Below are 235,124 nucleotides of genomic sequence, written 5' to 3'. Positions count from 1 at the left end.
GTTCTCTACTAAAACTGTTAATGACATAGACTTAGGATCACAAGATCATTCATTAATCCCTGAAAAGGACCTCAGAATCCATCTAGTCAAATTCATTTTACAGATGAGGAAACTGAGAGTGGCATACTTGGAGACATCTTAAACTTGAGTCCAAAATTGAACTCCTTTTCTTCCCCGAAATCCTCCCCTCTTCCAAACATCCCTGTCTATGCCAAAGGCAGAATCATTCTTTCAGGTTCCTGGGTTTGTAACCTTGGCATAATTGTCAACTCCTCACTCTTCCTCACCCGACATATCCAGTCCATTGCTGGTTCTCACCATTTCAATCTTGGCATCATCTCCCTCACCTGACTCCCTTTTTCCACTCATACAGCTACCATGGGAGTTCAGGCCCCTCATTACCTCTCTCCACCCCGCCCTCCTCCCCCGGCTCATTCAAGTCTCTCACTGCTTCAATCCATAGTACACATTGCTACCAAAATCTTCAGCACATATCTGGCCATGTGTCTCCCCTACTTGGTTAACTCCAACGGCTTCCTATTGCTTCTAGGATAAACTACAAACTCCTGTTTACCTCAACATCCTAAACAACCTGACCCTACCTAATCTATTTGGTATGGCTTCCCCTCATGCACTCTGAATCATTCAGACAAGTTGTCCCATTTCCATTTTCCATTTCTTGACAATGGCCATCCTCCATATCTGGAATATGCTTGCTCTTTGCTTCTGACTCATGGAGCCCCTCCAAGGTGCATCTCAGTTGCTATCTTCTACATGAAGCTTTTCCAGATCCCCTCAATTGCTAGTACCCTCCCTCCCAAATTACTTTGCATTTAACTACTTTTTTATAGATTTTTATTCATTAAATTATTGATTTTATAATTACGTTGTATTTTTAAATGTTAACACCAACTCCCATCCCTAACTTTCCTTCATTCTCTTCCCAGCTCTGGGCTCTGTTCCTGATTTTCTGGACTTCAAAACCATGCCCTCTTGCCCTCCCCATCCTCCTGCTTTTCAGGTCCTTTTGTAAATTGTCTTCCCCCATTCAGATGTGAGTGAGCTCCTTGAACTCTGGAGCTGTCTGTCTGTTTGTTTTAGAATACCCAGCTCAGCACATATTAAGCCCTTACTAAATGTTTCCTTCCTTCCTTCCCTCCTTCTCTGAGGCAGTTTCCTGTAGTACATCCCTGAATAAATGTTATATACTTGGAGGGAGCCATGATTCCTGAGAGACTTGAGTTACAGAGCCATGTAGAATTTTGGTGAAATCTAGAAGAGAGGAATTCAAAAAAGTTGGGTCAAGAGAAGCAAGCTACAGACTTTTAAATGGCAGAAAGGAGAGCTCTCTGAATCCACAGATGTGTAGGGTAGCTAGCCCCAACATAGCCCTTGATAGACTTCCCTGGATTCTCCTAATTCAAGCTGAGATTTTTCCCCCTCTATTCTAAATCAAAGAGTTCATTTACTCTGGTATATTCTATTGTCTAATCCAGGGGTGGGGAACCTGTGACCTTGAGGCCATATGTGGCCTTCTAGATCCTTGAGTGTGGCCTTTGGAATGAGTCCAAGTTTTACAGAACAAATCCTTTTATTGAGGGTAATTTGTTCTGTGAAGTTTGGATTCTGTCAAAGGGCCTCCCTTGAGGATCTAGAGGGCCACATGTGGTTTTGAGGTCAAAGGTCCCCACCCCTGATAATCCTACAGATGCAACCTTTCCAAGTTCCGTTTATTGTTTCCTTTGTTCTTCACTAATATATTTCTTCAAGGAAATCATTAGTATTTAGGGAAAATAAATAAATAGATAAACGAATGGATGAATGAATGAATGAATAAAGAAGTAAAAAGTAAACGAAACAAATAAAAAAGGATATTTTCAAAAGATGAAAATATGATTTTCAGTCATCTCAAATTGACCCCCATGGGCATTCATAAAGTGTGAGTAAGCTATGCCCACGTACATATACTCTGTGGACCCCCTCGGCATCTCTCTTTGGGAGCCATTGGGTGTGTGTGTGTGTGTGTATGGTTCTCAAACACCTGATCTTGTTCATGGTGTAGTGGGAGGAGCACTTGTACAAAAGTCAGAAGATTTAGGGTTAGGGGAACACGCTCCAACCCCATGCCTATCGTGGCCTTGAACAAGTTGCTTCATGGCTCTGCATGTCAGCTTCCTGGATTGGAGTCCTGCCTCTGTCATTTATAAGCAGAGAACCTGGGGAAATCACCTAAACTCTCTGTCTCAGTTTTCCTCCTCTATTAATGATGACAATATTATATATATATAGTTGCTATTCCTTATCAAATAAGGTCAATAACTGTCTTGCATACCCTGTGGGGTTTTTTTCTTCTGAAAACTGTGCATCTTTTGACCATTTGTTTTTTGGGGAGTGGCTCTTCCTCCTATGGATTTACATCAATTACTTAAAGATCTAGGATAGCAAACCTTTATCAGAGACCTTTGAAGATTTTTTTAAAACTCTTCTATTGATTTTCTTATTCTAGTCACATTGACTTAATTTATGAAAAAGCATTTTAATTTTTATAGGATAAAACTTTTTTTGTGATATTTCTTTTTTGGTTGTAAATTGTCCCCCAAACCAGAGGACAATTATTCCATTTCTCCCCTCAAACCCCTTACTATGAGTACATACAATTGAGTAAAATAAATCAACATATTGACCGTATCTAAAAACATGTGCCTCACTCAATACTCGTAGTTTGTTACCTCCCTGCGTAGAGTCTGGAGGCATACTTTGCCACTTCTGAGGTCACTTCATTGATCAGAGCTCTAAACATATCATACTTGTTTCTCTTTATATTATTATGGTCATTATGTAAATTGTTCCTCCAGCTCTGTTTGCTTTTCTCTGCACCAGTTGGCACAGTAGATAGATCACAGTGCCTGGAGCGAGGAAGATCTAGCCTCAGATGCTTACTAGTTGTGTGACCCTGGGCATGTCATTTAACCTCCATTTGGCTTATTTTCCACAATTGTAAAATGGAAATAATCATTGCACCTACCTCCCAACATTCTATGATTATGTGAGCACAAGGAATTCCAAGAGGGAACTGCTCCTGCAGTTACATCTCCTAGTAAAGTTCTAGAGTTTCTCACAAATCCTAAAAAAAAAGTCCGTTATTTTCCTGTCTGTCTGTAAAGAACATCAAGTGGGATACAAAACCAAACACAAATATCAAAGATACACAGGGCTCAATTTCTTAAAAAGAGGAAAGATAATTCATTTATTTTTTTCTTCTTTTTTGAAATCTTCCCAGAAAAAATTTGGAAAATTTCCCATATCTCTTTGACTTTTCTTTCCTGTTGTCATTGTCTTTCATGTGTGACTCTTCTTTGAATGGTTGTTGTCTACCAGAGATTTTTCGCCTATGTGGCTGGTGATCATTGCCAAGCATATGACCAGGTCGAGGGACCTTTACAGGTAGCCGTTGGTGATTGGATGACGTGGGAAACACAGAATCTGAACGAGATGACAAAAGAATTGACTGCTGGGAGGGTCTGAGTGTACCACAATGGCGGTTTGGGTAGCTAAGGACGGAGCAGGCCTGTGTCTGCTGGGGCATTCGGAGTACTAATTTCAACTCTACTTCCTCAGAACCATGCAGAGGTGTTGCTATGGCCAACAATTGTGCTTGAAAAAGATGTTTCATTTCTTGAACATGGGGACAGCCATTTGGGATCCATGCAGCACAAGCTAAACAGACTGTATAACTGGAAGATATGAGTTGATTGGGCCAGTTATTAGTACTTTGACTCTTCTGCTGTAGAATGATTTGCTTATAGATGTCAATTTTGATTTTCTCCTGAGGTATAGAACTGATGATGGCATTTACAATTTTCATAGGGACCATCCACCTCTCCATGGTGAATGGCTCAGTGCCATTTAAAGATGGAATGTCTCTATTGTGAAGCTGTTCTTGGAGCCCTGATTGAGTCCCAACTTGATCATCACAGTTCACTTTAGCCTCAGTTGGTGCATCACAGCTAGTTGGAGATTTGACCTTGGGGATATGTGTCGGTAGAGACACAGCCCAAGATCCTGAGTACTGTGGGGATTCTGTACCATGTTCCAGGCCATTTATAGGTATGGAATGAGTGATGTTGGGGCTTTCTGCAGGCTGAATATGTCGGTCAGGTCTGTGATGTAGGGAGGCCTGGGAGTCTGAGCTAAGTGGAATTATTTCCTCAAGGTCTGGAACTGGTGGAGATGTTCTCTGAATGTTTAGGTCTGGTACATCCTCCTCAGCCTGGAGCTTATGGCTCATTTGGAGTGTTGCCTGGTTTTCTTCTTCCTCTGGGTTTTTGATCTGGCAGTCAGGACTCAGAAAAATGGCCTGGGCATGGAGGTCTGTTGCAACTTCAGTCTGGCAATCAGTGCCAGGGTAATGCGTAATCTTGTGATCTGAGCCCAGTGGCATGGTTTTCTTAAGATCCAGGGCTACTGAAGATGCATGCTGACCATTAAGGCTTGGCACATCCTTCTCAGTTTGCAGGTCATGGCCCATTTGGGGTGCTGCCCAGCTTGCCTGTTCTTCTGGATATTTGGTCTGGTGGCTGGGTCTCAGTGTCCTTGAATCCTGGTGGCACACAACTGATGTAAGTATGGCTGGGGCATTGGAGTTAGCTGTAGCCTCAGTCCAGTAATCAGTGCCAGGGTAACGTATAGCCTGGTGGTCTGGTCCCAAAGGCATTATTTCTCCAAGGGCTAGTGGAGATGTCCCCTGAACACTGGAGTCTAATACAGCCTCCTCAGCGTCGTGGTAGTAGTTATGGTCAATGCAATTTTGGTGCCTAAGGTTCACTGAAGGTATAGTCAAGCAGTCCAATCCTGCTGGAGGTATTGTATTAGGGGTGGTGTCCAGTGTAACTTCTGGATTTGGTATAACCTTCTGGACCATGTCCCTGGCATGATGGTTTAGTTTAGTCTCAGTCCAACAGTCCAGATCCTGTGGAGTTGTGTACTGGTGATCAGGGTCCAGTGAAGCATATGTCCAATTATCCTGGACAGGTTGAAGTGTGGTTGGGTGGACAGGACCCAGTGAAGATTCAGTCTGGCGGTCCAAGCTTGTGATTGGATGGTTAAGGACTGGTAGAAATGGAGTTTGGCAACTATAGCCTGGGACAGTCTGATCTGGATGTATTGGGCCCCCAGGAGGCTTTGCTTGAGGGTCAGAAATTAGTAGAGGTGTGGCCCAATAGTTAATGCATGGTAATTCTTCTGTCCAGTGGGCATGACCTAATGAATTCCTAACCTGATGAGGAAGGCCTGTTGGAACTTTTGTTCTACTGCTGGCACGTGGCAAAGGAATAGTTTGATGGTCAGGGTGAGATGATGATGATGATCTAGATATATGGTCAGAGTATAGAAAGGGCAAAGGGGTGGTATGACCCCAATGCACTGTATGAGACAAAAGATCAGAAGTAGCTTTGGCCAAGGGTCTGCGGCCAAGTGATGGTGCAACTTTAGCACTGGTCAGCATCTGGGGACACAATGATGACTCCATCATGATGTTACTCTGTGAGGACAGGGAAGGCATAGATGTGACCCAGTGGTTGGGGGTAAGTCTGGCCCTGTACTCAGGGCAAAGTGAAGGTAAAATTGTAACCCTGGAATTGTGTTTATGAGGCTTGGAAGGGTCAGCTATTCTCCTAGGATGCTCAAGTTTGGGTAATGATGAAGTCACTGTCCCCATGCTGGAGGGGGGTAGCTTGGCAGCTGTTGCTCTGTGTTTCAGGCATGGCACCAAGGGGAGAGGTGTGGACCCATGATTGAGAAGGGATGACAGCTCACTTCTGGTATGATGCTGGAGGTGGGCCATCTGCTCAGCTCTGGACCTGACTCGTTCTTCTTTGCTTAATGGAGCATTCTGATGAGGCAAGCCTGGCAAGAGCACCAACTTGACCCGGTGACAGTGGCCATTGGTAGGGACCTGGGTCAGAACTGCTGATGAAGAAGATGACCATGTGAGAGAGGATAAGATACAACATGGATGGGAAAAACAACTGTGGAACAGGGAATGATGGGAATAGGGAAGGTTTACAGGAATCTGAGAATAATGATATCTTATATTGGTATAAGAATCTAGCGTTTACAAAACATTATTAGCTCATCTGATCTCTTCAACAACCTCAGGAGGGTACTGCTATCTCCATTTGTCAGTCTTAAACACAAGGTCATCAAGTGATTTGCTCAAGGTCACATAGTCTGAAGTCAAACTGGAGCTCAAAAAACAGAGATTGAGGAAATGTGAAGTGACTTATGAGGCTCCAGCATTAGAGTCAGAGATGGAACCCATGTGTCAGTACCAAGAACTGAGCTCCTTCAGCTACATCATACAATCTCTGAAGGTCTGCTACAAAAAGGATGCAGACTGAATGGATGGGAATGTCAAACAGGGAACCATGGTTCATAAGACAAATAATTGGTGACTCCAGAAAGATGGGATGAGAGCCATTTGAATGCCTAAAAACTAAAGGTCTCACCTTTTGGGAAATGTCTTTGTTTTTTCCCCATTTAGCTCCTGAAGATTGTCCTTGAAAACATGTTAATCAATAAATGAAGAATTAAAATTTCCCAATAATAATCAACTGATTCACCATAGTTACAACTAGTCCTGCCCTGAGCTGCCTAGAGGATTTCCTAAGGTCTCCAGTCAGTGATTAGGACTAAGCAATAGAAATTTCAAGTCTTCTCTTTACAATTAAATCATTGCCTTGGTTCTTCTCCATTCGATTATAATATAATCTATTCTGTCCCATTAACTAATAACTTAATTGCCATGGATGTATAAACAACTGAGAAAAGAATAATTACCCACCTAGATCATTCTAGTGGAAATGTAAATATTTAGCTAACAGGTTTCCTTTTAAGGAATGAATTTTTAAAATCTGCCAGTGATTTCAGGTAGTTACTTTCTTAACTGGAGTGAACTTAGTCCCCTGAATCATCAATTATCCGAGACAAACTTTGTCTAATGCTGTTTCATTTTTGTGAATCTCACCCCCCTTCAGGTTCACACAACTCCCAAATCGGCCTCCTCAAAGAAATCTCCAAAAATTTGCATCTGTAGTTATAGTTAAGTGTGACTAAATTAATTTAAGTGTAAGGTGGTTTCTGAAGAATTTTGAAACACTCCCTTAGACAATTTGGAAACAAACTGAGTCACTTAAAATCAGAGCTTAGAAACACCAGCCTTACTCTCTTCAAAACCCAACTCTGATTGCCAACACATACAGAGAGGAGTCAACCTGGGTGATACCAGCCCCCTCCCCATCCCCCTTGCTTCCTGTCTCCCAATCCCAAAGTAATCTCTCACCAAAAGGAATTTAGAGAAAGACAGGAAAAATATTCCCAAGAACAGGAACCAATCCAAGTCCAAGTGGTGTCTAGAAGTTTCCTTGCTTGGAGGAGACCAAGAGATTATTAATTCTCCAGTGGAAATGAAGCAACTGAAAAAATAATGTCTGTTCATAAAAATTATTGCTCTCTCTTGTAGGCACTGATTGTGTCCTAGAATGCAGAAAAGACAGCTGCAGATCCCACCAGGACTGAACCATTGGCCACACATCCCAAGCAGAGGCCTTGAAGTTGCCCTGAGATCATAAAGCAGCAGCTGTCCTTTGTTCCCCTGAAAGTCATCTCTAGGGGATCAGTCAGGGTTAGAGCAGGGGACTAAGTGCTAGAGCTACATAATATTTGACTCCCTGTTGGGGTATTTAGTTTAAATCTCTTGTGTAATGAGCAAGTCACTTCACTTCCTTGATTTTCTTATCTCAAAGAAGGAGGTTGGATCAGATGTTCTCTGAGGTCTCCTCTAACCCCAGTTCTGTACAATCATATGATGTCCTTCTTCCTACGGGCTATGCTAATGCTCTGAACTGAAGCCCATGACTGAAATTCTATCCACTATCATCTGTTGGTTCTCACCAATTATATATCTACCCCTTTCAAGTTCTTCCCTTCTCCTTTTTTCATTTTTGGCCCCAAAAGAATGTTTTTCATCACATTTGTCCCTGAGTGCCCCTGAATCTGACTCCTTCCCCTTTTTACTAGGATGAATTTCGAGAACAGCAGGAAATAGGATTTTCCAAATGCTCCTAAGATAAGAGACCAACTTAGCTACAAGTTTTCCTAATACAGAGAAGCAAAGGTCCCAAATAATAAGTAAGGTCACTAAGAGTAAAATCAACCAATTCAGGAAAACAGCAATATCTCCTGAGAGGACTGTGTCCTTGCAGAGAAAATGGATTTGTGTCCTCTGCTGCATATAGTAGCACTGAATTTTTTATTAAGTTCTATAGATAGAGAATCTAAGGGTGCCATGACATCATAAAGCACTAGTATCCTTTGCCTGATTTCAGGCAGAGTTTCTTAGTCATTTGAACCAGGTAGAAAGATGATAGAAGGGGAATGAAGAGTTGAAAGAATGAACTCAAAAATAGAAAATGGTGTCTTCCTAGGGCTATAATGGTAGAATGAATATGAGTAAGCCTGCATTGAAACTGCAGACAGAGAGAATGAAAAGAGCCTATGCTCAAAAGTCAAAGGATCTGGATCCAAACCCTAACTCTGATGCTTGCTCTGTGTGCCTTTGGACATATTTAATTGTCATGGACCTCAGTTTCTCTTCTTTGAAATGAAGGGGTTTAGTAAGATGGTTTCTAAGCTTCCTTCTGGCTCTAGATTTATGAACCTGCTCAATTGGATGTTATTTCTCAGCAATTAGATGTCTCCTTGCTTTTTCTGAAGAAACATTTGTATTTAAGTCCTGGGTAGCTAAGGGCAATTTTATTGCCTTCTCCCTGGCACTCTTAAGTAAGAAGGAGAAAGTAGTTGGTCCAAGGATGAATATGTGGTTTCCCTTCTTGGGAGATGCTAAAGATGAAGTCACATATCCATCTAGGCATATTGGGAAATGGGGCACAAAGAGAGCAGCCCAACAAGAGTTACATTGAGGCAAATTTAAGTTTGATGTCAGAAGGTAGGGGAAAGCTTCCTAACCATTAGAGCTGACTTTGTAACCCTAGTTATCCTTTTTTATCTCCAGTGTGAAAGAGGAATGGGCTGCATCAATAGGTGGGATGCTCCCCCTCTTTAGAGGTCAGGTATGTTGCAACAGGGAATCCTTTCCTGTACAAGGTGGGCTATGGGCCCATCCAGTTGTCTAGTTCTGTGCTCTTGTGCATCATGAGCTATCTCCCATTTCAGATGGTTGAAATAAATCCTCAGTAAGTCATTACTGCATAGTCAGCAGAGTACTGGAGCTGGATTCAGAAATACCTGCATTCTAATCTCCATACTTATGCTCTGTGTCACAATATTCTCTCAGACAATTAGAAACCAACTGGATTACTATAGAACCCAGAGTTGAGAAGTGATCTAGTTCATTTAGATGTCTTCAAAATCCACCTCAGTTTCCAACATACATGCAAAGAAGAGTCATTCTAAGTCACACGTCTCATTACCTTCAGCTTTTTCCCTCCCTGTGCTCTGAGTCCCAGTTCCCTTTTTCCATCAAAATGCACTTTGCAAACTTTAAAGCCTATATATAAATGCCAGTTATTCAGCTCAACTCAATAAGCATTTATTAAATATCTACTATGTGCCAGGCATCCACTAGAAACTAGGGATACAAAGACAAACAGTTCCTCACTTCAATGTGCTTAGAAGCTGTCGAGGAAAATTAAACACATAGTATTGAGAAAATAAGTTTTGGGGAGAGGAAACCAGCACCTGAGATGCAGGAAGTGACACAAACTAAGTTTCAAAGGAAACTAAGGATTCTTTGAGCTAGAGGCAAAAGGAATGAAAGGAGTCCATTCTAAACTTGGAGATAAGGGATGAGTGTGACCTTCATGAGGAGCAATAAGCTCATCAATTTGGCTAGAAAACAGTGCATGAAAGAGAGTAATGTGAAATGTACCTAGAGGAGCAGGCTTTCAAGGGACTTTCAGGGTTAAATGGAATATTTCATACTTTAGAAGTCAAGGAGAACCTCTGGAGGGACTTGAGCAGGGTGATGTCATGGTCAGACTTTTGTGTTTTAGGATTATCAATTTGGGAGCTATGTGGAGGATAGGTTGGAAAGGGAAGAGGCTACAGAATAAGAGGTTCTCACAATAGTCCAGGTGAGAAGTGATGAGGACTTGAACTAAGGCAGTGGCTCTTTGAATAGAGAAGGGAGCAGGTTCAAGATACATTGTGGAGGTAAAATCCATAATGTGTGACAATTGATTAATAGGGGCAAAGGAAGAGTTGAGTAACCTCTAGGTTTCAAATTTAAGGTGACTGGAAGGATAGTGATATCCTCAAGAGGAATAGAGGACTTAAGGAGGGAGAATTTGAGGGAAAAGACTCTGTTGAGTTTGAGTTGCCTAGGGCATCCAGTTCAAAATGCCCATAAATAGTCAGCGATGCAGGAATATAGTTCAGAAGACATATTGAGGCTGACTTTAGAGATCTGGTAGTTATCTACAAAGAACTGATGGATAAACCCACAGAATCTAATGAGAACACCAAGAGATGGTGTAGAGAAGGTAGAGAAAGGGGCCCAGGACAGAGCCTGAGTTACATCCATGCATTGGTTTGGGGCAAGGATGATGATCTTCCAAAGGTGAGTGGGGACTAGGTGAAAGAAGTGTCATGAAAATCCAGGTGGGAGGGAGCATCTGGGAGGAGAAGGTGGTCAACAGTATCAAATGCTGCAGGAAGAAAGACAAGGACTGAAAAAAAGCGATTAGCTTTGCCCATTAAGAGATCATTGGTGACCTTAGAAACACCAGTTTCAGTTGAATAGTGAGGTTAAAAGGGTCCAAAAGTAAGGGGGAACTGAGGAAATAAAGGAATGAGAATAGATTGCTTTTTCTAAGAGTTAAGCTGTGAAAAGGAAGAAAGATCTAGATCAATATCTTGAGAGAATGAATCAAATATTATTTCAAGAATGGAGGAGGCCCTGCTATATTTGTAAGCAGTAGGAAAGGAGGTATCACGGAGGAAGAGATTTGAAATTGGCATTAAGGGGGAAGAATGACCAAAGGGGTAATCTATTGAAGGAACTGGGAGGAGTTAAAATGAAGAGCGCAAAGAGAAGTGTTGGCATTTGCAAGAAAGGACACTCCTTCTTCCAAAGCTGAAGCAAAGGAGGAATGGGAATACGCTTCAGCCTCCTTGTGCCCACTGTGTGTCTGAACCCTTTGAGTTAACCACAGCTTTGCTTCCCAGGGCACTGTAGAATTCCATGATTCCTTCCTGTTATGGCAGAAATATCTCCTCTCCGAGTTTAGATAGTAGGTAACTCCTATCAAAATATATTTACCAATTAACACCAAGAAAACACAGGTGTTCCATCAGCCACCACCATGCCATCCATACATGGAACCATTGGTTACAGCAAATGGGGAAGTTTTGAGTGCTGGGGATAAATTCACTTACCTTGGTAGTGTCATTTTTTAGGTATTTACATTGACAATGAGATTGACACACGCATTGCCAGAGCTAGCTCAGTGTTTGGGAGGCTCTGAAGGGAAGTGTGGGAAGGGGAAAGATATTCAACTAACTACCAAACTGAAGGTCTACAGAGCCATTATGTTGACTTCATTGTGAAACCTAGACAGTCTACCAGCACCATGCCAGGAAACTGAATTGTTTTTATCTGAATTGTCTTAGAAAGATTCTGAAGATCACCTGGCAGGATAAGGTACCAGACACTGAGGTCCTTTCTCAAGCATTCAAATTCTGCTTCGGAGAACACAATTCCGATGGGCTGGCCACGTTGTTCAAATGCAAAATGTTTGCTTGCCCAAAAGACTATTTTATGGAGAACTTACACTGGCAAGAGTTCACATGGTGGCCAGGAGAAACAGTACAAGGGTACTCTGAAGGTCTCTCTTAAGAACTTTGGAACCAATTGTGTGACATGGAACACTCTGGCACAGGAATGCTCAGCATGGCATACTCACATCCCAGAAGGTGCTGTGCTCTATGAGCAAAGCAGAATTGAAACAGCTCAAAGGAAATGCTGGATGCACAAGTTTGAAGAATCCACCCCAAATATTCACACGGACTGTTTGTGCCCAACCTGTGGTAGAGCATCCTGAGCTTGTATCAGTCTGATCAACCATAGCTGGACACACTGAAACTGGACTCTAGCATGGTGATATCATTTTGGTCCTCTGAAAACAAAGGACAACAACCAACCACAATACAGAAATTAAAGAAATATAAAGAAACTTAGGTTTTATTATGCTTCAGTATAAGTTCAGGCCTCAAAAAAACAAAACAAAACAATAAGCCTGAACAAAGATAAGGACTCTAGCAAGACCTGTTGTAGATAAAATTACATCAAAGTGACAGAGAAATAATTCCTTTACATATCACAACCTTTTATATTCCTCGTAGGACATAAAAGTTAAAGAAAAGACAGATTCACAATCCTATACTTCCTTCAAAACATTTAAAGTCATAATGGCATACATAAACAAATCTAGTTAAACAGGCTTTATAGGTAACCTAAACCAAGTCACAGATCAAACTACCATTAGAGGGTTCACAAATAGGCTGACTAAGGGAGAAGATTTATATGTCATCAAAGAATCAGGACAGTTGCAATTCTCCCTCTGGCTTCTTATCTAAGGAATATTTTAAGGTCTTAAGTAAATTTTCACTTTCTATGGGACAGAGTTTGGTCAAGTGAGGTTAATATTGACAGAAGATAGGCTTTCAGTTAACCAAAAGTTGCAGGAGGAATGGCACTGACACACAAATAATACAAATTAATAAAAGGAAATTTTAAATTCCCATATAGTTTTCTATTTTCATGATAGAGATCTGCAAAAAAACCTCTTTTTGATCATACACTTAAAAGTGTATTTTTGAATTTAGAATTCAGGCATACATCTCTGCAGGTAGACATAAGCATCAAGAAACATTAAAGCAAGAGTAAGACAATGAATATTAATGCTAAATCACATTGTGTCCTTGATCCAGCTTGTTCCTAGTGACTCACTCCCAGTGTTCATCTAATAGGCATATTTCATTTGGGGTCTTGGCTGTCCCATGGAGCCATCTGATCTTTAAAAACATTTTCCCTTGGAAAAAGACCTTGTTCTCAGGGCAGCTCTGTAGGGGGCTCCTCCTAACATACCTGCTTCCCTGATTCCATCACTTGCAGAGGTTTCCTTGATAATGCTGAGAAACCCTGTCAGTAATAAGACTCAGTACAATTTGATAAGGTCTGACACAACCTCTTAAATTTGGTCTTCCAGTAACTACTCCATGTGGTAAAAATCAAATCTTATGGCATTAATCCTATTAGCAACAGACTTATACAAGAAACATCAAATTAGACCACGTATGCGTCATCTGAAGGTGCAGAGAATTTCACTTTTTAAAATCTCCTTGCTCTTTTTATCTGAACTTTAACTTTGTACATGATTATGGACAACCATCTACAGACTGAAGGAGGAACCTTAAAAAGGATCCATGAGGGCCTAACTTGTAAAATGGGCCCTTGTGTTTCTTACTATTATCAGGTAGAAATGTCAAAACAGGAAAAAAAATTAACATAATTTTTAAGATGTCTTTACAATATTAATCCTTAATCCAATTCTGAGAATTTATTACTATTACATAACCAAAACTTGTGTATGGGAAGGGGAATTTCATTTATATATTTAATCTAACCTGAAGCATGTTTAGTACTTTGTTTTACCTTTTCAGTCTTATTCTCAATTATTTTCAGACTCAAAAGAAAAAAAATTTGTTTAAATATCATCTAGGAACATTATGTTTCCTTGTCTTTTTGTCATTGCTCTTAATAGAAATATTTGAAAGCCAATTATATAATGCATGTATATATGTGTATGTATGAATATACATACACATATATATTATACGTGTGCACACACACACACATACACACATATCCTAGTTCTTAGAGAAAACAGTCTAATCTTGTGACTTTTCTCGGAAGTTTACTATTCCATTAAAATTGAAAACTCTTACATAAAATTTAAAACTGAAAACTTTTACGTCTTTGTCACATCACTTCTTTGTCCTAATGAGCACTTTGAGGATATATGTGTGTATGTTTATATGCATATGTATTTGTATATGCATGTATTTCCATATGCTTGAGGATGATAATAAAACCTATGTTGTGGTAGCAGTTACCTACCACATAAATTCAAAAAAGAGATATTTTCATCTGTAAAATGGAAGTATTAAATTTAATAGTTTGGAAAGTCCATCCTGGCTTTAAAACAATAATCCTTTGTCCTTTCTCATCTTTCTTTCCATCATCTACTTAAAGGTCATAGAATTTGTAACTGGAAAAACACCTTAGGTGCTATACAAAATCCATGTGACCTTCACAGTTGAAAACCCTGATAAGGTGGCTATTCTAAGGTTTTCTCTAGAGGAGCCTTGCTGTAGGAGAAAAGCTTCTTCAAACAGAATGTGCAGTAGAAAAGATTATCACTGAGCTATAGAATTATGGTTGTACACAGGAAACTAATACCTACTCACCTGCCCAGCATAAGAGCCAGCTAACATTCAAATGGTGGATGAAGATTTACAAAGCGCTTTACGTATGGAATCTCATTTGATTCTCACAACCCTGGGAGAGAGGTGTTCCCCTTTTTACAGATGAAGAAATTGAGGTTAAGAGGAGTGACTTGTCCAAGGGTTACACAGCTTATTAAGTAACTGAGGCAGGATTTTAACTCAGGTGTTCTGACTTCAAGTCCAGATCACTAACCTCTATGCCACCTAGCAAACCGTGGCAAAAACTACAGTCATCAGAGTCACTGAAAGCAAAATTGTAAAGTGAGGCAAGCTTGAGATGGAATCAACAAGACTTAGAAACTTGATTGGATATGGGGGGAGAAGATTAGGATGACTCTGAGGTTGTGAATCTGGGTAATTGGAAGGGTGATGGTACCCTCAACAGAAATAGGGAAATGGGGTGAGGTAGGGTGGTATATAAATGAACTTATCCACAGCATTCAAAACTTCTCCATTTGTTGTAACTGATGGTTCCCTGTATGGATGGTGTGGTGGTGGCTGATGGAGCACCTGTGTTTTCTTGGTGTTAATTATTAGGCCAAAATTAGCACAGGCAGCAGAGAATTGATCCATGCTTTGCTGCATCTCAGCTTCAGAGGCTGCATTGAGTGCACAATCATCTGCAAACAGAAAATCATGCACCAACACTCCCTTCACTTTGGTCTTGGCTTGTAGCCTTTTCAAATTGAAGAACTTAATATCAGTACAGTAATTGACTTTGATGTCATGTTCATCCTCATTGAAAGCATTTGACAACATGGCTTCGTGCATTGCCAGAGCTAGCTCAGTGTTTGGGAGAGAGACTACCAAACTGAAGGTGTACAGAGCTGTTGTGCTGAACTCATTGTTATATGCTTATGAAACATGGACACTCTGCCAGCACCATGCAGAAAACTGAATGGCTTCCATTTGAACTGTATTAGGAAGATTCTGAGGATCACCTGGCAGGATAAGGTACCAGACACTGAAGTCCTTGCTTGAGTTGAACTGCCAAGCATTCAAACTATGCTTCAGAGAGTGCAGCTCTGACGGGCTGGCCATGTTGTTCAAATGCAAAATATATCCTTGACAAAAAGACTATTTTATGGAGAACTCACATGGGGCAGGTGATCACATGGTGGTCAGAAGAAGCGATACAAGGACACTCTCAAGGTCTCAAGAACTTTGGATTTGACTGTGCAACATGGGAGACACTGGCACAGGACTGCTCAGCATGGCATGCCCACATCGGAAAAGGTGCTGTGCCCTTTGAGCAAAGCAGAACTGAGACAGCAGAAAGTAAACACAGGATGTGCAAATTTGGGATATCTTCCCCAAATATTCACACGGATTATCTGTGCCCAACTTGTGGTAGAGCATTCTGAGCTCATATTGATCTGATCAGCCACAGTCAGACACACTGAAATTTCGCTTTATTATTGTGATATCATTTTGGTCCTCTTCAAAGACGAAGGACAACAACCAAACAAGGATGGTCAGGCAGTTATCTGTCTTTTGATCTGTCAGACAGGTGGAAGCCCTGTCTGTTAATTTTGATTTCTCTGTGTTTTTTCTGAAGTTCAGGGTGCTGACTTTTTCCCCTGAACTAAATGAATGATACATCTGCTTGATTTAAGTGATTTTTGACCATTCAAGGTGCTTTCCTTTTAGAAAAGCAGATCAAAGAACTTGTGATAGAAGGCCCTGTTGTATGTGTTAGGGTGCTTGCCTTTATACCTGCTCCCTAAGCATACACACTTTCCAAGGGCTCTCTTCTTCATGGGTCCTTTTCCTGTGGATAGTAGTTAATGTTTATTTTTCAATTTATTTATTTTTAGTTTTCTACATTCATTTCCACAGAGTTTTGAGTTCCAAATTTTCTCCCCATCTCTCCGCTCTCCCCACCCCAAAATACCGTGCATTCTGCTTACCCCCTCCCCCAATCTACCCTGCCTCCTATCACACTCCTCCCTTCCCCTATCCCCATCTTCTCTCTTTCCTTGTAGGGCAAGATAGATTTCTATACCCCATTACCTGTGTTTTTTATTTCCTAGTTACATGCAAAAACAATTCTCAACATTCATTCTTAAAACTTTGAGTTCCAACTTCTCTCCCTTCCTCCCTCCCCACCCATCCCCACTGAGATGGCAATTCAACATAGGCTCTATATGTGTAGTTTTGCTAAAGACTTTCATAATAGTCATGTTGTGAAAGACTACATTTCCCTCCATCCAATCCTGCCTCCCATTTATTCTATTCTCTCTTTTGACCTTATCCCTCCCCAAAAGTGTTTACTTCTAATTACCCCGCTCCTCTTATTTACCCTCCCTTCTTTCATCCCACTCACACCCCACTTATACCCTTCTCCCCTACTTTCTTGTAGTATAAAATAGATTTTCATACCAAATTGAGTGTGTATGTTATTCCCTCCTTAAGCCAAATGTGATGGGGGTAAGCTTCACTTTTTCCCTCTCCCCTCCCCCCTTTTCCCCTCCATTGAAAAAGCTTTTTCTTGCCTTTTTTATGAGAGATAATTTGCCTCATTCTATTTCTCCCTTTCTCCTCCCAATATATTCCTCTCTCACCCCTTAATTTTATTTTTTTAGATATCATCCCTTCCTATTCAACTCACTCTGTGCCCTCTGTCTCTATATATACATGTGTGTATAATCCCTCCAACTACCCAAATACTGAGAAAAGTTTCAAGAGTTACAAAAATGATCTTTCCATGTAGGAATGTAAGCAGCTCAACTTTAGTAAGTCCCTTATGATTTCTCTTTACTGTTAACCTTTTCATGCTTCTCTTGATTCTTGTGTTTGAAAGTCAAATTTTCTATTCAGCTCTGGTCTTTTCATCAAGAATGCTTTAAAGTCCTCTATTTCATTGAATGATCATTTTTTCCCTTGAAGTACTATAATCAGTTTTGCTGGGTAGGTGATTCTTGTTTTTAATCCTAGTTCCTTTGATTTCTGGGACATCATATTCCAAGCCCTTCAATCCCTTAATGTAGAAGCTACCAGTGTTGTCATGATTGTATTTCCACAATACTTGAATTGTTTCTTTCTGGCTACTTACAATATTTTCTCCTTGACCTGGGAACTCTGGAATTTAGCTGAAATATTTCTAGGAGTTTCTGTTTTAGGATCTCTTTCAGGAGGTGATCGGTGAATTCTTTCAATATTTACTGTACTCTCTGGTTCCAGAATATCAGGGCAGTTTTCCTTGATAATTTCATGAAAGATGATGTCTAGGCTCTTTTTTAATCATGGCTTTCAGGTAGTTCCATAATTTTTAAATTGTCTTTCCTGGATGTATTTTTCAGGTCAGTTGTTTTTCCAATGAGATATTTCACAGTCTTCCACTTTTTCATTCTTTTAGTTTTGTTTTGTAATTTCTTGGTTTCTCATAAAGTCATTAGCTTCCATCTTCTCCATTCTAATTTTTAAAGAACTATTTTCTTCAATGAGCTTTTGAACCTCCTTTTCCATTTGGCTAATTCTGCTTTTTAAAGCATTCTTCTCATTGGCTTTTTGGGCCTCTTTTGCCATTTGAGTTAGTCTGTTTTAAAGGTGTTAATTTCTTCAACATTTTTTTAGGTCTTGTTTAGCAAGCTGTTGACTCTCTTTTCATGATTTTCTTGCATCTCTCTCATTTCTCTTCCCAATTTTTCTTCCATCTCTCTTACTTGATTTTCAAATCCTTTTTGAGCTCTTCCATGGCGTGGGACCATTTCATATTTATTTTGGAGGTTTTAGATGCAGAAGCCTTGACTTTCAGGTCTTCCTCTGATGGTATACATTGTTCTACCTCACATGAATGAATGAAAGAAAATACCTGCTCACCAAGAAAGTAATCTTCAATTGTCTTATTCTTTTTCCCTTTTGGGGGCATTTTCCCAACCAGTTACATGACTTTTGAGTTTCTTGTCAGGAGGAGGGTATGCTCTGGGGACTTGTAAGTTCTCAGTTCCTCCAAGGTGGCACAATCAAGGTAGAGGAGTTTACTCCTCTCCTGATCTTCACTCTGGTCTGGGAGCAACTACAAGCACTCTTCTCTGTGAGTAGAATTCCTTCTCCAAAGCTTCCACCAACTCCACCAACTCCATAGTGCTCCTCCTCACCCCAGGGTCACCACTCAGGGCTGACACTCAGATCAGCTGCTCAATTCCACCAGGGTCTTTAGATCAAGGCTCCACAATGGAAGCTGCTGCTGCCTGGGGCTGGGGCTAGACTGCTGCATTCCCTTCTCACCCAGATGAAAGAGCTTTCTCACTGACCTTTGAAGTTATCTTTGGCATTTGTGAGTTGAGAAATCTGGGACCCGCAGCTACTGCCAGTGGCAACTTGAAGCCCGCTCCTGTTCTGTCCTTGCTGCATCATGGCCAAGGCCAGGTTGTGCTCTGCACCACACCCAGTACAGCAGACCTTCCTGTCAGCCTTCCAGGCTGCCTTGGCCTGGAAATCTCTTTCTCTCTGTCATTTTGTGGTTTTTCCTGCTCTAGAATTTGTTTAGAGTCATTTTTACAGGTATTTTATGGGCTGTGGGAGGAGAACTTCTAGAAGTGCATCCTTCTACTCCACCATCTTGACTGTGCCCCCAATTGTAGTTAATGTTTAGATCTTTTCTGTCCTGTGACTAACAGTCATCCTTGTACTTTGGTATGAAATCTATTCAAATGACTCTTACAAGCCCAGAGGTACATGATATCAGAATTCAAGGATGATAGAAAGGTTAGAGAATGGTGGGAGAGCCTGAGCATACTATAATGGGAGCCTTAAAATGGAGGTCTTTATCTGGGAAATTTGGAGGAAATTTCATTTCCATATCTTTCTCAGTGATGGACTTGGTGTGGCAGTAATTATGCTTAACAATGACATTTCATTCCCTAAACATGGAAACACACAATCTGAACAGGTTAGCTTACTATTCATTGACCAGACTGATGGATACCACATTCCTTCATCTTGCCATAAGAGAATTTGCTTATCGAGATCATTTTTTTTCTTTTTCTCCTAGAGGACAGAACTCATATCACTAACAGTTATGGTAGCATACTTCAACATCACATCACACTACACCCTCATCCCTCCCTCCCTGGTATATGATGCTATAAAGATCATTCCAAAAATCTAAGTCTGGTGTTCAGAATTAAGGTGGAACTTCATCTCAGTGGTCACAATTCAGTGCAGACTCAGCCTGATTGTCACAGTCTATTAGAACTTCAGTCTGGTGACTGAAACACAGTAGAAGTTTGGCCCTCAAAAGCTTTTTCCCAATCATCAGAACCTATTAGAGGTATTACCTTGTGGTCAATTGGCTTCAATCTAATATTAATCTTTTGGAGTTTGGGTAAAGTATTGGGGATCCTGATCTAGGACCCTATTTCAGGTAGACTTGTGACCTGAACACTAAAACCTAATGTATAATCTCAGGACTGGGTAAAGTCATGTACCTGATGGGTTTATGCTCCAAAGAAGCATTGCCCAGTGATTTGGGGGCCTGTGAGTCTGAGTCACAATGTTATTATATATCTTAGTTGTTTAGAACTAGCTGAAATTAAGCCAGACAACAGGATTCTGGTATTTCCAGAGTCTGGTAATTGAAACTAGGTGAATGCATGGGGTGAGAAGCAACCTGGTAGATCTGAGGTGTCATTTAGTGATCCAGACTTGTAGTTGGGTCTCTTCAATGGGTTGTTTGGATCTGAAATAGGCTAAGGGGTCATGGCTTAAAGGAGACAGGGTCTCAGTGGGTAGAGTTGAATGTTATAGTATAAGTCTCTGGAACTGGTAGCATTGCTTCCCAGTCATATAGGCATATTAGAAGTGTAGCCTAAACATTATAGCACTTATAAGGGAAGGATCAAGGTGTTTGAATATCCGTGTTGGGTAGAGACATGATCTAGACATCTTGGTCTGGGGGCAATTTCCCCCAGGGGTCTAGATCCATTGAAATCATGCATTAAACAGTTTAAGACTATAGAAGATATTTCCTCTCTGATGATGATAATCAAATGCAACCCTGACCTCATACTCCGGACCAATTAAAAATTATTAATATCTTGATGATTCAGAGGAAATGCAACCTGAAATTCATCTAAGCTTGGAGAAATATCTGCCGGATGAGCAGAACACTGTAATAAACATGGCCTTTGTTTAAGTCTTGGTGGTCTGGGAAGGGCAGAGCTCTATGGCCTAAATTACTCTAGGAAGTCTTGTTCTAGCCGTCCAGGTCCAGTGAATCTGCACCTGAAAACTGGTAGTTCAAAAGACTTTAACTTGATGCTCAGCATATCATGGAGGCAATATCCAGAAGACAGAACCCTGCATAGCCCCAGCTTGCTTGCCTAATTCTGGTGACAATTTGTCCAAATGTTTAAGTTCTAGTAGAGGTGTAGCCTGGTAGTCTTGGCCCTGTGTCACTTTATCTTAGCAATAAGGACTCTTATATGGCCTCTCAGCTCCATCCAAGTCTCATAGAGATATGGCCTTAATGTCACTGTCCCAACCAGCCTGAGCTTAATGTGGGAGACTCAGCAAGGGTATAGTTCCAGTCATCAAGACAAAAGATATTCTTTACCCAACTTCTCAGTCCTGATATTTGTATGAGTTGGATTTCAAGTTCTCAGAGCAGGTTCAATTTTATGGACTATTTCCAAATGAGGTATGTGTTGATAAGGTCAGTCATAGAGTGATATCAATGTACTGCCCCATTATTATCTAGACTCAGCAAAGTCTTACAACTCAAAACCCTATTTAGACTCAGGGTTAATGTTATGTCCCAGGTTTGGGGGATAATATTTGCTTCAAGTCAGATGCCCAAGTCTATTGATATTATTATGGCTTGGTGGTTGAGGTCCATGAAAACTTCAGCCCAATGATCAGGCCGAGTGAAGGTGCAACTTGGCAGTCAGAGTATTGCTATGGCTCAGTTTTCTACTTGGCCTTATAGTCAGGGCCTCGTGGAGCCTTAATCATTATGAGTTGGACCTACGAAAAGTGTAGAGGTGACCTTGGCTCAGTGTTCCAGGCATAGGTGGTAACAATTAAAGGTTCCATGATTCAAAATCTGCTATGGATGGTATAGACACTGCCCTAGCCTGGTGGTAAGAGAAGATGAGATGACCTGTGCCTATCTATAACACAGTAGATGAGGTAAGGTCCACACACATTTGTGGCTCTGGCATAGTTTTTTGTGAAGTGATGAAGCAGGAAGCGATTGCTGTTCTATGCACCTTTGTCACTTGTGTCTGATTTTGAGGCCCAGGAGTATGGTCAAAGAATGCTAACATTGAAGTTGTGTCCTGCACAGGGAAAGGGTTAGGATATTATGCCTTGGAAGCTTTGTTCTTGGATGAGTTGGCTGTTTTCAAAGCTGTAAGCCTGCAAAGCCGTTGAGGTGGGGGTAACACTGTCCTTCCTCTGGGCTGTAGGTGGACACATCCTGCAAAGGCAGAAGAAGTCCTCATTTGTCGTCCTTGGTGCAACGGGGCTTTAGTTTGGTGACCAGGGTAGTTTCCTTGCCCAGCTGAGGCACTCTGGGTACATACTGGGTGCAATGAGGTTATTACAGCTGCAGTCTTGGCCCTCCGTACAACTTGAGGAGGAAGCTTGACCCGTTTCTTGACCCTCCAGTCAGCAGAGGAAGGAGGTGGCTCTGGAGGTACAGGTTGAGGCAAAGGTAAATGAAAACATGAAGGTGGAGGCTGAGGTTGGTGCTGAAGCCATGGCTGAGGTCCTTGTGGGGGTGCTAATGGTGGTGCTGGTGCTGCGGGTGGTGCTGGTGCTGGTGCTGGTGCTGGTGGAGGAGGAGGTAGAGAAGGAGGAGGAGGAGGAGGAGACTGAGGTGGTAGAGACATAGATGATGGCAATGGACATAAGGGGACAGGTGGAGATAGAAATGAAGGGGACTCTGACTGGTCGTGACTCTTTAAAATCTTGGGAAGGTGGTCAGTGACTGAGGGAGTTTTTGTCCAAAGATAAGGGTTCAATGAAGCCTCAGTCTGATGATTGGGGGCCAGAAGAGATTTAGAATCAAGAGATTTGACAGATATGGCTTTTGATTTCGCCTCTAAATAAGGGCAAGGTAAATGCAAAATGGAGGCATTGGCTCGTTGCTTAGGGCGTGGAGATGGTTTGTAATTCAGACAAGATAATGGTATTGCTGTTGATCTGTGGTAAAGGTGGTGGAGGTAGTAGTGGTGATCACCAGGGCAGGGCAGCTGTGCAGATGCAGCTCTCTGGTAAGGTGTAGTGGATGGGTTGGCAGTCTGGGCCTTGGGGTTGAGGTATGACATCTGTCCAGCCCCTAACTGGTGACCTCGATCCCACAATGGTGCGATCCTATGAGGCGGACATGGTAACAGAACAAACTTGGGCTGTTGACAAAAGTCTTTTGGAGGCAACTGGACCAGGGAAGCTGATGAAAAAGAGACCATGTGAGTGAGGTTAGAGAAATACATGTTCAGTGTAAGTAGGGGAAGGGAATTATGGACTGGGGAGCAGAGGGAAGGGGGATGGTGAGGACTGACTGTAACAGCAGAGCCTTCTTACTTTGCAAGTATTCAAAGCACTTTTACATATATTTCCTCATTGAACCTATTCAGTAGGCTCATTTAGTTACTAGGAAGATGTTATCATCCCCGTTTGACAGATGAGGAAATAGGACACATTTACATAATGATGCTGCTTGACATTTTGCCAAGCACTTTCCTATTGCCATTTTATAGATGATGAAAGCCGAGACACAGGAAAGACCTACGTGAATAATCGTGGCAGGACCAAGACTCGAACCTAGGTCTCCTGATTCATAGACCATGAAGCTCAGAGGCCATCTAGTCCAATGCCCATCATCTTACAGATGATGATAAGACTGAAGCCACGGGAGGAGGTTTTCTGACTACTGAGATCATGCAGGTGAATTCAGAGACAGAATCTGAACCCAGGTCTTTCCACTATACCATGTCAGTTTTGAAAATCCCCACGCTGAGATCAAATGGATGAGAACCACTAACCAAGAGATAGGTGATGGGGGCCCATTTAAGAAAATCGAAGTTCTCACCTTTTGGAAATATCCTGCATTTTCTCACCATTCTTCCACTGAAGAATTTCCTTGAGAAAATTATATATTAACAAAAAAAATGAGGAAGTCTGATTCCAGTTATCCCCAAATATACTATTAATCAATAATTAAATGCTCTTTAAGTTAGTTTTTCCTTGTCTGGGACCTTGTTTTTTAACCATTTCCTATTGTCCTCATTCTGAACCACTGTTAATATATGTATTATTCATTATATGTACTTATACATATTAACATATATAGTATATATCCATAAACCAGGACTAACCTCAATAGAATCTAATCAATAAGTGGAGCAAGTTATCCCTCTCCTTCTCAGGTTTGGTCATACCATCTATCTAATTCATAGTCTATTCAATGCCTTTATTAAAATTACCAACAAACTCATTTCTATAGAGATATAAAATGAGAATATAAAGAGCTACCTCATCCCAATTAAAATCTAAAAATATAAAACAATGAAGTTCTCTAGGGGTGAAATTTCAACAATCACTCATTGATTTCAGAGAAACTTTCTTGGTAAAACATCTTTTCCAAGCCTCCATAACTTACAAGTTGCCTAAGACCAGGTCTAAAATTATTTACAAAGGAATCCCACAGACTCAAGGTCCACACATCAACAGTGTTCCTTCACCCCCTGAAAGAGTCTTCTTACATGCTTTTGAATTTCTAATAGCTAATTCAAAATACTTTGAATGGAATATTTTGTGAAACTACCTTAGGAAATGGGAAACAAACTCAATTATCACACAACTTGGGCAAAGAAATGATAGCCTAGCTCAGCCAGCCCATTCTTCTAAACCCTTTTTGCCCTCTGCAGGGTCATGCTGTTGATCCCACACTTAGCAGCTCACCCCACCCCAAAGTGTATCTCACCAACAGGAACTATAAGAACAGGAACAAGGGAATTTCAAATTCCCAAAGTCCAGGCAAGAGTTCAGTCTAATTTCCAATGACCTTGGTGGCTTAGAAAGTTCTCTGAGTAGTGGATGCTAAGAGATTAAGTCCACAGCAGAAATGAAACAGAAAGAAAAAAATAACAAATCAATCTCTTCTGAAAAATGGCTTCTCCTTAGAGATCGACATCCAAGCAGTGTTTCAACTACAAGACTACTCAAGTAGAACCAACTGTGAGAGGAGCACCGAGGTCACCCTGACATCACAGAGCACCAGTTATCTATAGTGCACCTGAGGCAACTTGAGAAGGGGAAAGTTTAAAAATAACCCTTTATTCTATTTTCTTTCCACTTTTAGACACACACACACATAATTCTGGATCTGAATCTATATTAAACATGACCCCTTTTGTTCATCCTTTCCAAATAATTACCTCCCCTTACACCCTTTCAATTCACAAAGCATAAGGTTGCTATTACTCAAGGTTCTTTCTACACAGTAACCTCTGGATAGCATGCACTGTGTCTTTTTTATTATTTCACTTATCTGCTCTAGAACAGAACCTGCTCCTGACTTGTTAAAAAACAAAGCAAGAAAAAAATAAAGTTTTAAAACTTTGCTTCAATCTGCACTCAGAAGTAGGCGCTCAGTAATTAATTTTTTTACAAGTGAATGAATTTATAGCCAAGTTTCCCATTGAGTGAGGAAGCAAAATGCAGTGCCTCCTTCAGATCTGCAGAAAATTGCATGCTCCAAGAGCAGTCCAAAATGAAGCTTTCCCACTTGGATCTCGTCTGGAAAATGTGCAATATATTGTCAATATAAGAAATTGACATTTTCAATATATGTCCTTATATGAAATCCACCCAGCCAGAGTAGGTATCAAAGTGTTTCAAGAAAGGAAACAATATACACAATGACTCCAACAATGCAAAAGAGTGACCACTAACAAAAAAAAAAGGGAATGTGCCAAAATTATAATGACTAGAAAAGCCTGAAGGTAGAAAGCCCAAAAGTAGTGCACATTTGCACGGTTTCAGACTTCTTCAGTGTATTCGTGGTCAGTTATGCTGATTTTTTCCCTCTTTTTTCTCTTTAAAAAATATTGTCTTTTATATAGAATGACTTGCTGGGAAGGAGCAGGGGAGAGATACTTGGGAAAACTATGATGGTATAAAAAACAAAAGACTTTAATTTAAAATGTTTTAAGTCCTTAGAAAGCAATAGGAAGGCAGTAAATGAGATTGATGGATCCTACCCTGTATCTATCTCATATTTGTGAGAGCCTGAGACCAAGAGTCAATCAATCGATCAACAAGCATTTATTAAGTGCTTACTAAGTGCCAAGCAGTATGCTAAACATTAAGGATACAAAAGACAAAGCAAAAACAGGAAAATAGTCCCCGACCTTAAGGGTCTCACATGCTAATTTGGAACAAAGCATATGAATAAATAAAGCGTATTCCAGAAACATACAGAGTAAAAGGAAAGTAACTTTAGAAAAGAAGATGGCTCAAGAGGCTGCAAGCTCTGGAGAATCCAGCCAACACTCAAGATTAGGGAAATCAAACATGGACTCCAAAATGAATTTTTCATATGCTTTCTGCTTTGTAGTTTTCAAGAAATATTTACCAAACTTATGAATTTCCCACAATCATCTTGCAAATTGTAGTAGAGGACAGCTGTTAGTGACAGCTCTTCTAGTTTGGGTTGCCTTATCCTTGTTTAATTTTATGACTCAGTCTGAGCCAACTCCTCTAATCCTCCTTAAGGTACATAAAACTACAGGAACTTTACAATAAACTTTTGAAAATGTCTTGGGCACCCTCTCAAGTTACACTGAAGCCACTTCAGAACATCACAACCATGTTTGGTAACCATTGGTCTAGAGCACATAGTCCTTTTTTCTCTCTAAATCCTCTCAACCTAGAGTTCTCCCTCCCACTTTCCTGCTATTGAAGGGGTCCAGTTCAGAGGCTCCCTGAGCCTGACTTATGGGGGAAGTAAGAAAGGAATTGATCTGTGGCTCCAAGGAACAGGCACTCAAGGGCTAAATGACAACTGTGTCTTTCTCACAACTGTGCACATGACTTCAGCTCTTTGCTTCTCCCAGTCTCATTCTCAAGTGAATACTCTCAATCTTATCTGTTCCCGGTTATCCCAATTTTTCCCACACATCAGAGATGCTATCATACCACATGCTAGCCCACTCACCAATAAGAACCCTGAGAAGATTTTTTAAAATAATAATAAAATAAAATAAATTTAAAAATATTAAAAATAATAAATGCTCCTAAGATCAGGAAATTCAGCCTGTTCAGTTCCAACTTGTGGACTTGATGACTTCAAGCCTCCCCAATAGTGGAATACTATGGGACTGAGTCTCCAAAAAATCCCAGAATCATTGGGAATAAAATAGTTCAGAAAAATAGATTCTCTCCTGAGAGGACTATGTCTTGGGATGCAGAGAAAACAGATATGCTTCTTTAGACATCTATAGTAGGACTGGATTTTCTCCATTCCAGAAAGAGAATCTGGAAATACCCTGACATCATAAAGCACTGGCTGACCTTTGCCTTCTTACATTCAGAATCACACAACTTGTCTCTAAAGGACCAGTATGGAGAAACTCAGAGATAAAAGATAACTCCTGTTATTGAAGCTGTGTTGACATAAGCAAACAACACTGCCTCCCTAGCAGTAGCATCAAATTCTATTTGTTCGCCCATATTTACTAATTAGATTCTCCCACCTACCCTTTCAACAGAAAATTCAGTATTGTTTTTTACATGAAACTGTGAATTTCTATATGTCTTTTTTCCATCATGTACTACACATATATATATATAAGTAAATTCACATGTAGCTTTCAAAGTTGCCCTCCTTATCTGTGTTTCATTCTGATTTTCCCCTCTTTTCTATGCATTTAAAAATACTTCAATAACCCCCTCTTCTTTTGTTCCTTTTTTCTTTTGCTTTTCTTTTGCAACCCTATCCCTTGGGAGAGTCATTTAACCTCCTGAGTCTTCCTTCCTCATCTGCAAAATGAGGCTGGCCTAAGATGATCACCTCTAATGAGCATCCCTTCTTGCTCTAAATCTATGGTTATGTAATTCATGGGCTCTAATTCTGGAAGCAACTCATCAAGCCATTAGAACTTCAAGTACGTATATGACAATATCCTCCCAAACATATCTTCTGTGACACTAAAGAACAGGAACACATCAGAGTCCATGCCTAGCAAGGGACATGTGTAAGCAGGCCACTTGACTAGAGAGCTCCTTAAAGACATCCTCAAACTCTTGGTCTAAATGCCATCGTGTTCATTTCCACTCCATAAAAGCCAAGTGTAGTAGGAAGTAAATGAGGAAGATGAGGTAGAAATTTAAGCAGACTGACTGTGCTAACCACAGAGACCATGGAAGTGGATACATGAACTGCCAGAGGCCCAGGAAATTAATGCCTGCCCAGATAACGGCTCAGAGAATGTCACTTTATCCAACTAAGACTGTTTCTACTCCCCTACTTCATCCAGAACTTTTATTTCTACCATCTGATAAAGGACTCATGCCACCCTTAAAATCTTTCCTGACATCTGTTAATGAAAGCTCTATCTGCCTGAAATCAATCCATATAACTACAGTTATGCACGATGTAACATTCAGTATTTACAATTTCTTGGTGACTGAGTACATATCAAATCATCTCTCCTTTTTCAGCTTGAAAAACAAAAAAGACATACTGAAGTCATAAGAATGATTCTATATACCACATCTGAATGGGGAACCTGTCCTAAGTGGATATATAGCAAGGAATAGGGAAATACTTCTTCACAAAGTGTTGGGGAAAACAACAAAAACAAAACACTGTATTTCTTCTTTTGAAAGGGGCAGCCCCCACCACCACCCCAACACCAACCTGGCTAGCCATCAGCCTAACACGATTCTGTTTGGCTAAGATGAAGACATATCATATGAATTGACAGTTCTTGAACTGAACTTTACCCAGCATTAAAGCAATATTAAAAGAAGAGTAAACCCAAGAAAATGGTGCAAGGTCATTCTGTGATTCACAGGCTGAAACTTAGCAGAATCAATAGCAGGAAATCAATCCCTTAAAGGCTCCCACCTGCCCCTGACTTTCTATAGTAAATGATGCTGGTCTTTGAAGAAGATTCCTAGGTACTCTGTGGTAATCTTTCATAATTTGTCTATGTAGAGAAAAAAAGAACCTAAAATGATGGAAATCAAAAGAGATATGCTAAAACAAAGAGAGGCAGCATGCAGTTGTGCTCTATCTAAAAAGACCTGGGTTTGAGCCCCACCTCTTACCTATACATGACCTTGAGCAAGTCACTTAACTCCTCAATGCCACAACTGCCACAAGCTGCTAAGACTACAAACCACAGTGAAGGCACAAATCTACATTGGTAGAGGGAGTTTCTTCATGGGAAGTCCCTATCTCATATGCTGGAACAAAGAACACATACACACACACACACACACACACACAAACACATATATACATATACAGAGAAATATGTGTATACACACATGCACATATATGTATATTTATAAATAACATATATACATATACATATACATATACATATCCCAGCTATGGGAGGCTAAGTGGTGCCGATGAAACCTGTGTTCTCCCATTTGAAAGAGACAGAGATACAGATAAATTCCACAGCACCAATGATCAGACCTTCTTCCCACTTCCTAACAGAGGGTTAGGGACTCCAAATGCAGGATTAGGCATAGATATTTTTACACACGACCAATGAGGCATGTAAAGTTTTGCTTAACTATGCCTATTTGTTGCAAGATTTGTTTTTTCTTTTCAACAGTAAGGTGAGAGAGAGAATAAATACAGATAAGCTGAAAAAAGAAGAGACATTACATATGTATATGTGTGTATGCATAACCCATACATATTATGTTTGCTTATATACACACCTACAGAGAAGACATCACTTTTGCCAGCTCCTTTGAAGTTATTGTATCCTGTTTTGAGAAGAATGATTTTATGGATGTGTTTTTTTCCCTTTTTTCTCCCTTGCTATTTTATTCTTACTTTTTGCTTTGTTAAAAGCAGTTTGACATGTCATGTTTCCTTTGCCCTCCATGGAGAGAAGCTCAGAGGATGCTTGTCTGTGCTCCTTGGGTTCCCAGAGCACTTTCACTTTTTTTCTCAGGGCTGAGATGCTCAGAAACAGACTTGGTTTTCCTTCTCACCAAGAGTGGCCTGACCAAAGGCAGTAAGAACAGATTCATGGAAAGACTCCCTTACTGCTCTGTTCTGTCTCCTCAGAAGTACTTTCCCTATAAAATGTCCTCTCCACAACTACCACCAACATTCTATCTGTGGGAAGGTTGTCTTCCTCTCATGAACCTTAGCTCTGTTTCTCTCCCATTCTGAGGAATGATCTGCAGATATGTCTTTGAGCTACAGTTTCCCCAATCTGGGCAGTTGGAGAGTGGATAGGGAGCCAGCTTTGGAGACAGGATAAAAACTACTTTACTTGAAGTCCTGCATCTGAAGTACACTTGCTATGCAACCCTGAGCAAGTCATTTAACTGTTCAGTGTTCCAGGCAACTTGCAAAGATTCTAAATTACAAAGCAGGTGCTGAGTTATTTTGGTCAAGGTGGTCCTTTCATTGGGAAGCCCACTCTATGCCAATAAAATCACAAGTCCAAAAAGAAAATCAATGTATGATTCCATATGCTTAAAGAAAGTATATTCCTGTTTTATAAAAAAAAAGTATCTGTGAGTATGCATTAATAGGATGTGATCCCCTCAATCCATGTAATTGCCCAAGCTGAAGATTCCAAAGTCATGTGACTCTTGGAATGCATATAAAAACAACACATATCCACGAAGGCAATCTCACTAACATACAGCTCTACCTGCTTCTGGGTATTCCATTCATTCATGTTTCTTCTATTATTCATTTGCACAGAGTTCACTTCCAGGGTTCACCACAGCTGATGGAGAAGTCAATCAGTCCCTTGCCTCAGGACACACTTTCAGTCAATCCGCTGCTGAAATGGGTCCGGGACATCTCTCCTCTTATGGCTAAGTGTCTGGACCTCTGACAGTTCTTCCAACCCTTTGAAGTTATCTTCCAAGGTCATAAACTGGTCTGTTCTGTCTCAATACCAATTCATCTAAGAACATAAAGCAACAAGCACAAAGAGGTAAATAACCAAAAGAATCCCACGTTCATCAGAGCACATTAGAACCTCTCCACACCTGCAGGATTATCTCAAGTCCTCAGGGAAAAAAAATCACATTTTTCTACTGTGCCTTTCATTTGCCATCTGAGGTCCATCTCCGCAGCTAATTAAAGGGTCTCTTTTTTTCTTCCAAGAGCAGAAAACAGTCACAGAAACACCTTTGAATGCTGGGAATCTAGGACAGGGTGCTCCATCACATAACATCAAATACTTTTGAAATCAAGCTTACCAAGATCCAGAATGTAGGCAGGAAGCAAGCATAGCCCCGAACATGCTCTGAGAACTGGCCTCTCATTAGCTAGCTGCTCTCTCCCACTCTGCATTCCATTACACAGCTCATAAGTGCAAATCACTGTATACAGAAAAGGAAAACAAAGGTCTTGGCTGGTATGCAACTGTGGTTTTTTTTAGCTCAGATAAAAGAAAGGAAGGAAAGAAGAGAGGAGAGGAGGGGAGGGGAGGGGAGAGGAGAGAAAGAGGGAGGGAAGGTGGAAGGAAGGGAAAGAGAGAGGGTGGAAGGAAGGAAGGAAGGAAGGAAGGAAGGAAGGAAGGAAGGAAGGAAGGAAGGAAGGAAGGAAGGAAGGAAGGAAGGAAAGAAGGAAGGAAGGAAATACATGAATGAATACAGAGGCATTTATTAAACTCTTGGCACAAAATGCTCTACCAAGCACTGAAGATATAAATAAAAAAGACACTCTGGTTTCAAGAAGCTCACATTCTAATGGGGAGAGACAGCATGTATAGAAAATTTTAGTTGCAAGACAGGGTGTAGTACCAAAGTAGATGGTGATGCCTCTTCTTTAATGACCATTTCCACCAGGGGTAGGGGGAGAGGGGAAATCACATTTATTTCTGATGTCATGGTAGAGGCTGAACTAGAAACAGAAACAGTGGCCTGGAGGGTGACCTCCCTTCTAGGGCATCAGGGCTTGCTTGTCAATCGGTGGCAGTTGACCAGGGTTTGGTGGTGGGGAATGTGGACCCCTTCCCCATAGTGATTGCTCTCAGAGCAGATACTCTTGGGGGGAGGAGGAGAGATGTCTATTTCCAGAGCACCTTGGCTCAAGGTCCTTCATCTTCATCAGGGTCTGAAGGGAGCTGATGTTGACTTGACTTTCCCAGAGGATGCTGCCCCATTTTTCTTGGCGCAGGGGCAGGGCCTGCTAATCACTTACCTGCCTCCATGTGACAGTTGGTGGCATTAGTGGACATGACTAGCCCCTTCTCCATAAGACTTCCTTCCTCAGATGAATGGGGACTTCATTAGCCTAACCCAAAATCTTATAGAGAAGGATGTCAAAAGATTAAAAGTCATATTGCCTAAAGAATTGGAATATGAGGAGGTGCCCATAAGTGGATGAATGGATGAACATGTTATGGTATGTAGATATGGTGAAATATTATTGTACGGAATTCTTATCAGTGTAACAACCCACCAGGATTCCAGAAGACTAATGATGAAACATGTCACACACCTCTAGATAGACAGGGAAGGACTCAGAATGCAGAATGAGGACAGTATTTTCTGCATAGCTGATGTGGAAATTTATTGTGTCATGTGTAATGGGCGTTGCTTTATCTTGTGTTCTCAACGGGAAAGGGAAAAGTGGAATGGGAGAAAACGAAGGTGGGTCTTGGTTGATTAAAAACAAATGTGCATGTGTGTATAATATATTTATATTTTATACACACACATCTATGAAAAAGAAAACTTGAGAACTCTAAATGACAATAATCAGTGACAACTCCCGAGGACTTGTGATAAAGTGGCACAAGTATTTGACTGGACAATCCAAGGAGACCAATTTGATCTAACATCCACAAAGTGACCTCCCAGCTCTCCCTTGGTTTCCCAGAATCTCATCTTTTTTTTTTCTTTAGTACCATTTTTTAATTTTCTCAAGCGGTATATTGGAAGAATATAATGTTAAGGTCTTAATGTCATGGACCTATGGCATGGCGAATGGCAAAAAGACTTTGTATATGGATCTCTTAATATATAAACTCCTTTTAAGAGTTGCTTTATCTTTCATTTTTAATAAACTGCTTTATTCTTTGTATCTATATCCCTAGTACCTAGTAGGGTGCCTGACACATAGAAGGCACTTAATAAATGCTTGTATAATAAAGACTTGATTGACGTTTTCCAGTATTAATCTGAGTGTTACCCTTCCAGTATCATCCTTAAATGCCCTAGGAATGAATTGGCTCATTGTACTCTTTCCAGCTGAGGATGACAGTGAAGAGCCAGATAATCTGAAGGTGAAATGTAAAGAAGCAGAAGGATTGTGGTGAGGATCAACTGAGATAATATTTGTAAAGTTCTTAGCATTGCACTTGGCACACAGGAGGCATCTACTAGATGCTTGTTCCATTGCCTCTCCTTGTCATAAAACAAGGAATAATCAGACCACTCCAGTGCCCCATTAATACCTGTGTAATGTCAAGAAATACAGCTGACCCTGAACAGGTCCTGAACTAGTCCCCCCATGTGATGGGAAGGTCCAGGATGGAAAAGAGTGGGTTAATTATGATCTACACCAAGCATGTGTATGTAAGTAATGAATGGAAGAAAAATATAAGTGCCAAGAGTAGGGACTGTATCTTTCTGTCTGTTTTTGCTCTTTGTATCGCTGTCACCTTAGCATAGTGCCTTGAACATAGAGGCTCATAGATTTAGAGGCAGAAGGGAATCGCACAATCCTCTTATTTTAGAGTTGAGGAAATGGAGGCTCAGTAAAGCTAAGTGACTTGCCCAAGGTCACAATAAATAGTGACTGGAAGACCCAGGATTTCAACTCAGGTCCTCTAGCTCCAAATCCAGCACTCTTCCTACTTCTCTACCTTTTAATAAATGCTGTTGTTTATTCATGAGATTATAGGTCCATGAAGGTATCAAAGAGTAGCCCCTGCTTTGGTAGGCTCAGGTTTCTAGGATGTATAGCACTACACTGGGTGATTTGAGAAGATATAGCTCTGTGTGTGTGTGTGCACGTGCGTGTGTGTGTGTGTGTGTGTGTGTGTGTGTGTGTAACAGACAGACAAAGACAGAGAGACAGAGACAAGATAGACAGAGAGAAATAGACAAAGAGAGACAGAGAGATGAGAGACAAAGAGATGAGAGAAAGATGAGAGAGACAAGAGAGAGACAGAGACAGAACAAGAAATAGAAACAGAGAGACAAGAGAGTCAGAGAGATGAGAGACAGACGAGAGAGATAGAGAGAGACAGACAAGAGAGAGACAGAGAAAGAAAGAGGAATGGAGTTGAATGACAGATGATTTGATGGAAAATGAAGTATCTCCCCCATGGTTGAGAAGAGAACATATAGGTCATCCTCACAGGTCTGATAATGTTACCTTCCTACCCACTGTGGCTCCTATGGTTCTCTGTCACATCCAGGATCAAACACAAAACTCTCTGTTTAGCATTCAAAGTACTTCATCATATGGCCCCAGCCCTACCTTTCTGGCTCTTCTTCCATCTTCCACCCTTCCCTCTACCAGGTACTCTGACATCCAATGACCCTGGCTGTCACTCCTGACTCACTTTCACTGGCAGTCTCCTATGCATGGATAGTTGTCCCTTCCCATCTTTGCTTCCTGCTTTCCATGGCTTGCTTCAAGCCCTGTCTAAAATCCCACCTTCTACAAGAAGTCTTTCCTGATCCCTCTTAATTCCAGTGCCTTCCCTCCATTGATTATTTCTGGCTTATTTGAACATAGTTGTTTGCATGTTGTGAGATCCTTCAGGGCAGGGACTTTCTTTGTATCCTCAGTGCTTAGCACAGTATCCGGCACATAAGGCCCTTAATAAATGTTTACTGACTGACTAGTACCTATGACATATCTCACTAATGCTTCCCAGACTTGAGTCTACAGATGGTTAAAAAGCAAATGCTTCCAGTATACAAGGCCCCTTGCTTGTTCCTGAAAAGACAAGTATCTTCCCCCTACAAAAAAAAATTGTTTTTTAAATCCCTGCCATTCAGGAGCCTACATCCTGTTGGGATAAATGTCTCCCTTCAGGCATAGCCTCGCCAGTTCCTCTCGAACCACAAGGGGGAGATCAATACCCATGCAATGTGGGCAGTAGTTTCTGCATGTAATCACAGTCTTTAGAGCTTGCCATGTTTTATGGCCCTAAAGGAGAATAATGTAGGGACAGATCATGCTGTGACTGTGAAGAGGAGCCTCCAGCTGTTTACTGCAGGCCATCACCAACGAAGCTCCCCCATACAGCATAAGCCTTCTCATTCCCTTCCCTTGTTATGCTGAGATCTACTTCACCTTCCTTCCCTAACAGCCTGGCCTACAAAAGGTCCCCAAGTACTTTCCTGGGAATTGCCTGCATCCAAAAGAGAAGGTACAACCTTTTCTTTTTTTGGAAGAGAATTTCATACCTGGACAACTGATTAAACAGAACTTAAACTGAGTCAAAGGATACTGGACATATTTCTGTGAGACTTGTCCAGAAACAGAATGGAGCAGTGAAAGCAGGGGTCAGGGAAATCTGGGTTCACATTCCACCTCAGATGCTTAGCAGCAAGGCATTTAACCTCTCTGTGCCTCAGTTCCCTCAAAATGAGGTTGGACTCAATGAAAGTCCCTTTCAACTCTTAAATCTATGACCTTATGATACATACAATCTGGATTATGGATCCCCAAACTAAATAGAAGTCAAAGTCAAAAAAAGGATAAAAGGCAAAGAAAAAGGACTTTGATTGATGATAGTCCCCTACAACTGATGGGAAATGAAGTATCTCCCCCAGGGTCGATTACATCAAACAAATTGTAAACTTCGGAATTAGCACATGCTCTGAAAATATGTTGGAACAAGAAATGCAAGCAGAAAGAAAACAGTAATTATACAGAGTAAAAGAAAGTTGGAGAGAAGGAGCTGATCAGTGTTTGGGTAGCTCTGATCAACAGAGAAGGTTCTCCTACCAAAGGGAATTGATATGTAGGTGTCTGAAGCAGATTTTTCCTAGTTATGGGAAAAGGTGACTTTGCAGGTTACTACTAGCTAAAGAAAATGTCCAACCCCACTCTTTGGCCAGATTGTATGTGTTTTCATTAAGCAGTGTTCAGATTACTAATCTGATTTTCAGTGCCCTGACTAGACCTGTGTGGGAAGGAGGAACACAATATTCCATTACTCTCTCCACCAGCCCCCTGCCTGGGTCTGCCCTTGCAGAAGTACCTAGCCTCTTCCCCCTCTACCCGCTCCTCACATACACCTTTAGCTTTCCAGTTGGAAACTCACACACATTGATACCTAACCTTGAACAGTTTCAACCATAAGGATGCTAACAACCCACCTGAACTTAATCCTCAATGATAAATAAATTCCTACTTCATCACACCTTCTACAGTGATTTTGAACCCTTGACTTCCATTATCCCAACTCCATCCCCAATGATTGCTCCCTTATTCCTTTCCCATTTACTGCACCCTCCCCACTAATTTCCCTTTCTAAAGCTATCCAACCCTTCCACTGTCGTCTCTAAAATGCATGTTCCATATGTGACAAATTAACTTTCATCTTAAACTTTTCCCATTTCTTCCATATTCTTCCATTCACTTAAACCTGGCTCCCTCCTGATGATCTAGCTTCCCTGGCCACCCTTTCTGGCACTGAGCACACTTCCACTCATATCTGCCTCCCATGGTTGAAGTGTGGGAGGTGGGATACTCCTTGCTCCCTGTTCCCATTTCAAGGCTCTTTCTCTACCTCTATCGCTCAGTGATATGATGAAGATATAGATAATCTCTCCTCCTTTAAGGTTCATTCAATGCATATTTACCACCCAATCCAGATTCTGACTGACCTCCAGAATACTCTCCTTTTCTCAATGAGTTCAATGCTTGGTTCTTGTCTTTCCTCTATAACTACTGTACTCATATCGTGGATCTATGTATTCATGTGTGTACACATATTTATACGTAAATACTCCTTCAAACAACCCTAACCTTCCAGTTTTTTAACCTATTCATTTCCCATGACCAGTCCTCTAACCCACTGAAGCTACACATAGACATGGTCATATCCTTAATCTCGCTATCATCCAAAAGTGTTCCACTTCCATTTTCATGAAGTCTGAAATTTCTTTATCTGATCACAGTCCATTGTCATTCCACCTCTCCCTCTGCCTTGCAACCTCAAGTCTGTTCTTTGTCCTCATCATGACTCCAACCTTTCAGTTCTTTTCTAGGCCCTCACCCCTACATTCTCCTCCCTTCCCCATCCTGATGCCTTGATGAGCCAGGTCAACTCTATGCTGTCCTCTTGAGTCCTTTGCCCCTTATCCTGTGGTGGATCTTGCACTGCCAAGCCTCGGCTTCAGATTATTCCCACCATCTGCTGTCTTTATTTCTACCTAATATTACTGAAGAAAGCTGGAGAAAATCATGAAACAATATTGACTGGTTTCACTTAAAATACGTTGCATCATCTCAAGTAGGCCCTCACTGCCCCGAAGCAATTCTTTTAAATCTCCCTAATTGATTCACTATCCCACTCACCATGGCAGCTTTTCTAAACTTTTTCATACCTCCTCAAACCTCTCATAGCTCTTCCTTTCTTCACTCTCTCAGCTTAGAGCCTTGACTAATATGTTACTGAAAAAGGTGAGGCCATTTGTTGAGGGTTCCCTCTTCTCCCCTCGTCCTCATCTTATTTCACTTGAATGCCTTCTATTACATATTCTGTGTGAGGAAGTGGCCCTTCTCCTTAACAAGGCCACTGCCAATGCTAACCCCTCTGCAAGCATGAGGTGCATCCCACTGCATCCCATTTCCTCTAGCAGATTTCCCCTTCTGTCATATTATAAACATGTCCATGTCTCTCTCAATACCTGATCTATCCACCCTCATGGCTCTTAAAAGATCATAGATCTAGAGTCAAAATAGATTTTAGAGATAATCAAGCCCAACTCATTTTACAAATAAGGAAACAGACATATAGAGGTTAAGTGACTTGTCCAGGGTCACACAGCTAGTAAATGTCTGAGGCTTGATTTGAAATTGGGTCTTTCTGACTCCCCGTTTGATGCCTGATCTCCTAAAGTACACTGCAGAACCACATTCAGCTGTCTCTCAGGATAATTATTGATAATGAAAAATTGAAGAAAGAACATTTACACTAATTATGATTTCATAAGAAGGTCAATCAACGTAAATCAATTGTCCTAAAAAGGAGGTCAAAAAAAGCTTAAAAGACCTTGACTATTTGTCAGTCAGAGAGAGATAGCACATAATGAAAATACCAGTTAAGAATGTGAACTCATTTGCAAAATTACATGGAAAAGGATATGGTAGGTTACAGCAATATTGACTCATAAAGTAAATAGAAACAGCAGTAGATAAAATCAGTTCAAGGAAAGATTCGTGAGAAACGCAGCTGAGAGAAGTCATCCCAAAGGCATTTAAAAATGAAAATGGAACAATCAGAAACAGAAAAAAAATGTGCAAAGATCTGAATAAGAAACTGTTTTCACAGCCTAGACAGTAGAGTCAACACATTTGAACTTCAACATCACAGTCCCGGATGTGCTTCTAAAGGAGACAGAAATGGCACTAAAGAAAACAAGAAGGAAAAGTAGCCAGATTAGACCAAGATATAGAGGAGATCCATGCTGGAAGGGATCCAACTGTGATGAATGAGTGATTCATAAGATATCTGGAGAAAAAAAAGAAGATACCAAAGGCATGGGGGGAAACCTGACTTTATTTATACCCTCGTCAAAAAGGCAACAGAAAACAACTACCACCCTATATTATGCCCACCTTTCCCTTCTTCATACGTGATTAGGGCATTTGGGTACTAGTGAGCAGACAGAGCTTTTTTTAAAGCACATGATGTTCTAAAGCAGATCATACCTTTTCCATTTCAAAATTGAAAGAGGCAGAGAATACTGGGCTTATTATCTGCTGATTATGTAAATGTTGATTTGTAGAACAAACTTTCCCTTAAAGATTTTTTTTCCAGCAAAGATTTTTCCATTTATCAGAATCATTAAATATTTATTGAAAAATATAACAGAAATTACTTTGTTCTACTCTCTCTTATTGTCTCATGGAGTCATAGATCTCTAACTGACACAATCTAATTTTTTAAGTAATCTGTTACTTAATTAAGGTCTTGAATTTTCTGTACTAAAACTATTTGTTCTTCCCCTTTTCTTTCCTGTTCTTTGAGCTAGAGTTCTTATTCAGATGGCCATTTTCAAACTCTTGTTTCATTTATTTCAGGAATTCCAGTAGAGCTCATGGAAAATTAGTGATTTTATTTATTATTTATTTTAACGTTTATATAGTTCTCTAAGGTTTGCAAAGTACTTTACAAATATTATCCCATTTTTGTCCTTAAAACAGCCCTGCAAATTGGTGCTGTTATCAACCTCATTTTACAGTTGAGAAAATTGATACAAACAGAGGCTAAGTGACTTGCCCAGGGTCACACAGATAGTAAGTGGCAGAATTTGAGCTCAAGTCCTTCTGACTCCATATCCATCACTCTGTCTTCTGTATCATCTAGCTAGCTGCCAGGTTTTGCTTGTAGATGATATGGAATTTCTTTTCTTCTTCTGGGTTTACGTCTTAAGCATCCCTGGCTCTGGTATTTATTTATTGTCAGTGTTTCCTGGTGCTTATTCATTTCTCTAGACTAATTTATTGAATGCTGTAATGCTAATCAGAGAGATAAAGATCTTCCCCACGAAGTAATGGGCCTGCCCATTAAGGAAAGCTTGATTAGTGGAGGCCTAATCTCTAATGAGACACTAGTTCTCAAGGGTTGTGATGCCCTCTGGCTCTAAGAAGTGTCTAAATACTTGGAGGTGAAGTTTTACTTTGGGGCTTACTCATTGCAAGTGAGTCATCAGAGGAGACTCTGGGCAGCCACTAAGGAGCGCCGCCCCCCCTGCCCCGAGGCTTTGAAAACCCAGATGTCAGTGCTTCTCTCTGGTAACTATGTATGTATGGTCAGACAGTTGGATCTGTCTGTTGATCTGTGATGTACATATTGCTTAAGGTCAGACAGCTGGAAGCCCTGTATGTTGATTATATTTCTTTGTATTTTCTCTGAAGTTCAGGGTGCTGACACTTTCTCCTGAATTAAGTGAATGACACATGTGCTTGATTACAGTGATTGTTGACCCTTTGAGAAAAGCAGATCTAAGAACCTATAGAGTAGGCCCTCCTGTGTATGCCAGGGTCCTTGCTTATACAAATGGAACTTTTAGGGGCCATGTTCTGAAATGGTAAAACCTCCTTCACTACCACTCTGTATTACCTGGGGTCTGGGTGATAAGCACTATTTCTTCAACCCCCTTAGAAGTAGAAGTGCATTTACAGGTGGCATACTCAGGTCATACTGAGTAAGGCTTGCAAAAGGTGGTGTAACCAAAGCAGTTGGTGCCAGGTTGGTGTACAGGCCTCTGCTGAGTAGCATATACCAGGTCTGCACTGTAATGGTCTTTTCCAGGGTACACTAGACTATAGCCCTCCTAGTTCGAGTCCTAAGCATCTGAGCCCTAGTTGGGAATCAGAGCAACTGAGTTTCAGTCTCTAGGACTCCTTGACCAAACCCTGTTTTGGGCTCACAACCTTTTGTTCCTTGTACAGTTTCAGGCCTGGCTTGTCCCTAGTCCATGAGTTGGAAGTCTTCCATGAGTTCCACTCCCTGTGGGACTTTCAGTCTAGACGCCTTCCCCAGGGCCAGCAGGTTTCTGGCTCTCTCTATGCAGATTTGGACTGGCAAGATACACCTACTGAAGTTTCTCCTTGGATTCCTTGATCATTTCTTAGCCAGTGATCTTTGCTTCAAGCCTTTCTATAGCTGAGCTATCCTGCTTCTGATCACCCTGCCATCTTGGGAAGAATCAATAACATTGTGCAAAGACACTTTGATCATAAACATCAAGTGAGGCATAAATTGTGTTGAAAATGAACATCAAACAGTGCGGTGGAAAAGTGCATGGTGAGTGTGAGCAGGCTAAAACATATAGCAGAGGGAGAACTTCGAAGGAATAAAGAATGTTATCAGGGAAATGTATGCCAGAAAAGATTAGTCTCATATCAAGGGCAGTGGACACATGGATTGCCTAAGTGTACCAACAGTACACTCATGATATCTGGAGAAAATAAAGCCGGTCCCTAGCGTGTTGCATGGACTCCTTCTGGTGAATTTATAGGAAGACATAGAGAAGAGTCACACAAGATGATAGGTGTGGATGTGGCCAGATCTGTATCACTGGTGCAAACATCCAAGTCTATGAGATCACAAATCCATTGGAGCACTTGCAAGGCCTTGAATTTGAAATGCTAGCTTGTTGAAAGAATGATGACTTAGGCTGACATAATGAGGACATAGCTTAGAGACAAAGGGCAGACCTGAGATTTCATCTCTTGGTTTTATACAGAGATGAATGAGACTTTGCTTCTACTCACAACAGATATCTACAATGAAAGTAGAAAATGTCATTTTTTTTTAACCGGAGCTGTGATTTCACTGGTGTTAGAAGCTCCTGGAGAAGTATTCCTTCTAACAAAGAAGATTAGCAACTCCTTTGTGATAAATGTCTTAGAGACTTGCCTGAGACGTTGAAAGGTCAGAGAGCATGTGTTAAAGGCCCAACTTATATCCAGGTCTTCCTAACTCCAAAGTCTATCCTCCACTATCCCACTCAATCTTCATCCGGAGTCTTGGAGCCTTCTCTCTGAGACTACCTCCAACTGACCCTATGTATTACATCTTGTTCATAAACAGTTGTTTGCGTGGTACCTCCCCCACTAGACTGTGAGCTCCTTTAAGAGCAGGGGATGTTTTTTGCCTTTCTTTGTATCCCCAGTGCTTAGCACAGTGCCTGGCCCATTGTAGGCATTTAATAAATGCTAGCTGACGTGACTTGACGCTGACTCTCAGAAGATTGCCAAAGTATTCAAAGTGCCATCACACCCAAGTCTTCTCATCCTGAAAAAAAAAAAAACCTTCTCTTGACCAGACATCAATTCACGCTACAGTCCTTTATCTCTCCTACTTTTCTGGAATTCCTAGAAATACATCTACACTCATTCTCTCCACTTCCTTTCCCATTACTTACTTCCTGCTCCTTGCAGTTTTGCTTCCAGCTTCATAATTAAACTGAACCTCCTCTCTCCAAGGTTTCCACTGATATCTTCATTGTGATTTTAGACAACTCTAAATTTTAGAATTATTTATAGTGTGCTGCAATCTATTTTTAATCACTGTCAAGTAGAACCAGTCTAATACCACCTCCATGCACCAGCCTTCACTATTGTATTTCATTTCTGTCATACTCCTTACCCAAAGTTTTCTCTCCTTGAGCTAGAGATGATGGTTGAAGTCACTGTATTAAATGACACAGCCAAGGGAGAAAACATTAAGGGCCAAGTGGACCACCCTCTTCAAGGGATCAGGAAAAAAGGCAAGGAGTGTATGGAGAGGTGGAGGGAGAATGAGGAAAATACAGAAGCCAAGAGAACAGAAACATTGAAGAAAAGAAGTCAGGCCCCTAGTGACAGAAGCTGCAAAGAGGAGGACATGGAACCTGAGGAAAGGTCTAAAGAAGGTACTCACCACCCTTATGGAAGTCATTTCAGTAAGGCAATCAGGACAGAAATTAGGTTGGAAGGCATCTAGGAATGACAGATTGATGAGAAAATGGAAGGATATTTACTGTGAACTAGTTTTTCAATAGTAAAAAAGAGATAAGAAATTGGCTTAATGAATTAAGAATGATCGGGGGAACACTTTTTTAGAATTGGGGGAAACTGAGCACGTTTGTCAGGAGGCGGGAAGAAGACAGGGAGATGATGATCAGTAGGAAGAGGTCACCAGAGTGGGAGTCAGGCCTAAGGGTCAAATCCTTCCTCAGACACGTAGCCATTGTGTGACCCTGGGCAAGTTATTGAACCCCTCTGGGCCTCAGGTGTCTCTTCTATGAAATAAGGAGCTGGATTTGCTGACCTGTGAAGTCTTTTCCAGCTCTAAATCTCTAAGTCTGTGAGGTGAGGAGGAACAGGAGCCAGATACAGGCAGGAACACTTCCTTCGACAGGGATACCTCCACTATACAGGAGGGAAGTAGAGGATGGGGGAGGACACTGAGGAGTGGCAGGAGGGGAATCAAAGGATCTCCCTGTACAGTGGCTTAGATTTCATTCTGTTCATATTATCTTATTGTTATTGGTGAATATATCCCTTTCTGAATATATCCCTATTCTTCAAAGCCCAGAATGTTTTGATCTTTCCTGTGAAGTCAGACTTCTTTTCCTAGCAGCTGATTGATTTCTTTGTAAAGTAAAACCTACAGTCTTTTGGTTATGAATAAAACATGTATTTAGCCTGCGTCTTAGCAGAAGAACAGTTTCCCACTTACAGGTGTCTCTCTTTCCCAGATAATAATAATGATGAAGCGTTCATATAGCACTTTAAATTGCAAAATATTTTACTATATTAAATCTTTTAATAGGTACTATTCATATAAAACTTTACTTTTACAAAACTTTTTTTCCTTTACATACATTACTTATTTGCTCACTGGATTTCTTCTTTCTCCCTTTAACCCTTCACTTTTTTATTGTAAACAGGCACATATTTGGTTTGTTCCCACCAAAACAGCCAACAGTCCATCCAAAGCTTCTGCTCCAAAACAGCACCACTAGCCCGTGGAGGTTGTGGGCCCTGGCTTCCCACCACCCTGTGTAAGTCCATGACTGAAGCTAACGTTTGGAAACATCTCATCCTGATGGAGCCCCTTCTACAGGTGTCTCTAACAAGTAAAAATGATGGTAAGGGGTATGGATTGATGGATATGTAGCATCCCCTTTCCCATACCAAACATGCACACACACTGTAAGATGAGGACGCTATGGGGAAGAGTATTCACTCAAAAGAATAACTCGCTCACCCTCACCAAAGCATCTGTTTTTACATAGCCAAACAAAGGACACATTAATTCAGATAAAAGGAAATTTAATCAAACAGCATTGCAAAATAAGAAACAAAAAATTATCCCCTCCCCCTCTTCTCCCATTTTTCCCATATACATAGTTCACCACAGGTAACCACACCATCAGTGGAGAGTCATGAGCAACGAACATGTACAGAGAATACAGGTGAAGGGATATAAATAGGGCACGTGTAACCAGGAAATACTTGTCACCAGGGTTGCTCCCAAAGCTCCCAAGCTGTCAGTTTCTTCTGGTGACACTGTCCGGCTCTTCCCTTACCGACATCTCCCATACACCGCTGCTGCTACCGAATTCTGCTGTCATCTTCCTGTCTTCAACTGGAAAGCAGCTTCTTCTTCAAAAGGAACCTCTCCTTTCCTCAACTGCTGTTGTTAGGAGTCTCCAAACTTTTACCTAAGTTAGGACCTGGAATTCCTCTGAACTCCCATCATACCAAGGTCCCTAGCTTGAGGCCTTTAAGGAACTCAGTAAAAACGCAAAGGAGCTACATGGAGTCAGGGATGGGAGATGGTTCTCATCTTCTACAATGGCCCTAGTTGCAAAGCAAATCAACTTGACCGCAAGAAGGAATAGGGTTGAACAGAAATAGTGACTTTTAACCCTCCAAACAAAATCACTACATATCTCAAAGAAATTGGAACAAGTCCCTGCCTTTTTCCACTCTCATTTCCATGCTGAAAGAGAGGAAAATGATAAAGGGGAAGACCATCCCTCTAAGATCCTCTCCACTTTATCCTGTATGTATCTTGTTGGCACATAGTTATCTGCATGTTGTCTCCCACTAGACTGGGAGTTTGCTGAGAGCAAGGACGGCGTTGGGTTTTTTGTTCTGTTTTGAACTTCCTTTGTATCCTCAGGACTTAGCATATTGCCTGCCTCATAGCAGACACTTAATAGATATTTATTGACTTGACTGTTGAATGTAGAGAAAATGGAGTGGGGGAGAAAATGAGGAAAGAAAATTTTTTCCTTTATTTTTTTTTCTTGGAGAGGGGTTATTTTTGGAGAGGCAATTGGGGTTCAGTTACTTGTCCAAGGTCACACAGCTATTAAGTATCAGGTGTTTGAGGCTGGATGTGAACTCAGGTCCTCCTGAGTCCAGGGCTGGTGCTGTATTCACTGTGCCACCTAGCCACTCCTCTCCTTTAATTTTTAATTTCTTCATCCTTTTCCCAAGTAGGTCAGAATCTGCCAATAAGCATTTATTAAACTCTTACTATGTTCTGGGCACTGAGCCAATCATTAAGGACACAAAGGAAAGCAAAGATGCCTTCATTGAACTTCAGGATCTAACACCAGGGGTGGGGAACCTGTGGTCTTGAGGCCACATGTGGTCCTCTAGGTCCTCAGGTGAGGCCCTCTGATTGAATCTAAACTTCACAGAACAAATCCCTTAATAAAAGGATTTGTTCTATAAAACTGGGACTCAGCCAAAAGGCAGCACCCAAGGACCTAGATAATCACATGTGGCCTTGAGTCCACAGGTCCCCTAATCCTGATGAATTCCTGTCTTTTTCATCATAATTCAAGGGAAGAGCATCCAGGCAACACTGTAAGTTGAAGAAAAGGTGTCCATTTGAATTGGTAAAGGAAGGCTCCTCATCTGGGAGTTCCTTAAATCTAGGGCTTTCCCTACCATCTACCTCACAAAGGTTTATGAAAGGAAAGCACTTCACAGAATTTAAAGGACCTGTAAATAAGATTTACCATTATCACTGATACATCGTCAAGCACTAGCATTCAAGATAATAAATCACTTTCTGATACAATTTTATTGTTTTTCTATTTTGTCTAATTATTAGCATTGTAGTATTTGCTGTTGTTTTTCATTCAAATTTATAGTATTTTAGCAACAGTATGTTGGCTATGTTATTATCACTTATGACATTTTTGGGCAAAAGGCACCGAGTTCCAAACAACAGAGGTCCAAAGGAGCTTCCCAAATACAGACTGCACTGAAGTTGAGGAGTGTCTGTATCTTATTCATTTGCTAAAATGGGAAGAGGTACGGTGCAGCAGACTTAACAAATCCATCAGAAAGCATCTGGGAACACGAAGGAGCTTTAGGTACTTTTCCCACTACATGATGCTGAAAGAACATCAGATTTGAAATCAAATGATCTGAGTCCATAGTCCAGCTCTACCACTTATTACCTAGGTGAACTTAAGTATGACACTTAGCTACTCTTTGCCTCCATTTCCTCATCTGTAAAATGGGGATAATACTTACCTATCACCCACTGTTGCTGTGAAACTAAAATGAAATCATCAAGGGGGGTTTTTTGTGTTCATCCTTCATTGCTGAAGAAGACCATGCCATCAGAGAAATAATGACATGACCTGCACTAGACTTTGTTTTGAGTGAGGGAGGACTGTGCAAGGTCACCAGCCTCACTTCTCCTCCAGAGCCATCTGAATCCAGTGACCAGATATTCATCAGGTTGACTGGAGATGACCCAGGATGCACTGGGAGATTTGGGGACCTTTAGGCCAAGGTCTTTGCAGGTACTCATTTAGGGTGAGGTAATGCCCATTCATTGAATTGGCCTGTTTAAGAAGTAGCCAGGGCACGATCATCAAGGTATAAAGTACCCAGAGCACTAAATAAATGTAAGAGATTATGGTCACTGCCTTCAAAAAGCTAACATGTAGTTGGATGGCAAAACAAAGCTATATGAAACAATTAGAGAATTCCATGTCCCCACCAATAAATGGAGGGGACTGGACCTCCAACTCTTAAAGATCCTTTCATGTAAAGATCATCCTTAGGAAGATCAAAGGACCATCAGAGGTGACTTCTTTCCCTTCACACACACACACACACACACACACACACACACATACACACACTAAAAGAAATACCAACCTTTATGGTTTCATTTCAAGTCTGCATCATGCTATTTCATTAAATATCCTCTTGAAAAACCTAACTGAGAATCACAAAACTACCACAGTAGGCTTTGAATTTATTATTTGTTCCATCACTAATTACCTCACTCTGCCATCCCGTGATTTTACATGATGCCACATGGTAGAACGAGCAGGGACTTGGGAGTCAGAAGACCCGTGTTTGAATCCTGCCTGTGCTCCCTACTCATCATGTAACCTGGTGCAAATCACTTACCCAGTACCTTGGTTTCTTCCTCTATAAAATAGAGATGATATTTACAGCACCTACTTCGGAAGGCTGTTGAGGGGCAAATGGATAATGAATGAGAGACACTGTAAGTGAATCATTACGATGCTTCAAAGGCTAGAGGTCACCAAAATCGCAGGCTTCAGTTGAGACTCCACTCACTTGTAGGGTCCAAACATGCCAAAATCATGGAAATTGATCCAAAAAAACCAGCCCAATGACGCAGAACAACAGTGGGACCACTGTGTCCTAATGAGCACCTGCACGATTATTTTTGTAATTTGTGTACTCACAATTGTTCCTTGGACCACTTCTTTTGGAACCACTCTCAAGATTATTGCATAGCTATAGATACATGCCTGTTCTTTTCAAATCCTAAGTAATAAAATGTTTTGTGAGCTTGACTGTATGCCTGATCTACTGGCCTGAATCACCTCATTTCCATCTTCTAATATCAAGGTGGTTCATACATGACTATGGCAGATTTCTGGGCCTGTTGGGAGTTCCAAAATTCAAGAACTAAGACTATGAAATGCCTTCCTTCCACTGGAACTGTCCATAAGCCTCCTTTCCTTTTTCCACAATGAAGGACTGCTGCAATGATTCCTAAATCACTCATCCCCAGCCTTGTTCACTACAGAGCCCTTCATGTAAAGCTAAGAGTCTTCATAACCTGTGCACCCCACCCCCACCTTGATCCCCCATACCTTCCCAGTCTACTTACACCTTGCATGTTTCCCCACCTCTCAACACTCTGGGATCCAGTAACACAGTTATTCCCCATGCCTGGAATGTTCTCCCTCCTCATCTCTGCCTTCTGGCTTCCTTGGGGTCCCAGCTGAAATCCCATCTTCTATAGGTAGTCTTTCTGTATTCTTCTTAATTCCAATGCTTTCCCTCTGCTGATTCTTTCCTATTTATTTTCTATATAGCTTGTTTGTACATGGTTATTGCATAGTTACTGCAAACAAGCTACATAGATTGTTTGTGCATAGTTATGGTTCATACATACTTATCCCCCTTACTCCACTGTGAGCTCTCTGAGAACAGGAACTGTCTTTTACCTTTCTTTGTATCACCAGGGCCTAGAATATAATAAACACTTAATGAATGATGACTGACTGACTCAAATATGGGAATACCATGGGACAATCAGGAATGACTCCTGAAAACAGCATATGTTTCAGTGTTCTAAAGCCAGAAGGAAGCTTAGAGATCATCTAGTCCAAAGGTGTCAAACAATGAAGAGTACAGCCTGAATCAGATTAAAATACAATTGGGAAGTATTTCATAAAATAAATAAAAATGTAATAACCCATAATATTAATATGTGGTTTTCTAAGTCAACATATAGCTCGCAGGGATCCTTATGTATGGCTTAGTGGCCCCCATTTCTGTTTGCGTTTGACACCTCTGGTCTAATCTACCCTTCTCATTCTATGGAGCAGAGAACTGAGGCACACAAAGGAGCCACCTACCCATGGTCCCACAGCTGGAACCAGAATTCAGGATGCTGAAGTCGGTGCTCATTCTGTTCATCAACCTGCCTTTCAGGCTGACTCAAGGCTCAGGCTCACATCTTCAAGGTGCTCTGTGAGATTTTTCTTCTTGTCCATAGTGGATAAGAAGACCAGAATCAAAGACCATCTCCACACCATGGAGATGCTTTGGGGGATGATGTTTCCATCCCTTAAAAATCATGGCAACATCAAGATGAAGTCAAAGTAAAATACCTCCTTCATTAGCTTGCTTACCACTCCTGTGCCAAGTTTATGCAGTCCAGCTCTAACACTAGAGTGACTAGGAAGGATTTATCCACCCTCAGATGGCTTTCTAATCTACCCTTCTCATGGAATCAGCTTAAAGACCACTGTGAGAAGAGATAGCAATAGAGACCGTGTAGGTTAAATATTTTTATTCACATATAAATTTAAACATGTTAACCTGTGCAGCTGTTACTTGGGAGTGTCTGATTATCTCTGTTGAGTCCATTCTACCACCAACAGATGTCCACACCAAGTGCTAGTGAAGACAGGGCACTGGGTGGATAGCTAGCAAGAAAGATGCAAAGTCTCTGCTCTGAATGACATTCACCCATTGGCATGGAGGGCATGTTAATTCTGAGTTTAGGACAGGATATTTTGCCTGGACCACCTATGATTTCATTGGTATAGGGTACTCTCAGGTAAGGAAGCTTCCTCTAACAAGGCCCATCTCTCTGTATTACTGCCTTAGAGAACTGCTCATGGCATTGAGGGCTTAAGTGATTTTTTTCAGTGTCACATAGTTAGTATATGTCAGAGGTGGTGCAAGAAACCAGATCTTCTCAACTCCAAAGCCAGTACACAATCCACGACACCATGCTTCCTCTAAATCCTGTGCTTAATAAGCAACAAAAGGTTACGAGTTTAACTTGAATAATCTATGCCCACTTCAAGGAAAAATAGTACACATCTTTTTCTATGTGCAACATCAAAAATTAGGAAGATGGGCTAAATTGTCAGGGAAACTCCACTCAACCCTCTAATTCCATGATTAAAGTGCAAAGTGAACCACTCTCCAAATGTACATCTGGGCCTAAAAACAAGACATGCAAATTCTTTAGCGAGGTGAAAGAATATAGTATGCAGAGACTGACCCTTATAGGACCTAGGTGCATAAAAGGACAAGATAAAGTATCTTGGAGGTTGCCTTTTACAAGGCTAGTCACATAAGAACAAGCATAGTAGCACAAACCTAGACAAGGGGAAGAAGTCTAACTGGAAAAACAAGGACTCCTAACAAAATTATATTTCTTCTTCTGATTCTTGGTCTCGTTCAATGTTTTTCAGCAATCTCATGTCAGAAGGAAAGTTCTTCTTAATTTTTGATCTAATTAACCTGAGGAGAAAGCATAGTTTGTCATTAGATATAGTTAAACAGCTTTGAACTGGGGACATTGTGAATCAAATCAAGGGAAACAAGAATGAATTATACAGTAAACTGTTAACTTTGCAAATTGAAGGGGTAAACCAAAACAGCAGACAGCTGAACAATCACTTTCGTTATGCCGCCTCATCCTTTGTGATAGCTTTTCCTCCCTGGCCTTAATGGGCATGATTTCCAGGGTCTCCCTGGCTTAGTTTTCCTCCTCCCGCTCCCTTAAAGATGTCTCTTGTTGATTCTCCTGTCTCTCTACACTGTCTCTCCAGGTGATTGCATCTACTCCCATGACTTCAATTACTATTTCTATACAAATGCCTAACCTGGGTAGGACCTTTCCAGGTAGGATCTGTTCTCTGAACCACTTCCACCCCTTTCCTTTCCTAGTCTCCTGAATCTGATCGTTTCTTTTGCAGCTTGGCATCTGGGGTGGGTTTTTGAGGGGGCAGGGGTGATTGGATTTTTGAGAATGTATGAGGTGAAGAAAATAGAAGATACCTGCTATCTGTAGGCAGAGCAAAACCATGAATAATTCAGCTGATTCTACACCTTGCCTAGGTCTAATACAAACTACACGCACACAAGTATTTTCCTCATGGAGAGTAACTATTATACAAACCCAAGAAAGCATTTGGTTGTATCATTCGTAGAAGGGAATGGGCTGTTACTAGATCAATAAAGCATCTTTACTGTGGAATAGCTACAGAGATATAAGGTTCAGTAGAGCTAGAAGGACTTTGGGAATCATTATGTCCAGCCTCTTCCTATTATATATGAAGAAGATGAGGCCCAGAGACCCAAACATAACATGGTGCTCCCCAGGTCATGCAGCAATTGTAGAAGATGGCAGATCTCATCAATGGGAAATATGGGTCATAAATCCAGTTCTTCTGACTCCCAGGAAAGTGCTCTTTCCACCTTACCATGCTGTCTTCCCTTTTATACAAGTAACTTTGTTACAATCCTCATGATTGACTTTTCTTTACATTTAGACTAGCAAATAGCTTGTTTCACAAATTAATAGCACAATACATATATTAACTTACATAAGGTAAGGCCGACAACAGCAACCTTTATTGTGTAGTTTTTCGATTCAATTCAATAAATATTTATTAAGTGCCTACTATGAGCCAGAAAGGGCAGCAAAGTGGTACAATGGACAGAGTGCTAGACTGAGAGTCAAGAACACATCTTCCTAAGTTCAAATCTGGCCTCAGACCCTTACTAGCTGTGTGACCCTGGGTGATTCACTTAACTCTATTTGCCTAGGTTTTCTCATCCATAACATGAGCTGGAGAAGGAAATGACAAACCACTCCAAAATTTTTGCCAAGAAAACCCCAAACAGGGTCATGAAGAGCAGGACACAACTGAACAAGAACAAAAATGCGCTTATGTACCATGCTAATGAGTTAAGTATACATTAATCTCACCAGTATAAAGTTCTCTAATTTTCGAAAACCACGTCAATAAGCAAATCATTTAAACTCTTTGATGCACAATTTTCTCATCATAAAATGAGGATAGCATTATTTGCGTTAATTTAGAGGAAAATGTGAGGATCAAGTGAAACCATGTGCCAAAGAGTTTTCAGACCCTAAAACACTCTATAAAGGAGTTGTTATTATTATCATTGCTAATAAGTAGCAAAGGTGGCATTGACTGGGGATGACAAGGGCTACAAAATAACACCTTTAAAAATAGGCTAACTCCATTGGCAAAAGAGGTCTAAAAAGCCAATGAGGAAAAGAATGCTTTAAAAAGCAGAATTAGCCAAATGGAAAAGGAAGTTCAAAAGTTCACTGAAGAAAATAGTTCTTTCAAAATTAGAATGTAGCAGATGGAAGCTAATGACTTTATGAGAAACCAAGAAATTATAAAAACAAAACCAAAAGAATGAAAAAATGGAAGATAATGTGAAATATCTCCTTGGAAAAACAACTGACCTGGAAAATAGATCCAGGAGAGACAATGTAAAAATTATGAGACTACCTGAAAGTCATGACTAAAAAAGGATCCTGAATATCATCTTTCATGAAATTATCAAGGAAAACTAACCCAATATTCTAGAATCAGAGGATAAAATAAATATTGAAAGAATTTACCAATCACCTCCTGAAAGAGATCTTAAAACAGAAACTCCTAGGAATATTGCAGCCAAATTCCAGAGTTCCCAGGTCAAGGAGAAAATATTGCAAGCAGCCAGAAAGAAACAATTCAAGTATTGTGGAAATACAATCAGGATAACACAAGATCTAGCAGCTTCTACATTAAGGGATCGAAGGGCTTGGAATATGACATTCCAGAAGTCAAAGGAACTAGGATTAAAACCAAGAATCACATACCCAGTAAAACTGAGTATGATACTTCAGGGGGGGAAATGGTCATTCAATGAAATAGAGAACTTTCAAGAATTCTTGATGAAAAGACCAGAGCTGAATAAAAAATCTGATTTTCAAACACAAGAATCAAGAAAAGTATGAAAAGGTGAACAGGAAAAAGAACTCATAAAGGACTTCCTAAAGTTGAACTGTTTATATTCCTACATGGAAAGATAATATTTGTAACTCTTGAAACTTTTCTCAGTATTTGGGTAGTTGGAGGGATTATACACAAATATATATATAGAGAGACAGAGAGCACAGAATAAGTTGAATGGCAAGGGATGGTATCTAAAAAAATAAAATTTAGGGGTGAGAGAAATATATTGGGAGGAGAAAGGGAGAAATGGAATGGGGCAGGTTATCTCTCATGAAAGAGGCAAGAAAAATTTTTTCAATGGAGGGGAAAAGAAGGGAGGTGAGAGGGAAAAAGTGAAACTTACTCCCATCACATTTGGCTTAAGGAGGGAATAACATGCACACTCAACTTGGTATGAAAATCTATTTTACACTACAAGAAAGTAGGGGAGAAGGGGATAAGTGGGGCATGGGGGGATGATAGAAGGGAGGGCAAATGGGAGGAGGGAGTAATTAGAAGTAATCACTCTTGAGGAGAGACAAGGTCAAAAGAGAGAATAGAATAAATGGGGGACAGGGTAGGATGGAGGGAAATATAGGTAGTCTTTCACAACATGACTATTACGGAAGTCTTTTGCAAAACTGCACATATATAGCCTATATTGAACTGTTTGCCTACTCAGTGGGGATGGGTGGGGAGGGAGGAAGGGAGAGAAATGAGAACTCAAAGTTTTAGGAACAAATGTTGAGAATTGTTTTTGCATGCAACTGGGAAATAAGATATACAGGCAATGGGGTATAGAAATCTATCTTGTCCTACAGGAAAAGAGAGAAGATGGGGATAAGGGAAGGGAGGGGTATGATAGAAGGGAAGGCAGATTGAGGGAAGGGGTAATCAGAATGTATGGTGTTTTGGGGTGGGGGAAGGGGAGAGATGGGGAGAAAATTTGGAACTCAAAATTTTGTGGTAATGAATGTTGAAAACTGAAAATAAATAAATAAACATAAAAAAAGAAAAAGAAAAAAAATCCTATGTCAATGCAACTTCTCTCCTTCCCCACACTTATGATTTATCTGGGTATTAATTGTCCCATGGTGAAAAAAAAAAAAGGAAAGAAAAGAAAATTCACTTCTTAAACAGCTTTACCTATCTTTTTACCTAATGTTGCCGTTTCGGGACCTGATATTTATGAAGAGTTTGGAATTAAAAACCTCTCCATGCCTCCAGGCAACTCTACAGAACATTAAGTTATAATTGAGTAGCTAATCAGCATGCTTATAGTTTCCTCAGAATCCTAAAGTGCAGGTTTTACCATGACACTCTCCTATTCAATCAACTCTTGCAGCTCCCCATTACCTGCAAGATCAAAGATAAAATCCTCTGTTTGGCATTCAAAGACCTTCATAATCTAGTCTCCTCCTACCTCTCCTGCTTCCTGTATACCTAATTTCCCTCCACACATTACAATCCATTGTCATATGGGCCTTCTTCTCCCCTGACTCCCACATCATTTTCAGTTAGTTTTGGAGATTGGCAAGAGAAATACCAAACAACAGTCAGTGGCTTCAACAGTGCCAATAGTTGTTCAATGGAGCATCAGCTGATGCTCTGAATCCTCAGAGGACTACTATTGCATTGACTCAACAGAGAGAATGAAATACTGGAGAACATATTTAGCATCCTCCGTGTTTCTAAATCCCTGATTTTGGGATTCTCTAGCTGGGTAAGATGAATTGTCAATTAACTTCAGGATAGACAACATTCTAAATCCACCAATTAAAACACTGACTTTTGTCTCTTTTTGTATCCCCTGTTCTTAACACACTGCCTTGCACACAGTCAATGCTGATTGATTGATTGATTGCTGACAGCTCAGCCAAGTAAGGACATTTAGAGAAAGAAGGAGCAGGAATGACTTCCTCTCCCTAGATTTTAATGTAACTGATAAATATTTCTGGGTGTCTCATTAGTATATGGTGCCCAGAAAAATCTTACCAAAATGCAGTTATGATCTTTATTAGCTCCCTATTGCCTACCAAATAAAGTCTAAATTCCTTAGCATGGCATCTAGAAGCTTCCATCAGTCCCCTCTTTCTAACCAGTAAAATGTCCGCAAGAAACATTGTCAGCTTTCCTCTTCCTTGACTTTCATGTTAAATGCCAAAGGCCCTCTGAATGAATCAGAGCTCAGCACCCCCAATCCACTCTACACCTTAAGCTGTAGAACTGATCCCTAATGACCAATGGCAGTTAACTTACCAGGTAATAAAAGCATAATTGACGCCCAGGATGAAATAAGTGAATGCATAATGCCAGCAAAAGCACATGGTCAAAAACAACATGTTGCCATGATCTGCTCCATTCCATTCAGGGCTTCCGTCAGGGGGATACAACACAAAGCCAATCTGCAACAGAGAACAATGACCATCTTTGAAGCCATCAGATACGTCATAGAGACAGCAAACTTTTAAGCACAGTTTCAGGTTTAACGACAAGCCATACATCCAGGACTCTGATTGCCACAAAAATAGGCCTTTTATTCTTCCCAGTGTGGGAAACAAAGAAAGGAGTTCTGTTTCCACAGGGTTAAAACTCTTCTCAGCTTTAAGTGACAGCAGTTAATAAGAGCTGTGACTTTGTATGGTCAGGTAAAAGGTCAGAAACTTGTGCCCAGGTCTGACAAGCTGTTTGAGGGAAAGCCTATCAGAGAGCAGAACATGAAGTCACCTGGACAGTGGATGGTGTGGCAGGAAGTCCAATTTGGAACAGTATGAAGGTGCTTGCATTGGTCTAAACAAATTGCAGCACTGCCCTAGGAGCTACCCTAGGGTTAGGGGGAATGAACGTACAAATCAACAAAACTTTCCTGATTTCACTCCTGTTCTTTGTTTAAGGTGAGCATGTGTCTCACACTTAGGGCATGTTGAGGGCTCCTTTCTCACACCAGTAATGCAGCCTGCAGTTGCCTAAAGACCAGGTGTAAGGACCCACCATGCCACTTCTCAGAGCTTCTCAGGGAGATAGTGAAGAGACAGATCCTTAACTCTTAAGGAGGAAGTCTCAGAACCCATAACCCTCCTCACCAAAAGAAGAAGTTGAACTGGATGACCTAAAAATAAACAGCCACAGAGAAGTGGAAAACGACAGTGCTTATCTTAATAATTCATGAACAAACTACCCAGAGAATAAGATCAAGTCTTTTCTTTAGCTCTTTTATCCTCTTTTCCTTCAATTTTCAAAAAAATCTTTATATTTTTATATCCCTTATTTTACTTATTTATTTAGTTATTATTCTGGTATGTCCCTCCACTCTCCTGGACCCAGCAAGCCATCCCATGTCATGAGGAATAAAATGAGAAAGAGACAAAGAGAAGTTCAGGAAAACCAACCCTGAGCTGTGAGAGGGAGCCTGACAGTAGGTGCAGAATTCTTTACCCAGAGTCACTGGCCTCTGCCTACGGGGAAGGGAGGGGCTTTTGGTCCTCAACTCTTCTCTAGGATCAAACTTCTTAGTCATTATAATTGCACTCAATTTAGTTTGGTTGTCACTCTTTCCATTTACATTGTTTCAGTCGTTGAGTTCCTTGTTTTCCTGGCCAAGCTTACTTCACCTGCATCAATCAATTCACTCAGTCGTTCTCCAAGAGTGCTAAGTAAGCTGCTGAAGTCAGGGAAGAGTGTGCTCTCACATGACCTAAGGTTTGTTTGTTTCTCAGTTGATGGCTTACCTAAAGACATGGCCATCCGAAGAGCTCAGAACTCTCTGTATAAATATATTTATGGTTAATGGTAGCCTTCTTGGGGGGAGAGGGGGAGGAAGGGGGTAAAAAGAACAAAGCAAAATGTGCACAGCAGAAAACTAAAGAAAATTAACAAGGGAGCAAAGAAAAGAGGAACAGCTCTCAATGTAAAGTCTAATACTTATTATATAGGCTTCCCTGAAATGGAAATTTATTGCTCTGTATTCTGAATCTTCTCTTATGTTCTGTTGTGCACATGACGTTTTTTTCTTTTCCTATTTTGTATTTAAGTTTATAATATGCTTATTTTTCTTTTATTATTGTATATTGAATGAAATTTAATTTAAAAAGAGCTCATGACTGTATGTAGAAAGAAAACAAGATGGGGTCTCAAAGAGTGTTTACATGTGGCAGTTCTGGGACAGCAATTACCAATAATCAGTCACTTCAGTGGGATGAAAAACCCCAAAACCAACAACAAAAAACCTCAACCATATAGTTATTTGGGGTCGTGAAGATAAAATAACCAGCGAGTTTTTCATTTGTCAAATAGTAATAGAGAAACTATGTTTTTTTAAAGGGAAAAACATCAGAAATGCCCAATTTCCCAGTTTTACAGAAAGCATTATGACCATTGGCTGTAGCTGTGTCTCTCATTGATACCAAGAGGGAAAAGACCTCTGTGTCAGAGGTTGGGGAGTTAACAGAGTGATCTAAGTACTTCACGTTTCTAATCCCAATTAGTGACAGAAATGACCTTGGAAATGATGACACTGAGTGATGGAACTGTTGCTCAACACATCTAGTTCTTGAATATCTGCTTAAAAAGGCAGAAAAATAGGGGCCTCCTCCAGAATTAAGGTTCAACTCCGATGAGGGAAGGCATCAACCACCACCAAGCAGGATTGCTGTAAGGCTTCAATCCCATGACTCAACCCACCCATCTTGATGATGGAAGAAGAAATTGCATAAGGCAAATGACTTCAGTTCCCATGATGTCACATGAGGAGCTAGGAAATCTGGGCTTAGGGCCTGAAAACAGTCACCCTGCTACCCAAGAGCTACCAAATGCTCTTTCTTTTAAGAGGGCCAAAAGATGCTGGATAGTGGCTAAATAATTTTATGCTATAAGAAATGAAGACAAAGACGGTTTCAGTGAAACCTGGGTACAATTGTAAGAACTGATGCAAAACGAAGGGAACAGAACAGGGAGAGCACTTGATATTACAACAGCAATATTATGAAAATGTATAATTCTGAAACACTTCAGAACACTGATCAACACAAGGATCAACCATGATTTCAGAGGACTGAGGATAAAGGACACAGCTTCATGACAGAGAGATGATGGACTAATACGCAGAATGAGAAACACATTTTTGAATGTAACTAAGGAGGAAACTTGTTTTGCCTGACTGTGCCTGTATGATACAAAGGTAGTATCTTCCTTCTCCTTTATTTCTTTTTTTTATTCATTGGTTGGGGAGAAGATGAAAGGGAGAGAAATAAATGCTTGATAATTGAAAAATAAACAAAATTGTTGAAAAGAAGAGTTAACAGATGGACAATAATCTACTTAGACATCTCCCATCTCAAAAGCACCAATTGTTTGACCTTTGGTATCTGGAAAATGAGAGTTTGCCTCATATGATCTTCTGTAAAAGAAGAAAGAGGAAGGAGGCCTACAAGGAAAGATGTGATATAGCATCTCAGATTTGTGCTGGAAAGGAATCAGATTGACACCAGTCTGCCACCAACAATTATTCTTCCCCAAACCTGCACATTCATATAGCATTTGATGCTGGACCTACTAGAATATTTTGTGGAGGGTGATGGATATGGTCAAATAGTGGGAAGAAGAAAGGGGAAGAAAGAGCTCACAGACAATCTCCACCTCCTATCGACACCTTCCCCCAATCTCCACCCTGCCACCCCAAAAAATACCTCTGCTCAGAGACCCGGTCTCCTAATTCATTAGTCCCTTTGTGGTCCCATGTATTTTACTTTATTCATTTTAAAACGGTATTGTGAAAAAAGGGTCACTGGTATCACCAGACATTCAAAGTGGAAGGTAGAGAGGAAGAGAGGAGGGAATCAGAACATGCAAAAAAGTTAAGAACACTTGACCTAGATAATCTCTAAATTTCTGATCCTAGGTGTCTGTGAGCACACCATTGACTGGGAAGACTGCAAGTACCACCGTGAAGTCTAGATACTGAGGAAATTCTGAAAAAGGAACTCTAATAAATAGAGACACTAAGGCAGGCATATATTAAAGATAAAGCTTCTGATATAAAATATGCATCCACCCCAAGGGGAAATTACCCACTAAGCAACAACAAATTCTCAGGCACTCAACATTTTTTCTCCCAGGTGGATTTTGGGAAAAGCTGCAGTTGAGGTTTTCATTTCCTGAAAATGCGTATGCTTCCTTTGGTCCTTGGTGTGCAGTGGGTTGTTTTATTTTTTTAAAGCCTCAGATATTTCAAAGTTATTATTTGATCTGGCCATCAAGTAAAAAAGGAAACCAGTCTAGACATTTGCAGAGGAAAAGAAAATATTAAAAGAATTACAGCATTAGTGCTTGAGAATATTAACCTCAGATTTCCTCTTCGGTCCAAAGGCAGAGTTTCTGGAAACATAGACTCATGAACGAATATGACCTTAATGTAATCTACTTGAGGGCAGGAGCTTTTTCATTTTCACCTTTATAATTCTAGTTTGGCACCTCAATGTTCATTGAATTAAATTAAATGCATCTGTTGATGGGAGTCTTGTGAATGCTTCCTCACAGTGGTAGTACTGGTACAAAGCTATAATAGAAACTCTAAAAGAATTCCCTTCTCATTTCTCTTTATTTAAAGATGTCCAGAAGTTCAAAGTCATGGGACTGTAGGAAGCCAAGTCATTACAATCAAGAGTAAGATGAAGATTAGTAAGAGTTCAAGTCATCTTTTTCCCTGTGCCGTTCTAGGGAGCTCAACTGACATGCTCACGACAAGAAAGCAGAATACAAGGTTCTCCTTTGTTTTTCTTTAGGAAAACATGGTTAAATTGTATCCCTCCTGTCGAAAGAAACACCATGGACACAAATTCACTGTCCTAAAGTCAGTTCTCAATTATTCACAAGTGGATTAGTAATAGTTATCATTTATACAGCTATTTAATAGCACTTTGTATATAATATAAAGCGATACAATAGCACTTATGGTTTCTACTATACTCTGCTGCCCTGACTCACAAACAGGTCTTATTCCAAAAGATCATTTCAAACGTATCATTTCAAATTTGCTTAAAATACAATATATACAGGAAGCAGTTAGAACTTGGCTTTATTTGGATAATATAGGGAAAACTGAGGGAATGGAGGATGAGGAAAAAAGTGCCAGATCTGGAGTTATCCCAAAGAAACATATCAATCAATTAGCAAGTGTAAGATAATATAACAAGACTATGGCAAACATAACAAGTAACAAAGGTACTGGGTCAGGTGCTGAGATTGCTTAAAAAAAAATCAAAACAAACATAACACCATCCTTGCCAGGGAGCCAGTACTGTAATGGAGAATGTCCATATTATGTATATATTCTATGCTCTATATACTGCTGAAGAAAACAGGATAATCTGTACAATCCATATATGAGAGGGGAAAGGGTAGACCTGTGGCTTCATTGGCACAGGGAACTCTGGGTGAGCAAACTCCCTCTACCAACATGGAAGCACACTTACTCTATTACTTATAGTCAACAAACTTTTCTACCTCTTGCCTACGAAGGGCCAGAGTTACAAAACACTTTTGGATTGGGCAGAGGGGCAGTTTCTCCTCCCCTACATTTCCAAAGAAACAGGGTTTATATCCATTTTGGCAGGAAGAGAAGACTGTGGCTCAATAAAAGTATTTCCTTTTAAAGTTAATAAAAATCACTGAAAGGAATGGAGAATATCATAAGAAAAGTGAACACATCTATAATAGGCCTGAATAAATTTCTGGTCACATCCAAAGTCAAATCACATTTTACTAATAATAAACATTAAAGGGTTCAATCTGATTTTGTGGATGAGCAGAAACCTTAAATTTGTCCAGTATTCTCGCTTTTATAAACTAAATCATTTCATTGATATAATATCTGTTCACTCCATCTCTAAATTTCCTGTTCTTAGTTTCCTAGCCGTCAGACACACTGAAAAAAATCCAATTAAACTGAAAAAATTCACCAACACAATTATTTGAAGGAGGGGAGAGAATAAGCACTTATTAAGCACCTACAATGTGCCGGGTGCTGTGCTAAGTCCTTTACAAATATCATCTCATTTGATCCTCACACCAACCCTGGGAGGTAGGTGCTATTATGATCCCCACTTTGTAGTTGAGGAAACTAAGGTAGGCAGAACTTAACTTATTCACCCAAAGTCACACATCAAGTAAGTGTCTGAGGCTGGATTTGAATTCAGGCCTCCCTGACGCCAAGCCTGGTGCTCTATACACTACGCTACTTAGCTAGGACATCACTCCTTCATTCCTGCCCTCTTCTTGTCCTTTTCTACCCACATTTCCTTCAAAGCTCAACTCCACTGCCACTTGCCACGCCCCAAAAAATTATCTTGTATTTATTTTGTATAAAATGTGCATGTAATTCTACACACACATTTCTCCACTGAGAACAGGGCAGGGATGGGTTTTTTGTCTTTATTTCATAAATGCTTTCTACTGACATATTTGAACGATTGATTTCCTTCTTCTGAAGAGCTCCATATCTGGCATTTTTCTCACCAGTCCCTACTTCCTCAGCCTGTCAATCAACACTCCTTTCTGTCCAAAGTATCACATCTTTCCTATTGCCTTAATGGTGCCACCTACCTCCTCCCAGAGTCTCCATAACTGCTCATTGTTTATGAAATTATCATTTATTATTGCTTATTAAATTAAAACTTTTAACTAGACCTTAAAGTTCAGTGAGTTGACTTTTCTCATCATCTTTCTGCCCTTATCAGTCATCATTGCAAATTGAATGTACTCCAGGAATTCTTCCCTAATTAGTCCTGATCTACCTATTATTTTGCACCTCCCTAAGTTGATGTGTAGGTATATTAGTCATTAATATGATCTTTATTATATCTGCAAACTTTCATCATCTGCAATCTTGTCAGTGTGTATACTCACTCTACGTACACAAATCTTAATTCCGCTCCAACTTAGTAGACTCTCTTCAAGAGGTCCCCTTTATAAAGGTGAGGGACTCAGGGTAGGGAATATTATATAATTGTAAGACTCAATTGATTTGCTGGTTCATTTTCTGAACTACTTTTTAAAAATTCGTTATAAGAATGGCTTGCAGGATAGCAGAGTGGGGAGAGAGAAATTCTGAAATGAAGACAATATAAAAACAGAAATCAATCCTTTTTTAAGTTTCTCTAGCTGAAAAACTTGTCACCCCATAATCCGTCTGGTGAGAAGCTTTTCCTAAAATTAGCTAGGCTGGTCTTCAGACTACAGACAGATAATCCTTGACCTGGACTCTTAGCATCCCATTAGCCTGCCAGTTCCTTGAGGATACGAACTGCTTTCCAACGTAAAGTCCCAGAAAGGGGCTACTTCTTGGCCAATCCCTACAAAGTTCTCTTCTCTGTGCATTCGGGACATCCAAATGTGGACACATCTGCTTACCTGCCAAAACCAGCTGCCTTGAAGCAACACAAAGCTGGACCTGAGGAGCTCTAAAACTATGTTGCTCCTGAAAAAGAATTCCATGAATATGCAGATCGCCGCACCCATGACGGACAGGAAAAGCAGCTGATGTACGTATATGTCCAGCATGGCCCGACCATGAGTGTGGAAGTAAAAGACAAAACCTGATGGATGAAAGAAAGATGGGTTTTACTTGAACTGAAGCCAAAGGTGAATTTAGGGCTTTGCCACTAAGAGGTAGGTAAGTGTGTGTGTGTGTGTGTGTGTGTGTGTGTGTGTGTGTGTGACACAGAGAGACAGAGAGACAGCTTGATCTTACCTCACAGGATGGCTGCGAGAATCAAGTCTCATGTGCAAAGTACTTTGCAAACTTCAAAGAGCTCTTATAAATGCTACTTGCTATTACGATCATTATTGTTCTTGCTATTAAGCCTGTCTGTCACACACACACACACACACACACACACACACACACACACACACACACTCCACCTCATGCAAATGTATACACATTTGCAGATTTGAATATTGTCAGATGGTAGGAATAGCGCATCCCTGAAATGTTCTGTACCTGAGCTAGGGCTTTCCAGGGCTTATCCCTAAGTATTCTAAAGCTTGACTTCCCACAGGCACCATCCAACCTTGGTGTGTTATCATCACAGTCCATGACCACCTCCATTCATTCGGAATGTTTCACAATCTAACAGGGCTCCCCTTTTCATCCTTTTTGCCACCTTGCCTCACGAAGAAATTGTCAATTGACCACTTTAGTTTCAAGTAATGCTGACTTTGACTCCCTTTACTTAAAAAAAAAAAACTGTCTAGAAAAGAAAATTCTTTATCTTTTCATATATACAATAATGGAAGAAAACTTAAGTTCCAACAACCAGGATCAAAGAAAAGTTCCAAGGCCCAGTAGGCGAAAAAAGACCAGTGCCCACACCGGGAGGAGGTGCCTTCTAGCTCTGACGCTATGAGTGGTGACCACTGATCTGCTAGTTTTCATCTTAGTGTTTACCTCCAAAAATGGATATAAGGACAGTATCAGGGCAGTTAGCAAACAAACCACCAGCAGCTGAAGAGGACTATGTTTGGTGACGGAGGAATCCCCAGATAAATAAGACTGGGTCCCCGCCTTGCAGGCACATCTACTTCAGGTGCTTCTCAAAGAAAGGGAATTACAGAGTTTTTATGGTTCTCCTAAAGGCTGAAACATTTCCATACTTTCAATGATCACAATTTGCTCCTTAGTGGGGGTGCTCCCTCTCCCAGTGTTTTCTGGGCTGTTGTGCCCACAAAAGTTTATCACTTGATCACTAACCTAGTGCTGAATCTCTCAGAATTCAGGGAAGGTGACATTCAGACAACAGCCCTTTACCAAACTAAATCTTTTTCAGTACGATCTCTGAGTGCTTCATCTTCCCTGACTGAAACTTTAAGAAACCAGTCAACCTTATCTTAACATGGCAGCACAGCAATGGATATATACAAGGCTGCTACACTAATTCTCTAGCCTAATAGGCATTAAAACTATGCCACTACACTGTAAGGTTAAATGGTGAGGTGGATACATGGATCTGTTCAACCTTTCTGGAAAAAGAGTTAGAATCATGAGAGAAAAATCACTCTATTGTCCATACCCTCAATGACCTCACTGCTAGGACATGTATCTCAAGGTGAGGAAGAAGGAGCAGGAGGAGGAGGAGGAGGAGGAAAGGTCCTATGTGTACAAAAATATTCCCAGGGGTGGTTTGTTTTAGCTTTTTGAAGTATCCAAAATTGGAAATAATGTAGGTGTCTATAAATAAGGGAATGACAAAAAAAATTGGTGACATATGAATGCAAGGGTCATAGGTGATTGGCCTTGTGCCATAGATGATAATGAACTGAAGGGATAACCTAGGAGGGCTTGCATGAACCTGGGAGGTGGCATGGTTCAGTGAAAAGAGCGTTGCTGGAGTCAGTCAGGAAATGGGTACAAAACCGTCTTAAATAACTTGTGTGGCCTTGGGCAAGTCACTCAACTTCCCTAAGGCTTCAGGATCTCATAAAACAAGAAGACTGGAGGAAACAGCCCCTGAGGTGTCTTCCAGCTCTAAATCCATAGTCTTATGGACTGATCTGAGGCAAAGTAATCAACCAGTAAAACATTTATTGAACTTCTACCATGTGACTGGCACTATGCCAAGCATTGGAGATACAAAAACAAAAGAGAGAAAAGACAGCCCCTGTCCTCAAGGAGCTCACAATCTAATGGGGGGACTTGAAAACAAGTATTTACAAAGCAAGCTAAATCCAGGATAAATGTTGTTCAGTCACATCCATCACATCCAACTCCTTGTGACCCCATTTGGGGCTTTCTTGGCCAAAATACTAAAGAGGTTTGCCATTTCCTTCTCCAGATCATTGTACAGATGAGAACCTGAGACAAACAAGGTTAAGGGACTTGCCCAGGGTCACATAGTTAGTAAGTATCTGAGGCTGGATTTGAATTCACAAACATGAGTCTTCCTGACTCCAGGCCCATTACTCCATCCGCTGAGCCACCTAGCTACCCAAAATACATAGGAAATAATTAAACAGAAGGCAGACACTGGAATTAAGAGGGGAAGGTTCCCTGTAGAAGGTGGGATTTTAGTTGGAACTTAAAGGAAGCCAGAAAAGCCAGGAGCCAGAGATGAGGAGGGAGAGCATTCCAGGCATAGGGGACAGCCAGAGAGAATGTCTGGAGCCAAGAGATGAGGGTCTTGTTCCTGGAACAATTGGGAGGCCGATGTCACTGGCTCAAAGAGGACATGATAGGGAGTAAAGCATAAGAAGACTGGAAAGGTAGGGTTAGGTTATGAAGGGCTTTGAATACCAAACAGAAGAATAATATACACAATGAATACTGAAAAAGGTAGCCAAATGCTGATTAACTACAATGTCCCAATACTGATCTAGGACAACAGATAATAAAAAAAGAAAGATTTTCCTCCTCTTTGTAGAAAGATCGAAGTTTATAGGTACAGAACACTTCCCATGTCGTCACATATGGTGACTGAGTTGACTGGTTTAGCTTAATTGTCATTGTTACAAAGAAGGGCTGAAACTGAACTCCTGTTGCACACGCGGCATTCCATTACTATCTCCAAGTATTTGTTCAGGGTGCCCGCCCACCCCCACTCCCAAGCCTCTGCCACCCTCCCTCCTTACCTGGGCCTCTTAGAATCCCTAACTCCCAGCAAAGCTCAGCTCACAGCCACCTACTACATCAGGTGTTTCCTCATCTCCTCCTCCAGCTACAGCCTCCTTCTCCTCCTCATGTGAAATGTGTACAATGTATAGACATTTTCTATTCATTTATATGTGTTGTTGTTATGCCCTGATATAATGGAAGCTCTTCCAGGGCTGGAAAAGTTTGATTTCTATCTTTTTCTTTCAGCACAAAGTAGATGTTCACTAGAGGCTGGCTGCTGGATGACTGATGTGCCTATCAAAAAATAACTAGTGTGAAAAGATAGCATTAGAGTGTCAAAAAAATGGAAAAATGAAAAAGAAGCAATAGCGATGGAAAGAAAGCTAAATGTGGAAGTCAGGAGACTCGAGTTCAAATCTTGGCTTCGGTATTTCTTACCTATGTACAAGTAAGTTAACCTCTGGGCCATAGGTAAAAAGAGGGCATTAGACCCAAGTATGGTCCCTTTCCAGCTCTAAATGTAGGACTAGATAATGCTACCCTATCTCATAGGACTGCACTAGGAAATCAATCATAACTCTCCTTGAAAGCAAAGTATTTCCTCATCTATAAAATTAAGAAGTTAGACTGAATGGTTTCTGAGAGCTTTCCCAGCTTTAATGTATGATTGTATGTGTGTATTTGTATGTGTGGATATATATACTATACACATATATATGTATGTATATATTTGTATACACACACATAATTCCTAATAATGAGTGATAGATGAAGGAAAATACCCACTCAGGCTTACCTTCCACAAAGAAGGCATTGGAGAGCATCATCTTGCTTAAGGAAACTGGCAGTGCATGGGTAGTGAAGCACAAGATATCGACCAATCCAGAAAGTCCAAAGAAGAAATACATGGTCGAGTGCTGCCAGCTCATGAGGTCCTCCCAGTGTTTCTCTTCATAGTTGTATAAGCTCAGGTGGGGTGCACCAGGAAGAAACTGTTCTGCTGTCATGCCTATATGAAAGCAAACAAACAAAAAATTAAAGGTCCTATCTGACCTTACCTATAATAAGAGGATACCAATCCCAAGTCTCACATCTTGTCTCTATAGGATCTGTCCTTTAGGATGAACAAGACAGTGGTTCTTCACTGGTGTCTCCCCTTCTAGGCACTTCATTGTCATGCAAGGGAAATGATGGGAAAAGCTTTTAGACTGATTTCTAAAAGTCAATAATGTGGTTCCAGACCCTCTTGATTCTAAAGTCATAATGAGGATGCCTCCATGTTTCCTCATGCTCCAAAATGAAAGAGAATATACCTCGCTGGCTTTGGGAAAGGCACTTAGTCTCTCTAGGCCTGTTTCCTCATCTTTACAGTGTTGGACTAGAGCAAAGATGTCAAACACACAGGCTTCCTCCCACTGAATTCACATTTGCAGAGTGCTGCCCAAACCAGAATAAAATGTAATTGGGAAATCTTTAACAAAATAAATAAAAGTACAACAGAACATAGATAATGTTAATATGTGGTCTTCTAAGTGGATATGTGACCCACAGGATCCTTGGAATGGTTGTATCCCCCATTTCTATCTGAGCTTGATATCATTAGAGTAGAGGTCCCCTCCAGATTTAAGATGTTGTAGTTCTAAGTCTTAAGGCAGTGGGGTACAATGCAAAAAGTAATAGCAATAAGTGGCAGAGCTGGGATTCTAACCCAAGCATGCCATTAAGTTATTATTAAGTTGGGTTCTGCATTGGTAAAAGGGATTCCTACATGGATGAAATCACAACTGCTTTCAGAATTTACACATGTAAATATCAGTCATTATAGTAAAATCATACGACCATAGATTTAGAAATGAAAGGAACCTGAGAGGTAACTAATCATTACAATATAGTGTTGGCCATCTCTGAATAAGTTTGGTCCTGCAAGATTAGCCTATAGAGGTTGATGGCATCTTCCTGGGCACTTTGCTTTAAGGTAGCTTCTCCCAGAGAAAAGGTGAAGCCAGGGTATGGTTACATGAGTGATTTCTTCAGGTATGGACAGTTATAGAAGAACAGGAATGACTCACCCAATTATATGAATGCAAGTAAAAGGTGGTTTTTTTCCCAGATGCTATTGGATCTGATTACAAATCCAATTACATACAGATTATATACAGAATTCAGGAGTGCTTTCATTGTTTTTTTTTTAAAAGCTAATACCAACAAATATGAATATTTCTCTCTACAGAAGAAAGCACAAAAGAAAGCTGTGAATTTCCACTATGTATACTATGGTATTTACCACAGATTTCAAATTTAACATAGTTCAAACACTGCCCAGTGTATCCCAGTGAACTTTCTTCAGCTTTCTCTTGCTTATTTTTTAATGATTCATCCACAGTATTTCTTTTGGGTTTTTTTTAGCATTATTGTCATTGACCCTCACTGCACCCCAACTCTCTCCCACAAGTCCCTCTTTACAGAAAATAAGTATAGTCATACAAAACTAGACTATACACTGGCCACACATAAAAATGTCTTTTTTGTTCATTTTTTTCATTTATCAAGCACTGACTTTTTCTTCTTCCCATCCTTTCTTCTATATCCTTCATTTGTTCATGAACTCTTACCTCACTCATAGATACAGAAGGTAGTGTTTTCCCTTCTTCTTCTAATTTGTTTAGGATGTGACCTTTACATCTAGGTCATATATCTATCTGGAGCTTATCTTGGTGTATTGTGTGAAATGTTGGTTTAAAACTCATTTCTGTCAGACCACTGCTGGATTACTCTCCAAAGTTTTCACCAAACTGATACTTACCCCAGTAGCTCGTATCTTTGGGTTTATTGAACACTAGGTCAATAGGTTTTGTTTGCTTCAGTAGGTAGTATACCTCATCTTTTCCACTGATTAACAGCTGTATTTTCTAAGCAGTACCAAATAGTTTTGATGAGTACTAAGCAGTGTTCTGTCATCAAATAGTAACCTCATAGTTTGAAACTTAGTTCTGGTAAGTCTACTTCCTTCTCACAATTTTTCATCATTCCCCTGAATATTCTTGATCTTTGGTTTCTCCAAATGAATTTTGTTATATTTCCTAGTAAACATTTCCAAAATAACCCTTTGAGAGTTTGATGTGGCAATAAATCTGTAATCAATTTAGGTAATTTAGGTTTTTATTATATTAACGCACCCACAACCATGGGGAGAAATTAATATCTAATTATTTAGGTCTATATTTCTGTAAAAAGAATTTTATAATTATTATCAATATAATTCCTGTAGGAGTCTTTGCAGCTGAATTCAAAGATATTTTATACATTATACAGAGTTTTTTTTCTTTCTCTTCTTTTCAAGTTATATTGGTAGTATGTAGAAAAGCTGATTGGATTTAATTTTATATCCTATACCTAACTAAAAGTATTAATTGTTTCAATTAATATTAGTTGAATTTCTAGGGCTCTCTAAGTAAAGAAGCAAGTAATACATAAAAAGTATTCATTTTGTTTCCTCTCAATCTATTATTGTTATCTCAGTTTCTTTTTCATGACTTTTTCATATAGATAAAATTTCTAGAACTATATCAAATAATAGTGTTGACAGTGGACATTCTGGCTTTACTTTGATCTTATGGGAAAGGTCTCTAGTAGCAACTTGGGAAAACTTGTATGAATTGATAGAGTGAAATGAGCAGAACCAGAGAACAGTTTATGTAATAACAATTGTGAAGTTAAATAACTTTGAAAGATTTAAGAACTCCGATCAGCACAAAGACTAAACAAGTAGTCTTCTAAGAGTCTCCTGACAAAGAGGCAAAGGACTTGGGGTTCAGAAAAGGAACTATATCTTTTGGACATGGTGAATATGGGAATTTATTTTTCTTGACTATGCATTTCTGTTACAAGGATTTTTTTCTTTTTTTCCATGGGGAGCAGAGGTGGGAGGTAGAGAAAATAGATATTTGTTCATTGAAAGAAAATATGTAATTTAATTTTTAAAATATGTTTTAATGTTTCTCCATTACAGATAATACTAGTTCTTTGTTTTAAATGGATACTACTTACTATATTTTTAAATGGTCACTTTATTTCAATACTTTTTTAATGTGCTTTAAACATAAATGGTTTTGTATTATATCAAAAGTCTTTTCTGACTCTACTGATACAATCATGTAATTTTTATTGTTTTGGTTATTAATATGGTCTATGATATTTATAGGGACTTGGATATCAGCTGGGCCCATTGATTTCATTGTTGTACAAAACTTGTGGGTGAAGAAATTGCTTCTACTAATAACAAGTCAACTTTTCTGCACCTTTCCTGCAACTTATAATCTTAAAGAATTACCTAGAGCAGGAAGAGAGTATATGACTTACCCAAGATCACAAAGCAAGTATGTGTCAGAGGTGGAATTCAACTGCAAATTTTTCTGACTTCAAGGCAAGTTCTCTATCTACTGTGCCATCTTGTCTTTCACTTTTATGTTGATAGTTTTTCTAAAATTAACTAATTTTGCATTCCTGGCATAAATCCAACTGAGTCATAGTATAATCTTTTTAATATATTGTTACAATCTCTTTGTCAATATTGCATCAAATATTTTTACCTTGACATTCATGAGAGATAGTGATCTATGGTTTTCTTTCTCTGATTTCTCTCTCTTAGGTTTAAGTATCAAGACCACAGCTGTCTTAAAGAAAGATTCTGACAAGACTTTTTTTCCTATTTTTGCAAATAATGTCTGTGACGTTAGGATTATGGTTGATGGATAGCTGATAAAATTACCAGTAAATGCATCCAGTCCTAGGGTTTTTTTTTCTTTAAAGGTTCCTTTAGAGCTTTTTCAAATTTTTTTTGAGATTTGGTTGTTTAGATTTTTATTTCTTGCTTTGTTTATCTGGGTGTTTGATGTTTGTAGATAATCATCCATTTCATTTATCAATTCTGTTAGCAAATAATTGAGCAAAATGGCTTCTCATGATTTTCTTACTTTCCTTTTATTTGCCCTTTTCATTTATGATAATGGCAATTTGGTTTTCCTTCCTTTAAAAAAAAATCAAATTACCTAATGGTCTAATCTATGTTACTGGTTTGTTTTCCAAAATAAAAGTTCCTAAATCTTATAGATCGTTTCAATTATTGGTTTGGGGTTTTTTTGTTTTGTTTTGTTTTGTTATGTGACCAAGAACAATAAACATTAAGATCTTAAGCAAGTCACTCTCTGGGCTTTATAGCTTCTTCACCTCCAAGATGAGTATAGTCAAAAAGTGATTCTGCTTCCCTCACAATGTTGCTGTGACTCATCAGAAAGTGTATCAGTCAGGGCACAATGAGTTGGAGGAAAAGTGACGTGAGCTCCCACAAAAGGAGAATATGTCTATTAGAAATGTCACCTACTAAACTCAGTAGAACAGAATAAGAATCAACAGAAAATGGGTGAAGCTACTTAGCACCAAAAGTCTCCTCCCTACCCTTATACCCAAATGCAACTTCATCAGTGTAGGGAGCTCTATCATAAGGACAATCCATCCTCCAATGCGTATTACCACCTCTTCCTTAAATTAGAAGTGACTTGCCTAGTTTGCAAATGTATCAATTAGGGGACCAGAGGGAACAAGGGAGGGGTAAGGGAAATGAATTGTTCTCACAGATCATGAAGGGATGATCTGAACTTTCATACTCAACTGCAACAATTAGAAACTATAATTTGTCACTCAGGGTTTGGTTCCACAGCAACAATAGTGAGAAAGTAAAAGAAAATGATCCTTTTACAGATCAAAAATGAATGAATGAATGAATGGACAAATAAATAGATAGACAAATTGATAAATAAAAAAGAAAGATGTTCCCATTCTCTTAATTCCAATCCTGAATCTGGATTCCTACATGGAAAAAAGGGGGAAACTGAGAAATAACCAATTTACCAGTTAAAGACATGAAGATTTTGATCAGGCCCTCGATAATTTCCAAACGTTGAAATCCTGCCCGGGATCCAAGGAAACAGGTCCTCTTGTTCTTTTTGCAGACATATTTCATTATGTACTTCACACTCCACCAAAAGCCAAAGAAAAGGAAAAAGCTCCCAGGGAGGGCATGACCTCTGAAACTCCCCATTGTTCTCTAGCACGGTAGAACCTAGGAAAAAAAAAGAAAAACAGCACCTCTATCCTTTCTGGAAGCATTTCTGGTATCACTCGTTACCATTACCATACCAAAAAAGATGAATAAGATGGATCATGTGACCCATGAAGATCCAGGAGTTTCCCTGTCAGAAGAATATTTTGCCACTACCAAACTCTTGGGAGCCATTACTTGTGGTTGGGCTGTTGTTATTTTTTAAGGTTTTAAGTACACATTTTTTTAATACCTTTTGTGCCTACATCCCCTACACTTAGCATAGTGCCTGGCACTAGGAGGTCCTTAATAAATGCTTGTTGATTGAGTAAGCCACCTACTCTGAGCAAACCAGAATGTCAACATGAGTCTTGTAACTGTGTCATAGGAGTCTGCTAACTCTGACTCAGGATGGATCTAAACTGGCTGGTCATCCAAGAGGAAAAAAGTCCACCTCACAATTATACAGTACATTATTTTGCTCATCACAACCCTATAAAGTAAAATATGATCCAAAAAAGCACTGGATTTGGGGTCAGAAGCCATGGGTTCAAGTCTTGACTTCTCTATTTACTGCCCATATGATCCTAACCTAGACAAAGTATTTAACCTTTCTGGGACTCATCTACAAAATGAAGGTTACAGACTACATCAGAGGTGTCAAATGTGCTGCTGCAGGGAGTCCCATAATATGCCCAGTATCAAAATGCAATTGGGCAACAAAACAAATAAAAATACAATAAAACAGATAATATTAATATGTGGTTTTCAAGTCACTATGTGGCACAATGGATAGAGCACTGGGTCTAAAGTCAGGAAGACTCATCTTTGCGGGTTCAAGTTTGGTCTCCATCATTTACTAGCTTTAACTTTAACCTGCTTGCCTCAGTTTCTATAAAATGAGCTGGATAAATGGCAAACCACTAGAGTAGCTTTGCCAAGAAAACCCCAAATGGGGTCACAAAAAGTCATATAAGACTGAAACAACTAAACAACAACAAAAAGTCACTACGAGGTCCGCAGGGATCTTTATGTATGGTTAGTGGCCCCCATTTCTACTTGAGTTTACTACACCAGACTAGATGACTTTAGGTTCCTTAAAGCTCTCAAGTCCTCTGATACTAAAAGCTCTCACTGATATAACAAACTTAAAAGTTTAATAAGACCTTGAAAAAACTCTTCAAAAGTTTAGCTGTTGTTTCTTGGTTCATATTAAGACATTGGACATTTAAAGGTAACAAAGACCAATAATAAATTTTCATCATCCTAGCATAATCAGGAACACATATGGATTTAACAATGGAAATGGCTTTAAAGAAGATATTTTACCATCTGCTTTGCCTAAGAACCACTGGGCCTTCTCATCTGATTTACACCTGAAATTTTCTGTGAAACGTTGTTCAATTGGTTAAGTTGTGTCTGACTCTCAAAATGGCCCCGTTTGGGAGTTTTCTTGGCAAAGATTCTAGAGTGGTTTGTCATTTCCTTCTCTAGCTAATTTAGAGATGAGGAAACTGAGGCAAACATGGTTAAGTGGCTCGCCCAGAGTCACACAGCCAGTAAGCATGTGAGGCCAGATTTGAACTAAGGAAGATGAATCTGCCTGACTCCAGGCCAGCACTCTGCCAGTAAATAGGCAGCATCATCTAGTTTCCTGTCATGTGTGTTAGTCTCCCATCATTAAGACAAAAGACAGCAATCCTACCTTCCTTTTCTGTTTCTATTTGTATTCTACTTGCATCCCCAACATGCTTTGTATACACTCTGTATATGCTCTGCATATGGTAGGTGCTTAAAAATTGCTCCTTCATTCATTTATTTAACAATACCAATTAAATATTTATCTACCCTATGCAAAAAAAAAAACTAGGCTTAAAGACACAGTCTCTGTTCTCAAAACATCAACCATCTAATAGAAGATAAGCTAAGGGCAGAAATCCCATTCTTTAAAGTAAAATGAAACATGCATATAAGAAATACAAGCTGCTATTATGCATAGGTCTGATCATGTTATTTTCCTCCTCAGAACCCTGCAGTAACTTCCCATCATCTGATAAAATCCAAAGCTCTCAGCTTGGCTATGGAGGTCTGCTATAATCTGGCTTCAAAATACCTGTCCCATTACTTCACACTACCTCCCTTCATGGACTCTATTTTAGTATCATAAAGACCATAAAAGTGAAGATAGAAGGGGTTATCTAACCCAATTCCCTCGTTTCACAAATGAGTAAACTGAGGTACAAAAAGGATTATGTGATTTGCCAAAAGTCACGAGGGTTGTAAGTAGCAGAGATAAGATTCCAACCCAGATCATTGGATTCCAAATTCTGTGCTCTTTCCATTGAGTTTTCTATTCAGATTGTACTACAAGCTATTCTTTTATCTCATTCTGCCTTTTTTTACCTCCTTGCATTTGTGTACATCCCATTCCTGGAATGAACTCTTCCACATCTCCATCTAATTCATTCATTTCTTTTCTATTCTAGCTCTGGTACTATGTTTGATATGAAGATTTTCAGATGCCAACCAGCTCAATACAGAATTCCTTCTTCCTCCACTGGACAATATGACTCTGTTTCATATCTCCCATGACCTTATCACATTCTAATTCTATCATAATAAATCTGTGTATAAGTCATATCCCCATACTTAAATTTTAAGTTCTGAAAAGGAAGGTTCATTCTTCATCTTTGCATGCTCAATGCTTTACACACTATATTTGAAAAAGAAAATTTTATTCTGAATGTAAACACCAAAAAAAAACTGTATATATATATTTCATAAATCATTTCCAAATTTTCCTTCTTGCCTATGCATCTTTCTGAGTTTCTTTTTGTTCTCTTTTGGTCATTTTTAGAAAGGTTTCAATAATCCTCTTTTTTTAACATCACTTTTGCTAATCTCCTCTTCCTCCAAAAGTCCCTAATTAAAAATTAAAAAGTTAATGGAAAAAAACTTGTTAACAAATAAGCATAGCCAAATAAAATGAATCCAGACAACAGCCATGTCCAAAAATGCAGGTCTCTTTCTGAACCTTGAGTCCATCACTTCTCTGGTCAGAAGTGGATAACATACTCAAAACAAAGTCAAGTGCAAGTCATGTCATCATTGCTCTGATGTCATGGTCTTCTTCCAAAAGGAAGGATGAACACAGCAATCATGGTAGATCTTCTGGAATACTGGCAGCCATTGCTGGTATTAAGATCAATTAAATCTTAAGTCCTTCAGAGCTGTCTTTCATTACAATGTTATCATCATTTCAGTTGTTCTCCTGGTTCTGCTCACTTCACTCTGCATCAGTTCATAGTATCCAGGATTCTTTGACATCATCTCTACCCTCACTTTATATGGCACAATAGCATTCCATTACATTCATATACCACAATTTGTTCAGTTATTCCGCAGCCAAGGTACCTCCCTCTGTAGATTCCAGCCCTTTGGTTGACTTTTTCTTCCTTAAACCTCCCTCCCCGTTCAGAATCAGGAAGTTTGTTTTGCTTCTGACTCTTCTCTCCCCAATTATTTTCTCTCTTAACCTCCCCTTTCCCTATTTCTGACTGTTCCCCTGTTGAATCTAGTCTATTTCTACACTAAAATGTGTTTGTGATCAACACTTCTTTATCCAGTTCAGATAAGAATGAAGTTCATCTGATGTCCCTTCCCTGTACCCTTTCCTACATATTTGTACATGCTTCTTGTCACACTCCACAATCATTAGAAATGTCAAGTTTCAGCTCCTTATTTCTCCTTTCTATATGTGTGGGACTTCTTACTCTCTCTTCTCTTAAAACCTTTAGAACAGAATGAATCTTCTGTCCTCTCTTCATCTTATTTAACTCCCACCGTAAAGACAGTTAAGGTGCTGAAAAGATAGTCATTTCTTTTCATCCTATTAAAAATGTTAGCATAATGTCATCATACATTTTCCAATGGCTCAGATAAATTTACCTTTCTAGGTTTTTCTTAACTCTTGAGTTTGCATTTCAAATTTTCTATTTGGATCTTCCTCAGAAATACTTATAAGTTCTCTCTCCATTAAGGTCCACATTTTTTCCCCTACAGAATTTTACTCAGCTTTGAAGAGCAAATAAAATTGTGCTACAAGCCTACATATTTTGTTTTGTAGCACAGTATTGTACAACTCCTCTCACTCTTTTTTTTTTTTTTTTTAGAAACTACTCCATGTTGTTTGATCCTGGTTAGAGTTCCTTAGTATGTGAACTCCTTTCTAAATACTAGTACTATTTTTTTTATATGAGTGGTCTAGATTTTGGCTAGGCAGTTCCTGGGACTTTTCCTTTTAAGATTTCTTTCAGATGACCCCTGGGTTCTTTCTTCACTCTGCCCACTGGTTCTAAAAGAGTTGGAAAGTTTTCATTTAGAAATGCTTGAAATACAGTATCCAGAATTTTTTTTAAATTATAGTTTTCAGGGAGTACAATGATTCTTAAATAATCTCTTCTTGATATGTTCTCCAGCTCAGTTTTTAAAGTCAGATTATCTTCTATTTCTTTCTCTTTTTTTCAATCCTTTGATTTTGTTCTAATATTTCCTGCTGTCTGCTTCAGTCATTGATTTCTATGTTAGCTTTTCTAATTTTTAGAGTCTGATAGTTGGGTAAGTTTTGCTAGTTTATCTTCTAAGCACTTTATTCTCCTTCCAAGTTTTTTTCTCAATAAGCTTTTATTTCATTGGTTTGCTGTTGCTTCTTATCTTCTACATATTCATGTAGTCATCATACAAAATGCACTAATTTCCTTTGATTCTCTACTTGTGATAGATAGAGAATTACTCCCTAGGTTGTTTCGGGGAGGATCTCTGGATCTATATTTATCATACTGATTAGGATCTTCTTTGGCTTACATATCTCTCTAGCTTCAGTTTCTGAATTGGAGCTTTGTCCCAGGGCCAGATTCCATCCTACCCCCAAGTGCCTTTAGGTAGGGTGATTAGCCCTGAATGCTTTCTATCTAGTTCCTCCAGACTTACCCTCCTTCTCCAGGTTAGCCTCAAATAAGTGTCCCCAATCTTTGAATTTTATAGTGTTTGGTCTTCAGGTCCCACTCTAGCTTCTCAGGACAGAGTGCTACTGCTCTGAGTCTTATCTGAACTTGTGTCCCCCACCCTCACTGGCTGCTGCTGGTCAGGGGCTGCCAACAGCCCCACTGCACACTTATGATTGTAAATACAAGGCTTCTTTGGGGGTTTTGCTGGAGTAGATATATGGGGGAGCTGGGGAGCTGGCCTCCATTCAGGCAGTCATCTGGCCACCTCAGATAATTAATAAACAGTTGCTGAGTGAATTGCTTTTGATTTTACATCAGAATGAAGAAGAAGGGAGGATTCACTTGCAATGACATAGATCAGGTAAGGCTTTGTTAGAAGGTGAGATTTGAACTGGGTCTGGAAAGATGTCTTTCCATAGTCAGAGACAAAAGTGGAGTTAGATAGGAAATGTAAAACATGTTCAGTTGACTAATCCAGTTTGGCTGAAGCACCAGATACATGTAGTGAGAGTAACAATAACATGCCACCTTAAGGCTTACAAAGCACGAGGCATATATTAGCTTACTTGATCCTCTCCACAACTCTGTGAGGTAGGCGCAGTTATTGTCTCCATTTAACAGATGATGAAAGTGAAGGTCATTTAACCGGGGACAGTCACTCCTAGTGAATGTTGGAGGGAGTATTACAAATGCACCTCTTGAGAGATAAGGTTGGAAAGACAGGTTAAAACAAAATTGTGCCAAAGTCTGAATGCTGGCCTAAAGAATTTAGACTTTATCCAATTTTTAAAAAAACACCAGAAACCCATGGACAGTTTTTGGACAGCAATATAAGATGATCAGATCCATATATTAAGAAGATAAATCTTTCAGCAGGACATAGGATAGACTGGTACAAGGGGCAGAAATCCCAAGATTCTATTGAAATAAACCAGGGCAACGGTGACAAGGAACTAAATAAAATTGGGAGGCTGGAGGAAAGGAAGGTACATACAGAAAAATAGGCCATTATTTACATATATTATCTTAAGATGTTAACTTAGCATCAGTGTTGAGTAGTTAAAAGCAATGACCTACTGATAAGATTCATTTCATAATCATTCATGGTGTACTGAATTGTTAAAAGCCTATATGAAAAGAATGGTTTATGATCCTGTCATTTCCTTTTTGTTGACAGATTTACAAAATCAAGGGAAATCCACACAGTTGATTTTAGCAAGGCATTTGAAGAAATTTCTCATTATTCTCACACAGAAAAAAAAGAAATATATGGGCTAGAAAGAGCCAGCTAGTCATTGCATAAGGAGGAGCCAAATATTGCCATTAACAAATGGATCTGCGCCAGTCTAGGTACAGATCTCTAATGGAATGCCACGGGGTTCTGTCCTGGATCCTATTCTGTTTCACATGTTTATTGATGACTTAGATAAATGTGTAACATAGTTAAAAGGAAGGAATATGACCCCCCACACTTACATGTAGCAATGTATTATATAGGGTCTGCCATGCTACTTCACATTATGAGCCATCCAACCTCAGCTTGCCACTTGGCTTATTTCTACATATTTAATTTTCCCCTGAGCTCTGTAGTGGTCTAGGGGGTATGTTATGATAATTTCTCATGAATAAATTAATAGGCAATTATTTAGCTCAAGTTTCCACTCCAGTACATTAAATACTAACAGATTATTAAATCAGGATATCTCCTCTTTCCCAATAATACTCTTATTGTCTATATTTAAATATTAAATTACTGAATATACATTATTTATTTACTAATATAGTGATAATAAAATATAAAAACATCACTGGGCTTCACTTTCCTTGTCTGTGAAATGAGGGGGTTGCCTCTAGGTGTTGAAGTGGATGAAGCACAGGGCCTCCAGTTAGGAAGACCTAAGTTCAAATCCAGCCTCCGATTCTTGCTAGCCATGTGACCCTGGGCAAGTCACTCAACCTCTACCTGCTTCCGTTACCTCAGCTCTAAGGTGGAAATAAAAATATCACCTACATTGTTGGATCAAATGAGATGCTGTTTGTGAAGCACTTAGTGCAGTGTCTGGCACATAGTAGGAGCTTAATACATGCTGACATCCTTCCTTCCTAGATGGCCTCTCAGGTCCTTTCTCTCCCCTTTCAATTCTATGACTCTATGACATGTATAACTACTTAAAATTTTCCAGCTATGATCAACATCACCGGGTGGGTCACACCAGATCCTCAATAGGGTACCTATCAGTTTCGCCCGTCTGGAAGGTTTTACACCACTCAGTTTTTCTCTCAAGACATCATTCTTACTGTTAATAACAGTGGCAGCTAGCAGCTATGTGGCGCTTTAAGGGTTGTCAAGTGCTTTATGTAGGCTATCTCATTCTATCTTGACAAAAAGCTTTACAAGGCAGGTACTGTTAGCATCGTCATTTTACGGATGAGGAAACCAAGGCTGCAAGAAGCCAAGTGGCTTAGTCAGGAACATACAGCTAGTATCTGGGGAAGACTTCAAATGCAGTGTCTTCCTCACTCCAGATTCAGAGCCCTATACCACCCAGGTGTCTCCTATATTAAGTCAAATCTATTCTCAAAATCTTCTTTGCAAGATAAAGTTGAAAATAGCTTCCTTGGCAAGGAAGAGTTTTCCCACCTCCTTTTTTTGTATAATTAATTTATTTGTTTTCAGTTTTCAACAATCACTTCCATAAGTTTTAAATTTTCTCCCTCTCTCTTCCCCCTCCCTCCCCAAGACAGCATGCAATCTTATATGGGTTCTACACATAAATTCTTATTAAACACATTTTCACATTAGTTGTGTTGCATAGAAGAATCAAAAGGAATGTGAGAAACCATGAGAAAAAACAAAATATAACAAAAGAGAAAATAGTCAGCTTCATTCTGCATTCTGACTCCATGGTCCTTTCTCTGGATGTGGAGGCATTTTGCATCGAGTCCTTTGGAAATGTTTTAGGTCCTTGCATTGCTGTGAAGAGTTAAGTCTATCAGATACAGTTCTTTGCACGCTGTGGCTGTTACTGTTTATAATATTCTCCTGGTTCTGCTCATTTCACTCAGCATCAGTTCATGGTCTTTCCAAGTTTTTCTGAAGTCTTCCTGTCCTTCATTTCTTATAGCACAATAGTATTCCATTACATTCCACAACTTGTTCAGTCATTCCCCAATTGATGGGCATCCCCTCGATTTCCAGTTTTCGGCCACCATAAAAAGAACTGCTATAAATATTTTTGTGCATGTGGGTCTTTTTCCCATTTTTATGATCTCTTTGGAATACAGCCCTACAAGAAGTATTGCTGGGTCAAAGTGTAGGCACATTTTTATAGCCCTTTGGATCTAATTCCAAATTGCTGTCCAGAATGGTTGGATCAGTTCACAGCTCCACCAACAATGAATTAGTGTTCCAACTCTCCCACATCCACCTCCATCTTCTTGATGACAACAACTCCCAATGCCAACTCAAAACATTCTATCTGTATCTTTATCCTTAAAAAGAGTAGTAGGAGAGGCTATTTTGAAACAAGAGTGAAAAAGACAAGCCTATTAAATTCAGAGGGTGAGCTTACACATTTGATGACCGTCAGAATTCCAAAAAGAAGATCCTAATAATGAATCAGTTAACTCTAATAAGACAAATGTAATAGATATAAATACAAAATCCAGCACTTGGATCTCTATGAGGCAGAACTAAGAAAGGAGCCAGCTCCAGGCATAGGGGGTTGGCACCACTGTTAATTCAATAAGCCCAGATACTTATGATCCACAAGATGAAATCAAACATTATAACAGCCAAAATTTATTTGCATAATACTTTAAGATTTGTGAAATGCTTTAGCATCTCAAATGAGCCTCCTAACTATTCTATGCTGGACAGGTATCATAGATATTATAATCCCTGTTTTCTAGAACAGAAATTGAGGCTCATTCAATTAATAAGGATCATGATGTAGTGAACTTGGAATCAGGAAGAGCTGAGTTCACATTTCACTTTAGGGAAGAGTCCAGATATTAGGAAGCTAGTTGTTGTTGTCGTTCTGTCATTTCAGTCATGTCTGACCCCATTTGAGATTTTCTTGGCAAAGATACTACAGTGGTTTGCCATTTCCTTTTGCATCTCCTTTTACAGAGGAGAAAACTGAGACAAATAGGGTTAAGTGACTTGGTCAAGGTCACACATCTAGTGTCTGAGGCCAGATTTGAACTTAGGGAGATGAGTCTTCCAGACTTTAGGCCTGCCACTGTAGTTACTGTGCCACCTAGGTGCCCTATTGTTAGGAAGCTGGAAGAGAATATTTAAAAAAAGCTCTTTTCTTGATGAGGTTATACCACTAGAATGGTGATGGCCACATTCCTGCCTGGCTTCCAAGCCAGCATAAAGAGCTGTAGGCAGCCAAGGGGCCTGGTCTTCAGGATCCGTTTCTACCTGCCTACTCTGAAGTTATTCAATCCATGGCAGAATGCCCATTTATTGGCTGCTTCATCTGCCTTTCACACCTTACAAAGTCTCTAAAACACCAAAGTTACTCCATACCAAGTAGCTAGCAGACTCCAAAAGGACCCTCCCCTGACCTAACCTCCCCTGCTTCATTTCTTATTCCCCAGATGTACCACATTCCCTGAGTTTACTCATGGAAACTATCAATGGACTCCGATCTGAAAAGAAGACAAAGATATCAAAGAATTCCTGACCCACTGTTGGGGAAGACACCTGTTACACAGTCAGTGAGATGACTAGGGACCCAGCATATCAAGGACTTCTTCACCCAACAGTTAAAGTCTTGGTTCGTATAAAAGAGTTTCTAAGGGCCACAGGTGATAGACAACATGCTATAGGCCCTGCCACCATCCCAGGAATGGAACTGAGATAAACCCTCTTTAGAATGCAAGTTAACTCACTTGATATTGACATTAAAGGCCTTGGAAAACCCAAAGGTAATTCCTGTTGGGTAGCTAGATGGTGCAATGGAGAGAGTGCTAGACGTGGGGTCAAGAAGAACTGAGGTCAAATTTGACCTCAGACAATCACTATTTGTGCAACCCTAGAATGACTTCACCTCTATCTGCCTCCGTTTCTAAATCTGTAAACTGAGAATAATAGTAGCACCAACCTTCCAGGGTAGCAAAGATAAAATCCAAGAAGCTCTGTAAAGAGATTTCTAAACCTAAAAACACTATATAAATGCTAGCTAACATCAACATCATTATAAGTTCTTTGTTTTGTTTTTATTTTGGCCACAAGTACAATTTAAGCTATTAAAATTTGTGCAAAATTTAAGTTTTAAAATCCCTTCTTAAACACTATTCATGTGGCCCTAGGCAAATCCTTTCACTGCTCTGTGCCTCGGTTTCTTCATCTGTAAAATGAGAGGTTTGGACTAGGCAGTGGTGTCAAACTCAAAGCCATCTATTGAATTAGAAAACCACACATTAAAATTATGTTGTACTGTGTTTTTATTTGTCTTATTAAATATTCCCCAATTATTTTTCAGTTTGGTTCTGGAAACACTGGGGAGTTTTGACCAGCATGAGGGACACAACACACCTATACAAAGGAACAGGAAAAGTCAACAGAACATTGTACGTGAGGAATGGAAGCAGGCCAGCTGGGCAAAGTGGAAGGGAAGCAGGTAATAGAGGAAAAAAAGCTGTAGAGTGAGGTTTTGGGGTTTTTTTTTCTGAAAAAGGTTTCATTTCCAAGCTATATTAAGAACTGATTCAAAATTTTATAAGAATAAGAGCCATAGGGATAGGGTCAAGATGGCAGAGTAAAAGCAGGGACTTCCATGAGCTCTCCCCCAAAACCCTTCAAATACCTGTAAGAAATGACTCTAAACAAATTCTAAAGCTACTGCACCCACAAAATGACAGAGTGAAATAAATCCCCAGCCCAAGGACAACCTGAAAAATCAACAGGAAGTGTCTTTCACATCCATCAGAGAAGAGGAGTGCAGTCTGGCATGGGCCACACCAGCACAAACCAGCCAGAGAAGTTCTCAGGGGACTGAATCATTGGAAGCTGTGGCAGTTTCCAGACTTCTCAACCCACAAACACCAAAAAGGTCAGTGAGAAAACTCTGTGGGACCTGAGTGAAAGAGGAGTGCATGGCTTGGCTGGGTCTGGTCCCAACCTCACACCCCAGGGTGGTGGCACTTGGCAGCAACAGTGGCAGCAGCAGCAGTGGCAGAGGCTATTTCTGGAACTCTGGGCCCACAGACAATGGAGGATCAAGTGGCTGATAGAAAATCCCTGGAGCCTGGGGATAATATACCCACATCCACCCCCACTGGAAGCAGAGTCCGACCTTGACAAAGAGTTAGGAAGTCAAGCATTTGGCTGGGAAGATGAGTAAACATTAAAAAAAGAACTCAGACAACTAAAAACTTTAGCAACAAAGAAGATCAAAACATACAACCAGAAGAAAATAAAGTCAAAGCTCCTACGTGTAAAGCCTCCAAGAAAAATATGAATTGGTCTCAGGCCATAGAAGAGCTCAAAAAAGATTTTGAAAATCAAGTAAGAGAAGTAGGAAAAAATGGGTGAGAAATAAGAGTGATGCAAGAAAATCATGAAAATTGAGTCAACAGTTTGCTAAAGGAGATCCAAACAAATGCTGAAGAAAATGACACCTTAAAAAATAGACTAACCCAAATGGCAAAAGAAGTCCAAAAAGCCAATGAGGAGAAGAATGCCCTAAAAAGCAGAATGGATCGAATGGAAAAGGAGGTCCAAAAACTCACCAAAGAAAATAATTTCTCCAAAATTAGAATGGAGCAAATGAAAGCTAATGACTTTATGAGAAATCAAGAAATTATAAAACAGAACCAAAAGAATGAAAAAATAGAAGATAATGTGAAATATCTCACTGGAAAAACCACTGACCTGGAAAATAGATCCAGAAGAGATCATTTAAAAATTATTGGACCACCTGAAAGCCATGATCAAAAAAAAAAAAAGAGCCTAGATAATATCTTTAATTATCAAGAAAATTATCAAGGAAAACTGCCCTGATATTCTAGAATTAGAGGGTAAAACAGAAATGAAAAGAATCCACTGATCACCTCTGGAAAGAGATTTTGAAAGGAAAACTCCTAAGAATATTATAGCCAAATTTCAGAGTTCCCAGGTCAAGAAGAAAATATTACAAGCAGCCAGAAAGAAACAATTTGAGTATTATGGAAATACAATCAGGATAATGCAAGATCTAGCAACTTCTAAGGAACTGAAGGGCTTGGAATATGATATTCCAGAGATCAGAGGAGCTAGGATTAAAACCAAGAATCACCTACCCAGCAAAACTGAGTACAATCCTTCAGGAGAAAATAATCCTTTCAGGGGGAAAATTAAATATTCAATGAAATAGAGGACTTTCAAGCATTCTTGAAGAAAAGAGCAAAGCTGAAAAGAAAATTTGACTTTCAAACACAAGAATCAAGAGAAGCATGAAAAAGTAAATATGAAGGAGACTTATTAAAGTTGAACTATTTACATTCTTATATGGAAAGATGGTATTTGTAACTCATGAGACCTTTCTCAGTACATTAGGGTAGTTGGAGGAGATGATAGATAGATAGATAGATAGATAGATAGATAGATAGATAGATAGATAGATAGATAGATAGATAGATAGATAGATAGATAGATGACAGATAGATAGATGGCACAGGGTGAGTTGAATATGAAGGGATGATATCTAAAAAATAAAATTAAGGGGTAAGAGAGGAATATATTGGGAGAAGGAGAAAAGGAGAGATAGAGTGGGGTAAGAATATCTCACATAAAAGAGACAAGTAAAAGGTTTCACAAGGGAGGTGAGAAGGAATGGGTGAACTTTACTCTTATCAGATTTGACTTAAGGAAGGAATAACATACACACTCAGTTGAGTATCTTACTCTACAGGAAAGTAGTGGGGAAGGGAATAAGAAGGAAGAGATGACAGAAGGGGGAGAAGTTTGAGGGACAGGGTAGTCAGAAACAAACACTTTTGAAAAAGGACAGGGTCAAAGGATAAAATAGAATAATTGGGGGGGGGATAAGATGGAGGGAAATATAGTTAGTCTTTTACAACATGACTATTATGGAAGTGTTTTGCATAACTACACATATATAACATATATTGAATTGCTTGCCTTCTCAATGAAGGTGGGTGGGGAGAAAAGAAGGGAGAGAATTTAGAACTCAAAGTTTTAAAAACAAATGTTAAAAAATTCTTTTTACATGCAATTGGGAAATAAGATATGCAGGCAATGGAGTATAGAAATCTATCTTGCCTTTCAAGAAAGTAAAGGGGAAGGGGGTAACATAGGGGGATGATAAAAGAGAGGGAAGATTTGGAGAAGGGGCAATCAGAATGCATGCCATCTGGGGTGGGGGAGGTGGAACTCAAAATCTTGTGGAAATGAATGTTGAAAATTAAAAATAAATAAATTTTTTAAAAAGTAAGAATAAAAAGTAAAAATAAATTTTTAAAAACACAAGAATAAGAAACATTGACCATATGATTGATAGTCAATGGATATGAGCTCTCTAGACAGATGTGTGTATATATATATATATATATATATATATATATATATATATATATATATATATATATATATATATATATATATATATATATACCCATGTCTGTACAGTTATACATACCAGGGGGGGAGGAGGGTTAAATGCCAGCAATTAAGGGAAAATGAGTAGAATATACATTGTACCTTGACCCTTAACCAAGCAATTATCAATAACAGCAAAAAGTGCCATAGACACAGTAAATAAGGGTTTTTTTTAAAGCATTAAAAAAAATAAGAACCATATGGGGAAAACTATGATAAGTCAATATACTAAGGATAGGATAAACCATCAGCAAATAATGAAAGTTAGAGACCTATACAACCATTTGCAATTTCTTGGGGATTTTTTCTTTCAGATTTCACACTCATTTTTTTTCTTAAGTTCTCATTTATCTAGCTTATCTAACAGAATTTAACTTAAAATCTATATTAATTAAACAAGAACTTAGAAAAACACAAATTCTAACTCAAGTAAGAGAATTTATTTTTGCCTCTTACTCGGAAATACATGGATAGTGCCTGATTTTGAATATTTCTCCTCTGCAAAATCACAGATCATTTAATCCATCTTCCTGCTTCAGCAAAAAGGAATAAGCATTTAAGTGACTAGTATGTGCCAGGTACTGTTAAGACTTTTACAAATGTTATCAAGGCAGGGCTGAACTTAAACCATCTCATCCTTTCATACCCCATCTCTAGAGAAAAGAGATTTACAGAATCTCAGAGTTGGAAGGAATCCAAAGATTAACTAGTCTAGTCTCTAATTTAACAGAATTACCACCCCTGCTCTGGACTACCTAAAGAGGCCATTCAACCTCTTTAACCTCCACACAAAAACTGCCTGTCGGAGGGAACCCACTACCTTTATAGGCAGTCTACTCTGCTTTTGGAAGGCTCTCATTGTTCAAAAATATTCCCTTATACTGAGCCAAAATGTGCCTCACCAGAATTTACACCCATTGCTTCCAGCACTACCTTCCTTGGTAACATGTTCAAACCTCTCAACCAAAAGGGCTAACGACAATACAAGATGAATACTATTACAACAAATACTAAGTAATACAAGTTCCTTCTCCCCACCTTCCCCCTCCCCCCAAATTCACTATGAAAAAAGATCTTTATAGCAAGTAGTTTTCATTCAATCAACATTTGCTACAACGAAGCACTATGGACAGTTCCTTGTAATTCACTGTCCTATTTGCAAACCACTCAAAGTCAAAATGAGGCAGGCATTCGCAATTTTAAATAAGGTCTTGTCTTTTTTTTTACCTTCCCTCCCTCATTTCATTCACCTCCTCTCACTGCCTCTCAGCCTTCTATCCCTCACTAGTTTTAAAGGACAACAGGATTCCTTTGTCAAATCTCACCTTCACACTCCCTTCCAAGAAGTGAACTACAACCTGCTGATTCACTTCTTCCAAGACCTCAGAATAGCTCCAGTGACAAGGGGTGAAACATAAAGACAACCTAGTCCTAGTTCTGAAATAGCCAACTCTGGCTCTTCATTGGCTGAATTGAAGTCCTGCCTTTCAAGCAGGAAGTTAAACAGGTAAGTCTTCAGAATGTGTCCCAATGCTATGCGTGCTTTTGTGTTCAAAGAGTACAGCCCTCACTGCTCCATTCATGTCTAAATTATCTGTTCCAAAAATCTGCTCTAAATCACACTCACCCTCCTAACCATGCTCTGCCCCATAAAGCTCTGAGAAACAATCATTAATCCTGAAAATTAAGCTGAGAATACAGAACTGACTTGGAAAGCATCTCTGCCAGGAGCAATCAAAAGGGACTTAAGACAAGAGACTGATTATATCAATGAGCAGTGGTAATAAAAACAAATATGAATAATATATAAATATGATAAAAATAATACAAAGCATAAGTAGATTTTTAAAATCCTCTTTGCTAAGAGGCAATCAAGCTTCCCACAAAGGGCTAAACTATCTTGGTCTACTGGATAGATAAAGTATACTGGACCTGGGAAGTTAGGCTGTTGTTGAGTTGTTTCAGTAATATCTGACTCTTTATGATCCCATTTGGGGTTTTCTTAGTAAATATACTAGAATGGTTTGCCATTTCCTTCTCCAGCTTGTCTTATACATGAGGAAACTGAGGCAAATAGGGCTAAGTGACTTGAGCAGGGTCACACAGCTAGTGTCTAAGGTCAGATTTGAACTCAAGTCTTCTGGGTTCCAAGCTCAATGTTCTTATTCACTGTGCCACCTAACTTCCCTGACTTACATACACACATATAGCACAGGATTTAAGGGAGTTTCAGGAGACAAAAACAGATAGCACTGGATCAATCAATCAGATTCATCAACCCCAAGATGTTCGTTGCTACAAGTACTGATGACATATAATACACAGCAAAAAAAATCAAGGTTTCTGGGGACACTCGAGATTGAATAGAACCTGCCCTGCAGAAGCTTACAGTCTAAGTTAAAAGACAGCCACTGACATGTATAGATGTATTTTGCCAAGTATAGCTGTTTTAACTTTAGCTATTCAAGTCTGAGGTACCACCTCACACGTATCAGATTGGCAAAGCTGACCAAAAAAAAAAGGAAATGATAAATGCTGGAGGAAATGTGAGAAAACAAGTACATTCATGCACTACTGGCAGAATTGTGAACTGATCCAGCCAACCAAGAAAAGAATTTGGAACTATGATCAAAAAACTATTTAACGGTGTATACTTTCTGACCCATACTAGGTCATTACTCCCAAAGAGATCAAAAAAAGTGGGAAGGGATTTATGTGTACAAAATATTTATAGCAGCTGTCTTCAGGGTGGAAAAGAATTGGAAACTGAGGGGATTGCCGGTCAGTTGAGAAACTGCTGAACAGATTCTGATACATGAAAGTGACGCAATGCTGTTGTGCTGTAAGAAATGACAAAGGGAGGATGACTTAGGTGAACTAATGCAGAGGGTGGTGAGCACAATCAGGATAACCATCACACCAATATCACCAATATTAATAATAACCATAACACAAATGTAAACAACTTGATGAAACACGGTACTGTAGTGCTTGTGGGTGTAGAATTGCGTAGTTATTATCCATTCATCAGGCTAATAATCTGAAGTTGCTGAAAGACTATACAATGATGCAATTTTCTAGATGTGAAGAAAGTTATAAGGAAAAGCATTGATTCATGTACTAGCATGGGATTATAGATTTAAATACAAGCTCTTGGAGATCATCTAGTCTAACCTCATCATTTTACCATTGAGGAAACTGAAGCCCAGTGAGTGCCCAAAGTCACAAATGTAGCAACTTGCAAAGCCCCCTACCATACTAACATTGATATTAACACTAACATTAGTGACTGCATTTGAGCCTAAGGAATGATAGTGTCACTCAGATTCTGTATCTCCCCCTTTTTAATGTATAACAAGAAACCTAGTTTCTACAAGCCTGAACAAACTGCCATGGATGCCACTTCTCACACAGAGGAGGCTAGGGAGCTTATGTCTAGCTAAGCTGTGAAGTACCCCTGGAGAGACTTTGGAGCATGTGTAGCCATCCTATAGCTGGTTTCTGATCTGCTAACCATAGAGTGGACAACAGCCTCTTAGATTGACTTCAGTTGAAGATTTGGCAATGCCTAGGCCTCTTCTGCTCTCTCTTGGTTGGATCTCTTCTCTTGAATAGACTCTTTCAACAACTGGGAGAGATAATGCCATAAGGAGAGAGACCTTGGACCCATGGGACCATGGACCTTGGCTGTTTTTGCTTCAGAGTTAGTTCTTCTAGAAAAGATTTTACAGGTGACTACCTAGTGAGTTAGAAAGGTCAGGAGCCAACCAAAATCCAAGAATCCAGGACTTTAGACCATACCCAGTTTTGGAGGCAGTATCCATGTTCAGAGGATCAAGGATTGACTTCTAGATCCAGCCCAACTATAGCTGGGTTCCTTAAAGGAAGATGAGACAGAAAGGCTTCACCCATTAGAGATGAGATGCATGTTTGAAGAGTGTAACATCATATTACAATAACTAGCTCATTTTATATGTAGGAGACAATATAGTAGTCCCTAGGGTTCACTTTCTTTCCTTCTATTCAGCTTTAGGGAGTTTACATTAAATGAAAAGTTTCAAGTTCAATCACAATCACTCCAAAGCCTCAGTTAGAAAAAACTCAACATCTAGACAGAGCTTCAGTTCTCAGCCTAATTTCTATCTTCCAGGTTGTCAACGGCCTCTGAGATTCAGTCAAAATTCAATTTCCTAGAAATATTTAGGTAATAAAACAGCAGATTACATTGTAATGTCTGTGGATGGACAGACAAATGGACAGAAGGGTAAATCAAGGAGAGAGTTGACTTTTTCTTGGGATTTCCCTCAACCTAGCTCTTCTTCATCTCATCTTGCATCTTCTTTATCTTGGCCAATTCAGCCACAGAGTGCCTTGATAATCTCCCTTCCCTGCCACAGCTCAGTCCACCCTCTGCCCCAAACTCTCAAATCCAAAGACTAATAATCTCTTGTTCCTCAGTTCTAAGATGGCTTCTCCCTTTTATATAAAGTCTTTAGGGAATGACCCAATCTCTCACATAATGGCTCTGATTGACACAAAAAGATGTACAGGCCCTAACACTCGGTTCTGATAACCTGATTTAATTCCAAAAAAGCACACTTATTCAAGGCATCCGGGTCAAATGGAGTGGTTCTAATATCACTCTTACCCTCTCCTCCCAATTTTAATATTTGTTGCCTCAGTAAATCTATTGAAGTTTGCATAGCAAAGGTCAAAACCTACTTAGCTCTTTATTGATTTCAGATTTGGCATTAACTAATTTGAAAAAAAAAAGTCTTTGCAATATAGTTTCTAATCAAATTTAGTCACATTTTTCACCTTCCATAAGATTTAAATTTCCTGTTAAGTAGAAAACTTTGCTCTTCAGTTCTGATTCCTAGATTGGTTTCACTAATCCTGAACTGGAAAGAAACACAATTCAGCCACCAAGGCTTCCCTTTCAAGGCAGCCAGTAGTGCACTGGAACAACCATTACATTCACGCAAGGACGTCATTGGTAAGCAATGCATAATAGCCAAATTAATTAAGCAAAGTTAACAAATTATACAAAGATGTGCTAACACAAAACAAATATAAGTAGAATAAAAAAGAAAAATAATAAAGGAGGAGTATGCAGCAATATGAGTAGCTATTTCCCCAGTTTTATCTGGAACATCATAAAGTTAGGCCGCTCACCTGTCAGATGCCCTTAATTTTTTGTGACCTGTGAACCTATGCAGTCTATACCAGTGCTAGATTATGGCATAGAAGATCCTCATGTGAATTATAGTCCTGACTTCTTAAATCTTAAATATGAAGAAGCCTGGTGACCTAGCACTGTACTTCATTCTTGAGGTACAATATGCAACATCTCCCTCATTTGAAATATCTGCTTCTGTGGATTTGGTATGACTCCCAAGTGGTCTCTTGGTTTAGAGTCCTCCAGGAAGAATGACCATTGTCTCAACTTCCTCCTTGTGGATTTCACAACTAACTTACCTATTAACAATACGTGATTGTGGAGTACCATCCTTACAAGGCCACTCATGTACTAAAAATGTCTGTCCTCTTGCTAAACTTCTATCTCAGCTGTTCCTTCCATGCCTCTAGTGCCAGAAAATCTTCCAAATCAAATTTGTCTGAATCTACATCAGAAGTTGAAAGTTGAAAGCAGAATACCAGGGGAAAAGTTTCTCTGATAAAGGCCTTATTTCTCAAATATATAGAGAATTGAGTCAAATTTATAAAAACACAAGTCATTTCCCAATTGATAAATAGTCAAAGCACAGGAACCAGCAGTTTTCAGACAAAGAAATCAAAACTACCTACAATCATATGAAAAAATGCTCTAAATCACGAGTGGATTAGAAAAATGCAAATTAAAACAACTCTGAGGTACCATATCTCACCTATCAGATTGGCTAACATGACAAAACAGGAAAATGATAAATGTTGGAGGGGATATGGGAAAACTGAGATACTAACACACTCTTGGTGGAGCTGTGAACTGATCCAACCATTCTGTAGAGCAATTTGGAAATATTCCCAAAGAACTATAAAACTGTGCATACCCATTGGTTCAGCAATACCACTTCTACATCTGTACCCCAAGAAGATAAAGACAAAGAGAGAGAAAAAAGAATCTATTTGTACAAAAATATTGACAACAGCTCTTTTTGTAGTGACTAAGAATTGGACATTGAGGAATGTCTAAACAAGCTGTGATACACAATTGTGATGGAATATTATTGTGGTATAAGAAATGACAAGCAGGATGACTTCCGAAAAACCTGGAAAGATTTACACAAACTGATACAAAGTGAAGTGAGCAGAACCAGGAGAACATTGTACACAGTAATAGCAATATTATATGACAAAGAACTGTGAATAACTTTGCTATTCTCAGCAATCCAATGATGAAAGATCATCTCAAAGTACTCATAGAGAAAAATGCTATATGTCTCCAGAGAAAGAACTTATGTTACCTGAATACAGACTGAATCCTACTTTTTTTTCACTTTCTTTCTTTTTCTTTTGTTTGAGTGTTCTTGCACAAAATGGAAATGTTTTACATGATTATACACACATTCCCTATATCAGAGTGCCTCAGGGAAGAAGGAGAGGAAGAAGAGATAGAATTTGGAACTCAAAACTTTTTTTAAAATATTTAAAATTGTTTTTACATGTAATTGTGAAGAAAAAATGAAATATTCTTTTTAAAAGGAAGTTGAAAGTCCAGGACTCTTTTCAAATGCCTGTTCAAGGTGACGAGCCTCTTGCATGCTTCTGCCCAAGGTGAATGGATCATTTCATCCATTCTTAGCATAATGTTTACAGTATTCTGATAATATCCTAAATAGAATTAATCTCAACCAAAGGTAATACTCCATTCACCCATACTTGGATCTTAGCATAGAATGTTCATTGCTTTGTTGACACCAGAAATATCTTCAGGGAATTCCAAAAGTTAATTCAATGTTTCCCCAGGTGTGGATAGTTCTTTTGCCAATCAGTCCTCCAAGGCCAGAACCTTCAAGAGGCTGTATGTACTTTCTTCAAATGTTTCCAATTATGTGAGTCCAGGGTTTGATTTTCTTACACTCCACCACAAGGAGAGGGAGAGGGAATGCCTGCGATTTCACTTAGGGAATTCTCAGGTGAACAAACCCCTACTACTAATTCACACCAGAACTTTCACTCCAACTGAGACCTCTAAAGAGTCTCCTAGAGCATTATGAGGTTAAGTGATCTATCCAGAGTCACAGGTAGCTGGTATGTGTCAAAAGGCAGAATCAGCCAGTCTTCCTGGCTCTGAGGCTGACTCTCTGACCACAATGTCACACTAACATTTTATCAATGATAACCAATATTTAGATAGCCCTCTGAGGTTTGTGGGTACTTTATGTACATTATCTCATCTGACCCTCACAGTAATCCTTTTAGCTAGGTACTTATAGATAACACTATCCCCACTTTGCGTATGAGGAAACTAAGGTAGATGGTGGTTAAGCAACTTGCCTGTAAGGCAAGTTACGTAAGGCTCTAATAAGGCTCAGAGTCAAGATCTGAACCCAGATCTTTCTGACTCTAGGTTCTTTACTCTACCCATTGCAACACAAAGTGACAGGAATGTATGCAAGCTTAGCTGAATTCCCAAACATCTAGTGTCACAATGATCATTGAACCAAAGATACCAGTACCCAGAATCCAGCAAAGGAAGCCAAGAAGAGTTCTCCCTCTAAACTTATCCTTGGCCTTGCATTCCTCTGTGTGTTTACACAGCTCTGGCCATGGGAAGGACTCTCTGTGACATTTAGAAAATTTGAAAAACATAATTTCTGGGTAATTAATCATTGTATTAACAGTGGTAGCATATCACCAATGAAAAGGGTTAGTGACTCTCTCGAATGCCAAAGATGAATCACGGGAGATGGCCTCACAGTTTCTATGCCCTTGGAAGAGTGGGTGTTCCTGAGGGTGGCAATCAATTCTGATGGGTTAATGATTAAGGAAAAAGTGGACATTACAGTGAGAGGTGGACCTATTCTAAGAAAGGACCGTGGGAATATAACTTTGATGGTATCTTTTGCTTCTCAATTTTCCTGCCTTGGGCAATCTAATCAAAGAATTTATCTCCACTCATACCAGTGTAGAACACTATGGGCTCCCCTATCTTAGATTAAATTCCATGAAAGGTTGAGTGGGGTCTGAATGAGACTAAGGACAAAGTTAATTCACTCTCAGCATCAGCAATGTCCATAAGAGACTGAACAACCTACAGGTTTCTGAAAAACTCCTGGTCCTAATCAATAATTGATTATTAATAGGAGAGAGAAGTAACCATTTCTCTCACCTGCAAGACCTAATAAGAATGAGGATATTTCTTTCACCAGTAAGATCTTTTATTCAGTCACCCCCAACAAACTATGGCAAGGAAAGATGTAGGACTGGCTGGTGTGCCAGTAACAGGATATCCAAACATTCAGCAAGTTCCATCCAGCACGCTTCAGGGGAGCTCCCCTGGTATTCCAACTGAAGCCAACCACAGCAGGGTGGGTCACGTACTGGCCACAAGTCTAATAAAGAAAGCTTTTATTTAGACACTTGCCAGATTCCACATTACCCTTCCGAAATGCTAGTCAATCCCCTTGGGACTTCCGGGAATGCAACAGAACTGTGAGTGTACTGGACTGATGAAAATAAATAAGGACGTGGAACTATGTCCTAGCTCCCCAAGGGGAATGTGCCTTTGCACATAGCTGTATAATCATCCACTGTTCCCTGTGCTGGTTGGACCACATCTGAATTATGGGATTTGTTTCTACTGTTAACAGTATGTTCATTTTAAGAAGAGTCATTGACAAAACAGAGTATACTAAGAACAGGATGACCAAGGCAGGGAAAGGCTTGAAGTCATGCCAAACAGAACTTTTTCTTAAAGAGGCTGGAGATGTTTAACCTGAAGGAAAAAACAGCTCAGGGGAAATACCATGAATGAATGGAAAAGCATTTGTTAAGCACGATGTGTCAAGCACTGGATTAAATGCTGATTGCAGTTTTCAAGAATTTTGAGAGCTGTCAGATGGGACTTATTTCTTCCCCCAAAGGGGAGAAGTAGAATCAGTGAAGTTACAGAGAAACAGATTTCAACTCGACATCATAAAAAGGTCTGACAATAACAAAGAGAAAGGGCTGCCTTATGAGACAGTGTGTTCCTTGAAGCTAAAAGTGTATGAGCAAAGAAGCCCACATTGGCATGACGTTTGCTGGATAGGGAATTCTCAACTTGAGCAAAAGGAGAATAGAAGACCTCCACAGGTCATCCAGCTCTTGTGGCATGCCATTCTATGATGCTGCCCTTATGCCTCAAAGAACAATGAAGATGAAAAGTCATTATTAAAGGGCCACATGTTTGGTTTGTTGTCCTTTGTGTTGGAAGAGGACCAAATGACATCCCTGTGTTGGGGTGAAGGGACAGTGTCTCTGACTGTGACTGATCAGACCAAAATGAGCTCAGAAGACTGAACCAGGGTCAGGCACATAATAGTCCAAATAAACATTTGAAGTGAAGATGTCTGCACATTGGCACATCTCACATTTCTATGATTCTGCTTTGTTCATAGAGCACATTTTGATGCAGGCAAATGCCATGTTAGGCAGTCCTGTGCCATGACTCCCATGTCTCACAATAGATTACAGCATAAAAAGTGAGTAATATACATGGAAAGTAGGAGGGTCAGGCCCACGAACTTTACCTTACTGCTTCAGGTGAGACCTAGGGGCTGATCTGGGCAGTGAAAACTATGGAGCACATATTTTCTTTTCCATTCTCATTACTGCCATTACAGTACAAGCCTTCTTACCTCCCCTCTGGACTCCTGTAATAGCTTTCTCCCTCCGTTCATTATGGTTTCCCTGAAGTTGAAAGGGAACTTCATAAAAGAATTAGTTTGGCTAAAAGCAACAGACCTTTACTAGACATACTTTAACTCACACAAGGAAAAGCTTGAGATTTAAGGGAAAAGATGAAGGACAGTCAGCAATGGGCATACAGAGAGGTGGAGACAGAACCAACAAGGAAGAGTGCAACTAGGATGGCATCTCTCCCTCTACACACACACACACACACACACACACACACAGCAGAGTGGAGAAGCACAGGGCAGGGATACAACCAAGGAAGCCATAGGGCTTTGAGTGAAGTGATTTGCAGGCCAAGGTAAGAGAAGGAAGTACATAGCGGATCTTTAAGAAGTCATTCTCTGGACTTGGCATTTACAAGTAACTAAGCTCCCACACAGTCTTTGAAGCTCCATGAATGGAATGACAGTGTCTTATGTCACTCTAGGCATTAGAGCAGCTCAGCAAAGAAGATTAAAAGAGCCTGGGAACTTGAATGGGGAAAAAAAATTATATCTTTATTTTCATTAACCTCATTTGGCTTTTCCTTCAATAATATTATTATGCATGTTATTCTCCATCTTGCTAAAATTCTTGTTCTTAAACTCTGTATGTGCCCATGTAAATACTATCTGCCTTCTGGTGTTCGCCCCCTGAGGCCAAGGAATCGACCTTTTGCTCATCTCTGTTAGCAGTTAGCTCACTTGGTTAAAGTACCAGGTTATGGAATCTCTCCCCATGGGGGACAATTAGCTTTGTGCTGAGAAATTCTAGCTTTGCCCAGCAATTTCACAAATATATTTCTTCGGTCACAAGGGCGATGAGATGAGAGTGTGAATGTCTCAGCGTAACTCATCTCTGCTACTGGGGGAAAATGTCAGAGCAGATTTCCTATGGAACAATAAATGACGTCATATGAGAAGCAAGACTTTATTTCTTCATTTTAGTAATTAGATATTTAAGCTTTTATATGTTAATGTATTAATCTGATGTCTTCCCCCTCAAAGTGTAAATGAGCTTCTAAAATATTCTTTATGATAGTTCCTGGAAAAAAAACAACGTGAATGGAATTTAAGTTTTTAAAAAAATGTGATAGTTTCTTATTTATGGAATGAAAAGCCCCACCCCCTGTTTTGGGGTTTTTTTGGTTTTTCTTTTTGGATCTTTACAGATAAGACATTTAAGATCTTTTTTTCCTGAGAGTCTCAGGAAGGCCTAGGTACAAGCCCCACCTCTGAAACATGCAGGCTGGGCTGTGTGTCCCTGGGCAAGTCACTTACCCTTGCAATTCTCCCAGGCTCATGATAGACAGATGATGTGAATTTGTATTGAAAGTTCTTAATTAGGAGTCTCCTTTACCAATGAAATCTCTGGTTCCATCCTTTCCCCTATCCCTGCCAAACACACACATGTACTCGTGTGCACACACATGCACACACACACAACACACATTTTCTTAAAAAAAAAAAATTGGGGTAACTCTAAATCTGGATAGACAGGGCAACTATGGAGCCACACCTATGTTTTAGGGCTTCCCTGAGTAGTATGGCGCTTTAACTATTCACTCTCAATTGCAGCATCTTTTGTCTTGGTTCTCACCTAGTCCTTAGTCATTGAATGGGTATTTCCTCGTATAGACAGACCTGGGAAAGACTTTAATTTAGAAAGGCATCACTAATCCTCTTGACTTTTGTCTTGCCACTCCTGTGACAATCTCACTCAAAGTGAGAATTCGATAAGACCTTAGCCTGAAAGGACCAGGATCTCCCATTGCATCCTGGGAATGATGAATCCTGATGAGTATCAGGTCACTGGACCCAGATGGCTCAGGAGAAGAAAGTGAGGTTGGTTGACCTTGCAGTTCCCATCAAAGTCAACTAACTGCAAGTCATGTCATCATCTTGATGTCATGGTCCTCTTTGAGAACAAAGGACAAACACAACAAAAATTATTCTGCAAAAGGCTTCCCCAGACTGACAGTGGGGTCCATAACAAATAAACAAACTGAAAGAAATTATTGCACTATTATATTAGTTATTGATATAACGTTAATTATAATGTAAATAACTAGTTGCTAATTTGTGATCCACCCTTTTCCTTTTTATTTCTGTTAAAATTCAAGTCCTGGAAAGTCCCTGAAGGGCATAGCTGAGGGACGAGATCACTAGCCCCCAAGGCACATGCTAGTTAACTAGGTGGGGCAGGACCCCACCCAACAGGGAAACCTAATTTCTGTTTAGATATATGTAGAATTCAGTCTGTGTAAGCCTTGATCCTGTCCTTGATGCCCATCATTAGGGTTTAGGGCAATCTAACTCACAAAGGAGAAAACTAGCCAGAGAGGTCCAAATGGAAATGGCTTCCCCTGCTCGGATACCTTGAAGCTGCTGAGCCTCGTGACAGAGTCACATTTTTGGCAGGAAGAGCTGAAGACTTTTAGCCCGCCTCCTCATTAAATGTCCACCAATCAGGGTTGAATTTCACTTGTCAGGAGAGTTCCCTTTCAGAAGGGATTTAAGCCCTTCCAGAGTCCCCCTTGGCATCCATCAATTTATTGATTATTGGCTAGCCTAACCAATAGATTGATTATTAATTACCTGGATACTGTCTCTTGGGGATTTTTATTCATCACAAAACAGAAGGTTAAGGAACCCTGATGTAGAAGCACTTCCCCCTTGATATCACAGAAAGAGGTACCAGTTACTGAAGTTTTATGGGGCATTGAAGGTTCTAAGCACAGAAGATTAGAGAAAGGGGAATGCGTTGAGGCACCAAGCAGGAGAAAATGGAAGACATCACCTGTCACAAGCAAGGCTAGTCCTAAAAAACCAGCTATGTTTTCTGGATCACCTCATCTCTTAACTCACCTGTCTACCTCCAGGTTTTTCTCTCACCCCATTTTATCCATTCTATACATTACCACATTAGGAAATAACTGGCAGTAGATCTATGGTTGCATTAGTACAGGGAATTTCCAGAAGGGGAAAATCCTTCCCTATCAATGCAGATCAGTACCTGATCTATACCTTCAATTATTAGATTTGCTTGAAACATTGAGAGGTTATTGACTTGCCCAGAGTCACAAAACCAGTATTAATCCTGAGATTAATCTTTGTTAAGCAGTCAGTTACTTCCTGACTCATAAACAGTCTTCCTCTCTCTTGACCCCTCTCTTCCTTTCTCTCTCTCTTCCTCTCCTTTTTTCTCTCTCCCCCCTCTGTCTCACTCTCTCCTTCCTCCCTCTCTCTCTTTAACTCTCTCCACCCCTCTCTCTCTCTCTTCCCCCTTCTCCTCCTCCCTCACTTCCTCCCCACTTTTTCTTTATTTTCTTAAATGTTTTTCAATGAACAAAAATGCATCTTTTTTCTTTCCCACTTCTCCTGCCCAATCAAGAAAGAAAAATGAAAGCCATTACAAGCACATATGGTTAAATAAAACAACTTATTGCATTAGTCATGTCCAAATACATAAGTGCATACACACACGTGTGTGTGTATACACACACACGTGTGTGTATATATGTATATATCTATCTGTTCTCTGAGTTTTTCACATTTCTATCATGAGGAGGGGACCATGTTTCATAATAAACTCTCTAGAATTGTGGCTGATGGTTTGTGTTGATCAGAGTTATTAAACTTTTCTAAGTTGTGTGTTTACAATATTGCTGTGATGATAAAAATTGGTTGTGTTCACTCCACTCTGCAGCAGTTCATACAAATTTTCCCTGGCTTCCCTAACACAGTAGTTCTCAAAGTGTGGTCCAGGTACGCATGGGGATCCTCTAGATCTTTTCAGGGAGATCTACAGGGTCAAAACCATTTTCATAATAATACTGACACTTATAAATTTCTGATATGGTAAATATCAATGGATGCAACCCACTAAAACAAAAACTCTTGGGGAAGGGAAGTCCTTGGTGATTTTTAAGAGTATAAAAAAGATCATGAGACCAGAAAGCTTGAGAATCACTGCTCTAAAAATGTATCCATCACCAATTCTGAAAGCACGCTAGTATCCCATCACATTCATATACCATCAGAAGCTATTCAATCATTCCCTAATTGATGGGCAGCCCCACAGTCTCCAATTCTTTGCCACCACAAAGATCTGCTATAAATATTTCTGTACATCATTAGAATTTGCTTTGCTTGGATTAATCCCTCCTTTAATCCACCTTTCCTCTCATTCTACTCCTCTTCCTTCCCCATTCAACATGTTTCCCTACTGAATGGAATGTATTTTTGTACCCAGTTGTATGCATTCTTCCTTCCTTTAACCAAGTGAAATGAAAATGAGGCTCAAGTGTTGCCTGCTCTCTCCAACTCTTCCTCTTTATTTGTAAAGAGTCCTACTAGCTCACTACAGTTATGTGAGATAATTTTCCTCATCCTTCCTCACCCTTTCTCCCTTCTTCTCTCCTTCCTCCCCCCATGTGTTCTTCTTCCCCTCCCTTTACATCCTTCTTTTAAGATCCTCAAAACATAATAAAACCACTCCCAGGGCCTCTGTCTAATTAGACTCCTATCACCCCTGATGATGATAGGGTTCTGAGGGAACACATGTATCATCTCCTCATACTACAATGTAAACAGTTCATCCTTGTTTAGTTTCCTGTGATTGTTTCCTCATGCTTGCCATTTTATGTTTCTCATGATTCTTGTGTTTGTAATTGTAATTTTCTATGAAGCTCTGGTCTTTTCATCAAGAATGCTTAGAAGTCCTCTTTCATTCAAAATTCATTTTTCCTAGTAGGAAACGCACATCCTTTGCCTTCTGAAATACTGCGTTCTAAGCTCTCAGTTCCTTGGTAGGTATGGCTGCTAATTTGTGAATGAATGACCCTGACTATGGCTCCTTGGTATCAAATTCTTCCTTTCTGGCTGCTGGCAACATTTGTTTTTGACCTGAAACCTCTAGGCCCCCAGTTCTAATCTATCGCTGAGATCCTTTGAGGCTTTGTTGATGTTTTGGAGTCATCCTCTTCTTCTAGTTCTGGGTCTTAAGCTTCCTTGTCACCACGATCACTTTTTATGGTGGGATTATGGTTTTTTTGCTTGTTTCCTTATTCTTCCAGATTACTTCCTGACTTTGGAATTGAGATGACAGAGTTCTTTGCACTTCTGGAGGGAATTTCTGGATAAAGTTTTCATCCTCTTGGATTCTGCTGCTGCTTTATTGCAGTATTATATTGTGTTATTCCAAGGTCTCTGGGATAGATCAGACTAGGGACCTGAAAGCATTCAGTGCTCCCACAGTGGTATGATCCAGGTTAAAACTCTAGTCACTGCCCTTCTACTCAGAGCTCTGCAAGTTCCTGACCTGGGTTTGGGTCTGAGCAATACACCTTTGGACTTGTCCCTGGCTGAGGTTTCAGAAGACTACTGCTGTGTTCAGTCACTATCAATCAGCTAGAAAGCTCTGCTGGTTTAGAGTGACAAAATTTCAGGTTCTTCTTTGGTCTGGAGTTCTTGCTCATGTTATTTCACTGCAGACTTCTGATTGTGCTGGAGGAGGCTGGAACTGAGTCTCCACTTTGCTCCTGGAATCAGAGTCACACAGCTACTACTACTACTACTACTACTACTACTACTACTACTACTACTACTACTACTACTACCACTACTACTCACTTCTGAACTTGCTCTTAGCTGAGTACACAACTTCAAAAATACAATTGTTCCTAATTCTGGAAAATCATCTTTAGCACAGGTTCCTCCCTCAGCTGGCCCTGGATTTGTGGCTAGAACTGAGCAGTAAGTGACAAAGATGCTATGGGCATCTATTTCTATATCATGTACAAGTTCAGGCCCCTATGTGCTAGATCTGGGACCTCTTGGGTTCAAGTCCTGTTCTTCCCTATGTTGGAATGCTTTGTCTCATGGCTGTTCCTAGCTAGTCTCATCCCCATTATCCAGAGATCTCTCTGTCTCCTTTTGTTAACCTGGCCTGGAAAAATGACTCACTGTGATTTTTTTTTTGGGGGGGGGGGGGCTGGTTTCTAAAGACTTAGTCTGGTGAGTTTTTTAGATCTGTGTGGAGGAGCTATGGAGTTGAACTTGAAGATTCCCTGGCAGTGGCTCCCTAATGTCTACATAAATCATGGAACAGCAGAATGGGAAGGGATTTGAGCGGGCACCAAGCTCACAAAGAGAAAATTTATATGAAATGATGCAAGGTAAAGCAGAGAGAAATATGAAAACAATATACAGTGACCACAACAATATAAAAGTAAAGAACAGAAAGATAAAAATGAATGTTGTGACTACAATGACCATGAATCTTGGTGCTAGAGAAGGATGCAGAAAACGTACCTCTTTCCCTTCTTTGACAGTCAGAAAAAATACACAACACTCCATATCCCAAGAAAGCAATAGCTGTAGCTATGGAACACCGTCAGTCTGTTGATGTATTAGTTGGTTATATTAAACTGTGTTTTTTCTTTTTTCTTTTAATTGTTAGGAGGAGGAAGGATATATTTGGGAAAGATTGATATGAAAACATAAGACATCATTTAAAAAATTTAGGAGCATAGATTTGGAAACGCAAGGGACTTCCAACGTGATTTGATCATCTCATCACCAGACAGTTGAGAAAACTAAGGCTCAGAAAGGTTGGATTTGTGCAAGGTAACAAAGGTAGTAAGAGGCAGACCAAGGTTTGAATTCAAGTCCTCTGACTCCAAATTCAGCCCCCTCCTCACTTCTCTACATTTCATGCATCCTTTTTAGGCATATTCATCTGAGCATCTGTCTTCAAAATGACTCCTGGCCAGAAGGCAAAATTCAGCAGATTCCAAACCTAGAATTTCCAGAGCAGGGGATCCAAGAAGGTCAGAGATAAGGTCGTCCTTCAATGTCTGAAGATACCTACAATACTGTTGCTCTTACCGCCACCTTGCCACTGCTTCCTACCGCCCCATCATTTACGGAACAGCAAATATTGGACATATTATAGTTTCAGACAAGAAGGCAAGGTCACATCCTCAGCCTCCCTTCTCCCACAAAAATCCATCTACACAGGTATAAGGTGCATATTATTACTTAAGAAACACACACCTGCATGCTTTCCCATATCAATCATCCTTCAAAGTTCCATCTTGTCACAGTGACTTCCATGTCAACACGGTATATCAAAATAACCATTAGGAAGGTAGGCTTGACTACCACTCCAACTTAGAACCAGAGTAGTCTGAAACAATTCAGCTTTTATCTAGTATTGGGTGATATTCTAAAAGTATCGTGGGCAAAGAGCCTTGATGCTCAGTATCTGGGGATGAGAGGCCTTGTATGTCCCCTTCCTCTACTGGATGAGCCCACCAACCGCAGGTTGTCTTACCTGCCATATTACTCTCGGGGTAATTCAAACCTGCAGCCCACCCTTCCCCTGTTTGTACCTTCATCTCTTCTTGACTTTTATGGGAACAGAATGTATAGAACAGAGTGAGAGGGGAATGAGGGAATGGGGCTGAAACTAAACCTTAGCCTCTAACTGGATGCTAAAACTTTCCCCAAATGTGGTAAATTCATTAGATGAAACCTGATCCCATAGAAGAATCTCTCATACACACTGCTATTCACAAGACTAGGAGAAGAAATGTACCACATTAAAACTCAACACCCAACTAGACTCTTAATCATCACCACAAGCTATGGATTTGGCCAAAATCCATCATATGTTAGTCACCAGAGATAGAAGACATGCCGGAGAGCAGCTGCAGCTCCTAGCAAATTTTGCTGAATCATCTGGAAAGACCAGCTTATTAAAACAGCATTAGTCTTGCTGCAACACCAAAGAAACCACTTTTCAACTTCCCACTCACTTCTCTCTCCCTTAGGGGCTGCAGTCCCTACCAGCAGCCTCCACCCCAGTTTATAGTATCTCATCCAATAGGCACTTAGTAATTACTGTCATAAGACTTGGTTGGTATGGCACTCAACCAGTCTGTTTTCAGTTGGAATCATGCTCCAGTTTATCAGTATTTACTGTCCTCTGTACCCGAAGTAGACACTATTGACTTGCTACTCTCTATTAGGGATGGTGAACTTTCCCCAATCCACCCACACGTGCACGCACACACACACACACACATTTTCTCTCTATCTCTCCTGAGTCTACTAGTATACACTGATGAGACAAGTTATAGCCTATGTTTGAAGCAGGGATGGACACCAGCCCTTGCTTGAGTCTCATGAATTTGGATGGCATGCTTACAACAACTAACATTTAAGATGCAGCCCAAACACCACCATCTTCTGCACTAATGAAACCTTTCCGATCTTCCCCAATTGCTAGTGCCACCCTCCCAAACTACCTTGTATTATTCACTACTTTTTACACATTTGCATTTGTTCACTTCATATTTATGTGGCGTATGTTTTCATATGTACTTGTCTCCTACATTGCAACATAAGTTCATTGTGAGTAGGGGGGGGTTCATTCTTTATACTTGTATCCCCAGTACCTAGCAGAGCACCTGGCCCATGGTAGGTGCCAAACAAATGTTTGTTCATTAATTGATCAATTAAAGTACCATGTCAAAGACCCTCGCAGACACACAAATAGCTCATGAGAGCCATACCTCATTATAAGGAAGTCAATAGACATTCAATTCTCAAAAGTGCTTATTAAGTGCCTACTGTGAGTCAGGTATTATGCTGTGTTCTCAGACTATGTAAAGAAAAGAAATTATGTTACCCATTCCACATCTCAGGAGTTAGGGGCACAGTGCCCTGACTATCTGGCAAATGCACATAAAAATTTTGGGCCCTCCCTTCATACTAGAGAGTTTAAATTTTTCCTTTTTCTTTTACGGGGTATTTACGGTACCCATTGTAAAACATCATAAAATCTGGGTAAAGTATTTAGTCATAGGCTACATGTAGGTCAATGTCAATTTTTTAAAAACTGTATGAAAAAGAACTTTTTCTCTGTTAACTGCTGGCCTTCATATGTCATCACCATCAACAAAATTCCCAAAAAATTCCCATTTAATTTTTTATGCCTACTCATGATATATCCAAACCAGGATGGAGAAAGCAATGATGTGAAAAGGATAACTGTACTCCAAGTGTTATCATCCTCATTCTACAGATGAAGAAACTGAAGCTCAACAACTTTAAATGACAGAAGCCATATTTGAATTCAGGTCTTCCTGACCAGAAGGCCAACATTAGCCATTATACTATGCCACCCTTCCCACTGCTTAATCAAGCAGAATCTTAACAAATCATTACAGGCACTCTGAAGCTATCTAACAACAATGAAGTGACACAATTCAGATTTAAGTGTAGCCCCCAGAATTAAACCAGAAGGGGAGATATTTATAATGGATAAAAGAAGTCTCTGAGTTTCTTACTACAAACAGAGTCAAAACCATTGACTATAAGACACTCACTAAAATAGACTGTCTGTGGCCAGCATAGAAAAGTAGCCAGAATCTGAAGGTCTGGAATAGCACATAGCCTAGCCACATAAACTACAGGTGCAGAACTGGGAAGGTTGAGAGGAAAAAAACCTGATGACACATCCTCATAGCTCTGGGGCGAGTCTGGTATTCCTAAAGTGGATGTCCTTATGTGACTGTGTTCCCCAGTGTTGCATACAATGCTGGGAAATGTTTGTGTGCAAAGACAAGTAGAAGGCTGTCAAGATCCTTAAGCACAAACAAGGACTAGGCAATGATGACTTTGGCTGAGCCCTTGGTAAGAATTCTGGAGTACTTCCAAATTCCCTTGGGCATGTGCCTTGTGTGGCCCTGACAAGGACACCAGGATATCACACAGACTCTGCTCCCATCCTCTCAATACATTCCCATAAATTTTACTGTTGTTATGTTGTTTCAGTTGTGTCTAACTCTTCATGACCCCATTTGGGGTTTTACTGGCAAAGGTATCCAAATGGTTTACCATTTTCTTCTCCAGTTCATTTCACAGATGAGGAAATTGAGGCAAACAGGAGTTATTGACTTGCCTAGGGTCATACAGCTAGTAAGAGTCTGAGGCCAGATTTGAACGCAAGAAGACAAGTCTTTCGGACTTGAGGCCCAGCACTCTATCAGCTGCCCCTCCCGCAAACGAGTAGGTCTGATAAAGGCAATACACAGGCTAAAGCATCCACTCTGCAAATGTAAGCAGGTTGTGTTTGTTCTTTGTTGTGTTCTTGAAGAGGACCATGACATCAAGATGAAGCCATGACTATCCATGATTAAAAGTAGGGACAATAGATCCTACAAGGAAAACTACCATTATGGGAAAGGTAGAGCATTTAGCCATAAGGCAGGGAAGCAGGAATAGTGCCCTTATCCTTCAGAAGCTTATCAACCTCTTTCTCACTCTGAGAATGCCTGCAGGCAGTCAGAATATGGAAGGTAGGCCAACATGAACCTTTGGGCTGGCATTTAGCCTAGCCAACTATATATTTGCCCCACCTCAATAACAGCCTTGTGGCAGAGAGTACTACATAGCTCAATGAAATTATGAGCTATACCATGGTAATGGAGAGTTCTGAAAAAAGATCATCCACTAGAGAAGGAAATAGCAAACCACTTCAGTACCTTTGCCAAAAAAAATCTCATGGACAATATTAACATATGACATGAGAAAATGAGCCCCCTAGCTCACAGAAGAACCTGGTGTTCTATGGTCCATAGTGTCACAAAGAGTCAGGAATGACATGAAGACAAGATGATTAAAGAAATGTTCCTAGGAATTTCTCTTTTTGGATCTCTTTCTGGTGGTGATCGGTGGATTCTTTCAATATTTATTTTGCCCTCTGGTTCTAGAATCTCAGGGCAGTTTTCCTTGATAATTTCATGAAAGATGATGTCCAGGCTCTTTTTTTGATCCTGGCTTTCAGGTAGGCCCATAATTTTTAAATTGTCTCTCCTGGATCTATTCTCCAGGTCAGTTGTTTTTCCCATGAGATATTTCACATCATCTTCCATTTTTTCATTCTTTTGGTTTTGTTTTGTGATTTCTTGGTTTCTCATAAAGTCATTAGCCTCCATCTGTTCCATTCTAATTTTGAAAGAACTATTTTCTTCAGTGAGCTTTTGAACCTCCTTTTCCATTTGGCTAATTCTGCTTTTGAAAGCATTCTTCTTCTCATTGGCTTTTTGAACCTCTTTTGCCAATTGAATTAGCCTATTTTTCAAGGTGTTATTTTCTTCAGCATTTTTTTGGGTCTCCTTTAGCAGGGTGCTGACCTGCTGTTCATGCTTTGACTGTATATCTCTCATTTCTCTTCCCAGCTTTTCCTCCACCTCTCTAAGTTGATTTTCAAAATCCTTTTTGAGCTCTTCCATGGCCTGAGCCCATTGGGTGGGCTGGGATACAGAAGCCTTGATTTCTGTGTCTTTCCCTGATGGTAAGCATTGTTCTTCCTCATCAGAAAGGAAGGGAGGAAATGCCTGTTCACCAAGAAAGTGACCTTCTATAGTCTTATTTTTTTTCCCTTTTCTAGGCATTTTCCCAGCCAGTGACTTGACTTCTAAGTGTCCTCTCCACCCCCACCTCGCCTCCAGATCTGCCCAGCCAGCACTTGGGGTCTGAGATTCAAATGCTGCTTCCCAGCCTCAGGGCTTTGGGTGGGGGCAGGGCTGCTATTCAGTGTGAGATCAAGTTCAGGTGTTCAGGTCAGGGCAGGGCCGCCTCTCGGGCTCAGTTCCCTCAGGGGGTTTATGCAGAGACCTTCAACAATGGATCCTGGCTCCTGCCTGCTTGGGGAGCCCCGGTCTGCTCCCGCCTCTGCTGCTGTCTCCCGAGGGGGCCTGAGTTATGGGGGCACCCCACATCCCACTCAACCCGCTGAAGAGACCCTTTCACCAACCCTTGTCACCTGTGGGTGGGGGACCTGTGTGGCTGCTGGAGATTCTGTCCCTGAAGCCTGCTCGGATCCGCTGCTTTCCGCACCACGCCGCAGAGGCAGGGTTGGGCTCTGCCCCGGGTCCGGGGTGCGAGGGACCTTTTGCGAGAGGTTTTCAGGCTCTCTGGAACAGAAATCTCCTCCGCTCCATTGTTCTGTAGCTTCTGCTGCTCCAGAATTCGCTGGTGGTTCTTTTTTTACAGATATTTTATGGGCAGTGGGTTCGGAGGTAGCGTATGTGCATCTTTCTACTCCGCCATCTTGGTTCCGACCCCCCAAGGTGTTATTTTCTTCAGCATTTTTGGGGGTCTCCTTTAGCAAGGTGTTGACCTGCTTTTCATGCTTTTCTTGCATCTCTCTCATTTCTCTTCCCAGTTTTTCCTCCACCTCTCTAACTTGATTTTCAAAATCTTTTTTGAGCTCTTCCATGGCCTGAGCCCACTGAATATTTATTTGGGGTGTTTGGGATACAGAAGCCTTGACTTTTATGTCTTTCCCTGATGGTAAGCATTGTTCTTCCTCATCAGAAAGGATGGGAGGAGATATGTGTTCACCAAGAAAGTAGCCTTCTATGGTCTTACTTTTTTTCCCTTTTTTGGACATTTTCCCAACCAGTTACTTGACTTTTGGGTCCTTTGTCAAGAGTAGGGTATACTCTGGGAATCTGTGAGATCTCAGTTCCTCCAAGGTGGCACAATCCAAAGTGTACTGGTCTGGATGCAGAGAAGGATTTTTGTGCCCAGAATCTTAGCAGATACCTCTCCATAGCCACTTAGCCTCCAGTTCCCAAATCAGCACTAGGGGTGGATTTTCAGATAAGCTGGATAGGCAGGGCCACCATTCAGTGTGAAACAAAGACCAGCTCTCCCAGGGCCTCCACCCAGGGCTGAGGTAAGACTCAGCTTTTCAAGGCCCCCCGGGGTTCTTACACTCCAACAATGGAGCTTCCCATATGGGCTGCTGTGCACCCTCTGTGGCCACTGCCTGCTGCCAGAGCTATGGGAAAGCCCTTCTCCCTTTCTGGACTGCTGATTAAACCCTGTCTCTGACCTTTGTTGCCTGTGGGCCGATGGATCTGACGACCCACTGCTGGGACTGGAGCTTCCGCCCCCAAAGTGTCCTCCTCCCAGAGTCAGCTCCGAGTCCGGTGCAACCGACGTTTCCATGGGCCTTTCAGGTCTCCATGGGCTGGAAATCTCCTCCACTCTGTAGTTCTCCACTTCTGCTGCTCCAGAATTTGTTGAGAGTCCCTCTCTACAGGTATTTTATGGGCTGTGGGGAGGACCCTGTGTAAGTGTGTCTTTCGAGTCCACCATCTTGGCTCTGCCTCCCCTCTTCCTATCTTTTTGAATGAAGAAGAACAAGGCATACTATCAGAGGAAATCAAGGCCCCTGCCTCCAGGGCCTCCAAAGGGATCTTAAAACCAGGCTCAGGCAATAGAAAAGCTTGAAAAGAGAGTTAGAAGCTTACTAAAGGAGAACCAAAAAAATGCTGAGGAAAATAACACCTTTAAAAAGAGGCTAACAATTGGAAAAAGAAGTCCAAAAAACCAATGAGGAGAAAGAGGCTTTAAAAATCAGAATTAGCCAAATGGGGGAGAAGTTTCAAAAGCTCACCGAACAAAATAATTCGTTGAAAGAGAGAATTGAGTTCAGGGAAACAAATGACTATGAAATAAACCAAGCAGTTAAAAAACAAAACCAAAAGTTTGAAAAAAATAAAAGATAATGTGAAACATCTCATTGGAAAAACAACTGACCTGGAAAATAGATCCAGGAGAAACAATTTAAAAATTATGGGATGACCTGAAAGCCATGATCAAAAAAAGAGCCTCGACATTATCTTCCATGAAATTATCAAGGAAAACTTCCCTGATATTCTAGAACCAGAGGGCAAAATGAATATTGAAAGAATCCACTGATCACCTCCTGAAAGAGACCCAAAGAAAGAAACTCCTAGGAATATTGTGGCCAAATTTCAGAGTTCCCAGATCAAGGAGAAAATATGGCAAGCAGCTAGAAAGAAACAATTTGAGTATTGTGGAAATACAATCAAGACAACACAGGTTCTGGCAGCTTCAACATTAAGGGATCAAAGGGCTTGGAACAGGATATTCCAGAAGTCAAAGGAACTGGGATTAAAACCAAGAATCACCTATGCAGCAAGACTGAGTATAATACTTCAAGGGAATAAATGGTCATTCAGTGATATAGAGGACTATGAAGCATTCATATTGAGGAAAAGACCAGAGCTGTATAGAAAATTTGACTTTCCAACACAAGAATCAAGAGAAGCATGAAAAGATAAACAGAAAAGAGAAATCATAAAAAAAAAAAAACTTTCTAAAGCTGAACTGTTTACATTCCTACATGGAAAAAAAATATTTATAACTCTAATCTTTTCTCAGTATTTGGGTAGGTGGAGGGATTGTACCTACACACACACACACACACACACACACACACACACACATACATACACATATATAGACGGAGAGTACAGGCTGTATTGAATCAGAAGAGATGATATCAACACAAAAAAAATAAAATAAAAATTAAGGGATGAGGGAGGAAAATACTGGGAGGAAAAAAGGAGAAATGGAATGGGGCAGGCTATGACTCATAAAAGAGATAAGAAAAATCTTGTTCAATGGAGGAGAAAAGGGAGAAGGGCAGAGGGGAAAAGTGAAGCTACTCTCTCCACATATGGCTGAAGAAGAGAATAACATGCTCACTAAATTTGAGATGAAAATCTATCTTACACCACAGGAAAGTAGGGGAGGAGGCGACAAGTGGGGTGAGGGGAATGATAGAAAGGAGGGCAAATGGGAGAAGGGAGTAACTAGAAATAAATACTTTTGGGAAGGGACAAGGTCACATGAGGGAATAAAAAAATAAGGGGAGATAGAGAAGGATAGAGGGCAATATAGTTACTATTACACACACACATGATTATTGTGGAAGTCCTTTGCAAAACGACACATATTTAGTCTGTATTGAATTGCTTGCCTTCTCAGTAGGGACAGGGAGGGAGGGAGGGAGGGAGAGAAGTTGGAGTTCAAAGTATTAGTAACAAATGTTGAGAATTTTTATTGCATATAACTGGGAAATAAGAAATACAGGGAAAAGGGTATAGAAATTTATCTTGCCCTACAAGAAAAGAGAGAAAATGGGGATAAGGGAAGGGTGGGGAGTGATAGAAGGGAGGGTACATTGAGGGAAGGAGTAATCAGAATGCAAGGTATTAAGAAGTGGAGGGAGGAGAGTGATGGGGAGAAAAATTGGACATATTACAAAGCGATGTAAAAGCAATAAGTATTAAAACAATTGACTGGATTAATTACTGAGAATAAATCAAAGACATCTTTAGTTTGGGGAAAAGAATTTTAGCCTAAATTTCCTAGAGGTAGATAACCTCAGGTAAAATTTGGCATTGATGGAAAAGTTAAGGTTTTAATGACAAATTTGATTTTATGATTGCTATCTAATCAGGAACTAGAAGATGTATAGAAAGGCATGTAAGCACTTAAGACTTGCCTCAAAAGATGTTCCTTAGCCAAAGTGAAACTATAATCACATTTGAAACCTGGTTATTGGAACTTGCTATTTTAAGATGCTATGGGACTATTAAGTGACTGTTCTTCTGAGTCTAACTCCAAGTATGGATAGCAAGAAAAGCGGTCTGAGCCTCCAATCTGAGCCTCCAATCCGAGCCTCCAATCCATGATGCCAGTAAGCCTGTGAGAGGCTGGTATGAACTGAAAACGGTGATCTCTTGGGAAGGGTAAGAGAGTGACTATTCAGCCTGGGCTGAGGTAGGATTTTCCTGACTCAATTTCCCCACTGACACCTGGCAGATTTTAAGCCTAACTGAATGCAAGTTGACAATCTACTCCTACCTGGAATTAACATGAAGTTGGGGAGATAGTGGTTCCCTGCAATGTCCCTACTCTTAGTGGCAATTTCCTATAGTCAAAAGGTTTGTAAGCTTAATACCAGATCTATTCAATTATAGATTATTGGTAGGGGAACATCCAAGGTTAAGTCTAAAATTAAGCTATTAAGCTGAGGACTTTAGACCAACAACAAGAAGTTAAGGTCCTTTAATTCTTTTGTGGAGACAACTGGGTCAAGGGCTTGTGAAGTTAGCATACATAAACATTCTTTGTGTCTCAGTTGGTTAATGTTTAAATGTTTAATGTTTAAAAAAAATTCTTTTGTTGTCTACATTGTAAATGCTTTAAAAAGAAGTATCATCTGACCAAAAGTTGGAATTGTTTCATGTGATATGAACTGTTGCAAATGAAAAATTAAATTAAATTTAAAAAATAAAATAAAACAAATTCTGGAGCAGCAGAAACCACAAAAGGATGGAGTGAATCAATTTTCTAGCCAAAAACAACTTAGGAGGTCTGAAGGAAAGGTCTATTACACTGGGGTGAAAGTGGGGCATAGTCCAGCTCAGGCAATACCCCAGCAAGTCAGCAGCAGGCCTTGGGGGTAACTGAATTGGTGACGGCAGCTTACGGAGCTCTCAGTCCCCAGACAATAATGAGGTTGGACAGTTGGTCAGAAGGAGATTACAGAGGACCCTTTGCTGGAACTGAATGCAAGACTCTCTAGCATTGCTCATACCTGAAGATGTGGGTTACATTCCGAGGGTGAGGGAATGTAACTAGTACACAAGAGCTTGCAGCCACAGGAGAGCAGGAATCCTGGTCACAATTCCAGAATGGAAAAGAACGCTTGTGGTCTCTCACAAAACAGAGCACAGGCCAGGAGAGTAGCAAACACATCTCTCTTTAGATCATACTACCTTGGAATATCAAAAAAATTTACAGACTCCCTAGAACTAGATTTAAAAACAACTGTACAAAAAACCTGAAGCTTGGGATAGTGTAAAAAAAATTTTACAGCAAACTTCTCTGATAAAGGCCTCATTTCTCAGATGTATAGAGAACTGAGTCAAATTTATAAGAATAAGCACCACTTCCCAACTGATAAATGGTCAAAGGATATGAAAAGGCAGTTTTCATACGAAGTAATCAAAGCTATCTATAATCATATGAAAAAAATCCAAATCACTATTGATTAGAAAAATGCAAATTAAAACAACTCTGAGGTACCACCCCATTCCTATTAGATTGGCTAATATGACAGAAAAGGAAAATGACAAATGTTGGAAGGGATGGGGGAAAATTGAGACGCTAATGAACTGTTGGTGGAGTTAGGAACTGATTCAACCATTCTGTAGAGTAATTTGGAACTATGCCCAAAGGGCTATAAAACTATGCGTACCCTTTGGTCCAATAATACCACTACTAGGCCTGTATCCCAAAGAGATTCTTAAAAGGGGGAGGAGGGAAGGGCCTAATTATACAAAAACATTTAGAACAGTTCTTTTCATGGTGGCAAAGAATTGGAAATTGAGGGGATACCCATCAATTGGAGAATGACTGAACAAGTTGTGGTTTATGATTGTAATGGAATACTATTGTACTAAAGGAAATGACGAGCAGGATGATTTCAGAAAAACCTGGAACGACTTACACAAATTGATGCACAGTGAAGTGAGCAGAACCAGGAGAACACTGCACACAATAGCAATAGTATACATTGGTCAACTGTGAATGACGTAGCTACTCTCAGTAATACAAAGATCCAAGACAATTCTGAAGAACTTAGAATGAAAAATGCTATCCATCTCCAGAGAAAAAAATGGATAGAGTCTGAATATGGATCAAAGCATACTTTTAAAATTTTTTCTTTATTTCTCTTGTTGTTGGGTTGAGGTTGGGGTCTGTGTTTTCTTTTACAACATCACTAATAAGGAAAAATTTTTTGCATAACTGCATATTTATAACCTATATCAAATTGCTTACTTTCTCAATGAGAGGGGAGGGGAGGAAAGGAAAGAATTTGGAACTCAAGATTTTAGAAAGCAAATGTTTAAAATTGACTTTACATGTAATTGGGAAAAAACAAGATATTGAATAAAGGTTAAAAAGACAAACAAAAGACATTGGACATGACTCAGCAATAACTATACACTGAATTGTGAGCCATGCATACTACAAGAAAAAAGGAACTAGGTAAAGCTCTCTTTACAAAATTGCAGCGTGGCTATGGAGGTTGGGTAACTTGGAATGCTTTTCCTTTGTATGTCCATACTCTCTCATATTGTGTAGATACCTAGGAAAGTGTATTGGGCTATCCATACTATGAGCTACCAAAAATCAGAAAACACTTAAGGTCTTAGTAATGATGACTGTACCAAAAAGACAATAAAAGTTGCATCTTTTAAAAACGCCCTCCAAGCCCTTCAGGTATGGCTGTCTCAGAGATTATAAAACCCTCACACGCAGTAAAAGGCTACTGAGCTCTAACACTTTCCTTTGATTGTTTGGAATCTAGCTATCAACTATTGTTTTCTACTATTTCTTAAGCACGTTTGACTGGGTATAGGGCATATCTAGGAGGACATGAAGTTGTGCCATGCCTCATTACTATAGTAAAAAGAAAACATTACATTCAAGAAATGGTTTATTTTATGATGATTATAAACTGATGGCTAACTCACTGATTTAGCCATGGATCATGAACCAGTTTGGGGACTGTTTTGAAGAAAACGCCACTGAAAATGATCTTAAAAGACTATATGTTAATTAAGTGAGTACAATGAAATAAAGGAAGATGGTAAGGTCTTTTAAAAGAAAATTTAGAGGCGGCTCTCAGGGAGTCAGCTAGCGCGAGGCTGGGGGAGTGCCTAGCCGAGCGTCGTGCCCTGCACTGCCCAGACTAGTGAACAATACAGAGTCCACCATGGCTAAAGGTGACCCCAAGAAACTGAAGGGCAAAATGTCAGCTTACACCTTTTTTGTGCAAACTTGCCAGGAAGAGCATAAGAAAAAGAATCCAGAGGTTCCTGTTCACTTTTCAGAGTTTTCTAAAAAAAAAAAAAAAAAGAGTGTTCTGAGAGGTGGAAGACTATGTCGGGGAAAGAGGAATCCAAGTTTGATGAGATGGCAAAAGCTGACAAGGCACGATGTGATGGAGAAATGAAGGACTGGACCAGTGAAAGGTGGCAAAAAGAAGCAGGATCCTAAGGCACGTAAAGGCCACCGGCTGGCTTCGTCCTGTTCTCTTTGGAATTTCATCCCAAGATCAAGTCTACAAACCCTGGCACATCCATGGGGATGTGGCAAAGGAGCTTGGCGAAATGGGGAACAACCTGAGTGACAACGAGAAGGCAGCCGAACTGAAGGAGAAATACAAGGATGGCGCAGATTCTAAGTCAAAAGCGAAGTTCGATGAGGCAAAGGGGCCGGCTAAAGCTGCCCGGAAAAAGGTAGAGGAGGAAGACGAGGAGGAAGAGGAGGACGAGGAGGATGAAGAAGATGACGAATGAAACTGTACCATATTCTGTCTCCATGTGAATATCATAGAGTAGGGGAAACACCTTCAAATGAAACACCTCTCGTTTGTGATGGTGTTGATGCCCTCATTAGGCTTAATTGGCTTCTGATCACACAGCTGCTCAAAAGTGCTTCTAGATAGACATTGTAACTGGTTTACATGAAGTGTCCATGGGTATCTCCGAGCACCCAGAAACTGTATCAAAGTTGTACAGAATTCCAAACATTTTTAAAAATGAAAAGGCGTTTGTGTTCTCCTCACTGTGCACTTTTGTTGTTGGTGTAAAACAAAAGCATTTACAAATGTTTTCAGGCATTTTTTTTTAATTTGTAAGGTGGTGTTTATATGGTGATTGGCTAGAAATTCTGGGTTATAAACTGTACATATCTATAGTTTGTAAAAACAACAAAAAAACCCCACACAGATTTTTGGGGTAGAGGCTTGGAGGGGGCATGAGGCTTGTCTGCCTTTCCTAGGGGGCTGCAACCCAAAGCCTACTCTGTGAGGGTAAACTGAAGATACACTGCAGTGGGTGTCCATTTAGCTTAAAAGTTGTCTTTCTGTATATATAGTGAAATAGTACCCAGTTCCCATTCTTAGGTGTCACAAAGAGGGGTGGAGGTCAGCTGGCATGAGAGAAGTGTCTGGATTTTCAGTTTTCTTTTTAGTTGAAGTGCAGTAGTTTTAAATTGAAACTGTAGAGTTTTGCCTTGTATCAGTCAAACAGAAAGCCAGGGCAGTGATACAAGGGGAAAAAAAACACAAAAAGTCTGTTCTTAAACACAATTTGAAAACTTTCGGGGGGATTTTTTGTATGTTCAGAATGCTGAAATGTCTTTTGAAGTAAAATAAACAGTATTACACTTTAAAAAAAATTTATGTCTTTTTATTTTTTATTTTATCTGTCTTTTGTTATTTCACCTTCATCTCCAAATATATCCTCACTCCCTACAGTACCCAACAAGCTATCCCCAATAAAGGGGAAAAACAGTTCAGCAAACTAACCATGGATGGTGCCTTACAGTACATGTAATAAACAGTCTATACTTATAGCCCCCTCCCTCTGCCATGAAGGGAGGGAGGGAGGTGTATTTTCTCAATTCTTCTCTATGATCAAGACACAAAATATTTTATGAAATATTCAAATGACTTAAAAGACTTGGAGCTTCTGCAATTAGTGGACAGATGAACAAAGAAGCAGGTGGTTTTTCCCTCAATTTTACGATGCATAACTGCCCCCCTGATACCCAAGTACCTTCCATTTTGGAAGTTTCTGCCGTTCAGCTTTGGTTGCTCTCCCAGATCCTGTGAATCAGTTGTCCTGTTGCCCTGAGCCATTTTCATCCTGTTCATTCCCATCTAGAGTTACTGATGGAACCTGTTTCACAACTATATAGCACCTCAAGAGGGCACACCTGAAGTTCAGCTCATTGGAAATTTAGCCTTGGGAGTCTGAAGGGAACAGAGAGCTGTTACACAACATGGGTGATGCTCCTTCATATCTTCCCTACCCCATTTGTCAAGCCTGCTCATACCTCTGAGAGCTGCTAAAGGCACAAGGAAAGAGTTCGTGTTGATTCTCACCCCACCCAGGTACGAGCAGTAGAGAAAAGGGTGGGTTTTTCCCTGTGTTGCATAATACTGCACAATGTTTACACAAGTCAGGTGTCTCTACACAATAATAGCCGTATACAATAAAATAAGCCAAACAACACTAAAAAAAGAATCTGTCCATAAAAAACTATCACACGGAATATCAAGTCATAATGTCCTTTGTACTTGTATAAAATTCACTGAGCCCAGTCTTGGCTTGCTGGGTAAGAATGCAAGGACTGAGCTAACTATAGCTTCAAAAGTTAAACAACATTAACTTTGTCATAACCATCAACTGCAAGTCTAAACTGAGCCAATGGACTTCCCCCCCCCGACCCGGTTTTACGGGACCTCTCCGATCATCAGCCATAAAGACGAGGCATAAAAATACTGCTGTTACTGTTTGTCTTTCATTCACAGAGGACCGTGACATCAGGGAGGTGATGCTATGACATGCAAGTGACTTAGACTTAAGTGAGGGAGGGCTGTGCAAAGTCACCAGCCTCACTTTCACCTCTGGAGCCATCTGAGTCTAGTGGCCAGACAGAGATCAGGATGACTAGAAATGGCCCAGGCATTGGGAGACCTCAGCCTTCTCAAGCTAAGGTCTTTAATAGGTCTCAGTTTGACTGAGATAGAGAGCATTTGTCCAAATGAAGCAGGATAAATAAATTTGTTTCCCTTGGAAAACTTGTGAATCTTCTTCCACTGGGCTTTTCTATAACTTTCTATAACTTTCTTTGATTGTGAATTCTCCATCTTCACCACCTGCCTCCCCCAAAACTCCCAAGCCCCAACTCAGTTCCAATCGCAAATTCTGCAGGAGGTCTTTCTGGATTTCTCTCTGTTTGTACCTTTCTTCTGATTTACCCTGTATATATCTTGTGAGTAAAGAATTGTTTGCATGATGTCCTTCCCATTAGACTGTGAGCTCCTTGAGAGCAAGGATCATTCTTGCTTTTCTTTGTATTCTCAGTGACTGGAACATAGTAAACATTTAATAAATGCATGTTGACTCACAGTGACTGATGACCTTCTAGTTTGGGTCTTCTTAACCTTCTGTATGTCACAGATTCCTTTGGTAATCTGATGAAACCTATGGACCTTATCTCAGAATAATGTTTTTAGATGCACAAAATAAATACAATTTTTTTAATTTAAAGATTTCTCTGAATGAAATTAATTATATTGAAATAGTTATAAAAAAGTTAAAGTTCACAGAGCCCAAATTACGAAGGTTTTCTGTAGTTCTTCAAAGTCCCAACTGGAAGAGAACAAAAGATCCTGTGCTCTGAAACCCTTTCCCTCATCTTGTCATATCCAGAGAACTCTGCTAAAGATACAATCAAGAGCAAGAGGAAGGAAATATTCCCCTCTAAACAACTTTAGAATAACACCTCAAATCAAATTTTAGCGTGGCAGAGACAACAAAAAGTCGGACGCTTTTCCAGTCTAAGAAGGCGTAAGAGATAGGCAGAAGTCTGTGAAGGTCTTGTAGAGGTCTGGAGCCCATACGTGCCTTTGTGACAGCAGACACTGCCACAACAGAAGCAGTAACATCAGGACTTCTCAGCCCAGAGACAGTAAGGGGGTCAAACAAAAGTAAGGGGAAGAGAAGTTGGAAAAATAAGCAAACAGCAACAAAAAGAATCTGTCCATAAAAAAACTATCACAGGGAAGGCCAAGATATATAAACTCAGAAGAAGACAACAATGTGAAGGCAGCTACAATGGAAGCCTCAAAGAAAAATGGTAATTGGGCACAAGTCAAACAAGAATTCCTGGAAGATAAGAATGGTAGAGGAAAAATTGGAAAAAGAAATGAGAATGATGCAATAAAATTATGAAAAGAGAATTAGCAACTTGGTAAAAGAGGCACAGAAAAAACATTCTAAGGAAAATAACCTGAAAAACAGAATTGACCTAATGGTTAAAAAGAAAAAGGCACAAAAATTCACTGCAGAAAAAGTCGACTTGACCAAATAGAAAAGGAGGTACAAAAAGTCAATGAAGAAAATAATTCCTAAAAATTAGAATTGGACACGTGGAAGATAATGACTCCATGAAACATCAAGAAACAATAAAACAAAGTTGAAAGAATAAAATGTGACATATCTCATCAGAAAAACAACTGATCTACAAAATAGATTCAGGAGAGAAAATTTAAGAACTATTGAACTTTCTGAAAGCCATGATAAAAGAAAGAGCCTAGACATATATTTCTCTTTTTAAAAATTTATTTATCTTTAGTTTTCAACATTAACTTTTATAATATTTTGAGTTCTAAATTCCCCCCCTCCCTTGCTCTCTCCCTCTCCCCAAGATAGCATGCAATATGATATATGCTAAATGTACAATCATATTAAACATATTTGCACATTGTGTGTGTGTTCATCCTTCATTGCCGAAGAAGACCATGCCATCAGAGAAATAATGACATGACTTGCACGACTTTGTTTTGAGTGAGGGAGGGCTGTGCAGGTTATCAGCCTCACTTCTCCTCTAGAGCCTGAATCCAGGATTTGTCAGGATGACTGGAGATGACTCAGGATGAGGCAATTGAGGTTAAGTAACTTGCCCAAGGTCACACAGCTAGTGAGTGTCAAGTGCCTGAGGTGAGATTTGAACTCAGGTCCTCCTGACTCCTGCACTGGTGCTCTATCCACTGCACCACCTAGCTGCCCCTATTTCCACATTAATCATGTTGTGAAAGTAGAAACAAAACAAAAGGAAAAAAACCACAAGGAAGGAAAAAAGAGAGAGGGAAAATAGTATGTTTCAATCTGCATCTGACTCCATACTTCTTTCTCCAGATGTGGATAGCATTTTCCATCAAGAGTCTTTTGGAATTGTCTTAGATCACTGCATTGCTGAGATAGACATCATATATCAAGAAATTATTGAGGGAAACTGCCCTGATATTCTAGAACTAGAGGGTAAAATAGAAATGGAAAGAATTCACTGATCACCACCAAAATGGAAACTCCCAGAAATATTATACCCAAATTCCAGAGCTCCCAGGTCAAAGAGAAAATACTTCAAGAAACCAGGGGGAAAACATTCAAATACTGTGGAGCCACAGTTAGGATCACACAAGATTTAGCAGCTTCTATATTAATGGATTGGAAGGCTCCAGAATATTACATTCTAGTAGGCAAAGGAACTAGAATTACGATCAAGAATCACTTACCCAGCAAAGCTGAGTGCAATCTTTCAAGCAAAAAGAAAATTGGTATTTGATGAAAAGACTCCAGCTGCATAGAAAATGTGACATTCAAACACAATACTGTAGAGAAGCATAAAAAAGTCAATAGGAAAGAGTAACAATAAAGGGCTCAAAGAAGTTAAACTGTTTACATTCCTATATGGGAAGATGATGTATGTAACACCCAAGAACTTCATCATTATTAAGGCAGTTAAAAGAAGCTTATATAGATAAAAGACATGGGTATGAGTAGATTATGTTGGAATGATCTCCAAAAGAAATAAAGGAGGGGAAAAGAGGGCTGTACTGGGAGAAGGGGAAAGGGAGAGGCAGAATGGGAAAAATGTTCTCACACAAAAGAGGTCTGCAAGGAAGAGCTTTTACAGTGGAGAGGGAAATGGGAGAGTGGGGAAATGGCAGGGAATGCTGAAACCTCACCATCATCTAAATTGGTTCAAAGAAGGAAGAATAAATACATACACTTAGTTGTGTATAAAAACATAACACCAATGGGAAAATGATAGGACAAGAAGATAAGAGAAAAGAGAGGAGTGATGATAAAGGGGAGGGAGAGTTAAGGGAAGCAATGGTTAGAAGCAAAATAGATTTTTGAGGAGAGATAGGATAAAAAGAGAGAGAAGAAAAAGAAACAGAAGATAATGGATTGGAGGGAAATACACAGTTAGCAATCATAATTGTGAACAGGAGTGGGATTAGATCACCCAAAAAATGGAAACAGGGAGCAGAGTGGATTAGAAACCAGAATCCAACAATATATTGTTCATAGGAGACACACTTGAAACAGAAAGACACATACAGAGTTAAAATAATATGCTTCAGCTTCAGTTAAAAAGGCAGGGGTAGCAATCATGATATCAGACAGGCCAAAATGAAAAAAGGCCTAATTAAAAGAGATAATCTGTGCATCCCCTTTGACCCAGCAATATCGCTTCTAGGACTGTATTCCAAAGAGATCATAAAAATGGGAAAGGGTCCCACCTGTACAAAAATATTTATAGCAGCTCTTTGTGGTGGCCAAGAACTGGAAATCAAAGGGATGGCCATCAACTGGAGAAAGGTTGATCAAGTTGTGGTATATGAATGTAATGGAATACTACTGTGCTGTAAGAAATGATGAACAGGAAGACTTCGGAGAGGCCTGGAAGGACTTATATGAGCTAACGCTGAGGGAAAGGAGCAGAACCAGGAGAACTTTGAACACAGCAACAATCACAGTGTGTGAGGAATTTTTCTGGTAGACTTAGCCCTTCACAGCAATGCAAGGATCTAAAAAATTTCCAATGGACTCTTGAGGCAAAATGCCTTACACATTCGGAGAAAGAACTATGGAACTGGATTACAGAATGAAGCAGACTCCTTTCTCTTGTGTTATGTTTCGTTTTGTTTTTCATGGTTTCTCCCATTCATTTTAATTCTTCTACGCAACATGATTAAGGTGAAAATGTATTAGTAAGAATGTATGTGTAGAACCCACATAAGATTGCATGGCATCTCAGGGAGGGATGGGGGAGGGATGGGAAAAGAAAGGGGGAGGGGAGGGCAGAAAATCTAAGATTTATGCAAGTGATTGTGGAAAACTGAAAACAAATAAGTTAATTAATAAAAAAAATTTTAGAAGAGATAATCAAGGAAACTACATTTTGCTAAAAGGTATCATAGACGATGAAATAATATCTAAAAAATTACATCATTTTTCTGATAAAGACCTCATTTCTCAAATATATACTAAAAATAGAACTGAGATGAGTTTGTAAAAATAAAAGCCATTCCCCAATCGATAAATGGTTGAATGATATGAACAGGCAGTTCTGAAAAGAAGAAATCAAAGCTACTTATAAGCACATGGGGGAAAAATGCTGTAAGTAACTATTGATTAGAGAGATCCAAATTAAAACAACCCTGAAGTACCACCTCACACTTATCAGAAATAACTAATGCTGGAGGAAATGAGGGGAAAATAGGTACACTAATGAACTGCTAGTGGACTTGTGAACTGGTCCAACAATTCTGGAAAACAATTTGGAACTACACCCAAAAGGCTACCAAATTGTGCATACCCTTTGATCCAACAATACCACTACTAGGTCTCTTCTCAAGGAAAAGAAAAAGGACTTTTATGTACAAAAATATTTATAGCAGCAGCTCTTTTTATTCTGGCAAAGAATTGGAAATCAAGGGAATGCTCATCAACTGGAGAATGGCTGAACAAGTTGTAGCATATGATTGTGATGGAGTATGATTGTGCTATAAGAAATGACAACGGGGGGGACTTTCAGAAAAACATGGCAACACTCATGAACTGATGCAAAGTGAAGTGAGAAGTACTGAGAGGTTACTGTGCACAGTAACAGCAAGGTCTGTAAGGCAGCTGGTGGCTCAGTGGATAGAGCACTGGGCCTAGCATTAGGAAGACCTGAATTCAAATCCAGCCTCAGACACTCCCTAGCTGTATGACCCTGCACAAGTCACTTAAACTCTGATTGCCTGACAAAAGGAGCTACTGGATCCACCTGAAAAGGAAATGGCAAACTACTCCGGTAGCTTTAACAAGAAGCCCTCCAGACAGTTGGTCCATGAGGGTCATGAAGAGTTGGACAGGACTGATTGATTAAACATCAAAAACAGAATGTTGTGATGATGACCAGCCATGAAAGACTTGGCTACTCTGATCCACACGATGATTCAAGACGGTTCCAAAGAACTCATGATGCAAACAAAAACGCCGTCCACCTCCAGAGAGACAACCAATGAACTCTAAGTGCAAACTGAAGTAGAATTTTCTCACTTTATTTTTCTTGTTTTCTTTTAATGCTGCTAATATGGAAACACATTTTACATGATTTCACATGGATAATTGATATCATGTTGCTTGCCTTCTCTGGGGGTCAGGGACAGAGTGAAACAGAGGAAGAGAACTGGAACTCCATTTAAAAAGCAAAGAATTAAAAAAAATAAATATTTTTAATTGAAGAAACAAAAACTATTTTTTAAATGGTGATTGAAAAAACTTTTAATTTCTTAAAAAAGAGAAAAGGCAAGGACTCAGAAGGGGCTGTCAGGGACTCTACTGTATGTTATCCCCTAATAATCACCACTACCCAGCCCCTTCAATGCTTCTGATGCCCTCAGGTACCTCAAAGCAAAAGAGTTTCCAAGGGACATATATAACATAATGTCCAAAGGAAGGCCACCAGACCCCTGGATCCACAAAGCTTTGCTGTTTGGAGGGGGTGGTGGTATAATGAGGGTGGGGAAGTATACAGAAAATCTACATATGAATTCTAGTTCCTCCATTAATTTGCAGGATAACTTTGGGCTACCCAATTCACTTCTCTGGGTCTCAGTTTCTTTAGTTCCCTAATGTGCAAAACGAAGGGGTTGCTTTTCTAAAGAATGTTAAGGAATGAAATCATTGTACCAATAAAAAGGGTTGGAAAAACTAGATAGCTGGACAGTAACCAACAAAACAGGTGGTACAGAGGCCATACTTCACACCACACACTGCAATAAATTCTAATTGGATCGGTGAGGATATTTTTTAAATTTGAGGGGAAAGGAACAGTATATTTGTTCAAGTGAAAAGAGAACAGTGAATCAGAAAGACCTAAATTCAAGTCCTGGTCTGCCATTTATTAGCTGTGACCCTTAGCAGGTTATTTGAGTGAAAAAGGAACCTCTTCAGTGCTCTAGGTTACACTGTAAGACAATAAATTGCAAAGTACCAATGCACATTGATAGAGGGAGGTCCTTAACAGCAGCGACACCAATGAAGTCACAAGGCCATTCAAAATAAATTGACATATATACATGTATACACATATAAGGCGTCATACCTGTATGCAAACACATTCAAATACATAACTATATGTATTTGTATATGTAACTATATGAATATATATAAGTCTCAAATGCAGAAAGGACATGCATTATCATCAAACAAGTGCCAGAAATTAACTGATGATCATATCCCTTTGTGATGTATGCCTACCACAAAGATCAAAGAAAGAGGAAAAGGTTTAATACAGGCAAACCTATTAGAGCAATTAATTTGGGGGTACTAATGAACAGGTTTTTGTTTGCTGGTTATTAAGTTTTTTAAGAAGTTTTTTTTTTTAATAAAACAAGGAGTTTGGTTAGATGATCATGAGGGTCTCTTGTAGACCTAACATTCATGATCCTATGAAATTCTCCCACCAGATTGTCTTGTTCTTCCTCCATCCAACACACCTATATTTTATAATTAGCAGCAGGTTTCTAGCTCAACGTACTTTTGTAAACTGCCTTCAAGTAGGGCAAGAGGGCTGGGCCTAGAGTCAGAAAAACAAGTTCAAATCCAGTCTTAGACACTTACTAGCTGTGTGACCCTGGGCAAGTCACTTAGCCTTGTTTGCCTTAGCGTTCTCATCTGTAAAATGAGCTGGAGAAGGAAATACCAAACCACTCCAGTATCTGTGCTGAGAAAACCTCAAACAGGGTCAGGAAGAGTCAGACAGGACTGAACAACAACAGGTAGAAAGCTGTGCCTCTTTAGAGTTATTAGCAGCACCTGATGCCTCCCAGTCCCTATAGATCAACTACCTTCCCTCAAAGAGGATGATAACAATAACCTCTGTCTACAGCCTAGAGCCTCTTGCCCCTGGGAAAAGGGAAACAACCGGTGCCTTAAAGGTCTCTCCATACATAAGGCTTTGGAAGTGCCGCCTCTCCACATGTGAAGATCTATAAGGCCTACCTCAATGCATCCTCTTCTGCAATGATTTTTCTTTTGGCTAGTCTTTTATCCAGGCCTTCTCCTAAAAGCTACTTTAATCATGCCCTCCTGTATTTTCAAATGGGTTAATTCTTGGCTCCTTTGCTACCTTCTTCTCTCTCTGTGGTCTCTGCTTGGATATAGGAAGCACACTTCCCCGAAAACTTCTCACCCCTGGACTAAAGTCTCCTGGCTCAACCTATTCAGGGTCATGGGAAACAATGGTTCTACTTTACTTCAGGTCCTCCTCTGAGTTCTGACATCTTGCAATTCCTCTCACCAGGTGACTCTGAAATGAGGTTCTTTTTCATTACAGTAGAGGCTCGTGGAGAGGTAGGGAAGGAAGGAAATTGACTCAGCCCAGAAAGCCATCTTACATAGGTTCACTGCTCTGATATATGGTCAGGATGGGGATCCTGTGAATACCCTTTGAGTCATCAGTACCACAGCTAGGTCAGTATCCCAAAGAAATTTTAAAACTGGGGGGGGGGGGGGGGGGAATCTATTTATATGAAAATATTTATGGCAGCTCTTTTTGTGATGGCAAAGAACTGGAAATTGAGGTATGCCCATCAATCAGTGAATGGCTAATCAAGCTGTGGTATGTGAATGGAATGGAATACTATTGTGCTATAAGAAATGACAAGTAGGTGGATTTCAGACAAACTTGGAAAGACTTATATGAACTGATACAAAGGGAAGTGAGCAGAACCAGGAGAACATTGTACACAGTAACAGCAACACTGTGCGATGATCAACTATGAATGACTTAGCTCTTCTCAGCAACACAACCATCACAGACAATTCCAAAGGACTCATGGTAGAAAATGCTGTCCACATCCAGAGAAAAAACCGATGGACTCCAAATGTAGACCAAAGCAGATGATTTTCACTTTCTATTTTTCTCATGGTTTTTTTTTCTTTTGGTCTGTTTATTCTTTCACAACATAACTAATGTGGAAATACGTTTTACATGATTGCACATATATAGCCTATATCAAACTGCTTACCATCTTAGGGAGGAGAAGGGGAGGGGAAGGAGATAGAAAATTTGGAACTCAAAGAAAATTTTCAAATGAATGTTAAAAATTTTCTTTATGTTTAATTGGAAAAAATACTATTTTTAAAAAAAGATGGAGATCCTGCTGCCTGCACCAACAAGCTAAATGACCAGGGCTATCTCACTGAAAATCCGTGTATATGCAGTCCTCACACAGACACAGCTTGAGGGACTAAGGATCTCTGGCTCACTCACATGAGCCTAGCTTTAATTCTCTCTTACCTTCTCTAGAGCTCCCTGTCCCAAATCCAGGCTCATTAATGATGTTAGCCCAGATAGATGACTGGGGGTGCCACAGGCTATCAGGAGCCTAATATTGGTGTCCCTAAGAATATGACATTGTTAACTGACCCACAATTCCACTGGCTCAGTGCTATCTCACCTTCTAAAGATCACCCCAGTCTTTTCCAGGACTGAATTCAGCTCCCCTTCTGTTCTTTTGGTTGGACATTCAGCTATGCCAGCCTATCTGTTAACCTAGTCCATTTCAATTGCCTTCTAATTAGCCTACCTGCCACAAGTCTCCACCCCCCCACCCCCGCTCTAGTCCACCCTCCATTCAGCTGCCAAAATGATTTTCCTAAAACACAGGTCAGACCATGTCACTTCTTACCACCACTCTGACTCGGTAAACTCCCCTGTCTTCCTATCATGTCTCAGATTAAGTATAAAATCTTCTTTGGGGAATTCAAAGCCTTCAATAATCTGCCCCACACACAGCCACCTCTCCAGTCTTCTCATACCTTGCTCATCCCCACGTAGTCTGAAATCCAGTGACATCAACCGCCTTGCTGTTCCTCAAATAAGACACTCCACCCCCAGACTGGGTATTTTCTCTGGCTGTTCCTCATGCCAGGAATTCTCTTCTATCTCCTGGCTTTCTTCAAGTCCCTGCTAAAAATCCCACCTTCCTTCCTCCACTCTGAGATGACCTCCGGTTTTATCCTTCTTTGTACATAGTTGTTGGCGTGTTGTCTCTCCCAATAGACTGAGATTCTCGAGGGCAGGGATTGGTCTGTGCTTTGTTTGGGGTCCCAGTACTTAGGACAGCTCCTGACACTTCCTAGGTTGAATGCTTGCTGCCCGACTGGCTGACATCAGATGTCAGACCACACTGTCGGGGGACAGAACGCTCTTGTCAACCACTCTTTCCACTCTTCATGTAAACCTTTTTTAAAAAAAATCTCTTCCCAATTCCAAATGGACATCAGCTAGTGAAACTCATTTACGTACACAGGGCATATTATGGGCTCTCCCCTCTCTACCATGGCCCACAGACCAGAAACCTCCACCCTCCTGCACTTAGACGTCCTCCTCTATGCCACCAAATGCTCTCCCTTCCTTCCTTATATCCTGCAGATGTAGCATCTTTCTTGAGACAAGGCTCTGGAACACACCTCCTCCTCCCCTCCAACAAAGTATTTCCATCTTCTATCAAAGATACTGCTCAGTCAAGAGCAAATTCTCCCAATTTCCACACATTAAATAGCACCAATATCTAATGCAATGGAAAAGCAGAGGACTGAGTCCAAAAGACAAACTGATACTGCCCAAGGAAGGCTAACGTCTCTTCCTCCTGTTGCCTCCAGGATGGGCAGGGATGGCATTATGGGTTCAGACCACAGACCAACAACAGGAGGCATGGGATGGGTTGTAAGCAAGACCTGCCCCAGGCATTGCTACATTCCTCCCAGAGCTTACTTGCTATAGCTGTTCCATCAAGCTCTGCTCCACAATTACAATACCTTCCAAAGTGACGTTCCTTTGGGAGAAGTCAAATTCATGTCATAGCAGGGTGTAACAGCTTCTGATACAAGCACTCCCAAGAGAACAGGGAACAGCTGAAAGGTATTGTCAAGAACATACCTATCTCTAAGTATAATGCTAAATGAAAAAAAAATGGAATTTTAATGAACTTTCAGGACTTTGTTTAAAAAAAAAACTAAACTTAATAGAAGATTTGCCACACAAGAGCCAAGAAAAATGTAAGGTACATGCCAAAGACTAACTATAAGGGACTCAATAAGGACAAGCTGTTTACTCTTTATGTATGTAAAATATATGTCTAACATTATTAGTAATTGGGTAGTTCATAAGAAAGATTGCAGTAGACCTGAGTATGAAATGCCTTTAAGAAGTAAAACTGTTTAGGAACAGCTAAAAAGAGTAATTATCTTATACAAATGAAGTATAAGAGGTAGAACCAATATAAAGGAATTAGATGAGTGAAGAGGGCTGTTAGTTCTGCAAACCTGCTTTCATGGGGAATTGGTTCAAGAGGGAACAATACAGACATACATATATACATACATATATAGGAATGTGTATGTATATTTATAAAAGTTCTAAATTCAGAAGAAATAAAATTGTTAGGGAATAGGGAGAAGGGAGAGGACAAGGGAGTATTTCTAGAGAGGATATGGAGAGAACAGATTAAGAGGGGGTAAAGGAGGGTATAGAAGGCTTAATGGGAATGGAAGGACAAGGAAGGGATCCTTGGAGGGGGACAGGTTAAGTAATAGAAGGCCTAGGTAGAGGATAGAAGTAAAGTAGAGGACAAAGATCAGAAGCAGAATTTGTTAGGGAAAGTGTATGTTTATATAAGTATGCATCTGTGTATATATGCATATATGTGTGTATATATATTAATATATCCATGTTTAATTGTAGTCTGGGGGGAGGGTAAGGAGAAAAAAGAATGAAGTAAAAAATGCACAGTAGAGAGCAAAAGAAATTAACAAGGAAGCAAAGAAAATTGGACAGCTCCCAACATAATGTGTAGTATTTATTATACAGGCTTTCATGAAATGGAAATTTACTGATACATATTTTAAATCCTCTCATGTTCTGCTGTGCACATAATGTGCATTTTTCTTTTTTTAATTTGTATTTAAGTTTACAATAGGTTTCTTTTTCTTATCTTGTGTATTCAAGTTTCAGTAATAAAAAAAACCTTTCTACTTGGTTGTGTTTTTTTGTTATAAGGGAGGGTTTCCCTAAAGTTAGAAAAATCATTGGGAAGTAGTGCTATTTTTTAAAAGAGCATCCATAAAATATTGTAAAAGAGACAAATAACAAGGTCAGAGATAGCTGTTACAAGACAAAGTTATTACCTACAACCCATGAGCCACATCCTCAAGCAGCTTATGACAAGGCCAGTAAACAACATTGACTGTGTACACACATCAAAGCACAGGCACATATGGGAAACCACCCTGGGGTCTAATCCAATACAAAGGACAATATTATTCTTTCTAGGAAAAGGTCTTATCTAACCCTCTGAAACCTCAATTCAACGGCCTGCCTGAATGCTACAATGATTTCTGTTAGAGAGGCAGAAGGGTATAATTACAAGATTAGACTTGCAGAAATGGAAAAAGACAAATGCTGAAGGGGATGTGGGAAGATCAGGACACTAATGCATTGTGGGTGGAGTTGTGAACTGATCCAGGGATTCTGAAGAACAATTTGTAATTATGTACTGACAGGGCCGGGAGGAAAGGACCTATTTATACAAAAATATTTATAGTAGCTCTATTTATAGTGGCAAAGATTTAGAAGTTGAGGGGATGTCCTCAATCAGGGAATGGTTGAACAAGTTGTGGTATATGATTGTGATGGAATACTATTTTATAGGAAATGATGAGCAGTAGGATTTCAGAAAAACCTAGAAAAACTTAAATGAACTGATGCAAAGCGAGGTGAGCAGAACCAGGAGAACAGCATATACAATGTTGCAATGTTGTAGAATGAAGAACTGTGAGTATCTTAGATAGTCTCAGCAATACAATGATCCAAGACAACTGCAAAGGACTCATGATAAAAAATGCTATGCACCTCCAGAGAGAAAGAACTAATGGAGTCTAAATGCAGATCAAAGCATACAATTTTGCACTTTATTTTCATTGATCTATGTTTTTTTTCACAATACAACTAATATAGAAATACGTTTGCATGACTGCACATGGATAATTGATGGGGTGGTTGGACCTGGACTCCAAAAAACCCTAAAATCATGTTTAAGTAACCCAGACCCCTCTCCCCCACCCCTGTGAGAAAACTCTCTCCTTGTTACAGGCACAGAGTTGACCCTGTAATTCCTCAGAAAAAAGCTATCTCAGGGGTGAATGCCCCAAGGACTCTTTCTCTGGTTCCTGCCCAAGGATCTTGTCTCTGGTGCCTTCTCCAAGGATCACACTCTGGCAACCCTTCTAGCTTGTCCCCTCAACAAATTTATCTATGTTGCTGCCCTGCATTTCCCCATGCATTCCAGCAGCAGCACCTAGACTACTTTCATAAGATGCTGACCACTCCCTAACCCTACCCACCCTATCACCTAATGAGCATATTTGGCACCCTTTCATGGTTCCTTTTTGTATATAAGCTTTATATCACTCCCCTCAGGTTGCAGGTTTCCTTGGAACTTATGCTTCTAATGGCATCACAATAAACTTTGTCACTTGACTGGAAGATAGTTTGAGTGTGTGCATTCGTTCTAGGCCATTCTGCCTTGTACCCTGAAATTGCTTATCATCTCACAAAAAGGGGAGGGGAAACGGAGGGAAAGAATTTGGAACTCAAAAAATTTTTTAAATGAATATTAATAATTGTTTTTACATATAATTGGTTTAAAAAAAGAAGATATGTGTGTATACATATATATATTACTCCTCCCCTGCAACAAAAAAACGATGTTTGACTTGGAGTCAGGAGAAACCTAGACATATATCCTGGCTCTGACACTTAGGAGGTATGTGGCCCTGGGCAAGTCAAACAATTTCTCTTAGCCTCGGTTTCCTTACCCATAAAATGGGACTGACCTCTCCCACTGACATGTAGTGAGGAAATTGCTTTGTAAAGCTTAGTGCTCTATAAATGCAAACTATTATTATCATCTATGACTCTTGAAAGCATGAAAATCTCATTAAATTTATGACAACTATTCAGATTCCCTTTTTCTTGTTTCTACAAGACCTCTTATGAGTCAACTCTACTTCCACGTTTGCCATATCCTCTAAAATAAACTGCCATCCCCTGCCCAAGCTGTATTTAAAGGAATACATAGGTCTTAATTACAGCCAAATAACCAGGTGAGGTAAAAGCCAGTCTGGTTCTCCACAGGTGGGGTTTTAAACAAACACTTTGAGAGATATCATACACCCCAGGGAGGAAATGCCCAGTAACTGTTGGGCATATTTCTGTTTTCACAAATATCAATTTTATTCCAAGGCAGTGACACTCATCCCACCCCTCTGATGGCTTCCGATCACTATCCTTCAAACTGCTCCTCATTCCCTAAGACATTATTGTGGGGAGGGGGAGGGTTAGGCTGGTAGCCAGAGAAATAGAATCTCTTGATTTAAATTTACAATTAGATGAGGAGCTGTAACCCCAAAATGGGGGTGGGGTGGGGAGAGGGAGGGAAGGAGGGAGAGACAGACATTGAAAAGGGGGGAAAGGGAGGGAGAGAGAGAGAGACAGAGGAGAGAGAGAGAGAGAGAGAGAGAGAGAGAGAGAGAGAGAGAGAGAGAGAGAGAGAGAGAGAGAGAGAGACTATTCTTATGCTGAATCCTGTGAAATTTCTTGTGTTTATAAAGCCCTAAGGAAGGTTACTCATAAAAGCACAGTCAAATAGAGAAGGGAGTCAGGTGGAAGACTGTAGAATGAGGACGAAAGCAAAAGACAAAAATTAGAGAAAGAAAGTGCAAGGCTTAATAATACAAGTCAATACCACTGACCCAAGTCTTCAAGCAGCCCAGTACACACAAGATTTCCCCATGTAAACACAACATAGCACAGACACATTTTTGCCTTCAAATCTGGAGTATCCTTTGCCCCAACAGGCATACTCATCATCACTGGAAGTATCCACCCATCTTTCCAGAGAAGTGCATCCCTATGCTAATTTTGAACTGTGTGACAACACAGAAGACACACCCTTCCCCCAAGCCTGCTAGCATCCTGCCAGATAGTAGTAGAGATTCCTCCTGATCCTTTCTCAGCAGTAAAACTGATGGCTTTGTTGTGCTCACTAAAGGTATTAACATGAACCCACTTTTTTTCCCATAGTATGATCAGGATACATGGGGTTATAGAACAGTATCTTTAGTGGGTCCACCATGCTTGACCTCTTAAGTATTCATAGACTCATAGATTTAGAGCTAGAAGATACCTTGGAAATCACCCCTATCTTCACTTTACAAATGTGGAAACTGAGCCCTCAATAGGCTCAGTGATTTCCCCGAAGGCATACATGTGATAAGTAAGAGGGCTAGAATATGAATCTAGGAATACAGGAATGGTAAGCCTTCACCTTCAAGTGAAGGTGCCACATTCAAGAGCATTCTGAGTCACGCTGACATGGCTAGCTAAACAAAATGGTTCAGAAAAGTCAGTCGAAGGAAAAGTTATTGAAGCTAGATATAGCAACAAACCTAGAGAAGAGGCAGAGATGATGCTGAGAAAAAAAGGAAAAAGCATTTCCTGCCCCTTTCCTGGGTACCCAGTTTTTGCCTCCCCTAAAATATTGCTTTTTTCATACTTTCTTCTCTGTACATTTCTGAAATCACGGGCTTTCTAAATGTTCCAAATTATTTCACACCTTTGCAATTTATTGTATATTGCCTTTTATTCCAAAGGTACAAAGAGCTACTGGAATATTTCCTTTGAGACTTCAGTTTTCTCTCTAGAAAATGAAGGAATTTCAACCATTCTAGAGAGCAATTTGGAAATATGCCTGAGGGGTATAAAAATGTGCACATCCTTTGACCCAGCAATACCTCTTCTAGGGCTCTATCCCAAAGAGATCATAAAAATGGGGAAAGGATTCACATGTACAAAAATATTTAAAGCAGCTCTTTTTGTGGTGGCCAAGAACTGGAAATCGAGGGGATGCCCATCATTTGGGGAATGGCTGAATGAGTTGTGGTATATGAATGTAATGGAATACTATTGTGCTATAAGAAATGACAAACAGGTGGACTTCAGAAAAACCTGAAGAGACTTATACGAACTGATGCTGAGTGAAGTGAGTAGAACATTTTACACAATAACAGCCACAGTGTGCAAGGATTGTTTTATAATATTTAGCCCTTCACAACAATGCAAGGTCCTAAAACATTTCCAAAGGATGCGATGCAAAATGCCATCCATATTCAGAGAAAGAATTCAGAATGAAGAGACTATTTTCTATTTTGTTATGTTTTGGTTTGGTTTGGTTTTTTTCATGGTTTCTCCCTTTCATTTTAATTCTTCTATGCAACATGACTAACATGAAAATGTGTTCAACAAAAGTTTATGTGTAGAACCCATATAAGATTGCATGCCATCGTGGGAAGGGAGGGGGAAGGAAAGGGAAGAAAAATTTAAAACTTATGGGAATGATTGCTGAAAAATGAAAACAAATAAATTAATTATCAACAAAAAAAAGACAATGAAGGGATTTGATGAGATGATCTCTAAGATCCCTTCTGATTCTAAATCCTATGACTCTGTGATCTGGATTCACAACAACCACAGAAGGCTATGGCAAAATAGCCCACCTGAAAGGCAGCCAAACTCAGACATTCCAAAAGAAACTGAATATGAATATTAGCAAGCTTAATTAACCAAAATTTCACCAAAAAAAAAAAAAAGCAACATTCTGTGAAGGTAGTCCATGAACGAGTGTTTTTTGAGATCAGAGGCAGGGACACTGTGTTCTCAGAATAAGACAGTGCATAGCTCCTCCTCCTAACCCCTCCCCAATTGCTACTCTCTACCCCACCCCCATCCCCACCCCAACCCAGACCCCATCCAGGATGGTATACATGAGGTTTACGGGAAAGTACTTAAGCTGCAAAGTCAGCAAACCAGAAGATATGATGGCCCAGAAGCCAAAAACGAGCATTAAAGTAAACCAGTGAGAGCATCCCATAGTGTGCAAACAAAAGTGCCATATGAGATCATTCCAAGTCACATTCACATTTCTAATTCCAACAAAAGGATGGAGAAGAAACATATGTTCAGGTCAATTTGAAACGATAGTAATATTCTCCTTTGGAAATATCACTGAACCAGAAAGAAGATGTGGGAAGCATATTTTCACCCTCAGTCTTACTAGAGTTAAGAAGAAAAGTTTGGAGCAGGTTCCATTCTTCAAGTTATTCCAATACTTCCATTTATGCCCTAATTTTACACAAATTCCAATCATGTTTTATTTGCTTTTTCTCAGCAGAGATCCTTACCTCATTTTTCATGGAAAAAAACTGAAGTCATTCACCATGAACTCCCTCTTCTCCCCTTTTCATCTCCTTTCATTCAAGTGCTTTTCTGCCACTCTCTCCTCCTTCACCCTTCTGACATGATGAGGTGGCCTTACTCTTTACCGAAGCTAACCATTCTATCCCATCTCCTCCAACAGATTGCTTCCTCTGTTATCCCCACTTTTTCTCTTATTTTCAATCTCTCCCTGTCTACTGGATCATTTACTACTGCCTACAAACATGTCAATGTCTCCCCTATCCTGAGGGAAAAAATTTCTCACTTGATCCTTCCATCCCTACCATCATCCTATTTTTTTTGTACCTCTTTGCAGCCAAACTCCTCAAAAAAGCTATCTATGATAGGTGTCTCCACTGTCTTTCCTCTCACTCTCTTCTTAACCCCTTATAATCTGGTTCATATCTCCAACTACCTTTCAGATATCTCAAATTTGTATCTAGTAGACATCTTAAACTCAATACATTCAAGACACAATTCATTATCTTTCCCCCTAAACCCTCCCTGCTTCCTACCTTCCTTATTACTATAGAGGACAACACAAACCTCCTAGTCCCTCAGGCTCACAACTTAGGAGTCATCCTGGATTCCTTGCTGTCTCTGCCCCACCCCATGTCCAATTTGTTGTCAACACCTATTGATTTCACCTTTACAAAATCTCTTGCATACACCAGTTTTGTCCTCAGACATAGCCTCTACTCTGGTGATGACCTTCATCACCTTGTGCCTTGCAATTGCCTGCTGCTGGGTCTGCCTGCCTCAGGTCTCTCCTCTCTCCAGTCCAACCTTTATCCATTCATTAAAGTGATTTTCCTAAAACTCAGATCTGATCATGTCACCCCCCACACACACACTCAATAAACTCCAGTGGCTTCCTATTTCCTCTAGAAATAAATGCAAAAGTATTAGTTTGGTGTTCAAAGCCCTTCATAACCTAGCTTTTCATAACCTTCTTACCTTTCCAGTCTTCTTGTAACTTACTCAACGACAAACGCTCTTCCATCCAGTGACACTGCCCTCCTATCAGTTCTGTAAACAAGATACTCAGTCTCTCAGCTGCAGACCTTCTCTCTGGCTGTCCCCCTCGCCTGTATTGCTCTCCCTCCTCATCTCTGCCTACCAACCTCCCTGGCTTCCTTTAAGTCCCAACTAAATTTTCACTTTCCACTGGAAGCTTTCCCCAACCCCTTAATTCAGTGCTTTTCCCATTTTAAATTATTTCTTATTTGTCCTGTATATACTTTCATTTGTATACATATGTCTGCATGCTGTCTCCCCCATGACACTGTAAGTTGCTTGAAGGTAGAACTGTCTTTTACCTTTTTTTGTAAGCCCAGTGCTTAGCACAGTGCCTGGAAACAGCAGGAGCTTAATAAATGTTCACTGAATTATTACAGTGAACATGAGAGTCTGGGAAGGAGGTGTCATTTCATCTCTGATTCTGTCTCCACTATAGAGATGGGGAAGTTGAGGTACCACACTGTTGTCAGTGATGTTTGTTTTTAGAGAACTTACAAACTATTGGTAAAAGGGCAATATATAAATAAAGCAAAAGAATTACAAAATAACAATTTAACATATTAACTGAAAATATCGCACCAACTAAATAGATGTGCTTCCAACTTGAGAAATTGGAAGAGCATTAAATGTCAAGCCAGATCAGTCATTCTGCTCCCTCACACAGTGGTCTACACCAGTCACACAGGAAAAGCCTGCTGCTGCTGATTATTGGGTGCTGCAGGCACCCAATAAATTTTTGCTGCTGGCCATAGCAGGCACCCAATAAATGCTTACTGCTGGTTACAGCAGGCACCCAGTAAATCCTTGCTACTGATTAGATCAGATACCTAGTAAATGCTGACTGCTATGGATTACATCATTCAAGTCCTGAGATCCACTCTGGGTCCTAAATGATCCCTATTAGTATTTTTTCTCTCTATCACACCACTTCCTGCTTATTTCTCTCCACCAGAGCTGAACTAGGATAAAACACCAATTTCTCAGGTTAGCATTTGAGTGTCTCCACAGTCTGGCTCCCATCTATCTTTCCAGCGTTGTTTCCTGTTATTCCCCAAAATATACTATCCATTTTGTAGTCAAACTCGTTTATTAGATGTTGCCCTGTCCAGAGTGTTTTAGCCATTGTCTCTGGAGTCTTTGTGCAGCTGTTCTCATACTGGAAATGTCCTCTGTCCCAACCTCCACTTCTTGGAATCCCTGCGTTTCTTTAAGACTCAGCTTCCTTCCAGACCACCTCCTCCCCACAGTCTCCCATGATTCCTAATTGTTTAGGTTTTCTTCCTCTATTATATTTAACATATTTTCATTTACTTGTCACTATACATGGATTCAACCAACCAAGCAATCAACAAGCAATCATTAAACACTTACTATGTGCCAGGTACTGTGCTAAGTGCTAGAAATACAAAGGGTGGCAAAAACAAATGCCCTCCCTCCAGAAGCTTATGGGGGAGATCACACGTAAATGTATAGGCATATACAAGATATGGACTAGATGGAAGGTAATTTTAGAAGTGAAAGCTGCAGCAATTGGGGAAACCAAGAAAAACCTCCTGTAGAAAGTGGCATTTGAGCTGAGATTTGAAAGAAGCTAGGGGGATTTTAAGAGGTGCAGGTGAGGAGGGAAAACATGGGGGAAATGATGGGAACAGTAATGACATAGGCATGGGGTGTCATACACAGAGAAGGTCTGGAAGAACAGGGACTATTCGATTAGTACCAAGCATGGTACCCTCTATAGAAATGCTTGTTGAATTAGAACTAGAACAATCTAACTTCTGCCAATTCTCTCAACTGGCTCTAGAAAACTCTTTTTCCTCTACTGCCCTCCATTCCCCATATCCAAAATTACAAGTGCATTTTTTCGAAAATTGTTCACTTTCTTTTCAATTAACACACTCAATACCAGGTACAAGAGAAAGAGCACCAGCTCTGTAATCAGAAGAACTGAGTTCAAATCCTGCCCTTGTCAGTGACCTAAGTGGCATAACCTCCATGGTCCTCAGTTTCCTTATATATAAAATAAGAGAGTTGGACTAGATGACATCTGAGATCCCTTTCACTTCTGATTCTATGATCTTATGACTTCTTCTAAGCCATAACTGTTAATATCAGTTTTCATCATGAACAGTTTGATAGGATACTCATTTTTTTCAAACTTATTACTAAGTAAAACCTTCAAAATACCTAAAAACCTCTCTGCTATAAATTTATCCTTTTTCACCCTCTTATCCATTCACCAGTTTTGACTTTTGATGTCCCCCATTTAACACTCTGGCTCTCCATATCATATATTTATACACACACACACACACACACACACACACACACACACACACACACAGAACACAACCCTCTTCTATGTGGCCAAGAGAAATATTTCCACTGTCTAATCTTGTAAGGGTTATTGTTCAGTTGTGTCCAACTCTTCATGATCCCATTTAGGGTTTTCTTGGCAAAGATACTAGAGTGGTTTACCATTTCCTTTTCCACCTCACTTTATAGATGAGAAAACTGAGGCAAACAGGGTCAAGTGAGTTGCCCAGGGTCACACAACTGGTAAGTGTCTGAGGCCAAATTTGAACTCAGGAAGATGAGTCTTTCTGACTCCAATCCCAGCACTCTACCCATTGTGCCACCTAGATGCCCAATCCTATAGGGGAAGAGAAGCCAAATTCTTTCACACTCATAGAAATTTCAATGCATAGATTTATGACACCCCAGTTTCTAGTGGCACTTTAACACACTGTTGGTAGAGATATGGATATATACATGCATCCATATATTTTTCCCTCATTTATCAGTGTGCAAAGTAGAATTTGAGCTCCTAGAGGGCAAGAGATGTTTAATTTTTCTCTTTGTCTTATTAATGTCTTGAATATAAACGATGCTTAATTTATTGAATGAATGGATAGAATGAAGAAAAATTCAGATTTATAGAAGGAAGATCTGAGTTTGAACAACTTTATCCAAATTGGAGTGGGGGGGAAGGTTGGACTAGGTGATCTCTTAGGTCTCTTCAGTTCTAAATCTATGATCCCATAAACCAAAATTAAGTAGACACATTACTCATTTTCTTGCCTCCCCAAAGGGTTCCTCTTGGTTCCTTGCCGTTACTTTTTGGCCAGAAGGGTGAAGTTAATCGAGTTAATAAGAACAGCAGGTCATTGTTCCAGGGCAGCCAAGGAGGGCTGTTTTCTAAACATTATCACACAGAATGGTCTGTATCACTCAAGGACCTCAGCCTGAGAAGCAATGGTGGTACAGAGGATGGTGGGAAAAGCTTCTTATCTCCACCAGCTCCTATGCACAAGGAAAGCCTTGACATGAGCTCAGAGTGCTAAAAACAGAAAGGTATCTAAACAAATGTGTTATGGTGCCCAGTGCACCATAAAATTAGTTAATAAAAAGGACCACTAGTGCTGTCATTGCCTACAAAATGGCGGTGCAGATGACTCCCAAATACGTCTCTCCAATTCTGACCTCTCTTCCGAACTCCAGATTTGGCACTGACAAAAGAGAACAGGATTTAGAAACTGGAACTTGAATTCAGACAGAGGATGTCTTCTGGTCTAACTCTAAACCTACAAATCTTTACTCTCCAACTGCCTTTGGACAGCACCACTCGAATGCCCCAGTACCTCAAGCTCCGCACCATCTCCAAGAATAAGCTCGCTCTCTTTTCCCCTGAACCTGATTCTCCTTTTGATTTCATGATTTTCTGTCCATGACAACTATTTGCTGTCTCCAATGTTTCAGACCTTGGAGTCGGGGTGGTGACTGACTCTTCCTTTCCCTTCCTTCTCCTTCACCTCACATAGCCAATCAGTTACCAAGTCCCAGAGGTGCAGCTTCTCACATCCATCCCTTGATTTGTTACCACTGCCATTACCATAGTTCAGGGTCTCATTACTACCTGCCTGGCCTTTTCCAATAGCCTCCTAGCAAATCCCACCACCTCTGCTCTCTTCCCCTCCAATCTGTCCTTCAAACCACTTTCAAATTTTTCTTCCTTATTTGTTAGGAGGAATGTACAATGGATAGAGCCTGGAGTCAGGAAAACATGAATTCAAATCTGGCCTCAGATACCTACTAGTGATGATACCTTGGGCAAGTCATTTAACCTCTGTTCACCTCAGTTTCCTCATCTGTAAATGTGAGATAATAATAGTACCTACTTCCCAAGAAGGTTTCAAGGATCAAATGAGATAATATTTGTAAAGTGCTTAGCACATAGTAGGTGCTATAAAAATATTAGCTATTAGGATTATTATTATAATTATCCCACTTTTAACATATCATTCATCTGCTCAAAAACTCTTCATTGGCTCTCTATGATTTGCTAAGTTCACATTCCTATATCTGACCTTCAGGGCTCTCCACAGTCTGACCCCACCCTATCTGTCCCTTCTTATCTCATATTAGCTCCTTCCACTGACCTTATGCTCCAACCAAAATGGGTTTCTAATAATATAAAATGCCTTTGCTAATTAATCATCAATGATTTATGAGAAGTAGGGAGGTTTGGAGGAAGGAAGGTTCATGAGCTACAACTAGAAAAGATATAAGAGAATTCAAAATATAAACTTATTTTAAATGAAATTGTATATTTTAAAGAATTCAAATTATGTTACATTTTAAAGTAACTGAAACAAATGAAGTTAAAAGTAACATTAAACCAACATGTGAATCTTTCAAACAGGGTTAAGATGAGCTATTTCTTTACCATCACTCCATTAAATTCTAGCCATGTGACCTTCCTTATCCAAGTGACTGGGATCCACATTCCTCATACATCACATGTGAGGGGCCAGAAGAAAGAATGATGGGCAATTGAACCACTAGATTATCTCCAAGGTCCCTTTCAGGGATGGTATTTTGTGCACTATTTCCACAAAGTACACAGGGCAACTTGTCTTAAAAACAAGTCACTAGGTGGAGTTTCCAGCCAACAGTCTGCAAAAAGTAGAGTGGTCTGACCAAGTGCCCAATCTCTCCTTTCCAGCCCTGCCTAGCATTCAACTAGAGATCCAAAGGAGGGAAAACAGACCAACAAATAAACAAAAGCAGCAGCCCAAGGAAGGGAAGGATGTTTTCAGTGGTGATTACTTAATGGCAAGAAGGATATAGAGAAAACAATGACAGTTGAAGAGGGATCATGAGTGAAATCACTTCCTTGAACTGCATCAATGATGACTGCCTCTTTTGCTTCACCCTTTTCCATCTACTTCTTTTTGGGTCTGGCAGAAAGGGGGAAAGGTAACCAAAACACACAAGCTCTCAAGTTATAGAAATTCCCTTCTACTCCATTTACACTCAGGAATTACAGATCAGACTTCTTAGCCTATTAAATAAAAAATATTCCAAATAAGAAACTAGATATTACAGGCAGGAAAATAACTATGCTTCTAGGTGTCTTAAAGAGGGCAGGCCTCAGTATGTTTAAATCATCCAACTATTCTATAATACCTTGCTAAATATTTAAATATTAATTATGTGCAATCATAAGTATTTACAAGTCAAGTTTAATCATTATTCTTACAGCATCCCACATTTAAACTACCTTTAAAAGGGTATTGATGAATAAAACGCACTTTCTTCTGTTAAACATGTGTATGTATTTAAAACAGCAACATTCGTGGGTAGGGAGAATCTTCAGGCTGTATCTACACTGAAATGTAGGGGGAAATCACAGCAGTTACCTAAATGGTTAAAGTTTAAAGCACTCTAACCTGAAATATCCAGATAATTAAAGGAAAAAAATTTGTCTATCCTGCTAGATAGAAAAAAGGATATACATCAATGAGTCAGTCAACAAGCATTTACCAAGCTCTTTCTATGTGCCAGGCACAGCGCTAAGTGCTGGGAATTACAGCCTAAAAAGAACAGGACAGCGGAGGTATAATTAAATAGACAAGCTTCATTCTCTGTTTAAAAACAAAAAAATAAGGTATATCCAACTTCATAGTTAGGGGTGATTTACTACAAAAATGCTAATTAGGTGTCTGCCTCTCTTCCCAATAAGGAGAAAAAACACCAAAACCTTGTAGATTGGGGTGGGGGTGGGGTGGGGGGTATAGGGAAAGGATGTTAGCAAATAAGAAGACACAGAAGGAAGGGGAAAGAGCTTGTGCAGTTTCTGGAACAAAGCAGTGTTTTTCTCCCCTTTATCAACCAGGGAAAGCGCTAGTGAAAACATAGCGGCCACGACTCACAACTAAAATCTAGCATTAGAAGTACAGTACCCAAGGCACACAACACAACACAACACACTCCCCCCCCAAAAAGAAGCGACAACTTACCGAACTTTTCAGCGTCTGTACGCCTCAGTCTTCACCTCTTGGTTGCTGTGGCCAATTGAAAACCAGACAACAGCTGGGCTTTTTGTGGATGGGGCAGGCTGACTGTTCTTGTTGCCCTTAAAACCTCAAAAAAAAATATTAGATTAAGTGCTTGGTCCCATTTCTTTGGGGAAAGTTTTCGGTCTGGGGCCTCGATTTCTTCTTTGGGGAAGGCAGTAAGTGACTTAAATGGCCCGAGGGAGAGAACGCGGAGCGAGTCGGAAACTAACCAAGGGGAAATGAACCAGCCCTGGAGCAGCGCAGCGCAGCTGTCCAGATGTGCTTCATTTGCCCGCACCCCTGGCAAGGACTCGGACTGCCGCGGCTGGCAGCGGCCCAGGCTCATTGGTGGCTGCGACCACTCTCCGCTCTCTGATTGGCTGCCCGTCCCGCCACTCTCCCTCCATCCCCAGCTCCCGGCTAAGTCCAGGCTCTCCAGCCTCCCTCTACAGACAGAGAGCGGGAGCTGCAGGAGCGACCAGTGATGTGGCACTGAGCAGCAGGGCGGGGAGGCGGGGCCCGGGATGGGGATGGGAAAGCAGAGCGGGGCGGGGGGTGAGGGGAGCAGCTGGGGGACAGCGCGGGCAGGAGCGGAGAGGGCGCGTGCGGAGGTGATGGAGAGATCTAACCAGTCTTCATCTACACATCCTGTCAGCCCCAGCTGGAAGCTGGCAAGCCTTTGTGCTTGGCCAGGATGTTTTCAGTGCCACCTCTACGCAGAGATGGGAAGTGGATAACCGTGCAGCACACGCCCTTCATCCGTCCACCCTTTACCACCCAAGGCAGCCCTAAGCAAATCCCACCCACGGTCCCAGGTCCCTTTCCTTGCCCGACTCAAAGTCTTCTGAGACCTGAGCATCAAGAATGCCCGAGGCCCACGTGGCTTAGGGAACCCTGGTTGTAAGAACCCCTCGGGTTCCTAATCTTCTGAAGCAGGGGACACAAAGTTTAAAATTCGGTGAGACTAAAAAAAAAGTGATTCGTCTTAAAAGATTCTCTGCTCTGCCGAACCTTCCTCTGGTCTAACATGGGGTGTCCTGGGACGTCTTCTCTCTTAACATTATTTCACTTGGTGATTTCGTCAGCTCCCATGGATTCAAATATCTCAATGTTGATGATTGTATTACTGTCCAGCTCGTTTTACAGATGAAGAAACTGAAGCAAACAGAGTTAAGTGATTTGCCCAGGGTCACACAGCTAGTGAGTGTCTGAACTAGGGGAGCCCACGTTTGAGCTCAGGAAGACGCGTCTTCTTGATTCCAGGGTCGGCACTTTATCCACTGGACCACCTCATGACCCGCTATGGACTGTCTTCTAACGCCCAAAATTGTATCTCCAGCTGCTGGTTGGAATCTCAAACTAGATGTGCTGTAGATTTCAAACTCAGCGCGTTCAACACTAAACTCAGCCCTCCCCTCTTCCTAATTAATCCAATCTGTTGCCAAGATCTCTCTATTTTACCTTCAAAATATCTCTCCTGTTCATTTCCTTTCTTTCATCTGACACTGTCACTACCCTGTTGAGGTCCTTATCACCTCACATCTGGATTGCTGGTCTCTCCCCATTCCAATCCATCCTCCATTGAGAGTGTAGGTCTGGCCACTTAACTCCTTAATTGGATAACGTCCAGTAGCTCCCCATCACCTTCAGGCTCAAATAGACATCCCTGTTTGACTTTTAAAGTCCCTTATAACATCACCCCTTCCTACCTTTCCAGGTTTCCTGGTAATACCTTACTCCTCTCCACTCACCCCATGAAACAGTAACACTAGCTTCTTGTTCTCCCCTTACACAACTCCTTCTCCTCACTCTAGACTTGTTCCTGAAGCCTGGAATTCTCTCCCTCTTTATTTCTGTCCCTTAGCTTCAGTGGCTCCCCTTCAAGTCCCAACTAAAATCCCATCATATGCAAAAAATAAAATAAAATAACCTTTGTCAATCCCCTTTACTGCTCCCTCTGATGATCATCTCCAATTTATCCTAAATGTGTCATTTTGTTTATATCTGTTTGCATATTGTCTCACCTATGACAATATGAAGGCAACTAGGTGTGGTAATAAATAGAGTCAATAGAGCCTGAAGTCAGGAAGACTTCTACTCCTGAGTTCAAATCTGATCTCATCTACTTACTAGCCATGTGACCCTGGGCAAGTCACTTACCTCTGTTTGCCTCAATTTCCTCATCTGTAAAATGAGCTGGAGAAGGAAATGGCAAACTACTCTGGTATCTTTGCCAATAAAACCCCAAATGTGGTCACAAAGAGTCAGACCCAACTGAACAACAAAATTATACTGTGAATTCCTTGAAAACAAGGAGTCTCTTTTTCCTTCCTCTATATCCCCAGCATTTAGCACAATGCTTGGCACAGAGCAGCTACTTACTAAATGCTTATTGACTGACTGTTTTCTCTCCTAGACAACCCAGCAGAAACCACCAATCTTTGCCACTACAAAAAGAACTGCTATAAATATTTCTTTCTCTAGAGGTCCTTTTCCTTTCTCTTTAATGTCTTTGGGATACAAACCTAGTAGTGGTACTGCTGGGTCAAAGGATATGCACAGCATGTAATATGTAGTTCCAAACTGTTTCCCAGAACGGCTGCACTATTTTGCAGTTCCACCAGCAGTACTATAGTGTACTGATTCGCACACATCCCCTCCAATATTTGTCATTTTCTGTTTTTGTCATCTTAACTAATTTGATTGGTGTGAAGTGGGACTTCAAAGTTGTTTTAATTAGAATTTCTCTAATTATTAGTGAACCATCTTTTTTCACACGGCTATTGATAGCTTGGATTTCTTCCCTGAAAACTGACTATTCATGACTATTTATCAGCTGGAAAGTGTGAGGCTCACTTCCTTTACTTGTAAAGTAAGGAGGTTAGTCGTCTAGATGGGCTGGAAGGTCCCTTCTTAAACATTCTAGTTATTCTCTCAAAGAACACCAGTGACTTTTCGCTGCTCAGATTAGAACCACATAGAACAGTCCTCTCTCTCCTATTGTGACCAATAGATGGACTCAAAAACCTTACCCACTGGCACAAATATCATATTAATTTCCATAAGTAATTAGTTAATCATTGTTCTATAAGAAATTAGGAACAGGATGAATAAAGAGTATCATGAAAAAATATGAACTGATGCAAAGCCAAGTAAGTGAAGTCAGGAAACAATAGACACAACGGCTGCTGTGTAAATGGGGAAAAAATGAAACTGTATGTCACCCAATTATAAAGCCTCTAAGAAAAGATGCGAGAAGACTTTCAGCCTGCTCTGCTGCAGAGGTCAAAGCCATGCAACATCAACACCAGATTCTTTCCATGTGTTGATTGGTTTTGCTTCATTATTTTCTTTTTAAAACTTTTTTCTTTTCTTTTTAATTTCCTCTTTTCCTCTTTTTTCTTTTCTTTAAAAAAATGTCTTTGTGATAAGGGATGGCTCTGGAATAGGAAGCGAGAAAGAAATATGGGGGAATTTAGGTCATACAAAAACAAAACATATAATTAAAAATCTATTTAAAAACAAGATTGGAAAACAATCTCAGTAAGTGGAATTATTTCATTTCATTCAGCTTGTCTTGGGTATTTAAGAGGAAGGCTGTCTTCAGCTGAATGCATAAATGGACCACAAACACCGTCTAAGAATTTGTAACTAAAGGAACTTAATTTTAAATTGCATCACCAATTGATTATACCAGGGTCACTGGGGGGAAAGAAATCACAGCAGACAGCTAAATAAATAGTCTGAACCTCTCTACCTCCCTTCACCCCCCCCCCCCAAAAAAAAGTAAGTACTTCCCCAGCTGATTGCTGATACTGAAAATTCCACTATTTGAGATCTATTCCTTTGACATGAAGTTTTTGTTCTTTGTTAACCTGTAAATACCTCCTGAGTAAGTTTTTTGAAAATGTTAGGCTCTAGTAGTAGTTTATACCTCTGTATGAATTAGTTTATGAGATTATTTCCTGAAATGAATATTCATTAGGGCTGAGAGGCAAGTGCAGTCTGAAGAGGGAAGGAGTCCATGTGGACAGATGGAAGCCCGGAGGTTCAGAGGATCAGGTATCATTAACATAAGAAAGGGTGTGGATAAGGAAGAGCAAAGTTATGAAAGCAAATTTTACTTAGGTTGAAATTTACACAGAATTTTGTACAATGTTGGTATTGTTTATAGATTTCAGTCTTCATATTCATGAGCACATACCAACATGTATGGACCAACATGGACTGCTTGCTTTAAACTATGCTGAAACACAAAAATCTGAATTTATATAAAAAAATTGGTGGGTGATTATAAAAGGAATTTAGAGGAATTGTACACTTTACAGAATTTATAATAGGACCCTTTTAAATAATAGCTATTTTTACATGTTTAAAAATTTTTTAAATTTGAGTTTCACACAATGTTCCAGAATTGAAACAAGTAGGGATCATTGACCTATCACAGGGATTAGTCAAGTCATCATTAACTTACTGACTTGAAGGTGAAGAAGAGGAAAGAGATACTGAGAAGTAAAAGATAGAATCTCTTCTTCTTGAATTAAAAAGGCCAATAAGGTTTTGGATTAACCAGTAATTAGAAGAGGAGTCAGGCCATCTAAGTGGTGTGATGGATAGAGGGCTGGGCCTAGAGCCAGAAAGAGCTAAGTTCAAACAGGCATCAGACACACACTAGCTGGGTGACCCTGGGCAAGTCACTTAACCTGTATCGCCTCAATTTTCTCATCTGTAAAATGAGCTAGAAAGGAAAATGGCAAACCACTGCAGTATCTTTGCCAGGATAAGCCCCAATAGGGTCATGTAGAGTTGAACACAATTGCAAAAATGACTGGACAAGAAGTGGTCCACGATATTGCAAAGAAATATTTTACTGAACCTCAGACTTCTTACAGGATGTTGCCCACTTTAGAGAGCACTGAACACATCTCTGTTCCTTCAGCAGTTACAAATGGCTAACCTTATCATATGTTTAATAAGAATAATTACTTAAAATACAAAACTACTTAATGGATATCTCTTGTCCCTAGGAAAGCAATTTCTTCAGTGCCAGTACTTCACATGAGAGTTTATGAGATCATATCGCTCAGTGACTTACCCGGTAATTGTCTGAGGCAGGATTGGAAATCAGATCATGCTAACTTCATGGCAGCATCGTCTCCAAAGCCCCACCACGTTCTGCCCTAATCTGGGCTCTCCGCCTGCTCCACCAGCTGTGCTGGCTCATACTGCAGCTACACTACATGTTCTGACACCACCCAACTCTTTGGCACACCGCCTCTTGAAATTACTTAGGATGCACTTTGCATTCATGTATTTGTATGTGTGTTGTTTCCTCCCCATCCAGACAATATAAGGCATTTGGGGGCAAGGGCTGCTTCATTCTCGCCTTTGTATTTCTGGGGCCAAGCAAAGTCCCCACCATAGCAGACACTTAATAATGCTTCTTGTTTTGAATTAAGTTGAATTGTTGACTCTCCAGTAGGCTTGTCCAAGAGTCTCTATCTTTTCAACACAGAAGGGGTCTCTCCCCACCTTAGGTAGCCTTGTGTCCTGAAACCCCAGATCTTCCCTGCAGTCTTCCCACTCTCTTCCTCTCAATTGCTTGTCCCAGGAGCATTTTATAGTCCTTGTGACACTGTGGGGCTTATATGATTTGGAACACTAGAATTTCATTTTTTCCTGTCTTCTTTCCCCTATTCCACCACTCCCCTCTTTCTTTGTAAGAACAGTTAAGCCTCAGAAAGGTTCCTTCAGTTACCTAAAATTCTGTTTGTGAAATGACATCATGGCCCCATTAATCATTTTTGGTTTTTTCTTCCAGTTGGTAAATTGAACTTTCAGAGCTCTTGCTTCTGAAAATGAAAGGATCTCAGTTTGGGATATTGTCATGTTTTCACCATTATATTTTTTTGTTGGGGAATTTTTGTCTTTTTTTGTTTTTTAAAATAAAGCTATATAAAGCTCATGGATTAAACAGAATAAATTTTAAGTTTAAATGCAAAAAAATATATATTGTTGTTGTGCTTCTCCATCCAAGTTCCCAGTTGGAAGGGAAGAGGGTAGTAATGCGGTCAGAGAGAAAGGAAAAAAAGAAAATAGTTCCTACCCACATACCCTCAACATACATATCTATACATGTCTATTCATTTCCTACTCCACCTTTAACCACAGATTGTCCACCTCTAATTAAGAGCCAAATATATCTTTTACTGGTACTGTTATGAAGGATGGGAGCATCTAGCTGGCACAATGGATAGAGCGCTGGATTTGGAATCGGGAAGACTTATCTTCCTGAGGTCAAGTCTGTCCTCAGACACTTATTAGTCATGTGACCCTGGGCAAGTCACTTAAGAGTGTTTGCCTTAGTTTCCTCAGCTGTAAAAATGAGCTAGAGAAGGAAATGCGAACCACTCTTGTATCTTTGCCAAGAAAACCCCAAATGGGGTCACAAAAAGTCATACACAAGTGAAAAGACTGAACAGCAATAATTACGAAGGATGGGGGGTTGCTGACGTTGGTAGAAGATAACTGAGTTGTAGATGGCTACTTGAATATCTCTGTCTGTTGGCTATCTGTATATACTCAGCTCCTTCCCCAACGTGGTCAACAGCCAGTAAGAGAAGAAGTTGTGATTAACTATTTGATGCCCCTTCCCAGAGACGCAATCAAGGACAACGCCAGAACCAAAGTGACTTTGACTTTTAAGGATTGTAGCTTGGTTCCGATACACAGTGAAATAACTTGGATTCAGATCTGGGTAAGGATAGGTTTGGAGGGAGTGTGGGCAGAATGTATGATAAAGGTGACAGGAAGTTGGGAAGGATTATGGGTAAAGCTAGTTATCCCTAGTTCAGTATGTTAGAGACACACCCAACTGAAGGGAGGAAAATTGGGAAGAGTGAGTGGAAATTGGGACTGCTGGGGCCTCCCCTGCACCCAATTTTTTTATCCCTGTAACTCTGAAGGGACTGACCACCCTTCCACATCCTACACAGAGGGGTTTTGGTGAGCCAAAGTTTATTAGATGCCTTATGTATAAAGCACTGTGTTATATACACTATGGAGGATACCAAAAAGTAGAAGACATGATCCTTGCACTCATGAAGTTTACAATTTACATAGTCCCTATCCACAAGGAATTTGCAATTTCAGCAATTTTTAACCATTTTTCCAAACCTGTGTTCAGTTGAGTATCATTCAGACATACCCTATACAACAATGCCCCAACCAACGTAATCTTCCAGGAACATCAATACATCATAATACCCAGTAATAACATCCCAAAATTCCTCCCTAAGTAATTTGGCCAATTGCCTGAGAAAATTACAACATTGTTCCTATAAACTTGACTCCCCCATTCTAAACCTAGGTTTAGTCTCAGCTCTAATTAGCTTGTGATCTTGGCAATATCAGAAAGTCTCTGGGCCTCAGTTTCCTCATTTGGAAAACTGAGATAATTACAGCTGTCCTGTACATCCTAAAGAAATATTTTGAACATCAAATGGAATAATGAACATGAATGATGGGAAATACATATAAAAATACTTGGCTGAAAGAACTATAAGACCATTCCCACCTTTGATGAGTCTATTCATTTCACCTGGGGTGGGTTTTCTTCCTCTTATATATCTATTCATATTCTAGCTATCCTTCAAAGAATTTTTTTGAACAGTTGCTAGAATAATAGGTAAGGAAAATGCCATAGCCATAGTGGAGAGGAGAAACATTAGGTATATATGAGTTGTGAGTATTATAGATCCAGACCTTTGATTTCATTAGTGTTGGAAGCTTCTGGTGAAGAAGCTTCCTCTAACATTGCAGATCAGAAACTATTTTGTAATATAGCTGCCTGAGGCTCGGAAAGGTTATGACTTACCCACCTTCACGAAGTTATTATATGTCAGTGTATTGATGAGTTTTGTCAAGGGTTTTCCCCTTTTTCTTGTCTTTAAAAACATTGATTGACTTCTCAATGTGGGGAACGAGAGGGAGGGAGAGAATTTGGAATTCGAAATTTAAAAAAAGAATGTTAAAATTGTTTGTACATGCAAGTGGGATAAAATATTAAATTTAAAAAAATTTTTGTTGTGTAGGAATAGTCTCTGAGAGGGGAAAGAAGAGGGGTGCTGGCAAAATTTTTGGTGAATAATAAAAAAATAAAAACTTATTTTAAAATAAATAAATTTGTGATGCTTTCTTTTTAGAAGGATGGTATCAGACTCCTCTGAGAAGCCGAAGGGTTCTGTTCATAATTCATGTGCCACTGTAAACTGTGGGAGACAAGAATTGCACATCCAGACCTCCTGTTTCCAGTTTTTCAGAACCTAGAGTAGCAGTCACCTGCCTCCTTTTCAAGTAAGCTTTGAATTGTTCATAAGATGGACAACAGGTTTTCTGTTTGGTATTTGATCCAACTTGCACTTGTGTTGACTAAATAGATGACTATTGAACCAAATAGACAATCAGAAATAGCTCTCTCTCTCTCTGTCTCTGTCTCTCTGTCTCTCTCTGTCTCTCTGTCTCTCTCTTTCTCTCTCTCTCTCTCTCTTTCTCTCTCTCTCTGTCTCTGTCTCTCTGTCTCTCTCTGTCTCTCTGTCTCTCTCTTTCTCTCTCTCTCTGTCTCTCTCTCTCTCTCTCTCTCTCTCTCTCTCTCTCTCTCTCTCTCTCTCTCTCTCCTCTTTTCTCCCCCTCCACTGCTCTTCTCTCCTCTCATTTCTTTGTTTCTGAAGCCTCTATAATACAGTTTTTGATCACGGTTGAATTACTTGTTTTGTTCTTCATGCTTTTCTGATACCTTCTATCCTTTCAACCATTTGACTTTCTCTTCATTGGTAATGACAAGTGTCAAATATTCCCAATATGCTTTTGTTTCCTGGGTTCCCTCAATATGTTACTTTTCCATTGCTTCTAGTCAAGCTATGCACTGCTTTTCTACCGTATCTCCCAGATAGATAGTGATGAAATCAAAGCACCACAGATCACTAGATAAGAGATAGAGAGCTGGAAAATAATCTCGTCCAAGCCCTTTGTTTTACATATTAGGAAACTGAGACTCAGAAAGGCTGGGTGACTTGTCCAAGGTAATACAGAGGCAGTTGGTTGGTACATCAGTAACTGTCTCCTCAGTTTCTTTAACTACAAAATAAGGATAATAATAACACCACCCATCTCATAAGGTTGTTGTGAGAATCAAAAGAGATAATTTCTAGAAAATTCTTTTGCTAGTGCCTGGAACATAGCTAGTGGGTTGTTGTCCTTCATTCTCGAAGAGGACCAAAATGGCATCACCATGATAAAGTCAAGTTTCAGTGTGTCCAACTTTGGCCGGTCAGACCAGTATGAGCTCGGAAAGCTCTACTACAGATTGGGCACAGATAGTCCATGTGAACATTTGGGGTGGTTACTCCAAATTTGTGCATCCTATGTTTCCTTTGGGCTGTCTCAATTCTGCTTTGCTCATAGACCACAGCACCCTTTCTGATGTGGGCATGCCATGCTGAGTGGTTCTGTGCCAGTGTCTCCCATGTCACACAATCAAATACAAAGTTCTTGAGAAAGACCTTGAGAGGGTCCTTGTATCACTTCTTCTGACCACTATGTGATCACCTGCCCCATGCAAGTTCTCCATAAAAAAATCTTTTTGGCAAGCATACATTTTGCATTCAAAGAATGTGGCCAGTCCATCAGAGCTGCGCTGTCTGAAGCATAGTTTGAATGCTTGGGCAATTTAGTTTGAGCAAGGACCTCAGTGTCTGGTACCTTATCCTGCCACGTGATCTTCAGAATCTTCCTAAGATAGTTCAGATGGAAGCAATTCAGTTTCCTGGCATGGAGCTGGTAGACTGTCCATGTTTCACAGGCATACAACAATGAGGTCAGCACAATGGCTCTGTAGACCTTCAATTTGGTAGTCAGTCTAATACCTCTTCTCTCCCATCCTTCCATTCAGAGCCTCCCAAACACTAGCTAGCTCTGGCAATGTGTGCGTCAACCTCATTGTCAATATGTACATCCCTGGAAAGTACACCACCAAGGTAAGTGAACTTATCCTCAGCATTCAAAACTTCTCCATTTGTTTTAACCGATGGTTCCACACATGGATGGTGTGATGGTGGCTGATGGAGCACCTGTGTTTTCTTGGTGTTAATTATTAGGCCAAAATTAGCACAGGCAGCAGAGAATTGATCCATACTTTGTTGCATCTCAGCTTCAGAGGCTGCATTGAGTGCACAATCATCTGCAAACAGAAAATCATGCACCAACACTCCTTTCACTTTGGTCTTGACTTGTAGCCTTTTCAAATTGAAGAACTTACCATCAGTACAGTAGTTGACCTTGATGCCGTATTTATCCTCATTAAAAACATTTGACAGCATGGCTGAAAACATCAAGCTATTTCACTCCATTGGTGAGTGGGAAGGCATAAGAGCATTGTCCTCTATCCAAAACTTGGGCAAACATGACATCATGAAATTGACGTACAATACTGATGAACTTCTCTGGGCAACCAAGAGGTAACACTCATTCACTGAATAGTCCTCAAGAAGAAGTGAGTCAAGGGATAGCCCCTTTAATTAGAAAGAGAAAAGAAAATAAATCAAGCTGGGAGGGGAAGATCCTCAGGGTTGCTGTTCCAAAGAGAAACAGTAACCATTGACATTCACTCTGAGCCAGGAGGGCCCAAAATACAGCCCTTAAGTGGAGCTTGGGCAGGGACCTATTGTGGTCCAATCTATGAATTTCTGTGTGAACTGGGTTTAAGGTTTTGTGAAAGAAGGAAAGAAAGAAAAGAAGGAAGGAAGGAAGGAAAGAAAAAAAGAGAAGGAAGAAATCTAGCCAGTGAACCCCAAGTTAGCTTGGCAACTTCTGGCCATCAGAATTTACCTTCTTTGGAGAGGAGAAGGAGAGGGAGATTGAGAGGATGAGCTGAGTTACCCAACTCATTGGGTCCCCATTTGGGCAGCTCAGACCACTCACAGGTTGTGTTTGCCCTTTGTTTTTGAAGAAGACCATGATATCAGGGAAAGGATGACATGACTTGCAGTTGACTTTGATTTGCCTCACTTTCCCCTCCAGAGCCACCTGGGTCCAGTGGCCAGATACTCTTCAGGATGACTGGAGATGGCTCAGCTAAATGATTTCAAAAGGGAGATGAGCATGCAGAACAGAATTTCAAAAATCCCTCTTTTGAGTTTGATGGCACAAATTCAACTAATATACCCACTAAACCAAGACAGAGTAATTTTTTAAAAAGGGTTTTAAAAAGGGTTATCTGTTATAATTATCATGAACAAATGCATTTTCCCATTGTATTTGACAGAGTTCAAAAACATTTCAGGACCTGAACAAAACAGTATGCATCTAGGTGGCACAGTAAATAAAGTTCAGGGCATAAAGTCAGGAAGAGTCATCCTCCAGACTTCAAATCCAACCTTTGACACTGATGAGCTGTGCAACCCTGGCCAAGTCACTTAACCTTGTTTGCCTCAGCTTCCTCATCTATAAAATGAGCTGGAGAAGGAAATGGCAAGCCACTCCAGGATCTTTGCCAAGAAAACCTCAAATGGAGTCACAGAGAGCTGGACACGATTGAAATGATTGAACAGCGACAGAACAGTACACGTGTCAGCTGTTGCCATGGCAAGGACCATAGGAGGAAAAGTGGAGCTAATTAGGAATAGTCCTAAGGACAGGTGTCAAATATCACTATGGAAGAAGTGGTATGAAAAAATTACTGAAGAACTGTGAATAGACATTGGGAAATAGTGTTGCCTCTGGACTCAGAGGGCCTGCGTTCAAATCCTGCCTATGGCCCTTATTTTTCATATGAAGGGGACAGTGAAGGGATCAAGTATTTATTAAATATCTACTATCCCCATTGACAGTTAAAGAGCAAGGGCGAGAGACTTGCCCTGGTTCACACAGCTATTAAGTATCTGGGGTTAGATTTGAACTTAGCTCTTCCTGATTCCAGATCTAGTACTCTGTCCACTGTGCCACCAGCTGCCAAATCAAAAGTCCAAAGAATAATGATGAGTGGATTTATATGGAGTCTAAAAGAGCATGACCTCATAGTTAAAGCCTTGAATCTGGTATCTGAAGACTTGGATCTGAATCCTTTTTCAGACACTATCTAGGAGGCCAAGGGCAAATCATTAAATATCTCAGAGACACAATTTCCTGCTAACCTTTTGCATTTGTTCTTGGTTACTTGCCGTCATTTCCATCTCCTCTCCTTTGATTTGCACAACCTGTGTGCAGTAGTACTTAAGAAGGATTTAAAAAGAACTTAACCTACTCTAGGCCTTGATCTAAGACTGTAAATTGCAGAAAATTTGTAGTTGCATTGTTTCCTTTCTGGGGATAACCTTAAATCAGTGAAATCACAGATCTGGTCCCTATGCTAGACTCTATGCTTTCAACTTCTAAACAAATTCAAGTCAGACTACCTCATATCCATATTATTCTCTTTAGACAACTCCCCTTTTTCCTCCTCATTGAATTATTTTTCTCATCTTTTTGGAATTTCATTTTTCAGATTCCCTCCTTTTCAACTGACTCCCACAAAATAAGGCATTCAATCCTCCCTATCCTTTCTCTAAACTGTTTGAAATCTGTTCAGCCAAAATCTAGTCAAATAATATCTGAATTTCCTCTCCTTCAGCCTCATGTCAAAGCGGTCCAAATGAAGACAGGGACTGGTACTCAGACCCAGACTTCTGCTTCTCCCTTCACTGATCTTTATTCAAATGCTCTCTACCATGTTTTTGCTATGGAGTCCCTGGATTTCCTCATATAAGTGTAACTTCTTTGTAAACAATGCTACTACACCTCTCTCCACTCCTGAGAGTCTCCACCCTCCCCAGGGATCTATATAGTCCTCCAGACTTTTAACACCACTTTGTAGTTGAGGTTCTCCATCCCTCCACAGGGAAAAACATTGAGTTAGTAGTGAATCAAGCAACAACCCTGATGACCACCCGTCATCAATATAGTCCTCCTGACTTAAAGCTTTAGAGTGGGGTGCAAGGCAGACAGTAGGGGGGCAAAACTGGGACTTGCTTAAGAGTGTAACCAGAAATGCACAGTCAGCATAACTCAGAAAACTAGTGGGGGGAAAGGTTTAAGTGGCTATATATCTTGCCACTGCTTGGCAACAGTTCTGTGTGGTCTCAGAACTGGGTGTTTTCCAGAAATTTCTCTTTTTTCCTTCATAAGGAAAATCAGCATCACACAGGAATTCCTTTTCAATATCCAGGAGATTTTGCTCCTAAGTTCATCCACTTCTCCTGGAGTTTCCTCCACTGTTCAATCACTTTCTTTCACTACTGTTGGCACCTAACATTCCTTCAACTCCCAACGTGCCCCAGGGATTACTCATAATCCTATCACAGCCTCCAATCACTGATATCTCTGGTACTATGTGATTTCCTTCTTTTCTGTTGTTATGGAATTCCTTTTCTGGGGAGATATGCCTTCCTACAGAAGCCTCAAAGAGGCTCAGGCTTTTCCCACTAGAACACCAAGTTTCTTCATCTTGTCCATCTCTTATCTGCATCTTTTAGCTCTGATTCTTCTTTTAAAGATGGATTTCATTACCCTGGCTTAGGTATTTGACCAGACCATTGAGTCATGACTGAATGAATCAACCCCACATGTTTATGGGAATGTTTCCGCCTGTCATAGAATCATGCCTTCATTGTCAGAGCAAAGTCCTCATCAGTGGATGACAAGAAGGACCCAGGATAATTTCGGAGTTTATATTTTCTAGAGAAGGTATTTACCCTTCATTTTTCTTATCCCAAATGTCACTAATGAATTTCATGTCACCAAATTTCAGTGAAACATGTAAGGTCAAATTTTCCTTTCTGTAAGTATCTCTAGGTCACCATGTTTATTACACATATTTATACATTTTATATGATCATTTGAAGTGTTGGGTTTTATTACTGGTTCTCTCCAATCAATCAATCAATTAACAAGTATTTATTAAATACCAACTTAAGCACAGGGCCTTTGATGGACACTGAGTCAGAGTACCTCAAATTCACCTCTTTCAACAACTTCCCTTTTTCTTCCTCATTAAATCATTTCTCTCATGTCTTTGGAATTTCACTTTTCAGATTCCCTCCTTTCAAACCGACTCCTACAAAATATTAAGGAATTCGATCCTCCCTATCCCTTCTCTGAACTGTTTGAAATAAGTAAGTAGGAAGTATAAAAAGTGAAATAATCCCTACTATCAAGGAAATTAAATGCTAATGCTAATGGCAGAAGGGAAAGAGAGACAAGTACATATAAAAATGTGTACAACATAAATAGAAAGCGAATAAATACAAATACATTAAAAAGTAGTTAAATAAAAATTAATGACAGAGGAAGGGCATTATTAGTTGGTGAGGAAGGGGTGTGAGGAAAAGCTTCATGCCAAAGATGGTGTTTCAGTTGCATTTCAAAGGAAGAGGGACTGTCTGGGTAAGGAGGGACTCAAAGGTAAGGAGGCAGTTAATTTCAGGCATGGGAGCCAGCCAGTGCCAAAGACCCGGTAGACTGGAGGTGGAGCTTCATCTATGAGAACAGACAGAAGGCTAGGCTTCTAGCCATGGCTGTATCACAGTGTTCAAGGAAGAGTAATGTCCCACAAAGCTGGGTGACAGCTTGGGACCAGGTCGTATGGGGCTTTCAATGCTAAACAGAGATTATATTTGATCCTAGAGGCAAGGGGTTACCATAGAAGTTTATTAAATAGGAGGATCACATGGTCAGATTGTGAGCTTAAGGAAAGTAACTTTGGCAATAGTGTATAGGATGGACTAAATAAAGCAAGAGGCACAGAGAGCAACTCGAAGGCTGTTACAACAATCTAAATGAGCTGAGGTGTTGGCTATGTGAGCAGAGAGAAGGAGTTCCATTAAAGAGATGTTGTGAAGGCAAAATTGACAAAAACTGGCAATTGATTAAATATGTGGAGAGGAGAATAACACTGAGATGACAAACCTTGGAAAGTGGAAAGACTGGGGTACCTTCAACAGAAAAAAGGGAAGTTAGGAAGAGAGGAGAGTTTAAGTAGCTTAATTTTAGACATGTTGAGTTCAAGATGTCTCCAGAATATCCTGTTTGAAATGTTCAGTAGGCAACTGGTAACGTGGGACTGCATTTCAGGGGAAAAACTGGTGCTGTATATGTGAAATTGGGAGTTATCTATTTAGAAATGATAATTAAACCCAAGGGAACTACGAAGTTACTAAGAAGGAATATAAAGGAAGAAAGGAAGGGGACGGACAGAACTTTGGGGAATGTCCAAGGTCACAGGAAATGATATGGATGATGAACCAGCAAAAACAATGTGAGGAGTAGTCAGATGGACAAGAAGCAGACTGGGAGAGTATAGCATCACCAAAACCCAGAGGGGAGAAAGTATCCCAGAGGAAGGTGTTCAACAGTGTCGAATGCAACAGATAAATCAAGAAGGATTAGGACTGAAAAAGACCATCACATTTGGAAATTAAGAGATCGCCGATAACTTTGGAGAGACTGGTTTCAGTTGAATGATGAGGTTAGAAGCCAGACTGAAAAGGGTTGAGGAGTAAGGAAATGAGAGGAGAGAAGTAGAGATAGTAACTAAGAAGAGCTAAAATTTTCAAGGAATTTAGCTGAGAGATGGAGGAAAGATATTGTATGATATCTTGAAATGCTAGGATCTAAGTGAAGGATTTATAAGGATCAGGATATTTGGCAATATTTAGAGGTGGTAGGGAAGCAATCAATTGATAGGGAGAAGGTGAAGATGAGCTAGAGAGGTGTTATTCTGGATGCAATATATGCAAGAGAAAATGGGAAGGGATGGCATCAAGTACTCATATAGAGGGGGTGGCCTGGACAAGGACATCCCTTTGTTAGAAATTGAGGAAAAGAAAGCCAGAATGGGAGATGACAACAAGGGTTTTGGTGATGAAGAGAATGGAAAAAGAAGGAACTCACATCAAATGGACCCAATTTGTTTTCAATAAACTTAAAGGCAGAAAGTCTTGAGCTGAGGTGAGAGTGTGGTGAGGGCAGCGGGGTGGGGGGAAAGTGGGCAGAGGAGGGCACAGTTGGGATGGGTAGAGAGTTTGAGGAGGGAAGACAAGGTTTGTAATGGCTACTGTAGAGAGCGAGATAGGAAATCAATTAAAGAGGATTAAAAAATCTGCCCTGCTGCATTGAGGACTCACCTGAGATTGTGTAACAAATTTTAACGTACCCAATCAGCAGGATTGTGAGACTTCTGTCTGCATTCAGTGGCTTGTGAGCAGGAACAGAAGTAACTTGCAGCTGACGTTTGATAAGAGAAGAGGAGCTATAATAGGACAGAGAGACAAGGAATTTAAGAGCACAGAGGATAGCATAGCATTGAAAAGACTAACTATTGGATGGAGATTTGAGAGGGAGGAGAGTGAAATAAAAAACTAAGGTAATAAACAACCTGTGAAAGCACTGAAGAATGGAGATACTGATGTACTCAATGTCCACAAAGAACAGGTTTTGGAAGGGTGAGGCACAGAGACAGATAAGAGAATGTCAGAATTTCTCATTAGGGAGGGAGATCACATGGGAGCCATGAAAACTCTTCTTGGAAACTCCTGCTAATCTTCTTTCCTTGCACTTGCTACTTCTTTGTTGTTAGGCTTATCAGCTTTAATTATAATAATAATTAGACCTGCTCTCTTTTCAGTTTAAAGCCCTAAATAAAATTCACAAGACTCTAAGAAAATATGTTTTTATCAATTCACTTCGAGTGCTTTCCATGTCTTGCTACAAGCCTATCATTCTCATATTTTCTGGACCCATATATTCTTATACTATTCTGGACCCATGGTCCAGAAGTCCAAATCTCTTTCTCAAACAGTATCTTCTTAGTCAGATGTTAATTTTCTTTTATGAATCCTCTACCATCAATCAGCAATACTGATGAAAGCAGCACCCTGCTTCTAGGGTCTTCAATTGTTTTGACCAATACCCCTAGAAATTCTCCCTAGGTTCCATCTGGTGGTATCATAAATATGAGAGCTGGGTAACGTTCATCCAATCTGAAAGAAGATCCCCATATATTCTGAATACATGCCCAGGGACACAGTGGACTTTTCTGCTGTTTATGTCAATCAACTAGAATTTACTAAATTCCTGCTCTGCACTAGGGGGGTACAAGTATGAAGAATGAAGCAATGCCTACACACGCACAAAAAAAAAGTGACATTCTAATGGGGGAGACAAGGACACACAAAAATAGATCTTGCCTAACTATAACATTAACAAACAACAATATAATAAGCCGTTAAATACAAGCAAGGTAGTATGAGAAGGAGAGCATTACAATTGAGGATGGGAGGGCTCCACAGCTGTATCTTAAAGGAAGAGCAACACTCTGTGGGACAGAGGGAGCACTTTCCAGGCACGGGAGACAGACAGTGTGAAGGCACAGAGACAGGAGAGAGAATATCCCACGTGAAGCACAGAGAGGTCAGTTTGGCTGGATCACAGAGTGTGGGAGGAGAAGCAATGTCCAGTAAAACTGGAAATGAGGCCAGTCATTGTGGTTTTGCTTTCCTTTGTGTCTTCAGTGTTTAGCACAGTGCCTGGAGCATACTAAGTACTTAATAAGTGCTTGATAATGGTGGTGATGAGGATGAAAGCCTGGTTGGGGCCACATTGACAAACAGCTGCCAGAGAATCTTCCAGCACCACTGCCCATCTCTTCCTCTACCCTAATCCCTTCCTTTCACCAGAGAAGAAACAGAAGTACAGAGAGCCCTGCCCAAGGCCATAAAGGCAGCAAGTAGAAGAGCAGAGATCTGAACCTGGGCCCTTTGGCTCCATGTCCAGCACATTTACCACTATACCACACTGTCTCTCATAGGTAAAGTGAATTCAACATATCCATCAGTGTTTCCTTTAATATGGGAAGGGCGGATGAGAGCAGAACCTCAGCCAATGCGCAGGATAGAACATAGATCTCTCAGTCACCAGAGGGTGTTACCACACGCAGCCAGACCAGCAGTAGTTAACAGGATGAGGTAGGGAAGGGAGCAGCTGCAACCACTGTAACAGGAAAAAAAACCTCACTGTTTCCACAGTCTGGAGTTACAATTAAGCTGTGTACTAAATCAGAGCGGAGCAGAGGTATGTTACTGATGGTGTCCCTTCATGACTGGCCCTCATGATTCTGCCACTTTTAAATACATGGGAGCAAAGAAGGAAAGAAGGCAAGACCCTTACCTAATCAAACTGCATGGTCACAGTGGGCTGGGGCCCACAGATGCCTCCCCTCCCTTGGGTCCTGAAGGGATAGTCCCATCTGGAGAGGGCAACCAGAAGGGAATAAGCATCCTGTGTTTCTGTATTCCCCTAGGTGGGATGTCTGAGCCAGTAAGCTGCTAGAGCACCTGCCACTGGAAACTACAACGAGGGATCAAATGGTGACAGCTTGAGCCTCAGAATCAGTTCCTGCTAGGGACTTTACTGAAGCCTCTCTCTTTCACTCCAGGCAAATAGTGGCTGGAGATCTTGATGGTGGAAGCGAAAGCAGGCAGCTGCCAAGTGGTAAAAATGACAAGAATAATACCTGGCATTTCTGTCATACCAATATTTTCAAAAATTTTTATAAAAAATATTTAATATTTTCAAAATGCTTTTCATATATTATCTTATTAGATCCTCACAACAACCATGTGAAATAGGTACATTATTATCCCCATTTTACAGATGACAAAACTGAGACTGAGGGAAGTTAAGTGATTTTCCCAGCATCACACAGCTAACAAGTTTCTGAGGTAGGATTTGAACTCAGGTCTTCCTGCCTCCAGGTCTAATATGCTATCCACTATGCCACCTAGCTGATCTACGCAGGGAGAAGACAGCATAGGTGTATGTGCATGAAATGGTGTCTACTCAAACCAGACACTCAGAAAAGTAGAATTCTTGGTGATGTTATCCAATTATAATCCACTACCCATTTCAAAAATGGAAAATTTCATAAACATTGTCTTATGCAAATGATTCCTTTTCAGAGGTGTCTGAGAAGGTATCAGGGTTTGTGCAAAGCTGAGTCAATCGTACTACCAGCACATGAACGGCATCTTATTCAAAGAGCACTTTAAATAACAGAAACTTTGAGTCAAATGCATTCCAGTGCATGGAATCTGAACCTGTATAATGGTTATGAGATTATAATGCAGACCATCCGTAAGGTGCCAACAAGGTCGAAAATTCTATTCTCTCGTCGTTGTTTTTCAGTTGTGTCCAACTCTTCACGACCCTATTTGGCATTTTCCTGGCAAAAAGACTGGAGTGGTTTACCATTTCCTTCTCCAGCTCATTTGACAGATGAGGAAACTGAGGCAAACAGGGTCTTTTCCAGGGTCACACAGCTCATGTCTGAGGCCAGATTTTTCACTCAGGAAAATAAGTCTTCCTGTCTCCAGGCCTAGCACTCTATCCATTATGCCACTTAGCTGCCCCTCTCTACTCTAAGGGAGCATGTTACAGGAACCAAAATGTTGCCCACAACATAGTTACATAAACCTAGCTTTTGCAAATGGTTAGTATTCCTTAAGACAAAAGGTTTTGCGTTGTATTCTCATATGCATAGATATACTATACATCCAAAATACTGAAGAATAATCGGTCCCATATTCTTGTACTTACTTATCTTCTTCTGTGTTGTATTCCCCAGGAGAATGCAAGGTCCTTGAGAGCAGAGGCCTTATCTTTATATCATTCATGCCTAATATAGCATCTTGAACAAATTAGATGCTTAATAATTACTTGTTGAATTAAATCATTTATTTGTGTAATATTTACGGTTTGTAACTACTTCTATATGCTTTGCAGTTTAGCATTTTTTATTACATATTATCTTACTCTGTAAATAACTTGTGACTGGGTTTGTGATCTTATTTTCCCCATGATATAGTAAGCCCCTCATATCTTAATTTCAAGGTGCAGAGCCAAGGGTTCCCAAAGTGGGTGATACTGTCCTCTGGTGGGCGCTGGGGTGATCCAGGGACTGGTAGTAACCTCAGCTGTAATTCGGGGGCATTGAATAAAAATAAGGGGGTGGTGAAATCACAAGGAAAGAAGAGAAGAAAAACTGTTCACACATGTTTCATCTGTGTAGGAGAGTTAAAGCTGTAGTGATCACATTCTTTTCGAAATAAACATACAAAATGCAAGTTACAATTAGTGGTCAAATCCACTAATAGGTTTTAACAAGAAGCGTTGGCAGGCAGCATGTCCCACTTTGTTGGATCAGCAGGAATATGCGCATGTAATGACTTGTTTACAATATAATACTATATAGTTACATGATACAATATTATGTCATCAAAAGTTCAATGTAGGAAAAAACCAACAAATTTACAATAAATTATTAAATTTACAATGCATCATTTTTTTAAAAAAACTTTTGTATTTTTTTAAATGATGCAAATTTCAAAAAAAAAAAAGTTAAAGCATTAAAGAAAGTAGATTTCCAGGGGAGTTCTGAGTAATTTTTTTTTTTAAAGAGGGTAGTAGTAAGTTTGAGAACCTCTGGTGTAGACCAATAACAATCACACTGTGTGCCTGTCTTTCCTCTGACCTCCCCACCACAAGGCTGCAACTTCTCCTGTGCATAATATCTCCACACAAATCCATTTTAAATGAACATCAGAAGCAACCTTGATGGTAAAGTACTTAGCACAATGCCTAGTTCATAGTTTAATAAATGTTTATTGACTGGCAAAAGAAATTGCCAAAAGACAACATGTAGCCTGAGGAGTCTGCCTTGCATGTGAGGCAGGTTTCCATTCTGATTGTATAGGTCCAAGCCTTAGGTCTTCCCCATCCCACCCTGAACTGCTGCCCTGAGCTTTATTGGGGGGCCCCACCAAAATGTCAGGATACATTTCTTTGCGTCTACCAGCTATTCAGAGCTCAGACAGCAGATGGGGCTGTTACATCACCCTTTCCCACTGCTTATGCAGATGGACAGCTCCCAGGTAGGCAAAAATCCAAACATACTAATTGGCCAAACTGTAATTATAGTTTTTGTGCTTAAGGTCAGGAACCCTGGAATATAGAAAGGCCACTGTTGGAGTGATTGCTACTGATTGTGTGTGGGATGTGGTCAATCTAGGGACAAAACTACTGGAGCTTCTTATTTTTATTAATTATTCTTGCTAATTAGTTGCTAAGCTCAGGTGTTTCTACTGATAAAGAATAATATTGTCAGTGTCCTCAAAATTTTAGTGCTGTCCAAGAGAGACAGACAAATAGACAAAAAGAGACAGATATAGAGGAGAGAGATCAAAAAAGAGAAAGGAGAGAGAGAGAGGGAGGGGGGGAAGAGGAGATGGAGAGAGACAGACAGACAGAGAGGACACATAGAGATAGAACAGTTAACAGTGCTGGCAAGTCTATCCAGCTTTCTACCCAGTGAACATATTCCCCAAAGTAAGCCCAAGATGAGATGGGAATCTAGCACCCCAAACCCCAATATCATGCTCCCTCCACTTCCCAGCAGACTCTGCTGTCCTACTTACTCCCTACTTACAGTGGAGCAAGTAGAGCCTTGTCTGGCCATAGCACATGCTCCATTCCATTTTACACCGGAGTCCGCCTGACTCACCCCTTACAGCCAATCCTTATCCAGAAATTACAGCTCTGTCTTTCCAACTTTCTTTTACCTATTATGAGATAGAAATTAATATTACCTCTGATTTCTACTGATTGACCTTACAGCATAATTGGTTTTATTCTGTGTTGATTTTTATAAAGGTCAGTTCCTGCCTGAATTGGTCTGGAACAAGAATGTGGTCTCTTCCAATCAATATTGGCTTAAGGGCTTGGTTGAAAGGGAAGGTGTTATCATTAACATGATGATAATGAGGATGATAATACCTTTCCCTTGGAATTAGCCCCTGGGACATTTGCTTGCTAAAAGTTTAACCTGGGAAATGTTTTGTTGCTTATAAACAAAAACTAGATTAGACTGAGCCCTCCCCAAAAGACAATTCGTCTGCCCTTTTCTCAACTTTTAAAATTATGGAGCATTTAAAAAAATGCTCTCCTCCAAAAGGAAAACTAATTGACTGGTCCCGATTAGGGTGGTGCTGATTTTGTAGCCAAGATACTAGAGGCAGCGGAGGCCCACAAAACAATTAACCTTCTTCATTGTCCCAGGGAGCAAGATCATCCCCAACGGAAGGTCAACCCACCTCTCCCAGCTGTAACCCATCGTGGTATTTCCCCAACCACCCGGAACACCTCCTCAATCTCAATAAAGTGAGGTTTTACTTCTCATCAAGGCACTGACCTGCCTGAGGGAGCCAGTTGGACCCACTTTATTACCAGCTGATTACTGTTCTTCTTGATAAACTTATCTCAATCAGAGAACATGTGCTTTAGTTTGTTTTTATTGCATTTTACTTTCCAAACTACATGGTTCTAGCATACCAGAAGCTATTTGCTACTACGGTGTAATGATAATCTCAATGGGAAGATCTTTCCCATTCATTAATAGGCCCATGTGACCTGCCTGAATCACATGGAAGTTTGAGTTACATGGTGCCCTTGCTGAATGGGTGAAATAGGAAGAGGCAGAGCTAGAGCAGAGCTGAGAGGAAGTTAAGTCAGAGAGCAGTCAGAGGAAGGATGCAGGCAAACAGGCAGTGGGCTAGTGTGAGTGAGAGAGCTTGTTCATGATTTGTTTAATGGAGCTGGCTTGTGGGAAGCCTGGGGAGGGGGGGCAGGGAAGCCTTCGGGATGGTATTGTCCTCTGCATTGTTATTACGTAGAGATTTTTGTTACTATAATGGATTTGGTTTTCTGGTGTCTGAATGAGTGTTTTGGTTCTGTCTTCCATGTGGAGAGTCTGTGGTATTTGATGATTCAGAATTGCACTGGCATATTCACAGCTGCCGTAGGCACTGTGAATATCATATTAGCACTACATATGGAAAGAGGATAATTTTGCTATATGCAACTTCCACCTTACATGCCAACTTTAGAATCTAACCACTATGTTAGATGCAATTCCATTCTAAGTCATGGATCAGGAAGAATTATAATGAACAGATGAGCCAAAAGTTGGCACCATGAGTTCCAAGACTAGATTTCTGGGGCAAAATTTGACTTAGTTTCACAGACAACAGACAGTGCACAAACAGGTTACCAGATGGGCAAGTAGTACCAATGGAGTTCTATTCACAAGTATTGGCTCTTTTTTTTTTAAATGTACCAAAAAATCTCTCCTTCCTAATGAGGGCAAATTGTCTTAACCTTGAAGGGAATCTTCTTTTTTAAAACTATATTGGGTATTTTTTTCAATTGGTAAAAATCTACCTTCTTTCCTCCATCTCTGCTCCTACCCTAGCCCCAACTGAGAATAAAAGAAAAACAAAACTGTTGCAAATATGTATATATACATATATATGCATACACATATATAATCACATGTATGTGTGTGTGTGTGTGTGTATACATGATTTGTGTGATTAATTCAGTACTTTTAAGTCCTTCATTTCTGTCTCAGGTGGTAGGTAGCATATTTCCTCATTAGTCCTCTGGGATCCTGGTTGGTAATTACACTGATAGAATTCCTAAGTCTTCAAAGTTGTTTGCTTTTACTAATATTGTTGTCACTGTATATTTTCCTGTTTCTATTTCCCTCACTCTGCTTCACTTCATAGAAGTGTTCCTAGGTTTCTCTAAAACTATTCTCTTCATCATTTCCCACAACACAATAGTGTGCCATCTCATTTACTTCAACTTGTTCAGCCATCCTCCAATGGGCACCCCCTCAGATTCCATTCTTTGACACTTCAAAAAGAACTATAAATATTATTTTTGTCTATCTTTGGTTTGTTTTGCTTAGGACTGCTCTCTCTCTTAATCTACCTTCCTTCTAATTCCTCCTTCCCCTTCTCCACTTTCCCTCCTATTTTCCTATAGAGTGAAATATATTTCTCTATCCAACTGCATGTATCTTTGTATTCTTCCATCTCTAAACCTGTTCAGATAAGAATTAAGTTTAAGTGTCAGCCTTTCCCTTTCTACTCTTCCTTCTTGTTTATATAGATTTCTACTTGTGTACCCTGATTATGGGAAGAGAAGGGAAGGGAAGGGAAGGGAAGGGGTATTGGTTAGATCAATGTGACTTGTATAGTACTCATTTTCTATACCATCCATATCCCTCCCTTCCTCTACTTCATTAATCTCCAGGGACTCCCTATTTCCTCCAGGATCAAATATAATACATGGTTTGGCTTTTAAAAGCCTTTCTTAAACTTACTCTTTCCTACTTCCCCAGGTTTCTTATATCTTATTATGACCCCACCGGCCTCTGCTGTTTCTTGAACAAGACATGCCATCTCCTGACTCTGGACATTTCTACCACTATCGCCCATGTTTGGAATTCTCTCTTCCTCATCTCTGTGGCCTGGCCTCCTTCAAGCCCCCAGCTCAAATCCCACCTTCTGCAAAAAGCCTTTACTCCTTCACACTAATGCCTTCCTTCTGTTGATTATCGCCAAGTTATTCTGTCCATATCTTGTTTGCACATAGTTGCCTTCATATTTTCTCCCTCACTAGGTTCTCAGCTCTTTGAGAGCAGGGGGTGTGACATGGTCAGACCTGTGCTTTAGGAAGATCAATTTGACAGCTGAGTACTGTTCCCTCCAATCTTTGAACATTATAATTAGTTGCAGAGATAAAGGAGGAAGACAAGAAGAGGGTGGCAGCTAAGGCTAGCTCCCCCATGACTTTTCTTGCAAATGTATGATTCATTGTATAGAAATGGAAGTTTGCTCTCATGGTGGTGGCTGGGATTCCTTATCTATGTAATCCCAGAGCTAAGGACAGGAAATAGCATCAGAAAATTGAGATGCCAATAGTCTCATCCTTGGCCTGAATTTCTTAACTATCAGAAGTTAGTCTCAAAATGTTAATGCGTGTAGTCTATAAAGATGCAGTAAAGAGGTCCACATTCACTCAAAGTTTTTGCTCACTTACATTGGAGTACCTTGCACCTATGAAACTGATAAGCAGGCAGTAGTTATGTTCTTATAGTTTGAAGTATAATCAAAGCCTATTTTTTACCATATCATTATCTAGTTTTATCTGCAGTTTTCATTTAATAGTCATTCCAATCTCTAGTATTTTTTTCAGCAAGATTTTTATCAGATAGAAGCCATTTATTGGCAGCTATTTGGTGCAGTGGACAAGGCACTGGGCCTGCAGTCAGGAAGACCTGAGTTCAAATCCAGCTTCAGATAGGATATAGTTATCATACAGCCAGGTCTATGAAGTTCCTCAAGGCTCTAAAATTTATTTTATCCAGGATCTGCAGGTCAGGATTTTTCCAGGAGATAGAGCTCAACCCGTAGCCTAAGGATTACATCAAGTAGGGCCATGAAAAGGATAGAGTATTAGACTTGGATCCAAGAAGATCTGACATGTTTGTATATATTTTAATTGAATTTTATTTTTTTCAATTCCAAAAGAAATCTACCTTCTCTCCCCCTAATCCCTACCTTCTTTACCCCATTGGGAAAAAAGGAACAAAAACAAAACCCTAAAGTGCTATACAAATGCTAGCTATTATTTACAGTAAGTTCCTCCACTTGGGCAAAGTCCATCTCTTGTTGTTTCAGGCATTATCTGATGACCCTCAGATTAGAAAAGCACAGGATTCCTTATAGTGTTCTTTCACTTCTGCATTTTGAAGGCAATACCCAGTACAGGATGCACTATTTTGAAATTAAAGTTCTTATGAAGTGTTTCATATAACAGACTATTGTCCCATGTTAAAAAACTGAAATCTACATCCTTCTGCTCCAGGTTTAATTATTTCATTAAAAAGATCATTGAATGTCATGCTGTTTAGAATAGTTACTGCAAAGAATGAAACTGAACTAACTTTTCAGTTGTTCCTGAGCATTGATTGTAAAAGTACTTAAAAGGATCTTCAGACAAGTTTCAAAGGCATGTCCTGGGCACAGAGACTGATTTTAAAAAGCATCTCAGCAACTTTAAAAATATATTTGTGGCAGCCTTTGGTTCACAGTCAAAAGAAAATAATAGACCAATCCCAAGGGCTTTATTGGACAGTGTTCTTCCTAAAACTAAATCTGAAAGATAAAAATGAACAAAGTGGGACTTAAATAAAATATTTATAACAAATCCTTATAATGTTGTATTGGGAATTTTTATTTTTTTATTTTCCTTTCATTAATTTTTATTATTTGAGGCACAGGGTCATTCCTCCTGCAACTTTTAGTTAACTGAAAGCCTGTCTTCTGTTAACATTAACTTTACTTGACTAGAACCTGTCCTTTAAGGCCTTAAACATTCATTAAATGAAAACCACAGAAAGAATCTCAACTATCCCTGGCTCTCTGGCAACATGTAAAACAACCTACTTGTGAACCCTCTAACTGTAGGTTAACCTATAACCTGACTTAATTTACCTATAGAGTCTGTTTAACTAGGTTTATTAGTTATAAATTAAAATTCTGTTTAAGTGAGATCAGCTTTTATTGTTGCTGCTTGTCCTTCATTCTCAAAGAGGACCATGACATCAGGAAGGTGATGCCATGACTAGCATGTGAAATGGATTTAAGTGAGGGAGGCTGTGCAAAGTCACCAGCCTCACTTTCTCCTCCAGAGCCATCTGGGTCCAGTGGCAAGATATAGATCAAGATGAGTAGAGGTAGCCCCCAACTTTTGCAACATTGAAGGAAGTATGGGATTATGAATGTCTTTTCTTTAATTTTAATGCCCTATGAGATTGCAATATGTAAAAGAATTTTTTTTCTCTGTCACTCTAACATAATTTTGTCTATCAGATATGAGCCTATTTATAAGAGCCTTGTTAGAATCCTAACGAAGATTCAGGTTGATCATTTTTTCTGAGACCTGAACCTGTGGATGAGCGTAACAATAAAATCTAGGTTTTTACCATTATAATTTCTGTATCATGGTAAATATATTTCAGTAGCTATTACCTACCACCTGAACTCAGAAAGGTAATACTTTTCCCATAACAACATCATTATTCAAAACTTACAAGAATTTTAAAACAATCTTTGAGATAGCCTTAACTGCCTGCATGATACCCAATGCTTCTCCACAACCTTCTACTAGAAATGGTAAATGTAATGATGTCTACATCTGTGTATCATACTGTGAAACACATTCCTTTCTCATTAGGCAGCAGCATTAGGCAAAAGCAAATTTTCTAATGAAGTCTCTAAGGATTACTGACATATAGGGTGTCTTAATAGTCTTAGGAAGCCATTGGAGCTTATTGAATAGGAGGGCTGACTTGCTCAGACTTGTGCCTTAAGAAGATCAGTTAGGATGAACTGAAACAGGGAAAGACTTGTAACAAGCATACCAAACAGCAGACTATTGCAAAAATCCACACATGACACTGGACTCCTTGCTGTTCCCTGAACAAGGCACTTCAATCTCCAGACTCCAAATATTTGATAGAGTCCCCCATGCCTGGAATCCTCTCCCTCCTCATCTCTTCCTTCCTGGCTTCACTAGCTTCCTTCAAGACTCAGCTAAGGTATTACCTTCTACAAGAAGCCCTTCCCAGTCTTTTTTAATCATAATGCCCTCTCTCTGAGACTACCCCCAATTTATCCTGCGTATACCTTCTCTATAAAGGGCAGTTAGGTGGTGCAGTGGTTAGAGTTCTAGACCTAGAGTCAAGAAAGCTCATCTTCAGAGTTCAAATCTGACTTCCCACACTTACTAGCTGTGTGACCCTAGACAAATTACTTCATCCTATTTGTCTCAGTTTTCTCATCTATAAAATGAGCTGGAGAAGGAAATGGTAAATCATCTCAGTATCTCTGCCAAGAAAATCACAAATGGGGTCACAAAGAGTCATACGCAACTGTGTGTTGTCTTCCCCATTAGACTGTGAACTCCTCAATAACAAGGACTAGTGTTTGCTTTTGTTGAGAGGAAAATTCTATGTTCAGGTCATCTTCCTTATTAAAGAGGTAAAATTCAGGAAGAGAAAGTTAAAAAAGAGTTTCTCAATACAACAAGGTAGAAAAGCATTGATGGATCTGCTGCTGGGCCAACCAGGCGGCAAACCAGGCACTATTTTAATAGGCAACAACAAGCAGCTTCCATACTGGGGCAAAAATACTTTGATTGGATCATGTGACTATGAGAAGGTGGAACTGGTGCCACCTCAGCTCCTCCCTTAGTATTCTGACTGATCCACAATTTTAATGAGGAGGTGGGGTAAATAAGCATGCAAGGATCTGAGTGGCAGCAGGGACTCATGACCAGATGGGATTAGTGCTAGGAAGACATGATCAAAGCTGTCCTCTCCTGCAGGACTGCTCTCCCCAAAATCAAGCAACATTAAAACATGGGCGTCACATCAGAATGACTGCATCAGTGACTGCCTTTATGCAGTTTTCTTTCTATTTGCAGTGATGAGCACAGTGCCTGTCACATACTAGGTCCTTAATGTTGTTCGCCCTTCATTTTCAAAGGGGACCAATGATATCATGGGGTGACGTCTTGACTTACTTATGAATTGAATTTAAGTGAGACAGAGTTGCACAAAGTCATCAACCTCATTCTCTCTTCCTGTGTCATCAAAGTCCAGTGACAGGACAAAAGTCGAGATGACTGGCAATGGCCCCAGAATACAGTGGATGACCTTGCATGGCATCTTTGATGTCTGGTCAAGCTTTAAGCACTCCACAGCTCCTGCTTCAGCCACCTTCACAGCCATTGGAACAAGTCATTCTCCTCTGCCCATTCCACTAGGCAAAGTGTTCACATGCTTGGATTAGACAACTCTCTAGCTTACCAATGGACTACAGTTACTCTCAACCTGGTTTAGCCCATCTGTCATGTCAGTTTTACCAGGGTGTGACTGCTGGGCGTACTATAACTTTTTGGAGCCATAGGTGAGAAGTGGGTGCAGGTGGACCCCAAAGTTAGATGAACAACCTTGAAAAGGACTCAGCAAGCCCTATCCCAAAGGTAGTAGTTCTCCCTGAACACTCCATACACTCCAATAGGTACTTAATAAATGCTAGTTGGCTGACTGACTGATTGTCCAAAGGAGACTTATTCTGAGAACATTTTTAGATAATAATTGGATTATAGAATCAAAGCTGCAAGGGATGTTGGAAGCTATTGAGTTCAACTTCTTCCTTTTACAGATGAAGAAACTGAGGCACAGAGAAGTTAAGTGGTTTACTCTGAGTAGATTCATAGGTTAGAAAGTTTCTGAAGTGGGATTTAACCCAGGTCTTTCTGACTCCAAGTCCAGTCTTCTACCCACTACTCTACACTGCCTCTGAAACTGGAGAAAAGACAATGGTCAAGAAATAGAATAGATTTGTCTAAGTTGCTGTTAGTGACAGTAGTTAACTTTTTTTAACACTTTATGTTTTATATCCATTTATCATCAATTAAATTGGAATCATCATGTTTTAACTGTAACTTTAGCATATGGTATGCTCTGTTGGGAAGCTGAAATAGTTTTTTAGAAGAGGAAAGGAAGAGGGCAAAGCCAAGACCAACTGGTAAGAAAAAGTATGGTGAGTTCCCTTTCAAAAAACTCCTTTAAACAGATCTAGAAAATGTGGCAGATTGTATCCTGATGGGGAATCCAGAAAAAGTCATAGGGAGTCATTTCTTTAGCATAATTCAACATAGAAAGACACTCATGGAAGTCTGCAGACATTGGGTCATGAAAGTCTGCAGACTGACCAGGAGCTTGTTACACAGAAGCACTCCAGAGACCAAGGAGAGACTGCTCCAGTATACAAAGAGATCTCAGACCCCTCCCAAACACTACCAGACCCAGACCAAGAAACAGGTGCCAACTGGCAGCTTTGTCACCCACAGCCCAGTTCTAGGTCACAGATCCAGCATAACTGGAAGGGAAAATACACTTGGGGGGGCTTTTCTTGGTAGCATATGGGGAAAGGAGGAAATTCAGAAGCCAGCAACAGCATGTCTCCGATCCCAGGGGCAAAGCAGGATTCCACTCTAGCATCTAGCCTAGCCTGCAGAGAGTGGAATAACCAGGGCAGGAATTAAAGACCAAAGGTGACCCTATAGTTTTGCCACTTTGAACCAAAAGAGCTTTCCAGCTGGATGGTACTGGCAGTATCCAGAAGCATCCTTTGGTTGTTGTTGATCAGTTATTTCCAACTCTTCCCTGATCGCATTTGGAGTTTTGTCAAGCAAAGATACTAGAGTGGTTTACCATTTTCTTCCCCAACTCATTTTACTGATTAGACAAACAGGATTAATTGATTTGCCCAGGTTCACATAGCTAGGACATGTCTGAGACTGGATTTTGACTCAGGCCTCCTGACTCCAGGGCTGGTGCTGTATACCACCTAGCTGCCCTGGTAACACCATTTTACTTTTACACAAACCCAAGCCCATGTCAGGAATTTGTGGAGCTCAGACCAGGGAGGCAACAATCAGTTGCGCAGGATCAGACCACTTTGGAGCACTGAAAGCTTGCGGGTCTCCAACCTGTCAGCGAAGTCCTGGAATAATAAAGTATTTAATACCTCCCATGATAAAAGCAACAAGACCACCCCAGACCTTCCCTCCAGAAGTGCTGCAAAACTCAACCCTAACTTTAAGTACAACATCAGGAACTAGGGTGGAAGAATGAGCAAAAGAAAAAGAAACCCACTTTAAAAAATGCTCTGATGGCAAGGAAGTTCAAGACACAAATGCAGAAGAGATTGACCCTCAAACATCAACAAGCAACGTCTCAGAAGAAAAGAAAACATAGCTTGGGCACAAAGTCAGCAAGAATTTTTAGAAGGTGTGAAGCAAGAATGTTTTTAAAAAGTTTTAAAATATTTTTATAAATGGAAAGAGAGCATTTAAGGGGGGAAATTTTAGAAAAGAAATGAGAGTTAAAGTAAAGAATTACAAAGGGAATTAGTAGCTTGGCACAAGAGATACAAGATCTTGCCCTAGCAACAAACTCCCTGGAAAATTAGAACAGACTAAACAGAAATTAATGACTATATGAGGCAAAAACAAATATTAAAAGAAAGTCTAAAGTAAACAGAAGAAAATCTAAGGTATCTCATTGCAAAAACAACTAACCTAGAAAACAAATTGATGAAAAAATTTAAGAATCATTGTACTATCTAAATGCCATGATTCAAACAGACTTTAGATACCTTATTTCAAGAGATCTTAAAAGAAAATTGCCCATAACTCTTAGAACCAGAAGACAAAGTGGAAATGGAAAGAATCCCTATCACCTCCTGAAAGAAATCCCCAAACAAACCCTCCCAGAAATATCTTAGAAAATTCAGAATTTCCTGGTCAAAGAAAAAAATACCTTAAGCAGCTGGAAAGAAGAGTACTGAAGAGCCACAATCAGGATAGCGTGATTTAGCTGCCTTCACTTTAAAGGAGCAGAGAATTTGGAATACAATATTCCAGGAGGTGAAGGATATTGGGTTACATCCAAGAACAATTTTCCCAGCAAAGCTGAGTATAATGCTACAGGAAGGGAAACAAACCTTCGATGAAACAGAGGATTTCCAAGCATTCTGATGAGAAGATTCGAGCTAAGCAGAAACTTTGAATTCAAACATAGGAGTAGAGAAAAAAAACAAAAAGGTAAAGGTGAATAAACAATGATAAAGAATGAAAAAAGAATAGACCATTCATATTCAAATACGAGGAGATATACATCTGTTCCCTCTGAACCCCAACATCACCAGGGAAGATAAAGCTGACAAGGCCTAGGAGTAGCCCTATTAAATCTTAATGATCTCAAGCATAAGAGAAAAAAATTGCCCTGGAGTAGCAGGGGAAGGAAGGTTAGGGGAAATGAACTCACACATAGTGTGTATATCTATACAAACAAGGAGGAAGGGATCAGGGTGGGGGAAGTGGCTAACAATTGAATCTCACTCTCATCTAAACTGATCAGAAGAAGGAAGAACACACACAGGATACAGAGACAAAAAGACAGACAGCTACAAAGAGAGAGACAGAGATATTGGGTACAGAAATATATTTCACTCAATAAGGAGATAGGAGGAAAAGAGGAGATGTGGGGAGGAAGATTAGAGGGGGATAGATTAAGGGAAGGATTAGTCCTAAGCAAACTCTAATGATGGATAAAAAGATTCTTATAGCTGTTTTTTTGAGTCAGTAAAAAAATGGGAATTTAAGGAGCCACCTTTAAGTTGGGAAATTGAGAAATGAGTTATGGTTTATAAATTGATGAAATATGATTTGGTGAACTTCTAGGTTTAATGACCAAGCACAATTCCAGATCTCAATTGGTGTGTGTGATGGAAGAGTGAGAGGTGGATTTTGGCTGATTGAAACAAGTAAAATATATTTATTTAAAAAGAAGTAGAATTAATTAAAAGAATGGTTTGGTTAGACTTGACCAAGTACATAAAGAAGAGACGCATGAGTGTATGTGTTCGTCCTTCGTTGCCAAAGAAGACCATGCCATCAGAGAAATGATGACACGACTTGCACTTGACTTTGTTTTGAGTGAGGGAGAGCTGTACAGGTCACCAGCCTCACTTCTCCTCCAGAGCCGTCTGAATCCAGTGACCAGATATTCATCAGAATAACTGGAGATGACCCAGGATGAGGAAACTGGGGTTAAGTGACTTGTCCAAGGTCACACAGCTAGTGAGTGTCAAGTGTCTGAAGTGAGAGAGAAACTCGGCTTGCAGTGGGTGACTGAAGGCACTCAGGATTATTTTCAAGAAATCTTAAAAGGGGAAGATCCCAAAAGAATGAAAATGGTCACATTTCAGCAAAAAAAAATATGTCATTACTAACTACAGATGCATTTACCTATGTTTTATTTCTGTAAAACTGTCATAAAAATCACCTTTCCATACACATTTTGTGAAGACATTCTTAATGAAAATGTGAGAACAAAACAGGAATTACTCCTATCCTAGCAACAACCCAGGTTACATCTACATCAAGACCATGAAAAAGGCAGCCTAGATTGTAATTGGAAAGTGTGAAAACACTTCTACATAAACAAGCATGAGAGGAAAGAGGAAGACGTCAGTCAATAAACATTTCTGAAGGGCCTGCTGTGTTCAGGCACTGTGCTCAGCATAGGAATGCGTACAAGAAATAATGTGAAGGTAGAAACAAAATTTAGCAACTCACTGGATATGTGGGTTAAGTCAGCATGGGGAATGGAGCCTGGGTGAGTGGCAGCATACTGCCCAGCACATAATAGTCATTTACTAAGTGCTAGCTGACTGACTGGGGCCCTGGACAACAATAGCGAAATTTTGAAGAGGGGAGGATTTGGAGAGAGTTTTGGATGGTTGAGTTTGAGATGCCTACAGGTTATCTAGTTAAAGGTACTCAGTACGTGGTCAATGATGTGAGACTGGTGCTCAGGAGAGAAACTAGGGCTGGATATATAGATCTGGGGATTATCTGCTTAGAGATGATAAACCTGTAGGGATTCATGATGATCACCAAATGAAGACCCAGGACAGAGTCTTGGGGATGTCAACAGTTAGTAGCATGACATGGATAAAGAAATAGCAAAGGAGATGGAGAATGGATGACTAGACGGAGAGAAGCAGTAGGAAGGAGCTGTGCTCCAAAAACTCAGGAGAGAGTTTAAGTCTAGGTCTAGGAGGAAAAGGTGATCAACAATTTCAAAAGCTGCAGAAAAAAAAATGCACTCCATAAATTTGACAGCAGCTTGGTCTTTCAAGGTATTTTAAAATTCTGGTCTTTCTAGTGTTAAATGATAAATCTAATGGCATTAAAAAAATCCCTTATTCTTCTTGAAAGGTTATTGGTAACTTTGGAGGGAGCAATTTTAATTTAATGAGGATGTAAACCAGACTGCAAAGGGTTTAGAAAAAATTGAGAGAAGTAGAGGCACTGAGTATAGAAAGATTTTCAAGAATTTTAGCTCATGAGGCTAGGAAAGCTATAGGATGATAGCTTACGGGGATGGTAGGATAAAGTGAGGGTTTGTTAAGATTGGGGGAGATATGGGTGTGTTGATAGGAGGAAAGGTTAGGGAAAGATTGAAAATGAGAGAGAGGAAGGGAAAGAAGGAGGGGAGAGAAAGAGAAAGAGAAAAAGAAAGAAAGAGAAAGAGAGGAGAGGGAGGAGGAAGAGAGGTGATAGAGAGCACAATCTCCTGGAGAGGACAGGAAAGATGACATCAAAAGTACATATAGTACCCTGATACCAATATGGTTGCTGTCAAGAGTTGCCATATTTTAGGAGCAAAATCAATGCCAGGAGAGTGGAAAAAAGAAGGAGCAGCCTCTTTGAGGTGAGGAGACCAGAAGCTTGAGACTCATGAACAGGAAGACTTTCTTCACATAATAATTCACATAATATTCACTTTCTTCACATAATATTCAATACATCACACTTGGAACATGAGGAATATATTTGCTAACCTCTTCAAGGGATTCTTTGGCAAAAAGGAAATGCAGATTCTAATAGTTGGTCTGGATGCTGCAGGAAAAACTTTTGTACAAATGTACAAAACGCACTAGGTGAAATAGCAACCACTATGTCCTTTATAGGTTTCAACACAGAAGCTGTAGAATAGAAAAACATGAGGTTCATGGTGTGGGATTTAGGTGGCCAGGACAAGATCCAACCCCTATGAAGCCATTATTTCCAAAATATACAAGGATTGATTTTTTTTTTATGGTTGACTAATGACAGACAATGAAGGAATAAATGAGGCCCCAGAAGAACTGGTGAGACTGCTGGCAGAGGACGAGCTTAGAGATGCCATCTTATTAGTGTTTGCTAACAAACAGGATCTTCCTCATGTTAGCAATGCAGTCGAAACCCCAGATGACTTGGACTGCACTCTCATCATCACAGAAACTACTTCATCCAAGCCACCTGTGCCACCCCTACCAGGGATGGGCTCTGGGAAGGACTGGACTAATTGTCCAATCGGTGCCAAAACCAGAAATGAACCACAAGAGTCCCTTCTTCCTCTTATCCTTCTCAGTGTTATTTCCTTCTAATTACCGTTCAGTTTACTGTAATGGGACAGACTGTTCTGCTTTGCTGTACTGAGTGCCAGAAGCTGTTTTTTCTCTTCCTTGTCACAGTACATATCATGCCATGCTTTAAATGTGGCAAATTCAGGCCTAAAAATTTAATTTTATTTCATGTAAAATTTTTTTGCTTCCAAAGAGGCAGTTTCTGGCACTCCTGTGCAGTATTACTCAGCTTTTTTATTGTTAGAAAAAAAACTAACTCATTGTTTAATATTGGGTAGGTATGTTATGAACATTAGCACTTCTTCTGGGAGTTAACATGGAGTAGCAGAAGCAAATGCTATTTCTACCGGCGTATGAGATCTACATTGAAATCCACTTTGGTGGTCGGTTTTCAGTCCAAGCCTTGGGTATTTTTCTGTAGTAGTAACGAAAAAATTTAAAGACAAGTAAAGCACTTGAACACGCAGAAGGAAGAAGTGTGCTTTGTGCAGATTTTGCAGTAACAACTCGAAAACCAGACCATTTTAATTGTCTGCAATTTCCCTTCTGAAACTTCAGAAAAGATGATAAAAATCAAACAAACGATCAACTTTGCATGATTAAAATAGAGATCCATGAAATTCGACGTGTAGGAATCTTTAGCATTTTATAGAGTTTGTGCTTGCACGTGTGTTCATCTGGATAGGATGGAATCCTAATAAAGCTGCCCCCAATTCCAATATTTTAGCTTCCTTATGGGCCTCGCTGAACAGCAGGCATGCCCTGATTTAACCACATAATCTGGCTTTAACCACACCATAGGCCCCCAGACTCAATCATAGGCCTCACTGAACAGGAGGCCCACTGCCAACTCCCTCCCCACTGCCCTACCCCCCACCCGACTCAGCATCCTAACTTCCCCCTATATGCCTCACTAGAAGAGCAGGCATGTTCCAGCAGAACAGTAGACATGTCCATGTGATGGAATGTCAGCCACGGCCTCTGGCTAGCCACTGCCCCCAGACCCATTCCTCACATTTCCCACAAAAACAGCAGGTGTGTCCATGCACTCAACCACAACCACATCCACGTAATCTCAGACAGGACCACAACAGCAGCCAATCAGAAAGCAGAACCGACAGGACCCTCAAGCAGGGTGTGGACCCCAAAACAATAGAAGGGACTTTCCTTTAGCAGGTACCATATTAGCAGTATTAGCAAAATAGCAAAAGCTGTCCTTTGGGCGAACTTATGAGGTGGAGAGGTTTATTATAGTATCATTATTACATATTAATGCCCCCCTTGGGGTTTTTCTGTATATATTGGGGGCAATTGCATGTATAGTTCCACTGAGGCTGGAACCCCTCCCCATTGCCTAATCTCTTAACAAACCCCTCTTGCCTTTTTAATATTCATAAATTCTGTTATCTAATTGCATCTTTTACCCTATAAAAATCCCCATCTTCCTCTGATAAGTTGCTGGTTCCCCCTTCAAACCCAGACCACTTCTGAGAGGCATCACTCCCAATAAATGACTTTGCTTGGATTGGAGGTGGCTTGAATCTGTGAATTCATTTGAGAAGACCCTCACAACACACCATGAAATGGCAACAGATACTTATTGGGGGAGAAAAAAGCTGTGAGGTTGTAGTTCAAATCTAGTTGAACATTGATATTAATAGATGTTCAGTAATAAACTGTTTATAACTAGACTTTTTCTCCCCTTGCAGTTCAGGTCAGACTGGAATTCCTCCATCACACTTGAATAACTCTTAAGAAGGACACAGTGATGGCTAGTTATAAACATTAAAAAGAACTTTTTGTCATATTTTGAAAACAAAAAACACCTTTTAATTTTAGTCGAGTGTGGTCCTTCTATTTGAAACCACTCCAGAGACCTCTCTCTATGTTAAGCTTTGTTGGAGATATTTCAAAGACACGGTCAAGAATACCAGACATTTCTCTATGGTGTCTGGACTTTGAAAGAAAATAAATTGAGCATGAGAGTTTGAGGAATCATTCCATTCTAGAAATATATGGTCCCATTTGGGAAAATCATGCTATCTGTATATGTATGAAATGCCCTTCAGTACCCTTCAGACTGCAAGGGTCAGATATGCCATCTGAAAAAACAAACTTTACTTTTCTTCTTTTGTATTTTAATAGACACTGAAGAAGCTGGAGCTGTTAAATTGTATCTTGGGAAAAACTCAGAACTGGTTTGGTATTGTAGAAACACTTATTGCTTTCAATACACAATTAGTAACCAACTGTTTTGCATACTTGTTTTGAGTTTTTATTTCAACTGTAATTAAAGCTATTAGAATAAAATCTCTGAACTATTTTTATAAAGAGTCCATGGAAAGGCTTTAGTCAGGAGAAAAGCTACCTCTTCATCAAAGACTTGAGGGAAGGAAAAGACAGTGAAGCAGGAATGGTAGGTAAAGAGAAGGGGAGAAAAGGAAACTCTTGGCAAATAGCTTCCATTTTTCCAGTTAAGTATGAGAAGAGAGGAAGAGGAAGCTTTGGAAGAACTGTTGTGATGAATGGAACAGAGAACTGAATGGAGAGGAGTGGAAGGATTGCCTTACTGCAGTGAGAACTCAGTTGAAATTTGATAATATAAATTTGAAGTAGAGCCAATCAGCAGGGTCTTCAGACTGTTTCCAGATCCTTTCAGTGACATGTGAATAGAAGGGATGGAAGAGTATGGTGGGTTGGGGTTTGTCAGGGTTGGGGTTTATCAAAGCATAATAGGTAATAAGAAAAGGGGGCAAGTGATTTGAAAGAAGAGTTAGGGGCAGCTAGATAGTGCAGTGGGTAGAGCACCAATCCTAAAATCAGGAGGACCTGAACTCAAATTCAGTCTTAGATACTTACTAGCTGTGTTACCCTGGGCAAGTCACTTAACTCCAATTGCCTCAAAAGAGAGGAGGATAAAGAGAAGGAAGGAAAGAAGTTGAATTGATTTATCAAAGGTTAACACAAAGGAGGAGAGTATAATCAGTACCAGGGTGTGTGTTTGTCCTTTGTTGCCAAAGAAGTCCATGTCATCAGAGAAATAATGACATGACTTGCCCTTGACTTTGTTTTGAGTGAGGGAGGGCTGTGCAGGTCACCAGCCTCACTTCTCCTCCAGAGCCATCTGAATCCAGTGACCAGATATTCATCAGGATGACTGGAGATGACCCAGGATGAGGCAACTGGGGTTAAGTAACTTGCCCAAGGTCACACAGCTAGTGAGTGTCAAATGTCTGAGGTGAGATTTGAACTCAGGTCCTTCTGACTCCTGCACTGGTGCTCTATCCACTGCACCCCCTAGCTGCCAGGGTAACAGTCTGAGAAAGACCTTACAAGGTGAAGGAATTGGAGTTAGGGTGAAGAATTGGGGTAAAAGTTTTTAAAGGACAGGGAAAGATGAAATGATGGAACATTTTGATGAGATAAACAAATTTGGGAAGCAGAGCTTTCGTGGGTGATGGTAAGAAAAAGGGCATGACCATCTCTGTGTGTGGCTGAGGTAAAATAGAAGAACAGGTCATGGGAACTGAGCAGACTGAGGAAGCAGGAAGTTAGGATGTTTGAAAAAATGTCACTTTGCATGCTGAAGTCTCCTAGTATCAGGTAGGAGTTGGGTTGGAGAGAAATATTGTGAGCCAAGCACTGAATTCAGTGAGCTCAAAGAAAGAAAATGGAAATGGCCACCAGGATGGAAATTGGGTGATAAATTTGGATAACATGAAGGTCAATAGAGAAGTTACCGAGTGATCATGGTAGAAAGTCTGGAAGTAACAATGAGGAGCAAGAAGAATTCTGTTTCTCCTGTCACAGCTAAGGATTCCGAGAGAAGAGGACAGACATGGTTGGAAAAGCAGACCAGGGAACTGACATTGCCAAAGTGGAAGTAGGTTTCCCTGAGTGCCAGGGGATGGAAACAGAGAGAAAAGAAGTTTAAGATGAAAAGAAGTTTGTTAATTATGGAGGAAGCATTTCAGAGAGCACAGTGGAAGATGTGATCAAGACTAGAGTAGGACATTGGGAAAGAGTGTCTGTATCAACTGAAAATGAAAAGTATAAAGGGCTCGAGATATGCTTAACGTTGGTGAATGAATCTAGGCTGAGTAGTAGTGGAAGAAGAGAGGTTCCTTGATGGAGGCAGCTGATTAAAGGCTTCAAAGACATGGCTTAGGGCCATGTTGTGTTCAGGAAAGCTTGCTGCTCAGTGGACAGAAGCAGAAGGACCCAGGGAGTCTGATAACCCAACCAGGACTGTATGAACTGGGCTTGGCAAGGGAGTGGGATTTGGCCAGGAGCCTGATAGAAGCCAGGAGGTAGAGGACAGTGTTACCTTGCCTCCAGGCAGTCTCCAGAGTAGAGTTGGGGAACTTGAAAGTTTATGATCTGTTTGTCCCTTGCAAACTGGGAGGTACACAAGTTGGCTAAACAAAATGGGTTTTTATACGGACTTGATTAACACATCAGAATAGGTTAAACAAAGAATTATAGTCAAGGGTCTGGAAGGGGCTCTGAGACATCAGCCATTTCATTCCTATACTCTCGGAGAAGATTACCTTTAAATCAGGGGTTCTTAACCTGGGGTCTGTAAATATTTTTTAAAATATTTTTTACAACTGAATTGCAGGGTGACTAGGTGGCTCAGTGGATAGAGTGCTGGGCCTGAAGTCAGGAAGACTTTTCTTCTTGGGTTCAAATATGGCCTCAGATACTTACTCGCTATGTGACCCTGTTTATCTCCGTTTCCTCATTTACAAAATGAGCTAGAGAAGGAAGTAGCAAAGCATTCCAGCATCTTTGCCAAGAAAACCCCAAAGGAGGTGGGTAACAGAGTCAGACATGACTGAACAAGAACCAAAAGGAAGTGAGAGGAAAAAAACTCAAGGCTAAATTCAAGGAGTTTAGCCAGAAGGGCAGAAGAGATATAGGATGATATTTATTGTGATGAAAGGATTAAGTGTGAGTTTTTTGGAGACATGGACATATTTGTAAGTAGTAGAGAAGGTAGCAGTAGACAGGGAAAGACTGAAGAGAAAGGATAGAATGACACAGGGCATAATCTGTTAGAGAAAACAGGATGAAATGGAATCACTTGTGCAGGTGGAGAGAGGTCTGCCTTGGTAAGGATTAGGGTCATCCCTTCACGTGAGACAGGGGTGAAGATAGTAGTGGAAAGCATCTGAATGATACAAGACAAGGAAGAGGAGAAAAGAGGGAGATCACGGCAAATGGCCTCTATTTTTTTCCTATAAAATATAAGACAAAACTCTCAGTTGAGAGGGTGGGGGAAGGGGAAGCCATGGGAAATTTGAGAAGGAATGAAAAGGTTTTGAAGAGCTGCTCTGGAGAGTAGGTAACAGTTGATAAAAATGGTGTAGAAGGATTGCCTAGGGGCACAGTTTCAGCGGGAAGGTACCAACATTAAAGGGGATCAGAAATAGCTTCTTGTAGGAGGTGCAATTTTATCTGGGACTTGATGGAAGCCAGAGAGGCCAGGAGACAAAGATGAAGAGGGAGAACATTCCAGACATGGAGAACCACCAGTAAAAATGCCCAGAGCTGGGAGACAGAGTGTCTGTCGTGTGCCAGGAACAGTAGGGAGGCCAGGATCACTGAATCACTGAGTGAGAAAGGAAGAGAGGAAGGAACCAGGTTATAAAGGCTTTCAAAAGCCAAACAAAGAGTTTTATGTTAGATTGCTTGTCGTCTCTAGGAGAGGGGCGGGAGAGAATCAAGACTTTTTTTAAAAAGTTTAAAACTGTTTTAACATGTAATTGGGGAAAAAACAAAATATCATTTTAAAAAATTATAAATATTTGATCCTGAAAGTAATAGAGAGTTGACGGAATTCATAAAAGCACAGATCTGTACTTTAGGAAGATCACTTTGAAAGCAGAAAGGAAGAAAGACTGGGATGGGGAGAGACATGAAGCAAGGAGACTAACCAAAGGTTGTTACAAGGCTTGATAAAGAACCGTACCAAAGCCGTGCAGAGAAGAGAAAAGGGCTTATATGAGAGATGTTATTAATCCACAGGACCTGGTAACAGATTGGATATGCGGGATAAAAGAGAATGAAGAGTTAGAGACCACACTTGGTTGTGAGCTTGGGTGAATGGGAGGATGGTGGTGTCTTCAACAGTAAAAGGGAAGTAAGAAGAGAGGTTTGGGGGAGAAAAATGATGAGTTCAATTTTGGATATGCCAAATTTAAGGTGTCTATAGGATGAGACAAAAATTGTGCCTTACCTCCCTCTTCCTGCTGAGGTTCAGTATGGTTCCAGCTGCTGGAAACAACTTTCAAATGGGTCTTGGCAGATCTTGGAGGCTTTTGTAGTTCTGCTGCCTCCCAGAGAGATCAGAAAGAATGACATCTGGGCAAGCCTATAGGTTCCCACTGGCTTTGGGAAACATGATCAAACTGCTCTGCTGGGGGCAGGAGAAGACCAAAGACCTTGAGTTTGTAGATAGATGAAGAACAGTGAAATTTGGAGCCAGGATACCAGTTTAGCTAGAGCCCTGATGCTGAACTTTGTCACATAGTATATTTGCAGGCTGGCCAGTTCATCATGCCCCATGAGTAGGACTTGGGAGAGTAGATGTATGAATTCAAGACATCGATATCAAAGTCGGAGGGAGACTCCCAGAGCCTGTCAGTTTCCGACTTTCAGGAATCTAGGTTTTGATGATGAGACTGCATCAATGAATCCTGGATGAACTGCTAAAATATAACCTTTGTGATACAGTTTTGGTAGGAGCTTGGGAGGGGTCCTGACTTTTAAATCACAGCATCAGGTTATCTAACACACACAAAAACAAAAAATTCCACAACTTAGATTAGCCTCCCCTCTCCAGTGATCAGCTCATTACTAGAGTTCTGAGCTCACAAGGACAATATTCAGTTTTTCAGCTTTTCATTAATATTCTCTTTGACTCATGCCTCCTTCTAGCATTTTACCCCCAAAATATCAGATTCTGTCTGGTTTCTAGAACTTGTCTAGCTATCCTCAGTTCCCTTTCAAGCACCAAGCAAACAAAGCATGTATCATGGGAAAAGTCTGTTACATAGGACAAGGAGTACAGAAGTGACTCTTACTTAAGCTACAGTCTAGAACATTTTTGCTCTACTGGTTCCCTGCCCCACTCCACTCAAAAAATAGCTCAGGGTTTCTAAGTAATTGAGTAACACACTCTCTTTGATAAGCCCCATCTTTCCCAAGGACATATACGGTTGCTCCAAACTTACAGTACCACCCTAGAGTGAAGATTCTCCCTATCCCCAATACATGGTAAAAACATTAATTTTGCCAGACAAAAATGCTCTCCTTCCTCAATCCACATGACTTACAGTACCAAATAAGGGCAAAATCAAGGTTTGGTCCTTCACATCATAGCTTTAAACTTTACTCCATCTCAGCTCTGGCTCTTATGGCTTCAACTATGAACTCTTCTGTTTTGAGTAGGAGCCCCTTGCCACTCCACCAGTGCTGCTCCACCTGGCATTTATCCTTTCCATATGCAATTGCTTCTGCTGCCACCACTGGGAGGCCTCTTTACCTGACATCCTTTTCTTTTCTATGGCTTCTTTAGGGAGGTATTAAAACTCTTAAGAGAGCTAGGGATCTAGTTTCCATATATTTTGTTACTTGGGTCCAAAGTTTTGGCCTGCCCACAAAAGGGACACTTGAGTGACTAAGCAGGCTTCTCTCAAAACCAGCTGACCCTTCCTTTTCAGTTTGGGAAAACTGAATACCATTTTGCTCTTCCCTACCTCGAGATGCAGGCAGTTAGAACCCTCCCCAACCACACTCCCATGTCACCAAACACCTTCAACTGTGTTTTTTTTGGCCACAGACCCATGTCCTATAACATAATTTAAATGTGCAATCCTAGGTTCATTTGACACATTCATTTATCACCCAGTCACACAAATTTCAGGATTTAATCCTTAAAGGAAAAATGAGGCAATTAGAATATAGCTTTAAAATCACATAAATGATTTTTATTTAGGATTGGAGGAAGTGAGAACAGGGGGTGGGATGGAGATAGTGCTGGTAGTGCTTCAAATATCTTTATTTGCATTTTCAAAAATTAATTTACTCTATTAAAATCACATTGGTACTCTTCCTTCTCCTGAAAAGGAAACAAAGGAGAATGCTAACGTATCAAAGGGAAGAGGGAAAACACGCTGAATGCCAAAGTGGACCAAATCATCTAGTGTTTCCATTTGCTTTGTTATTAGCCCAGGCTCCAGCTTGGAATGCCCTGTAATTACCTACTTTTGCAGATGCTGCTCTCCAGCCTCATCCCAAATAGTCATCCAACAAGGCCTACCTACTTTACATATAGTTGTCATGGGAAATAATGAACTACTCGTAGATCTTTTTGGTTAGGGCTGCCATGTTGGCTTCCTCCTGCTCCTTTTCCTTGGACCTCCTTCTTCCCCCTGCTTCCTGGTGGGCTTTTGTCCTGCTTCTCAGACTCTCTCTGTCTTTTCTCTCCCTTCTGTCCTCAGGTCCCTGAAAGAGAAGGATCAGACAGCTATTAAGCCACAGCAACAGCTGACAATGTTTGGTATTTCTCCTAGGATTGCAACCAGACATGGTAAAAGCATCGGTCATGGTAGTTTTCTGTTTCTAAAGAAAGCAGCTTTTATGCATCAGGCTCCAAATCTGGATGTTTTCATAACAGAGCAGCCTAAAACTAAGACTGTTGTAAAAGTGTAAGTCAGTCATTTTAAGCACATATGAAAAAGTAAGGATTAAATATCATCTTAGATCAATGGTAGGGGGCATGTTGTGTGTCAGTCCAGTGCATATCTGACCTAATTCACCCTGGTCATTTCTGACCAGAAATGTAACCAGTAATCCTGGCACCCAGGGCAAATTCAGATGGGTAAAGAAAGGGAGGTGAGGTACACAAAGGACAGTCTGATCACAACGCAGTCACACATAGCCTGGTCTCAAGAGATTGTAGGGGTGGTGCAGTGGAGAGGCCACTCATCCTGGAGTTTAAATCTAGTCTCAGAGGTCTACTAGCTGTGTGACACTGGGCAAGTCATTTAGCTTCTACATGCCTCAGTTTCTCCATCTGCAAAATGGTGATAATAATAGTTCCTACCTCCCAGGGTTGTTGAGAGGATGAAATGAGATAATAGCTGTAAAGCGCTTTGCTAACTTTGAAGCAATATGTAAACGCTATCTATCTATTATTATTACTATTATTATAGGAGGAAAGATGGACCTAGGAGAGGTGTGCCATAGTAGCAGAACAATGGGAATATTCCATAGAGACAAAGCACTCACGTGGAAGCATAGCCCGGTGGGAGACCTTGAGACAAGGCAGAGGAGACCAAGGTTGCTACAGAGAGGAAATATACCGCTCTCTGATGAGGAAATGCAGACCTCTGGATGTCAATGATCCCCCAACCACGTCAATGGCTCTCTGTCTTACACAGTCTCAATATCTTTGTCACGTTGCTAGATAACATGTGGCATTAGTAAAGCTGTAATTGTTACTGACATTATTATTTGTTTAGATTCATGCAGATCCACACAGGGAATGCCTTATCTCCCATAGCTCCTCTCCTCTCTGTGTCTTTAATCTCCATCCAGGAGTCCAGGAACACCTCAGAACTGCTGCTGCTCCCTGAATAGTCTCCAATCAATGGCCCCTGGGTGCTTTCAGCACTAATTTTTGCTATACCTTTTAGAAACACAAAGAAAATCTAGCACGGACCACTAGCTCTTAGGACCGAACATCCAAGAGGGGCAAAGTGAGGATATTCTTCTCTCCTATTGTTGTGAAAAGTAGAAATGGGCAAACGGAATACTGTAGGGGGCACCCAGTAGGTACTTAGTGAAGGGCGGACGGGAGGCTTACTACATGTGATGATAATGGGCAAAAGTGCCCAAGACGCTGCTATTTAAAGTTTCAAGCAATCATTGCTTTTCTAAGGATTCCTTTAACAGTAGAAGGACCAGGTATGTGTTGTAAAATTTTACATGATGTAAAATTTGAAATGAAAACTTTAGTCCTATCTATATTTTCTTTGCCTTATGTGTATTAAAAAAAAAAAAAAGCCTATGTATAGAACCCGTAGAAGACTGCATGCTGTCTTGGAGAAGGAAGAGGGAGGGAGGAGAAAATCTGGAACTTATTGAAGTGATTGTTGAAAACTGAAAACAAATAAATTAATAAATTTTGGGGAGGAAATGCCTGGCATTAGTTGACACAGTTTGGTCTTTCAAAGTATCCTAAAATTCCCATCCTATTGTTAAAAACCTGTGATCATTGAGGTCATCACTGCCTGTAAATATTTATTATAGAATTGTACCGTGCTTTGAACATCTGTGGAAGTTAATATATATTTTCTCACTCATTCATTCATTGATTCATTCAGAATCCCACTATTAAATAACAGTAAACTAGAGAGTAAATTGATCTTAGATCTAATTTTCAGTGAACAAGGTGATTCCATAGGAATCCATAAAGTGGTTCCAGGTATCAAATAATGCCTGTTAACTTACCAAAGAGACTGATCTTTTGGTTCTAAGGCAGAGTTGCTGCTCAAAGTGTTCTGAAAATTCATGGATAGAATGTGATCTGCCTTTGGGTTTCATTTGCCCCTGCAAGGAACTGCTCTGGGAACACATTTTGCCTGCCCTCATATGACGATGACCTCCAAATTCGTGGTCCTCATGAGAATGCCTTCTGGGGTGGCCAGAAACTGGAACAACTGTGGAGGGTCCATGAGTGGTGGACATGGTAAGGGTAGTAAACTGTGTCTAAAGAAAAGAGAGAGAATTCTCCATGTTGTTATAGGAGCAAAATATCTATAATGACTTTTGGCTCAACAAAATTCACTCTGAAACAACTTTACACTGAAGTAAGAGTTTCATTCCACAGTGAGGAAGCACAGGCAAGTTGTTTAATGAATCAGGCTGGATTCCAAGGACAGTCATTCATCCCTTATTCTTCTCTGCTAGTAGGATGTCAATGAGCAGTTTCTTAAGACTGACCAGGAGAATGCAGTTCAACAAGTTTTTACCTTGGGGAGTGAAGCTGCATGTTCACCAACGCATGTTCTAGTAAGCGACATAAAAAATCTAAATATTGGGGGTTTGATAAGGACTTATAAGAGTGCTAAATATTGCCTTAGATCTGACAACTTTGCTTGTGTTGTTATTGAACTGGTAAACTTGATTTGGGGAGAACAGAGGAAATATACCTCAACTGATCATGGGGAGGAGCAGCTCCTAATTTTAGTTATTTTGCATAATTGAGATCAAATGAGATAGTAGAGGTAAGTCATTTTATAAACATTATGTAAATATCAGCAATTATTATTATTGATTATTGTAGCATTTAAAAATATTTTTATTTCATTAAATATTTCCCAATTACATGTAAAAAACTTGTAACAATCACATTTTAAATGTTGAACTTCAAATTCTCTCCCTCCTTCCTTCCCCTCTTCCTTCTTTGAGAAGGGAAGCATTTGATATCAATTAGACATGAGAAGTCATGTAAAACATAATTTCATATTAGCCATGTCACAAAAGAGAAATAAAACAATAAAAATAAGGAAAGTTCTTTTTAAAAAATATGCTTCAAGCTGCATTCAGAGTTCACCAGTTTTCTCTCTGGAGGGAGATAGCGTTTTTCATCGTGGATCCCATGGAATTGTCTTGGATCATCGTCTTGATCAGAGTAGCTAAGTCTTTCTCGATTTATCTTCCTTACAATATTGCTATTACTGTGCTCAATATTATCCTGCTTCGTTCACTACACTTTTCACCAGTTCATATAAGGCTTTCCAGGTTTTTCTGAAATCAACCTGATCATCATTTCTTATAGCACAATAGTATTCCATCACAATCATATACCCCTTGTTCAGACATTCAGCGGGATATCCTCTCGATTTCCAACTCTTTTCCACCACAAGAAAAGAGCTGCTACAAATATTTTTTCTACGTAGAGGTCCGTTCCCCTTGTATTCCATCTCATTAAGATACAAACCTAGTAGAAGTATTGCTGAGTCAAAGGGTATGCACAATAGTTCCAAATTGTTCTCCAGAATAACTAGACTGTTCACAACTCTATCAATAATGCATTAGTGTCCCAATTTTTCCACATTCCCTCTACAGTTTGTCATTTTCCTTTTCTCTCATGTTAGCCAACCTGATAAATATGAGGTGGTATCTCAGAGTTGTTTTAATTTGCGTTTCTCTAATCAGTGATGATTTAGAACATTTTTATGTGACTATTGATAACTTTGATTTCTTCTCCTGAATACTGCCTGTTCATATCCTTTAGCCATTTATCTTCTGGGGAATGGCTCTTATTTTTATAACTTTAGCTTGGTTCTCTATATGTTTGAGAAATAAGGGTTTTATCAGAGAGGCCTTTTTTTTTGTAAAAAACATTTTCCCAGTTTCTTGTTTTCCTTCTAATTTGGCTGCATTGGTTTTGTTTGTGCAAAAGATTTTTAATTTCATGTAATCAAAATTATATATTTTACTTCTTTTAATCATCTCTATCTCTGATAGGCAGATAATTTACTTAATTTACTTATAATATCCTCTTTTATGTCTAAATCATTTATCCATTTTGACCTTATCTTACTGAAAATATTTCAAATTTATTCCCATTATAAACAATGCTTCCTCTTGGTTTTAAATAGATACTGCTTATCATTTTAAGAAAGGTTCCATCAATTTCTATGCTTTCTGGTGTTTTTAATAGGATTGGGTATTGTATTTGGTCAAAAGTTTTTTCTGCATCTATTGATATAATCATATGATTTCTGTTGGCTTTGCTACTGATGTAGTCAAATATGCTGCTAGTTTTCCTAATATGGAACTAGTCCTACATATCTAGTATAAATCCCACCTGATCATAGTGTATGATCTTTGTAATTATCAGTTTTACTGGTATATAATGGGGCAAAATAACTCCTAATAATTGCTTTCACTTCATCTTCCTTGGTGGTGCATTCCTCCTTTTCATTTTTGATACTGGCAATTTGGTTTTCTTTTTTTTTTTTTTTAAGTCAAATTAACCAATGGTTTGTCTATTTTTTTATATAACTAGCTCCTAGTTTTATTTATTAGTCAATGGTGATTTTACTTTCAATTTTATTAATCTCTCCTTTGATATTCAGGATTTCCATTTTAGTGTTGAACTGAGGATTTTTAATTTGCTCTTTTTCTACATTTTTTTTAGTTGCTTTCATTGATCTGCTATTTCTTTTATTGATGCATGTATTTAGAGATATAAGTACTGCTTTGGCTGCATCCCACAAATTTTGAAATGTTGTCTCATTGTCATTCTCTTTAATGAAATTATTGATTGTCTCTATGATATGTTCTTTGACCCACTCATTTTTAGGAGTAGATTAGTTTCCAATTAACTTTCAATCTATGTTTCCACAATCCTTTCCTAAATTTTTATTGCATTATGTGTTGGGGTGTAAGCTCAGTTCTCACGTGAACAGTTTCAGGCAGGTAAAAATGAGGGCTTCTTGATTGAGAGCTCTCATGAGCCCCCCAGGGAACAGCTGGGAATTGAGGAGTGAGATTCGAGCTTTCTTGTTTCTCCACCTCTTCTCAGTGGAAACTTGCTGGGGAGAGCATCCCACCCTTGAGACTGGTCCGTGGTCTGAGCACACCTTTTTGTTGATTAGCTAGGGGCTGAGAGCATGCACGGTATCCACGTGTGGACTATGCGGCTGGGAGAGCTTAAGTGGGGGCAGGAAAGCCTGAGGGGGGTCCCCCCCGGGGGTCCCTTCCCCCTTCCACTCCCCACCCTCTCGCTGTGTGATCCATGCTCCTTCAGGAGGAGGGGGGTTCCTTTCTCCTGGGGAAGAACTTGCCTGCATATGGACACGTAACTAAGATCCTGAATAAAGCCTAACCCTTGTTTGACTCTGGAAAGTCTCTTCTCTTGATACGTTTATCCAGCTGGCCACTGAAGACCTGAACCAAGGTAAGATGACTTGGGAAGCCCACGGCAATTAGGCTGGGACAGTTGGCGCCTCCAACAGGGACAAGCGCAGAGATCCTGGGTGGTGGGAAACCCAGAAGGGGCTGTGAAAGAGAGCGAGTACCCAAACCTTGGGTTCGGAAGGAGAGAAAGAGGAGCTTCCCGTACCCGTGGGAAAAGGGCAGGAGTAGCCAGTAATAAAGCCAGAGGAACAGGAGGTCTGGGCTAAGATACTTTACAAGGAATGCAGGGACTCAGGGGTCACTATACATCTGAATGACCTCCGAAAGTTTTGTAAACAGCAATGCCCCAGGGAGTTGGAGGACTTCTATTTTATTCACAAGAAAAGTTGGTTTTGACATTTCATAAGGATTATGCTGCTAGCTGCTGATCTGCCAGTCAGTTCAACTAGCTTACATCTTTATGGGACCTCCAAACTAACTTTTGCACTGTGATGGTAAGGTAATTTTGTGTTTCTGAAATACTTAAAGCAGTCAATTAAATTATGTTCAGAGCAAAGCAAAAAGGGGAGAGAATCCTAGCGAGCAAGATAAGTGGTCAGTTCATCTTGACCCCTAATGACTGGAAGAGCTTCAAAATTTTCTCAGAAGGTGAAGGATACCACCAGTGGGCTGGGGCCTCAGGCCCCCCAGGCTTATCAGCAATTAACAGGAGCAGGGCAGTATGGGGCCAGAGGAAGGAACAAAATACCTTTACAGCTTAGATGAATACCAGCTTGCAGCTCATCAGTTTGCTATGATTCCCCTGAGAGACCCTGTACAGGAGGAATCCCTGATATTGCAGAACCCCTCCCATGTACCCGTAGTTATGTATACAGGAGTTTATCCCGCTGGCACCACAGCACTTCCGTGCTCCAATGTGGTAGCCGAGCCAACTCATATAGACAATCAGCTTCCCATAGCTATTGTCCTTCCCTTAAAGCACTCAGTTCAAATCCAGTTACTAAAAGAAATAGGACGGAATAGACCTGAGTGTACAATCTGACTCAATGGAATGCCCATGACTGGCCTCCTTGATACTAGAGCTGATAGGACCTGCCTTAGCAGTCGCTCAGTACCCTGGCACTGGAAGCTCAGAGAAAGCCAGAGACCAGTGTGGGGAGTAGGAGGGTGCCAAAATACCTTAGAGACAATGCACCCAGTGAAGTGGGAGGCAGAGGATCGCCAAGGGACCGTATGGTCATTGGTGATTCCAGGACTTAGTTTTAACATCTGGGGAAGAGACATCATGAGCCACCTGGGGATGAGACTATCAAATTTTTAGTAAGGGCCATTGCAGCTGCACTGGAGTCCCCACCCTTGAATTGGAAGTCAGACACCCCGATTTGGGTGGAGCAATGGCCCCTGACTCCAGAAAAGCTCCACGCGCTACTAATATAGGTTAAGGAGCGATTAGAAAAGGGGCATATAGAACCATCACAGTCACCCTGGAATGCTCCTGTGTTTGTAATAAAGAAAAAATCTGGACAATTCAGGTTCCTCACAGACCTAAGGAAGATAAATCAGTCTCTCATGCCCATGGGAGCCCTGCAACCAGGTCTCCCTTCTCCTAATGCCATCCCAGATGGCTGGTCACTTATAATCTTTGACATTCAGGGTTGTTTTTTTTTTCCATCCCTTTAAATGAAGTAGATTGTCCCCGATTTGCTTTTATAGTGCTTCATCCTAATAATAAGAACCTACAAAGTGGTATCAATGGAAGGTACTGCCCCAAGGCATGAGTTACAGCCCCACCATCTGCTAATGGTATGTTAATCAAGCATTAGAAAGCCCCAGGCAGCAATGCCAATGTAAACAGCCAGTACGCATCCTTATTACTTCACCATAAAGGCGATCCTCACTAAACAAAAAAGGGGAAGAGGTTGCCTAACACAATCAGAGCTCAACACAGCTGTGTATCAGGACACCTGAGGAAATTTGATTCCAGGGGCTAGAGAGATGCAAGGAGGGAGGGGCCATGAGGAAAAGAAGTGAGCTCTACCACAGTGGCTGTTTTGTATTACCCTCTTTCCAGACAAACAATTGTTTTCCTGGAGCAAAGGAAAGCCTTGAATTGTCTTAAGGAACTATGAAGGCCTCTTTGGAACTCAAGCCTGATTGAAGTGATTTAAAACATTGTTTAATTGTCCCTGTTGCTTTAGAGCTTTGGTTATATTGTGCCTCATGCTACTCCAACTATGAGACATTTTGTGACTATTCCACGACAACCCAGGAAGGAAAGTGATACCCAGGCTGGAAATAAGGACACATGGGCCATGGTAAAGGATATGGCCTCAGGGAAATGGCAAGGTCCATATAAGATACTAATATGGGGTCCAGGGTATGTTTGTATCTCCACAGGAAAAGGGGACGCATGGATCCCCATCAGAAGGATCCACATGTGGAAACCAGCGTCGGAGACAACAGAGACACCAGAAGCGATGAGCCTGGAAACCCCGGAAAAGGACCATGCACCACCTGAGTCTACTGCTGACAGCTTTGACCTTGTTGCCCAGAGGAGGAGCAGCACCGATCCCAACCACTGCCACGCTGACATAGTACTGGGCACTCCTGCCAAATCCATCATGGCTGGTCCTCCTTGAGAGGACTGATACATTGTGGCCCACTATCCATCAAGGCAACTCCTCCCAGTGGCTGAAGAAGGACTTTGACATCACGAATCCAGGACACACGGGGGTGACAAACTTTCACTTGAACTCCACAGGCTCGGCTGTGCGGTCCATTTGCATGACTAGGGGGGGTGGTAGAGTGATAGGCACCAGCACTGCACCACCTCTCCTAGAATATGCTTTGGAATTGGTGATTGCACTTCCTCTTGTTGTAATATGCATAATTCAGCCATTTAGTTCCATCTTTACTTGGTTGAAAACAAACCTGATTCCCTGTGATGGGGAGATGCCTCTCTTTGTCAGTTGTTGTGCTAGCTGCAGGTTCCTGTGTAAATGAAGTTCTTGTTGTGGGGTATCCACATGTTAAAGGCCTCCCTAACCCACTTAGCTGTCAGCCGCTATTTGCTCTAGGGTCATGTGCGCTCTGCGCAAAACAAAAAAGGGGAGATGTTGGGGTGTAAGCTCAGTTCTTATGTGAACGGTTTCAGGCAGGTAAAAATGAGGGCTTCTTGATTGAGAGCTCTCATGAGGCCCCCCAGGGAACAGCTGGGAATTGAGGAGTGAGATTCGAGCTTTCTTGTTTCTCCACCTCTTCTCAGTGGAAACTTGCTGGGGAGAGCATCCCACCCTTGAGACTGGTCCGTGGTCTGAGCACACCTTTTTGTTGATTAGCTAGGGGCTGAGAGCATGCACGGTATCCACGTGTGGACTATGCGGCTGGGAGAGCTTAAGTGGGGGCAGGAAAGCCTGAGGGGGGTCCCCCCCGGGGGTCCCTCCCCCCTTCCACCTCCCACCCTCTCGCTGTGTGATCCATGCTCCTTCAGGAGGAGGGGGGTTCCTTTCTCCTGGGGAAGAACTTGCCTGCATATGGACACGTAACTAAGATCCTGAATAAAGCCTAACCCTTGTTTGACTCTGGAAAGTCTCTTCTCTTGATACGTTTATCCAGCTGGCCACTGAAGACCTGGACTAAGGTGACTCAGGCAGCCCACGGCAATTAGGCCGGGACAATTATGGTCTGACAATTTAATATTTCTTATTTTCTGCATTTGGTTGTGAAGTTTATGTACTAACACATGGTTAATTTTTTTTTTTTTTTTTGGCAAGGCAATTGGAGTTGAGTGGCTTGCCCAGGGACACAGAACTAGTAAGTATCAAGTGTCTGAGGCTGGATGTGAACTTAGGTCCTCCTGATTCCAGAGCCAGTGCTCTATCCACTGCACCCCATAGCTCCCACCCCATGGTCAATTTTTGTGAAGGTACCATGTAAAAAAGTTATACTCCTTTCTATTCCCATTCAGTTTTCTCCAGAGGTCTATCATATCTAACTTTTCTAAGATTCTATTCATCTCCTTCATACCTTTCTCATTTATGGTTAGATTTATCTAACTCTGAGATTTATCTAACATTGAGGTCCCCTACTAATATAGTCTTACTGTCTATTTCCTCTTGTAATTTAACTTTTAAGAATTTCGATGCTATGCCACTTGGTGCATGTATGTTTAGTATTAATATTACTTCATTATCTATGGTGATTTTCAGCAAGATATACTTTCTCTGCTTATCCCTTTTAGTTAGGTGTTTTTGCTTTTGCTTTATCTGAGATCATGATTTCTACCCCTGCCTTTTTACTTCAGACGAAGCATAATAGATTGTTTCAACTCCTTATTTTAACTCTGTGTGTGTCTTTCTTTTTCAGGTGTATTTCTTGTAACCAACACATTGCTAGATTCTGGTTTCTAATCCATTCTACTCTGCTTCCATTTTGTGGATGAGTTCATCCCATTCATATTCCCAGTTATGATTACTCACTATGCATTTCCATCCATTCTATTTTCTTCTGTTTATCCTTTTCTCTCTCTTTTTATCCTTTCTTATCTCTAAAGTCTGTTTTGTCTCTGATCACTGCCTTCTTTTATCTGACCTCCCTTTTATCACACACACACATACACACACACACACACACTCACCATCTCTTGTCACTTTCTCCTCTTACATCTCTGTTGGGAAGATTGATTTCTATTACCAATTGAATATGCATATATACATGTGTGTGTTATACATGTATATAAAATGTATTCTTTTCTGAAATATATATATATTTTTTTCCTTTCTGAACCAATTTAGATGTAAGTGAGGTTCAAGTATTGCCTGTTCCTCCCACCATTTCCCTCTCCACTGTAAAAACTCCTCTTTGTATGCCTCTTTTATTTTCCCCATTTTTCTTCTCTCTTCCCTTTCTCCCAGGGCATCCATCTTTCTTGCCTATTATTTTTTTCCATTATCCCAACAAAATCAAATCATACCTGTACCTTCTTTCTATATAGAATCCTTTAAATAGACCTAATAATGATGAAGCTCTTAGAAGACACATGTATCATCTTCTCATACAGAAAGATAACAGTTTAATCTTATTAATTTTTTTATGATTTCCCCTCCATGTTTACCCCTTTATGCTTCCCTTGTGTCTTGAATTTGAAATTCAAATTTTCTACTCCACCATCTTGGCTCTGCCTCCAGAAGTCTGTAGCCCCATTATTTAAATGTTATAATCCTTCTAAGTTCAATTTCCTTCAGAAAATAATGTTTAATGAAGAACTGACCAATAGGAATCCAGTCCCTGGAGAATGTGCAGTCTGTTCTGCCTGGTGCCAAAACCACAGGAATGCTTGAGGTAACCTTCCAGCTGGAAAGAATAAAAGACCTTCTACTTCAAAGCACATGCATAGGTTGATTCTGTGACTGTTTTCTCTCCTTTACTGTGTGGTGAAGCAAAACCTTTAAACTGGCTGCTGAATCAGAATTGGGTATGCATACTGTGGCAAGTGAAAGATGAAATGACTGAGGAAATAAAGGTTCAAACTTCTGAGCATATCGATTTATTAAATAATGCATGCCAGTTGAATAACAAACTGGGATCTCCTAAGCTTAGGGCTAGACCCTCAATATAGGGGGAGACAGACTTTTATGCATTAAAAACAATTAATTAAATAAGACCAATTAATTAAAAGTAAACAATTAACCAAGATACAAAATTAGGTCATCTGATATCTAATTGGAGAAAAGATTAGGGACTTTCCAAGTTGAGAGAGAGCAAACAAGTGCAATTCCCTGGAATCAGAAAAAGATGTGTCCCATCCCCCCAAGTGTTTGTATTCTGTTGGGATTGGAAGCTCAATTCCGTGTGGACAGTCTCGGGCGGGTAAAGGTGGGAGCGTCTAAATCTTAGAGCTCTCACGAGACCCCCCCAGGAAATGGCTGGGAATCGAGGTGAACCAAGCTATCTCGAGTAATTCCGCCTCTTCCCTTGAGAAACGCGATGGGAGAGAGATCTCCCCGCCCTCGAGATTGTCCCAGATCTGGGCACACTATTGTTATCTAACAGCACGGTATTCAGATGCAAACTATGCGGCTGAAGGTTAAGTAGGATTGAGGAAGCCTGAAAGCTCTTAGCACGTGAGGAGCCAAGAGGACAGTAGGCTCCGCTTCTCTTCTTTCCTCTCTCCCCTCCCCCTCTCTCCCCGCTTGTACTTCTACTTCCAATCCCTTAAGATCTTAGCCTCCTTAGGAAATCTCCCCCTCTTCCTCCTAAGGAAGATCCCCCTGCACTTGTAACGGAGACCCTGAAATAAAGCTCAACCCTTGTTCGACTCTGGAACGTCCTTTCTCTCATATGAGCATCCGGTTTTGGCCAACCGAAGACCTCGGAGGTGAGGTAAGAAGACTCGGGTAGCCCACACAGGCCTCTAGGCCTGGCAGTATTCAATCAAAGGAATATGGAAACAATAAGTGATTGTTCAGGATGGGGCCAGTTTTCAAATAAGACATATATATACACACATATACATATATGTACACATACACATATATATGCAAACATATGTGCATGTGAATGTGTGCGTATGTGTGTGTGTGTGTGTGTGCGTGTGTGTTGCTTGAGATGTGGAATTGTGAGAAAACTCCTTACATCAATCTTTGGACCTGACCAGGTTTCTGATCAGCATAACCTAAGTCTTTAGTTAGGGGTCTCTAAGAAATATGATAGAGGCGATCCAGCTTTCCAGCCATACAAAGCCAAACAATGCAACAAAGTCCTTTCACAATTTCTGCAACTGAGTAAAGTTTTCTCACAAGGAATTGGACTAGACTCATAATTGAACAGAAAGGAAACTGAGCTAGCTTCAAAACTGAGTCACAAGATGGAGTCAATATAGTCCACTCAGTTCCCCTACCACTTGCTGTTCTAATATCCTTAATTCCCTCAATACAAAAGGGCACAATTAGGACACATCTGACTCTCTTTTCTGGTGGCAACAGAGCAGGAAAATTCCCTTAAATCACATAATGAAAGCAACTACCTAGTTTACCAACTTGTAGATCAGTTCCTGAAAAGTACTATATATCCAGGAAAATTACAAGTAAAAAAGTTCCATATTTCTACCACAAATCAAAATTTTCACCTGGCAATAATGCATGTGCCACTAAGTCTTGGAAGCACAGTCAATACAGAGTGAGTTAAAATGTGGTTTGTGGTAGAAATTTCAAATTTCTTTACTAGTTCTAAAATGCTTGTTCTAAAATGGTGTGGTTGTGGGGACAAAAGCACAGAAGTGGAATGTACAGCTAACTTGTAGAAATGAATAAGCCATTTTGATTCTGTTTTCTTGGTCCATTCTATGATCTCTCAATTCACCAGCTACATCACTGAGTAGGGAGGAGACAGACAAATAAGGAAGAGGGCTTCATGTTCCTTTGTTCTAATTTCATAGGTCACCAAGCCCGTAAAGTGAAATTTCTTTGTTCTTTTTGGCTGCAGTTGCAGATTACAATGAGCTCTGCCAAAGAGTAGGGTTTCCAGAGGGCAACCCATGCCTGCTCGAGGTGCTTCATGTTCTTGGCTAAATATACCCAGTCCATTACAATGGGTTAAGATAGATCATGGGGCTCATAAAGCTTAAAGACTTTTCTTTAGATAGAAGTATGCAACATGAAAATGGATCGCTGATAGCAAATTCTTCCTTTGTATGTGATGAGGCAGATGGCAGGTTATTTATAGTCCGAAGAGGGAACAGCCTGGAAATAAAGCATTTGGAGTCAGAGATTCTAGTTTCACATTCTGGATTTGCCTTTTACTAGTGGCATAACTCTAAGCAAGTTATTTTATCTCTCTTGACTGCAGTTTCCTAAAATAGGAACAAATAAAACTTCCTAAGAATAAAGAGAAATTGTAATTAAGTGCTAGAAAGTCCACTTAAGAAAAGAGGTAGCCAGGAAAACAGAATGAGAGAAAGAAAAAAGGGTAGATGACTTCTAAACTCTCTGTAAGCTCTAAATCTAATATCCTTTGTACCTCAAATGGATCAATGTAGGGATAAGATAAAGTTATGGAAAATGGGGATAATATTAATAACATGCTTTTGTTAAATTTTTTTAAATTCCTTTTTACAAGGAGTACAAAATACACATAGTTAACATACATTTGTTCTTACAACATCTCTGGTAAGCAAGAAAGAAGTAGGCAGTATTAGTCCAGGGAGGGGAGGGATACATACCAAGTCTTTGGTTGACTGGTTAAATATAAGATAATTAAGTAGTAAGGAGATAGTGAAGAGTAAGATTTCCTGGGTACATGCCAGGGCTGGTGTTGTTTTTTCTCTATTAAGACCACATCTCCTAAGATGTTTTATGTTGTTACACATATGTCATTTAGATCCTATTTTACTTGGTTAAATCACTTTCTAAAAAAAAAAAATCTACTTTGCCAACTAATTACAGAATTTAGGGTTTTCTATGAAAAGCCAGATAGATTAACTTCATTTGTGTTGTAAATACCTGAAGCAGAACTTACGTCACATTTTTGTCTACCATTAATTGCAATGACTGAACTGCTGATGATAACTAAGACATTAAAAAGCCTAACAACAGCTATGCACAATATAGTATGATATCTTCCTAATAGTTTCCACATTTAATGTCTGTCTTCTTCACACTTGGAGCAGGGTAGGCTATATCTCTCTATCAGTGTTCTAGAGAGACTGGGTGTCTCTTTTCTAATACTATCAGATTGAACATTCCAGGTATGTTCCCCACCATCTATTAACCACCATTATCTAATACTTCAGGTCTCGTAACCAGTTAACATTAATTAGCTTTTTGTTGTCATTCAGTCATTCCAGCTGTGTCTATCTGTTCATGACCCCTTCCAGAGTTTTTTAGGCAAAGATACTGGAGTAGTTTGCCATTTCCTTCTCCAGTTCATTTGACAGATGAGGAAACTAAGGCAAACAGAGTTAAGTGACTTGCCCAGGGTCACACACCTAGTGTGAGAAACCAGATTTCAATGGGCTTCAGATTTGCCATGAACTCTATCCACTGCACCATCTAGCTGCCCCAACCAATTACCTTTGACAAGGGGATATTTATTTCAAAGACAGAGTAAGAACAAAGGTACAAACATTTCCCCCTAACTCCTCAGGGGCATAAGGGCACAGTCTTACTTATAGCACTGCAGTATCTAGGGAGAGTGGGCTCAGCCTATAGTTTCTACATAATAATAGTCCCACTAAGTACAAGTCCAAATTCGGCATTGTTGCTGATTGAGTCCACATCCCAGCCACCACTGGCTGAGTTCTGAAGGTCATTTCTCACTCTTTGGGGGTATCAGTGCCACCTGGCATTGACTAGACTTCTAGACTCCCAGATGGCTCACAATCATGACCTTTTCAAATTTACAAATATGTTGCCCACTACTTCCCTCATCTAAGAAAGAAAGATGGAAAGAAAGAGAGGGAGAGAAAGGAAGGAAGGAAGCACAAATTCCAAGTCAGGTAAAGCACTGAGGATAACATTTATGAAGCCGTGTCACAGCCTTGGCTGGTCCCAAGGTGTTCATTCCCTAGACAGTGTTTTTCTTACAAGGCTCTATTCATCAAGAAGCTGACTGAAGAAAAGTCACAGCAGCTTTGCTCATCTGGACTTTTTGAATACAATCATAGTCATTCAAAATGACTCTGTTTATTATATAGCTATCAGACCAGAACCATTTTCAGAAGGTCTACGCATTGTGTTATACATCATCATAACTTTCTCAGAAACAGGCTCCCTAACATCTTCCACTTAGGAACTGAATTAGCAGCACTTTGTGAATGAGAAGAAGAAGAAGAAGAAGAAGAAGAAGAAGAAGAAGGAGGAGGAGGAGGAGGAGGAGGAGGAGGAGGAGGAGGAGGAGGAGGAGGAGGAGGAGGAGGAGGAGGAGGAGGAGGAGAAGGAGAAGAAGAAGAAGAAGAAGAAGAAGAAGAAGAAGAAGAAGACTGATAGATGTTATGATAAATGAGTTAAAACTTTCAGAAATACTTCTGGAACAAACAGACACCAATTCTCAATAGTAAAGGCTAATAGTAGGTACATGCCCTTTGATTTATTAATTATAACTAATAGTAATTTGCTTCCAGGTAGAGGCTTTGACACAGGTAATATCCAAGAATGAAGTCAAAAAACTTTCTTTGGGTAAAATCTACATGGACTCAACCAACAATATATCAGCAAAGAAACAGATTCAAATTGTTGAGTCATGTAGATTTGTTTATAGAAATGGAAGTTTATTATAACAATAAAAGATTAGGTCATTGGTACCAGAAACTACAGAAAGCTCATCCTTGAGGAGTCCAGATTTGATCTGTGCAGATTTTTGCAAGGAAGTGGTAGAAAATGAACAACATATCACTGCAGTTTGCAAAAATTTATGCCTTATCAATTATCTAAAAAGACACAATCAAGAGACCATAATTTTATACCAGAAACTCATTGCACCTCATAATGTAGCAGAAAACAGATTCCTCTACTAAAAAAAAGAAAGAAAGAAAGAAAACAGCCCTGAAAATATCACTGAGAGTTCGATAAAGCGAGGTCATGATCACAGACCAAATTACTACCAATTGCCCAAGTAATGTTAACCTATAAAAATTCAGGAACATTTGTAATAGTAATAGTAACAATGTAATATCAAATACATACAACCTTCAAAGTGTATGGAATAAAAAGTTCTCAAAATATAGAGACCTAATAAAGAAAACAGAACCCTGAAGGAACGGGATAAAGTGCTATTGTCCTGTCTCCTACTGAAATTGTCCTGAAGATAACTAAGATTTTAGGTGACCTCACAGTCCATACTTTTATTCAGTTCCCCCCCCCCAAAAAAATTATAGGATATAAAACACAAGACATAAAATAGTAATGGTAGGATAATAACATGTCTCGAGGTCATTTATATTTGAACTTCATCGAATATAAGATGAGAAAAAGGAAGAATAAAAATAGTACTTCCCATCTATATTGAGCTTTAATATTTGCAAGCACTTATACATATTATCTCACATGATCCTCAGAATAACCTTTCAAGGCTGATGCTATTATTATCCCCATTTAACAAAAAAAAGGAAACTGAGGCTTCCAAAGGCCGAGTTATTTGCCTAGGTTCACAGCCTTTAAATGTATTAAATCAGAATTCAAATCCAGGTTTCCCACACTCCAGGCCCAGTATGCTAGCCACCAGTCCATAAAAAAATGAAAGCAGCTACATAACTGCAAGCCCAGAAGGTTGGCAGAGAGGAACAAAGCCAGGGAAGTTCAGGAAAATGTAGAAATCCCTGGCGATGGAGACAGGTAACACAAAATCCCTTAGAGACCTGAGTCTACACATGAACCTGAAGTGGAAGATGTGGAAGGTAGGGAGGCAGGTGCCAAGTCCAGGCAAGTGCCACTAAAGAGTGAGATTGGAGCCAGATTTTAATCCTGGCCAGTCCAAACACAAGAAAGGATAAAACCAGGACCATCCACACTAACGGCAAGGTCATTGAGTAAGGTGACTCAACCTTAATTTGTATTTCTCAGAGTACTCGGAGTCACAGAAAGAGACGGAGGCACATCAGCCCTACCAGCATTACTAGCATGTATAGGAAGGCAAAGACTGGCATTATCTCCAAGATCACCCATTAGCCTACCAATCCCAACTGGATATTGTTCAGGGAAAAGAGAGACCAACCAAGGCCAGAAACTGATGTGTACTTGTCCTATTCAATCCATTTAAAAACATTCTATCAGAAGGGAAATATCCCAAGCACAAAATCCCAAGCCAAGAACATGGGCTAAAAAGAAAAGTAAATAGAAGAAAATATCAAACACCATGAAGAAATATTTGGGGTTAAGAAAAGCCCACAAACCAGCAAGAAAGGAAATAAACATTTTATTGAGCACATACTATGTTCCAGGCACTGTATTGGCTTTACAAATTGTACTTCATTTACTTTTCACAATAACTCTGGGAAGTAGGTGCTATTAATATCCCCATTTTACATTTGAGGAAGCTGAGGCACCAATCACCCAATAATGCTCAAAGTCCAAAGTTTCAAAGTCTAAAAGAAAAAAAATACTGGAATTGGCCAAGAGAGAAAGAGTTCAAGTACCACAGAGCCATACTCAGAATCATATAAGATTTACCAGTAATTATAAAGAAGAGTAAATCTTAAAATACAATATATCAAAAGGGAAAAGATAAAGACTTAGAAAAAAGAATTAATTTAGCCTGAATACACACACACACACACACACACACACACACACACACACACACACACACACACATACACACACACAAAATCCTACAAAAGATGGATCTTACTAGAATGGAATGTTTTCAAGCATTCCTGATGAAAATATCAAAGCTGAAAGAAACTTTGAAATGCAAATCAATCAATCAACAAGCATATTAATGTCTGTGTGCCAGAACCTACTATGCTAAGTACCGGGGTTATGGGCACAAAGGGGGAACAATCGCTACTTTTAAAAAGCTTGCATTCTACTTGAAGAAATAAGTGTACGTATAAATATATACAGCATAAAGTACATAAATGCAAGTATATAGAAAATATTTAAATGCCTAGGAGTTAGCAAGGGAGGGCAATAACTGTTGGGAAGATCAGGAAAGGTTTCATGCAGAAAATGGCACTTGACTTGCATCTTAAATGAACAAAAGACTCTATAAGGCAGAAGTAACAAGGCAGTGAATTCCAGGTATGGCAGACAGCCTTTATGGAGGCACAAAAAATAGAGATAGAGTGTTGCATGTGAGAAACAAAGAGAAGGCTCGTTTTACTGCACTACAGATCAGAGGAGAAGGGGTAATATACAAAGAAGCTGAAAAAATAAGTTGGGAGCAGACTTGGGCAAGACTTTAAAAGCTAAAAAGGATTTTGTATTTGATGGTACAAATAAGAGGAAACCATTGGAGTTTAAAGTTTATTGAGTTGGGGAGTCATGTGGTAAAATGTTGTGAAGGTAGAAATGGCAAATTCTGAGATTATGAACCTGGGAGACTGGTACCTCAATGTGCCTTTCTTTAGACCTAGACAAATCTAACAAAAATAAACAATACAGAAGTTTAAAATCTGAATAGAATCTTAGGAAAGTTAGATATGATAGATATGATTATTGAATGAGAACAGAAAGGAATATACATTATTTTTCCTCTACAAAAATTCACTATACCCTAGGATATAAATGCCTCATAAACCAATACAGAAAAACAGAAATACTGAACATATCTTTTACTGATGACAATATAAGAAATATTATAATAAATTTTAAAATTTGAAAAAAATTTTTAAACAGACACTAAGTAATTTGATCCTAAAGAATTGGTGGATCAAGGAACAAATCATAGAAACAATATACAATTTCTTTAAATAAGATAAAATAATGGGAAATCATACTAAAGCTTTTGGGATATGGCCAACATAATCTTGATGGGAATATTTCTATTTCTTAACATTTTCATTTAAAAAGAAACATATAATAGAAGAAAAATCAATGAATTTGGCATACAACTAAAATAATTATAAAACAAAACCCCTAACCAAATACAAAAATAAAATTTCTTAAAATCAAATGAGAGATTAGAAAAATTGAAAAAAATTCTTAATAAGGCTAGGGATTCATTTCTTTTTAAAAGTCACAAACTAGATAAACCATTAACTTAGTTGATTAAAAAAATCTAGTTGTCAATATAAAAAGTGAAAAAAGGACAATTTACAACAAATGAAGAGAAAATAAAGTAAATCATTAAACTATTTTTCCCCATATGACAACAAATTGACTGCTTAAATGAGGAAGAATATCTATAAAAACACACAATACCAGAATTCACAGAACTATAAACAGAAAATTTAACTATCCTGATCTCAAAAATAGAAATTGAACAAACTACAAAAGAATAAGAAAAGAAAAGGTGTGTGGATGGGATGGATTCACAAGTAAATTCTATCAAATTTTAAAATAATAATTATTTTCAATATTACATAAATTGTTTGGAAAAATAAGGAAAGAAAGAATCCTACTAGCCTCCTGCTTTGAATCTAAGATGGCCCCGTTACCTAAACTAGGGAGAGACAAAGAAAGAAAGGCTCCTATAGACTAACATCTGCAATGAATAGTAATACCTAAAATATTGGTAACATATTAACAAAAAGACTAAAATAATACATTAAAAACATTTTGCACTACAACCAAGTCGATGGAAGGAAGTTTAGAAGGGGACACAAGCAGGGCAGTGTTGCAACTAGCATGCTAAATTTGAAATATATGAAATAAAATACAAAAAATTAGAATCTCATCTCCCTCCCTCCTAACCTCCCCATTTGCTGCACCTACAATCTTTAAAAACATAAAAGGGAAGGAAAATGAATTCTCAAAGGCAAGAATCTTTGAAAAAGTAGACTGTTTCAACTGAAGATGTATGTATCAATATCCACATATTCATATCTTCTTATACAATACTCTTTTTCAGTTCTTTGCTTAAAGAGATGTTCATATTTGTTAAATGTTATCAAGTTCACAAAAATAAAATAATTTTTTAAAATGTAAACTGCGATAACTGCCTCTGTTGTAAGTCAAGTTTGATGATTAATCTACAAAAGTAAAGCACTTTTTCAACCTAGCCTCACAGAATGATAGAGCTGCAAAGGAACTTGGAAATCATCCAGTTGGAAGCCCTCATTTTTTACAGATAAGAAAACTGAGGCTTAAAAAAATTAAGTGAATTTTGTCAAGGTCACTATCTGGTAAGTGATATGGATCTGAAAGGTAACCTGTTTCTTGAACTGATTAACTAATCTTCACATTTCCTGAGAAAAGAAGACAAGAAAATAAGCTTAAATTTCCTAAAATACATTCGGGGGAACCCAGTGCTGAAAACAAAACACTCCTCTTCTCCCCCCCACCCCAATCCATCTCCAACATCTTTTGTCCTTGAAAAAACTTAGAATGGAGAGCTACTTCCTGGTTAGTGGGGGCACAAGAGGTTACATAAGGAGCTGGACAGCTCTACCACCGTATAACAAATAGTGAAATTCCCAGCAAAAACCGTAGAATATTGTCATTCTGAAGATGAGAACTGTTGGTACTACTTGTCTCTGAGCTTCAAGGTGACCACACTCGGTCATTTCCCTTTTATTAGGGGCTTTATTCCAAAGACACTGTGTCCATGCAGAAAACATGGCTGGTTTCCCATCTCAGAGTGGAGAGATTTGGGCTAAGCTCAGATAAATTCAGGGAAGGGAAAAAAGATTAAATGAAATACATTTAAGGGCATGAAAACTTAGCCACATCAACAAAGTCTTTAAAAATTTCTTTGGACCAACCCCCTTCGTTTATTCCCCCACATCTGTTCTGCAGCCATAACTTACTGGACAAGGCAGGGAGGTTCTTCTATTTCTGACATCCTGGGTTCGGCGTTCCCTATGGTGTCTTAATTCTCTCTCATTTTCCTCAGTCCAGCTGTGGCCCCAGAAGCTGCTCATCCATTTGGCAAAAGAAACATCGTCATCATCTTCATTTTCCATGCACAGTTGGTTCAAAACAGCAGAGTTGGTCACCCAATATGATAGAAGCAAATATTATAAAACAGACCTCCCACAAGATCTCTCCAAAACATAGAGAGTAGAGTTTCCAATTGGTCTCTGATAATGAGATCCTTTAAAAAAAAAAAAAGATATAAAATAATGACATGCCCCACGGGGAGCTTCAGGCAGTGTCTATTTATAAGTTAACCTGCTCCCCCTCCTCCCCCCTTTTCAAAACAAGAGGCTTTTTAATCTTTTCATTACAGGGATGCTTATGCTACATTGCCTTAAGGGTGGGAAGCCCAGTCTACTGCTTGTTTTCCGATGCACTCGGTTATTTAATGCATCTCCAGCTGTCAATAACATTGGAGTGCTACCAGCTAAAACATGCCTAGAAGGTGTAAGCTGACTTGGAAATGGGGCCATAGTTGGAAAGTATAGAAATGGATGGATTGACCCAAACCTGAAAGATGAACAACTACAGGCAAGTATGCACCAGGAAGTCATTCATTTCCTATTCCCTATTAACGAAAAATTAAAAAAGATTCTGGCTAATGCAAATAATTATAATAACTCCTATAAAAGTACTTTGTAAAGTGCTTTCCTCACTACAACTCTGAGATAAAATCAGTCTTCTGGGAAAAGGTTCTATGTTTATTTTCTCAAGATAAAGTGGAGGAAGTGTATTCCACAAAGAGAATTTGATCTGTGGTATAGCAGTGAAAAATTAGACTCTTATTAGACTCCCTCTTTGCAGGTCTCCCTACTCCTTGTACCCACAATCCTCAAAAACATAAAAGGAAAGGAAGATGGATTCTCAGAGGCAAGAACCTTTGAAAAGGCTGACTGTTGCAACTGAAGGACAAATTCCTAAGTTTCAAGGTGTTGAGTACTACAGTTTTTGTTTTTTATTTTTTGTAAACAGATATACAGAGGACAGGGATAAGCTCAGAGAAGAATCCATGTATCAGGTCTCAAATATAAACTCCATATTAGCTTTTGGTGTCCTTCTCCACTTGGCCCCAAGCAGCCTTTCCAACTAGGTATGGCATAGCTTACCTTCCTTCATGCATCCAACTATCCAGCCAAACCAATCAGCTTGCTGTTTCTCACTTATGACGCTACATCTCTTGTCTTGTACCCTTGCACTTGCAAGTCCCTGATGACTGGAATGCTTCCCACTTTGCCTGTCAGAATGCCTTGTTTCCTTAAGCAATACCCTCTGCATGAGTCCTGTACTGATTCCCTCTCCTAGTACATAGTGCCTCAAAAACACACAGTATTTGTTTTTCATATACTTTGTCATACACATGTTGTCTTCCCTAATAGAATATAATCTCCTTGAAGACAGGAATTATTTTCTTTTTTTTCTTTATATCCCTAGTATCTAACACAGTTCCTGGAACATAGCTGACATTTAACAAATACTTTTGAATTGCTATAGGTTAGGTATAAGGAAAAACATAATAGCAGTCATGGCTGTTGGATCTTTCAATAGACTGTGAAGGGACGCTATGGACTTCCTCCCTTCATTAGGTAACCGTACAAAAACTCTAGATTTTTATCTCATCAAAGATGGATTGGCCATAGGCCTGATTAGAACCATCTCCATTAACTGTATGACATCTCAAGGTACCTTCTTCCAGCTCTGTAAGCCAGTCATTCTATAAACAGATTACTCTAGTAGATATAGCTACTAGCCTGGAAAAACTGTACTAGCCCTACTCGTCTGCATTTTAATTCTGATCCTAAGCAAACATTTTGGAAAGAAACCACTTTGAAAAAAATATGATGAAGAAAGAAGGAGGAGAAAAAGGAAGAAAGAAAAAAACAAGGAAGGGGGAAAAATGAAAGAAGGAAGGAAGGGAAGGAGGGAGGGAGGGAGAGATGGAGGGAATAAGGAAGGGAAGGAAAGAAAGAATGAAGGAAGGACCTAAGCCTACATAATTATTAACCCTGGAGGAGAATTGAGAAAATGTACCTCTCTTCCTTTATCACAGAGGTGAGAGACAACGGATATGAAATATTACAAACACCATCAGAAACAGACTGCAAAAACTTTATTAGCCCAGCTTATCTGTGTCCTAAGTTTAAATTCTGGGTTTAAGCAAACATTTTGAAGAGGATTTTTCCTAGAAAAAAGTACACAGAAGCTCAGTGGAGAAGCCCTTCTGCTTATGGGCTCTTCAGACAGATTATATTCACATCTGAAAAGAGGGAGAAAGGAGGCAGTTAGGAAAGGGATCTTCTTTCTCTAGATTTAGCTTCCTTATTCTGACTCTCACTGGATCTCCACTGCCTTCTTCTACTTCTCCAATGCAGACCCAAGTCATATACAAATTTTTTTCTCAACAATTTAAGAACTTGAAAGAAATGGATGACTTACAAACTTAGAGAAAATAGTGGAATTGAGTGTCATGTAGAAACCTCCAGGACTTTGATAACATTTTCCAATACTGAATTAGCAGATGGCTTACCTGGAACAGGTGGTGTCACACTTGGACTCCTGTATTTTTCTTCTTGGGCTTCTTTATTTAATGATGGTTGTACTTTTGATGCTTACCAATGTCATTCATGCTGATATCGTCACAAGTACTGATATCATTACATTATCATTATACAGCAAGTAGCATCAATTCCAAGTCCATGCCAAGTCCAATGCCAAAACTTAGGGTCATGTTTTCTACTTTTATTTAAATTCTTATGCAACAGCCTAATTTCCTAAAAGCTTTATGATGCTTGATCTAATGGATATTATTAAGGTAGGACATAAAAACAATAGTAAACATTATTAAATGCCTACCTACTACATACTACAATGCCTGGCACAAAGTAGGCACTTAAAAATGTTTGCTGACTGACTACTCTGTGCTAGAGAAGCAGCTAGGAATACTGAATAGAAAACCTAAAAAACCAGCCTCAAATTCAGTAAAACCTGGATAAAAATTCTGTCTTTAACAAATATAGCTCTGTGACTCTTAAGTGACTCCAAGACACTTAAACTCTCAATTTCACAAGCAATACTCTAAGACTCTGAACTGTAGAGCAGTTGCTGATCTCCCCTGGTAGAGGGGTTTTCCCCACTGGGAGTTCCTCACTAAAATCATAGATGCCGTCCAAACATATCAAACTACTTTGTGCAAAGCACTGGGCAAAGAACTAGAGAAAATACAAACAAACCAAGATAAGATCATTGCGTAATGCAACTAAAAGTCCTGTAGGAAGATGAGAGAGAGAGAGAGAGAATTAAAATATATAGGCGGGGATTATTTGCCCTTAGTGGAACCTTTCCAGGGAGGCCTCAAGACAGGGCATTTTAAGCTTCATTGGAGCGATTCCAATAAGGGCAGAGGCAACCACAACCCACATTACAAATACATGAAAGGTGAAAAAAGAAGTACTATGCCAGGTCCTAGAGAAATGATCATTATTGACAGGAAGGATTAGAGAAAGCTTCATGGAGGAGCCAGTATTTAATTCAATAGATGAAAACTAGAAAGAAAAGTGCTCCAGGCAGAAGAAAAATCATAAGTAAAGACATGGAGGCAGGAAATCACAAGGCATTTGGGGGGGAGGGGCAGGACCAGGAGGGAGGGATAGTTCAGTTTGACTAGAGGATAGAACACTTATAAGAAAGTAGAATGTATATGGGTGAGTGATGTGAAATAAAACTGGAAACATAGGGTTGCATCACATTGGCAAAGATGATAAAACAAAGAAAATAGAATACTTTGAAGGGACTAGGAAAATTAGGACAACAAATGCACTTTGTGGAACTACAAATTGGTCTGATAATTCAGGAAAAATAATTTAGAATTCTACCTCAAAAGTTACAAAATTACCTTTTGACTCACAGATGCTATTACTAGGAATCCAAAGAAAAAGGAAAAGTCTCATCTATGCAAAAATATTTACAGTTATAGTTTTGTAGAAGGAAAGAACTGGAAACAAAGAAGGAAACCCTAAGTTGGGGGATGACTAAAGAAACAATGCTACATGAGCACAGTTGGATATTATGACACCATAAAAAATGACAAATTTAAAGAAAACAAAGAAACTTTGGAAGACTCATATGAACTGATGCAGAATGAAATAAATAGAAGCAAGAGGATAATTTACATGATGACCAGAAAAGGAAAATGTTGAAAAATTTCAGAATTCTGAACAATGCACTGATCAATCTGATTTCAGAACCCTATCTTTCACATCTTGGCAGAAAGGTAGTGAACTAAAGTTGAGGCAGACACAGCCAGTGTGTTCATTAATGCAGCTTGATTAATGCAGGGGTTTGGACCATTCACTGGTAAGTAAGAGTGATGTAAATAACAGCAACAAGAATGATGGTGGTGGTGGTGGTGGTGACAAGAATGATGATGATGAAGCATCCTTAATGCATTTTTAAAGTAATTTTACCTGGAAAAAAGAAGAAAAATCAAGATATTTTTGTGCAGTATCAAGACCTAATAGTTGAAATGAATTGGACAAATGAAGAAAATTCAGAGTTACAAGGGAGTCTGAATGAAAGCAAAAAACCAAAATGCCTGGAATTCTGTAGAGTTGGCCTTTTGTCTAAATCGACCTGATCATTCCAAAGTTTAATACTACTGCAGAAGTTTATCTTCCCTCTCCAATCCTATCACTACAGATACATTTGCATAGGCATATGTGGGGTTCACCATGTCTCCTTCTGACTCAGTTGCCCCCACTGAGTTATGAACATGTACACCATCTCTCCCCCCAAAACATTTCTCTGCACCACAAGGAAATAGCATGGGTAGAAGGTCTCTACCCATGCTAGCATATCCACAATATCTATTTTTTTCCTTTCTCAGTACTTCTGCCAATTCAACAGATATCATAGGAAGATCCTTTCATCTCCAAGAACTGATAATACCCTAAACAATCTAAGCTTCTTTCCTATCCATCATTACCGATGTGGGCAAGGACTCAGAGCATTTAGGTAAGCCAGTAATGGTGATGACTGATCGAACATGAGGTGAGTAGGGTGGCCTTTGCCAACAATCCACTTACCGGTTACCTGAATGATGGAATTAAACAGGTGAACACTCAATCTCAGCATATTTTCAGGAAGGCTTACTGATTTCAAGGGAATAGCCAGACCTAGTTCCCTATACTCAAAGGTTCCTTTGGAATTCAGTTGTAATCAGGTCCTATTCATATGCTACTTTAGATACAGTCTGGCCTCCACCTCTCCCAGAATTGATTATAGAATTTTGATTATCTGATAATGGATTATAGGAGTTTCAGGGCTTATAGCGAATATAGTTGAAAGCAGTAATTTAGATAGAAAGACAAAGGATCATAAGTGTAAAGCTGGAAGGGACCCAAGAAGCCATCTGTCCCAACCACCCAATTTCATGGATGAAGAAGCCAATGTCCTGGAAGTTTCAATTTAAGTGGCCAAGGTCACTCTGGTAGGAAGCTTCAAAAGTGAAATTTTAACCCACAACCTCTGAATTCGGATTCAATTTTTTTTCTGTTGTGCCATGCTATACTCTGATTAGATCAGTGAATGAAATCATTATAATAGAATTCCATAGTCAGGAGCAGGGCTTGGAGACATGTTCCAGGATTTGGTTCATATATCCTATCAGTCAATCTGATTGAGGCTGATATGTTGTGAAAAGGTGACTTTTTACATGAATGGCTATGAATAAAATGTTTCAGAAATTAGAGATAAATTGGGGGTCCTATTAGGAGCTTCCTTTTCTGAAAGGAAAGGGCATAAGAATGGAAAATTTCTTTAATGAATGTTTTACAGATAGAGAAACCATGCTTTTTTAGGGTGACTGATCCAAATTCAGGGTGTTTTATTTTCAATATTGCATTTGCTGACAGAACAAACATCTAAAAGATGATTGATATTTGATGGTTTTTGATGTTTGGGGACAGAGGTGATTGCCCTGAGGATCTGGTGTTGAGAACTGCCAAGTACTCTGAAAGTTCTCTAGGTTGTTATGATTAGAGCAGACAGTGATAGGAGGCCCTGCCCCCTCAAGATGGTTTCTCTACAGCTTAACTATTGCTTTGATATACATTCCTATCCCTTCAGCCAGTCCTTCAAGATGCTATTAAAACAATATATTACCATAAACTTTTTGCTAATATTTTACTCAATATTTTGCATGAATATTCATTAGAAATATTATTCTATAGTTTTGTTTCTCAACTTCATCTCTGGCCTTACCTCTGGCTCCATTGTTGGAAATGGCTTACATGAGGTTTGGTTTTTTTTAACAGTTGACAGAATTCATTTATAAATACTTCTGGGCCTGGTTTCTTTTTTCTTTGAGAATTCCTTTATGGTTTGGTCAATTTCTTTGCTGAGACTCGATAATTTAAATTGTTTCTTGTTCTGTTAATTTTAATATTTTATATTTTTGAAAATATTCTTCCATTCAATTGATCAATTTGGCTTGTAATTGGATAACATCGTTTCTGAGTTATTTTATTTTATTAGATTGGCTTTTAATCTCTTTAAAACACAAATTGGCAAATTAGTTTTGTCTATTTTGTTGGTCTTTTCAAAAAATAGTTACTTAATTTACTTATTCAGTGCCATACCAATCAAACTACCAGATAATTATTTTCTAGAGCTAGAAAAAATAATATCAAAATTCATCTGGAAGAACAAAAGGTCCAGAATATCAAGGGAATTAATGAAAAGAAATGCTAGGGAAGGTGGCCTAGCCCTACCAGATCTCAAATTGTATTATAAAGCAGCAATCATCAAAACCACTTGGTACTGGCTAAGAAACAGAGGGGTAGACCAGTGGAATAGGTTAGGTACTCAAGACACAGTAGTTAATGAATACAGCAATCTGCTATTTGATAAACCCAAGGACCCCAGCTTCTGGGATAAGAACTCACTGTCTGACAAAAATTGCTGGGAAAACTGGATAATAGTGTGGTGGAAACTGGGCATAGATGAATGCCTGATGCTGTACAGAAGAATAAAACAAAGTTTATTAAAGATTCACCATATTGGGTTGACTCTTAAGGAGCCTAAGCATTTGTAACACTTGTATTACAAGCAGGCCAGATAGAATCTCAGCTAGACAGAATCTGAGCTGGATTGAATCTGAGCATCTTCATGGAGGTAAGATGGAGTAGGAAAGGCAAATTTAAGCGGGAAAATTAAAAGGGAGTTCAAGGAGGTTCCCAGAGTCTGAACTCCATCAACTCCAGTCTAGCACTCAATCTACTGAGCCACCTAACTGCCTTTTGATGAAAGTATTAGAGCTATAAAATTTCATTTTATCCCCAAAGTTGTGAAAACCTATCTTTTCTGTAATTTGTTCTCTGAGATACATATTCTTTAGGATTGTTGTATTTGTCCTTTGTTTTCAAAGAGGATCATGACATCAGGGAAATGGCATGACTTGCAGTTGACTTTGATTTGAGTGCAAGGTCACCATCCTTACTTTCTCCTCCAGAGCCATCTGGGTTCAGTGGCTAGGTAATCATCAAGCCAAATGCAGATGGCCCAGGATGCAATGGGAGACCCTGGCCCTTTTAGACTAAGGCTTTTTTAGATTCTCATTTTGAGTGAGGTAATGCCCATTCAGTGAATAGGTCTCTTTAAGAAGTGAGTCAAGGCAAGATTCAGAGGGATGCAGAAAACTGGGAAAGAATTTTTGCAGCTAGTGTCTGTAATAAAGGCCTCATTTCTAGAATATATAGAGAACTGAGTCAAACATATAAAAATACAAATCATTCCCCAATTGATAAATGGTCAAAGGATATGAACAGGCAGTTTTCAGAGGAAGAAAATAAAGATATCTATAGTCATATGAAAAAATTCTCTAATCACTACTGATTGAAGAGATGCAAATCAAAACAACTCTGAGGTACCACATCACACCTGGGAGAGTTGGAACACTAATTCATTGGTGGTGGAGCTGTGAGCTGATCCAACCATTCTGGAGAGCGATTTGGAACTATGCCCAAAGGGCTACAAAAATGTGCATACCCTTTGACCCAGCAATAGTGCTTCTAGGACTATATCCCCAAGAGATCATAAAAATGGGAAAGGGCCCCACATGTACAAAAATATTTATAGCAGCTCTCTTTGTGGTGGCCAAAAACGGAAAATCAAGGGGATGCCCATCAACTGGGGAATGGCTGAATAAATTGTAGTATATAAATGTAATGGAATACTATTGTGCTACAAGAAATGATGAACAGGAAGACATCAGAGAGGCCTGGAAAGACTTATATGATCTGATGCTGAGCGAAAGGAGCAGAACTAGGAGAACTTTGTGCACAGCAAGGACCACAGTGTGCGAGAGTTTTTTCTGGTAGACTTAGAACATCATTGCAATGCAAGGACTTAAAAGAAGTCCCAATGATCTTTTAAGGCAAAATGCCTTCCACATCCAGAGAAAGAACTATGGAATTCAATTGCAGAATGTAGCAGATCTTTGTGTGTGTGTGTATGTGTATTACATTTTGGTTTGTTATATGATTTCTCCCATTCATTTTAAATCTTCTGCATAGCATGACTATAGTGAAAATGTATTTAATAGGAATGTATTTGTAGAACCTATAAAAAATCGTATGCCTTCTCAGGGAGGGAGGGGACAGCTGGGGAGAGGGAGGGGGGAAAAATCTAAGTTATATGATAGTGATTGTAGAAGACTGAAAATAAATAAAATTAATTTTTAAAAAGTGAGTCAAGGGATGGCCCCTTTAATATGAAAAAGAAAAAAAATCAAGCTGGACCCTCAGGGTTGCTGTTCCAAAGAGAAACAGTTATCATTGACATTGACTCTAAGCCAGGAGGGCCCAAAATACAGACATTAAGTAGAGCTTGGGCAGGGACCTATTATGGTCCAATCTTCAGAGTAAACTGGGTTTAAGGTTTTGTGAAAGAGGAAAGAAAAAGAAAGACAGACAGACAGACAGAAAGAAAGAAAGACAGGTAGACAGATAGACAGATAGACAGATAGACAGACAGATAGACAGAAAGACAGAAAGACAGATAGACAGACAGATAGACAGATAGACAGATAGAAAGAAAGAAAGAAAGAAAGAAAAAGAAAGAAAGAAAGAAAGAAAGAAAGAAAGAAAGAAAGAAAGAAAGGAAGGAAGAAAGAAAGAAAGAGAGAGAGAGAGAAAGAAAGGAAGGAAGGAAGAAACAAAGAAAGAAAGAAAGAAAGAAAGAAAGGAAGGAAGGAAGGAAGAAAATTAAAGATGCTATGATACCATCTTTGAATCCTTTAAAGGTTTTTTATTGATTGTTATTGTGTTGAGGTCAGTGCAGGATGTGCTTAATTTTTTTTTTTGCATTTATTTATGAACTTTTTATGCCCTAGAAAATGGTCAGTTTTTGTAAAGGTGCCATACACAGCAGGAAAACATGTAGCTTAATATATACCAAATTAAAAAAAAAAATTCTGGATCTTTAGAGCAAGAAACTACCTAGTTTAACAAACAGTTAATAGAGCTAGAGCTCTATTATATATAATTTTTCTCAAATTTTATTTACATCTTTAACTTCTTTCTTGTTTACTTGTGTGTGGGGGTGAGAATCCATCACCTCTCTGTCAAGAGGCAGGTAACATATTTCATCAAAGGTTCTCTGGAAGGTGGGTTTTCCATTGTACTGAACTGAGTTTTTAAGTCTTTCAAGGTTTCTTATAATCCTGCTATCCTTAAATAAATTGTTCTGGTTCTGCTCACTTCACTCTGCTTCAATTTGTACTATGTATGACTTTCGGAAATTATCTCTTTTGTCATTTCCTATGACTCAATAGTATTCCATTACATTTATATACCATCATTTTTCAGTCATTTTCCAGTTGTCTAAGAGGTGGTCTAAGACACTCTCTTGATTTTAGTTCTTGTCTTTCCCTCTTCCTTTTAAATTCCCTCTTCTGGATCAAGAAATTTAAGGACCCTGGCATACACAGGAGGGCCTGCTGTACAGGTTTTTAGATCTGATTTTCTAAAAGGAAAGCAACTTTTGAGGGGTCAACAATCTAATCAAGCACACATATCATTCACTTAATTTGGGGGGGAAGTCAGCACCCCAAACTTCAGAGAAAATATAAACAGAAATTATAAGTAGAAATTACAAACAGAAAGACCAACAGACAGGGCTTCCAACTGTCTGACCATAGATAATACATATATGGTTACCTGAGAGAGAGGGGCCAACATCTGGGCTTTCAAAGTCTGGGGGGCTCCTTAGTGGCTACCCAGAATCTCATCTGGCACACAAACCTTCTTCCAAAAAATAAGCCCAAAGTAAAGTCTCACCTCAGAGTACATATACTCTTTTCAGAGGGCCCAAACTCCACTAACTCAGTGCCTCATTAGCAATCAGCAAAAGATGTGCGCCTTCATAGAAAACAAGCCTCCCCTAATCAAGCCTCCCTCAATAGCCCCACCTGAGGCCTATCAATGGGTGGAAAAGATTTTTGATTTCCATTACAGGTATTATCCTCCTTCTTAACTGTCCCCTCCTTTCCAACTCCATTAGTTTTCTTATTGAATTTTATTTCTATACCAAACTGTTTGTGTATTCAACCCTTCTCTAAAGTTTCAGATAAGAATGAGGTGCATCTGATGTCCACGCCTTCATCTTTCCTCAATTTTTGTTGACGGCCAGGATGGAGTGCAGTTGACAAGTGCACAATAGACCTTCAGGGAAACTGTTCTTTGAGACTGTGCTCATTATCATCCAAAATGGCTCTCCATGCCCCCCAGATGTTGCTGTCTCTGTGAGACAAACAAAAGAACTACAAAATACAAGGGATATGTAAAATAGATGCTCTCTAGCCTAACAGTCTTTAAGACAATAAGACTGGCCATATCACTAGGACAGGAGACAAGCAATATGTCACATAGACTTGCAGTTTCTGTCTATAAATACCCTGACCCTCAGATCAATAAATGGAGTTGGCCTGTCTTCTTTCACCTGCCTGTGTCTCTTTCTTTTTCACGCTAACACTGAGCTATGTGGGGACGCAGGCTGTCCGCCACAAATGGCACCTCAAACAGGGACTTGACCCAGGAATGGGACTCATCTTTCAGTGATAGTCGCCCCCTGGGAAGGAGCTCAGAGTTGTGACAAAGCAACTAAGGTAAGGGGAAAGCCTCGAAGAACCCCTGAGGGGGCATTTCACTTTATCTGAGATTCACGCAGACACAGTAAAATCTCAACAATTAGAGGCTTATGGGGAGAATTTACTGTGTTAACAGAATCAAAAAGCAGATTCTGTTCATAAGAAATCAAAACTGACAGGTAAATAGCAAAAGTAAGGTTAACAATGGGTCAGATACTTTTTAAGGGCAGAAACGCTCAGGTAGGGGCAGATGTGGAGAAGAAGGAAGGGGGAGAAGAGGTGGATTCCTGGTCAGAGGAAGCCTCAGCACCCCTGGAACCCTCGGCTCCCACAGAGCCACTGCCATTCTATACTCCTCCAGAAATGCCAGATCCCAATAACCCAGGAGGAAAATTCATCCCTCTGGATTTTAAATTTTTAAAGGGATCAAAACAAGGGGCAATCAGTTCTGGACCAAGTAATCCTTCCATTCAGTCTCTTCTAGATAGTATTTCTCAGACAGCCCTGTGCCCCACTGATTGGTGTAATTTAGATAAAGCCACGCTTGAAGGAGATTACTTAATGTGGAAATTTGAATTCTATGAAGTATGTCTGGAACAAAGTAAAAGAAATCAAGCCATAGGTCTAATCTGTGCAGAGGATTCCTGACAATCTTTTCTCAGCTTTTCATTCAATTCCTTTCTTTCAACACACAGTAATCAATTAACTATTTTAGGTTTAGCATTAAAAGAGTAACTCCAAACAAGTTAACATTCTTACAACTTTTAAAATGACAGCCAATTGTTTTAACTGAAACTTCTTTAACAGGAAAAGGTGAAAATACCTGGTTTTCTAAATGACAATTTCAAAAACCAAAACAATCCTCTTGAAATATGGCATATGGATGTCACACAGAACCCAGAATTTGGAAGGAATAAATACCTTCATGTGACTATAGACACATATTCAGGTCATACTATTGCCACCCCACTGACTGGGGAATCAACGAAATTTGTTAATGATCATCTGTTTAGGTGTTTTGCAACTCTAGGTATTCCACAAATTATAAAAATAGATAATGGTCCAGCTTATACAGGCCATCCGCCACAAATTTTTATATATTCTCCTCATATATTCCAACTATGAGAAATAGGAAATTTCACCCTCTTCTTCCTCCATTTCACACTAGTATATAACGTTTACTCTCCCTTCTCTTTCCCTATATCAAACCCTCAGAACAAAACCAATCTAATCCCAGGAACTGTTTTTTTTTTTTTACTTGTTCAAATATTGTTCAATACCATTCAAAGTTTCTGAAGAGACACTTGTATATCTCTCTCATCAGAATATTGGCAATACATCATGATACAGCTCTTTCAAATAAATATTTTTGTCAAGTAACTTTATCTTTTTTAATTTCTCTGGACTTCTGTGTTTTTATTTCAGAGTTCCTACTCAGCTCTGTACTGTTCATCACAAATGCTTGAAAGCCCTATACTCCATTTCTCCCCATGTAGGACGATAAGGATCTTTTCAGGATAAATTTTTCTTGGTTGTAAGCTATGCCATTTGCCTTTTGGAAGACTTTATTTCAACACTTTTTTTTTTTTTGACAAATTGTTGGATTCTGTCGAATCTTTGAAGTAAAAAAGACAGAACAAAAACAGTTAATTAGGCAATTGATATGCAAGATAACTAGGGAGATGATGAGAGCGCTCCCCAGCCTTGGAGGAGTTCTAGTTCACTGGTGTATACATTCTAAAGTGCAGAAAGGACTGGCAGATGTAGAAGCTGCCCAGTCTTGTGGGATGTCCACTAGGTTCCTTGATAATTGAACTGATTTCTGGATGCTTGGAGTTGTTCTGAGTTTTGTTTTTTTTGTTTTTATGATGTAGAAATTGAATTTTGGTTCTGACATTCTTGGAGCTTTTTGTTTTGCGATTCCTTTCAGGAGGTATTGGATGAATTCTTTCTGTCTTTAGTTTGCTCTCTAATTCTAACACATCTGGCCAGTTTTTTGTTGTTTTACTCTTTTTTTAAACATAGTGTACAGACTTTTTGTAAATCAGGATTTTCAGGAAATTCAGTGATTTTTAAAATTCTCTTCAACTTGTTTCCCAGGTCAGTTCTTTTCCATTTAGCTGTCTTACATTTTCTTCTATTTTTTTTCCAGTCTTTTGAGTTCATTTGAATATTTCTTGCTGTCTCATGGAATTATTAATTTCTCTTTATTCTGAAGATTAGAGAGTTCATTTCTCGGGTGAAGTTTAACACTTTCTTTTCTAAACTACTTATTCTTCTTCCAGTTTCAGAGCTTTTATTCCATTTATTATCTCTTGGCTCACTTCAAGGTGTTCACATAATCATTGTGGAAAATGGTTTTCTTTTCCTTTGAGTCTCTGCTTGCAGTTACTGGGTTACCTGTTCCTTCTTCTGGGGGATCTCTAGATTTGCAATTTTTTTTATACTGGTTAACATTTTCTTTGATTTGCTCATCTTTCTAGCTTTAGTTCTTGAACTAGGACTTTGTACCAGGGCTAGGCTCTGACTCCTGTTATGGTTTTGGGTAGGATGGTCAACCCTGTCTGATATCACCCTAGGTCAATTGGGTTTCTTCACTCACGTCCACAACCTGAGGTAAGGCACCTTGCCTCTTCTCCCTCCTCCTGATGTTTGAGATGATTAATTTCAGACCTTCTGAGACCTTTCTGGCAGCTCAAAATTCCTGTGCTTCGTGTATCACAGTCTGAGAGTGCAGTAACATGCAACTCACAGGGCTCCCCAGAATTTCTACAGCCACCACAGTAGGCTTTCCTAGGGGGACCTTCAAATTTTGTTACCTAAGTACACAGACCTTTGCAGGCTACACACGTCCCTGGTCCATTGCTGGTGATGCTGGCAGGCTACCCTGTACTGGTGCTGGCTTTGCTGGAAGTTCCCTTTCCTGTTTTTGTAAGATTTGTCTAAGGCTGAAAGGGGACACATTGAGGTTCCTGTCTATTTTAAGTTTGTTCATTTCTCCTGTAATTCAATTGACTTTTCCTTAAAGTATTTGTATATTATACCATTTATGTACATGTATATTAGGTATTGATAGTATATCATTAGTGCCTTGAAGTATAATATAATTTTCCCTGCTTATTTGTTTTAGCCATGTTTTTACTATTGCCAGTATCCACATCAAGCAACCAAGAGACAGAAGCAAAAGTCCTATTCTGCAACACAAGTCAGGGTCAGGCCCTAGCCACCCTACCCAGAGCTGCAACAGGGCAACAGGAGCAACAGCTAGATCCCAGAGAAGGCAGCATCATACACATTTCTGTTTCCTGTGAAATCACCAATCAGGAGTTGATTTGGTCCTCTGCTCTGGCCCTGACAGGCTCTGACAAGATATCAGTGTTTGAGCTGGTCTCAGGCCTGCTGGAGGTTCCCTTGGTGTAGACTACCTGGGCACTTATCAATTTACTCCCTTGGCAGTCACTTACTGGGCATAGGTTATGCCTCCTAGTGTGCTTCGAGGAGTGCTGGCTTCAGGCCTTTTATTACTGCCCAGGGCCTACCAGGGTTGACTCCAGCCTTAGCTTCAGCTCTAATAGACCAGGGCTAAGCTCCTCCTGGTTTCTGGCAACTCTGATACAACCATGCTCAGAGTACACACAGATTTCTGGATGTCTTCTTATACAATCCTAAACTAAATGACTAAACCTATTTGAGTTTTTCCTTGTTTTAATGAGGATTTTTTCAACTGGCACCTCTTTAAATCTTTGCTGGTGTTTTTGTAAGGGGAACTGGACTTGGCTAGGACCTTTCAGGTCACCATCTTAACTGGAACTCCCCCAAACAAACCTCAGGTTTTACCTTAGCAAACACAATTTACTGAGACATCTTTGTCAATATGATAGCTGACAACTGACACCTTATAGCTATCTGAATGGAGAGTTGGAGTTATTGCTTCCCTCACTTGGCTCCAAAAAGTAGAAAAGGAGTGTTTCCCAACAGATCATGGATTGGGGGGTGAGGGGGAGGGTGGAGTGTGAAGGCTTTCTATCATAAATGGGACAGGACTGCCTAGATCAAATACTCCAGTCCCCAGTAAGCCATGTGACCTGTACTAAAGAGATAGCTTTTTAAATTAATGCTAACAGAAAGATGTCAATTAAAAGCTTACACGATTTCTTGGCAGAGTTTAGAATATTTATAAGGGACTGCCTTCTTACTTGAGGAGGAATTAAGAAATAGACTTGGATCTTAGTTTTGGGACCATATAACCTAACTTGATTGGTGCAGTAGGCAGAACTTAAAGATCAGGCCTTTTTCTTTGACGTTGATCTCTTCCTTTCCTGGTCCTTATTCTGCATCTGCTACAATGAATCACTCAGAGCCCAAGGGTTTAAATAAATAGTCATTTTACTAAAAAATAGATTCCAGTGCCCTTAGGTAGAAGCAGTTCTCAGAGAAGTTAAAAAGTTCAGGAAGATTTAAAAATAAATAAAAGTCTTTGTCAAGTAAATTTGAAAGTAATTAGCAAGGAGGTTCCTAGAAGTTTTTGGCCCAAATCCTAAAAGCTCCTTTTATCTTCTTGAGCAAAGGACTCACAGCTGGATCTCAGATCGATCAACTTGCCAACAAAATTGATCCAAACTGCCCCTGGTCTGCATTACAACTTCCTGGCACACAATCCCTTATACTTTTTAGGTTCCTTCAAGAGATAGGTGAGTCACTGGAAGTGGGTAATGGTCTTCAAAGAAACAATTCCACTGAGGATCAAGAGAATGGCCTGGATGGGAAGGGGATCTATGTACACCAACTCAAAATTTTTTAAAGTCATATATAGAAGGAGATAAGGGCAGGTAATGGAGGGTAACATGGACTTGTAAAAGTAGTGTCATGTCCCACATGTAAAAAATATTTATAGCAGCACTCTTTGTGGTGGCCAAAAACTGGAAATCAAGGGGATGCCCATCAATTGGGGAATGGCTGAATAAATTATGGTATATGAATGTAATGGAAGACTATTGTGCTATAAGAAATGATGAACAGAAAGGCTTCAGAGACGCCTGGAAAGACCTATATGATCTGATGCTGAGAGAAAGGAGCAGAACCAGGAGAACTTTGTACACAACAACAACCACAGTGTGTGAGGATTTTTTCTGGTAGATGTAGACCTTCATAGCAATGCGAAGATCTAAAAAATTCCCAGTGGACTTCTGAGGCAAAATGCCTTCCGCATCCAGAGAAAGAACTATGGAATTCAATTGCAGATTGTAGCAGATCATTTTCTTTGTATTACATTTTGGTTTGTTATATAATTTCTCCCATTCATTTTCATTCTTTTATACAACATGACTATGGTGAAAATGTATTTAATAGGAATGTATGTGTAGAACCTATATAAAATTGTATGCCATCTCAGGGAGGGAGGGGTGGAAGTAGCAGGGGGGAGGGGAAAAATCTAAGTTATATGGTAGTGATTGTAGAACACTGAAAATAAATAAAATTTTAAAAAGAGAGTAGTGTCAGGAATGCTAAGGCTTAAAACGAGCTGAGACTGGCAAGATAAAATAGGACAATAAAAGAGATTTTTGAAGTTCTGATTTTGTTCTCAGTTATACTGGAAAGGGTAAAGGAAGGAGGATGAAATAAGGGACATGATCATCACCCAGAAGAGACAGCATGATAATAACTAATAATGGAGGGAAGGCAGAGGTGCTCAGATCCTTTTTTGTTTTTAAACTCTTTTGCATTTATTTCTGTTAAATTTACCTAAGTCTGAGATAAGGATAATTTGAGGTCTCAGGCTTTTGCGGTTTTGCTATTTACTTCTCTCATTTCGCTTTTCTTTTAAATATTAAGATATACTCTTCTTGATTTTTATCCAATTTTTAACATTTTCATTTAAAATTTTGAGTTCCAAATTCTATCCCTCCATCCCTCTACACCCCCTCCCTGAGATGGTAAGCAATCAGATATAAGTTATACATGTGCGATTACGTAAAACATTTCCACATTAGTCATTCTGTAGAAGATTCAAATAAAAAGGAAAAAATGAAAGCGAAAAATATTGGCTCCTTTTTTGCTTATTTTTGTCAAAGAGAATGATCTCTGGATAAGAAAGGCCAGAACAAGAACTGCTAATAGGCAGATGATAGGCAAGTTGAACTAGGGCCATTTCACTGCCTTGGATTGTTGAGGTTTAGGGGTGCTGGGATGCCAAAATAGCAACATGAGGGTCCTGCCTGAATGAATTTGACCCAAGCCTTCTCTCAGCCAAAGAAAAACAAAGTTTATTAAAAATCCACAATATGGGTCAGACTCTTAAGGAATCTGAACACTAATGACACTTCAGGCCAGCTTGCATCTGAGCACCTTCATGGAGGCTGAGATGAATCTTATATACAGAAAGACCATGTGAGGGATCTAGGGTTGGCCAAGTAGACTGGGGTGATTGGAGGGGTCTAGGGGGGAATCTTGATGGGAGTGGCCAGTAGGCTGGGATGACTGGAGGTCTGAGGCCAGGAAACAAGAGAATGTGGTTTAGATAGGATGGAGGATGGGAAGTAACTGAAGATGATCTGGAGGTAACAGTCAATGAAGGCCTGGGCCAGCTTAAGGGTAACAGAGATTTGGGCATAGTCATAAAGAAAGGCCATTTGAGGGGATTATAGCCTCAGGTGAGGGATTCAGTGGGAAGATTCAAGAAGAGTTCAAGGGGGTTGTAGAGTCTGTACCCTATAAGGAGGACTTTTCATCTTCCGGTCCATATGAACTACATCCTAGAGTACTGAAAGAACTGATAGGTGTAGCTAAACCACCATCCATGAATGATCTTTAAAAGCTTGTGGAGAACAGTAAAGGCAGTGAAGGATTGAAGGGTAAATATAAATCCAGTTTTTTAAGATAGAAAAAAAAGATGCCTGAAAGTTATGTCTAAAATGATGTGGATCAGAAGAGTACTAGATGAAAGGATCTTCTGACAGAGATTTTAAATTACCTAATTAATTTGAAATCAGAATCTAGACTCCTAGCAAAGAAGGAAGCTATCCTGGAAAGCCCAACTTTGTGAATTGTCCTATGGATAATCCCATGTTTGAGAGTTCCTAAATTCAAGAATTAAAGCACCAAACCTAGAAGTTTCCTGATGCATCCTATTCCTTAGAAGAGGAAGACCACATAGTTCCTGTGCAGTATCCTCATTGCATAAGTTAGTTACTCAGGGATAGTACAGGTAGGATCAGAAGGGAGTGTGTTGTTCATCAAAGAATGTTTACTTTTCAGAGGAGATCTAAATCACAGGGTGGTTTGATGAATTCTAGGGACTATGCAGGACTCTGTGTGAAAGAGGGACCCATCAAAATGACAAAAAGTTACTTCAAGAGGAATTCCAAATTTAGTAGTTCCTTTCCCTGGAGGAACTGATGGGCTAGCTTTATGCTTCTGTGTTTCTTTAACGGATCCTATGAATTCTTAGTATTTCATAAGAAGAAATTCACTCTATGGAGTAAAATATAGACTACCTAACACTCAACAGCAATGCTGCAGATTTTGGGGATGCTGCTAGCTATGTTTTAGGACACCTTAGATACAAGTTGTACAAGCTTTTATTTTGGAGACGTTCCTGGATTGCAAGACAAAGGAAAGGGGACCTTTTTCAGGGGAGTCCAGTCCTTAGAGGATCTTAGGCTATGGGTTACCTATAGACTAAATGAATCTGATTCTTGGCAAAATCTAGTTATATTTATCTCTGCTGGATCCAAATTCATGAAATAGTCCTCCAGTTCTTTCAAACAAGACTTCACTTTCAAACGCAGGCCCACTCAATATAACTTTCTGACAGACTGTTTAAACTCTGCCCACACATGCCTCATATGGCATAGAAAAGGAGCTTCACTCCTGCCCACTCAGCCCCTCCTGCCTCCAATACTGTCAAATAATTAAAAAAAAAACCTCTTGAGGACTAGTTCAATCACCCTCTCTGTGTTATTTTCCCATGGTCCCCTTCTGGAAAACCATTTCATTTGTTACTAGACTAGGACATCTCTGGAACTCTGATCAAGGAGAAGTACTTATATTCTGAGAATTTATTGCTAGATTGCCCTCTTGAGAAGGTCTCTGGTTTAGACCTCCCACAATCATATATAGCCTAATCCCCTTGTTAAAAAGACCCTCCACACCCATGAAATCCAGGACAATCTGCCCCACACCAAGGAAATTATCCTACCTGTCCCTTCCTATAAATTAAGGGACCCTGGGCCATTTAAGGTAACTGTACCCTGAGGAAAACAAAATATCCAAAGCTTCTTTGTAGTCATTGACACCGGATCTCACTTAATTTCAGGTTTCTTTACTAAATTTAGGAGAGAGTTAATAACGGAAAATATGGTAGAAATGTGACTGAGGCAAAACTGATCCCATTCCCTTGTCAGTAAGCTGCTAGGAACAAATGAGGCATCAGACAGTAATTGCCTCATCCTCAGTATATTATTGGAACAGATATTTTGGGGACTCAGTCTATTCCTATTTGGGGAGGGCAGCCAAAATGCAGGGTAAGACAAATGAACAGCCTGAAAGATACAGTTTCTGGATAATAAATAATCAATTTATTAATTAGGCTAACAAATGATCAATAAATTGAGGTCAGTGGATTTCTCAGAAACCAAAGACCCTTCATGGAAGCTGCTTTAAAATAACCTTGGAAAAGGGGATGTCCTTGAAAGTGAAAATCAATTCTGATTGGGCAACAATGAGAAAATGAATATTATAATGAGAGATGGACTTTCTCTAATGAGGAGCTAGGGACTGGACTTTGAGCCTGTCAGCTCTTAAACAAAGAGACCCATCTCCACCCAGACCACTGAAGTTGAAAACTGTGGGCCAGAATTCACCTAGATTCTTTATCCTTTAATCAGAAATAAGCTCTTCCAGTTGGGTGGGGTCCAACCCAAGACAAGGAAAATATCTATCTCATTGTCAGCCTGTCCTTCACAGGGACCGGACTTTGAATCAGAAAATAAAAAGAGAAAAAAGAAACCCTACTAACAACTAACCTATTAACAATCGATTCTTAATAATCAAAAAGAAAGTGTTTGGGTCAGGTATATAAAATTGGTTATATATATGATAAGACAATAATATTTTTTCTCAAGGGAGAGCAATACTTTAGATAAAGTAAAAATGGAAATCTATCATACTATTCCACTAAGTAGTAGTAGTGTGTTCGTCCTTCATTGCCAAAGAAGACCATGCCATCAGAAATAATGACATAACTTGCACTTGATTTTGTTTTGAGTGAGGGGGGGCTGTGCAGGTCACCAGCTGCTGGGGATGGAAGCTCAATTCCATGTGGACAGTCTCGGGCGGGTAAAGGTGGGAACTTCTAAATCTTAGAGTTCTCACGAGGCCCCCCAGGAAACGACTGGGTATCGAGGTGAACCGAGCTATCTCGTGTATTTCCGCCTCTTCCCGTGAGAAACGTGATGGGAGAGAGCTCTCCCCGCCCTCGAGATTGTCCCAGATCTGGGCACACCCATTGTTGCCTAACAGGCACGGTATTCAGATGCAAACTATGCGGCTGGAGAGCTTAATTGGAGTCAGGAAAGCTTGAAGGCGCTCTTAGGCGGGAGGGGTGTGGAGCGGACAGAAGGCTCTGCTTTTCCTCTCTCCGCTCTTCCCTCCCCCTCTCTCCCCACTTATCCTCGCTAAACAAAAAAGGGGAAGATTAAGAGATCGCCTAATACAATCAGAGCTTGATACAGCTGTCTCAAAAAACTCACATACTACTCCAGCTATGAGACATTTTGTGACTATTCCACGACAACCCCGCAAGGAAAGTAATACCCAGGCTGGAAATAAGGACACATGGGCCATGGTAAAGGATATGGCCTCAGGGAAATGGCAAGGTCCGGATAAGATACTAATATGGGGTCCAGGGTATGTTTGTGTCTCCACAGGAAAAGGGGATGCGTGGATTCCCATTAGAAGGATCCGTAGGTGGAAACTGGTGTCGGAAACGACGGAGACGCAGGAGGCGACGAGCCCGGAGACCCCGGAGACCCCAGAGAAGGATCATGTACCACCTGAGTCTGCTGCTAACAGCTTTAACCCTGCTGCCCAGAGAGGAAGCAGCACTCATCCCAACATTGCTGCCCACTTCATCTAGGCATCTCCTTTCAGCGGCTGAAGGAGGACTTTGATATCACAAACCCAGGACACTCGGGGCGGGAGGGGGTGACCAACTTTTAGGGAGATGACCAACTTTTCGCCTGAATACCACAGGCTTGGCCATTCAGGCTTGGCCGTTGAGATCCATCTGCATGACTGAGGGGGTGGTGATGTGTAAGGCGCCAGCACTAGCTGCTTCTCTTAGAAAATGCTTTGGAATTAGTGATTGCCCTTTCCCTTGTTGTAATTCAGCCATTTAGCTTCACCTTTGTTTTGTTGGATGCCTCTCTTTGTCAGTTGTGCTAGCTGCAGATTTCTGTATAAATGAAGTTCTTGTTGTGGGGTACTCATATGCTAAAGGCCTTCCTAATCCACTCAGCCTCCAGCCACTATTTGCTCTAGAGCCATGTGCGCGCTGCGCAAAACAAAAAAGGGGAGATGCTGGGGATGGAAGCTCAATTCCATGTGGACAGTCTCGGGCGGGTAAAGGTGGGAACTTCTAAATCTTAGAGTTCTCACGAGGCCCCCCAGAAAACGACTGGGAATCAAGGTGAACCGAGCTATCTCGTGTATTTCCGCCTCTTCCCGTGAGAAACGTGATGGGAGAGAGCTTTCCCCGCCCTCGAGATTGTCCCGGATCTGGGCACACCCATTGTTACCTAACAGGCACGGTATTCAGATGCAAACTATGCGGCTGGAGAGCTTAATTGGAGTCAGGAAAGCCTGAAAGTTCTCTTGGGCGGAGGGGCCACGTGTGAGGACAGAAGGCTCTGCTTTTCCTCTCTCCGCTCTCCCCTCCCCCTCTCTCCCCACTTACACTTCTACTTTCAATCTCTTATTGTAAGATCTTTGCCTCCTTGGGAGATCTTTCTCTCTCCCTCCTAAGGAAGAATTCCCTCTGCACTTGTAACCAGAACCCTGAATAAAGCTCAACCCTTGTTCGACTCTGATAGGTCTCTTCTCTCATACGAGTATCCGGTTTGGCCAGTCGAAGACCTCCGATAGAGGTAAGGTAAGACTCGGGTAGCCCACAGGCCTCTAGGCCTGGCAACCAGCCTCACTTCTCCTCCAGAGCCATCTGAATCCAGTGACCAGATATTCATCAGGATGACTAGAGATGACCCAGGATGAGGCAATTGGAGTTAAGTGAATTGCCCAAGGTCACACAGCTAGTAAGTGTCAAGTGTCTAAGGTGAGATTTGACACTCAGGTCCTCCTGATTCCTGCACTGGTGCTCTATCCACTGCACCACCTAGCTGCCCCTATTAGTAGTAGTATATCACGAGAACTGTAAGAAGGGATGGTGATTCTTTTCAGTTCCCCTCTTTGTAAAGAAGGCTGATGATTAAGCATCTTTTTTTAAAATTTATTTATTTAAGTTTTCAACATTCATTTCCACAAAATTTTGAGTTCCAAATTTTCTCCTCATTTCTCCCCTCCCCCCACCCCAAAATGCCAAGCATTCTAATTACCCCTATCACCAATCTGCCCTCCCTTCTAACATCCCTCCCTTCCCTTATCCCCATCTTCTCTTTTGTCCTGTAGGGCAAGATAAATGTCTATACCCCATTACCTGTATTTCTTATTTCCTAGTCGTATGCAAGAACAATACTCAACAGTTGTTCCTAAAACTTTGAGTTCCAACTTCCCTTCCTCCCTCCCTCCCCACCCATCCCCATTGGGAAGGCAAGCAATTCAATATAGATCATATCTGTGTGGTTTTGCAAATGACTTCCATAATAGTCATATTGTATAAGACTAACTATATTTCCCTCTATCCTATCCTGCCCATTTCTTCTATTCTCTCTTTTGACCTTGTCCCTCCGCAAGAGTGTTGACTTCTAATTGCTCCCTCCTCCCATTGCTCTCTCTTCTATCATCCCCCCCCCCACTCTGCTTATCCCCTTCTCCCCCATTTTCCTGTATTGTAAGATAGGTTTACATACCAAAATGAGCGTGCATTTTATTCCTTCCTTTAGTCAAATGTGATGAGAGTGAGTTTCATGTCTTTTCTCTCACCTCCCCCCTTTTCCTTCCATTGAAAAGTCTTTTACTTGCCTCTTTTATGAGAGATAATTTGCCCCATTCCATTTCTCCCTTTCTCTTCCCAATATATTCCTCTCTCACCCCTTAATTTCATTTTTTTTGAGATATGATCCCATCCTATTCAACTCACCCTGTGCTCTCTGTCTCTCTCCGTGTGTGTGTGTGTGTGTGTGTGTGTGTGTGTGTGTGTGTGTGTGTGTAATCCCACCAACTACCCAGACACTGAAAGAAGTTTCAAGAGTTACAAATATTGTATTTCCATGTAGGAATGTAAACAGTTCAACTTTAGTAAGTCCCTTATGATTTCTCTTTGCTGTTTATCTTTTCATGCTTCTCTTGATTCTTGTATTTGAAAGTCCAATTTTCTTTTCAGCTCTTGTCTTTTCATCAAAAATGCTTGAAAGCCCTCTATTTCATTGAAAGACCATTTTTCCCCCTGAAGTATTACACTCAGTTTTGTTGGGTAGGTGATTCTTGGTTTAGTCCTAGTTCCTTTGACTTCTAGAATATCATATTCCATGCCCTTTGATCCCTTAATGTAGAAGCTGCTAGATCTTGTGTTATCCTGATTGTATTTCCACAATACTCAAATTGTTTCTTTCCAGCTGCTTGCAATATTTTCTCTTTGACCTGGGAACTCTGGAATTTGGCTACAATGTTCCTAGGAGTTTCTTTTTCTGGATCTCTTTCAGGAGGTGATAGGGGTATTCTTTCAATATTTATTTATTTTGCCCCCTGGTTCTAGAATATCAGGGCAGTTTTCCTTGATAATTTCATGAAAGATAATGTCTAGGCTCTTTTTTGATCATGGCTTTCAGGTAGTCCCATAATTTTAAAATTGTTTCTCGTGGATCTATTTTCCAGGTCAGTTGTTTTTCCAATGAGATATTTCACATTATCTTCCATTTTTTCACTCTTTTGGTTTTGTTTTGTGATTTCTTGGTTTCTCATAAAGTCATTATCTTCCATCTGTTCCATTCTAATTTTGAAAGAACTATTTTCTTCAGTGAGCTTTTGAACCTCCTTTTCCATTTGGCTAATTCTGCTTTTGAAAGCATTCTTCTCCTCATTGGCTTTTTAAACCTCTTTTGCCAATTGAGTTAGCCTATTTTTAAAGGTGTTATTTTCTTTAGCATTTTTTTGAGTCTCCTTTAGTAAGCTGTTGACCAGCTTTTCATAATTTTCTTGCATCTCTCTCATTTCTCTTCCCAATTTTTCCTCCACTTCTCTTGATTTTCAAAATCCTTTTTGAGCTCTTCCATGACCTGAGACCACTGAATATTTATTTTGGATGTTTGGGATAAAGAAGCCTTGACTTTTATGTCTTTCCCTGATGGTAACCATTGTTCTTCCTCATCAGAAAGGATGGGAGAAGATATCTGTTCACCAAGAAAGTAACCTTCTATAGTCTTATTTTTCCCCCCTTTTTGGGCATTTTCCCAACCAGTTACTTGACTTGTGGGTCCTTTGTCAAGAGTAGGGTATACTTTGGAGGTCTGTAAGATCTCAGTTCCTCCAAGGTGGTCCAATCAAGTGTGTTGACTGGTCTGGGAGCAAGCAGAAATTTTTGTGCCCAGAATCTGAGTAATAGAGTTTTGTTTTCACAACCACCTTGCCTCCAGTTCAGTCAAGCCAGCACTGGGGCTGAGATTCAGATAAGCTGCAGGGACAAGGCCACCATTCAGTGTGAGATGAAGAACAGCTGCTCAAATCCCTCAGGAGTATTAGGTGGGGGCAGGGCTTCTACACCGAACTGAGGTAAGAATCAGCTGCTCAGTGCCCCCAGGGATTTTACAATCCAACAATGGATGGGGGCTGCTCTAGGGGCTTCTGTGGAAACTGTTGCAGCCCTCTTGATGGGACCTCTTTGGGCTGCCGCCTGAGGCCAGAGCTATGGGAAGGCCCTTCTCCCTTCTTGGCCAGCTGAAAAAAAAAAACCTTGTCACTGACCTTTGGCACCTGTGGGTTGAGGGATCTGAGAACCCCCTGCTACTGACACTGGGGATTCCGCCCCCCAAGGCTTGCTCTTGTCCTCCTCTCAGAGCCACGCTGTGTGGCCAAGGCTGAGCTGGGCTCTGCATCAGGTGCAACAGACGTTTCCTGTCAGCCTTTCAGGTCACCCTGGGCTGGAAATCTCCTCCACTCTGTTGTTCTGTGGCTTCTGCTGCTCTAGAATTTGTTGAGAGTCTTTCTCTCAACAAAGGGGGAAGTGCTAGCATGTTTGTCTTTCTACTCTGCCATCTTGGCTCTGCCCCCTGATGATTAAGCATCTTAAGAGATGCACCTAACAGTCGTAATATTGTTATTCAATAAAAAGAAGTAACAAACATCCTTGAAATTATTTTGAGGGATTTCTACAAGTTTCATTCAATTCTAGAGGAAAAGCAACTTAGGAATTTTGAGGAAAGTTGTTTTCTTTTTCCTCAGCAGGAAAGGACCATTTAAAAGATATCAGTTATGTCCTGGCTTGGAGATGATGATGACTTTGTACTTCCCGCCTTCACACCTTCTTACCTGGGGGAATCCTGAATGGAGAAATTTTCCATAGCATGCATGTTTTTATAGGACAAGGGCATATTAAGGAGCAGCATCTTGAAGGATTTTCACTTACTTGAATTTAACTAAGCCTGCTTGGCCCTGGGGGAAAAAGAGAAAGAGATAGCAACTTGAAGAGTGCCAACAATTCAGCCATCTGTTTCATGAAATGAGTTTGTTCATACTGAACATGAGATGTGAATTTACTGAGGTAGGATCAATCCCAGTTTCCTCTCACAGTGTATGCACTTCCTCCTGCTGAGCAGGGTTTTAGAACCTCCTTTTCATCACTCTCATACTCTATTCATTCAAGTCTGGATATAAAGTTAATGGCAAAGACAATGTGAATTGGTCTTCATAGCATTTCTGTCAGTTAGACTGTCAGTCAATGTTCTCTTAGATTTCCTTAAGTTCTTTCTTGTCACACAGTGAAGCAGGAAGAAACAGTTATATGATAGTATGATTTCTAAGCCTTTGAGAAAGTACTTTCTTATAAATTAAAAAAACTGAAAAGTATCTATTTGTAGAAAAATATTTATAGCCATGGCTATAAATAGTGGCAAAGAACTAGAAATTGGCGGGATGCCCATCAGTTGGGGAATGGCTGAAGAAGTTGTGGTATATGATTGTAAAGAACTTCTACTGTTCCATAAGAAATGATGAGCACGCAGACTTCAGAAAAACCTGGAAAGATTTATATGAACTGATACAAAGTAAAGTAATCAGAACCAGAACACTGTACCCAGTACAGCAATATCACACAATGAGGAATTGTGAATGACTTAACTATTCTCAGCAATACAATGATCCAAGATTATTCCAAAGTGCTCAAGATGGAAAATGCTATTGACCCCCAGAGAAAGAACTAATGGAATCTGAATGCAGATTGGAGCCTACTATTTTTCACGTTTCTTTTTCTTGGGGTTTTGGGGTTTATTTTTTGGTCTACTTTTTTTCTTTCACAACATGCCTAATATGGAAATAACACTGTGTATGGTTGCACATGCATAACCTATATAAAACTGCTTGCCTTCTCAACGAGGTATAAGTGGAAGGGGGAACAGAATTTGGAACTCAAAATTTAAAAAATAAGAATGTTCATTATTTTTACATGTAATTTGGAAAAAATAAAATATTCAAAAAAGAGAGACGAAGTATTTTCCCCTCCAACTATCAGTTTTCCTGAAAGTAAAGCCTTTAGTTGTTTTTGTTTTCTTCTATTTGAATAAAAGTCCTGGTTTCTGACTCTCTCTTGATCAATATCTTAGCTGAGTACAGTGAAAAATAATATGTATTCACTTTTTCTATAGCAAGCACCTTAGATTCCTCTGCTCTCCAAAAAATGACTATGTCCTTTAAAAGAGAGCCAGTCATAATTGCTTAAAGTTATTGTATTGTGCTTGATGGGTAATAAAGGGGAAATTTCCAGGGTAGTTTTGATGATCCATTTGCACTGATTGTGTAACCTAGCTCCTTCTTAATCAAAATGTGGTAAGATAGAACTCTATTCTACTTGCAACATAACCATGACACTTTCAGTGGCTTTGCTCTGGCATGTCTTTGGGGAAATCCGAACGCCTCTGTTGTACAGTGCAATGTAAATATGATATAATTATACTCTAAAAGGTTTTGAAATGGGTTGAAGGGTTTGATCCCCAAACACTTGAGCACAGCTGTGAGAAGTGCCTTTGGAGGAAGAAATAACTAGCTTTGGGCTTTTTGGAAATGTAAATGCAAGTGAAATGAACTGGAGTGAAGAGATGGTGTGAGAAATTGTTTTCCAGTATGTCTATCGGAATATATCTATATTTATTTACATATGCTGGAATATATCCAATAATCAACAAACATTTATTAAGTACCAACTGTGTGTCAGGCACGGTTAATGTGAAGTGGATAGAAACAGTGCCCTAAGAGTTAAAATAATATTGATTGACTTTGTGAAGCCCTTGGTGCCCTAAAGTCTCCCCTTAACACAAAACTTCCCCTTCTCCTGGACCAGATAATTCAGTGACCCCACCCCTCAACTAGGGGAATGGAATTTCCTTATCTTGTGACATTCAAACTCCTCACCTTGTGCCTTTATCTTGCAGGATTACCCTAGATCTCCAGCCTCCACGAGGAAACCCTAAAATCATCCCATATAAGTCTGGTCCTTTTCCTATACCACTGCCTTTGTGTAGTTCCTTGCTAAATCACAGACCCTCTGTCAATAAAGCTGCCAAAGGCTACAGAGAAAGTCTAAGGGAATTCACTCACTAGCTCTCCCATCTATCTCTTCAACAAACGTATACACAAATGACATTTAGGGTTAGGGTCAGCCCTCCCTCACTCAAAACAAAGTCAAGTGCAAGTCTTGTCATTATTTCTCTCATGGCATGGTCTTCTTCAGCATGAAAGGATGAACACACAAACACGTGAATGCGAACACACACACACACACTCACACAAATGATAAGCATTTATTCATTTCTTCAAGCTAGGCACTAAGACTACAAAGACAAAAATGAAACAGACTCTCCCGCAAAGAGTTTATATCTCTAAGTTTATACAAAACAGATACAAAGTAAATCTAAGATAACAAGTAGCAGGATCAGGGAAGGCCTCCCAGAAAGCTCGAGCGGAGCTCTACCCTCCTGCTCCTCTGGCCAGTCCAATATTTGGAATCTTTGATTTCAGGTGAGAAATGTCAAGTTTCATGGCAAACTGGCAGCTCCCTGACTGTGCCCTAAGAAACAAGAATCCTGAAAAATGCCTGAGTGGGAACATGGCTCCTGGCATCCCAATGAGAGGCCAGAGTAAGAATTCATCAAGTCATGGGGGCTTCCCTTGCAAGACCTCTCAATTCCCAAAGAGATCCAAGAGAAAGGAGCTACGTGCACCAAAATATTTACAGGAGCTCTTTTTGTAGCGGCAAAAGAACCAGAAGGGAGTGAAGTCAACTGACTGGGGAATAGCTGGACAAATTATGGTATATTCATGTAATGGAATTATACCATAAAAGTTATGGAAAGCACAGGTTCAGAAAAACCTGGGATAACTGTATGAACTGATGTAGTGAGGAGTGAGAACAATTTACGCAGCAGCAACCATGGAAAGACAAACAAATGGGAAACTCTGAAGAACTCTGGACACAGCAATGACTCGTGATTCCAGAGGATCCTCCTCACTATTCTCCTAGACTATCACAAAGCTTCCTAAATGGACTCTGCTTTTCTTTAATCAGTCTTCTATACAGCTTCTAAAATAACCAAGTAGAAGTTTGATATGCCCCTTCCCTCTTCAATAACAATGATAGTTAGTATGGGTATATTGCTTTGCAATATTCTCTCCTTTTATCTGGAAGAGCAGTGCCATGGGGCAGCTAGGTGGCACAACGGATACAGCACTAAGTCTGGCATCAAATAGCTCCTCATATACTTTGCTAGCTGCGGGACCCTGGCAAGTCACTGAACCTGTTTGCCTCAGTTTTCTCATATGTAAAATGGAGAGCATAATAGCACCTGCTTCTCAGGGTTGTTGTGAGTGCCATATGTTAGCTATTATTATTATCATTATCACCCCCATTTCACAGATGAAGAAACTGAGGCAGGCAGAAATAAACGTCAATTAAACAAACATTTCTTAAGAGCTTATTATGGATAGACATTATGCTAACTTTGGGGGATACAATGAAAGGCAAAAAATAGCCTCTGTTCTCAAGCAATTCACAGTAATTAGGGAGACAACGTGAAAACAACTATGTATTAAGAAGACATATAGGATAAACTGGAGATGATCTCAGAGAGAAAACTGTTGTTCATCTTTGTTTTCAAAGAGAAGCAATGACTTCACAATGTTAGAGTCAGGGTACAGTGTGTTTGGCTGTGGCTGATCAGTCCCTTGAGTTCAGAAGGTTTTACCACAGGTCAGGCACAAGTGGCCTGTTAGAACATTTAGAGTGGAAGGGATGTGGTTTAGGGTTGCTGGGAACTCTGAAATGCCAGGGTACAGGACAGTATATGCCTATAATGAATTCACACATTCAAACCACCTTCCAATCAGTGGCAAAGTTTATTGTAACACCAAAAGGAAAAGCAAGGTTCCTAGTAAACCTGCAACTTAATAGAGTTGAAACCATGAAAGGACTAGGAGTCCACTCAGAAGTTGTAAGTAGTCTGGGGTAGGCCAAGGGCAACAAAGGACTAGCAAGTAAGCTAATGAGGTGATCTAGGTAGGCTGTGATGGGCCAAGTGCTGCTGAAATGGATGGGAAAATTCAGGGACTGGCTTGCTTTCAAAGACATGATCTTCTCCTTTTAAGGGTCCAGGTCCCATCACCTCATCAGAAGTGGCTCTGGATTTGCACATTTGAGGGTTTTTTTGAGCTACTGCAATTCTGCTCTGCTTATAGAGCACAGTGCCTTCTTTGATGTGGGCACACCATGCTTGGTGGTCCAGCTCCATGTTTTCCATGTCTCACAATGGATGCTAAAGTTCTTTACAGAGACCTTCTGTGTCCTTTTATCTCTTCTTTAGACCAAGTGAGCACTTTCCTTGAACAAGTTCTCAGTTAAATTATCTTTTAGGTAAACTTGCATTTGGCATTCAAACAATGTGACTAGCCCATCAGAGTTATGCTTTCTTTCTGTGGTAAAGTCTGAATAGTTGACAATTCAGCTTAAGAAAGGACCTCAGTGTCAGGCACCTTATCTTACCAGGTGATCTTAAGAATTTTCCTGACCTTTCAAGTGGAAGTGGTTCA

The 235,124-nt window shown here is 40.0% G+C and overlaps 3 protein-coding genes and 2 pseudogenes across 6 annotated transcripts; 2 read left to right on the top strand and 3 right to left on the bottom strand.

Moving 5' to 3' along the window:
* Nucleotides 1-19,661: 19,661 nt before the first annotated feature.
* Nucleotides 19,662-23,913, bottom strand: LOC140507282 (uncharacterized). Its single transcript, XM_072615407.1, has 2 exons — nt 23,627-23,913; nt 19,662-22,984 (listed from the first exon to the last, which is right to left on the bottom strand). The coding sequence occupies exons 1-2, from the start codon at nt 23,655-23,657 to the stop codon at nt 21,894-21,896; spliced, it is 1,122 nt and encodes a 373-aa protein (XP_072471508.1). The 5' UTR covers nt 23,658-23,913; the 3' UTR covers nt 19,662-21,893.
* A 24,905-nt stretch (nt 23,914-48,818) lies between these two features.
* TMEM45A (transmembrane protein 45A) lies at nt 48,819-181,396 on the bottom strand. Of its 4 annotated transcripts, none has more exons than XM_072615398.1 (7): nt 181,312-181,396; nt 139,987-140,110; nt 70,811-71,021; nt 65,700-65,912; nt 61,705-61,889; nt 54,559-54,704; nt 48,819-49,798 (listed from the first exon to the last, which is right to left on the bottom strand). In XM_072615398.1, exons 3-7 carry the CDS (start codon nt 70,998-71,000, stop codon nt 49,705-49,707), a joined length of 828 nt encoding a protein of 275 aa, XP_072471499.1. In that variant the 5' UTR covers nt 71,001-71,021; nt 139,987-140,110; nt 181,312-181,396; the 3' UTR covers nt 48,819-49,704. The 4 variants fall into 4 exon arrangements, with proteins under 4 accessions (XP_072471499.1, XP_072471498.1, XP_072471502.1 ...); XM_072615397.1 differs by lacking the exon at nt 181,312-181,396 and adding an exon at nt 156,240-156,323; XM_072615401.1 differs by lacking the exon at nt 181,312-181,396 and adding an exon at nt 140,256-140,387.
* On the top strand, nt 113,128-113,856 carry LOC140507279 (high mobility group protein B3 pseudogene; annotated as a pseudogene).
* LOC140503142 (ADP-ribosylation factor 1 pseudogene) lies at nt 174,483-175,039 on the top strand (annotated as a pseudogene).
* A 1,661-nt stretch (nt 181,397-183,057) lies between the features above and the next one.
* LNP1 (leukemia NUP98 fusion partner 1) lies at nt 183,058-205,211 on the bottom strand. The gene is made up of 3 exons (XM_072615396.1): nt 204,415-205,211; nt 185,592-185,849; nt 183,058-183,581 (listed from the first exon to the last, which is right to left on the bottom strand). The coding sequence occupies exons 1-3, from the start codon at nt 204,568-204,570 to the stop codon at nt 183,432-183,434; spliced, it is 564 nt and encodes a 187-aa protein (XP_072471497.1). The 5' UTR covers nt 204,571-205,211; the 3' UTR covers nt 183,058-183,431.
* Between the last annotated feature and the right edge of the window lie 29,913 nt (nt 205,212-235,124).

This window comes from Notamacropus eugenii, chromosome 5, assembly GCF_028372415.1.
Source record: "Notamacropus eugenii isolate mMacEug1 chromosome 5, mMacEug1.pri_v2, whole genome shotgun sequence".
NCBI classification, from domain to species: domain Eukaryota; kingdom Metazoa; phylum Chordata; class Mammalia; order Diprotodontia; family Macropodidae; genus Notamacropus; species Notamacropus eugenii.
The sequence above is the reverse complement of the archived record's forward strand: the minus strand, read 5'-3'. Positions and strand labels throughout refer to the sequence as shown.

Bases quoted from the DNA above. Each gene is read 5' to 3' on its own strand.
- LOC140507282 (XM_072615407.1), bottom strand. From the start codon at position 23,657: ATGGTGAGAAAATGCAGGATATTTCCAAAAG. The intron at 22,985-23,626 runs GTGAGAACTTCG...CTTTTTCATCAG, and splicing joins ATGCAGGATATTTCCAAAAG to CTTCCCTGGTCCAGTTGCCT.
- TMEM45A (XM_072615398.1), bottom strand. From the start codon at position 71,000: ATGGGGAGTTTCAGAGGTCATGCCCTCCCTGGGAGCTTTTTCCTTTTC. The intron at 61,890-65,699 runs GTAAGCCTGAGT...TTCATCCATCAG, and splicing joins CAATGCCTTCTTTGTGGAAG to GTTTTGTCTTTTACTTCCAC. The intron at 54,705-61,704 runs GTAAGCAGATGT...TCTCTGTTGCAG, and splicing joins AAGGCAGCTGGTTTTGGCAG to ATTGGCTTTGTGTTGTATCC.
- LNP1 (XM_072615396.1), bottom strand. From the start codon at position 204,570: ATGGAAAATGAAGATGATGACGATGTTTCTTTTGCCAAATGGATGAGC. The intron at 185,850-204,414 runs GTAAGTTATGGC...TCTTTTCTTTAG, and splicing joins GAACCTCCCTGCCTTGTCCA to ACACAGTTTACTACCCTTAC. The intron at 183,582-185,591 runs GTAAGTTAACAG...CTTCTCTTTCAG, and splicing joins CCAAAAGATCAGTCTCTTTG to GGACCTGAGGACAGAAGGGA.